The 220,431-nt window shown below is 35.9% G+C and overlaps 7 protein-coding genes, 1 long non-coding RNA gene and 2 other non-coding genes across 16 annotated transcripts; 7 read left to right on the top strand and 3 right to left on the bottom strand.

Annotated features, from left to right (window-relative positions):
* Nucleotides 1-49,287: 49,287 nt before the first annotated feature.
* bhlhe23 (basic helix-loop-helix family, member e23) lies at nucleotides 49,288-51,142 on the bottom strand. The gene has a single exon (XM_051096825.1). It carries the CDS (start codon nucleotides 50,827-50,829, stop codon nucleotides 50,146-50,148), a length of 684 nt encoding a protein of 227 aa, XP_050952782.1. The 5' UTR covers nucleotides 50,830-51,142; the 3' UTR covers nucleotides 49,288-50,145.
* A 12,692-nt stretch (nucleotides 51,143-63,834) lies between these two features.
* Nucleotides 63,835-164,171, bottom strand: LOC127154942 (uncharacterized). 2 transcript variants are annotated; one of them, XR_007825517.1, is made up of 5 exons: nucleotides 164,009-164,171; nucleotides 163,857-163,925; nucleotides 161,974-162,098; nucleotides 113,845-113,920; nucleotides 63,835-64,043 (listed from the first exon to the last, which is right to left on the bottom strand). It is a non-coding gene; the product is annotated as an uncharacterized LOC127154942 (long non-coding RNA). The 2 variants fall into 2 exon arrangements; XR_007825516.1 differs by having other exon boundaries at nucleotides 163,857-164,171.
* On the top strand, nucleotides 132,084-146,873 carry rnd1a (Rho family GTPase 1a). Its single transcript, XM_051096824.1, has 5 exons — nucleotides 132,084-132,320; nucleotides 132,684-132,771; nucleotides 141,150-141,259; nucleotides 143,230-143,364; nucleotides 143,452-146,873. Exons 1-5 carry the CDS (start codon nucleotides 132,201-132,203, stop codon nucleotides 143,695-143,697), a joined length of 699 nt encoding a protein of 232 aa, XP_050952781.1. The 5' UTR covers nucleotides 132,084-132,200; the 3' UTR covers nucleotides 143,698-146,873.
* Nucleotides 164,172-164,202: 31 nt separating the features above from the next.
* Nucleotides 164,203-170,103, top strand: prim1 (DNA primase subunit 1). The gene is made up of 13 exons (XM_051096823.1): nucleotides 164,203-164,402; nucleotides 164,660-164,817; nucleotides 166,083-166,189; nucleotides 166,278-166,351; nucleotides 166,445-166,581; nucleotides 166,686-166,744; nucleotides 166,827-166,941; nucleotides 167,087-167,173; nucleotides 167,309-167,444; nucleotides 167,889-167,958; nucleotides 168,076-168,182; nucleotides 168,299-168,397; nucleotides 168,821-170,103. Exons 1-13 carry the CDS (start codon nucleotides 164,294-164,296, stop codon nucleotides 168,838-168,840), a joined length of 1,278 nt encoding a protein of 425 aa, XP_050952780.1. The 5' UTR covers nucleotides 164,203-164,293; the 3' UTR covers nucleotides 168,841-170,103.
* A 118-nt stretch (nucleotides 170,104-170,221) lies between these two features.
* On the bottom strand, nucleotides 170,222-178,809 carry tfip11 (tuftelin interacting protein 11). 2 transcript variants are annotated; one of them, XM_051096821.1, is made up of 14 exons: nucleotides 178,676-178,809; nucleotides 176,958-177,170; nucleotides 176,694-176,853; nucleotides 176,101-176,254; nucleotides 175,875-176,002; nucleotides 174,803-174,958; nucleotides 174,522-174,713; nucleotides 173,769-174,083; nucleotides 173,309-173,415; nucleotides 173,068-173,236; nucleotides 172,725-172,968; nucleotides 172,500-172,642; nucleotides 170,835-171,000; nucleotides 170,222-170,729 (listed from the first exon to the last, which is right to left on the bottom strand). In XM_051096821.1, exons 2-14 carry the CDS (start codon nucleotides 177,161-177,163, stop codon nucleotides 170,368-170,370), a joined length of 2,502 nt encoding a protein of 833 aa, XP_050952778.1. In that variant the 5' UTR covers nucleotides 177,164-177,170; nucleotides 178,676-178,809; the 3' UTR covers nucleotides 170,222-170,367. The 2 variants fall into 2 exon arrangements, with proteins under 2 accessions (XP_050952778.1, XP_050952779.1); XM_051096822.1 differs by having other exon boundaries at nucleotides 176,958-177,167; nucleotides 178,676-178,778.
* On the top strand, nucleotides 178,713-186,115 carry naca (nascent polypeptide associated complex subunit alpha). 5 transcript variants are annotated; one of them, XM_051096818.1, is made up of 10 exons: nucleotides 178,713-178,819; nucleotides 179,726-179,801; nucleotides 182,261-183,345; nucleotides 183,526-184,201; nucleotides 184,636-184,721; nucleotides 184,842-184,919; nucleotides 185,012-185,158; nucleotides 185,415-185,543; nucleotides 185,661-185,783; nucleotides 185,993-186,115. In XM_051096818.1, exons 2-10 carry the CDS (start codon nucleotides 179,732-179,734, stop codon nucleotides 186,005-186,007), a joined length of 2,409 nt encoding a protein of 802 aa, XP_050952775.1. In that variant the 5' UTR covers nucleotides 178,713-178,819; nucleotides 179,726-179,731; the 3' UTR covers nucleotides 186,008-186,115. The 5 variants fall into 5 exon arrangements, with proteins under 5 accessions (XP_050952775.1, XP_050952776.1, XP_050952773.1 ...); XM_051096819.1 differs by having other exon boundaries at nucleotides 182,261-183,387; nucleotides 183,568-184,201; XM_051096816.1 differs by having other exon boundaries at nucleotides 182,261-183,789; nucleotides 183,838-184,201.
* LOC127155336 (small nucleolar RNA SNORD59) lies at nucleotides 185,256-185,331 on the top strand. The gene has a single exon (XR_007825583.1). It is a non-coding gene; the product is annotated as a small nucleolar RNA SNORD59 (small nucleolar RNA).
* On the top strand, nucleotides 185,845-185,920 carry LOC127155337 (small nucleolar RNA SNORD59). The gene has a single exon (XR_007825584.1). It is a non-coding gene; the product is annotated as a small nucleolar RNA SNORD59 (small nucleolar RNA).
* A 2,283-nt stretch (nucleotides 186,116-188,398) lies between the features above and the next one.
* On the top strand, nucleotides 188,399-198,975 carry LOC127154935 (calcium-independent phospholipase A2-gamma-like). The gene is made up of 10 exons (XM_051096814.1): nucleotides 188,399-189,380; nucleotides 192,943-194,327; nucleotides 194,494-194,643; nucleotides 194,747-194,904; nucleotides 195,103-195,197; nucleotides 196,673-196,844; nucleotides 196,936-196,993; nucleotides 197,078-197,272; nucleotides 197,361-197,556; nucleotides 198,428-198,975. The coding sequence occupies exons 2-10, from the start codon at nucleotides 192,999-193,001 to the stop codon at nucleotides 198,688-198,690; spliced, it is 2,616 nt and encodes an 871-aa protein (XP_050952771.1). The 5' UTR covers nucleotides 188,399-189,380; nucleotides 192,943-192,998; the 3' UTR covers nucleotides 198,691-198,975.
* Nucleotides 198,976-201,294: 2,319 nt separating this feature from the next.
* On the top strand, nucleotides 201,295-215,573 carry nfascb (neurofascin homolog (chicken) b). Its single transcript, XM_051096813.1, has 28 exons — nucleotides 201,295-201,491; nucleotides 201,579-201,646; nucleotides 202,216-202,321; nucleotides 202,458-202,563; nucleotides 203,900-204,090; nucleotides 204,742-204,864; nucleotides 204,995-205,165; nucleotides 205,666-205,777; nucleotides 205,886-206,070; nucleotides 207,633-207,764; nucleotides 207,842-207,985; nucleotides 208,072-208,183; nucleotides 208,347-208,510; nucleotides 208,737-208,884; nucleotides 208,971-209,095; nucleotides 209,180-209,281; nucleotides 209,368-209,580; nucleotides 211,425-211,501; nucleotides 211,622-211,847; nucleotides 211,939-212,054; nucleotides 212,131-212,341; nucleotides 212,422-212,544; nucleotides 212,621-212,794; nucleotides 212,877-213,008; nucleotides 213,106-213,172; nucleotides 213,901-213,912; nucleotides 214,572-214,607; nucleotides 214,705-215,573. Exons 3-28 carry the CDS (start codon nucleotides 202,216-202,218, stop codon nucleotides 214,934-214,936), a joined length of 3,540 nt encoding a protein of 1,179 aa, XP_050952770.1. The 5' UTR covers nucleotides 201,295-201,491; nucleotides 201,579-201,646; the 3' UTR covers nucleotides 214,937-215,573.
* The last annotated feature ends 4,858 nt before the right edge of the window (nucleotides 215,574-220,431 follow it).

Below are 220,431 nucleotides of genomic sequence, written 5' to 3'. Positions count from 1 at the left end.
TGTAGCTTCTGAAGGGCAGTACTAAATGAAAAAAAAAAAAAAGAAATATGAAGAAAAATGTAACCATCTTCATTCCGTCAAAAGTTTTCACCCCTGGCTCTTAATGCATCGTTTTTCCTTCTGGAGCATCAGTGAGTGTTTGAACCTTCTGTAATAGTTGCATATGAGTCCCTCAGTTGTCCTCAGGGTCAAAAGATGGATCTCAAAATCATACAGTCATTGTTGGAAAGGGTTCAAATACACAAAAACACTGAAAACCAAAGAATTTGTGGGACCTGAAGGATTTTTCTGAAGAACAGCAGGCAGTTTAACTGTTCAGGGCAAACAAGGGAAAAAAAATTAAAACAAAACAAAACAAAACAAAAAAAAAACAGAGCACACAGCTGTGGATCATTTAGGTAACAACACAGTATTAAGAATCAAGTGTATGTAAACTTTCGAACAGGGTAATTTTTAGAAAATCAACTATTATTTTTTCTTGTGGACTATATGTCTTTTCTGTGAAATACATTATTCAGATCAGTACTAAATAAAAAATAACATGCATTTTGTATGATCCCTCTTATTTTGGCACAATAATTAACATTTTGCAGATTCCGCAAGGTGTATGGAAGAGAACAAAATTAAAATCAGCGTTCATTGATTATTTCTCCATCATAAAGAAATGGTTGACCCAAAAATAAAAATGTACTCACCCTGTAGCCATTCAAGATGTAAATGTTTGTTTCTACATTAAATTTAGCAATATTTCACTTGCTTACCAGTGGACCTCCTGTTGTCCTCTCACTTCAAAATCCACCAACTTATTTGTTTAGAACAGTTTTTACTTGTAAACTGTGCTTGATCTGTGCATATTTCACCCCTGATTCAGATTAGATGACTTTTTCACATAGAAATCAATATAATGGATAAAGGATTTTAGATGGAAGCAACAGTTTAAAGTGAAGAATGTCTTCATGATAAATTGGTTTATTACAAACATGCAGGTTTTCATTTAACAAGACACTAAAGGAGAAGTTTACTTCCAGAACAAAAATTTACAGATGTACTCACCCCCTTATCATCCAAGATGTTCATGTCTTTCTTTCTTCAGTCGTAAAGAAATTATGTTTTTTGAGGAAAACATTTCAGGAATTATCGTCATATAGTTGACTTCAATGGTGCCTGTGAGTTTGAACATCCAAAATGCAGTTTAAATGCAGCTTCAAAGGGCTCTAAACGATCCCAGCTGAGGAATAAGGGTTTTATCTAGTGAAACGATGTGTCATTTTCTGATTTAAAAAAAAAAAAAAAAATATATATATATATATATATACTGTATATACTGTATATACTGTATATATGTATATATATACTTTTTAAACGTGCATGTGTACTCTGTGTAATCCGGGTCAATACAGTTAGGGTATGTCGAAAAACTCCAATCTCATCCTACATCACTGCAGAAGTACCGATCTAGTGTTCACAAATTGAACATGCAAAGAATGCCAAACGCCCTTTATAAAAAAAGGAAATTTAGGATGTGATGGAGGAGAAAATGAGTTGATCGTTTTTTGACCTACCTTAGCTGTATTGACCTGGATTACACAAAGTATGCATGCGCATTGCAGAGCTAGACAAAATGAGCATTTGAGGTTAAAAAGTATATACATTTTTTTATTTTTTCTTTAGAAAATGACTGTTTTGCTAGACAAGACCCTTACTCCTGGGCTGCGATAGTTTAGAGCCCTTTGAAGCTCGAAACTGCATTTTGGATGTTTAAACTCGGGGGCACCATAGAAGTCCACTATATGGGGATAATTCCTGAAATGTTTCCTCAAAAAACATAATTTTTTTACGACTGAAGAAAAAAAGGCATGAATATCTTGTATGACAACGGGGTGAGTACATTATTTGTACATTTTTGTTCTAGAAGACTGGAATCGACCCTTTGCAGGAGTTCAATTGACAAGTGATCTGCAGTTAAAACAAGATACCTTCTGATGTTCATTCGTTTATTTTGTACTAGTAAAGAGGAAGATATGATCAGATCATGTGCCGTTTGAACTGAGGCGCTACAGCAATCTGTCACGACACATTGAAGAGCCACAAAATGGTATTTATTGTTTGAATTTCCAAAATTTGAAACATGCTCTGTCTTGTCTGTCAGCACTTTGTCAGTTTTCTCTTTGCTCTACAATGTATTTTTCACTGCGTGAGAACATGATGTGTGGCATGAGAGCGCCATGGTTTGTTGAACAAAGCAACAGTAACAAAGGGAGGCGGGTCTTTGCGAAGGGTCAGTTGTGGATTATTATGAATGAATCATTCAGACTGTCAATGTGATTCAAATGATTCACTGAAAAGATTCAACCCATTTGTTTACAAATTTGACATAGCAACTTCTCTCATGAACTGGTTATCAAAGTGAGCTAGGCCACTTGTCAAGTTGTTTTTTAGTGAATTAAATTAGACTTTCGTTTGAAGCTTAAACAATCTACTCCTCATAAAAAAGAGTTACCAACAAAATCTTCAAAACATTATCTTTTGTCTTTTCCAGAAGAAAATAAGTCATTCAGCTTTGGAACAAAATAAGGGTGAGTAAAAAAAAAGACAGAATTTCATTTTTAGTTAAACTGTGGTTTTAAAGTTATTTTTTTCAGGTTGATGTTGTTGAGGACAGCTGCTGTTGTTTGGGGCTGTCTGTATTTCTTACCTTTGATTGGTCTGATATCATTGAAAGAAACAGACAGAAAGAACACAGAAATATGCTCCTGACAGTTCTCTCGTCTACTTTTTTAAACCAACACACACACAAACTGCAACAAATGCCAAATGTATGTTTACAGAACAATATGATGCATTGCTCTGGCAGGGAGTCATTGTATGCTGGCCTCTTCAGAAAATAACTCCCTCCATCTTTCCTTCCAGACAGGAGGTCTCAAATGATCACACACAACAATGTGTTTAATACTCCCTTAATTCTCGCTGTGCTCATTGACGAGCCTGTTTTATAACTGCCGGAGTGATAGTGCTGTATGTTCTTAAGACCTGGGCAAGAAGACTTCTTCCTAACAAAAGACCTTTATTAGCTCAGAGCTTTGGTGGACCACTTCAATTGTCTGACAGCCTCTCCTTTGTTGATTATCAGCTCATCACGCAAGGAAATTTCATTCTCTTGTTTCAAACAGAGCACTCTCTGTAAGTCATTAGCTCAAAATGTGTCATCGCTTATCAGCTCAGCTTTGCAGCACTAAAACAGCTCAGCTTCTTTTAGTCTGGTGAAGTTAACAGGACGGGCTCAGACAAAAATTAAACTTGTCATCATTTATTCACTCTCATGTTGTTCCAAGCTCATTTTCTTTCTTCAGAAGAATTTCCAAGTGTCTGTTTTCCATACAATAAAAGCATATAGTAACCAGGTGCTGTCAATCTGACCAAAATGCTGAGTAAAAATGACTTCCTGTTATAAAAAAAAACCCTTTTGTGCAGTGGAAAGGTTCTATGGATTTTAAAGGTTCTTCATGGAATCATCAATGTTCTATTTTGAGCTGTGAGGTCACTTAATATGAAATTAACATTGTGTTTCTGAATTAAAATGCTGATATATGTTCATTCAGATGACTTTTTGTTTTGTTTAACAGAAGAAATATGGGACAACATGAGGGTGAATAAATAATGTCATTTCGCAGTGAACTGTTCATTTATTGTTAAACAGTGTTGCGGTAACATGTTGTTCAGGTACTAGTTTGTTTTGCATTCAAAACAGCATTTTTACACCTCACATCTTGTGCCCCAAAAACACAAGTGCACAGTTCTCTTTCTCTCTCTGTGCTTCTGTCCATGCCCTGTGTCTGTTCCCCCCTCCACCAGCTCTCTGTCTTTCACTAAAGTTTGGCTGTCAATCAGATCTAGCCTCCGGCTATGTGCACTGATTAAAAACCCCCAGAGATAAGGAGACCTAAATTAGATTTCAATAAGGCCATTGAATATTCATAACAGGAAAACATCTAAAGGTAAATGCTTTTTGATCTCGGCTTACAAATACCACTTGTGTGCATTCCCAGGTCCTTTCACTCCGGCTCCAAGTGTCGCCGTGCCGAGGCGAGCCGGTCCGGCCGCGGCAGCGGTTCAGTGCGCGCTCCTCCGGGGGATGCGGATGAATACTGATGACAGCCTCCATAAAAGAGGCCGGGCATTAATTATGTTTATACTAAAGGGACTCAATAGAAAGGGCACCCACACTAAGCATTCATTAATTAGTACAGCGGGAGAAGTTGACTGGGTGAAAAAGACGGAAAAGAAACTGACTCGCACACATACAGAGGACTCCATTAAAGCAGCGAGATACTATTATTGAAGAAGTTTAGAGGGGAGCGCGAGCGGGAACTCCAGCCGGACCATAAACCAATCTCCAGACAGCTTATTTATGTCGTTTTCTACAACTTCTGGTTTTACGTCTTTAATGAAAATGCCAGCAGAGTGTGTGGTGCGAGTAGTTAATATCCATGTTTCTAATGATGTTGTAGCCATAAACCCAAAGGCTAATTAGAGTTCTTTATAATATACGCTCCTGTATCTCACTGTTTTTAATTAATTTACATTTAATCAATGTACTTCTGTAGGTGAAACTAGGGTAAAGGTCTTCAGATTTGTGTTTTGTCATTTATTTGACAGTTTATGTGACTCACATACAAATATTACGGGTGGGCGATATACGGGTAGACACGATTAAGCGATAGAAATTTGTCAGTTGGTAGAGATTTTGGACTGTCGACTCTATCATGTGACGTTACTGTGCTACGTAGTCACAAAAACGTATTCCTTGCACACACGTTTTCTAAAGTAGAAGTTTACAAATAATTTTGTCATCCAAGATGATCGCGTCTTTCTGTCTTCAGTCGATAAAAAAATGTTTTCTAAGGAAAACATTTCAGAAATTATCTCCATACAGTGGACTTCAATGGTGCCCCCAAGTTTGAACTTCCTAAATGCAGTTTAAAGAAGGGTCTTATGTAGCAAAACGATCAATTATTTTCTAAACAAACTGACAGTTAATATACTTTTTAACCTCAAACGCTCATCTTGTCTATTCCCTGCGATGTGCATGCAGACTCTCTGTAATCTGGTTCAATACAGTTAGGGTATATCAAAAAATTCCCATCTCGTTTTCTTCTCCAGCTTCAAAATCGCCCTACATCGCTTCAGAAGTACCAATCCTGTGTTTACAAAGTGAACATGCAAAGAAGATTTAACGCGTTTCACAAAAAAAAAAAAAAGTTAAAACAGCGTGATAGATCGTTGTAGCTGCTGTGTACTCGCCTGTGCGTAATCAAACGCATAGGAAAACATTCGTGACAGTTTTATTTTTGTTCTGTACCCCGTAGCGCACTCGCCACCAACTGGACGGGGTGGGAATTACAGCAACAATTTACAATAGATCACCCTTAGTGTAATCTGTCAAAGGGAGGTATGGCCTTCAGATTTTACGTCATTGATAAAAAAAAAAAGAATTTTTGGTTAAGGCGACCTCTGATTGTGATATACATTGTTACCATCAAATAAAATGTCTCCTGATCTCATGACGAAAACATACCTGTGGGAAATTTTTCGTACCAATAAGTACATATCACTGCAGTTTCCAACAGTAATGAACAGTAGTAAAACAGCAAGCACTTGTAATCGTTTTCGTTTAAAGTTATGATTACAGCTCCATATGCTTCATTTTCCGGACGTAACAAGCTTGCTCAGTAACTCAGCCAGCACAAAACTGGATTTAGGATGTGTAATCCTTGGGTATGAATCCCGTGAAAAACATAACATGACATGACGAGATGAGATGAGAGATCGAAAAACAAGCTAAAACGGCATGCTTGTGATTGTGTTTTTACCTCACATACTATCAGGTAGGTTTAAGTGTAGTGCAGATGGTACATTATTTTAAAACATCACAGAGCTTTAGAGTTATAGCGCCACTTAGCAGACATTTCAAGTCAGAACTGCGTTGACAAGTACAAAAGCAACGTCACATAAAATGTACCATTTGTACATTCATCTGTTCCGGGGGAAAAACGAACACTCTTTTAGTGCCACCCAGTGCACATTTCACATCAAAAATGTCACAAAACGTACATAGAGGTATGTATTTCGCACCTTGCAAAAAAGTTTCCACAGATATGTTTTCGTCATGATTATGTCATAAGATTTATCGCCCACCCCTAACAAATACTACGCAATATTCTTCTGTACTATGAATACAAAAATATTCCTATTTAAAATTTAAAGTGTTTTTCTTTAAAATCAAACCCAAAATAAGTGACCCCTGGATTTAGGTGTTTTTTCTATTATGTTCCTTGAGCCAGTTTAGAGATATACTGTAATATGTGTGCATGGATGGCTATGATTTTTAGTAAGGAATTTCTTACTATTGCATCAAATGTAGCTTATAATGGCATAAAAATGCAAAATCAAATTTTTTGGGGTGTCAAAATAGGCAAGTAAAAAACAAAGGTACAGTATTGCTCTGACAGCATGAATACCTGAATAGCAACATGGTTATGTTCAGAATGCAACACTAGTGTATTGCACGCTCTAGTGTACATTGTGTATTGCCTACTATTTTTTAACAAATTAAGCATTGTTTCAAACAGAGGTGCATTTTTTAATCTAATTTTTGTGTAAATAGTCTTAACTTTTGGCAGGCCATGCAATTATGACTAAAGAACTGCTAAAAATCTCGGTTTACTTCCAGTTCACAGAAAATGGAAGTTCAAATTGAGTGCATTGCACTGTGGGATAGAGTGTGCTTCATTTTATACTAAAATATTAAGTATAACACATAGATTAAGAATAAAGAACATAATTTGGCACAACATAGGCTGATCTCCCCCTCCTCCCGCATGTTTAAAGCGAGTGTGTGCTGTGTGTGAAGAGAGGGGACTGGTGTAGTTTGTGCCTGAGGCTGTGCTGTGACAGTCAGCCCAGAACGTTTGGCTAAAAGTCTCAACCAGACATCAGGAAACCAAAATGTCATTCACTGATGGGGCCAGTGGGAATCTCCTTAATAATACCGCATCGTTAAATGAAGATTTGACCCTTGACACTGCTTGCAAAGTGTCATACTCACACAGAGGAGTTCAAGTTTTCTGTTTCAGCATCGCTGTTGTTTAAAATATTTCTGATGTATGCACTTGGCATTAACACAACAGACTTTGAGGTTGTGTAAATATAAAATGCACATCTAAAGATAATTAATTCAGTCAAATGATTTGGTTTTGGCATAGTGGTCACTAAAACTGCCACCATATTTTCTCCTTTTTTATGTTCAATCCCTCTTTCTTTTTCTCTCTCACTCTTTCTCTTGCACCAGATGATGGTCATTCTGTTGCCAGGCAATCTGGTCTGTCAGATTCACACTTGCTTTTACCCCCAGATTTCTCTTTCTTTACTCGCTCTTTCTCCAACTATCTCTCTCTCATTTTCTTCCTTAAGTCAGGACTGTAATCTCTTATATGCCACATATCGAGAAAAAAAAATTACAAACACTTTTTGGTTGTGTTATCTATATTGGACCGTGTATTTGTGTGTTTTGCAAACTTCAAATGCATTATAAATTCAGAAATCACCTACGTTTTAAGTAAAATAGCTTAATAAACACACTAAATAATGTCTTATTTAAGATGTTAAAATGCAAGGTTTGTTTAAAGCTGTAGAGGATAGAAAATATTCTCCTCATCATAAAAAACAACAATAGAATCCGTGATAGAAAAGCAAATATGCGTGTGCGTTTCTATTTATTTGTGTTGCACCTGAAGGAATGAGTGAACTGAGTGAGGGTCACTGGGACCGTACAGGGTCATAGCCTGGCCCGCAGCGTGCAGCGAGGGCCGTAGGCAGCGATCATGTATATAATCATACAGTAATCATACAAATATGTATATTTGCGTATGTATGTAGACTCACATGCGCATAGGAAGCTAATGCGGGTTTGTCAGTTGAAGTTTTATGAAAAGGAAAACACAGGAAGAGAGACAATTTTGTGTGTTTGTGCGCAGACAAGTGCATGGAGGCAGGTGGTGGTCTGGAGGGCTGGAGCAGCGGTGTGTGTGTTCATGCATATGTGTGTGTGTATGTTTATCTTTTCAGTCCTCAGGCCCTGTTCAGAGATGTGAGGTGTCATGCTAGCTGGGCTCCTGCAGTCTGAGAGGCAGCTGTGAAGGAGACAGGTACGTCTGCTACACACACACAAACACACACACACATAGGGGATGTTTCTTGCTTACCTTCCGTCTCACATGTTCAAAGAGCCAGAGGTGAATTTTTCCTACATTTCTTAGGAAAAGAGAAGAGAAGAAAAGTGGTAGATAGATGGTGTCTGTATATCAGAATTACAATGACCTGAACACATCTTCCATGATATGCTTTTAGTTTCTAAATTAGTTAATTTTGATGTATTTTTGAATACATTACATTGTTTAATTAAATTTTTGTATATTATTTATATTTAATATACCATGTAATATAATATTTTAGCTACAAATAAATTTAATTTAATATTTTAATTAAATAGTTGTACTACTTTACTGAATATTGTCAGGTTATGTGGTGCAACTGAATTGAACTAAATTAAATCAACACTGACGTCACTTGAGCTGAATAATGATGATACTGCCTTCTGTAGAGCTGCTTGTAGCCAAAATGAACTCAGTTCATAATTAATATCAAATACTGACACAGTTATTGAACTGTTATTAAACACTGAGCTAAACTGTGCTGAATAATGACAATATTATCTCCCGTAGAGATCTTCCTGTTTATTAATGTTAAGTTGCTTTAAAACATTTTGCATAAAATCAACAAAAACTCAGAAAAAAAAAAAAACAGGCTTAAAAAATGGCGATTTTATAAGGCAAAGGGGTAACACACAACTCTTCATGACATTCATGAATTAATAATTCATCATAGTTTAAATAAATAAATAGGAATTAAAGAAAAAGCAAAAAAATCACCTCTGATTTTTTATAATGATAATTTAGAAATGTACACTGAAATGTATGAATTAATAAATCATACTTGCAAAAACAAAAAGAATAAATAAATAAATAAGAAGGAAAGAAAAGTAAATAAAATGACTTCAAATTTTTTATAATGACAATTAAGAAGTGTACACTAAAATATATGAATTATAAATGATCATATTTTTAAAAAATAAGAAAGAAAGCATGAATGAATGAAAAAATAAATAAATAAATAAGAAGGAATGCAAAATAAATAAAATGACTTCCAATTTTTTTATAATGACAATCAAGTGTACACTGAACTTTATTAATTAATAATTAATAATATTTGCAAAAAAAGTAATTAATTAATTAATTAATACAAGAAGGTAAGAAAAGTGTATAAAATGACTTCCAATTTCTTATAATGACAATTAAGAGGTGAACACTTAAATTTATGAATTAATAAATCATCATATTTGCCAAAAAATATAAAGAAAGAAAGAAAGAAAGAAAAAATAAAATGACTTCCAATTATATATATATATATATATATATATATATCCAATTAATAATGATAATTGACAATTAAAAATGATAATTAAGAAGTGTACACTGTTTTTCAAACCATATGAATTGAATGTGAATACAAAGAGTACATATCTTTGAACCTTTTCCTTATTTTTATCTTGTTTTATGTTATTGGCCTAGACTAGATTAGACTCTATTGAATACTCGCATATCCAGTTAAACAAAGCATCTATCAAGCACACCCTTTTTCCTCGCAGACATCAGTCAGTTCCAGTTAACCGGCCGGTTTATCAGTTCCTCATGAAGCGGGTGTTGTAACACGGAAATGTGAAGTTTTCACGCACCATCGGTTCAATGTTTTAATTGTGCCAGTAATTGAATAAGGAGTGTCCGTGCGCGCCGTGCGCACGCCTGCGTGATGGTGCGCTCGCTCGGCACCGAGATGCCAGGTGTCTCCAGGTGTCTGGCTGCTCCCTGCTTCATTTGTCACATCAGAAAGCAATCAGTCAAACGCGACAGCCCCCAGCATCACTCATTTCGCCTTTGAAAACGCGCAAGAAAGCGGCAGGGAAAGAAAGAGCGGGAGAGAAAACGACGGAGAAACGAAAAACAGAGAGTGCGCCTCAGCAACATGTTCGCCTCCCAGGCAAACGTAAGCCTCCCGGGCCCGAATCTCCACCGAGGCGGCAGAGTGAAGTAAGAGGGTTAGAGAGCTTTTATTCAGAAGCTCCAATACAATCCCACACAGTCCTTTACTCATCTCTCCGAGTCTTTCCATATCCCAAACCCATCTCCAAATGTTTCAGGCCAGCCAGATCCTCTCTCCCACACTCGCTCGCCTGTCTCGCTCTCCCTCTGGTTTCGTGGTGGGGCCAGATGTCCAGGTTGACACAGCGCTTACGGCGTTTGACTTGATAAAAAAACCGGGCTGGCTGTGGGTAAAGGGGGATTAAAACAGGGCCTGAGGCGCTGGTGTTAGATTGAAAACATCCTGGGCTGCTTTGTATGGAGATTTGCATACATCCAACCCGTGCGGGGCCTGTCCATCTGCTAGAGTGCATTGTCCCCGCACAACAAAGTGTGTTTAAATATTTCACATCTCCATTTACCACGAGGGAGAGAGAGAGAGAGCGGGTGAGGGTGAGAGGCACAAAGAGACGGAGGGGGAACCAAGAAGAAAGAGAGAATGATTTGGCATGTCTTTGAATTTTAACAGATCCCAAATGTGCTCCCATCACTGAGTAAACAGCTCTGGCCAGGTTTTGGCAGAGCGTGGGCCATTCAAATATCTCATTTTGAATTCCGCTGTGACACCAGGTGAGAGCAAAGCTGGAAACAGGTAGCAAAAAAAACAGTCCTTCATAAAAACGCTGGAAAACAAACCTGATTGGGGAGAGAAAGCAAACTTAATTGAACCCCCTGTGCCTAAACTCATGGTTTTTGGTTAGTCACGTCACATTTACTTTGTTAGCACGTTTAAAAACAACAAATGGTGACCAAAACACTGCACAATAATTAAATTAAGACAAAAAAAAGGAGATTTAAAGAAGCTGATCTCAAAAAAATGAAAATTCTGTCATTTAGTCATTTTCATTTCCCTGGTTCTAAACGACTATAAATTTGTTTCATCATATAACACAAATAGATATTTATTTAAGAATGTAATGCTATTCCACAGTGACTTTAAAAGATGACTACTTTGATGATGCTGTCATTTCACAGCTTGACAGTCTGAATCATATTAAAGGAATGTCAAAAGATATATATGTTTATGGTGCACAGACTATGGAGAAAAGTGGAAAAGCAAACTATGCCAAAGTCATGTGGCCACAAATAAGAAGGACCACCCTAAAATACTGACATGGGAACAGACAGAAGTTGGCTATTTAATGACCTTTGGGTCCTACTGTCTTAAAAATTAAGTGTTCAAAAAATGACTTAGAAATGGTGTTTTTGGTTCCCCAAAGAATCTAATCAGTAAACATAAAGGATTAATTCAATTCCAGAATTGAAATGTCCTGATAATTTACTTGCTTTCAAGTCATCCAAGATGTTCATGTCTATCTTTTTTCAGTCAAAAAGAAATTAAGGTTTTTAAGGAAAACATTCCAGTGAACTTCATTGGGGATCAATGGGTTGAAAGTCCAAATTGCAGTTTCAATGCAGCTTCAAAGGTCTCTACACGATCCCAGCTGAGGAATTAGGGTCTCATCTAGCGAAACAATTGGTCATTTTCTAAAAAATAAAGAATACAAATTTGTATACTTTTTAACCACAAATGCTCATCTTGCACTAGCTTGACCTCATGTGTTATGTAATCGTGCACGTGCAGCATCACTAGAAGTACCGACTCACATGCAAAGAAAGTCAAAAGGCTTTAATTTAAAAAAAAAAAAAAAATGATGTCGGACGATATTGAAGGAGGAGGAGAAAATAAGATGATGTTTTTTGCTCTACCTTTTTGAACTGAAGTACACAGACAAAGAACTAACCGTGACCTTTCCAACACGATTACGCAATACATGAAGTCATAGATGCGCATCGCAGAGCTAGAAAATGACCAATAATTTCGCTAGATAAGACCCTTATTCCTCGGCTGGAAGAGCCCTTTAAAGCTGCAGTAAAACTGCAAATTGGACCCTCAAGCCGTTGATCCTCTTTGAAGTCACTATATGGAGAAAAATCCTAGAATGTTTTCCTTAAAAACATTCATTTAAAAAAAAAAAACAAAACACAAAAAGACATCTTGGATGACATAGCGGTGAGTAAATTATCAGAAAAATGTTATTCTGGAAGTGAACTAACAGTTTTAAAAGAGCCATTTTTTTCCTTATTGTGAAGAACATTTTAAAAATATGAAGAACCTTTTTCCACTACAGAGAACATTTTGTGCAGTGGAAAGGTTCCATGAATGTTAATTAGTTAATAATTTATTTTTAAGAGGAGTCTGATACTAAGAAACGTAATATGAATCAGAAATGTAATATGAATTCAAGGCATGTAGGCTTTTAAAAACAATTAACATGGCCTGAAACTAAATCCTAAAGTAAACTGGAAGCTATGAGACTTCTAAGTTCACTTCCAGAACAAAAACTTACAGATAATTTATTCACCCCCTTGTCATCCAAGATGTTCATGTCTTTCTTTCTTTAGTTGTAAAGAAATTATGTTTTTTGAGGAAATTTTTCTCCATATAATGGACTTCAAAGGTGCCAGCGAGTTTGAACTTCCAAAATGCAGATTAAATGCAGCTTCAAAGGGCTCTAAACGATCCCAGCAAGAAGGGTCTAGCGAAAAGATTTGTTATTTTCTAAAAAAACACTCGAATGCTCATCTTGTCTAGCTCTGCATGAACTCTGTGTATTTCAGTTCAAGTTAGGGTACATTTAACTTCTCCAACTTAAAAATCATTGGAAGTTGGAGGAGAAAATGAGATGGGAGTTTTTCGACATACCCTAACTCTAACTGGAATACACAGAGTTCATGCAGAGCTAGACAAGACGAGTGTTTGAGGTTAAAAAGTATTAAAAATAACTGATCATTTTGATAAGACCCTTTTTCCTTGGCTGGGATCGTTTGGAGCCCTTTGAAGCCGCATTTAAACTGCATTTTGAAAGTTCAAACTCACAAACTCCTGAAATGTTTTCCTCAATTTCTTACGAATGAAGAAAGACATGAACATCTTGGATGACAAGTGGGTGAGTAAATTATCCGTACATTTTTGTTCTGGAAGTGAACTAGAGAAGTTCTTTTCTTGGTTACACAACAGGAACCAGATCCTGAGGACCTCATTACGTGTTAGCACCGCATAAATGAGTGTTTGATGCTAATAGCATGTATATAGATATTTCAGAAGTGGACATTTAAAATTGCCCAAACACATTAGTCATAAGGAAATAAATAACTGAACTGCAGGCTGCTGACATTTCTGGGTTTTGTGATTCATCCTCACAGCTCTACTGACACTTGTCAATTACTTGTATGTGGATTTTTAAAACACTGCTTTAACATATCTATTTTAAATATCTATTTTCACTGATATAAAATATTTATTTACAAATGCATACATTTGGCACCTTTCCAAAACATTAATAAAGTATAGATTTTTAAGTTCATACATATATATATATGAACACACACAGTTTAAATATATAGAAACATTAAAGACATGCACAAAATAAATGGAATCACTGGCTTCACTGAAATTATAATTTTATTAAGTCATCCTTGTGCCTCAACCCTCTTTGTAATATTAGGTCCATAACTCTGACTACATGTGACATTTAAAGGCGCTATAAAATTAGGTAATTATGGCAATATATCTGTAATAATCTGCAATCTGAGAGCTGGAAAGAGTGTGTGTGAGGAAGAGAGAGAGTGAGAGAGAGAACAGGGGACATGTAAACATTCAGAAAGTGCAGTTTGAAAGACCCTGGATGCATGCATGCAATCCATCTTTGTCTAAGGTAACAAACAGTGACAGTGTACCTACAGTATGTACAAAATGGTAGGTCCACATTGCTCACTGCACTACACTGCATTTATTCTGTATCTCTCACTAGACATTTACACTTTCTGAAGAACATGTGATTGCTCGACCACACAACACTGCCATGATATGTGGTGGCTATGGTTATTTAAAGGGATAGTTCATCCAAAAATGAAAAATCAATGTCATTACTCACCCTCATGTCCTTCCAAATCTGTAAGATCTTTGTTCATCTTTGGAACACAAATTAAGATACTATTGATGAAATCCGAAAGCTTTCTGACCCTGCATAGACAGCAATGCAACTACCATGTTCAAGATCAAGAAAGGTAGTAGCTCACCTGGTACCCATGAAACATGAAACACAAGTCAATAACAGAGCTCAAAGACTTGAATAAGCAAGCTAAAATGGCATGGTTGCTTCAACAAAAATTCATTCAAACGTAATAGAGCATTTACCTTTTAGCGCCACTCACTGGACTTTTCATTTTCAAATTTTTCATTACGTACAACAATGTAATAAAACATAACTGAACATGCTTTTAGTGCCATTCACTATAGATTTCACTTTGAAAGTGCCACAAAACATGCAAGATGTTCATAATATCATCTGCAGTAATTTATTTTTTTAAGGCAATCATCACTACTGCACGTACTATGATTTCACCTGGTGGAATATGAAATGTGACAGCATGTCCTAGTCATATATTGAAAAGATCAAAAGATTAGACTGACACGGAAGAGAAGAAATGTTGAATAAAGTGGTTATTTTAGTTTTCTTTGCGCACAAAAAGTATTCCCCTAGCTTCATAACATTACAGTCACATGGACTATTTTAACGGTTTCCTTATGAGCAAGTTTACATTTGATAAAAGCCATACATATGAAGCAGGTTATATGATACAAACTACCTGATCTCATGATGAAAACATATCTGTGGGGACTTTTTCTCAAGACGCGAAATATGTACCAATAAGCACATCACTGCCTTTTCCAACAGAAATGAACACCAGAGATGGTAAAACAGCGAGCACTTGTAATCATTTTCGCATGTTATGATTACAGCTCCATATATTTCGCTTTCCAGTGTTGACCCCTGCCAGATTACTACCCCCTAGTACTGGTAGGGTTAGGTGTGCGGGAGTAGGATTTGGCAATCATGTAGCGATTTCAACAAATGGCAGGGGGTCGAAAATAGACACAACACCGAACATAGTCTCAGCCTCAGATGTCACGCCCACGGAATGTAGGCTAAACGTCTGATGCATACGTATCTGGAAAAACTTCAGGTTTCTGGGAGACGTGTGTTGCATTCTTTAATGTTCTGCCTGGAAACAAAAATGCTTTGACGCCAAACTCCCTCATCGAAGAAGCCTGTGACAATGAGCGCTTATCAGTATCAACCAAACTCTGGATTTTCAAAAGTATGTGAAATATTTCAATTTCGCGGCATAGAATCTTTAAAATCTGTCAAGAGTTTTACACACCGGTCTGCTACTGTGGCGACATTTCCACGCCCCTAAACATGACGCGCCACAAAAAGAAATGTGAGTGGTTGCTTTACCTGTCAATCAAATGGCCATTTGGGTGGGTTTTGTCCATTCAAAGCAGACAAAGTTTCCAGACCTTCAGCCGTCAGTCTGAAGGTGCCAAATACTGCTGGAAAATGAAATCAGCATCTTTAAATAGCTGGTCAGCAGAGGGAAGCATGAAGTGCTCTAAAATTTCTTGGTAAATGGGTGCAGTGACTTTGGTTTTCAAAAAGCACAGTGGACCAACACCAGCAGATGACATTGCACCCCAATCATCACAGACTGTGGAAACTTAACACTGGACTTCAAGCAACTTGGGCTATGAGCTTCTCCACCCTTCCTCCTGACTCTAGGACCTTGGTTTCCAAATGAAATACAAAACTTGCTCTCATCTGAAAAGAGGACTTTGGACCACTGGGCAACAGTCCATTTCTTCTTCTCCTTAGCCCAGATAAGACGCCTCTGACGTTGTCTGTGGTTCAGGAGTGGCTTAACAAGAGGAATATGACAACTGTAGCCAAATTCCTTGACATGTCTGTGTGTGGTGGCTCTTGTTGCCTTGACCCCAGCCTCAGTCCATTCCTTGTGAAGTTCACCCAAATTCTTGAATCAATTTTGCTTGACAAACCTCTCAAGGCTGCGGTTCTCTGGGTTTGTTGTGCATCTTTTTCTTCCACATATTTTCCTTCCACTCAACTTTCTGTTAACATGCTTGGATACAGCACTCTGTGAACAGCCAGCTTCTTTGGCAATGAATGTTTGTAGCTTACCCTCTTTGTGAAGGGTGTCAATGATTGTCTTCTGGACAACTGTCAGATCAGCAGTCTTCCCCATGATTGTGTAGCCTAGTGCACCAAACTGAGAGACCATTTTGAAAGCTCAGGAAACCTTTACATGTGTTTTGAGTTGATTACCTGACTGGCATGTCACCATATTCTAATTTGTTGAGATGAGAATTGGTGGGTTTTTGTTAAATGTGAGCCAAAATCATCACAATTAAAAGAACCAAAGACTTAAACTACTTCAGTCTGTGTGCACTGAATTTAATGCACAAGTTTCACAATTTGAATTATTGAAATAAATGCACTTTTCCACGACATTCTAATTTATTGAAATGCACACGTATTTCATGTCTCACAAAAAAAGTTCCCGCCGGTATGTTTTCGTCATGGGATTAGGTTGTACAAACATTAAATGGTTAGTTTTAAATCACAAATCATCCACTATAGTAAAAGTGTTTTGAGGTTTTACAGCATTTTGCAAAAATAAGTATTAATCAATAATCTGCTTCTGTAAGCATAATTTTTGTGAAAGGGAATAAAAGTTGGTGTTTTACTGCAAACTGCAGTGAATTCTATTCATTTTGGAGCTTTCAAATGAGCCTATGTTGGACAAAATGCAGTTTAAAAATGAAATATGTACACAAAAGGTGATATTTTGAAAAACTATCTCAGTGTTTTTCTGTTTATACAAGTCAGTGGGGTCCAGTGTTGTTTGGACCCCACTGACCATCATTGTATAGACAACAGTTCTTTAAAATATGTCTTCTTTTATTCAGCAAAGAAAGAAAGTCCTGCAGGTTTGGAACAATGTGAGAATGAGTCAAGTTTCATTTTTGGGTGAACTATCCCTCTAAGTTTTAAATAACAGGCTGCAGGAGACGATCAGGGAGAAGGCAGTTAAGGTAAAAGTCAACGGCGAACAAGTGGGCCGAGCCACCTGGCAGCACATCCACGCCGATCTCACACCTCTAACACCACCACGCCAAACACACACACGCATCAGAGATGGACGTGAGGGAAGTGTGGACTGAACGGGGGAGGATTTTGGAACACGGTGCCTGGTCAAGCTGTCTTCTCACTCACATGTCCAAGAACACTGTAAAATACATCCACAGACATTTCATCAAAAATAAAACAAGACATCCAGGCCTGCAATTAGGTGTACGTCCTGTCACTGCCGTCCCAACGGCATGCAAAACAGTTTAATAAATGAATATCGGTGCAGGTCGGGAGAACAGCTGTATCGCTGTCACTACGGGATTTGGATCATTAATGAAATTTGTGCCAAAAAGTCAGTAGACAGATTCCGTTTTAGCCAAATAACGGAGACACAGCATATCCTCTGATAATCTGGATTAACTGCAACAATGAACCATTATTTAAAAGCCATTACACCCTTCTCTCCTGAGAGAGAGAGCGAAAGGTACACGGCTCGTATGACAGTACAAGACAACATAATCAGACTAATGGTTCGCATTAGTTATGTGCCAAGCGCTTGGCTTTTTACTTTAGATCCTACTAAATAAATACGGCGCACAGATCACAGTAATTAAACCAATCCCTTTAAATCACCGCTGATTCTCTTCTAGGCACCGTCCTCAGCGGTAAACGTCGCTTAACAGATTAAGTCATCTGGGACAGTGGGCAGACTCAACGTGTGGGTGAAAAGCGCTCGTAATTTCCTTGGGACAAGGGCGCCTCTTGAAAGTTTTCTGACCCTGACCTGCAGGCATCAATGGGTTATGTACGAACGCAAATAGATGCAGTATTGTGCAGCAGCGAATACACACACAAACACACGGAGCGAGCGGACCACTGCGGCGCTGTCAGCAGGAGGCCGGAGCTGATGGACATTCTGGTTACGCAACTCAGCAGATCACAGCCATTAGAGACAGGTGGCCTACCACGCTGTGTGTAGGTGTGTGTGTGTGTGTGTGTGAGAGAGAGAGAGAGTGGGGGGTGATAGAGACATGGATGGATGGATGGATGGATGCAGTGCATATGACCGTATGAATATCTATGACAACCTAAAGGCCCTGATACACTCACAATAAAGTTCTTCTTCATTCCTTGCTTGGGGTAAAAAGAAGTTTTGAAATACTTTTGCAGTGGTTTACTGTTAGTGAGCAACCAGATGCTGGCCGTGCTGCTTAGAGCGGTGTTTGGATGAATGTATAAATTTGTGCTGCGCACCTCGTTCACAATAACAAAAATAAACACTCAAGAAAATGACAATGGTGAGAAAGCAGCAGTTAAGAAAGTGTCTGATCATAGCGAGGTGGACAATGTAGGTTATAGGTTATGAAAAGGTTGTGGGAGTATTGTTTTAAAAGTTTCTATAATGTTGAAATGTCCATTTTTTTTGTTGTTATTATAACATTATTTCAAGTTTACAAAACGTTTCTTACAATGTTTAACTTTATTTTTACCCTAGACATAATGTTATTTAAAGGAGAAGTTCACTTCCAGAACAAAAATTTACAGATAATGTACTCACCCCCTTGTCATCCAAGATGTTCATGTCTTTCTTTCTTTAGTCGTAAAGAAATTATGTTTTTTGAGGAAAACATTTCAGGATTTTTCTCCATATAATGGACTGATATGGTGCCCCGAGTTTGAACTTCTAAAATGCAGTTTAAATGCGGCTTCAAATGATCCCAAAAGCGGTTGTAAACAATCCCAGGCGAGGAAGAAGGGTCTTATCTAGCAAAACGATCAGTTATTTTCATTATAAAAAATACAAATTGAAAACTTTTTAATCTCAAACGCTCATCTTGTCTTGCTCTGCCTCAACTCTGTGTATTCTGGTTCAAGACAGTTAGGGTATGTCGAAAAACTCCAATCGTATTTTCTCCCTCAACTTCAAAAATCATTTTAAAATCATCCTACATCACTGTAGAAGTACCGACCCAGTCTTTGCAAAGTGAACATGCAAAGAAGATCAAACACCCTCAACAAAAAAAGGTAAAACAGTGATATAGGACGATTTTGAAGTTGAGGGAGAACATGAGATGGGAGTTTTTTGACATACCCTAACTGTCATGAACCGGAAAAAAACAGTGTTCAGGCTTATTATATTGCAAAACACTTGCTGCTATTGAGGTGGGAAGGTTAGGCACAGATTTGTTGGTATGGGTAGGTTTAAGGAAGGGTTAAGGTGTAAGGGATGGGTCAATAGTGTAATTTTAAATATAATTACATAAATGAATTACTTTTTAACCTCAAATGCTCGTCTAGCTCTGTGACGTGCATGCATACTCTGTGCACTCCCGTTTAAGACAGTTGAAAAACTCCCATCTCATTTTCTTCTCCAACTTCAAAATCATTTTACATCGCTGTTTTACCTTTTTTGTAAAGGGCGTTTGACTTTCTTTGCACGTTCACTTTGTAAACACTGGGTCAGAACTTCTGCAGCGATGCAGGACAACTTTGAATTTAAGGGAGAAAATGAGATGGGAGTTTTTTGACATACCCTAACTGTCTTGAACAGGAGTGCACACAGTACGCATGCGCAACACAGAGCTAGACAAGAAGAGCATTTGTGGTTAAAATGTGTACAAATATTTTATTTTTTCTGAAAATGACTGATCGTTTCACTAGATAAGACCCTTCTTCCTCGGCTGGGATTGTTTAGTCCTTTGAGGCTGCACTGAAACGGTATTTTGGAAGTTCAAACTCGCGGGGACCATTGAAGTCCACTATATGGAGAAAAATCCTCAAAAAACATAATTTCTTAGTAAATATTCAGTAAATTAACAAAATTTTGTTCTGAAAGTGAACTAATCCTTTAAGGAATGTTTTGTCCTAACATTTAGATTACTTTTAAATTTTAAAAATGTTTTTAAAAAATGAAATTAGTGAGAATTTTCTGTGTTAGTTTGGGATGTATTTGAGCTCTGCAATTTGGCACTCCAGGCAAGTCACATCAGGTCACATTTATTTATATAACACTTTAAAAAATATCCTTCTTTAAAGCAAGTACAGTAATAAACACATTAAACAGAGTCAGTATCACTTTCAATTAGATTTTTCTAAAAAGTGCATTTTGGCAAGCTGTTTCAAACTCTCCAAATAATCTCCAAACAAACTTCATTTTGGCCTGATTTTGTCCAAAATGTTGTCACACAAGTTTGAGTTTCGATTTAGCTGAAAGCATACCAGGCCTTAATATTTTAAAACTAAGCAAATATTTTCTTTCTACTTAAAATTCAAAGGTAACTTCTAGGTCACAGGTAATTCTGGAGGACATTAATTTAAAAATAGCAAACAAATAGATCTGATATGTTATTTGGAGTGAATTTGTTCTGTGTAGGCATTGATCTGCCAATAGCCAAAATTTGATCTGTTAAATGTGTCTTTGTGTGCTGCAACTTGCATGTGATCTGAAACATCTGGAAGAGTTACCACAAACTCTTCATAAGCATGAAAAATCACAAATAAGGTCTACATAATAACTCTGCTTTCTGTAATGAAATAAGTTTTCAACAGGGGGTTTTCAACCTCTAAGGGGTCCTTCAGTTATTACTGGATCATTAATTGACTGTTGTGAGAAAATGAAAGTAAAATTATATTCCAAATTCAGCCAAAGCTACATTTAAGAAGCTGAAGTTCAGCTAAATGTTTAAAATTAAGGCTTAAACATGCAAAACCCTGTTTTACACAATATGTAAAGGGTGTTCCCACTTCACCTCTCTCGAAATGTCATTTATTTATTTCTTTTATTTCTCCTAAAGAATTTAAGTGTCTTACTTAAGCAATGAAAGAAATATATTTGTAAGCATTAAAAATATCTTTTTTAATACTCAACAATATATTTAATATGTATTTTAAAGGTGATATTGGGCTCAACACACTCTGCTTAATGCATGAGCAAAAGCGTGGTCAGCCAACACACTCTCAGTCTTCTTAATCGGGCTTTTGCCAGATGGTGTCCTATTGCACAGATGATTCATACAAAAATCAGACCCAGCACTGATCTGGTCTAGCGCCTTGGAGACCTAGACGTGAAATAAAGACCATTTAATGTCTATATGCACCATGTACAGTCGGTATCTAAATATACACTGTATAAATAGACAATTTCTTTTACAACTGAATTACAGTGCAAATGCAGTTAGCATTGTAACAGAATACCAGTACTGTATGTGCACTGCAAGGCTGCAGCACAAGTTCTTGCATAAGATTTCTTCCATAAGTGTCTTGTTTTGCTTCTTTCAGCCTTCATTATCAGTGATCATCAACACCTACATGAAGCCGTGCCAGTGCCTTTAAGCTTTGACCTTGCTGAGTAATCTTGAAGGAAATGCATGAGCAAAATCATTCATCGCTGCATATTTATGTCTCGGATTGACCATGAGCCTACTCAATTTTTCCAAAAAAGTACTGTGCATTGCAAATACGTTATACAACATGCACGTACATCTGTAGTTTCTTTCTCACATCTTCTTCTCTCTCACATATGTATACATGGCATGTGAAGGACAGTATGAAATATAAGTGGTAAACATTTTGTACGGACAGATGTGGATTAGTGTTCATCTTTGCCTCATGCAGGAGATTAAAGCTTATTCACCGCTAACAGGGTTTATCTTTCTCTGTAATTCTGATTACAGCGAAAGAGAAGAGCGAGAGAGAAAGAGAAAGTGAGAGAGGCAAAAAAGATGAGAAGATATTAAAAGACGTGCATTATACACTCTTAAAAATAAAGGTTCTACATTGGCATCAACGGTTCCATGAAGAGCCTTGAACATCCATAGAACTTTTTATATGAAGAAAAGGTTCTTCATAGTCAAAAAAGGTTCTTTGGATTTTTAAAATGTTCTTCACATTGGTTCTTTTAAGAACTGTTCACTGAAAGGTTCTTTTATGGCATCATTGCAAAAACACCCTTTTGGAACCTTTATTTTTAAGAGTGTACTGTATGTAAGAGGAGGAAGTGACACTTAAAAATAAAGGTGCCAGTTAAAACAGTGGTGTTAGACAGTGGTGATGTTCATTTGACAAAGTATGGAAGTTTAAAAAAAGCCTTTAAATGTGAAGTTTATATAAGTCTATAGACAGAAGGTCTGTGCCACGTTTGGTAGCTTGAAAGCTCTTTTCAGCAGTAGCCTTAAGGATTTTTGGGATCTTTGATCATCCCCTATGAGAAAACTGTAAGTTAGATTGTTTAAAAAATACATAGCACACTAAGACAGAACAGGAGGACTGGAGGACTGTGCCAAGCTTGGTGGATATAGCTTGTAAGCTCTATAGGACAAGTTATAGTCAGAAATGTCTCAGGGTAGAGATTTTGCAAATTAATAAATTACATGCATACATACAGTACATGCTTGAGATAAATTAGTACATTTGAAAAGGTTTTATAAAGTTTATATATAAATAAAAAACTAAAATACCTCTACAGTAATGTCAAAGGATGTTCAACACTGTAGACGTGAGGAATTTTACATTTATTCCAAAATAATAACTCAAGGCGGTAACAATTTAAACAATATATTTCATGTTCAGCTATTTTTTTTATAGTTAACTTTTAACTATTTTTGAATTTTTTGGATCATCAATCATCAAAGCTCTGTAAATATTAGTCACATGAACCAACTACAGCCGATCATAACTAGTCATATCCAATCATATCGCGACTTTCCCCCATTCATTCTCAACTACCCCCTCACCAAACTCACGGCACACTTTAGGAGGTCTGTTTGGGTGTTTTTAAAGGGGTCATCGGATGCCCATTTTCCACAAGTTCATATGATTCTTTAGGGTCTTAATGAAAAGTCTATAATATACTTTGGTTAAAAATTCTCAATAGTTGTGTAAAACAACACCCTTTTTACCTTGCCAAAATCAGCTCTGCAAAAATCATCTGATTCTGGTCGAGGCTGCTTTAAATGCAAATGAGCTGTGCTCGCCCCGCCCCTCTCTTCTCTCTGTGGAGTGACGAGCCTGTTTACTTTAGCTGCATTTAGCCGTGTTTAGCTGCTAAACTTGCTAACTAGCACTTTATTAGGAAAGGCGATCGCAAAGATTCATAAAAAACCCTTATACTCACTTCTGCCTCAGGTGAAGCTGGATCATGAATGATTTGCGCGAACATAGACGGATATATGTAGATCGGGAGGTGCATTCCCTTCACAAACAAACGTAATCCACTGCATCTTCAGCGGCTCAGATGCCGGGAGTAAATGACAACCACTACGTTCATTATTACATCCAGCAACACAACACATCAGTCGCTCAATCTGAGATATTCTTGTCTAACTTACATCCCTGCTCCGGCATCGAAACAAAGAGGGTGGACTGTTACACCTGATCTGAGGTAAAACACTCATGTCAATCAACTATCGTGGGAGCGGCCTCTGTCGGTGTGACGCCACAACGACAGGCATCTGAGAATGGCTCGATTATTTTTACAGATTAATTAAAAACCACTGCATGGATTTTTATCATTATAGGGTAGATTTATACATACACTGCCAACACACATTAATGTTAAACAACATGTAAAAGTGAACTTAGCATCCGATGACCCCTTTAAAACTCAGTGGGCTCAGAGGAGGCGAGAGAGACGCAGACTCCCACTTTACCTGTACCTGCTGTTGTCAATGTATAAAAACAAGTGATTTATACATTTTTATACTATATTTTGTAATACTGGCATTGTTTAATTTCTGTACTACAATTTTTTTTCTTATCCAATTTTTTGAGGCCTCCCTTGCTTTCTCAGAGAAAACCCCTGACAGAGATTTACCTTTCTCCAACAACCCAGAAACCAGTGTCCTTTAATATTTTATACCTTAAACTCCATAGTGGAAAAAAGTTCTTGTTTTTTTTTTGTTTTTAAACATGTACAGGAAGTAACAGTGCAGAGAGTTTGTATTATTTAGCATGCAACATGGAGAATAAGACTGTGTCCTAAGCAGTAGCATCATGGGATGTTTCCAGTCAGAAATCAGAACATAACATGATGTTTAATACAGTTATGTGGAGCAGGTTTTTAAAAATTAATAATAATAAATGTTTCTTGAGAAGCAAATCAGCATATTAGAATGATTTCTGAAGGACTGTGACACTGAAGATGTTGATGCTGAAAATTCAGCTTTGATCATAGAAATAAATTACATTTTTAAAAAATTCTTAAAATAGAATAGAGTTCTCACAAAATAGAAAGAGTATTTCACAATATTACTGTATTTTGTTATCAAATAAGCGCAGCCTTGCTGTATTATAATATCTAGTATAGAAACTAGTGCCAAGATTGGCTGTTAACAACTAAAGAAAATAGTGTATCTAGCTTGTTTTATGACATGACGAAGCGAGATGTGTGTGTGGAGGGGGTAAGTTTATGTTGGTTGAGGGGGGTGCTGGTGGTAGAAGAAGAGCTTGGCTGCATTTGTGGTCGATAACGAACGTTTAATGCAAGTCTGGAAAACTGAATACGGTCACCATCTGCTCTATACCCGACTGTGTTCTAAGAACGAATCAACAGCCAAGCGCACTTACTGAAGACAGACAGAGATGGAAAGACAGTGTATGTGTGTGTGTGCATGTGTGAGGGAAAGAGAAAGAGATCGAGAAAAAGAGAGAGAGAGAGCAAGCCAGGAGCACACAGAGAGAGATTTGCTCAGAGGCGAGCGATCCATCACGTGTGTTTAGAGAAAGAACAGACACAGATGAAGGTGAGCACAAGTAGGACGGTCAGACATGAGTCTCACACTCAGAGGTGTCACAACAAAACACACACACACACACACAGCCCTGGGGTAGAAAACACAACACATGTGACTCACAGATGTAAGGTAAGGTAACCGCGCAGATCCAGATAAAGTGCGTGAACTCTTGCAAGGAAATCGAGAAAAATCGGGATTAAAAACTATTAAAGGTATTGAAACTTTGTCATCTTTTCTTATATTAGTTCTATTATTATTATAAGAAACTCCTAAAGGATTCATGTTTTATTCAATGTGTTGCTTATCTTTTTTTTATTATTAATTTTTTGAATTTGTGAAAACAGTTTCCCACACCAGTTTACAATAAAAGCAAATGATAAAGTCATGATTGCTTTGTGTAGCCATTATTCACTGAAAGCTTTAACTTCAGATCTAATGTCATTCATGTGATTTGAATATGTGATTATTAAAGGAGTAGTTTCTTTTGTGATTATGTGATTATTAAAGGAGTAGTTTATTTCTGTCATTAATTACTCACCCTCATGTCATTCCAAACTTCATTTTTACCATAGCATTTTTACAGTTATTTACTGTTAAAATGAAAGCATACATCAACAGTAAATAAACACATTAATCCTGGTTCACAATGCATATTGCTTACACACACACTTCACCGCCAGCAGGTTGTGATTAAATTCACCATTGCTCATGATCCCTGGCTAAATCTTTGCAATTTTCATTTTAGAGAGATTTAATATGGATCACGGTTTGGTTGAGCGCAAACCCCCCCGTCCACTGCTACACACCCCCTCCTAATCTAGAACAATCTCTAGCGCAGGAGAGTGAGTGCTTTAGACCCGAGACAGAGAGAGACTCCGGTAAGAGACTAAACAGCTGGTCACCATTACAGTTATTGGTGTTAATCTGAGCCTGTGTGACCTGATATCAGTCATAATCACTCACAAACACACATTAAATATGAACACACAAATCAGCAGCTATGATACTTCACAGGGGAGGGAAGAGGCCCACCCATGACCCAGAGAGGAGCTATCTTTCTTGGGGAGGGGAGAGAGGCAGATGGGGGTCTGTGTCTCCTGTCTGGAAGAGATTGTCTGATCCAAATGGCACATGATGATAACAGATGTACTTTGAGAGTTGATGCACCTTAATGTGTGTAGTTATGATATTAACATCATGTTACTGGTATTAACATCAATGACTGTAAAACCTGTAATGTGCATTGGAAATGATTTATGCTCTAGTATTCATGTTTGTAATAAGTGGATAATGTTCACTGACAAAAACTATCAAAATACACCATGGTATTACCATGGTGTTCTTTAAAGCATGTTTAAGTACCATTCAAGTACCAGGGTACTTATGGTAATCATTTAGTGTCCTGCAGTGTTACACATTCCATCCAAAATGTTTTAAAACAGCTTTTATAAATATTATCCATGCCATGTTTATTAATTATTTTCTTATAAACTGAAAGACTACAATGATTATTTATTTGTCAAATGGCTATTTTAGTAAACTGCAAAAATGTTAAAAGATTATTAAAACGGTAAAAAGAATATGTTGTTTTATAGATGTACACTACCAGTCAAAATTTTTTGAACACTACGATTGTTAATGTTTTTTTAAAGAAGTCTCCTCTGCTCACCAAGCCTGCATTTATTTGATCCAATGTATAGCAAAAACAGTAAAATTATTTTTAAAAGTATTTAAAATTGTTTTCTATTTTAACATGTTTTAAAATGTAATTTATTCCTGTGATTTCAAAGCTAAATTTTTAGCATCATTACTCCAGTCACATGATCCTCCAGGAAACATTCTAATATTCTGATTTGCTGCTCAAAAAAAAAAAAAAAAAAACATTTATTATTCTTTGATGAACGGAAATTTTGGAAGAACGGCATTTATCTGAAATAGAAATCTTTTGTAATATTATAAATGTCTTTATCATCACTTTTGATCAATTTAAAGCATTCTTGCTAAATAAAAGTATTCATTTTTATGATCTTTTTTTTTTTTTAAAAAAAAGGTTTTTATTTCAGATAAATGCTGATCTTTGGATCTTTCTATTCATCACAGAATTCTGAAAAAAATTACTCAAATATATACTCAATACTTAAATATTAATACTAATGAAAAATAATTTAAAAAAATGCAAATCGGCATATTAGAATGATTTTTGAAGGATCATGTGACACTGAAGACTGGAGTAATGATGCTGAAAATTTAGCTTTGATCACAGGAATAAATTACATTTTAAAATATTTTCAAATATGAAGCAGTTATTTTAAATAGTAAAAACATTTCAAAATATTACTGCTTTTGCTGTGTTTTGGACCAAATAAACGCAGCCTTCTTTAAAAAAACATAAAAAGTCTTACTGTTCAAATACTTTTGACCAGCAGTGTACATTTTCTAATAAATGTATATTTATGATAAATTATTTAGTTTACTATGATTATTTACTATGATAATTATAATAATGTACACTGTAAAACACTTACTAAAAACAGTTTACTGAGTACATTTTTACAAGAAAATACTATTTAAGTCTTCAAAACTTGTTAAAAACGTGCTTCTTTGTAATTGTTTGTGATACTTGCTATTAATTTCTGATCGAAAACCAAATTGAAATTTGTCAGTGTATATAATCTTGGTGTTCTTGGATTTGTCAGTTACTTCTATTTCAGAATACCATGGTATTGTAATTACATACCATCATTACATGGTATTACCATTGCATTGTCACATTTGCCTAAGAGTGACGCAAAATGTATTTGCTGAAGTAATGCTAATATACTAAATCATATTTCAAATATAAATTTCATATTTTTGACAAAATAGAAAAGTGGTCAGGAACAGTGAGGTCCAAAGATAGTGACGTCCAAATGTCTGAGTTTTGTTTTTTGTTCATTTTCTTAAATCATTAGATTTTGTATCTACTTTATAGAGATCTAGAGATACTGCAAAATCTGATTATTTCTTATTAATGTTATGAGCTTGTGTTGCTTTATATAAAAATTCTGAGAAAAGTTATTTATTTTAAATTTAAATTTGATTTTTAGTCCCAGAGTTTGAATGTGGCCTCAGACATTTGGACCCCACTGTAAATGCAAAGGTTGTGGAAAGCCGAACGAGATGAATGAATGTTTCTGTGTTGGGGTGTGTGTGTGTGTGTGTGTGTGTAAGTGTGAGAGGGTTGGGAGGGAAATTGGCCCTGCTCAGTCTGAGACAGGCTCGAGCTCTCAGCTGGATAACAGCAGAGCATTAGAGCAGAGACCACAGAAAACCCTTCAGCTCTAATGTAAATAATGACTGTTAGCACAGGCCCGTACACAAATACACACACGTGCTAATGCACACCAACACATACCAACAAACACCCAGTCGTATACATACATCTATATGATTATACAAGTAATCAGTGGATCTGGCACTGTCAGATGGTCATTTCTGAATTAAGATGGTAACTGAATAAGTAATGCACATGCACACACAGACACAAACAGAAATGCTGTCATTGTAAACCAGAGTCAAACAGTCTGCTGGTCTATAAAAATAACACAGCGCCATTCAGACATGCTAAAATGTCATGCATTCTGTGTGTGTGTGTGTGTAAGAGAGCAGACTCTTTCTCCTTCTACTGAGGGGATTAATAGAGGGGGTGAGTATATCTCCCCCTAATCCCCACACACTCCATGCTGCCTTGTATGTGTGTGTGTGTGTGTGTGTGTGTGTGTGTGTGTCTTCTGTCTCACACTGCCTTTCACTCTCTCAGCCAGACTGCCACTTTCACTGATGGAGGTAGCAATGAGAAATATAACAAAATTGCAATATATACTTTTCATGTACTTTTTATGTTTTCAGTTATTAATATTGTTGTGTGTGTATATATATATATAGGTATATCAGTGGTGTGCGGTGGCGTTCTGAAATGAGGAGGCAAAGTCACATTTTCTTGGATAAAGGAGAAGTCCACTTCCAGAATAAAAATTGACAGATAATGTACTCACCCCCTTGTCATCCAAGATGTTTATGTCTTTCTTTCTTCAGTCGTAAAGAAATTGTTTTTTGAGGAAAACATTTCAGCATTTTTCCCCATATAGTGGACTGTTATGGTTCCCCGAGTTTGTTACCTTTTTTGTTAATGGTGTTTGATCTTCTTCGCATGTTCACTTTGCAAAGACTGTGTCGGTACTTCTGCAGCAATGTAGGATGATTTTAGAAATGATTTTTTAAGTTGAGGAAGAAAATACGATTGGAGTTTTTCGACATACCCTAACTGTCTTGAGTCAGAATACACAGTTCAGGGAGAGCAAGACAAGAAGAGCGTTTGAGTAAAGTAAAGTATTTAAACTGTATTATTTTAATGAAAATAACTGATCGTTTTGCTAGATAAGACCCTTCTTCCTCGGCTGGGATCGTTTACAACCGCATTTGAGTTCGTTTGTAGCCGCATTTAAACTGCATTTTGGAAGTTCAAACTCGGGACACCACTGCAGTCCATTACATGGAGAAAAATGCTGAAATGTTTTCCTCAAAAAGCATAATTTCTTTACGACTGAAGAAAGAAAGACATAAACATCTTGGACATCTTGAGTACATTATATGTAAATTTTTGTTCTGGAAGTGGACTTCTCCTTTAAATAAACATTACTTACACTATCAGAAAAAGAAATAAACTATGTTATATTTTTACAATAACAGTGTAATCAATATTCTTATTTATTAAAGCAATTACGAATCTCATCAAGTTAGTTTTTTAAGCATTTTACATTTATTCCAAAATAATAACTCAATAACAATTTAAACAATATATTTTATTTGTGAACTAATGTTCAGCTATTTTTTTAATAGGTAACTTTGAACTATTTTTATATTTTTCGGATCATCAGTCATCAAAGCTCGGTAAATATTGGTTACAGACACAGAGATTTACTTTTTACTATCACCAAGTTGATTACTCACTAAAAACTCCAACAGATCATGTTTTCAGGCCATTTTAAGTTTTATTTTGATGTAACAAAGTAGTTATATCTAAGTGCTTGAGTTGTTTACTTACTTTTCTAAATTAGTCCTCCCATTAACACTATTACATTGTTCATTCAGACTGATTAGCGAACACGGAACGTGCACAAACACAAGAAGCGGGATTTATCGCACAAACCAATCACAGCTGATCATAACCAGTCATATCCAATCATATATCGTGATGGAGGCACTGCCTTAAGGGGCTGTTAAAACTCAATAGGCCCAGGGGAGGCGAGAGAGATGTGGACTCCCGCTGTAACTTTACATGCTGGTGTGCTTTCTGTCATTTTCTTTAGAAAAACAAGTTATTTATACACTTTTTAATGTTATATTTTGTAATATTGGCTTTGTTCTACTTTTGTACTACTCATTTTTTCTCATCAAATATTTTGAGAAGACATTGCCTCCCTTGCCTCCTCGGAGGAATGGGCATTTGCTAATACTCATAAAGGGACAGATAATTTAAGTATCATATCAGGTGGAAATAGGTCCTTAAGGTGATAACCACACATATTTGCATTTTATAGCTCAAAATAACTGCTGATCAGACCATTGAGTATTAAACCAACCCCTTCACTGCCTCAAACTACTGTCATGTTCTGTTTTAACCCCCTCCAAGCATGTAAGTGCTGCTTTACCTCTGCAAACATGATTAAATCAGACAATCTACTGTGTTAAATCCTCTTACAGCTCCATATTACATATCTGCCCAACAAAAGAGACTCAATCAGAACAATCAAAACCCGCTCTCTGGCCCGGATTATCTGATCCCATTGTCATGATTAAAATGAAATGATGGAAAATCTCATGTTCTGAATATAAGAGATATCAGGAGGGGCGGAGGAACGCAAATGTATCTGCTGTAAGTCTTTGATACAGATCAGCCATTGTTTGCTGTTATGTGATAATAATACATGGGCCAGAGATGATTGGTTGACATGGACAGAATGTCAGCTATTGGCTGGAAAGCTTGTGCATGTGGAAAACTGTAAATGTAAATGTTATTGGCTGTTCATTTTTAACGGACAGTGATCCAGAAACACCTTAATGTTCAACGTCCAGAAAGGTAGTAAGAACATCATTAAAATAGTCCATGTGACATCAGTGGTTCAACCGTAATTTTATGAAGCTATGAGAATACTTTTTGTGCGCAAAGAAAACAAAAATAACTTTCTTCAACGATTTCTTCTCTCCTGGGACAGTCTGCCGCCATTATTGAGAGTATCACGGCACATGCTTGTGGTGCTGCCGCTTTGTTTACAAGCATAATGGCGGCGGACTGTCCCGGATGAGAAGAAATCGTTGATTAAAGTTGTTTTTTTTGTTTTCTTTACGCACAGAAAGTATTATTGTAGCTTTATAACATTATGGTTGAACCACTGATGTTACATGGACTATTTTAACAATGTCCTTACTACCTTTCTGGGCCTTGAACGTGGTAGTTGCGTTGCTGTCTATGCAGGGTCAGAAAGCTCTCGGATTTCATCAAAAATATCTTAATTTGTGTTCCAAAGACGAACGAAGGTCTTACAGGTTTGGAACAACATGAGGGTGAGTAATTAATGACAGAATTTTCCTTTTTGCGTGAACTATCCCGTTAAGACCCTTTTGTTTTTGTCCATAATGGTGTGCAAAACTGTTTTCTTAACATGAAATTTGGCCTCATTCTCCAGTAATAAAATCTTAGCAAGATAAATTTAAATGGATGAAAACTCAAGAGAATGTATCTTAAATTAAAGGATAAGCTCACCCAAAAATGAAAATTCATGAAAACATTTACTGAGCCTTAGGCCATTCAAGATATAGGTGAGTTTCTTCATCGGAGCAGATTTGGAGAAATTTAGCATTACATCATTTGATCACCAATGGATCCTCTGTAGTGAATGGGTGCCGTCAGAATGAAAGTGCAAACAGCTGATAAAAACATCACAATTATCCACAACATGACTTCAGCCAATCAATTAATGTCTTGTAAAGTGAAAAGCTGTTTGTTTGTTAGAAACAAATCCATCATTAGGCAAGCTAACTGTAAAATTATGCTAAATTCTCAAATATTCTCTGTATGAAAAAAGTTCTGCAATAAAAAAAAAACTCATCTATATTTTGAATGTCTTTAGGGTGAGAAAATTTTCTAAAAAATATAGCTATTCTCTAGCAATTATTTGGAACTTACTGTATTTTATTATATATTAGATTTAGTATGCTGTAATATATATATTTATAAAAATGAAAACACTGTGTTACTGTTTCTTTGTACAATTTTTGAGTGAAAACAGTTTAAAAGTAAATCCTGCAGAAAATTATATTCAGTGTAAATGACTTCTTGTAAGAGAGCAAAATGCTAATGTTTTTAAATAATGGCTCTACATCATCCTATAGAGTTGAGATATGGATCGTGAGTGTTTGTGTGTGTGTTTCTGCCAGTTCTCCTGTAGTCTCTGCAGGGTGTGGGGATTATCTGAGGAAGTGCAGGGGAGTGGCAGTAATGAAGAGACCTCCTCGAAAGCGTATGAACACACACACACACACACACACTAGGCTCAGAAAGCAGAGTTCATTCATGCTATACATGAAAACCAAACTACACATCCATATGAATTAATTATACATAAATGCTGAGTTGAGAAAAGTCACTTACAAAAACCTCTGCCGTTTTGACTACATTATTAATTTAGATTAGACAGACACTTAATATCAAGTTTTTGATGGCTGTATACTGAACCTGAGAGTGATTCTACCCTGTATCAGTTTATCTGTTGTGTTCTGTCCTGCTCCTCCTCAAAGTCATTTGGACCATTATCCTTCCAGAGTAATTAAGAGGGAGAATATTACCTCAGATACACCCCCTCACCCCTCTTATGGATCGGCCCCTCTCAGCATGATGGATGGAGGGCTGTCACATCAACCTGAGCAGCAGAGGGGTGCAGGACCGGCCATAACACACCTCTAATCACAAAAAACCAAACACTTGTCATCACACACTCTAATTGTCAAAATGCAGATGGCAGGGCTGAGTAATAACAGCATTTTGAATGACAGGGTCAGCACTCTGATAGAAAACACAGTGAGCATTGAGATTTGCTTTAAAACCCTTTTTTTTTTTTTAGATTTTTTTAAAACCCTGTTTCTTCAGATAACAGTGTCTAAATGAATAAATGACAATGTAATTTACCTTGTCTCTCGTAATAGTGGGTTTTATAGGTGATAAAGAGCTGCTCTGCAGTAAACATGATTAAGCCACAAGCCTGCAGATTCAAAACAAGTGAGCTGTTGTGTTATACGGGAACAAAACAAACACAAAAAACACCATACATTAATGTCTTTCAGTCTTATTGCGTGTGCAAATAAGTTATTGGTGAAAGAGCTTATCTTGAATATTAGTATTAGCTGAGGAGGCTTTAGGGCACATCTCTTCTCTCGCTATTCAACTCTAAAGCTTCTACCTCAGGGGCAGAAGAACTGAAAAACAATTGGATCCCTTTAATGTCAAAGCATGTTAAGAAGGCCTTCTGCCACCCCCTATATCCTGGAGAAACCTAAGTCAGAAAGAAATTACATAAATCAAATCCATTTTCATTATTACAATATTTCAGAGGCATTATCCCTCAGACAAAACGCAGTAAAACCCCATTTATTCTTTTTAATCCTTCAAAGAGTGGCTGATATTACCTGATACTGATTGGGTTTGCATGGGGTAAGAGTGTGAATGACATCAACAAGTCTGAAAGGCTGGAATCATGTCTGTGGATCCCATTGAGATGATTAAAACGAGCCTGTGTGTGTGGCTGTCTGTCTCTTTCTGCCTGTCTCTCAGCCTCTCACTGTCCTCCTCTACTCAGACATGCCTCAGCCATTATACTGTTACAGCACATTCAAAACAAGTATAATGCTTCAGAAGAAATTAAAATTGGAGAGAAAGAAAACAACAGAATCAAAATAAGACAAGCAAGGGGAATGTCTGATTCTTACTGAAAAGCCCACTTTTGACCCTGTGGTAAAACAGTTCATCAGTTGTTGTTTCAGCCCATAGCAATGTATTAAAAGTTGTTTGGTAGAAGTAAAAATAAAAGAAAACATTAACACTTTACAATAAGGTGATTTGTAATTTGGTAAATTGGTAATTTTTTTAACATGAACAAACAATGAAAATGACATTACACAATGTATTAATCTTTGTTAATGGTATTTAATAAATAATACAGTTGTTCATTGTTTGTTAATGTTAGTTCACAGTCCATTAATTATTAACAAACAACTTGTGATTTTAATAATGCATTAGTAATCTATCTGTTTTTTGTATATATCTGCCATATTTTTATCTATCTATCTATCTATCTATCTAATTTTTGTATATATATGTCATATTTTTATTATCTATTTCTCTATCTAATTTTTGTATATATATGTCATATTTTTATCTATCTATCTATCTATCTATCTATCTATCTAATCTTTGTATATATGTCATAATTCTGTCAGGGTTGGGGTGTAGGGAAGAGGCGAGGACTCAAGTTGCAGGAGAATGGGCTTATTATTTATATAAAAATAAAACAAAAACCACAACAAAAACTACCCCGTGGGGGAAAAACACTGCTGGCAGCTCGGCAGGACAGGATCAGGACACAGACAGGGAAACATACGATGACGAACTTGCACAGGACTGAAAACACAAGGACAATAAATAGAGAGCAAACGAGGCAGGAAATGAGGAAAACACAGGTGGGGCAAATTAACCAATTATCAGGAAACAAGATGGGTGGGGTCAAGACAAATTGACATGAGAGCTCATGGCACATAAAAACAGAACAAAAGCCATGTGCTCACACAAAAACAAAAACACAAGCACATGGCCAGCAAAACAATTTACCGGCCATGCGCAAAACAAGACAAACACGCAGCTAATGAGAAAACTCATAAGCTGCGTGTTCACACAACACACGACATGAAAGCACGCAGCCAGCGAAAAACCAGCTGCGTGCTACACATTACAAGACATAACATAACATAACAGCACGCAGCCAAAAACTTGAGCTGCGTGCAACACCAGCACAAGACAACACAAAACAAATCACGTGGACAGAAGAGCATACAGACCGAGCAAGCTCGAGACCGCATGCTCCCATAATAAGACGGAACATGGAGCATGAGTGTCCGAACCCCGACACGAAACCGAAACTCAAGACATGAGTGGCGGGATCCGAACACCATGCTCAAACAAGAAACAAGGCACGCAGACAACATGAAAACAAGACATGATGGGAGTGCCAGGGCTCTGTTACAAAATCACAAGAAACCTAGACAGAAGTGACAGAACCCTGACAAATTTATCTATCTAATTTTTTGTATATATCTGTCATATTTTATCTATCTATCTGTCTGTCTGTCTGTCTGTCTGTCTAATTGAATGAATGAAAATCTATATTTTGTATCTATCTAATTTTTGTATTTATCTGTCATATTTTGTGTCTGTCTATCTATCTATCTATCTATCTATCTATCTATCTATCTATCTATCTATCTATCTGTCTATCATCTAATTTTTGTATATATCTGTCATATTTTGTCTATCTATCTATCTATCTATCTATCTATCTATCTATCTATCTATATCTATCTATCTATCATCTATCTAATTTTTGTATATATCTGTCATATTTTTATCTATCTCTCTATTTCTCTATCTATCTATCTATCTAATTTTTGTATATATCTGTCATATTTTTATCTATCTATCTATCTGTCTATCTATCTATCTGTCTATCTATCTATCTATCTATCTATCTAATTTTTGTATATATCTGTCATATTTTTATCTATCTATTTTTTGTATATATCTGTCATATTTTTATCTATCTATCTATCTAATCTTTGCATATATGTCATATTTTTATCTATCTAATTTGTTTGGATAATTGTTGGTGGATAATTTTTTTTGTATATATCTGTCATATTTTTATCTATCTCTCTATTTCTCTATTTCTCTATCTATCTATCTATCTATCTATCTATCTATCTATCTATCCAATCTTTGTATATCTGTCATATTTTATCTATCTATCTATCTGTCTGTCTAACTGAATGAATGAAAATCTATATTTTGTATCTATCTAATTTTTGTATTTATCTGTCATATTTTGTATCTATCTATCTATCTATCTATCTATCTATCTATCTATCATCTAATTTTTGTATGTCATATTTTTTATCTATCATCTATCTATCTATCTAATTTTTGTATATATTTATCTGTCATGTTTTTATCTATCTATCGTCTATCTATTTATCTATCTACCTATCTATCTACCTATCTATCTACCTATCTATCTATCTATCTATCATATTATCGCCTTTTTGTATACATATTTTTGTACATATGTATGTATCTATCTTTTGTATTTTTGTATGTATGTATCTATCAATAGAGATCAGAAATCAGAGTTCAGAATTCTTCAAAGTGAGGTGTAATTAGCAGAACATAAAAGCGGTTTAAAAAGAGGAATGTGGCACAGGCTCATGAGTGTTAGTGATTGACTGGGCTTTAAGTGGGAATCCCCGGAGTGAAGCACTTTCCCGTGATAAAGATCCTGAACTGTAGAATCAGCCATAAGCAGATTAGTACAATGGGATGAGGAGGCTTTGAGAGTCTTTAGCCCAATTCACTGCAGCAGAGATCGACCGCGACTAGTCTAAATCCCAACACCCCCTCCTTCCCTGCCTGCCTGCACTTAGCCCTTAAGGCCAAACATCCCTCTCAAACACCACATCCCTCATATGGACCTGATGCAGTGTGGGCCATGTCCAGAAACCAATGACATGCTGAGAACGAGTACATGACTTACCAGCGCTCAAGCTGAGTTTGACTAACAATGCTAATCGTAAATAAATGGCTGTGCTACAAATGCTTTGTCCTGTTGTCCCATCACCCGGTGATGTAGATAACAGGGGTGTGTGGTGAATTGTAAACTCTGAACGGGACATTACGGGGGGCGGGGGTCATTAGGTCCTGTTAGCATGTCTGACTCTACATGCTCTGCTCTCATGTCAGGACTTGTCGCGTAACAGTACATCACCTCCCAGTCTGCACTGTACAGCACAGGGGCCAGGAATTCAAATGACACAAAGAGTTATTCGGTTCGTAATGAAGCCGCTTAATGAAACCATTGCCCTTGAAAGTTCTTCATCAATTTTAGCCCTCCCTCCCTCGCTTTCTCTCTCTCTTTCTCTACCGCTCTCGCTCCGTCTTGTCAGCATGGCCACGTGGCAGCTCTATATTAATTAAAGTCACCGTTTCCTGAAGTACTTAAGTGAGGTGCCCTCATTGATAATGAGCAGGTTCAAAAGAGTGCCATCCCTCCAAAATGACTTTTTAAACCAGCCTTATTAAGCAGAAAATTATGCCCAAATCAGCCTACAAGCTCCTCATTAAAAGCCACTGATCCTTGGCCGCGCACTTGTTCGTCCGATTTTAATTAGGAACGCACGAGTCTCACTGCCGTGCTAAACGCCATTAATCTTCCCTTTCATTCCATCTCAGACGCCCAGGAATGCGAAGAGCCAGCCCTGCTCGCGCTCGCAGCCTCCGCCTCCTGTCTGCCTGCCAGCCTGAGGGAAAGTGAGCACCGGCTTGAGCTGGGGGCGGCGTATGAGAATGTCCAAGTTAGGAGGAGTTTCTTTTATCCGTGTGAAAACCAAAACACATTTCACAACAACTAATGAATTCAATATTCAAGTGCATGAAGTAAAAGTATGTCATAAACTGTTTAAAAAAGAAATGCTCAATACATATGAGGCTGCTCAAGTATCAATGAAAAACATTCGCTATTGATGAGTTAGAGGTGTAATTAAAGAATATTCAAATTAATAGTTTTGTTGGCAGCAATTGTGATTTTGATTATGGTGAAACATTTGCAACTGACCAAATTTTTTGAGATATAATGCAAAACTTTAAAAAAAATTGTAAAATTTGGTAAAATTATTGTAGTAAAATTTAAACTTAATTTTACAAAAGCACTCACACTAATTCTTCATATAAAACCTTTGCATTATTTGAGATGTAAAGTTGTGCTTTTATGGTTTTAAAATGTAAAATTTGGTACAATTTTTGTAAAATTATAGTAAAATTTAAAATTAATTTTACAAATGGTTTCACATTAATTCTTCACATAAAACCTTTGCATTATTTGAGATGTATAGTTGTGCATGTCACTTTTATGGTTTTAAACTAAAATTTGGTAAAATTATTGTAAAATTATAGTAAAATTGAAACTTGATTTTACAAAAACACTCACATTAATACTCACATATAAAACCTTTGCATTAATTGAGATGTAAAGTTGTGCTTTTATGGTTTTAAATTGTAAAATTTGGTAAAGTTTTGTAAAATTATAGTAAAAATTGAAACTTAATTTTACAAAAACACTCACATTAATTCTTCATATAAAACCTTTGCATTATTTGAGATGTATAGTTGTGCATGTCACTTTTATGGTTTTAATTTGTAATTTGGTAAAATTATTGTATAATTATAGTAAAATTGAAACATTTTACAAGCACAAGCACTCACATTAATTGAAAAAAATGTGTATTTTATTTGAGATGTAAAGTTGTGCTTGTCACATTTACAGTTTTAAATTCTTATAAAATTCTTATAAAATTGTAACATTTTTGTAAAATGATCGTAAAATTCTATTGCAATTATTGCACAGTTGATTATAACTTTACACAGTAAATGCTAGTGATTAAAACTGTGATTAAAGGAGATTTTTCACACTAAAATCACATTTTGTTTCCCATTTAACAAAATATTAACATTTTGTGGCTAAACCTTTTTAATGTATTTTAACATTTGACCTCAATGAGTGACCTCATTCACTTTCACTGTAAATGCTTCATCCAGTTTTTTGATTTTGTTAAGAAGTTGAAAGATGTTATTTTTGCAATAATTCTACTATATAGTACTATAATCTTTGTAGTATTATTATATTATTAAACTTATTACATTTACTTTGAACTAAAGCCAACATATTCTTTTAAAAGGTAAAAACTATGATTTTTCCCCTCAAAAAAACAAACAAACAAAAAAAAGGACAAATGTGCATAATGCGTTATGATTTAATCTGCTGTGTTTATTAGCCATTGCAGTGCAGCACACCTTTGCCTGCCTGCCTGCCTGTCAGAATTCTGCGTGCATGGAAGATTATGGATGGCCAATTACATAGTTTCTGGCATTAATTAATGATGTTAACCGTCTCCCCCTGCTCCTTACAAAACAGAGTCTCTCCAAAGCTGCCTCCAGGAGGGCAGAGCGGGTGGATGAGCGTGTGTAGGCGTATTGTCTGTAGGGTTGCATCTAAATAAATTAATGTACAACATAATGTCCATATGTTAGTTAATGTCTTGCAATTCTATTACTAGATCTTTAAAAATCAATTCATGTTTTTTCAAAGAGACCTTGTTAGCGTGCACGTGTCGGCAGCGCGCAAGCATGCCACGAACGCTCTGATTGTGTGTTCATGAATGTAATGGCCCTGACAGTGGAGGGGAAATGTGGTTGAACTGGTGCACGTCTCTTTTTCCAGCGTTTCTATTCTCTTGTCGTCTCCCCAAATTTCCCCCCACCAGTTTGGCGTCTGAGGGCCATTACAGAGATTAAGTTGAGGAAGTGGACTGGCTGCCCTGTGTGTCAGCTCACATACACTGACAAACTGGGAGACAACCACTTATTCTCTCCTCCTTTCTCTCTCGTTCTGTTACGCAGCTTTTAAAGACACTGTGAGACTACATGCCTGAAGGCTTATAGCAAAACTTTCCCTGTATTTTTATTTCAGTGATTCAGAAGTAATATTCTGGCTTCAGTATTCATTAAACTCAATCCCCAACAACTGTGTTGATGGTTAACAATATAGTTAACAACAGTATTCATACGAACTAACAATAAAAAGCATTTATTAATCGTAGTAAATTGAGCAATTAATGACGAAGTTATATCTAAATAGTTATATTATATATGTAAGGGTTATCAGTTAATATAAATGTAAAAATACTCCAACAAATGTATTGTTTATTGTTAGTTAATGTAAGTCAATACATTAATATCACCTAATAATGTACCTAACTGTAAAGTGTACCATGTTAATTGACACACTACAAAAAATGCTGGGTGAAATATGGACAAACCCAGAGACTGGGTTGTTTTGACACAGCAGTTGGGTTAAATGTTTAAAAATAGGCTGTAAAAATCAGACACATAATTACTAGAGGCATTAGCAATAATCAAAAGGCGAACATTTATTAATAACCAATTTTAAAAATTATTTTATTCTTTTTAAGTTTATAAATTATATTAATTAATTAATAAAATAAATTAGTTATATAAATTAAGTTTATTATTTAATTATTATTTATTTAACTTATTAATAAATGTTAATTTACTGAACATATTAATACATTTTCAACCCATTTGGGGTTTAAATATAGTCATTTTTAAGCAATAGTTTAGTTGTTTTTAACCCAGGGTGCAAAAAAATTAATTAGCACCTGTTCATCTTTTTCTAAAAAAAAGCAAAAATATGTTTTACAGAGAGGGATTTACAATATAAGTGAATTGGGCAAAATTGTGAATGATTTAAAAGCAGAAATGTTAAGCTAATAATTATATATGAATACACTCTAAAAATGCACTCTAAAAACTGCTGGGCTAAAAACAATCTACCGCTGGGTAAAATATGGACAAACCCAGCGATTGGGTTGTTTTGATCCATGTTTAACCCAACATTCTGGGTAGTAACCCAACCGCTGGGTCAAAACAACCCAATCGCTGGGTTTGTCCATATTTTACCCAGCGCTAGGTTGTATTTAACCCAGCAGTTTTTAGAGTGTGCTAGGTTGTTTTTTAACCCAAATGCTGGGTTCAGCCTGCTGGTTCATTTTGTTGGGTTGTTTTAAACATTTTTTACCCAAATGCTGGGTAGTTTTTCTGCAGTCTAAAAAATGCTGGGTTATTTTGTTTTTAACCCAAATGCTGGGTTCAGCTTGTTGGGTCATTTTATTGGCTTATTTTTACCCAGGTGCTGAGTAGGTTTTCTGTAACTAAGCTGCTAAGTCATTTTTAATGGGTTATTGAATATTGGGTTAATTTTTTCAACCCAAATGCTGGGTTGAGCCTGTCTCCGACGAAACAACCCAGCTGCTGAGTTACAGTCAGAGCGTGGGCTTTTTGCGTGTTTGCGTCCTCTACAAGAGAGAGCGCTTCACAGTGCCACTACTTTGGTGCACTTCCTCAGTGAAATAAAGGTTTGTATACATTTTATTTCTTTTATAAAGACTTCACTGTTCTGTAAATTATATTATTTCATGCAATGCGACATACAAGGACAACATGTCAGTCAGCTAATGTCAATGGAAAAGGCTAACGTTAAATGCTTCAGCAGCGGTCATTTTGCATGATGGAAACACCTTTGCCTAACAAATTGTTTTTTTTCGTTATAATACTGAACTTAATTTAATTTGATGTCAAAATATGTTATCCAATCTCAGTACTGTTTGTTTTTGGGTAGGTTATGGGGTCAGTCACAGCATCTTTCAACTACGAGTGAAACATGAGGCAATGGTCTGAGATTCGTAGTTTTCCCAGCGAACAGCAACCCATCACTGGCTCAGATTTTGCAGACACGGCAGCACGAGAATTAGCACTATTTTGGCGAAAAGGGAATGCACTTAAATTAAACTGCTACTTTAAAATGTTACACTTTTTATTTCTAAAACGATTGTTAAATGAATTTAAATGTATGATATAATGTAAACTAAGCTGTATTCACCCAAATAAACTCAGTTTGTCTTATATTTTTGTCCATGCTGTTCTTGCACTCTAAAAAATGCTGGGTTAAAAACAACCCAACTTGGGTTATTGGCAATCCAGCGCTGGCTGAATATTGGACAGTTATTTTGACCCAGCTAGTTGGGTTAAATGTTTTTACCAAACATGCTGAGTTGTTTTATTTAAGTCAACTACTGTTTAAAAAATATTATATTGCTAGCTTAAAATTAACTGGGACTTACAAAAAATTACAGAGGCAACAACAATAATAAAAAGATTTGACATTTATTATTAAGCCCAAACACCCATGGACAAAAATATAAGACAAATTGAATTTATTTGGGTGAATACAGCATAGTTTAGAATATTACATACATTTAAACTCATTTAACAAACATTTTAGACATAAAAAATGGAACATTTTAATTTTAGTGCATTCAGTCGTTTTCTGTAATCACTTCTTACCTAAATAGTGCTATTCTCGTGCCGGTGTGTCACCAATATCTGAGCCGGTGAAGGGCTGCTGTTTGCTGGGGTAACTACAAACTTCAGACTGTGCCTTTGCATTTCGCTCGTAGTTGAAAGATGACTCCAAAACCTGCCCATAAACAAACAGTACTGACATTAGAGAACATATTTTAACATCAAATAAATTACACTTAGTGCTATAATGAATAAAATCCATTTATTTTATGCAAGGCAAAAGGCATTTCCATCATGCGAAGTGACCGCTGCTGAGGAAAGTGACTGACAACTTGTTCTTGTATGTTGTGTTGTGTAAATTAATATGATCTATAACAGACTTTACTTTATATATTTTTATAACAGACAAGGCTTTATAAATTAAATAAAAAGTATACAAACCTTTATTTCGCTAAAGTGCACCAAATCGACAGCGCTGGGAACCACTCTCTCCTGTAGAGGACTTAAAAAGCCCATGCTCTGACAACTGTAACTCAGCAGCTGGGTTGTTTCTTCGGAGACAGGCTCAACTCAGCGGCTGGGTAGAAAAAAATAGTCCAGCGTTAAAAATGACCCAACAACTTGGTTACAGAAAAACTACCCAGCACCTGTGTAAAGAAAATATTAAAAACAACCCAATAAAATGACTCAGCGGGCCAATAAAATGACTAGCATTTGAGTTAAAAAAAAAAAAAAAAAAAACAACCCAGCATTTTTTAGAATGTGCTTAATAATAAATATTCATCTTTTGATTAATTCTATTGCCTCTGTAATTATGTGCATGATTTTTAATTCCCAGCCCATTTTAACCCAGCAATATAATAATATTTAAACGATAGCTGACTTAAACAAAACCCAGCATGTTTGGTGAAAACATTTAACCCAACCAGCTGGGTCAAAATAACGCAAGTTTGCATTTTTTAGTGTAATTACAGTAAATTAAGTGTTCTGTTAAATTTTATGTATTATTAGAGCTAAAAAGCTGCATAAATCACAATATTTACAGTTTTTTTACTATTAAACTTGTCCTATACCATTGAAATGGTGAGTATTTTATTGTTTACATATTGCCCCCAAAAACTGCCTTAACTCTAACCCAGATTGTTGCTTTTTGACGAGTGGTAATTAATTTTTCTGATTAAAAATTAAGCGTAACTTGTACTGAAGCCGAAATATTTTATTTATGTGTTTTATTATTAAAAAATATATTTTATGAATTTATTTATTTATCAGTTTATTTTTATATTTATTTTTTCACGTCCCGAATGTTGGTCATTGAATTGAACCCGGAACAGTCCAAACAAAAATGCTGATTCTTGATATTGTAGCTGATTCTCCTAGACTACACCAACATATCTGTATGAACCTATAACATTTCCTCTTCGGGACCAATAACCTTCTTTTCTTCTCCTCTGCGCTCCTCGTTCTCATCCGGCAGTAATTCTACAGTTTAAATGCATGGTGTCAGGTGCCTTGTGGCAATGGGTGAGGGTTCTGGCCTGCATGCCATGTTAAGAGCGTTAGCGGGCATACAGACGGGCAGCGCCGCCCTCCCTCATCCACGTCTGATTAGAGTAACGAACGGAGGGCTGGTCCGTCATGCCGCATTGTCCCTCACGTCGGCCTGAATCACATGGCTCCTCGGAACCAAATGACTTAGTCGGTCATCGCATACGACAAACTGGGCCGCAAGCAGGGGGGCTGCGATGATGTCATAGACCCACCGAAGGGGATCCCCTCTTAAAAATGCACATCTCCACCTGAATACATGAGAGACAGTACAAGATATGGAAGACAACAAGCAAAAAACAGCACCAAAGGGACATAAAAACAAGCTAATTATCTCATACGGACCATCTGTACCCTCTAAATCAGCATCTCAGCCCGCGCTCACGCACACGCAGGTCTATTGAGGGTCACCGCATACAGACGTACTGCTTTATACACTTTTGTATTTCCTTCCAAACTACCTCTTCTGATTCCAAAGGCCTCTGACATTCTGCCTGAGTGCCTTCCAGTGTCTGCGTGTCTGCTACGCATAAACAAACACCAACCTGAACGCTGTTTCCAGCAGTCCGCCCCCATCTCCCCTTTGTTGCTCTCGGCCTGTTTGCATCGCCGAAGCTTGCGGTCCCAAACATGTGTGTGCAGCTCTATACGTATGTACATGAGCGAGGGCAGAGCTGTGATGTGCTTCCTCAAGAGCTTAATGACTCTCAGCAGTGCTGTCAGAAACACTCGGCAGAGTCCGGCACTTAAGGGCATATGTTTTTCCCTCTCCTCAGCCGCCTGCAAAGAGCGACAAACGCACACAAACAGAAGCTCCCAGCAACGGTAATGAAATCATTCTGCAGTGAACCCACAGAAAATAAGGGCAAATACTGTGAGACGTGAGAAATAACTGTATCCCTGGAATAAAGTACTTTTGTTCGGAGCCAGATACAAAAGGTACACTCATCATATGACATAAAACAGGTATTCTGATATTAATAGGTTTGCAAGGTTTATCTGATTACTTACCTGAATCAAATGTTTGAGCAAAACGCAAATTCCAACTTTTCCTCTGAATTAAGTTCTGTATTACACAAAATTAAAAACAATAACAGTTTCTCATATACCTCTAAGAAAAGCTCACAAACAAATAAACCTTAAAATTTGGTGGCTGAAAAAGTTACTGAATAAAACCTTTAGAAGCTGCATAAATTACAGATTCAATTGATAAATATAGTTGTTCAAAATGCTTCAGCTTATTAAACGCATATGCTTACGTTGGCCTATACATTACTGTCCTTGTTTTATTTTGATTCGGACACCACCGAGTCAAATGATTGGCGTTTTAGTGAGGGAGTCAGTTGACTCAGTACCGACTCTGAACGATTCACTGAGTGAGTGAGTGAGTGAGTGAGTGAGTGAGTGAGTCTATCAAATCGCTACTCACAAGTAAATTTGAGTCTGTTTCATGAATCTTTTCATGTTCGAATAATTTGTTAAATGTAGTTCTATGTAAAAAATGTTACATTATTTCCACCCCAAATCCATTCACTGGTCAGTTCTTTTTTTTTTAAATATATGTATTTGTATGTAATATATTTATTGTTATATTTATTTAATCCAATTTTAGATATCATTTATAAATTTTAAATTAATGCTCTGAATTATTTATTTTAAAGAGGCTATACTATAAATTCTGCATATATCTGATTATCATTCCAGTAAAGTTTGACTTTGTGAATCTCTAAATGTAATTTTAAGCCAGTAGGTGGCGGTAAACAAACTTCTATATCAGTCAACTGAGTCAAATGATTTGCTAAAAACACCAAATCATTTACAGCTTAAACAATGGACCTGAACGAAAGGATTCCTTCACTTAAAGGAGAAGTCCACTTCCAAAACAAAGATTCACATATAATGTACTCACCCCCTTGTCATCCAAGATGTTCATGTCTTTCTTTCTTTAGTTGTAAAGAAATTATGTTTTTTGAGAAAAACATTTCTGCATTTTTCTCCATATAATGGACTGATATGGTGCCCCAATTTTTAACTTCCAAAAGGCAATTTAAATGATCCCAAATGCGGTTGTAAACGATCCCCGTCACGAAAGAAGGGTCTTATCTACCGAAACGATCGGTTATTTTCATTAAAAATATACAATTTAAATACTTTTTAATCTCAACCGCTCGTCTTGCCTTTCTCTCCCTGAATTCTGTGTATTCTGGCTCAAGACAGTTTAAGGAGAGTCCACTTCCCGAACAACAATTCACAAATAATTTACTCACCCCCTTGTCATCCAAGATGTTCATGTCTTTCTGTTATCAGTCATGAAGAAATGATGGTTTTTGGGGAAAGCATTTCTGGATTTTTCTCCATATAATGGACTACATAGGTGTCTGATTTTAAACTTCCAAAATGTAGTTTAAATGCAGCTTCAAAGGGCTCTAAACGATCCCAGCCGTGGAAGAAGGGTCTTATCTAGCGAAACGATTGGTCATTTTTTTCGGAAAATAAACATTTGTATACTTTTTAAGCACAAAAACTTGTGTAACACAGGCTCTGGGATGCGCGTTCACAACGCTACATATTGAATCACGTCGAAAGGTCACGCGGAACATAGGCGGAACTACAGACCCAGTGGTTACAAAGCGAACGCGCAAAGACTAAGAAAGTGCAAGTAAGTCAAACGCTGTTTACAAACAAAAAGGTACAATGATGTTGGACGATTCTGAAATTGTAGGAGAAAATAAGATGGAGTTTTTCGACATACTCTACCTTTTTTGGCTGGAGTACACAGATAATGAACTTAGACGTGATTCGTAGTAGCGATGGGAAGTTCAGATCATTTTACCGACTCTGACCTTTGAGTCTCGTACAGCAAAGTGAAGAAATCTTTTTTCGAGTCATTTCGTTCATTTTAGCAAAATCAGCATCACATGACAGCCCCATAAGATGAATGAACAACTCGAAAAACCCGAAGACTCGAAACAGGTCAACTAATGCGCGACTGAACAAATCACTCCATTCTTCCTGAGTCACATTAAAGATTTGTTCAAAATGAACGAATCATTCAAGAACGACCCATCAAGAACTAATTTGTAGCATCATGGATGCGCATCCCAGAGCCTGTGCTACACGAGCTTTTGTGCAAAGTATACAATTTTTTATTTTTAAAAAAAAACGTCCGATTGTTTCGCTAGATAAGACCCTTCTTCCTCAGCTAGGATCATTTAGAGCCCTTTGAAGCTGCATTTAAACTACATTTTGAAAGTTCAAAATCAGGGCACCAATGAAGTCCATTATATGGAGAAAAATCCTGAAATGCTTTCCTCAAAATCATAATTTCTTTACGACTGAAAACATGAACATGAGCAAAACATGAACATCTTGGATGACAAGGGGGTGAGTAAATTATTTGTAAATTGTTGTTCTGGAAGTGGACTTCTCCTTTAAAGAAATAGTGGATGGCCTGAGTTTGCTGTCTATCAATGTATGTCGAAAAACTCCAATTGTATTTTCTTTAGTCTTACTCCAAATATTTTTCCTGGTCCGACCGATTAGTACAGCCCAAAATTACAATAAATGACCAGTTTTAGCAGGATTACTCCGCAAAATATAGAGTTTCGTTCAATTCAGTGGCATTGTTTACATTCATTCCCGCCAATATTTCCACGCAAAATAAAACCTTTTTCCAACTCATGTGAGTGAGAAATATTTGAATGATATTTAATGATATCTCAAAGTTGCTGGAGGACTATAGCCTTCCTCTTTGTGCAAAACCTTTGAATTAGCAAATCATAAGATTCCTCTTTAAAACCAGCAGTCCAGCAAGAATTCACAATCAGAAACTCACCTTAAAACAAGTTTAAAAAAGGAACAAGCAAACAAAAAAGCCATTACAGCGGTCACATTTCTATTGACCTTATCCGCACCAATTAGATTAAATCAAGAGTGATTATTAAAACTGAAACAGCAGCGCGCTTGTCATTCTAAATCGCCGCTTTCCTCCTTGTCAGAAGTGTTCAGCGGTAAGTCATATGTCAGGATAGCGCCGGTTCGACGTGCCAGCGGTGTAATGCTGTTACGACACGACACTGTAGTGACGCACCCACTGGGAGTGATGACTGTTCATTTAACGCAGCGTGAGTTCAAGATCACTTTCTCTCCAGTGCACACTTAGTGGACAGGTACAGAGACTGAAGCTCATTAGAAGTGATGGCATAATGCGAGGGGAATCTCATCTTTGAGGAACACCTCTCTCTGTAATGCCTATACAACGCATTCAAACTACGTTTTAAGAAATGTAGAAAATAAATACACGTTAAAATAATAGGAACTCAAAATATCATTGTGAATAAGGTTATGCTTCACTGATGTGTAAAGAGTAGCATTAAGCAGCTGGATATGGGAGAGTTTTCTATTCTGAAAAGCTGATTATTAAAGTTTTTTTTCTATAGACAAATATGTTCATTAAATTTCATTATGTAATTTAACAAGTGTTAAAGAATTGCACTGTGCCATTTTAAGATAAACGTAAATATTTGAATGTGTTGGAATATGGCAATTCCTTTAAAAAGTAACGGAACTGAATCATTACTAGCCTTGTGCTTTGCTGTATTAATGATGTGTCATAAAAATACCTATAATAACACAAAGTCAGATTTTCTTTGTTAACGGCATTGTTTATGTTTCCTGGGAAAATAAAAGCACACTTTTCCTGCATCGACTCTTTCTTTCTTTCTTTTTTTTCAAAACAGATGTCTAAATTTCACAATGACAGTACAGGCCTATCTAATTAAAACTTAAAATATAGTATCTTAAATGTATTAAGAATTAAATTGAATTTTTTAAAATGATTTTAAACGCGTGATGGTGTATATTTGCCTCTTCTGTGGCATGACACGTGCGTAAACGCTTGAAAAACTAAATTCTCCGAGGCTAAATAAACAAAGAAGAACAGTCTGAAACAAAGTGATGTATCGATTTCGTGTTAGATCACTGACAAAGGTCTGGTTTAGTTAAAGAGCGGTGTGTATTAAACTGCCTTTGCTGCGCTCATGCATTAGCAGGCCGTGGACGACAGGCGCTGAAATCGTGTTAATAAGTGGAACGGGTAGGTTACAGAACACTGCCGATTCACGATCACACAAATACTCAAGGACAGGTCCTTTCGGCCCCGGGGCGCTTCCGGGCTCATGCACAACAGCAGCAGGCCGCAACTTACCAGTGAAGACCAGAGACCAGACTCATTTAAGAGATTATAACTCAAACATACGTTAGAATCGTGACACAACCTTTCAATCCATAAAAGTGTGGCAAAGACACTCATGTTGGCTTGTACACGTGCTAGGCCCTGTTTACTAACAACAATAACAACCACTGAAGCTTTTGTTTTGGACCATCAAAACAGCACAGTGATTTTAAATCCTTTAATGGTATTAAATGATTTGCAAAGGACACTGCATGTGATATATGAAACAAAAGCAGTAAAAAATGCCTATGTAGTGCACATTAGGTCTATGAATACACCAGGACCCAAAGTGTGTCCATGTCAAAGACCTTTAAAAATTTTCTCCGCATTACTTGTAAAATTACAAATTGCAAACTTTCAAACACGTTTTCCTCCAGCAAAGATTATTCATTTCTTTAAAACAGTTCGAGAAGAAATTGAATGAGTAATGTGAGCATATGTGTGGTAGAAATAAAACAGAGATGGTCATAGATATACGTTTTAATTATAAAGACATATAAACAATATACAGTATGAAACTCATGTCGCAACAAGATCAAATGCTTTGTAGACTTGATCAAGTATTTTTCACAGTTGTACAATACAATCAAGTGAATTGTGCAAAAACAAAAACAAAATATTTTTAGGCCAAACATTTGAAAATGTTACACCGTTTTCCTAACACACTGATGGAGGTGAGACAGTTCAGCTTCCGTTTATTAATTTCTGACAGGTTTTTAAGAAATTATCGTCTGTGGGCAATTGCAGTAAATTGCATAGTTCACCAACAACGCAGAAACCGAAAGAGAAAAGATTTGAATTGAGAAATTAATCCTCCAAGCTGTGAACCTGTAGCATAGAATTTCTTTTGTTTGTTTGTTTTCTTCATTTGGGATACAAGGAAAAAGGCTTTAAAAATTGAGGAGTTTAAAAGCTTATTCCAGTAATAATGTGTCCTTCAGTTATTTTACATTACTTGTTGTGTTATCTAATAAATCATCATAGTTATTTAGACACGTAGCAGGGGTTTTGAATCAGACCTAAGCCCACTCCCAACAAAACAATGCGAATTCAGACCAACGTAAGGATGAAGCAGGAAGAGTTCAGCGCGTAGAAGTCAAGGCTTGTCGTTGCAGTGTTTGAACAGGTTGGACGGGGTCCCGGAGAACGAGCTGCATTTCTCCGCGCAGGTGGCCAGTGCCGTGCTCGAAAACGGATACACGGCCGCCTGTCCGAAAGGTGCGAGCGCGGTGGGAATCGGCGAAGTTATAGTCTGTCCTTGGTTTAGATAAGCCACCAACCGGCGCATTTCCTCCAGCGCCTGCGCCTGCATTAGGATGTAGTTTTTTGCAAGAAGCAAAGTTGCGATTTTAGAGAGTTTTCTCACTGACGGACTGTGCGCGTAGGGAATCACAGACCTCAGGCCGTCCAGCGCGTCATTCAGGTCGTGCATGCGTCTCCGCTCCCGCGCGTTGATGCTCAACCGGAGAGATCTCTGCTCCTTCGGTTTCTTGGCGAGCGCGCCCGGATGCTTCTCTTCGTCGAAGCCCGCGCTTCTCTTACGAGACTCGAGGTGGTCGAAGCCATCGTCTTCATCGCTGGTCTGCTCTCCGCCACTTTCGTTCGACTTTCCCGTTTGACCGGAGAGGAAATCCGCGGCAGGTGTGAGAGAGTAGCGGCCAGGACTTCCAGCACCATGGCCAGCGCCGAAGCCGAAGGCGGACTGTCCGTAGCGCTGCGTCAGATCCAGCAGGGTATCGTTGCTGATCGATTTCAGCAAGTTCTCGTCGCCGACATTCATTTTGGAGAAACGAAATAAACTAAAACAAAAAAGCGGACCGGATGGAAAACTTTCGGGCGCGCTCTTGAAAGCTTCCTCCTGCTGTCTTCTTTCTTTTCTTCCGTTGGCGTTCTCCAAAGGGCTGCTGAAAACGAAGTCACTTTTTGATAGAGATCTTTCTTCCCCTATCACGTCGAGCACTCGCGTAACGCTCTTCCGCGCAGACAGTGATGTTGCGTGCACTTTAGACGCCTCGTCTGAACTTGCGCGCGTTCTTGCAGTGCGTCTTGCCCTCGCCCTGGGCAGATTGAGACTCGCGCGCAGTCCTACTTGCGAGTGAGTAAGAGCGCGAGGCCCCGCGGGATTATCACTCTGTCCAATCAGGAGGGCGTTTTAATTAAGAAGATTAGAAACTGGCATGCTCCTAAATTCAACTATACCAATGATAACTGCTGAACAAATGCAATTTATGGCCGGCATATTACAGTGAACAGCCATTGCACCTAATATTCTGTAATATTCCAATCAGTTACACCAAATTAAGGCAATATTGCACTGACGGAATGCTTCTTTTTAGTTACGATCAAAACAACTTGCTGTACAGCCTATATTTATTTATGCAACAAATGTAGGATAACTGGGCAACAAATGTCCGTGACAAGTCCAAGTCCGCTAAAAGTTGTACTCGAGACCGGACTTGAGTCCGAGTACCCCAACTATGCTGAACCGTGCATTAAAAAACTACGCAAAGGTTCAGTTTGTAGTGCTGAACCGGAGCAAAATTAGCATTTTCCAGCAATGTGTTCACTCAGATATTTCTATGAAAAGGTGATTTTGCTCTTAAGAGTAAAAAAAAAAATAAATGTGTATACATCACCTGAAGGCTGAATAAATAAGTTTTCTATTGATATATGGTTTGTTGGGATAGGACGATATTTGGCCGATATAAAACTATTTGAAAATCTCGAATCTGAGGGTGCAAAAAAATCAAAATATTGAGAAAATCGCCTTTAAAGTTGTCCAAATTAAGTTTTTAGCAATGCATATTACTTATCAAAAATTACGTTTTGATATATTAGGAACGAAATTTACAAGATATCTTCATGGAACATGATTTTTACCTAATATCCTAATGATTTTTGACATTAAAGAAAAATCGGTCATTTTGACCCATACAATGTATTTTTGGCTATTGCTACAAATATACCTGTGCTACTTAAGACTGGTTTTGTGGTCCAGCGTCACAAGCTATGATCTGTGGTTAACATTAGAAGTGTCACGCAGGAGTAACAAAGTGAAACCATGTGTGAATTTAAAGAAAATAAGTTGCAGCATAAGGACTACAACTACCATAAGGTGCTTGGGAATTCACTTTTCTTTATTGTTAGTATTGTAGGCTATAGAACAGACCTTTACGTCTATTTTTATATCATTTTTAATCACAGACCTCATTTTACCCATAAGCTGTGTTGGAAACCAACACACCATATTCACCTTATCTTATTCTTCAACGCAGAGATAAGTCTGTGGGTGAGACTTCCGGTCCATTAGCCGCTAAAGGGAAATAATGAGAAGAATAACAACGTGCAGTAAATGGTAAAACTGTTTGCACTAGAAACCAGTGTGCTCATAATTAAGATAATACATTAAATGGTAAGACACACCAATTTGCAATATCAAGCAGCAAAACGAGCTGCTAAAAATAGTTCAACGCCAATGAGACTGAAGCCAGACCCATAAAATTTACAAATGGCAGCGCCCGCCCTTATGGGAAAAATAAGGTGGATAGGAAATTATGGAAGTTCTGGTAGGGCACAAATTGAAGCCATTACTAAATTTGGCAACAAATGCCAACATTTTCTCAAAATTTACACATCATCAGTATTTTTCTTACCATGCTGGCTCAATTCTATTTCTTGTATGTGACCTGACGCGTGTCTCTTGTTGGACACGGAGGAAGTGAATGGGGGAGAGCACTTGCTGTGAGGGATTAATCGCATCGTCTGGATGAAGCCCAAAAGTGAGCTTCAACACCTACAGCCAAAGTCCAAGGGCGCTTTACCTACAACAAATATGAAGATAGGGACATTTTCCTGGAAATTTGCAGGTTGGTAAAAACGCAACGTTGATTCTTTAAGGACAAAGTGGCCTTTCTTGTAGTTTATAACACAGGACAACAATTCAGTCTTCTTGGAAAACAGTTCTTATTGTTACAGAAATAAAAAAAAAACATTAATTTAGAGCTATTAAACAAGTTTGCAATCATTACTCAGGACTTGTGTTGAACTCTCTGAACAGTACACAAACGAAAAACGGACCGCTCAATAACACAGACCGAATGGAAAGATGATGCACCGCCATCTAGTGTTCATTTAAGTAAATTACAATGCCAAAACCATATAAAATATTGCATAGCCAAACTAACGGATGATGTAGAGTAATAAATAAAATAAGTAGTGCCGGGCAACGATTAATCGCATCCCAAATAAGTGTCTTTGTGTACATAATATATTTGTGTGTACTGTGTATATTTATTATGTGTAAATACACACAAATGCATGTATATATTTAAGAAAAAAAGTTGTTTATATCAAATATATATTTATATATAACATAAATTATATGAATATAAATATATACATGTACATACATGTAAACATTTCCAAAATATATACTGCATGTGTGTCTTTATAATAAATATACACTGTACACAAACAAAAACGTTTATTTTGGATGCGATTAATCGCTTGAACAGCACTAAAATAAGTTAATAAAGAGGCTCATAATAATCTTAAATGTTATTGTTAAAGCTTAAAATCTTAAGTAATTTCTATTTACAGAATTACATATTTGATAAAACGTGGGAATTGAGCTTATACTAATGCTAAAGATTATATAAAGAATTTAAAGAGATTAAAAAACTATATGTCCGTCTGTGAAAATAATATGGTATATAAAAGTATAAAATAATAAGGTTTTTGTCCCCAAATGAACTTAAGTCAAATTTCTCTGCATTACTCAGACTAAACCACGAGGTACAACTGATGGTGGCGGTAGCATTTTTTTTTCTGCTGATATATTTCAGGTTTGCAGTTTCTGTGAAAGCACGGTACTAAGCCTGTGCTTTCTCATATAATACACAAGGGGGCGCTGCCGTAAAACAATTCTACATTCTGTTCTGAAAACACTAAAGCTATGCAAAATGCAAACACTGCATCCTCACACTACAAAGAGCAGTGTCATTAAAATATAAATAATATTAATTGCAACAAAATCCCTACATGCACAGACCATGTGCACACTGCATTTAAGATATGGAATATAGTAAAATGCAAAAGTGTGCCTACCTGAGGGGGGGAAATGTGTGTAAATAAACATGATTTTATATAAAAATAAGATTGTTTGATGTTTCCGTATAGCACACACAGCAGTTGCGCTTAGTGCTTTGAAAAGACAGATAAACAGACGGACGGATGGCTGGACAAACAAAGAGTCTGACCTCTTTTATCTCTCTTGTTCCAGGCTATTCCCTTTGCTGGGGCGGCAGCAGTGTGTGATCAGCGGGAGATTTTTTTTTTTTTTTTTTTTTTTTTTTGGAGCAGAGGCAAGCGGTTCTCTGAGAGTTATCATTCGGCGTGTGATATCAGGCTCCGAGGCCCTCCAGCCAAACACCCATCAGAGACGTCTCCTGCCTCTGTCCTAACACGCCATGAAATTATAGGGCTCCTTGGCTATTGTGAGAGAGGTGGCACATTTCAGAGCATTCCCATTTTTGTCTGTGTCTTCAAACCATTTTCCACATCAGAAAGTAGTCATCATGTGTAGTCATTTTGGGTATGATGTTTTATCTAAGTGTGATTCCAAAGGGCCGGAAGAGATAACAAAAGCTGCACAAACCCACTCGCTTTGAACATCACGACCACCGAGCGTGATAAAGATTGTGTAGTAATGGCCTGAGAGTAAAAATCAAATGGAATATAATCTCTCGGCCATATAATAGCCACTGACCTTCCGTATACATTTCTATAATGACTGCAAACACAGGCTTGTGTGCGCGAGAGGATGTTTCAGTTCAGTAATGCGAAAAAGCACGCACGGCACAGACAACAGAATGCTCACGCTTTTATTTGGTTGTTGCTAGGTGACTACTGGTGCACAGACGAACAAGTCTGACAAAAGGATCTTATAATTTAGATCAGTTTTTAACAGCTTTAATTCCATCATTCATACATGACGAGTGCTGGCAAAAAGAACAAAGGCCAACAACTTTTGGTTATGGTGGAGTATTAGAATAAAGGTTCCAAAAAGGGGGTAGCCATATTGAAGAACCATTTTGGGTTTTTTTTATAAAACCTTTTAAGTGCTATAATCGGTCCCGGTGCATCTACCAACCCAGAAAACGTGAAAAAGAACAACCCAAAATTTTTTTGGTGTGCATTTCTCTGCAAGTTTGTGAAAAATGGAACTGCTCAGATTTCGCTCCACCCGTGGCGTGTTAAGGCGGTCTTATTATAATATTACCGCCTCTTAATCTGCACGTTTTCACCCACCTCCATTCTGTTTTCGCAAGCGACAAGGGTGTACCAGCACAGAACACTATTTAGAGTCCCAGCCTCAGAGGAAACAAGAGAGCGGTGGATTTATTGATTTATTTCCTATTTATTACCCTGCTGCTACATAGATTTAATATAAACATGGATTTCTTCCCCAGCTGTTTACCCTCACAGACCAGTTTTTTTCAAGCTTCAAGACTCCTGTGTGTTTTTAACATAAACGTCTGTATTTGACAGTTTAAGTGCAATAGGACATGAAAGAGAATTTAGTTTAGTACTCACATGCTGTGTGACAGCCGCTTTCTGTGCGCGTGCTTTGGATGTGTGCGCTCAGAAAATCGTGTATCAGAAGTTTACACTAATATGCTTTAAAACGCATAGTTTTAGCGCAATAGACATAATAATCAAAACCAAACCAATGTTTTTTGGCAGAGCATGTGAGTTATGAACTGTAAAGGCACAGCCCTATTCAGGAAAAGGGGGTGGGGAGCAGCAACTCATTTGCATTTAAAGAGACATGCACGAAAACGGCATGTTTCTGCTTTCACTCAAAATAGGCATTTTCAAAATGATATCATAAATGATCTGTGGGGTATGTCAAGCTACAACTTTACAGACACATTCTGGGGACACCTGAGACTTATATTACATCGTTTAGACGGGCATAATAGGTCTCCTTTAAAAAAAAATCTTAGCATGAATAACATTTGAATGGTTTAAAGAACCGTTTTACACTATAACTTACACTTTGTGCAATCGATGTTAAAAGTAGTTTACCAAAATGAAAATTTGATGAAAATGTACTCACCCTCATGCCATTCAAGCTGTAGATGCAGAAATTTAGCATTACATCACTTGCTCACCAATAGATCTTCTGCAGTTACAATAATTATTACAATATTATTATTACAATAATACACAAATAATCTACACGACTCCAGTCCATCAATTGGTGTCTTATGAAGTGAAAAGCTGCATGTTTGTAATAAACAAGTCCATAATTCAAGGGATAGTTCACCCAAAAATGAAAATTCTGTCATTAATTACTCACCCTTATGTCGATCCAAACCCGTAATGGTGCATTTACACAGGCCGTCAGCGTCAACGCCTCTCGCTTACTTTGAATGGAGTGACATCAAGCTCATCCAATCAGATTGCCTTATATAGATTGCATACATACTAGTGCAAATGCTAGCCTATCGCGTTCATGCACATTGCTGTTGTCACTATAACGGTCATCTTAGCATCAAGCTTCTGCCACGCCCTCAGTCAAGCACTGATGTCAACGCCCTGTGTAAATGTACTGTAAGACCTTTATTCATCTTCAGAACACAAATGAAGATATTTTTGATGAAATCTGAGCGCTTTCTGCCCCTGCATAGACAGCAACGCAACTAGCACATTCAAGGCCCAGAAAGGTAGTAAGGACATTGTTAAAATAGTCCATGTGACATCAATACTTCAACCTTAATTTTACAAAGCTACGAAAATACTTTTTGTGCGCAAAGAAAACAAAAAAATTATTTTACTCAACAACAACTCTTCCGTGTCAGTCTTCAAAGTGTGTGGTGCTGCTGACCCAGAAGCTGATGTTCTGATGTAGAACGTCCATCTCTCTTAGTTCATTGTCTGTATATTCTGTTTGAAACAAGTAATGATGGGCAAAAAAATTGCAAGTCATCCTCTCTATTGAAATCTTCAGACATTCTCTGCTTGTAAACAAGGCACAGCGTATCCAGGTTCTGCTTCAGAATGACAGTTCTGACAGCACCCATTCACTGCAGAAAATGCAGAAGATAATTAGTAGGGATGCACGATATTATCAGACCAATATTGGAATGGCCATAGGTCTAAAAAATTATGCCAATGTCTTGCCGATAAGAGGAATAACTCACATGTGCTTAGGGTTTACTAGCGATTAGATCATGTCAGCAGTGTGGCTCATTCCTGAAGCAAAGTTTTGCCTGAATGATGATTAGATTCAATGTTTTGGATCGCTGCATTCAATCTGAGAATGCACGTACAGAATGACGCGTTTGGGTGTGTGATAGAGTAAACAGTAATAGCACCTGTAGTGGCAGCAGCGCCTGTTTTGCCCTGGTCCTAATGCCCGTTCGGTAAGGAGTTTTAATTCCGTAGGAGGCGCTGTTGGCCTACTTCTCATAAAATTAAAGTAAAATACATTTTACTAAATATGTTTTGTTTTAAAGGTCAGAAACTATAGCTTGCATAAATTAAAAATTAGGGTACGTCTAAAAACTCCCATCTTATTATCTCCTCCAACTTCAAATGCTGCAGAAGTCCCAACCCAGAGTTTACAAAGTAAACATGCATCAAACACCCTTCACAAAAAAAGGTAAAACAGCAATGTAGGACAATTTTGAAGTTGGAGAAGAAAATGATTTGTTTTTAGTTTTTAGATGTACCCTAACTGTCATGAAAAAAAAAACAGTTCACACAGAGCTAGACGAGCGTTTGAGGTTAAAAGTATATAAATTGTATTTTTTTTTTTTTTCAGAAAATAACAGATCGTTTCGCTAGAAAAAACCTTTCTTCCTACACTGTAAAAAACAATTTGTTGAGTCAATTAAAATAATTTGTAACCTGGCTGCCTTAAAATTTTAAGTTCAGTCAACTCAAAAAAAAGTTTATTCAACTTGAAATGTTAAATTATACTAAGTGACAACTTAGATATGAGTTGAATTAACTTAAAATTTTAAGGCAGCTGGGTTACTTACCCATCTGTTAAGTTTAGCAAACACAAATATCTAAGTTGTTACTTAGTACAACTCAACATTTCAAGTTGACTAAACTTATGTTAGTTGACTGAACTTAAAATTTTAAGGCAGCAGGGTAACAAATTATTTTAAGTTGACTCAACAAATTGTGTTTTTTTTTTTTTTTTACAGTGTAGGCTGGGATCATTTAGAGCCCATTGAAGCTGCATTTAAACTGCATTTTGGAAGTTCAAATTTGGGTGCACCATAGAAGTCCATTACATGGAGAGAAATCCTGAAATGTTTTCCTTAAAAAACATAATTTCTTTACGACTGAAAAACGAAAGACATAATGACAACATCAATGGGATGGAATGGGATAGTTTCTGGATGCAAACTAATCCTTTAAATCTTATATATTTTTAAAAAATATATAAATCTTATGTAATAAAATAAAATGTTAAGGCTACCATGTAATTTTTCTGAAAAAAAAAAAAACAGTGATTGATATATTTTATTTGTAGTTATTTTCAAAGCTTCAATGTACTGTTTTGATTAAAAAAAAAAAAAAAAAACCTTTATTATTATTTAATTCTAACGAATAAGTTGTTGTCAAAAACTAACTAAAATGAAAAAAAAAAAAAAAAAAAAAAAACAGTTTTTAATTTTCACACAGGAGAGACTTGATGTTGTTTCGAAAAAACAAAAGGATTCGAAAGTATCGGCACCGGCTGTCGGCCAAAAAAATGAGTTCATATATCAACATATCGGCATTTTGGAGATCGGCAAAAATCCAACACCGTGCATCCCCTAATAATAAGTCAAAAAGGCCAGAGATCCAATTACTTCTAAAAATGCCTTTACAAGACATCAATTTAAGACTGGAATCATTGTGGATTAGTTGTTAATTATTGCAATGTTTTTCAATCAGCTGTTTTGGGCACCCATTTACTGCAGAGGATCCACTGGTAAGAAAGTGATCTAATGCTAAATTTCTCCAAATACGTTCTGATGAAGAAACTCATTTACATCTTGGATGGCTTGTAGTAGTAGATAAGAAAAATATAAGCAAATTTTCATTTTTGGATGAACTATTACTTTAAAGGTTCTTCATGGAACCATCAATGCAAATAAAGAACCTTTGTTTGCAAGCGTGTATGATGATTTATAGACAGCAAAATTCATCAAAAATATAGGTCACATGATCCACGTACAAGTCCCAGTTATAGCTGTGCTAGTGAACGCTGACAAACAATCATTTTTTGGTCTTCCACTGCGAACATAAAGAGATAAAGAGGCCGTTCGTCTTGAAAACGAGTGGCCTGAGCAAAAGTAAAAGCGCTTTTTTACAGAGGTTTTAAAGACGACGTTAACACTACGACTTCCGTAGAGGAAAATATATTTAGCGCTACAAAACAAAGCATGACTCGGTTGTGTATTGGCACGCTTGCAGTGCAATTGATCCGCTGCTCCCTGTTGCCACAGCAACCGCAGGCTAGACTACTCCAAGGTGACATGCCACTTGAGGACTGTGAATCCCACTGAGATCCCACAGTGCCGTCCAGAGACCTCAAGGGGGCAGCAGCTGCCAAGAACTGCATTATCAAGCCGTACTCTCAGGAAATGAGATAGTGGAAGGATTGTTAGATCTTAAATTATCTTTGTGCCGCTATACGGAGACTGTTTAATTGGTTTCAGTAGTCAAGTTTTTAAATATATGTGTATTTAAGGACCCAAGCTGCACTGCTGGATTGAGGCGTAGGTGACCAGAGGAGCGTGAGGGTAACAGAAGTTTGGATTAAATGAGTGACTAAATTACCACACTGAGATAATCGCCATCTGTTAAACAGATCGACGAGCCAGGTGTAGGCTGAAGGAGGCGAGAGATGCTTAAGAAAGCGCGGGAATGCTTCAAGGATGTTAAACATCGAATTCAATAAAATTGAATGGCTTGATGGTGTGAGCTTGTTACTCATGTCTCTTTGAACCTCTCGGATCATTATAGGGCTTCCATTAGCCGTACAATCTCCCTCATGTGAATTCTCGTCGGAATTATAATTTCGGTCATTAGAGCGAAGCTTCTCACTGCAGTTTGCAATTTCACATAAACACGAAAATACAATAAGCTGCATAATGTCATTATGTCTCTGATGTGAAACTGCAACAGCGAGCCGGGGTCAGAAAATGAACCAGGGCTCTGGGCAAAAATAGCAACAAAAGAGACAAAAACACCCCAGATGGTAAAAAATGAAGAGGCGAATATGATCCCATATGGATTCCTTGTTGTTTTTATATTAACATTTTACGTTATTTACTCTGTATTTCTTGATTCTAGGCCTTTCTTTTTATGGGTTTAAGGGCGCTTTTAGACACTTAGTGACCTGTAGATGTCAAATAACTGTTTCAGAGGTCGAGCAGAATGTTGATGAATGTGTAGCGCATGTGAAGTTTTGTTTGTTGCCAGTGTGGAAAAAATCCTGACAACCTCAGAATCAGACATGGTGATTATAGCAAAATTGTAGACCGTACACAAGCATTACCTAACATAGGAATCAACCATTTTTTTCAAAAATATTCTAACAAAACATCTATTTTTTACGTTATTTACAGCTTTTCTTTTTCATATTGATTGCTTACAATCTTCATTCTTCACCGCAGTCTTCATTTTCAGATTTCTTTTTTTTTAATTAACTGAAAATTTAGAATTTATTTTGCTTTGTTTTAGTATGCAGTGCATTTCTGATAATTTCTTAAAATTCAATTTAAAATAAATGAAACCCAAAAAAAATTAAATGCATTTGCTGTTGATAGAAATAAGTGCCAAGTTTTATTTTTAAATTATATTTTAACAAAACATCTGTCTTGTATATTATTTACAGCTTTTCTGTTTCATATTGATTTGATTTTATCATTAAAATCTTCATAACTAAAGTCTTCAATTTCAGATTTCAGTTTCTTTAATTAACTGAATATTTAGAAATTTATTTTGCTGTATTTTAGTATGCAGTGTATTTCTGACAATTTTTTTAAATTCAATTTAAAATAAATGAAATAAACAAACAAAAAAATTAAATCTGTTTTCTGTTGTTAGAAAAAACACCATTTTTTATTTAGCCATTTTTAAAAATATATATTTCATCAAAACATCTATCTTGTATACTATTTACAACTTTTCTTCTTCATAATGATTTAATTTTATAATTAAAATCTTCATAACTAAAGTCTTCATTTTCATATTTCAGTCTGTTTTAATTAATTGAACATTTAAAATTTATTTTGCTAGTATGCAGTGCATTCCGGAAAATGTTATAAAAATTCAATTTAAAATAAATGAAACCAAATATTATACATATATATATATGCCAATTTTTATTTAGTCATTTTCTAACATATATTTAAACTAAACATCTATCTTGTATATTATTTACAGCTTTTCTTTTTCATATTGATTTTTATTTTAAATCTTCATCACTGAACTCTTCATTTACAGATTTCATTTTTTTTATTAATTTAATATTCAGAATTTAGCTAGTTTTATTGTAGTATGCAGTGCATTTCTGACATGTTTTTAAAAACTCAGTCTAAAATAAATAATTATTCAAAATAAAATAAATAAATGAAACAAACCCCCCCAAAATATTAAATCAATTTTCTGCCTTTTTATTTAGCCATTTTATTAAAATATATTTTAACAAAACATATTTCTTGTATATTATTTACAGCTTTTCTTATTCATATTGATTTGATTTTAAAATTAAAATCTTCATAACTAAAGTCTTCATTTTCATATTTCAGCATTTTTTAAATTCAATTTAAAATAAATGAAACCAAAAAAAAAATCTAAATATTAAATCTGTTTACTGTTTAAAAAATGCCCATTTTTATGTAGAAAAAAAAGATTTCTACCGCAGTGGTTCTCAACCAGTGGGCCGGCCTGACTTAAAATGACAATAAATAATAAAATAATAAAATATAATATATTATTAATGATATAATTAACATTAATATAATGAATATAATAATAAAACAATCTAACTTGATTTAAATGCTAAAAAAAGATGTAAACTAAAATTTATTTTTACTTAATACCTATTGTTTTTATTGAAAAACATAGTTCTGTAATCACTAAATTAATGCAGTTAATTATTTACCTATATCAACTCTACCAGTTTAAATTATAGTACTGTCCAACATAATATTCAAAGGCCCCCTATATGATAATAGAATAGAATAGAATAGAATAGAATAGAATAGAATAGAATAGAATATTTTCCAGTATTTTATTCATTGTTCTTTAAAAGCATGCCTATAATAATATATTAACATTTATACTATTATCTGAATTAATTTACAAATGACAATAATATAAGTATCATACTGTATGTAGGGCAGATGTAGTGGGCAGTTTCTGATTACAGCATGAGCTACTTTAATATTATTTAAAAAGTATTTAATGTCTGAAATCATAACAAAACGAAGCAAGTAATTAATGAATTCCAAGGAATAAAATCAGTGCAAGTGAATGACAAGAATGAACATGAACACACACACACACACACACACACACGTGATCAAAAAGAAACTCTCTCACCTCTCAGAAACACACTCATGAGATTTCACTCATTTCCATACCAGCACACCATCCCATCTCATCCCTTCTCTCTCGCTCTCTTTCCCTCTCACGTACACACACACACACACACACACACTTGTTCGCTCACAGGAGAGGGAGGAGGAAGTTCAAAGCCTTCCTCTCGATGAGGATGGCGAGGGCTGCTTTGATCTCTCTCTGACTAATTTGAAGATGTTCAGTTTAAACCTACAGGGAGCAGAGAGACAGACTCCCATATGCTGCAGTGCTGTACCATTCACTCCTGCACTAATCACATGGTTAGCCGCTCTCCAAACGCACAGCCCCGCTCGCACTGAGCATGCTCCACGCCGTCCACCTGAAACAAGGTACGCAATTGGCCGAGGGGCACGTCAATCGCGCCATCTCCAGTGTGGACAGAACACACTATTACCGTCTCAGCATCAAAACAGTCAATAATAAAAACAACAACTGCTAGCACAGAAGGCGGGACGTGGGCAAGATGGTAATCGCAGGCTGACTGCAGACGTTTACTGCAAAAGAAACAGTTTGTTACACCAACATTTCATCAGATCCGCCTGTGACAAAACAAAAGAGTCATCTCTCCTGCTTCTCAACTCCAGCACTGCAGCACCATGCAGATTTTAGAGAGGAGCAGAGGAGCTATAGAACGAGAGGGAGGGCTGCATGAATAATTGTTGAAGATATTTTTACTGTGACCCACTTTAAAGTCAAATTCAAACCTCTTAAAGGAGCAGCGCTCCGTTCCTCTCCCATCCCGAGACTGCGGAAAACCGCAGCGGGTCGAGATCAACCCTGATGAAATTTACAATTTGCTCGAAAACAAAAGGAATTAGCCACTTTTCTCAAGTCGTTGCTCTTTTTAGATATTTAAACAGTCTCAAAATAAACAAATCTGAAGTAAGTACGTGAGTGATGTCAGAGCTGTGATTTAAACGTTTGTAAAATGTGAGGGTTTCATTCAAAGCGGGCGGCTGTGCAATTTCGGCCCATATAAATTGTAGGTGTGCAGTAAACCATAATAGTGAACTTCCGTGGTGTCTGTGATTGAAATGCACAAATAATCTGAATGTGAAAAACAAAAAGCCTCATCATTTTGCTCGCGTTATGTCCTTGAACGCCGTTGTGACCGTGTCGGCTCCTATTCCTTACCGTGCAGAGCGGCTCCATTGATCGGAGGAGCCGTTTTTTTCTGTCGCGCAAACATCTGGCTGGAGGCCCTGGTGTGTGCGGTGCAGGGGACAGATGAGCTGTCGCTGTGTCTGATTGATGAGGCTGGTCGCTAGAGGACGGTCACCATGGCGATAATAGGTCAGGGAGGCCAGAGAGGTCACACTGAATTCATTCCAAAATCTACTGGAGCAAAAACAAACATATTCAGAGAGTGAACAACCACCTCGGGTAATGATGGGGAAAGGGTAAACTGACATGTCCTACCGTATTCTTTAAGTTTTGCATAACATATCTGAGGAAATATATATTTATATTACACATATTTAAATAAATATTATATCAATTAAAGTCATTTCGAACTCTGAAATAAATCAGATTATCACTAAAATGTGTTTTCATTTTCATTCATTTTTTAACCACAAAACCGCTATGAAACTGTTCTCGGATCATAACATTTAACACATTTTCTGGCATAAAATGTAAATATAGAAAAAAAACAGAAAATATTTTTAAAGAAGCATTACTGTACTGACAGACATTTTTTGTTTATTTAAAGTGTCATGATATTTTGCTAATGTTTATAAAAATGTTTAAAAATGCTTATTTCACTTAAAGTTGTAAATATGCAAAATATGGTTATAGTGTCAAGATTTATTAGAAATTGTGGTGGGAATTCATCTATTGAAAAATGATTTAAAGCTGAAAATAATTTGAAACCATCTGCTAATCTCAACTAGTCAAAGTGAGACTATAGTCAATATATATGTTAATAGTACTCAGTCACTGTAACTATAAATATATATACTATACTATATGAAAATTCAAATAAAGATTCAATTTTGACAATACTCATTCATAGCTTCAAAATATTCAGACAAAAGTATGTAAACATACTTTATTAACATACTAATTTAATTATATAAAGTGTTAATGGTAACACTTTACTATAAGGTTCGTTAGTTGCCATTAGTTAAAATGAACTAAGAATGAACAATACTCCTACAGCATTTATTAATCTTAATTAATCTTTCAGCATTTACTAATGCATTATTCAAATCACAAGTTGTGTTTTATAATATTAGTTAATGCACTGTGAACTAAAATGAACAATGAACGACTGCATTTTTATGAACTAACATTAACAAAGATTAATAAATAGTGTAATAAATGTATTGTTCATGGTGTTAGTTAATACATTAACTAATGTTAACAAATGACACGTTATTGTAAAGTGTTTTTGAAAAATAACTACTGTCCTGACAGAAAGGAGAGGCCATTCATTTTTTGTTTATTTAAAGTGTCATGATATTTTGCTAACATTTTCTTATGTTTTTAAAAATGTATAAAAAATGTAAAAGTCAGTGTTCATCACTCCTGCTTTCCAAATTTCAATTATTTCACCTAAAGTTGTTAATATCCAAAATGTGGTTATAGTGGTAAGATTTAGCATGAATTGTGGTGGCAATTCAATAGATGAAGCTGAAAATGATTTGAAACTATCTTATAATCTCAATTCAATCATTCGCTAGTCAGTTAGATTAGTCAGTATAAATGTTAATGTTACTCAGTCACTGTAACTGTAAAAATATATATTATACTATATACAGATTGAAATAATGACTACATTTTGACAATACTCATTCAAAGCTTCAAAATATTCAAACCGTGACGGTTCTGTACGAATACATGTATCGTTACACCTCTAGTTAACATTAGTTAACTACATCAGTTAACATTAACTAAGAATAAACAATACTTCTACAGCATTTATTAATCTTAGTTAATAATAATTTCTGAATTTAATGCATGATTAAAATCTCAAGTTGTTCATTAACATTAATTAATGCACTGTGAACTACCATTAACAAACAATGAACAACTATTTTTATTAACTAACATTAACAAAGATTCATAAATAGTGTAATAAATGTATTGTTCATTGTTCATTCGTGTTCGTTAACAAATGACACCTTATTATAAAGTGTTACTGAAAAATTGTGACTGTCCTGACAGAAAGAAGAGGCCATTTTTTATTAAGTGTCAAGATATTTTGCTAACATTTTCTCATATTTATAAAAATGTATAAAAAAATGTAAAAGTCAGTCTTCATCACCTCCTCTTTCCAAATTTTACTGATTTTAAAGTTTTTAATATCCAAATTATAATGGCAAGATTCATCATGAATTGTGGTGGTCATTCAAAAGATGAAAGTGAAAATGATTGAAACCATCTTAATTTATATAAATAAATGTATTAATTCACTAGTCAAAGTAAGACTATATATGTTAATGGTAGTCATTCACTTAAACTGTAAAATATATACTATGCTATATAAAGACTAAAATAAAGATTATGACAGTACTCATGACAATACATTTGACAATACAAAATATTCAGACAAGTATATAAACACAGGTTACATTATGCTTAATTATATAAAATATTAATTAAATTACAATTCTTTAAAAAAGCAGTTATGTGCAATTTACATGTCTGCATTGTTTTGATTATTAAACAACTTAATTAATTAATAGATTAAATAAATCAAATGTATTACTAATAAACTAATAAACTAATTAAATAAAGTTTTTTGTATATGAAAACGAACTGTTTTTGGTCTTTCAGTAAAACATTAATTTCAGTGCACCACAACAGCATTATTATTATTATTATTTTAAAAGAACAAGAATTGTGAATGAAGTGATTTTTATATGTTCATTGTAGAGAAAATGCACTAAAATGTCTTATGTATTAATGAAATTACACAGATTTCTTTAAAAACATAGTTATTCTGCATAATAATAATAATAATAATAATAACGACATTAATATTATTAAACACTAGTCTTAATATTGTATTATTATTATTATTATTATTAACCTGCATTTCCATATGTGGCTCTACCATGAAACCATTTTATAATTTTTCATTCACTAGTCAAAGTGAGATTAGTCAGTATATGTTAATGGTACTCAGTCACTACAACTGTAAAAATATATACTATACTACTGTATATAAAGATTAAAATAAAGATTAGAGTATTTTGACAATACTCATGACAACACATTTGACAATACAAAATATTTAGACAAGTATATAAACACAGGTTACATTATGCTTAATTATATGAAGTATTAATGAAATTACATTTCTTTAAAAATGCATTTTATGTGAAATTTATGTTCGTATACAACTAGTCAAATTAATTCAGTGTATGTCTTCTATGTATTAATGAAATTATAGATTTAAAAAAAAAAAAGTTATTCTGCATAAGAAGAAGAATGACATTAAAAGTCCTAATACTGTATTATTATTATTATTATCGTGGCAGTATTAATAACCTGCATTCCCCAATGTTGCGCTACCATACACACATACACTCACCAAATGACTGCATAGTATGCAAATGTGTGTGTTTGTCTGTCTCTTTATATGATGACTGAGTCATTTTCATCCTGGCTACATCACTCTGTTTTTAACTTAAGCTTCTGTTCTCTCTTTCTCTTTACTTCCTATCCCTCTCCTCATCACTCTCTGTCCTCTAGTCATAGTAAGGCGTCGCAGTGTTCCTGCAGAGAGTTTTTAGACAGGAGGTCAATATTTAATGAAGTGACCCTCTTGTTAAAATGCTTTAAGTGCTCCTGTTCAGCACTAGAGGGTGGTTATGGCTTTTATTTATTCATTTAGGACCCTCGCTCTCCTTCACTCACTCCATTCCTTCTTTCTAGCTCCTTCTCTCAGCTTCGGAAAAGAAGGGCCGTGACTGTTTTTCCTAAAAAAAATTCCATCAAACACGCTTTCTCTCTCTCTTCTTAGGAAACACACACATCAAAAGAAACCTAAAGTGTATATGCCATCACACATAAGCCATAAAACAGTGAGATGACTTTGCAGATGTTCTCTGGCTGATGAGAGACGAGGGATATTTCTGTGTTTGAAGTTGCACTAAGCCTTGAGTATTATTCTTCAACAGACGAGTTGTGTATGTGCGTGTTTGTCTGAGATCGGACGGCATATTTAAAGAATTCCCACTCATCAGCAAAGTCTCCGTAGCACCCAGCACATCAATATTATCAGAAAACTAAAAAGCTAAGGGCCAGCTCTAGGAGATGTTCAAAAATCTCTGTTTTGCCAATAACTATTAATTAAACATCACTTACTTCTAAAGGGTTTTCATCAAATATTTATGCTGGGAATGTTGAAGCATGCAGAAAAGAATGTGTTAAATGTGCCATAAACCCATGAGAAAGCAGCGCAGACTATGCATGTATGTGAGTTAACATAAGAGCGTAATTTGAAAGGACAGTTTCTCTCCTGTGTGCGCATGTGTATCTGTGCCTGTGTGTGTATCTGATCTGAATATGTAGGTCAAACAACCATATATGGAAAGCCTGAAAATTGCCAACTAGCGTACGCTTGAGTAGACACACTCATACACAGCGGCGCTAAAGCCATTCAACTAACAGATCGGATCTTTAAGTGTGGAAGTGTACGGTTTTTGTCCTGCATTAAAACTTTGGCTGTTAGACTCCACAATGTTTTGCACTTGAAGAAAGCTTTGAAACAATCTTTAAATCTTCAAGACAGTAAGAAGCAGAGCTGATGTTGTCAACTGCTTCTTCGTTAAAAAAAAAAAAAAAAAAATCTTCCCCTGTACTTCTCTCTCTCTCTTGGTTATCACTGAAATATTTAAATGAAATTCCTTTTTTTCCCGCTGGTTTTTGGAACATCAAATGAAGTTTTAATTGGATTTTTTCCGCCATGGTTCGTGTTTAGAGATTTTATTCATCAGTTTTTTCATTTGTTAAATCTCAACCTCTGCTGATGAACCGCAAACATTTGTCCTCACAAGTCAGCGTTATCAGACAGAGGACGGGAGGGAGGGATTCGGAGACTGAGGGGAAAAAAGAACAGATTGAGCCAAATACAGTCAAATAGAACATCTTGGAGTAGTGTATCGAAGACTAAATGTGTTTGAGCTGTTCGACACACACATAAACACTTGAGACGAGCCCTGCATGCTCCAATCTAACTGTAAAATTACGGAAAAATGCTCATTAGCATAGAGACAGGTTTAATCAAATCAGCTGTGGGTACAAATTAGTCAGTGAGAGCATAATGAGTTAGGAATTAATTAGAAACATAATGAGAATACGAAAATATGGGAATCCTGGCATCTGCACATTATCTTCTGGTCACTAGACTCCCAAAAGACCCTCTGCCTCAGTTTTTCTATCTTTCTTTATTTCAGTCCTCTGCCAGTGAGAGCAGGAGATGGGTCAAGGAGTACTGGAACAGAATGAAGTTAAATATTGTTGGAATGTGATTATGTCTAACTACAATATCTCAGTAAAAGTAAAAGTTCCCATTAAACCCTTACTGTTATAACTACATCTCAATGAAAAAGTCATTAACATGACATAATACCCATTTTATAGTGTAAGGTCATGACACAGCTGTTTGCGTTTTACACTGTGACAGAACATTCTTGCCAGAAGCTCCACTACATCTCTTGTGCATCAGCAGAAACTCCTGCATGTGTCAAGACACCTCTTTCTCTCACCCATCACAACACGCCTCATTTGTGGTGTAACCAGGCTCTTAGTTCTACTGAACTACCCTTAGTTCTGGCCAGGCTGTACAAAAAAAAAGAGAAAACAGGTATTGAAAATAATGCAGGTATAGTCTTTACATCTCATCACATTACTCTTTAGATTTTATCACAGTACTTATCACATCACATTGCTCCTTGCATTTTATTACTGTACCCATCACACCATCTCACTACTTCTCACACTTTATCAAAGTACTCATAACATCATCATGTTAATACTGACAATCTATCACAGTACTCATCACACCATATTAATCTTCACATTTTATCACATTACTCATCACATTTTATCACAGTACCCATTACATCATCACACTACTTCTCTCATTTTTATCACAGTACTCATGTAAGCATATTAATCCTCACACTTCATCACAGTACTCATTACAGTACACATCATATCATCACACTACCTCTCACATTTTATCACAGTACTCATGTATTCATATTAATCCTCACACTTTATCATAGTACTCATCACATTAATCCTTACATTTTATCACAGTACACATCACATCATCACACTACTCACATTTTATCACAGTACTCATGCGATCATATAAATTCTCACATTGTATCACAGTATCCATCATCACACTACTTTTCACATTTTATCACAGTACTCATGTCATCATATTAATCCTCACGCTTTATCATAGTACTCATCAATTACTCCTTACATTTTATCACAGTACCCATCATCACACTACTTCACACATTTTATCACAGTACTCCTGTCATCATATTAATCCTCATGCTTTATTATAGTACTCATCACATTACTCCTTACATTTGATCACAGTGCCTATCACAACACATTAATCCTCACAATTTTTCACAGTACTTATGCTTGCTCTTTAAATTTTATCGCAGTACCACAACGTCACATTATGTCTCACATTATCACAGTACACATATCATCATATTAATCCTCACACTTTATCACAGTGCTCATCACATTACTCCTTACATTTTATCACAGTAACCATCACATCATTACACTACTTTTCACATTTTTTCACAGTACTCATGTCATCATATTAATCCTTACACTTTGTCATAGTACTCATCACATTACTCCTTACAGTTTATCACAGTACACGTTACATCATTACACTACTACTCATATTTTATCACAGTACTCATATCATCAAATTGATCTTTACTTTTGATCACAGTACCCATCACACTATTCCTCACGTTTTATCACAGTACTCATCACATTACCCCTACATTTTATTAAAGTATTTTATTACAGTATCAGATCACTTTTTCTCACATTTTATCAAAGTACTCATCACATTACTCCTTACATTTTATTACAATATCCATCCTATCATCACACTACTACTCACATTTTATCACAGTACCCATCATGTCAAATTAATCCTCATTACATTTTATCACAGTACTCATCACATTACACCTTATATCTTAACACAGTACCTATAACATCATCACATTGCCCCTCACATTTTATCACAATACTGTGGAACAGTTTACCATCACAGACTGTGTTTAGTATATAATCATTCACTGGCTCTCATTTTATTCCATGTTCTGTTAATTTATTAGGTTTGTATATAAGACATATTTAAAGAAGCCGTCATTAGATGGAGTTATGCTTTAGCACAGTAATATGTTGATCTCTGATGTTTTGGAAGAAGAAAGATATCACTATTTGTAGTACATGTAGTTTTAGGCTTTTTTATGCTTTTAAAACATTTTTTTGTTCATCCATTTTTGTTTGCTTGTTTGTCTTTTCCCTAGCGACCACCTGGCTAATCACAATACTCATCACACCACTCCTTGCATTTTATCACAATACTCATCACATTACCCCTCACATTTTTTCATAGTACTCATCACATCATTACATTACTCCTAACAACACATACTATTTAAACATAATCTTGATTTTCTTCACAATTCATAATACCCAATCACTATATTCTTTGCTTTTACTTAGATTATCACATTATACCACAAATCCTATCACAGTCCTCATCACATTCCTCACATATCATTTCAGTACTCATGTACTGACAGTATTGACTCATCATATCACACTACTCCTCACATCTGATGACAACACTTTTTCCATATCATCACAATGTTCTTTACATTATCACAGTGCTCTTCCACTGGCTATTCAATTCTATCATCTTGCTCCTCACATCACATTCCTTCTTATATCTCGTATAGTAGGGATAAAACCCAGCCACCAAACAAGACTAATTAATTAAACCTCAATTGTAAATGCAAATGAGCTGTGCTGAAGAATAGGCCGTGATTGTCACCGAGCTTTGGTCTCTCAAACAGGAGCGGGTGATCAGGCAGGTGGCTCAGCTGTGGCACTAACGAGCCACTAACGCTTTAACAAGGCTGCTGCCCTCATTTGTTTATGCTAATGATATAAAATAATATTTGTTCTTTTCTCAGTATCAGTGAACAAATGTGCCAGTTCCCCTCCTTCCCCCTTGTCTTTGGAATCATGGCACAACAAAGGACCAGGGGTTCAGAGGGGAGGCTTTTGTTTTCTAATTGAGCTAATTAGTTTAATAAGGTCAACTGGTTTGATATCAAGTTGTAGAGGAATCTGTAGCCTTTTGATATTTTTAGATTAGCAGCGATTGTTCTTGGATCGGTGCAGTGTGCTGAAAGAAAACCTCTGGCTGTGTGAGCTGGCCAACTAGACGATACAAAGAGTGTTTTAAAATTCCTTAAAATTGGAATTCCAGCCTGTTATAAGAAATAATCGCCTTCTGTATTTAAAGCAGCATGTGTGTGTGAAAGAGAGAGAGGGAGAAACTTCACTCTCGTACAGGAGGTTATTTCTTTATTCAGACAGAGTGGTCCTGGCTATGCTGTATGTTCACCACTGAGTGAGCATTCAGCGATGTGAAACCAGCTTGTGCCTGCTCCGCGCTGATAACTTCACAGCAAAGAGATGGCAGCCGACTCAGACTTCTTCTTTTCACCACTGCTATTATTAATAAAGGAGGGGGGGTGCTCTTTAATTGGACGCACTGTCCCTCAAAGAAAAATCCGTAACAATAATTTCCTGCAATATTCCACTGCAGGCAGAATTAATAATAATACAATTATGCATAGAGACACAAGCACACACAAACACAGAACTCAGTGATGTGCTACACTGGACTCTAAACACTGAGAGAGGCAGTTTAATATGCCTCCTTTTTTGAAACAGAGAGAACGTGACTGACTATCCAGAGGTTTTGGAGAGAGCTGGGTCCTTTGGGAGAGGGGGAGTTCAAGTCTCTGAGGTGTGTAAGGACTATTAAACTAAAAGGAACAAAATGAAGCTACCCATTTTTAGCTTGACCAGTGAAGACCAGCATGTGGTGCACTGTAAAAGAAAAAATGAAAAGCTTAATAAAACTAAAAATGTCAAAGCGGTGCCAAAGTAGCAACCTGCAAAGAAAAAAGTTCACTGCATTTTTTCGAACACTTGAAGTTAATAAATTTGAGTTTTCATAACATGTAGCAGAAATTAAAACAAATATTGATGTGTGAATTGGATGAAAATTATAAAAAAAATTACTTTGTAGTAATGCAAAATTACCTCAACATTCTTGTGCTGTTTTTAGCCATATTTTGTTTTCTGTAACTAGTGAGGTCGTGCCAACATGTCCTTGTCTCAAACATAAACTGTACATAAAAATACAAAAATAAAAATGTTAACTTCTTTATAATAAAATGTTATTTAAATTATTTTAAAATAACTAAAATCCCACACTACTCACGATTTATTACAGTACTCATCACATCATCATATTAATCTTGAGATTTTATCACAGTTCTCCACATCATCACACGTCTCCTTACATTTTATCACAGTACTCATGACATCAGTCTTCACATTTTATCACAGCACTCATTACTTCCTAATATTAATCTTCTCATTTTACCACAGTACTCATGTCATCACATTAATCCGCAAACTTTATGACAGTACTCATCACATTATTACATTAATCTTCACATTTTACCATAGTACTCATGACATCCTAATATTAATCTTCAAACTGGCTCACAGTACTTATGTCATCATATTATTGCTCATATTTTATCACGTTACTCATCACATTACTCCTTACACTTTATCACAGTGCCCATTACATCATCACACTCCTTCTCACATTTTACCACAGTACTCGTCATTACATTAATGCTCACACTTTATGACAGTACTCATCACATCATGATATTATTTATCACATTTTATCACGTTACTCATCACATTACTCCTTACATTTTTATCACAGTTCCCATCACATCATCACACTATTCCTCAAATGTATTATCACAGTACTTATCATATCATCAAATTGAGCTTCACATTTTATCACAATACTCATCACATTGCTCCTTACATTTTACTACAGCACTCATCACACTACTACTCACTTTTTTTTACAGTACTCATCATATCATCAAACTGATCTTCATATTTGTGACCATGGACCACAAAACCAGTCATAAGGGTCAATTTATGGCACATGAAAGTTGAATAAACAAGCTTTTCATTGATGTATGATAGGACAATATTTGGCCGAGATACAACTATTTGAAAATCTGCAATCTGATATATATGCAATCTGATATATACATATACGCATTTTTCAATGCAATGTTCTAGTTCTGTACTTCACAGTCATCATTGCTGACGAGCTGTATTTGACGGCAGTCCCACCTCTCGCTTCTGGGCCGTGTAGATGTAATGTGTGCGTGAGCTAGTTTGTGATATTTGGGTGAGAATGTTAATATATGGATGTGTGTGCGTGCTTGGTAATCTGCAGGGTGGGGTGGCGGGGGGGTTGTTGTCACACTTGTCCTGCGTGAAGAGCCGCTGTAGCGTGCAGCACTGCAGCGATAGGCCGAGCTCATTAAAATACAGACAGTCAGAAACAAAAGCATGCATACACTCACTGTGGCGTGTTCCTGTGTGATAACCGGCACGGTTCCTCATCTGAATTAGCCAGCCTTTGTAGTCTCACACACACACAAATGTATACATATGCACACACTTGAGCAAAAGTACACACACTCACACATGCACTTTAAGACACATTATAGACTGTAATACACTTTAACAAGGAAGGGATATAAAATGCAAAAATCAGTTTCAAAATTTGTTACAGAAAAAAACAGACTGAACATTAATTGTGTTCATTAACAGTACTTGCTAAGTTTAAAAAATAAATTATATATATAAATCTATATTTTTGCTTAGTCTTCCAATAAAAATCTTTTACATTTTTTTTTTCTTTTTGAGAAGCAAAATGTCAAGGTAAAAAAAATTAGAGGGTATATCTTATAATTAAATTTTTTACTCTAAAGGCAAAGTTTTTTACCCTTATTTACAGCCTAAAGCTCATAATATTTCCTAGTTTTAACTTAACATTTTTGGAATTAAATGGCTGGCTGATTTTATAGTATTTTAGTATCTTAAATTCACACAATTAAATACTATTGGCACACTGTATCATTTGACAAAATTACAGCGTGAATGAAAGATGCACAAAAATTGTTCTAGGAACACTGACCTTTATTTACTATAATTTTTATGCTTCACATTTATCATTTTATCTATAAGCTCCAAATTTATTCAGTATTATCAAGTATTATTTATTCTTTGGGCTGGAAATGATGGCTTAACTAATAAAAACATAGAAATTATTTTAACACAATACTTTTTAATGCAATACATTTGTTTAGATCAGTGATTCTTAAATTTTGGCATAAAACTTTGACATAAAATACTTACTTGATTTAATACATTTGCATGTTCGTGGTTGTCTGATATTGGTTAATTGTCACATGATGGTAAACAAATAAAATATTTATTTTTATAGTCTAAAAAAACTAGTCTAGTTTTTTTATAGTCCAAAAAAATGTTGGTTTTTTTAGTTTATTATTGTTTTTAACTTATTATTTGTATTTACAAACTATTCTAGTTTTACAGTCTAGTGAAACTTGGCTATAGAAAGATTATTAATAATAAATACTACAAATAGTTAATATGAATGTTAAGTATAACATAAACGTAATTGTATAATTTTTTATTTGTTAGTTAAAAAAATCAGAATAATTTTTTTATTTTGATTTTTAAATTTTTTATTTTACAACCCTAGTTTATTATTTTTAAACACACTTTTTAACACAATAAATTCGTTTAGATCAATGATTCACAAATATTTACATGATTCAGTACATTTGCATGTTCATGGTTGTCTGATATTGGTTAATGGAAACATGACAGTAAACAAATAAAATATTTGTTTGTTTGTTTTTTTGTTAAAAAAAAACTACAATATTGTTGTTGTTTTTTTATTTTAAAATTATTTTAATTTTACTACCCTACACTGTAAAAAAAAGAAAAAAAAGAAAGTTGTTTCAACTTAAAATAATTTGCTACCCCGCTGACTTAATTTTTTTAGTTTAGTCAACTAAAATAGTTGTCATTTAATTTAACATTACATAACTTACAATTTCAAGTTGACTAAACTAAAAAAATTAAATCAGCGGGTAACAAAATATATTTAGTTAAATTAGTTATATTAAATGAAACAATATTTTATGTAGTTTATTATTGTTTCAAATGTAATTATTTGTATTTAAAAACTATTTCTAGTTGTACATTCCAGTGAAATTTGGCTTCTTAAGTTAATTTATATATTAAGATTATTAATAATAAATAATACAAATAGTTAAAATGAATAAGTGTAAGCTAAAAGTAATTGTTAATAATAAAAGCAATAAAAATATTTCTACTAAAAATAACATATTAAAAAATAAAAGCAAACAAGAATCTGAAATATAATTTTATATTATTTCAAATTTTTTTAATGAACAAATTAACAATTTGGAGCTACTTTTCTACATATTTTAATATAACAATATATCTAGAGTTTCCAACTGACCTAAGAACTCAATAAGCTTCGCTTATTGTACATAAATGTACGTTGTATTATTTAACAGGATATAGCGAGCACCTTTAGCTCTGCTCATAAATGTGCCATCAAAATGCGGTCAGGGTACATTTCTTCTGGTATTTTACTAGCAGGTTAATAGAGAAACCAATACAATCCTTAATTAACCTGCAAACTAACTGCTTTACAACATCACAACAAAAAACCTGTCCTCTGTTCATACTACTGTGTGACCAATATATCTTATATGACCACTGAGAGAGCGAGAGCGCAAGAGAGAGAGAGAGAGAGAGAAGGCTCGTCTCCGGCACAATAAATATAAGAGGGTGAGGGGGTTGGGGGGAACATGACCCCCCTCATCCGTCCCCCTACCCAAGGCTGGCCCCCAAGGACACCGCTGTGTGATTGGCCACCATTGGGACAGGAAATCGAAGAAGAGCGGAGAGAAAGAAAAGGTGTGATTTCACTAGCTAAATTACCCACGGGACTGATGAGAGAAACAAATCAGCGAGTGAGAGTCCTGCATCAAGAAGCCAATATCACAGCACATCTCTTAGACTGAAATATGAGCCTATCACGGAAGAAAATACAGCGTTTCTGTACATTGTCATAACTTACAGCACCAAAAAAAACAAAGCATCATCGAACAGGCATGAAATAGCTACGAAAGGCTTTTTTTCACACCGTCGCCGAGAGCGAATCGCTCGTGCTCGTGCTATCGGAGATAACCACTGCTGCGCCCTGCAACATGGCCCAATGTCAAACGTCCAACCGGGATTCGAAGCAAGGTCACTCCAGCTCTCCTTTCACCTCCCTCGCTCTCTTTCACACTCTCCTTCACTCTGTCACTCACATGTTTTGCAGTAATTTCACTATATCAGAGCATCTGTCTGTAAACAGATAAATGATAGCCTATCTGGCTCTGTTCACAGAGATAAGACTTTCATCTCTCTCCTGCTCTGTCTCTTTAACTCTCACCCACCTTGCCTTTTTTTTTTGACAGATTCAGATGTTAAAGAAATGGTTTCCTCAACAATGGAAATTCTGTCATCTCACCGTCACGTTGTTTCAAACTCTCAAAAACCGAAAGCCATCGTCCAACAATGTTCACCATGCATCACTGGAGAATTAAGAGGTTTTTTTTTTTTTTTTTCCCTGAAAGTCATAAAATTCCCAGCAGAGTGTTATTTTCAGTACATCTGAAATTATTACATTCTGTGGTTGAAATGACATTTTTAACATTTCTGGAATGAAACGGCTGACTACTTTGTCTTGCTAAGACTAATTTCATGGCATTTTTGTATTTTAAATACACACAATGAAACACTATTGGCAGATTTTTTTTTTTGCATAATTTGACAAAATTGCAGATGGAATGAAAAAGACGTTTTACTATTATTTTCATATTTAACATTTTATTTTATCTCAAGCTCAAGCTTCATTTTATAATGTGTTAAAAGTATTATCAAGTATTATTTATTCTGTATTGTGAAAATGATGGCATAACTGACAGCCATAATTGAAAAAAAATATAGAAATTGTTGTAACAAAATACTTTTTTTTAAACATAATACATTTGTTTAGATCAACAATTCCCTTTTTTGGCACTGCTGCTTTGACATATAATATTTACTTGATTTAATACGTTTGCATGTTCACGCTTTCTGATATAATGGTCACATGGTGGTAAACAAATAGAATATTTATTATTTTTTTATTTTAGCATTATTTTAATTTTTGGTGGTTATACAAAAATATTTACCTTGTTTTTACTATTATTTTTATACTTTACATTTATCATTTTATCTATAAGCTTAAGCTTTATTCAATATTATCAAATATTATTATTTATTCTGTAGGTTGGAAATGATGGCTTATTAATGATGCTTTTTAACACAGTACATTTGCTTAAATCAATGATTCCTTTTTCCCATATATTTATTTGATTTAACACATTTGATATTTGATTTTAAATGTGTAAACAAATCAAATATTTTTTTAAGTTAAAAAAAATTACAATATTGTTGTTTTTTATTTTATAATTATTAATTTAATTTTACAACCCTAGTTTATTATTTTTCTTTCAAAGTAATTATTTGTATTTATAAACTATTTCTAGTTTTACAGTCTTGGCTTCTTAAGTTAATTTATATAATAAGACTATTAAAAACAAAAATTACGAATAGTTAACATGAACATTAAGTATAAGATAAATGTAATTGTATATTTATTTATTTTTGTTAAAAAAATAAAATATTGTTTTTAGTACATATTTTTACTTTTATTTTTACATTTTAATTTTACAACTCTAGTTTAATATTGTTTTTAAACATGTAATAGTTTATTTTTAAAAACTATTTCTAGTTTTACAAGCTAGAGAAACTTAGTCTCTTAGGTTAATTTATATATCACGATTATTAACAATAAATATTACAAATAGTTAACATGAATATTAAGTATAAGATAAATATAATTGTATATTTTTTGTTAAAAAAAACTAATATTGTTTTTAGTAAGTGTTTTATTTTGATTTTTAAATTATTTTAAATTTTACAACCCTAGTTTATTATTGTTTTAAAAGATGTAATAATTCGTATTTATAAACTATTTCTAGTTTTGCAGTCTAATAAAACTTAGCTTCTTAAGTCAATTCGTATATTTTAATTATTATTATTATTATATATTAAAAATAGTTAACATGAATATTAAGCAGAAGATAAATGTAATTATTATTGTTTTTAAACATGTAATAATTCATATTTGTAAACTATTTCTAGTTTTACAGCCTAGTGAAACTTAGCTTTTTATGTTAATTTATATACTTAGATTATTAATAATATTACAAATAGTTAACATGAATATTAAGTATAAGATAAATATAATTGTATATTTTTTGTTTTAAAAAAACTATTGTTTTTAGTAAGTGTTTTAAATTATTTTAATTTTACAACCCTAGTTTATTATTGTTTTAAAAGATGTAATAATTCATATTTATAAACTATTTCTTGTTTTGCAGTCTAGTGAAACTTAGCTTCTTAAGTCAATTTATATATTAATATTATTAATAATATATATTAAAAATAGTTAACATGAACATTAAGCACAAGATACATGTAATCATTATTGTTTTTACACATGTAATAATTCATATTTATAAACTATTTCTAGTTTTACAGTCTAGTGAAACTTAGCTTTTTATGTTAATTTATATACTTAGATTATTAATAATATTACAAATAGTTAACATGAATATGAAGTATAAGATAAATACAACTGTATATTTTTTGTTAAAAACTAAAATATTATTTTTAGTAATTGTTTTATTTATAATTTTGTAGCTTAATTACATTTTACAACTGTTCTCCGTTTACAACCAGTTTATTATTGTTTGTAAAAACCGAATAATTCATTTATATGCATTTTAGAATTTTGAATAAAACAAGAATAAAACAATGAGCAAATGTAAATAATAAAGGCATAATAGAAAACTCAAAAAAAAAAAAAAATGAACCTCTGGGACATAAAAGTCCCCAAAGATGAAGAACCCCCTTTAGAAGGGTCTTAGACGACATGAGGCTGAGAAAATGATGACAGAATTACTATTTTTGGGTGAACTATCCCTTTAAGGATGCCGTATCAAAAAATATTAAGGCAATTGCTCTCTCCGCAAAGCTTCTTTTCTTAGAAAAGCAGCTTTGCAGGGTTGTCGATTGAAGCAGTGCGCATCTACAGCGCAACCCGACGCTTCAAGCCAGCAAAGGTCTCTCTATAGTTTGCACCGATGAAACACTACAGCTTGAATTTCACTCAACCTCCCTCTGTTCTTCCCTATTGTTCTTAACAAATGCTCTCCAACTTGATCTCTGTTTCTCTATGTTCACCCCACTCTCTCTTCCCCTCTCCCTATCACAGACACACACACAAACACACTCGCACACATGCTTTTCATATGTAAATCTCTCGTGAAGCATCCAGTCTGGTGCTAGCGTGCTAAATCATTAGCTCCACAGTGACAGAGAGTGCCTCGTATCATTACATCTAATTAGAGCCTTTCTGTTTCCTATCAATTAACAGAGCAATTAAAACCACTGTGGCATGATTACCAACTAACTGCTGACTCAGGGGCAGATATAGAAAACAATGGAATCTGAGGATACATGTGCAAAACAAACAAACACACACACACAGTGTTGATGTTAGTGTGATTAACGGCTGAGCGTACCTACTCAAATGCAGCAGCACATTAAGAAAGCCATTTGTATTATTAATAAACTCTGATTCCACAGTCTGTGTGGATGATGTGCTGGGTGACCGTGTGTGCATGAGAGCTCAGTCTGACTGTGGAGGGGGAAATAAGGATGGAAAAGTGGAGTTAACACATTTGAAGAGAATCCTTTTTGCTCATTCACACCAATAACAAGCACGAGAAAAATTTGTGTGTGTGTGTGTGTGTGTGTGTGAGAGAGAGCGAGACAGAGAGAGAGAGAGAGAGAGAGAGAGAGAGAGAGAGAGAGAGAGAGAGAGAGAGAGAGAGAGAGAGAGAGAGAGTGTGTGGGAAGAAACTTGTGGGTTTTAGCAAAAAAAAAAAATCTATGCAGATGAAGATTCAATCTCCATTTCTGAGAGCTGGATTATGAGGACTAATTAAAAAGATTATCAACTCAAATTATTGCAATAAACAGCTACAAAGCAGATATTTAAAAATATTAGGTATAATGTGTAATTGTAAATATGTAAAAAAAAAAAAAAAAAACAAACAAAAAAAAACAATGTGTGTGTATATATTCAGACTGTATATGTATAAGTATATGTATATGTATATGAGAATGAGTATGAGTATGTGTGTGTGTATATATATATATATATATATATATATATTTATATATCTGTGTGTGTGTGTGTGTAGTGTATGTATGCATATTCAGACTGTATATGTATATTTATATGTGTATGAGTATGCATATATATATATATATATATATATATATATATATATATATATATATATATATGCATACTCATACACGTGTGTGTGTGTGTATACACAGTGTGATATTGATGTTTTATGTTGATGCGTAACTATAGAATTTTGTTATTATGAATATTTTAATACTAGATAAATAGATACAATGCAATATTTTATAAATTTATATATATATATTAATACTATATAGATACAATGCAATATTTTTTATATATATAGATATATATCGTAGCACGAGATCTCGTCACATCCCTAATATATATATATATATATATATATATATATATATATATATATATATATATATATATTTATTACACACACACACACACACACACAGTATGTGTGGTATTGATGTATTTTATTGATGTGTAACTACATAATTTTTATATTATGCTCATTTTAATACTAATAACAACTTCTATTTATCTATATGTATTTATTACATAAACAGAGACAAAAATATTAAATATAAATACAATGTGATTATATATATACATATATGTACACACACAAACAGTATGTGTGGTACTGGTATATTATTCTGATGCGTAACAATATAGTTTTGTTATTACGCATATTTTAATACTAGATATATAGATATTGTACATTTTTTCAGAATTAAAAAAGACATTTTCCATGAGGAGCCAAACCTACATATATCTTGTTTCCATGGCTACTGGCTATACTGCTCGTGGACCATGATGCTGTGCAACACTACAGTATATCGACAGGAAAGTGTTCATTTTTTTTATTATTTATTTATTTTGTAAGGATGTTTCCGTATGTCAACAAATCCAGGCCACATTAATAAAGTTCAACCCAATGTAAACCACACTGAACTGTCTATACTGGACACTACGACATACTGCATCTGAAGATGACAGAATTGTTAAAACACTTTCACTCTCAGCTGTGAATGTGTGAGTGTCTCAGTGTTAATAACTGGCTATGCTGTGAAACTATACTGTGTGTGTGTTCATAAGAGTGTGTTGTGTGTAAATTCAATGTGGCCTCGAGGTTTGGGGGGAAAGGGGGGGTATGATTCAGCACCAGACACTTGGCACGTGCCTTTCTCCCTCACACACACGCTAGCGCGTGCACAATAAATCCTCTTCCCCCTGAGGAGGAGTCCGAGGGAGTGATGTGGAGGAGGGTTGAGTCAGGTGGGGACCAACATCCCTCCCCCACCTCTCCCCTCCATCACCACATTACCCACAAAATGAGACAAATAGAGCTCGCTCGCTGTCTCTAATTATGTCGGGGAGGTCAGAGTTCACGTGTGGGGGGTCGAATCTGAATTTTGGGGTTGTATTACATTTGGTATGCAGATCAACATAAGCGTGGCAGTTCTCGGTGCATCTGCGTGTGTTTTCCATGGGGGTCACTGGCTGTAACGTCTACGTGCGCCAGCCGGCCTGGGGAGGGACTAAAGGTTAAAAAGGTCAAGCTCCTCATGGGACTCAGACGGCACCTCATCATGCAAACATGAATATATACAAACTGATACGGACCGATGCGTCGCTGCTATTGACCTTCCCCCCTCAACCGACCTTGACCCCAACAGAAGGAAGACAATCATTCTAAAATTAGAAGGAGTCTTCGGGGTGGACGGTTTGGACTCCATATGGTCCGTTCAGATTTGGGAATGAACATTAGGAGGTGGTTTCGATCCCACGGGTTCTTCCAGTCACGGATGCGGTGCTCTACACTGGAGTGCACTGTCACCGGCAATAACACTCTCAGTGGTGCTGCGGTAGAGCTTCACAGGTTCGGCTGCTCGTGACACACTTCCACAGAGGCACCGCAGAGAGGAGGCGCTGCCGAGCCTCATTCAGGACAGAACCAGAATCAGATCTTCTCAAATCTGCACAATATAGATGTTATGAGATTCTACTAATAATCACATGAACCCGATCAGGATGTGAAGCCCTGATTTTGTGTAGATCCACAAAGAATGTTTTGATCTGACTGAGCTTATGGTTGTGGCACATGGGCTGATGATCGATTTTCATCATAAGCATAAAAAGCTGGTTGGAAATTTGAGTGCTGCAACAAGGTGGTTGCCAAAGTGTGGTTATATTGTTATTCTAAGTGGTTGCTTACTACAAAGGTAACAGAGTCCATCCCCATGTCTTAGACAAAACTTAAAAAAATTGATTAATTAGACAACTGATTTTGCACCTAGTGCTAAGCGATATACCGGTTCAAACCGGTTTGTATTACACACACAGTATGACTTTTTCAAAAACTAGGATACTTGTACAAGTGGCAATAAGCAATGTAGACAGCATCTTGAATTAAGAGTGAATCCCTTTCAGCTGAATACACTTCTGACTAAGGTTACGTTTACACTAGTGCATTTTCGTTTTAAAATGCATAACTGTCGTTTACAACACTCCAGCGTTTTGACACTCCAAAACGGAGACTTTCAAAGTAATTCTGTGGCTACGCTACATTTTCATTTAAAAAATGGCATTTTAGAGCAAAAAACAATCCGGTAAACGGTGTAACCGTAGCAAAAGTTATACGTTTTATAACAACAACGCACTAATGTTAACATAGCCTCAGTGTAAATGAATCAAAACGGAGACTTTTGAAAACAACTGTATGACTGCTTACATTAGCTCTGCGTATCCTTGATGACCATGTACATAATGACATCATACACATTTGTTGCGTCTCATTTCGGAGGCTCATTTAAGAAAGTATTTGTTAAATTGCAAAGTAAAAAAAGAAATGACATTATTTTTACACCCCAAGCAATAAGAGTCAATTTTATTACTGTTTCTTCTCTTAAAGGAGAAGTCCACTTCCAGAACAACAATTTACAAATAATTTACTCACCCCCTTGTCATCCAAGATGTTTATGTCTTTCTTTCTTCAGTCGTGAAGAAATGATGTTTTTTGAGGAAAACATTTCAGGATTTTTCTCCATATAATGGACTGATATGGTGCCCCAATTTTGAACTTCCAAAATGTAGTTTAAATGCAGCTTCAAATGATCCCAAATGCGGTTGTAAACGATCCCAGATGAGAAAGAAGAGTCTTATCTAGCGTAACGATCTGATATTTTAATAAAAATAATACAATTTATATACATTAATGCCAAACGCTCGTCTTGTCTTACTCTGCCTAGACTGTTTTTGCTCCAGTTCATGACAGTTAGGGTATGTCGAAAAACTCCCATCTCATGTTCTCCCTCAACTTCAAATCATCCTATATCGCTGTTTTACCTTTTTTGTTAAGGGTATTTTGATCTTCTTTGCATGTTCACTTTGCAAAGACTGGGTCGGTGATTTTGAAATGATTTTTGAAATTAAGGGAGAAAATACGATTGGAGTTTTTCAACATACCCTAACTGTTTTGAGTCAGAATACACAGAGTTCAGGGAGAGAAAGGCAAGACGAGCATTTGAAGTTAAAGTATTTAAATTGTTTTATTTTAATGAAAAAAAACAGTCATTTCACTAGATAAGACCCAGCTTCCTCGGCTGGGATCCTTTACAACCGCATTTAAAGTGCCTTTTGGAAGTTCAAAATCGGGGCACCATACCAGTCCATTATATGGAGAAAAATGCAGGAATGTTTTCCTCAAAAAAAAAAAAAAAACAATTTCTTTATGACTGAAGAAAGAAAGACAATAACATCTTGGATGACAAGGGGGTGAGTACATTACATGTGAATCTTTGTTTTGGAAGTGGACTTTAAGTGGACTCCTTTAAAGTCACAATATGTTAGTTTTCACAACTAGAGGGCACATATTCAAAACAAACCAAAAAACAAAGGCATAGTTTGATGACGCTGTGATTGAGTGTGGAATCATGAGAGTTGCTGTCTTCATCCCCACAGCCTCTCTTTTAGAACTATTAATAACACAAAACTAATTAATTAACTGCAAACTGCTGTTAACAGAAGCCAGAGACGCTGAAGAAGAACACAAAGAGGAAAAAATATTGTAGCAGGTGGAGCAAACTCACCATTCACAATGCGTGAAATACTGGAAGAAAATCCTAAATTCTGAATTGGTAATGGGGGGGTTATATGAATGCATCTCTGATGGGAACTGTCTTCAGAAAAATGTAGATGGTATTTTTTTTTTCATCTTACCTCTGTATAATGCACATTAATGTAGTATTTAAAAGTGCTGCACTTCCTTGTTTACAGCTGTAATCAAGAAAATGCTGTCTCGCTACTGTTCCATAAGCGCCACCTGCTGTCAGAAAGTAAATTTCCCTTTTTCCCCTTTTCATTCAGCCCGTCTACTGTTTTTGTTTAGTGCAGAACTAGAAATAGTGCGAAAACCATATCTGAAAACCATGCCCACTGGGGCGGGGGAGTAGGGCATCCTTGTCATTTCTGACTAACAAAAAACAGAACTATGTCTAAAAGCTGCTAGTGTACAGTAAACAAGTTAAAAACCCAAAACTATGTTGTCAACCAAAAAAAAAAAAAAGAGCATTTAAAAATACAAGAGAGTGCAACGTGTCATATTCATCTAAGAACTTCGCCCACTGGATGGAAACGTAATTGGCGACAAGAAACATTATTTTTAACCATGCCAAAGGATTATTTCACCACTCAGTGTGAACCTGGGAGGAGGAGATATATTGAGAAACTAAATTTTAATCGGTCTGTGTCAGTGCCCCTTTTCCTTACCTTCCTTTTGTTGGAGAAATGATCAAACTCGGATCAAAATGGCCCAACGTGAAATTCCCTGACATCTACAACTATTTGTGCCCTTAAACGCTCGTTTCTTGGGTCGAAAGCTTATTAAAACATAGTTCTGGGTTTTTTAGGTTGTTTACTGTACATCTTGTCACTCAGCAGCTTTTAGGCATTATTCTGTTTTTTTTTTTCATAAATCATAAATGACAGGGAGGCAGCTTCCACAATACAAAGTCAATAGAGAGGGCTGAATTGTTTTACTATGCAGTGAATGCACTACTATGTATATATATTGCAAGATGAGGAACTTCAGTAACAAATTGGCAACAGATTTGGCAACCCTTCTGACAGACATCACAACTTTGGCTCACAATGACTGGCTGCCGCTTGGCATTTTTCACCTTTTATTTCCATAAAGTTCAGCATTTCCCAACTTTTTAAAGCTTTCACTTCTTACTCCACACAGTTGTCAATCCCACAATTCATTGCACAAGCTGTCACCCAGATCCCATAGATAATGAACAGAAAATGTCCAACTCCACTCACCCCACACCAGGGGACACATACGGTTAGAGTTGGGTTTTGATCAAATCCTTAACTCTGAATATGAGCAATAGAAATCGTGATGCTTAACTCATCAAGGAATACTAATTAAAGTACAACCAATCAGTGGAGAACTAAATTAAACTCAGGTCATCGAGTTGGCATGCCTGTGCTAATTTAACGTAATCAAGAGATTTGTGCTGCTCGAGCTGGAAGGAGTCCAGGGAGTCAGCAAGAATATAACTGATGACATACATCACGTCTCTCTCTGTCTCTCTCTCTCTCTACAGCAAGCTTGATTTGGTGTTTAAGGGAGTGTAGTATACACATAGTGAGAGAAGATGAGTGTGTGACAGATGGCCACAGATTTTGGTGAATGTGAGAGCGTGTATCAGCACAGCGGCCACCAAAAGTCTCCGTTTTGATGAAATTGCCTCTATCTGCTTATAATCATATTATGTTCATCACTGCTTGCTGCTCTTTTATTTACTGTAAAATTGAGTTACACAGTTAGCTCCAGTTCTTTAATTTAACTGGTGAAGTATAACGCAGTATAATAGCACTGGAACTTTGAACTCTTATAAGAACGGTGTGTAAAGTTAAAAGAGCTTCAACATTATAAATACAAACTTCCATATACCACTGTTGCTAATCAGTCTGGCCATAACAGACCCACCCTCACTGAAGGGAAGTTGGAAACTAAACAGCACACATATCTTAACTATAACCTTTTTCTAAATGTGCACTAGATTATGAAGAGAAAGAGACATGACAAACACACTAACTATTTGGAATTTATGAGCTGTCTTTTGAGAACCACACAGATAATTTGCGCCATGAAAAGAAACATAGGAAAGCATCTCAGTCCTCTAAAGAAGGCTTGACATACTGGAGAATTCTCTTTGCAATACACTGCTACAATTACAGCAGGACCAAAACCCCAAGAAACCCTCATTAGACTGGTGCATACCACAGCTGCTAGTGAACAGCTGAAAAATTTCAATACAACATCAATGAACGAGCACACTTCTGTGCATTTCCATCTCTGCAGTGATAATGCCTCGCAAACATTTTTGGGATATTTCTCAAAACCCGCATGACGTCTATTTCAATTGTGTTGAACCTGTTATAGCATATATTTTGGAGGGTCGACTCATAATGGTTTCCTTGAGATTCCATTTAGTAACATTAGTGAATGATAGAGTCAGAATTGCCACACCGGTCAAAGCAATAACTTACTAAACAACCTTGAACTTCGGCAACAGAAAAGAGGATGGAAGACTTTCATTGCACTTGTGAGTTAAATTAATTATACTGACAGAAATCAAGGTTGATCTCTTATCATGACCTGCTACTTCGTTTACCACCTTTTTTTTTTTTCCTAAACTCCTTGTCTTAATGAGTGTGTTATGTGTGCATGTAAAATAGTCTACCTGACAGGCTAGTTGTCATCCAGGTTCCATTTAAAGGAAACCGGGGAATTGAAACATTTTCTTTATTAGACTAATCCAAATCTACCTGCCATATTTCTATTTTCACTGGGGCAGTACCCTGACCCAGATAGCACCCATACGTCTGCAAGATGTCTGTTAAAGATCACTTGATCTGGAAAGCATCTGCTGTGTACAAACATCTGACAGACGTCTGTAAGATGTCAGTTTTACATACATTCTAAACTATAAACATCTTAAAGACATCTAATAGACGTATATGTGACATCTGATAGGAAATGTCCTATAGATGTATTGCAGATGGACAAACAATCTAAAAAATATGTCTTGCAGATGTAAAAGCAGACATCAAACAGACATCTCCGAGATGTACGTGTGCTATCAGAGAGGTACAAAAGTAGGTAAAAATATTGATTTCTCGATTTCAATCAACTTTTATGAAACAATATCAGTTTTTAATTCCCAAGAAATGATTAGTTTCGCAATCGAATCGTGAAAGTTCTATTAATACCAGCCCTACACAAAAGGCACAATATTAGTATCTTACAAGTACATATGTGACCCTGGACCACAAAACCAGTTATAAGTGTCAGATTTTCAAAACTGAGCTTTATACATAATCTGAAAGCTGAATAAATAAGCTTCCATTGATGTATGGTTTGTTAGAATAGGACAATATTTGGCCAACTTTTTGAACATATGGAATCTGAGGGTGCAAAAAAATCTAAATAGTGAGAAAATCGCCTTTAAAGTTGTCCAAATGAAGTTCTTAATAATGCACATTACTAATTAAAAATTAAGTTTTGATATATTTACAGTAGGAATTTTACAAAATATCTTAGTTTCCTAATGATTTTTGGCATAAAAGAAAGATCTATATTTTTTGCCCATACAATGTATTTTTGGCTATAGCTACAAATATACCCCAGTGACTTAAGACTGGTTTTGTGGTCCAGTGTAACATATTAGTACTTTAAAAGTACATTTAGTACCTACATTGTACAAACTAGTACCTTTTGAAAGGGTACCACACCAGTGACAGTTTAACAACACTAATATTAACCTAAAAAGAGTACAACATAAAATAATATTGTCATGGCTTTAATACTTACATCACTTAAGTATTCACCACTACTAATTCTTTTCACTGTCAGGAATATGTTTAAAGTCTGATATGTTTAGTCCACTACTGTTCATAAGTTTAGAGACAGTAACATTTTTTTAAATAATTATACTTTATTCAAATAAATGCATTAAGTTGATCAAAACTGAAGTAAAGACACAGGTAAAAGGTTTCTATTTCAAATCACATACTTATGCACTATTCTATAATGGTGTTTAGTATAAATAGTGCGAGCAGTGTGTTCACACTGAAAATTCCAAAAATAAAATGTGCACTTTAAACAAAGACTATAGAATACCCAAGACCTGTCACTCGTATAGTTTTGAATAGGGAAAAATGCAACGCTCATTATGGCTGTGAAGCCCCGCCTTCTGAATAAATGAGCCAATCGCTAATCTGTAAAGTCAGCGCATCACTGCAGCTGCCGTTAGAAGTCCCGGTTGCTATAGAAACTGTCAGCTTTCTGAGATGTGCGCTCAGTAATGCGCATGCGCACTGGCTGATCCCGACTTGAAAAAACAAGCTTTTTTTTAATGCTACTAGGCAGTTCTTGTCAGATTTCACTGGAAATTTGAGATTTCAAATATGAAATTTAATTGTAAGCTTGGTGAACAGTTTTGAAGAATTTGATGTTTCCCCATTTAAAGATTTAGGAGCTGCACTTGCATACCCGAGAGGCGTTTCAAAGATGGCCACCAAGTGAAATGACTTGCCGTAAAGGGACTTTGATTTAAAATACCCGGAAGATGCACTTAAATCGCAGCTTTAAATATGTAGCGAAGGGGGAGGGGCTATTAGACTCTGTTTATAAATGACAAAATAAACTTTCATACACTAAAATTCATACACTACATGGCTAAGTGCATAGTGCGTATGTATAAATGCATAGTGTATAGTGCATCATTTGGGATACAGCTAAAGGTTCTTAATAACATTCTATTTATCAAACATTAAGCAGCACAACTGTTTTCAACACTGATAATAACAATAAATATTTTTGAGCAGCAAATTAGCATATTAGAATGATTTATGAAGGTTCATGTGGCACTTTAGAATGGAGTAATGACTGCTAATAAACTCAAAATAATAAATCGCATTTTAAAATATATTAAAAGACAAATTATTTTAAAACTGTAATAATATATTATAATATTAATGTTTTACTGTATTTTTGACCAATAAAAGCAGACTTGGTGAGCATAGATGGACAAACAAAAAAAAAATACAGACAGAAATTTGTATTTCAACATAAGTTTTGTTAAAAAATTCAGAAAGTAAAACAGGCACGTGCTATATAAGTGTCTTTAAGTACTTTAGACTTTAGTATGTTACATTTCTAAGCTCTCTCTAAAAGAGACCAGTCAACATTGAATTTGTATTCAATAAACATTAATACATGCACACATTACAGTCCTCTGTTTCCGTGAACAAATCAGCGGTAACTGAGAAAACGCCCTTCTGCACAAGATCTATTAGGAGTTACAGATCTCCACGCGAACGTTCAAGCAAATTGGAAGCGTTTCAGGTCGCGCTGGCAGTCGTATATTAAGGAGGGGAACAGGGGGCGGGGTGTGCGGCCCTGGGTTCTCCCTAACAACATTACAATGAAAAGAACAGGCGGCGAGGAACGACATTGTCATTAACCTCTGCCGCGAATGTAAATCAATGCCCGTTCACGCAAATTACCCCAATTCCACACAACCCTTCTCCAAAGACTCGGCCAGAAATGACGAGGGGCCGCGTGGGGAGTGAACACACAGGCCTGTAATGCCTCCATCACTAATACGTGTTTATTATTCTCTTGCTCCATTTTAGATTTCTCCTCCAGTCCTGTTTTTTAACGCTTTTAATATAACCGGTTTGGTCACGATCGATATGCATCACTAATGCAGGACGCCTTATCAAAAATTAGGCTGAAACAATCGCATAAGGCAATTTTATATCATTATCCTCCTCATCATCATCCAGAACACAAACATTATATCATCAGATTCATTACGCTTGGAGTGTCTCAAGCCACATTAGCGAGCAGAGAGACACGTTTATTCCGCATTGACACTCGTGATGGATGGACAGCTGCTGTCTCTGCGCGCGCTCGGTCGGGACGTCGACATATTGCACGTCATACGGAAAGGTAACAAATTCGCCAGGACGGCTCGAACCATCTGTCTGTGTGTCCTCGCTTGAACAAAGGGGGTCACCACGAGTCAGGACGCTCTGAACCCTCCTATTGTCCTGTCCTCACAGTGTAACAGGCAGCCTTAAAAAACAATAATAATAAAGCGAATGCATGGCTGTTCTTCAGTTATGACATTAAAGTTTGCAGCTGATGTATGAAAACAGTCATTTGGCAATGTAGACAGAACACAAGCATACTTTGAAACACTGTGAGCTATATAATTGGACAACACATGCAGAAAATGGAGGCAGTTGTGTGGGCCCGCGCTCACAAAGCAAATCAAAATTTTCCAGCGAGCACGATAATCCCTGCGCTGTCCTGAGGGAAAATGTCTCTCTCTCTCTCCTTCTCTGTCTTCTGAATTCATGTGAGACTCATAACCATCTGGCTGCCGAACAGATTAATTTTAGTTTGAATTAAATATGATCGTTTTTGAATCATTTTGTAGCACGAAAAAGGCTACCTCCTGAGAACGAAAGAGCAGAGTGTTCAAACGATGACCGGATTTCGTTTTTTATTCTCTTTTAGAGGGTAAAAGTGTCACTGAATTGGACCTCTGGACAAGTCCATCTATGAAATGGTTTGTTTAAAAACAGGACCAAAAAATATCCATTACAGTCAAATATTTTGAACACGACACTTGATACTCAGACGCCCACGCGAATGTAGGCCTAGCGTAAAACAAATGAAAAAAGACGCTCAAACGGTTTGTTATTGACAATATTTTGGAAGCACGCCTCCGAATCTAAAATACTGGAGCCATGGGTCGATTTTCAATTATGGTTTTCGATAATAAAGATAAACCAGCAGTCAAAGCTCGGCTTAAAGCAGCCAAACTCGCCCTCCCACCACCCCACTGTTCCCAAAGCTTTAAAACAGCTCTCCTGCAGTTAAGCTTTCCATCTCTCTATTCATTTCTTTTGCTGTGAAAACCAAAGAAAAGAAGAGGAAGGTCAAATACCTGTCAGAGAGGAACAGAAAAAGAGAGACGATCAATAGTGAATTTGGTGATGCTTTTTCCTGTAATAGCAGCTAACGGTTTGCTGCGAGAAAGTCAGAATTCTGAACAGTAGGTTGTGAGTGGGTTAATTTGTGTACGATAAAGCACAAGCGTGTGTACACATATACATGCTGGTCGTATTTTCGTAGATATACGCAGGGTTGTACGTGTTTGAAACGGATTCGTTTCTTTTCTCTCTCTGTCTCAGTTCTTCCACCATTTTAGAGCTGAGCACTGCTCTCTGCATACAGTATCACTGCTTCCTTATTCAGGACCAATCAGAGTGTGTGTCAGATTAGGATGTTTAATCCTGGTGTAATCCCTCGTCTGGTCCACCGGGTGCAGATAGCAGTGACTGTACAGACACAAAGATGATCAAAAAAAAAAAGAAAATACTGACTCATTCAGTCCACTCAAACAAATGTTTTAATACAACCCTTAATAAAACATTTATTTAGTGTTGCAATGCAATTGCAACCAAGTTGTTCTGTACTGAGATTCAATTAGCATTTTATTGAATTAAATTAAATCATAAGTTAAATTAAATTGGTTAAACTAGTCAACTAGCAGAATATGTGTAGGTAAAGTACAGTATAGCTGCAGTGTTGCACTGTGATGGAGTGGCAGAGGTTCAAAGTCTAAATTCTAAATGGTTTCTTTAAAATGGCACTAACCAGATAAAAATGATAGCTAGTGGTTTTGAAAAGCTTTTTTAAAACACAAAGCAGGACCAAAACTAGATCAATAGTTAAACAGTCAAGCTGTTTGTTATCACTAAACTAGTACTCCACAATATAATGTTATTATATTAAGCGTAAGTATCTACACTCTTAAAAATAAAGGTGCTTAAATAAAAAACAATTTGTTGATTCAGCTTAAAATAATTTGTTACCCTGCTGGCTTAAAATGTTAAGTTCAGTTAACTAAAATAAGTTCAGTCAACTTGAAATGTTAAGTTGTACTAAGTAACAACTTAGATATTTGTGTTTGCTAAACTTAACAGATGGGTAAGTAACCCAGCTGCCTTAAAATTTTAAGTTGATTCAACTCAAATATCTATGTTGTCACTTTGTATAATTTAACATTTCAAGTTGAATAAACTTTTTTTTGAGTTGACTGAACTTAACATTTTAAGGCAGCCAGGTTACAAATTATTTTAAGTTGACTCAACAAATTTTTTTTACAGTGTAGAAGAACCTTTTTTGTCTAAATGGTTCCATAAAGAATCTTTAAAGGGGTCATGCAAAACTCACTTTTACATGTTGTTTGAACATAAATGTGTGTTAGCAGTGTGTGTCCACTCTATAATGATAAAAATCCACCCAGTGGTATTTTTTTAAATCCTTATAAGTAATATCCCCTTTTTCAAATCAAGCCATTACCAGCATCCTGTCTGTGTGACATCACACCGACCAAGGACACTCCCAAGATAGTTGATTGACAGCCCTGAGTGAACAGTAGCAGTCTAACCACCATTGTTTCGACTTCGGCACAGGGGAAGACAAGAATGTCTCCGATTGTGCGATTGAGGTGTTCTGTTGTTGGATGTAATACTAAACATAGCAGTCATCATTTACTCCCGACATCTGAGCTGCTGAAGACACAGAGGATTAACGTTACTTTTGTTTTTGAAGGAAATGCACCAATCCTGATCTGCCTAAATGCGTCTATGTTCACGCAAATCATTCATGATTCAGCTTCACCTACAGCAGAAGTGAGTAAAAGGGTTTTTAATGCATCTTTGCAAATCACCTTTCCTAATAATGTGCTAGTTAGCAAGTTTTGCAGCTAACGTACACTACTGCTCCTCACTCCATAGAGGAGAGGGGCAGGGCAAGCAGAGCTTATTAGCATTTAAAGGCAAATGCAAAAAAATGGCTTGCGATGAAAAGGGCTGACTAGGTAAAAAGGAGCTTTTTTTTTTACACTACCACTGAGAAATTTTAACCAAAGTATGTTATAGACTTCTCATTAAGACCCTCACAAATCATATCAACTTGTGAAAAATGGGCATCCAATGACTCCTTTAACAATTTAAAGAAGGTTCTTCAGATTATAAAAAAGGTAAGAAAGAGATGGTTCTTTAAAGAACATTTGACTGAATGATTCTTTGTGGAACCAAAAACGGTTCTTCTATGCCACCGCTGTGACAAACCTTTTAAAGCACCTTTATTTTTACTAAGGGTAGCGATTGAGAAATACAAGTATATATATATGGAAAAAAGGAGGGGCGGGGAATAAGGATATGCACTATAGTTCACAAGGTCGGGGTGAGTAAGATTTTCTTTCATTTTTTAATTTATATTTTTCTTCAGCTATGATGTAGAAAAGAATTTATATGTTATAAATGCTCTTTTTAACTTCCTTTTTATCAAAAACTTCTAGAAAACAATTGTGACTGAAGTCTGAAGGCATTAAAAACATTTTAAAATGTTTTTTTTAACTGCCAATAAATGTATATTAACAGGAAATATACAGTACATAAATAAATGCAGCAAACAAATTTGTATTTTTTATAAAATAGAATATATATTTTATATTATTTATAAAGCCAGCCATGGCAGAACTGTTGTTCATCCACAACACAGCGGTGTTTAGTTTCTAAATGAATCCACGTTTTGAACGAATTGGGTGAATCAATGAATCAAAGGCCCATTCATACAGTTAACTGAATATCTGAATGAATCAGCTGTTTAGTTTCCTTTTTACAACATTATTTCATTTAAAAAATATGTGAAAAAAAACTTTAAAGTTCACCCAAAAAATGTAAATTATGTCATCATTTGATTTACTTTTTTTTTTTTTGGAACAAAAAAAGAAGGTACTGTTGGTAACAAAGCTGTTTTGGTTACCAATGACTTCCATTGCATGAATGAACAAAAAATGTTTCTCAAATTATCTTCTTTTATGTTCCATAGTTTATGTTGGCTGTTTAGCCTAGACATTTATGTGTAACAAATTTTATGTTGAATCAAATAAAATATTTCTTTCTAAAGTTACTATTTGTAATGTCTACTTAATACTTTCTCATTTAATAAAAATATAGCTTTAAATAATCTTTCAGTATTTATAGCTGGGTAGTAACTGATTACATGTAATTTGAAATCTGGATTACGTAATCAAATTCCAAAAATTAAATACTAGTAATTAGCTTAAATGACATTTTAAAATACTAAGAATCAGACTATAGTTAAAGCAATAAACTAGTAGTAAACAAATTTCATGTTTTAGTAACAACTGTTTTATTTTAATTAATGTTATTTTAAAATGCCTTATTTTAATGTTACATTTTTATGATTTAATTATTTATTACCTTTTCAAACTGCTTGCAGTTCCTTCACAAACCCCAGTTTGGGAAACCCTACCATAATGTAATGTTTAATACACTTTGTGTTTATATCAGTATGGTGCAAGATTATCCTATTTAAATCAACGTGATAAACCAGTTAGGTCAAAAGCAATCTAAAAGTCAATTATATTACCTAAAAGTATAATGTAATGGATTACGTTACTAACTACAATTTTTTTCATGTAATTTGGAATCAGTAATGGATTACAGTTTGCAAGAAATTAAAGCAACATTTTCTCAGAAAAAAAATCTAATAAATAAATATATTTTAAATAAATCTATAAATATATATACACACATATATTATTATTATTTATTTATTTTTAGAAAACATTGCTTTAATTTTGCTGCTCTTTTAAAGATTCAGGAACACAAATATATGGATTTTTACTAATTTATCATCGCAAACAAAGAGACTTAATGACTGCCTATAGCGAAGAAAAGGCCCTCTGCAGGAGGGGCAGGTGTCTCTTCGCTGGGGTGAAATGTGACATTTGGAAACTTAAGGGGGGAGGTGAGAACAGGGAAACGCAGATGGTAGTTGTACCCTGACCTTTGACCTCTTTCTCCAGCCGAGGCTTCGACAAGCACATGTGTGTGTTTGCGTGTGTGTGAGCAGATAATTAAGTCTGAGTTTTCCGATCAGCGAGATTACGTCTCTGCACTGAGGAGGTAGAGAGAGACTCATAAGGAGTCGTCACCTCAGCGCCTTCGGCATTTATCTACATTACTATAGCATTTATCCTAGTTTAAGAAATATGCTACTGCTATATATGAAACAGGAAGAGTCTTTTGTTCATCAAGGAATTTTCTTTGTGTTTGAGCATATACGTGTTTCAGGGTCGCATCAGTGTGTTTTTCAGCCTCACAGTGACGCAGTGGTGCCATATTCACAGCTCATATGCTAGTGTATAAATACACATGAAGCGATCAATGACTAACTGCTCTGTGACCTGCTCACTCACAGAGACATCAGGAGAGGAATTTGGAGAAGAAAAGAACTAATGTGAAGGGAGAGACACAGACAGACCAGTGTTATTTCAAATGACATGTGCATGAAGCCATAATAAAGAGATGGAGGACAACATAAGCAGGATAGTGTGGGAGAGTGTGAATAAAGAACCAAAGATAAGGAAAATGAACAGGCAAACAGAATCACTGCTCACAGCAACAGAATATTCTGCATTTATAATTCAATTATTTTTACATTTAACTGATAAATGAGCACTAAATTTGAACCTGTCAAGGAAAAAATGTTACAGGAATGGCTGGAAATCTACTTAGTGTTTTTTACAAAGCAAGCAATACATTTGTTATTGCTTATAATTAGGATTGAACAAATAAGTAATGACGTAGCAACACCCTAGTAACTGACCAAGTAATATTTCAGCATCCACCCAGAACACCCTAGTATCCACAAAACAAAAAACGCTAACAACGACTCAGAACACTGTATCAGCCACACAGCACTGAACCAACCACTCAGAACACCTTAGCAACACCCTAGCAACCACCCAGAACAACCAATCAACCCATTAACAATATGCTATTCAAAACATTTTAGCTACCTAACAGCAATGTGTTAACAGTTCAGAAAGCCTTAGAAGCCACATAGCAACATCCTAGTGACCACTCAGAACACCTTAGCAACCGTACTGCAACACCTTAGCAACCACCCAGAACACACTAGCAATTACACAGCAACAGGCAAACAAACACCCAAAATACCTCGGCTGAATTCAGAATAACACACTACTATGTATATCTTAACATTTCTGTTTAGCAACTGCCTAGCAATACCCTAGCAACCATCCAGAGCATCTAAAGATCTGCATAGAAACACTCTAGCAACCATCTAAAATGCCTTAGCAACCACACAGCAATAAATTGACAAGTACTTGGAAAACCTTAGCAATTTACTTACCTTTCCAGAACACATTGGTGATCACTCAGAACAATGTGGCAACCACACACCAACACCCTAGCGAACACTAAGTACACCTTAGCAACCACACTGCAATGCCTTAGCAGCCACCTAGAACACAGTAGCAATCTCAGACTAACAAACACCCAGAACACCTTGGCTGAATTCAGAATAACACACTACTATATAACACTTAATATTTCTGTTCAGCAGCTGCCTAGCAATGCCCTAGCAACCACACAGAACACCCAAAGATCTGCCTAGAAACACACTAGCAACCATCTAAAATGCCCTAGCAACCTCTCAAAACATCTAACAACCACAAAATATCACACTAACCACATAGCAGCATGGTAACTACTCAGAACACTTTAGCAGCCATATAGCAACACCCAAGCAACCACATAGAACACATTATCACATAGCAACAGCCTAACAGACACCCAGAAAACGCTGACTGAATCCTAAATAGCATACTAGTATACAACCACCAAAAACCCTTTAGCAACCATTCATGACACCTTAGTAACCACATAGCAACACCCTACAACCACCCAGAATACCATAGCAACCACACAGCAATAGGCTTACATATACAACCACACAGAACTTACCCTCCTTACCCTCCCAGAACACATTGGTTATCACTCAGAACACCACAGCAACTACATAGCAACACCCTAGCAACCACTCAGAATATCTTAGCAACCACCCAAAACACACTAACAATCACACAGCAACAGGCAAACAAACAACCAGAACACCTTGATTGAATTCAGAATAACACGCTATTTTGTGACTCTAAACATGTCTGTTTAGCAGCTGCCTAGCAATGCCCATGCAACCACCCAGAACACTTTAGCAATGATTCATAACACCTTAGTAACCACATAGCAACACCCTATAACCACCCAGAATGCCCTAGCAACCACACAGCAATAAACTGACAAATACAACCACACACAAATTTACTTACCCTCCCAAAACACATTGGTAATCACTCAAAACGACCATGTCAACCACATAGCAACAGCCTAGCGACTACTCAGAACACCTTAGCAACCACCCAGAACACACTAGCAGTCACATAGCAACAGGCGAACAAACACCCAGAAAACCTTGACTGAATCCAGAATAACATACTAGTATACAACCAATCAGAACACTTTAGAAATCATTCAAAACACCTTAGTAACCACATAGCAACACCCTACAACCACACAAAATGTCATAGCAATCACACAGCTATTAACTGACAAACACATGTACACTTTAGCAACCACAGGGGAATTTACTTACCCTCCCAGAACACATTGGTAATCACCCAGAACACCACAGCATCCACATAGCTACACCCTAGCAACCACTCAGAACACCTTAACAACTGCACTACAAAACCTTAGCAACCACCCAGTACACACTAACAACCACACAGCAACAATAAACTGACAATTACTTGGAACACCTTGGCAACCACACAGGAATTTACCTACCCTCCCAGAATACACTGGTAATCACTCAGAACACTGTGGCAACCACATAGCAACAACCTAGCAACCACTCAGAACCACACTAAATGTCCTACCGACCACATGGCAATAAACTGACAAACACTTGTACACTTTAGCAACCACACAAGAATTTACTTACCCTCACAGAACACATTGGTAATCTCCCAGAATTACCACATAGCATCCACATAGCAACACCCTAGCAACCACTCAGAACACCTTAGCAACCACCCAGTACACGCTAACACCCAGAACACCTTGGTTGAATTCAGAATAACACACTACTATATAACTCTTAACATTTCTGTTTAGCAACTGCCTAGCAATACCCTAGCAACCATCCAGAGCATCTAAAGATCTGCATAGAAACACTCTAGCAACCATCTGAAATGCCTTAGCAATCTCTCAGAACATCTAACAACCACAAAATATTACACTAACCTCATAGTAACATGCTAACTACTCATAACACCTTAGTAACCACACAGCAACACCCTACAACCACACTAAATGCCCTAGCAACCACACAACAATAAACTGACAATTACTTGGAACACCTTAGCAACAACACAGGAATTTACTTACCCTCCCAGAATACACTGGTAATCACTCAGAACACTGTGGCAACCACATAGCAACACCCTAGCAACCACTCAGAACACCCAAAACACACAACCATCACTATAACAAGTTTTACAGGGGCCAGCAACACTTCAGCAAATGTGAAAAGTTGACTCTATTTTTGCCAGCCATGTTGTGGACTCTGAAGGGACATGTGACTCACTCACTCCCCCACAGGTGGATGTATTTATACCACAACCGTGCAGAGAGCATAAAAAACGTCAGAAAGCAAGCAGACAGAGCGGACGCCCCGCTTTGAACTGTAGAGGCCAACCCTGCACCGTCATCCTGCCATCACAGCCTGAATCCAGCCAGGAGTGTGTGTTCTACCTGACTAAAAAAAGACAAGAAAGGGAATGAGACGGAGCCAGAGGAAGAAATAGACACACCTCTCCTCACTGCTCCCCTATTACAGAAGGCCAGGAGGATTTCCCTCCTTCTGCTGAGAGAAGTGAGGATGAGCTCTGAAGATTAGCCTAACACTGACCTAAACACACACACATGCAAACACGCTCACACACACACACACGTTTACACCGGGGCAGCATGTTTCAACTTTTTTGTATGTCGCCGGCCACTGTGATTTCGGCTAAACGGTTTCATCATAACCTTTTCACACAGTTGTGTGAGAGAGGAGGATTCTATTATGGCAGACTGGCAATAAAATAAGCATAGAGTTTTCCAGTGAGACTGACCTCTACGCTTAAAGAGACACACATACTGAACAGGTAAGTAGGCAGTCATTTCCATATGAATGTGTCTCTAAAGTAAAGAAGAGTTAGAGAGAGAGGGAAAAATAAAAAAAATAAAAAACAGGAAAACTGGCCCGTTCAGCTAAATCAAACAGGAGTGCTCTTAAAGACATGAATAAACATGAGCTCTCCAGCCCAACACAGAGCCGAAAGCACATCACACCTTTAAGTGAAAAGCTGCCTGGTATTAGGACTTAATGTGGCAAAGTGAGTGGCCATTTCAGACACACAAACACACACACCCTGCCACACCATACACACACATACCAATACAGACATATTTACACAAAGGCAAATTTAAATCTATATAGTAGCTATAATAAAATGGCTATAATAATAATAATAATAATAATACTAAGAATAATAATAATAATACATTACAAATGAAGTGAAAATTATTACAAAATATTTCCTAATAGTAATAATTGATATTATTGTTATTAACATTATTAATCTCTAACAACATTTTTATAATATATCATTTTCATAAGCGTTTATAATATTGTTTGTATTTTTAATAAACAATGTATTATTTGAATAATTATTACTATATGCTAACAATAATAATAATAATAATAATAATAATAATAATAATAATAATAATAATAATAATAATAATAATACATGAACAATTAAATGAAAATGTTTTTAATAATAATCACCATCATCATCATCGTCATCATGGATATTATTTTTAATGCTATTAATCTAACAATATTTTTTATAATGTATAGATTTTTTATAATAGTTTATAATATTGTTGTATTATTTTTAGTAAATAATTTGCTCTAGCAAATAGTAATACTAATGCTAATAATAATAATAATAATAATAATAATGCTAACAATAATAATAATAATAATTGTTTTTTTATTATTATTGCCAAGCAACAGTAGAAAGAATGCAATATTGGATTTATTTTTTCCAGTGTGGTGATTTTATGGCATCATTACTGAATAATAATAATAATAATAATAATATAATAATAATAATAATAATTGATATAACAATATTTTTATAATAGTTTATAATATTGTTCATATTATTTTAATCATTTTAATATTTTATTACTTGAATTTATTATTACTACTATATGATAATAATAATAATAATAATAATTATTATTATTATTATTATTATTGTTGTTGTTGTTGTTTACTGCCAAGCAACAGTAGAAAGAATGCAATATTGGATTTGTTTTTTTCAGTGTGCTGATTTTATTGTATCATTACTTAAAAAAATAATAATATTAATCATAATAATAATAATAATAATAATAATGGATATACCAATGTTTCTAAAATAGTTTAGAATATTGCTTGTATTATTTTTTATTTAAAAAAATGTTATTTAAATATATTATTACTACTATATGATAATATAATAATAATAATAATAATAATAATAATAATAATAAGTAAAATGAAAAATATAGAAATAAAATATTTAATAATAATAATAATAATAATAATAATAATAATAATTAATAATATCATTGTTATTAATATTAATCAATTCTAACAATTATAAAATATATAGCCTATATAGTGTTTATAATAGTGTATAATGTACAATATATAAATTATTTATAGAATTTATCATTATTGTCACTACATGCTGATAATAATGATAATAATAATAATAATAATAATAATATCAGCAATTTTGGGTTTGTTTCTTTCAGTCTTGTGACTTCATATTATTATTGATAACAATGATATAGTAATAATAATTATTTTATTATAATAATTTTATTATATTGTTGTTATTATTATTATTATTATTATTATTATTATTATAACAACAACATTTCATGATTTTTCTGACATTCTGACACATTTACCTGCATGCAAACCATGTCAAAAGTTACTGGCTGAAACCCACATACATTCTAGGTGGAATGAATCAAAATACCTTTTGAGTGGCACTTGGAAGCTCCTAGAGAGAGAATCCTCAGCTCATACACACACAACATCAAAACAAATGTGATGAAAATGTGGGAATTAACTTTCAGCACCTAGGAGCGGCTTGTTATGCACCTGTCAGATGCAGTGTGCTGGGATCAGGTGATTGAGGTGAGACTAAGGTGAGATCTGAACGCCGCTGGGCAGCAGGAAAGACCATTAGCACTAAGCAGCGTGTAAGCTGCTCCACTTTAACATGTTAGATAATGCACAGCTCAAGAGGATCCTCAGCTCAGAATAGCACCAAGAGAACGGGACGACACAAACTCTGCTCTACAGCACAGCGTGCCACTGGAAAGTCATGCCATCACTATGCCATAGCTTGTATGGTACATTTGCTTTGCACTTGATAGGCTGATCTAATGTGATTACTTTCAGTCTGGTCATTTTAAAATGTTTTATAATTTTTTTAAATGTATTGCTTCTTTCTCTTTTTTCCTTGACAAGAAGTGCACATGAAACGGGGGACTTTCACACAAGCACTCCAACTTCACTTCAGCGCCAGGCGCTAGTCCAACTCTGCGGGAAAAGTACAGGTGATGAGGCAGCTTCAGTAGAACAACAGTGAACTGCGGTCAGATGAGATGTTTTGTGGCCATGTGTCAATAAAAACAAATTTACCTGTCCTGTCAGCCTTCAAGTGCAAGCACACATGCGGTACTGCAGTCTGTATCATTTCACATTAAAGCGCGAATGATACAAGCATACGTGTCAGATCCACATCACATTCACCAGCGGCAGCTCTTAAAGTAACAGCAGCCAAATAAGTTAATAACCCAACTGCTGTGATGTCTGTTTATCAAAGAACAAAAGAGGAAATCAACTTTTGTAGCTTTAAGGATTCATCCATTTTTATTTTAGTATTTAGTTTGATAACTTTATTTAATTTCTATTTCCTACTTGCTGAGGAGCACAGGTAAATAATGGGTTTATGTGAAGATTATTTTAAGTTCACTTCAATTAGATTATTTTTTAAAGTTTAATAACTGTTAAAATTGATAGCTCTCAATTATACTGTAATGTTAAATGGCTATAGTCAGTGGTTAAATATTAAGGGGAAAAAGAACAATTTCCTAGAGGTATCATGTAACGTGGGGTTTGGGTTTTGTTTCACGTTCATGTTTTCATGTCTTTTATATTGATGTTTTGCCATGGTCCTTGTCTAGTCATGTGATTCCCTTGCCCTCATGTTTATTACTGCTAGTGGTTGCTCTGTTCAATGTGTCATGTGCTGATTGGTTGTCCAAGTCATGTGTCTTGTTTCTCATTGGTTGGTTTGTGTCATGTGACCTTTGTTTGATATATATATATAGCCCTCATGTAGCCATTGTTCCTTGTCGTGTATTGATGTTGTAACCTGCTGTTCGGTGAGTTGTTTTTGTCAAGCTATTGTCAAGTCAAGTCTGTTTTATGCCAAGTCAAGCTATTGTCAAGTCAAGTCAAGTCTTCGTTTGTTTGTATTTTGGATTTTACACACTGTTCAATAAAACTGCATTTGGGATCATCAACTTCAGTGGACCTCCTTGTTACAGAATACACGACCGTAAAATATAAACCCAAACCCCACGTTACACATCAGTACTATTGGTCTCAGTGATACTCACCTTCAGTCAAAAAAATATTAAAAACATACTGTCTTTATGTTGTTTCTACATTCATTTGAAGATTGAACTCTTTGCAATATAAAAGAATATTTAAAAAACTTAATGTTAGATGGGATTTATTTGGGATTAGTCACAATTAATATCAGAAGAAAATGTGTGATTATTTAGTTATTTTTTTTAATTGACAGCACTAATTTATGTATACTGAAAAAAAAAAATGTAAAATTTACGGTAAAAAAACAGCAGCTGTGGTTGCTGGAATTTTACAGTAAAAAATATGGTAGCAACATTTTACGTTTTACAGTTTTTACTTAAATTTACAAGTAAATATCGTAATTTATTAACTGATATAATGTTAATGTACCAACCTATTGAAGTACTAAAATCTGATGATTTAGGTGATAATGAGAAAGTCACATGATGAACCAAAGCTTTTAAATATTAACATATAGAAGGTGCACAACACATTAAACACCATCATGGTAATACACATGAAACTGAAATAATGCAATAAACATTTATTTAACAACAATAGATGTAATATACAACCCTAATGTACAAAACTAATAAGAAAAGACTGAGAAGAAAGAGTTATTTAACCCTTTAACTGTCACCGTCCCCTCTGTGGGACGCCTAAGTTTACTTCACCATTTTACAAATAAATCCTAATCTAATCATGACAGACTACATATCATTGGAAAGGTCTAAGACCCCTAAATTATGTAGGAAAACTAATAGATTCATTTATGACAAGAGTGCACCTCAAAAATCGACATCATAACAGGAGTTCTGTCCTTCGTCACAAAAAGACTTTCTTCGTTGCCTTTTTCCCCCTATCACACAATAGAAACTTTAAGAAATTATACATCAACTAATCTCAAAATTCATTCTTTGAAAACCATTTTAAAATCAGACAATGCATTACCATGGAAAAGTACACTTTGAACTTCGAACAGTGCATTTTTATGTCTATGTTTAAGATAGGGGGGTGATAGTTAAAAGGTTAAACAAAAAAAAAACAACACCAAATTTAAAAAATGTAGTTTTACGGTTATTAACTGTAAAATACCGTTAACCATTTAACATGTTTTTACTGTAGCATTTTTACAGTTTTTACAGTTAAATTCACAGTCATTTTTTACAGTGTATGTGACCAGGTTTTTTATTAATATTGACATGATTATAATAATGGAGTATAGCTCTAAAATAATCTGTGCGAATTTATTGATTTTGAATTGAATTTTTGAATTTATTTATATATATATATTTATATACATAACATATTTTTCTTAAATTTATACATGCATGTGTGTGCATTTATATATACTTAATAAATATACACCGTATACACACATACATTATGTAAACAAAAACTTTTATTTTGGATGCAATTAATAGCAACTGATTGTTTGACAGCACATATATATAATTTTGTATTAATATTGACATGATTATACCAGTGGAGCATTGCCAAAGCATTCTATGTTGTAAGCTGTTTCTCTATGTTTAAATAAGATATAATAATTTAAAGAATTTTTTAAAAAGTTATCTTTTTTGACAAATTAAATATTCCTTTGATCATATAAATCTACCAGCCTATACAGGAATGCTGTTATACACAATCCTACATAAATAATAAATACACTGCTGCTGGACCATTTGAATTTGACCCAAAAAAATAAAAAACACACTATCATAAAATAAATCCAAAGGAATTTTCACATCACCCCCCCAACCCCCCCACCCCCTCTCTCTCTCTCTCTCTCTCTCTCACCCTCTCTCTCTGCCTGTGGAGAGCTCGGAGAGATGGGCATGGTTGCTAGGTGACCGGTTGTGGTTGCCATGGCAACTTTAAGTGGAACAGCTGGTCCAATCAGCATAAATTGCGGGCAAGCAAAGGCAGAGCCAGAGAGAGAGAGAGAGAGGGGGGGAGAGAGGGAGAGAGAGAGAGAGGGGCTGCTGAAGCATGCAGGATAGAGCGAAAGAGAGAAGAGAAATAAGGATGAGTGAGAGGAATGAGAGAGGAGAAGAGTAGAAAAGGAGAGGCGGGAAGAGGATGTGAGATAGAGAAAAGAAGCAGAAGACGAATAAAGAGCCAGCTTGGAGAAACGGATAAGCGAGTGGAGAGCCAGAACAGGAAAGGATATGAGGAGACCAGCATGAAATTCAGGAAAAGATAGAGAAGGAAGTCCAACTCCGAACCGCCATGTTCGTACCGAAAAATATCAATCGAATAAAATTATCCAACACATCAGAGTTTTAATAACTTCATGCCAGAGAGCATTTTACTTTAAAGATGCATGTCTTAAAGGGACAGTTCACCTCAAAATAAACATTTACTTGCCATTTACTCACTGTCATTTTCAAACATGTATGGACAATGGGTACAAAACAACACTGGACTCCAGTGACTTTTACTGTATGGGTAAATAAAATATATTTTCTATACATACAAAGAAAGCCACACAGGTTTGGAATGAAATGATTGTGAGCAAATGATCACAGATTTGTCATTTAAAGGTGTACTGTCCCTTTAAAGTCATGAAGAGATCTTAAATATTAATTTTATCAAACAAGCACTATTTACGCACCTATTTTTGCAAGTGTGTGTTCACACACCACTCTACTGTGTCCTTTCCCTCTCTTTGGCTACTTGTGATTCTGAGGATCGACATATGATTCATATTTCACAAAGAAAAAACATGAACACACCTTCATGACAAGAGTATAAATTTAGGTTTAGAACGTAATCGAGAACCCACATAGTTGTGTAATCGTCATCAACGTATACGAAAAACACTCTTTTACAACCAATTACAAGCGTTTTTTTCTAGTCATCAGATAAAAAATAAATCAATGCGCACGTCAGACCGAAAGATATTACTCCTGAGCTGACCATATCAGCACATCTTGGGCAATCAAGGTTTCCACGGAGACAAACGAGCAGCTCTCCATGACAACAGAGTTGGGTAATGGCTTGAGCCATTAGAATGACAGAGAATTGGAGGCTATATGAACTGTTTTAAGTTTACATGACTCTTCAGCCAGGACTTTAATAGGCCTGAAGTGGAAGAATGGACCGTTTAAACACTACAACTAGGATCTGCTCCAAAACTAACAAAGCTGACTGATTCATAGAGACCCCTGTGCCAGAGGGCCACAGCCAAAACCAGCCCCTAACATCTTCCTCTAATTCTTTTCCTCTTCGCACCCCCCCATCAACCCTCTGACCGGGATCCTGCCAGTAAGACGGCGTGTATTGGAGCTCATTGTGTTTGGCTACTGAAGCACATGCGGTAGCAGTTTATAGCACAATAAAACAGCACAACAGCACTCACAGGCTTTAATTGGATATAATAGCCGTAAATAATTCTGATCATTTCACACCTTATCCCAGAAACACAGTGGAAATTATTTATCAGCCTGTTTCGCCAACTATCACGATTCAAGTTATTTCTATACGCATTTGTCTTATTTGCGAGAGAAAAAGAACAAGGGTGAGGACGGAGGTGTCTATCACTGCAGACGCTCGGCACAATGAGAGCGGTGTTTTACGGAAGCGCGCGTGGCCCGCTGTCACCGCTACAACATTTCATGCACCGAGTCCTGCATTGCGGACCAAAGAGCGCCATCAAACACCGAATTCTCCTCTGAAAAGCCTGTTTAATGCCAGGTCAGCTGACACAACACTGATTTATTTTCTGAGAGGCATGTAAGGCAACGCGAGAGACTAGGAACGCTCACCTCTTCATATTTTATTCATTGCGAATCAAAAAACAAGGACATACTCTACGAGATGGGAGATACTGTTTTAAAAGTTTGCGGTTGGTAAGATTTTTCTCATGTTTTGGAAGATATCTCACCAAGGCTGCATTTATTTGATCAAAAATATAGTGAAAACATTAATGTTGTGAAATACTGTTGCAATTTAAAATAACTGTTTTCTGTCTGGATATGTTTTAAAATGCAATTATTCCTGTGATGACAAAGCTGAATATTTAGCAGCTATTATTCCAGTCTTCAGTGTCACATGATCTTTCAGAACTCATTTTATGGAAGTAACATTTTTTCAGGATTCTATAAAGGATTGTTTTTTTTTTTTTACTTCTAAAGAACGGAAGTGCAGAGATGAGAGAAAAAGAAAACACCTGTCACAAATTAGGATGAGGATTTGTAAAGACAAAATGTCAGGGATTTCGATACCAGCCAAGAGGAGACTAGTTTTCCTTTCGCTGCAAACAAAACTTGGTTCTCGTGAGACTAGCATATTCTCACTGAAGCTTACGTTACGTCCTACGTCTTCCACTGGAACGCCACTCTCTCATGAATGTGCGTATGACAGTTAGCAAAGCTAGAACATTTTTAAAGTTTTAAATATGGATATTTTTCTTTAACAAATGCATCGATTTGTTTCAGAAGGCCTTTATTAACGCCCCAGAGCTGTGTGGAGTGCATTTTATGATGGATGGATGCACTTTTTTGGGCTTCAAAATCTCAACAGCCATTCACTGCCATTATGAAGCTCAGAAGAGCCAAGACATTTTTTTAATATAACTCAAATTATATTCGTCTGAAAGAAAAAAAGTCTTGTACACCTAGAATGGCTTGAGGGTAAGTAAATCATGAGGTGAGTTCCATTTTTTGGTGAACTATCCCTTTAACATAAAATGCCTAACTTTGCCATTTAACAGGAAATGGCAATTTTTTGTAAATATTTTTAAGAGTAAAATAATTTTATTTGAATCTCACTGGGTGTATAAGGTGACTTTTTTGTGTGGCCAATAAGACCACGTCAGAGTCAGGTTAACCACAGAGTCCTTTCTGATAAATTGAAATTAAAGGGATAGTTCACCCAAAAATGAAAATGGAGTCCATTTGCTCATATTGTCCTATTTTCTTCTGTGAAACATAAAAGATGTTGTTTTGAGAAATGTCTCTGTTTTTTTATCATTTATGAAATGGAGGCAACCAAAACTGTTCAGGCCCATTAAAAACCATGCCTATGTATACATTTCTGCAACATTGTAATTGACCCATTGCAAACAGCTTGATTGACAGGCGATCTGACCAATCAAAACGTTGAATCTGACATTTTGTCTGACAAACAAATCAGACACGAGATAGATTAACTTCGGTGGACTTAACTTGAAAAATTGTATGTTTTGACGTATTTCCGCGGTTGAATTAAAATGCGTTCTGATGTTCATTCATGTTTTTTTGTGCTTTGAGTAAAGAAGATAAGATGATCAGTTTATGTGTCAACTGATATAATAAGGTTCTCTGTCACAAGACATTCAAAGAGAAGTTCACTTCCAGAACAAAAATGTACAGATAATTTACTCACCCCCTTGTCATCCAAGATGTTCATGTCTTTCTTTCTTCAGTCGTAAAGAAATTATGTTTTTTTGAGGCAAAAATTTCAGGATTTTTTTCCATATAGTCGACTTCTAGGGTGTCCGCAAGTTTGAACTTCCAAAATGCAGTTTAAATGCCGCTTAAAAGGGCTCTAAATGATCCCAGCCGAGGAAGAAGGGTCTTATCTAGCAAAACGGTTGGTTATTTTCTAAAAAACAAAAAGACAATTTATATACTTTTTAACCTCAAATGTTTGTCTTGTCTAGCTCTGCTTGAACTCTGTGTATTCTGGTTAATGACAGTTAAGGTATGTCGAAAATCTCCTATCTCATTTTCTCCTCCAACTTCAAAATCGTCCTACATCGCGGCTTTTTTGGTAAAGGGTGTTTGACCCTCTTATTGCATTCACTTTGTAAGTAGGACAATTCTGAAGTTGGAGGAGAAAATGAGATGAGAGTTTTTCAACATACCCTAACTGTCATGAACCGGAATGCACGCAGAGCTAGACAAGACAAGCATTTGAGGTTAAAAAAAAAAGTATATAAATTGTCAATTTTTTTTTTAAAGAAAAGAATCCGATCGTTTCGCTAAAGAAGACGCTTCTTCCTCGGCTGGGATCATTTAGAGCCCTTAGAAGCTGCATTAAAACTGCATTTTGGAAGTTCAAACTCGAGGGCACCATTGAAGTCCACTATATGGAGAAAAATCCTAAAACGTTTGCCTCAAAAATACAATTTCTTTACGACTGAAGAAAAAAAAAAGACATGAACATCATGGATGACAGGGGGTGAGTAAATTTCCTGTAAATTTTTGTTCTGGAAGTGAACGACTCCTTTGAAGGATGACGTCATTTTTAACACATTTTTTGTGTTGAGTATTTTAACACGTTTTGTGTAATTTTGTGTACATAACTGGCACAAACTGTGTAACTATAACACTAGTGTGTAGAAATGAGCAGGAATAACACATTGGTTGAGTTAAAAGTAACTTGACAATTATTTGATATTTCGCGGCAGTTTCGAAGTGAAATGTCCAGAGAGTGGCGCCAAAACACACATTCAATTCATGACCATGGCCCGTAGGCATGTATTGCTGCTCTTTTATCAGGCTGCTTGAGGTACATATTCAGTGTTGCCAAGTCCAGTGTTGCCTAGTTGTTTTTGATGTCCGCAGGTTGAATCGACCTCAATAACATCATATTTAGCCCCTGAAATGCAAATTTACCAGGGGAACCCTGACAAAAAAATGTGTATTTTATCCCCCAGAACAGGATTTGGAAGGGGGAACCCCCCTCAAAACGCAACTGGGCTAGTTTTGAGTAGCAATTGGGCGGGTTTTGTTGTGAAAACCTGGCAACCCTATACGTATTGCAGATGTTCAGAATTCAAATATCCGGGCAGCGTCGCTAAAGGTTAATGCTCTGTCGTGTTAGAAATATCCCCTAAAACCCAACCGCAAACCTACCTGATAGTGTTAACAAATGCAAAAGTGATTTAAAAAACGCATTTGTTGATGCAGCCGTGCTAACTTTTAACTTTTAACTTTCTTTGTTTAACTTCCTTGTACTTTGCCAAACCGTAGTTTCATGGGGTTCGTACCGGAGCTCTTCATCACTCAAGTGCAACGCCATATTGCGTGAGTTACAGAGAAAACCTACTGAATTAGAAAACGCATGCATATGAAGCTGTACATGTGACGACGAAGTTCAGAAAGTAACAGTTTTCAAATCGCACAAGATGTTAAAATTGTTTTGAAGTCATAACATAATATTCTGTAAGTAATTGTGTGAAAATTAGGCTTTATTAATCAAAACTCTTTACCAGTAAATCATACTTACATGTGAATTAACGTTGTTGGAGTTTTACTGCCTCTAATGGTAATTTCAGAAACTGCAGTGATTCATACATATAGGTAAGTTTTTTCAGCTCTGCAGACATGTATATAGAGGCACATATTTCCAATGAGCCTACGTTAAAACTTCTTCAAAATGTCTTCTTTTCAGTTCTGTAGAATGGCATTGCATTTTTGGGTGAACTGTTTCCTTTAGTGAATGAATGACATCCATTTGCAAATGTAAAACGGTAGATTAAAAGAGTAAAAAGACAAGTCCTAAATCTTAATTCCTCTGTAAATAACAGCAGCAGGGGAACGTCAAAGCAGTTTATACGTGGTGTTGTCAGGTGACCTCCTAAAGAGGCATTCAGAAGTCATTCATATACATCACAAAGAGAATGCTGTATTTACATATATACGTTCATTGTGTGTTGGGAGCACCATGTTTAACAATGACGGCGCTCTGAATGGGAAGAAGAAAATCATTCTCTTTATCTCATCCTTTCCTTCTTCCTCTCCCAGGTGAAAGGAAGCAGATATTCTACTCCCTGTACATAATTGCCCTTTTATTGTCACATCAGATTCATATCGGCCCTCCGTTACATCGTCTAGGGCGCGTGGAGAGGTCCGATAAATACTGGAGAGACAGTCAATGAAACCAATAAAATCACTAAAACCAATCACATCCAATAAAGACAGCCACTCTTAATGTGCTCAGAGTGTCCAACTGTGCCCTCAGACCCCCCTCCCCAGGCCTGCGCTATAATAGTGGCCAACAGGCCAGTAATGTGGGGTGACATCCAAGGCACTGCAGAGCTACTGTAGGCTTTGAGATTTTAAACAGAAAACAAATCATAGGAGCTTTTACTTCACAAATCAAAGTATGATTTGTGACCCTGGACCACAAAACCAGTCATAAGGGTCAGTTTTTTGAAATTGAGATTTAGACATTATCTGGAAGTTGAATAAATAAGCTTTCCATTGATGTATGTTTGTTAGGACTGAATTATTATTTGGCCAGGATACAGATCTAAAATCTGGAATCTGAGGGTGCAAAAAAATCAAAATACTCAGAAACGCCTTTAAAGTTGTCAAAATAAACTTCTTAGCTATGCATATTACTAATTAAAAATTACATTTTGATACATTTACAGTAAGAAACTTTAGAAAATATCTTCATGGAACATGATCTTTACGTAATATCCTAATGATTTTTGGCATATAAGAAAAATTGATAAACTTGACTCGTACAATGTATTTTTGGCTATTGCTACAAACATACCAGTGTTATTTAAGACTGGTTTTGTGGTCCAGGGTCACATTTTACAATCAAATCAACGTATGATTACGTACATACTTTGTAACCAAGTAAAGAATTTTTGTTGTCAGACTTTTTTTTTTTATTTAATTGGTAACACTTTACAATAAGGTTTATTGGTTGACATTAGTTAACATCAGCTAAGAATGAGCAATACTTCTACAGCATTTATTAATCTTAGTAAATGTTAATTTCAGCACTTACTAATTCATTAAATGTACTAAAATCACAAGTTGTGTTTGTTAACATTAGTTAATGCACTATGGACTAACATGAACTAACAATTAACTATATTTATGAACTAACATTAACAAAGAATAAATAGTGTAATAAACGTATTGTTCATTATTTATGTTAATACATTAATGTTGGTTGCTCATGTCAAGTTAATACATTTATTATAAAGTATTTATTTATTTTTTTAATTGAGATAAATGGTGATTCAGGTTCTCACTTCTCAGGCTTATTTAATTCATAGATTTATTTGAGCATGGAGCTTTAACAGAAAGAAATTAATTAAATCACAATTTTAAAAAAATTAATTCCACAGATTCACTAAATACCTGGATGTCTCCTGTAATTGAAAAAATAATAATAATAATAATATATATACATAATTGTAATATTTTGTAGATCTTAATCTTGAATAAGACGTTTAGAAAAATAGCATTTGAAATTTTTGTATTATAAATGTCACTTTTTTGTCCTTTCTGAATAAAATCATTAATTCCTTTCCAAAATTCTATATATATACACACACACACACACACACATATATATATATATAAATTTCCTACCGTAAATATATCAAAACTTAATTTTTGATTAGAAATTTGCATTGCTGAGAACTTAAATGCGAAATAAACAAATTTAAATGCGAATTTCTCAATATTTTGATTTTTTTTTTTTTTTTAACCCTCAGATTCAAGATTTTCAAATTGTTGTTCTCAGCCAAATTCAAATAGTTTCAATAGTTTCAATTTCAAATAGCTGAAATTGAAAGAATTGAATTGTGTTGCTGTAACAGCAGAGACACAGAAACATGAAATGACATGCGTTTTAATGCTTTATGATGTACATCAGCAATTTTTCTGTAAATGTAAAACGGCTGATGACAGATATTTTTTTCCCTCAATCAGTCATCTCGGTGACGGGTGTGTTTGAATATGTCTGTCACACAGTGCAGGCCTAAAGGAGCTGACCTGGAAAAAAAGAACACGGCAAAACCTGACCTTTCAGAAGATGTCTGTTTTCATCTCCTCATTCCTCCCTTCCCCCCTTTAGGTCTTCATCCTTTTTCTCAGAGACCTTGGGAATAAAACAGACAGAGAGAGAGATGACAACACCGCTATCCGAAAGCCTGCAACATTTTAGCTTCGGATGGATGGGGAGCTTACGCTGGGATTTCTACCTGTCAGATAATGAGTGTGAGAAGAAAGGTTAGGAAGCGAGATAATAAATCCTTTACGTGGGACTACCACGAATGATTAAGACAGTGAGCGTGATATGAAATAACATAAACGATCGCACTTGGGTGAGTGAACTAGATGTATGTATTTGTAAGAAACATGGTACGTGAACACCCCCTCTATCCCAGAGTCTTCATAATTCATAGCTCCTCAAACAAAATGGTGACCTTTCCTAACCAATTCACAGATATGTAACACTCTTCAGTGTTTGAAAGCACACACACACACGATAAAATATAACAAGGGCTACATGTCTAAAATGCAGGTGACCGGCCGGCAAGCAGTGTGTCCTTAATGAGCCCGTAGGGTGGATGTGGGATGGATGCCGTGCAGCGTGATTCAAGACGACAGACCTTAAAGCAGTGAGGAGAGGCGAGGCTCAAACAGCTGTATGCTAAACCTTCCTAAACAGCTTCTCTCATACACACACACAGCAAAGACAAGCAGTGGTGGGGGTAGCGGAAAATGTATCTGTTTTGTGAGCATCTGCTTCGCAAGAGTTGGGAAGAAAATTGCTAATAAAAACTAGAATATTTTAGGAATGAGCACAGCATTGCCACATTTAATAAAAAGGACTGTGACAAATACAAATTTCCTAAAATATGTTATAATTAGCGGAAAACCTATTAAATCCCTTTCAGTATTTAAAGAGTGAACAATTTAATAAAATAAAATAAAATAAAATAAAGTAAAATAAAAAATAAAAATATAAAAATATATATAAATAAAATAAAATAAAATAAAATATTTTAAGCAAAATTTTTGAAAGTAAAAATAATGAAATAATAAAATAAAAATAAATGAATTTTAACATTATAAATATTCTAAGATTGTACATAATACATATACATTTATTTTGCTTTTTTCTATATATATGTGCGTGAGTGTGTGTGACCCTGGACCACAAAACCAGTTACAGGTAGCACAGTTATATTTGTAGCAATAGCCAAAAATACATTGTATGGGTCAAAATGATCGATTTTTCTTTTATGCCAAAAATCATTAGGATATTAAGTAAAGATCATGTTACATGATACATCTGTACACATATCAAAACTTAATGTTTCAAAAACTTGACCCTTATGACTGATTTTGTGGTCCAGGGTCACATATGCACAATAATAATGCTTACCGCACATTTACATATGTGACACAAAACCAGTCAGGCTCAGTTTTTCAAAATCGAGATTTAAACATTGTCTGAAAGCTGAATATATAAGCTTACCATTGATTTATGGTTTGTTAGGATAGGGCAATATTTGGCCAAAATACACCTATTTGAAAATCCAGAATCTGAGAGTGCAAAAAAATCAAAATATTGAGAAAAGCACCTTTAAAGTTGTCCAAATGAAGTTTTTAGCAATGCTCATTAATAATCAAAAATTAAGTTTTGATATATTTATGGTATAAAATAAATAAAAAGAAATAAAATATTTTTAAGTAACATTATAAATATTTTAAGATTGTACATAATACATATACATTTATTTTGCTTTTTGCTGAAATACATATATGTAGCATATGCTCATAAGTAGCACGGGTATATTTGTAAGCAAAAATAGCCAAAAATACATTGTATGGGTCAAAATTGTCAGTTTTTCTAATTAAGTAAAGATCATGCTCCATTAAGATATTTTGTAAATACCCTACAGTAAATATATCAAAATTTAATTTTTTGATTAGTAATATGCATTGCTAAGAACTTCCAGACTGGATTCCAGATTTTCAAATAGTTGTATTTTGGCCAAATATTATCAGTGGAAATGTATCATTTTGACCCATACAATGTATTTTTGGCTATTGCTACAAATTTATCCACACTTATCACTGGTTTTGTGGTCCAGGGTCACATATGCACTATTCCTATAAGAGGTAAGTCAACATAGGATTGAACTGTTTGATTGTTGCATTTTTCAGGCACAAATACAGGTTTGCAAAAATATTCTAGGTCATTTCAGTCTGTATGTCTACAGTGTGGTTTCTTACAAGGTTTCCAAATCCAGCCGTCCGCTGGGGTTCATTTTTCCTCTGTACTGCAGGCTTTGTGAGTGGATTCAATGGGAACATGAAAGAAGAGTCAAGAGCGCCAGAGAATTATTTCAGTCATCTCCAGACACTGCTGTACAGGAGCGAATGGATGTGGTGGGGAATGTGTCGGTAAATCCAAAATTATTGTGCATCTTCATCTTGTTGAAGATGCACGAAGACTTGAATAAGGCAGCTGACATTACTCAGACTGATTTGCCCAATAAATCACACAGCTTCCTTATTGGGCAGGAGGGCTTTTTAAATGTGTGTAGTTGGTATCAATTCATTGTGACATGGCAGGCTTACATGATATAGGCAATGAAAAATAAACAGCGGGCACTGGCAACATTATTACAACAGAAATTTGAGAATGAGAATGAGAATGATCAGATGCAATTACATAGCACAGCATCCTAAGCCTGCTATGGTGCGTTTCAGGTGCCGCAAATACCAAATCAGACTGCAAAGACTGCCATACCGTCCCAACCGTGGTGCAAACGGATCAATGGCTGCTGATGTTGACATTTATTAGGCTGTACTGAAGTTCCTGCATTGATATCGACACTCAGATGCGTCACCCAAGTACCTCAAGAGGCAAGGTGTCAATAATTCTGAAGAGCATCATGACTGAATGCATGCAGCACACTGCATCACACAACGGTTTATTTTCTTCGCACACTTCCTAACTCACTGGAATTCTGTTTTATCACGAAACGCATGCAGAGTTCAAAACATCCAGCTTTTGGCTCCAGCCAGTGCTGTTTTCGCTTTCCTTTGAGACATGCTTATGGTCCCTTTCTCGTGTCATATTCTATGTCATGGAGTCTGATCCGGTCAGAGGCATGTTGCAACAAAAGAGCCAGAGGGGAAGGAGAGAAGTGCCTGGAATATGTTTTGTGTTTTATGGAAATGATAAAATAGCTGTGGAACAGTATGTGGGCTCTAAGATCACAAATGTCACCCTGGACCACAAAACCAGGCTTAATGTATGGGTCAAAATTATTGATTTTTCTTTTATGCCAAAAATCATTGGGATATTAAGTAAAGATCATGCTCCATGAAGACATTTTGTAAATTTCCTACTGAAAAAATACCAAAATGTAATTTTTTTTATTAGTAATATGCAATGCTAAGAACTTCACTTGGTCAACTTTAAAGGCAATTTTCTCAATATTTATATTTTTGCACCCTTAGATTTGAGATATTCAAATAGTTGTATCTCAGCCAAGTATTGTCCTATCCCAACAAACCATACATCAATAGAAAGCTTATTTTCAAATAATTATGTATTTTTAAAAAATTGACCCTTATGACTGGTTTTGTGCTGGTAGGTCACAAATATTTGTATTGTACTAAACTGCTTCATATTTTTTGGATTTTCCAGTTTAGCATGTGTTTTATGCTCAGTAATAGTTGATTATACAGATGTTTGTGTCTGTGTGTGCATTCTCTCCTATTTGAGACCATTTGCAACTATGCTGTTAAAGAAAAAAGATTACCATAAGATAAAATCTTACATAAAATCTAATAAAGAATATTCAGAACATGAACGTCCCCAGTGGGGTTTCTAAGCGCTTGAAATACTAATACGGACTCAAAGTGGAAATCTAAATGAAGTCTAAATTGTTTATTTGTTGACGGTTTAGAATTTTAAATAATACTTCAAATATTTAAAACTGTCGTGATTTTTCCTGTCAGTATTCGAATTTGGAATATTATTGTGGGGGTTGTTGATGTTTTTTTATTTACTTGCTGCTCTGACGTTACCTGACCTAATTCTCGTCAACAATTGGCACTAAATTAATTTTTTCTTAAGGGAAAATTTTGTGCAAACGAATATTGTTATATTTATCGCCCAAAAACAGTATACGTTTACGTCCGTGAGTCGCTGCTAGATCTGACATATTCTCCTTACCTGTGAATAAACGAACTTTCCTCATTGCCGCTCAGGACATATCTCTGAGTTTATTCTTTGCTCCGAGAGCAATACATTTCCCTTTTGGCTTTTTGAAAGCGACTTTTTCGCACGATGAAACTTCAAGCATCTTCTGAATTTGACAAGAACGCACCGGACACGTGTGTGTGCGGGGTTTGACTCAGTGATTACCATTCGGTAGACACGAAAGTGCAAGGCCCCTCTCGCATTCAAATCATTGCCCACCATCTTGATTGTGGAGGACAGCTTATGAGGCCCCGCAGATTGTTCGGGCTTGACAATGGATTCTTTTGTGAGGGTGTTTCTCTTTATTTCCTCAGACAATACTTGAGGGTCCTTCTGGTTCTGCTCTCAGGAAATGTTTGCAAAGTTACACCTTACTATACCTCTCTAAACAAGTAGGCAGTATTAAACTTCTTTTCCACTCGCAAGTGGCCACTAAATGGGAGAATTTTTATATGACGCTCCAGAAGCGCACTGGACATTTAATTGTATCTTATGTCCACCCATCACTGATAAAACGCGCTCAAAATGGCATCAGATACCCATAGCGGTCTTTCTCTTTAAATCACTCTTAAACGTGGGCATCACACACACACTCCTAAAGCACAGGGCAGCGTATATGAGCGAGTGTGTGTGTGTTTACGTTAGAATTGACCGGCCATACAGGCGCCATGTTTAGCTAGTTTCCCAGGCGCACCGGGCCGTAGAGATGACCTTTCCGTCCTCTGCTTGAATAGCCGCATAAGTAAAGCGCCCAGCTGGGCCTGTCTAAGCCTTCAACGTCAATTCGAAAATCGGTATGATTTCCCTGGGAAAAATCTCTTAAAATCTGGAAATGTTCAAGAGCGTTGCTGTGTTATACAAAAGAATGACACTTAAAATGCAGCACAGTAGGCTATAATGATAGACTATAATAATAATTATTTGATTTTTAATAATCATTGTAGTTGTTGAAAATAGTATTAGTAAAATAACAGGCTAATAATTATGTTATTTACATATAACACGAGCTTGTCATGCAGATAACGTTTTGTTGCTCTTCTGCGATTATTTTTCAGATAAAACATATTCAGTCAGCTCAGCGTCTCTAATTTTGTCACTTAACGCTGCATCAAAAGCAAGACAACAAAAAATCAATTTCGAAGATAAATAATGCAGTATAACAATATGCATTTTTCTTACACTTACAAAAATGTTTTTAAAATTAAAATTAATAGCCATTTAATTTTAGCAGCCAGAGTTTCCAATCAGATGCCTTGGTTAGCCGTGCTAACGTGGTTAAGAACTCTCACGAAAAGCCAAAAAGATTTTTTACACTACTTGAAGAGACTTCATATTCAGTTTTTATGATTTTAGGCTACTGAGTACGGTACTTTTTGGCGGAAACGAAATCATTTCTGTCATGATTTATTTAAAGGCATCTTTATGATTTAGCATCAAATAGATTTAGCTGGGCTGTACTTTATGGTTTCAGGGAAAGGGAAATGTGTTTTCAACTCATACATAGTTGTCACCTGGCCTTGACCCCTCAAGAGTCTCTGAGTTTGTGGTGACACTTCTTTTTTAATGCGTATTTTGTGCTCCAAGGTACAAGCGCCATCACCACAACGCAATCACTAACAACCAGTCTAAATCAGTCATACCGGCGGTGCCTCCACTGTACACGCGTTGATGGATGCTTTAATCCGTCCATATAGCACGTCGTCACATGCAAGCGTTCTTGAACATGTGTAGAAACACAACGCGCAACTATAGCCAAGGGCTGGCCGTGCAGCCATAGCTGTGTTCACCTTTAATGCCCTTTATAAAATTAACGCGTGTGACGTCTCTTTTTTTCTCCAATCGTTTGAGAACGGGCCCTTCTAAATAACAAAACACTTTAACACGTTGTTCGTAACACCAACAGTGAAGAGCATTTTTCTCACTGGAGCCCAGAGTTCAGCGCCCGGGCCGCGCAGCGCTGAGGCCCACTCCCCTCGCTCTTTGTTGGGTCTATTGTAGTGAGTGTGTGTTGGGATTGGGGGCGTAATGAGAGGGCTGCGACCCCCCGATGGGGTGGATTTGCTATCCAAAGACCGTTAGACAGCGCCTGAATGAATTGGGACTGAATGTCATTGTAATGCAACTGAACAGCTCCTCCTTCACGCAGTTTAAGACGAGGAGGCCGCTCAACTGAGCCGGGAGAAATAGCCAACTGACAGCGCGCTCAGCGCACTATTTCTGTCCTTTTCTCTGCCGTCCTGTTCTCATCTTCTCCAGCTATGGACAAGTGGCCGTCGTTATCCTTCGGATTCAGGAAGGTGTTTTCCCCCCTGATAAAATCCTCTAAGGGCCTTGGGATTTGTGTGGCAAGAGATCTAAAACCACTGAACAAGAAACGAGGCGAATATGCGTTCCAAATCATCCCAAATACCTCGATTGAAGAAAAGGCGTCTTGCTTTTGAAGCAGGTATCATCCTGACCGGAGCGCATTTCTGTGCTGGAATCTCAGTTTTCGTTTCGATTATAATATAGGCCTATGTACAGACGCATTTGTTGTCAAAACGAAGTGTAATATCGTAGCTTTACTAAATAAACATGGACGACAACAACAGAAAACGAGGTAGGCTAATACAAAAAAACAACCTATTAGACTAAAACGCATCTTTTCGAATATACCTTGAAAATCTGGGACTGTTCTTCTCGATACCCTTTGTTCCATCCGCAGGGGAGGTGTGGAGAAAAGCCTCTTGAAAATCCAGTCATGCCAACAATGGTCAAGACACATCTTTGAATTTTACCACAACCGTGCTATATATAAATATTTAAGAAGAATCTCTTTGTGCATTCTGAATAATGACTACAAATAATAATCTAGCGTCAATGTCACCGAGGTCAAAAGAAGACATGGAGCTTCAATTAAAGGTGTCATTAATCGCGTGTTGTTTAGGAAACAATATTAGAATTACTGTGGGCAAAATACACATTTTTTATCTCATGCATCTCGATATAAAAACGATACCTTGAAAACAAAACTGCTCATTTTTACCTCGCCACACAACATGAACGAAGCATGTTAAGAATCATCGGTTAACGCAGTGTTCAATGCCTTGATGAGATAAGAGAAGAAAATGAATAGAACCGTGATCAAAAGCCACACACACGTCACATTAATAAAAACGAGTGGTGTGTCTATCAAAAGCAATAGGTAGAATAAGTTTCTAACAAGGTGTAATTTAATATCACGCCCTTCATTTTAGAACTAGGGCAACCCTTTTATTACATTAAGCTTAAAACTAAAAATACAACAAGCATTTAAAACTGAAATCAACTAATAATAAAGAGGTTTATAAGAGATTAATGAAAGCCAACAGAAAGAAAGAAAATAATACAAATTAAATGTTAATTATTGGTACATTTTTAAATGTATCTTAAAAATAAAGAAAACGAAGACATCAAAAATATCTGCATTAGTGAATCACGTTTGCTTCAATGGCGGAGCAGTACTGTCCATGGTGCAACCTAAAACATGATTTCTCAGTACATTTGCTCAGATAAACCATCCAATCCCCAATTCTGCAGGTCAAAACTAAACATTTTCGAATGCAAAGCGAATAGGTCTGCACACCTGGTCAACAAATTGAAAAACAATCGAATTTAGTCAGTAAACGAAAATATTTGCATCACCTGGTATTCTCAGAATAGTGTATACGTAATAAAAAGAATAAAAATAAAAAATAAAAACAACTGTCCCCTGGGAGATTATGGATTGGGCAGTTTTCCATTGCATAACAGGTAGACTTATTTGCATTATGCTCCAATCTGTACGATCTGATTCTTTAATGATAATGACGATTTGTCTTTCGCTTTTTTACGAACACGTTCCTGGTGCATTTTAAATATCGATAGGGTTGAGATTCTCCGGTTTTAACCAAAAATAAATAAACACATTTCTATGTAACCACTTATGCATGTGCTTCACTTGATTACTTCACACAGTTTATGACAGTCCATCATGGGGTCCACATGCATAGAAAACACTAAGTCCAGTATAAACATGGACGCAAGCACGTTTGAACGCGTCAAAGCGATAAAACTATTTCCGTCCATAATGCACGTCTGGATGGCCGCTTCCCTTTGCAGAATGTCAGGCGCGCGCTATTTCAAGGACATCTCGCTGATGAGGCTTTGGCTAATGGGGGAGAACTTGGGCCCGGGCCATGACGTCATTATGTCCCAATGTAATCCGCTTGCGTTGAGCCCAATCAGCAGAAGGCTGCGCGTGTCTGGGACGGGAAGAGAGGACCTCTAATCCGCGAGACTGGATCAGAGAGGCTGAAAAAACACTCAGGGCAGGACCAAAAAACCGCTGCCTGAGGACGACCGAGATTAAAAGGGATAGATCGGGAAGAACTGGCCGCAGTGCCTGCTCGTCCGAGGATGAATTTACTGTCGGATGCTGCGGAGATTGTTTCAAATGGAGGGAAAAAGCAAGTCATCCTCAAGAACAGACTTCGAGCGCCATAGCTTCCGCAAAGTCATTGGACAGAAACGAAAACTGAACCGAGCGCTCGAAAATAGGGATACCGTTGCAATGTACGCGTCGTTCTGATGCCTTTCTTCGCTGTGTTAACGTGTCTTCGAGATACAGAAGAGGAAAGCTATTGTGCACCGGTGTTAAGCCGCGAAGGAGGGCGTATTTGCATAGACAAGAGGAGTCGCAGCATCTGAGCTGTGGAAACATTCCCGTTCTTACACCAGGATAGTCCGTTTTTAACTCCTCTTTTTTCGATATGTGACCCAGTAGCATTTCTCACGTGATGCTTCTTCCATTGCTCATTTCTTCAAATACATCAAGGACAAAGGAGCCAGAGCGCCGATTTAAAGATTGAATGAAGAAACCCGTGGACGCGGACTCTGATTTCTATTTTACCCCGAAGGAAAACGGTATTGAGCGCAAGAGTAATTGCGCTATATCGATTGACTTATTTTTCCATTGTGTAAGCTTAGACATGGTGCACGTCATTAATCTGTCTTTAAACTGCATTAACAACCGTATCAGATATGGACAACACCGCTGAAGACTAAAGTGGTGGATAAGTAGGTCGTCTCGTATGTTTTAGCTCGGATGTAATTCATTTGCTAAAGCAGTGTTGTAGTTAAAGTGTTCAGATGTTATCCATCTCTCCCTCGGAAGCTCGTAGTTAGGTTACATGTGCAAGTCAAGGCGCGAAATTTGAGTGTCAAATGATCCTCAAGGGGTTTTGCTCATGACCACTAGGCTGCTGCCGCCGTTCGTTCGTCCGTTCGTTCTCAGAGTTCTCGCTCTGCGTGTTCACAGCGGACCTTGATTTAATGTCCATACAATTAAGGCACGCGGTGAATGCCAAGAGAAGAATCTCTCCAGCAACCATTTTTCCCCAAGTACAGTTAGTCAACTGCTCATCTCAGAAATCAAGGCGCTAAAGAGGGTAAAGCGTTCGGAATATCGTTCCAAGAAATCAAATTCATTATTATAACCAACTAATAATAGATTTGGAATGAGCACCTAAAGCAGTGTGTAGAAAAGTGGGTGGTTAGCCGGCATTTTTGTTTTCCGAAATGTCAGCGGAATTTCAAAGTAAATTAAGTAACAGACGTTTGAGGCCTGATTGTGACTGCGTAGATTAATTGGAAAATGGATCCTAGTGCATAGAGATTTAAAAAAGGGGGGAGGAGGGAGTTATAATAAGCAGAAAATAATGTTGGACTGTTTTGCTCTTTACGTTTAGAGCATTTTATTTGTAACCCTGTGTGGATAGTTTAACCCAGCAGACGACAATGTTGGTCACTGTATAAAAATAAATAAATAAATAAAAAACGCACATGGTTTCACATCCGTAGATAGCCTGAAATGCCTTTATATGCTCACATCCAAACGGATTTGCTTCAGCTGCAAAGTGACGTGAATTTAGGTTGATGTTACTGTACGAGAGCGCCATCTGTTGGGCACATTATCAATGTTGTATTGCCAGTCAACACAATTGAGGAATAATCTACTGTACTGATAATCACATCAAGTCATTTTTCAAACACTGTATTCTTTCTGTCTTCAATTACTTAAAATGATAACGTCCTTATTCTTGATAAAAAAGAAGACACCGGTGAAACAAAACCGTAAAACCGTACGTTACGTTTATAGGCTATACAGTATATATAAATATCTCGAACAGGCCATCTAATGGCCATCTAAATTTTTTTCCACGTTATTGGATGTTTAAGATGCTGTGGAGATGGTCCCTTTGCCTTAACATAATTTAACCCTAATTCTGAATTCATACTCCACCGCTCAAAAACGAATATGTAACATAATAATGTGCGAATGGTAAAATGTAAGAACAAAAAATGGCGCTGCATTTCCTTTCAACAAAACCTGTCAATGGAAAAAAACGCACACCTGTCTATGCAACATCTGGAATGATCCACTAAAAAGCTCTGCTAAATTCAAATCTGAAGCTACATACCTTTATCAGAGTGATTAAAATGTCAGAAATGGATTAAGTTTTTGTCTTTTTTCGTAGTTTACACCAATCAACGATCAAATGTCATCACCCAATTCTGTTATATTTAACAAGGTTAGTTTACTAGATATAAACGATGAAAGGCTGAAAAAACTATATTATTCTTATCATGGATCATTATCGAATGTTAACATAATTACATCACAAAATATTCAGTCAAATTACATTTATTTTAAATAAGGCGATGTTATACTCTTTTAACAACTGCTGGACTAATAATGTATAAAAAGCAACACTCATGGCAGTTCCTAACTATTTTACGTTTTGGCGAAATGCTATCTATCCATTAAGAATTGGGTTTAGGGCTGTACCTTCATGTTTAGTTTTTTCTAAAAATCGTGCGAATTAATACGAAATTGCCAACTCGTAAAACAGTTACGTTTTCTCATGAGATCGGGGTAAAAATGTGATCCGAGGATTAATTAACCCAATTTCCACTTATTTTACACAGCCGCAGTGCTAGGCCTAACAATTATTTGAGGATGAGGAACATTACATAATTGTGTCTTGTAAAGTCCAAGACGCTGTAGGAAACTCACTAAATATATAATAGATATTTTACATAAATCTCTACATTAGAAATATTGCACATATACAGATTCTAGAGCTCTACACAGGTAAGTAACCGCTTTCAGCTAAACATCCAGTGTTGACATTCATAGTTCATTGTGGTGTAACATCTATAAATAAACATGTATAATCACGTTTGTTCGTTTGTCTGTGTTTTTTTTTATCTTCTCAAACTGTCATCTAAATGACCGCATTGTTGTGGTTGCGGCGGGACATAAAGGCCTACACAATTTAATGAACATCTACTTTAATAAAAAGTTACTAGTTTAAATTACTAAAAAAACACATTTTAACCAAAATGGCTCAATAAAGCAGATGCATCAAAATTGAGGAAAAACGTGCCAACAAAAATAAAAAAAAGTGCCGCGCAACTGTACTTGGCATTAGGCAAAAATGTAAATGGTCTTTTGTTGTGTCCATTTTAGTCTAATCTGACTGATATTACCCATGAAAGTTGAAGTGCGTAAAAGTGCGCCACTAACTTCACTAAAAGGAATTGCAAAAATAATGACCGTTTCAGCGCTCCCATCTGCCATCGGTAGTCCCGCCCCAAACTCACACCATTATTTCAGCCTTGTCAGACTGGGCCGTGTTTCAATTTATAAACTATGGAGCGAGGCATCTTACGGGCTGATTATACAATTCAACTTTAAAATGGAGTATAAAGTGTGGTTTTAATTTTGGTATTAGCGTACTGTATTTATATCTTACCTATTTTTTTGTAATCAACAATTTACTATTTTTAAATAAAGGCAGAAAATACAAATGAACGAATAAACATTTCTTCTTGTCATTGGCCAAATCATTCAAAACATTCAGTGACTTAATTAACTACATAATCAAGTTGAATTACTAATTAGAAAATGCATTATACATTTTCTCCAGCCACGGAAATTGAAACCATTTAAAACGTTACGCAAAAAGACTGTCAAACATTAAGAGAGAATGCTAAACTGATCCGTCTGGACACTGGTAAAATAAATAAATAAACTACGTTTTTACACTTTTACGAGGAATCAGCCTACTTTTGGTTTATACACATTAATCTAGTGTATAAGAAAATATTTTAAGATTAAAAAACACATCGGAAATAAGACAAGCTGCCAGCGCGATATTTGGGGCATGAAATCAGGACCATGGAGAGCTCCCGTTCCGAGTCTGCGCTCGACACTCGCTCTGCTCTCTTTCATTCGAACAGTCCAATTAAAATGACAGGCAATGACAACTTGCATGTATTAATGCTGGAAAATGATGCCGTTTATTATAGTTACATACCAACCCGAATTCATTCAGTGGTAAAAGAAACAAAGGCACATTAGAGAGACAATATATAACATTGCCGCCTAGCGGGGTAAACCTCTACTTTAACTGTACGACGGGCCTCTATACCGAGGCGAAATACGATCCCGCTGATCAAAGCAGACACACAGCAGATTCCTTTCAAATACTCGTTACGAGTTCACAGTCTGTGAGCTTTACAGCTGACACATAAACAGTATACCTATCAGTTTAAGCAGTCTTTGGATAAAACGCAACTGTTTTCAATTTGAGGATGTTGTCTTTCTGAAACTACACTGGGCATTCGGCTGCAAACACGCACACTTTTTCATGTCTCGTTTTCTGTGGGATTTTCAGTTTGCATATCCACAAATCAATCTTGAAATTTCCTTTGGAAAACAGCACATACAGGAAAACTATTTTAACCGCTTTTGTTTGTTTGTTTGTTTGTTTTTTTTAAGAAATCACTTTAAATCCATAAGGTTTTGGCCGAAAAAAAACCCTGCAACACAAAGCATAAACAAATTTGTTTAGAATTTCATTGTATTATATACCTTTGTATTTGAAATCAAACAAGGCTGAATCTGAAAATACACACATATCTGAAATGTGTATTTATAATGTTTTGTTAAACATTCCATATATTTTTTAAGCATTTGTCTGTATATGCTTGTATGCTGTATTTTACTTTGTATTTACTGACTCACTGACTAACTGATTGATTAATTGATTGATTGATTGATGTCTCATAGTAGGCACTAAATAGAAAAAAAAGTTTTACTGCTTCAAAATTTCACTTTAATTCAACGTGTTTGCCATTTGCAATTTAAGCATAAAAAATGATTTCAACCCCCTTTTTTCAGATTAAAAAAAACAATTACCAGCATCAACCACCTGAGGTCAGCATTAACCTTAAAATGCACGCTTTGTTACTCATGACTGGAAGAGTCTTCAGAGCGACAAATGACACACACTTCATAAATTGTTTCTTATGTTTTATTACAGGATCACTTTAAATATTAGCTTACTTTTTCCCCAGTTCTACTGTGTCTCTGTCTCGTTATATATCTGTGGTTCTATTTATCCTTTTTAAAACAAGATCTACTATATAGACAAAAAAAACATAAATGAAAATATATTTTAAAAAATGCAAAACTACATCACTGGAAAAAAATGAAAACAATGGCAAGACTAGAAAAATCTGAACAAATTGTCCAACTATACCAGGAAAAGAAAAAGTCCTTATTCCTGAGATCTAAAATGCATAACTAAAAAGAGAAGTATATTAAAGGTAATAATTAGGATTTCTCTTTCACAAAATTACATAATTGTAGATATCTATAATAGACACGTTAAGATGACTTTAGATGTACTGAAATAATAAATAAGTCGTCTTGCTTGTATGCACATTATTGTGTGATATTTGGAGTACTACAGAGTAGGAGTAAAGTCATATCGATTACAAATGTACCACATCAGAAGCAGTGCATTGGGTCAGTGAAGCAAACTAGTTGTGTGTGGATGTGAGGGGTGATGATATCACAGGCTTTTTACAGCTATTATCCAACCAGAACATAGCAGGCTGCCTCACTAAGCACACACAACATTGCATACATTCCATGCATTATAATGCATCATTTTATTATGTTGATACAGCTACAAAATATCAATAATTAATCTCTTGTATCACATGCTTGTCAAACAACTTGTTCTATATTCTCACCGCTCCCTTTTTTTCCTTAGCCCTGCTGGTTCAGTGAGCCAGAAATACAATTTTCGGTATGAAATGACAGCATTTTCTTCTGTGGCAATGTGAACCTCTCCCAGGGTGAGAGAATGTGCACACATGTAGTCAGGGGATCTGGGAATATTATGCAACACATTACAATTCAACCCGACTGCCAGAGAAAAGGTATGAGAGAGGGACAGAAGCTAAGAGAGAAACAGACAGGGCATTATGTGAGATGAATGCCAATGATGAAAGTGAAATGGGTGACCAGATCTTTTTGCACAAATTGATTTAATACCATACAAATACCAAAGTCAAAGAAAAAATTCACTCTCATATTGAAGAAATTCTAAAACGAATGGTTTACCTAAAAATATTTAGACCCTCAGGCCATCCAAGCTCGTTGTAACAGATTTGGAGAACTTTAGCATTACATTTAGCATTACATCAATAACCAATGGATCCACTGCAGTGAATGGGAAACGAGAGTCCAAACAGCTGACAAAAACATCACAATAATCCACAAGTAATCCACACAACTAGCATCTTGTTAAGTGAAAAGATGCGTGTTTGTAATAAATCATGATTAAAGGAGAAGTCCACTTCCAGAACAAAAACAGGTTCAGGGAGAGCAAGACAAGATGAGCGTTTGAGATTAAAAAAGTTTTTAAATTGTAATTTTTTTAATGAAAATAACCAATTGTTTCACTAGATTCTTCCTCAGTTGAGATCGTTTGAAGCCACACTTAAACTGCATTTTGGAAGTTTAAAAATGGGACACCATAGCAGTCCATTATATGGAGAAAAATCCTGAAATGTTTCCCTCAACAAACGATGTTATGTAAATAAATATGTTGGTGAATTTAATAGGTGCCTGGAGTTTTTGACTAGAATAAGTATTATTATAGATCTACATCTTGGATGACCTGAAGGTGAGTACATTGTCATTTTGGGGGTAAACTTCAAGCATTACTACTAAATAGACATGTCTGTGGTTATGAGACTGTCTAAGAACAGTCATTTTCCCTCCAGCCTGCAGGATATGCTTGATGCTTCTCCCCAGCTGAGATGTCATTGCTGTGTTTCCTGTCTCAGTTTGGGGAAGACCAGACCATCTGTCTATGTCTGGCCTGGGCCACCACACTAGAACTCTCTTGTAAACATACACACGCTGCCATACTGTGCTTTTGCAGAGTGGAATACATTCAGAAATCACATTTACAGAAAAAGCCTGATGGGAAGGTAAATCGTAAAGCTGCGCTATTAAACTAGAAACAACTATAGCTGGTCTAAAATGGGTGCATTCATGATCAACGCATAATAACTCCCCTTGGTTCTTTTCCTGTTTTAGTTTTTATGACTGTTTGTACCCTTATCTGTTAGTCTAAATATATGATTTGTTTTATAAGCAGAGAGAGGCAGACCGAGAGAGGGAGGGCTGAGCTAACAAAGAATCCAGAGATAGTTACATAATCATTTCACTCCTGGGGGCTTTAGCACAAAGGGTCTCAAAATAAATGGAACAGTCTGTGTGAACACATTCTCTGAAACGCTGCCCTGAGTGAACCAAATATAGCATTATAGTCTTCGTATCATGTAATTAGCGTCTATGTGCAGGGGATGGGCTTTAATTACAGTCAGATGCATCCACAACACACAAACAATGTGATCAGTTTATAGATTTACTGGATGTGCAGCTTTGCACTCGTTCGATTACGCTCTCATTTGGCAAACCAAACAAACGAGGAAATACCAGGAAAAAGTGTCAAACTGTTACTCAACACGCAGTCAATAATGTGTCAGAGGTTATCAGTCTTTTACACAACTCACGCTCAATAAAGCTCAACTGAAGGGTGGCCGTTTATCCACCTGTTTCGGTCATCGAGTCGGAAGAGAAGGTGAACACCAGAGCTCTTGATGTGACTCACTTTGAAGTCTTTTTCTATGAGACAGCTGTGAATTTGACTGAATAGTTTAAATTTAGGGAGAAATCCTTTTTTTAAGTTGCTGCTTAATAATCTTTTATTAAAGAGGTCATGACATGGATTTTTTTTTATATGTTCCTTGAGGTTTACTTGTTCATAGAGTTTTTTGCACAAAACAAATAAATATGTGGAAAAATTATTATTTTAGACCCTCATTCTGACCCTCTGCTTTTTTTTTTTTTTTTTTAATGAGGACATTTTAAGTTGAGTGAAGTAGTGAAACTTGCAGGATGTATTACGTATACAAAGGCCCGTTCTATGACAAAAGATCAGCCATTTGTCAGATGTCTGTGTGCAATACTATAAATCAAGCATTTAAAATGTAGAATATTTAAAAATTAAAGTGTTCTATTGGTAAAACCAATATAGTTCTTTAAAGGGTTAGTTCACCCAAAAATTAAAATTAGCCCTATATTTACTACCCTCAAGGCATCCTAGGTCAGAGTTCCAGAGATCCAATCAGAGTTACATTAAAAATTATCCTGGCGCTTCCAAGCTCTATAATGGCAACAGGTGGGCGTTTCTTTTCAACAGTCTAAAACAAGTCCAATAAAGCACATCCATCCATAATAAAAAAGTGCCTCACATGGCTCAGAGGGGTGAATAAAAGTCTCCTGTAGAAAATTGATGCATTTTTGTAAGAAAAATATCCATTAAAACATAATAATCACTTTCCTATAGCTTCCGTTATCTATTGTGCCACTCCCGGTGGACGACGTAGGATGTCGGGTGTTGCGCATGTGCCTGTGAGTCTCATAAAAACCAAAGTTTGTTTACAGGAGCAAAGGAAGCAAAGTTTCCTTACTTTAGCAAAGGAAAACCAGTCTCCTCTTGGCTTTTTTCGAAATCCTCAGACATTCTTTGTTTTGTTTTTTTCACAAATCCACGTTTTGTATTTCTAATTTGCTGCTCTCCACTGGCATCCGCATCCGGTATACGCGCAACGCAGATGTACTACGTCATCTGCCTGGAACAGCTTCCATGTATGACAGTTAGTGCAAGCCAAATTGAAGTGATTATTACGTTTTAAATATGGATTTTTTTCTTACAAAAATACATTGATTTGCTACAGGAGACCTTTATTTACCCCCCGGAGCCACGTAGGGCACTTTTTATTATGGATGGATGCACTTTATTGGAATTGTTTTGGACTGTTGACAAGAAACACCAGCCCATTGCCATTATAGACCTTGGAAGTGCCAGGATAAATTTTTAATATTACTCCGATTGGATTTGTCTGAAAGAAGGAAGTCATATACACCTAGGATGCCTGGAGGGGGAGTAAATAATGGGGTAATTTTCATTTTTGGGTAAACTAACCCTTTAATGTCACATTTATGGTCAGTTGTAACATTTCCTTTTTTTAAAAAAAAATGGCATTATAAACAATTAACAGACAAATGTGCCTTTTTATTACAGAAAATGGTGGTTTAGCATAATTAGTTTATGACACTTACAACAAAACTAATCCACCTAACAACTAACCATTAAATACAACATTTCAAAAGATCAGAATCTGCTTATTTTTCAATTTTCCACTAACACAAATAGTTTAAAGACATTTTGGTCACACTTTAAATTACAGTTCATGTCACACTGTTGAAGGTAAGACTGATTAGGAGTGATTAGGTTTGCACAACATCAATATTAATTCATCATTATTTCATTATTACCGTTAACACGTAAAGAGTTTGAGACGTTCTCTTTTATAGCGATGCATTAGCGATATCCCACGTCTATGTCATTTTCTCCCTTTCCGTGAAAACTTTCTTTTCAAAACCCCCATAAAGCTTTGTTTACCATCGCTGGATGTAAGAGGCGCATTTATATCGGCTAAATCAATGTGCAGACTCCAGCTGGGTGGGCGCATTTCGGGGGCAGTGGAACTCAGGAGAGCGCGCCGCTGATTGGACAGCAGAGCTGTATAAATTGCCGCAGTGCCGTATTTCTCTCTTTCGTGGAGATTTAGTCCAAACCCCAATGCGGTCTGAACAAACTACCCAGGGCCGTCATACGAGAGAGCCATCGCGCACAGGACCCTCTTATTTACAATGAAGGAGAGAAGAATCAGCCAGCCTTTGGTAATGCGTTGTAAGCTGGTTTTAGTAGGAGAAGTGCAGTGCGGGAAAACCGCAATGTTGCAAGTCTTAGCCAAGGACTGTTATCCAGAGGTATGTCCTCCTCTCTCTTACGTATTCACGGAGCGGCTGTTTACGTGTATGTTCGCTAGTATTGCACTTGGATGCTTGCTTATGTTATTACGCAACCACATAGTGTGGCTATTACGCACGGTGTTTGATTAACCTGTATATTCATACAACAAAACATTAAGATGACACTTCATCTATCTTTCTCATGTGAGTTGTGCACGTGTTGACGCTGGGGGGGAAATCGACGCTTTTGCAACAAACAACCATAACCTGTGATATATACTGAAACTAAATAACGTTTTAAATGAAATTAAGTGTTTCTACAGAAAAGTTAAGTAAGTAAGTCAATAATTAACGGCTTTTATTTCGTTTCCCCCGACACAGACATACGTCCCAACAGTGTTTGAGAACTACACAGCTGGACTGGAATTAGAGGAGCAGCGTGTCGAGCTCAGTTTATGGGACACGTCAGGTGAGAGAGGAACTGACCGACTAACAGCTGTACAGCGGTGATATTGGTTTACGTAATAGAGCATCTAAACTGATGAACACATTTGCACTCAGTGTTTTTTGCTAATACAGTTTAATACCCAAAAATTAAAATTCTGTTATCATTTACTCGTTCTTAACTTGTATGACTTTCTTCTATGAAACACACAAAAATTGTTTTACATACAGTGAAAGTAAATGCTCTGACGAACGTGGCTCTTATTCATTACAATATTACTACAGTTTTAGTCAGTGGGGTCCAGTGTTATTTTGGACCCTGTTTACTTTTATTATATGGATGAAAACGAATAAAACAAACATAAACAAACAGCTTCAATGCGAAGTGTAATGTAAATGTTCATCAGAGCAGTTGTAGCTTTAATTTTTTACAAGGTCAAAATAATATTATAACTCATATATATCAAATATGCACTCATTGTAGTAACGTGTTGCTGATCGACTATTTATTGTCTTGTTTTGTTCTGTGATATCTAAAATGCTGGGTTAAAAACAACCCAGTGCTGGGTGAAATATGAACAAACTCAGCAAGTGGGCTGTTTTGACCCAGCAGTTGGGTTAAATGTTTAACCAGCCTTCTGGGTAGTTTTAATAGATGAAATGACCATTTATTAATATGTCCAATAAATGAACATTTATTATAAGTTGAAAAAAGAATAATTAAATAATAAACATTTTTAAATGGCTTACTAATAATAATGTTCACCATTTGATTATTACTGATGTAATTGTATGTCTGATTTTTAATTTACAACCTGGGTTCATTTTTAAGCCAGCAATATAGCAATTTTAAACAATAGCTGAGTCACTACCCAGAAGGTTGGGTTAGACATTTAACCCAACGGCTGGGTCAAAACAACCCAATTGCTGGGTTTGCCCATATTTAACCGAGCATTGTTTAGAGTGAACTGTCTTCAATGCATCACATGTTGCATTACAATTTTTAAATTCAATTTAGAATAGATTTGGATTCATTTTAACTATGTTTTGTTTGAATTAATTACAATAGCAAGCCTTCACCTCACAAAATCACTTTCTGCAAATCATCCACATGCTTTAGGTTGCGTGCATTCCCGACTTTCGTGTTGACTGTTATTGGGCTAGTAGGTCAGTTAGACGTTACAGGAAAGACACACTATCAGCACCTGAGCCCTGAGTCAGGGAACACAAGCTGACATGTGTGAGGATGCAGTAAGTGGGTGAGAGGGTCTGGCAGCTGCAACACCTGAGACCGACCCTCAAGCGTCAGACGCTGGCGGCGTGCCACCTTTACCTTCTGTCTGCCTCTGGATCAGACGAGATGGACAACTGGTTAATAAAATAATCTGGGCAGTGTAGGACAGCACAAGGTTTTGGCATGTTTCGGAATGTCTCATTGCGACACACAAAGCCTTTTCAATGACATAGGTAGCTTTTTAGAGATGCTGTTTTTTTTTTTTCTCTCTTTTTTGAAGTAGATTATACAGATGAGCTCCTGTTCGAGTGCCTGTGGTTTTGTCTATCAGAATGTTTAGACTGCGTGTTTGCACATTTATCTGATTAGAAATCTTATTAAGATTATAAGCGAGTAGTAGAAAGCTGTAGTTCAATGCCTTATCTACATTCTTGTCTAGTTAAAAAAACATGGAATGTTCTTCTGATAGTCTAATTTCTTTAGTCTGGATTCATGGAGCTTTAAGGGTAAAAAGACATCTCTTAAAGGGATAGTCCACCCAAAATTTAAAATTCTATCATTTATTTACCCTCATGTGGTTTCAGACTTTCTTCTGCAAGAAAAATATATGCTTGAAGAATGTCCAGACAAAAAACAGTTCAAACAATCAACAGTTCAAAACAACACATTATCTTTGTAAACTCTGTTGGCTTGTTTTATTTTTTTTTAAAGAACATCATGCCCTTTCCAAATGCCCTGATTTATAGCTGCTATTTTAAAGTAGATTAATCTTTCCAATAGTGTAGGTTTAACATTTTTAAATCCCATAGCTGCTGCCATACTGCATGTCGAGTGAAACCTAGGTTCTTCAGGGTCATGTTGCGTAGCACGTTGTGTAACATATCAGTCAAGTGATGCCTGATGAATCTGAATCTGTGTTAATTGTCATGCCTGACTGCTTGACTGAGTGCCTACTTACTAGAATGAGCGGATGTGATATTGCTTTTCTCTAATAGGTGCTTAATATGGGAGGGTATTTAGTTATTCAAAACCTCACAATGTGAGGTAATTAAGATTTTTCACCTGGAAACTAGGACAATTTGCTAGCAAAATACAGTATTTCAGCTTTGTTTCAAAATGCAACTTTTTAATTTGTTCATATTAATGACAAAATTACTTTTTTGCAGCTGATACAACACATTTTTACATAGTCTAGATTAACAGTTGTTCTGTTTCTGCTTTTGAGCTACTACTACTACTACACTGTAAAAAACAATTTGAGTCAACTTAAAATAATTTGTAATCTGGCTGCCTTAAAATGTTAAGTTCAGTCAACTCAAAACAAGTTTATTCAATCTGAAATGTTAAATTATACTAAGTGACAACTTAGATATTTGAGTTGAATCAACTTAAAATTTTAAGGCAGCTGGGTTACTTAACCATCTGTTAAGTTTAGCAAACACGAATATCTAAGTTGTTACTTAGTACAACTTAACATTTCAAGTTGACTAAACTTATTTTAGTTGACTGAACTTAAAATTTTAAGGCAGCAGGGTAACAAATTATTTTAAGCTGACTCAACAAATTGTGTTTTTTTATTTTTTTACAGTGTACTACTACTAATAATAATAAAATAATAATAATTTGTATTATTAAAATGCATAATTGAATTATGTAATTATTTAAGAAACAACAGCAATTAATTCACCCAAAAATGAAGATTACCCCATGATTTGCTCACCCTCAAGCCATCCTAGGTGTATACGTCTTTCTTCTTTCAGACAAATACAATTGTAGTTACATTAAAAATGTCCTGGCTCTTCTAAGCTTTATAATGGAAGTGAATGGGTGTTAATATTCAATAGTCCAAAGAAGCCCAATGAAGTGCACCCATCCATCATAAAAAAGTGTTCCACATGGCTCAGGGGGTTAATAAAGGCCTTCTCAAGTGAAACAATGCATTTTGGTAAGAAAAATATCTATATTTGAAACGTTGCAAACCGTAATCTCTAGCTTCGTATATGCATTCATAAGCATAGCGTAAGCTCCGGTGAGAAGTGAAAAATGCAGAAGCGCAAAGGAGAGAGCAAAACAAAACGCCGGTCACGAATTAGAAGTACAAAATGAGGATTTGTAAAGAAAAAATGTCAGAAGATTTCGAAATAAGCCAGGAGGAGACTGGTTTTCCTTTGCTGTAAACAAAACTTGGTTCTCACAAGACTAGCATATTCTCACCTACGTCATCCAGTGGAACACCACTCTCTCGTAACTGTGCATATGACAGTTAGCGAAAGCTAGAGATTATTGTTGATAAAGTGTTCAATTTTAATATTTTTCTTACAAAAACACGGTGATTCACTCCAGGAAGTTTTTATTAACTCCCGGGAGCTGTATGGAGCACTTTTTATGATATATGGATGAACTTTATTGGACTTCTATTGGACTATTGAATATTAACACCCATTCACTGCCATTATAAAGCTTGGAAGAGCCAGGAAGAGACTTTCTTTCGTCTGAAAGAAGAAAGTCATAGACACCTAGGATGGCTTGAGGGTGAGCAAATCATAGGGTAATTTTTTTATTTTTGGGTGAGCTATCCCTTTAAGAAGAAGAAGAACAACAACCAACCAACCATAACTTCCGAGCAAAAGGCCAAAACATCTACTGAACGTGATAACAGGCTGTAAATGAACTCTTAAGCAAGGACGACTTCCTGTCTATGCTTATTTAAGTTGAAGGTATTTCCTGCTCTGCATTTTATCTAAACGCACTGCCTTATTGTGGAATGTTAAAAACACTCAAATGGAATTTCCCAGTCATACTGACCTAGAAGAGCGAAACAACACTGGAAAAACCTAATCTAAACTGAATTCAGATCGGAAGTAAAAAGGGTAACCATGAAGGAAAATATATTTCATCGTGCACAACAACTTATTCAGAATCTCAGAAAGATCAGAGCTTGAGAAGCCAATCAAACAGCTCCCATCTATTCCCTCATTAAGACAGTTAGGCTTTGTTAATTGTGCACAGCCTCGTTAGGCGACAACGCGCAGGAGGAACACTGGCAGAGCGGTAGATGCTCGCGCACCCACATGCAAACACTCATCAGCATACGTGAACAAACACACTCTAATCACGACTAATTACAGAAGCTTTAATTGAATTTGCTCATCTGGCTCTCGCTGCTCCAGGCATCTCTTCACACACTCTCCAGATCAAAGAGGAGACGGGCATGAGAGGCTGCAACTGAGCCTTTGACAGGGCCTGGTGCGGACCACTCCTGTAGCTCTTATCATTAGAAATTTGATTCAAGAGGAATATACAGTATTTATAATTTGTTTTTCAAACAGTAGCTACGGTCAGGTGTCAAGAGCAATTGCTACCTAGTATAACAGATACAGGGAGATGTTTTACCATTGAGCTTCACATCTGAAAAGATCCATGACCCCTCACACAGTAGATTTACAACAAATATTTTTGTCACAAATAAATGTAATTAAAAACTATAAAATAATCTTTACAAAAGATATAAAAAAAATACAGTTGGTTTTGAAATAAACATTAAAAATGTAACCATTTAAAGGGATAGTTCACCCAAAAATGAAACTTCTGTTAATTACTAAAATGCCATTAATGGCATTTTAGTGTCACCTTAAAAAAAAAAAAAAATCTAAGATTAAGAGATTAAAGTTCAAATATTTTGAGAAAAAAAAGTCAAAATTACAAGAATTAAGTTGTGGCAATTACAAGTTTAAAGTTATAATATTTTGAGAGTATAGCCTGTATTGCACATGCAAATGATTGGGATCACTAGGAGAAATCACTGGTGGCCTGTCAAATTATTTGAATATATGTGGAATTATTAGCAGAAATCATACCGCGTGTCATGTACTCGCAGGGAGATTATGCTTGGAAGTAATATTTCACGTCTTCAAATGCATTCATTATTTGTAGTGTGACAGCCACTGAATAATAGCGATAAGCTTTGTGCTTTTGGTACTTTTAATATAAAACAAAGTCTCAGCTTTCAAAATCTGTCAGTTTTATAGCAAAATACATACTTTCTTCAATACATACAATATGTCTTATAATAAAGTGTTTTTCACACTCTTTCGCCTAAGTTTAAGTGGCATAATAATCATCTTTTCGAATACAATGATACATTTGTTTCATTAAATTCTATTGTTTTCTTTGTGAAAATTCCACCACCCTACTCCGCAAGAACGTCTGTGGCCTCCAACCTTTCATTCCTCACATGTAATTAATTAAAAACAGCAATAAAATGTTCTAAAGGTTGAAGTGGGCTCCAACTCGTTAACTTATGTTGTCTTTTCTGAGATAAATAATGTTAAGTGACTATCACTGATCTATATATAATGACTGGATCACTCATTGCGTTCTAAACTGTCGTAAGGCAGTGAAGCCACCGGAAGTGTTCGATCCGCCATCTTACTATTCCCTACCGGCAGAGAGAGCACCATTGACTCACAGCTAACTCGCTGACCCAAAATCACTCGATTTTAAGCGTAACAGTCACACAGGAATAGTTTTCATGATATGTGTATGTAAATTAATTTTTACTTAAAATCTTATCTGCAGTATTTATCGTCTTTTCGAGCAGGATAAGCGATGTTTTGAAATCGTTCAGGTGGGTGTGTCAGCTGCGCACTTAATTAGTCAGCGTTATTTCTCCAAGTTATGATGTGCATGTTTTAATGTCCCTAAGCGAGCAACATCTATTTAAAACTCTTAAAGATCACGCAAATTCTATTAAGTGCCTTAAATTACATTTATCTGACTATAACACTACCTGATTTTGCTCAATTTCGTCAACGAAAATAGTCTGAAACAAAGTCACTACTAAGCTGCATCTCTATTCAAACACAGATGTGTTCCATTTATGAATGAACGGGCTTCACTTCTATGACGTCATGAGTTATCCAGTTCTCTATTATAGATCAGTGGTGACTATTCACAAGGTGTTTTATTCACAGTATAATAAATGAGTGGAAATAATATTTCGCATCTTTGAATGCATATATTATTTGTATTGTGCCAGCCACCCACTAAATCGCAATAAGCTTTGTGCTTTGTTGCTTTTAATATAACAAATTCTGTCAGTTTTTATCACGAAATACAAATTATAAATGTGTTTTTCCTCTTTATTACAAGTTATAGCAGGACATAAATGTGAAGGAACATCAGAAGGCATATAAAAAAAAATAAAAAAAAAACAGTAGAGCATATTTTAATGAAACGAATGCAGCTTAAACTCACTCCACATTAAGGAGGATGAAAAACACATTAAGACATATTGTATTTCGCTATAAAACTGACAGAATTTGAAAGTTGAGACTTTGGAATTTCTCCCAGTGCTCCCAATCCGGGCCAATTGCATGCGCAATATAGGCTATACTCTCAAAATATTATAACTTTAATCTCGCAATTGCTACGACTTAATATTCATATTTTTGACTCTATTGTCAAAATATTTTGACTCTATTCTCGAAATATTTAAAACTCTACTCTCATAATATTTCGACTATATTCTCAAAATATTTCTAATTTCTTCTCGAAATATTGTGACTCTATTCTCAAAACATTTTGACATTATTCTCAAAATATTTTGACTTTATTCTCGTAATTTCTTAACTTTCTTAAGATATTACTACTTAGATTTTTTTTTACAATTTTTACCGTAGCACTGAAACACCATCATACAAACCATAAGGCCCATAAGACCTTTGTTTATCTTTGGAACATAAAGAAGAATTTAATTTCTGATCAAAACCGAGAGCTTTCTGATCCTGCATTGTTACGAGAATACTTTTTTGTATTCTCGTAACAAAAAAAAAAAAAAAAAAAAATTATATATATATATATATATATTTTATTTTTATTTATTTTTTTTTTAACAATTTCTTTTCTTTGACGTACACTGTAAAAAACAATTTGTTGAGTCAACTTAAAATAATGTGCTTTTTATTTTTTACAGTGTATGTTCACGACAGTACCACAACACGTCAGAACGTCAGCAGCATCACACACATGTATTGTGGTACTGTCATAAAAATGCATCAAAGAAATTGAAGAAATTGTTGAATAAAGTCATTATTTTTGTTTTCTTTGTGCACAAAAAATCTCATAGCATCATAAAATTGCGGTTGAACCATTTATGTAAACTATTTTACACATGAACTATTTTAACAATGTCCTTGCTACCTTTCTGGGATTGAACGTGTCAGTTGCGTTGCTGTCTACGCAGGGTCAGAAAGCTCACAGATTTCATCAAAAATCTTAATTTGTGTTCTGAAGATGATCGAATGTCTTACAGGTTTGGAACGACAAGGCGGCAAACGATTAATAACAGAACTTTCATTTTTGGGTAAACTATCCCTTTAAGATATATATTGTATTATAAAAACGCAAGATAAGATTGTATACGATTTTTAACCAAGTTTTACTGATGCTTCAGTTGAACTAAACCTCATTTCTGTTTGCAAGCTAATTAATTTGACAATAGCAACACATTTAAAGCAGTTAAATTAGAATTAATTTGTTACACTGGCCTTACTGTTAAGAACTGTACTGTCTACTGTGCATAAACAGTGATATCAGGGTTGCCTGAAGATTCTTTGTTTTGTCTCATCACATCTCTCTTCCCTTTCTGCTTGTAAACCATATATTCTGTCTAAACGTAGTGAGCTGAGTCATTGTCTATATACAGCAGTAGTACGTGACCCAGAGAGGATTATACAAAACCCAGCATCCGAGCTGAAAGTCGATAATCTAATAAGCACAAATACATGGATATTGGGCGAAATGCGACTTTAATGGACTTGCTTTATTTTCTATCGCCATAGAGCCATAGTATGAGAGTGTTTATGTGTGCATCCTTCAATGCCGTTGCCGTAGTTACGGAATGTGATGAGGTTCGGTGTGCGCGGGGGACAAGACCTCCTCAGCAACCCATTCTGTCAATAAAGGAATCTCCGAGATTCGCCCACACACATGCACACACCTATTACAAGAACTGCCATACGATCGCTATTTACGTTACTCAACCATCGCCAAATCCCCCTCACAGCATTTGATCTTCCATATTCAGTCGCATTTACTTCTTTATTACAAGCATCTTATTTGACGCCAAGTTTCCATTATTAATGTTCATTGTGTGGTTGCTTCTGCAGGTTCACCATATTATGATAATGTCAGGCCTCTCTGCTACAGTGATGCAGACGCTGTTCTGCTCTGCTTTGATATAAGTCGCCCAGAGACCGTCGAAAGCTCTCTGAAAAAGGTGAAAGTTCTCATTTAACATGTTTTCCTGTTAAAATATCCTTAAAATAGACAATTTTACTTAAGAAGCAACACTGCATAAAATATTAAGACTTTACAGAAAATATATTAGTTAGTAATTAATTTTTTAATTAGTTTATTTTGTCTCATTGCACAGACAGATTTTTTGTCACTTGTTTTAAGTATAAACAAAAGAAATGAAAGAAAAAAATGAAAGTGCAGTAAGATAAAATACACACATAATAAAGATACAAACTATCAAAACAAGTCTTAAAGGGATAATGTAACCAAAAATGAAAAATTGTGACCCTGGACCACAAAACCAGTCATAAAGGTCATTTTTTTTATTTGAAAGCTGAATAAATAAGATTTGCATTGATGTATGGTCTGTTAGGATAGGACAATATTTGGCTGAAAATCTAGAATCTGAGGGTGCAAAAAAACAAAAAAAATCGAAATACTGAGAAAATCGCCTTTAAAGTTGTCCAAAGGATTACTAATCAAAAATTAAGTTTTGATATATTTACGGTAGAAAATTTACAAATTATCTTCATGGAACATGATCTTTACTTAATTTCCTAATAATTTTTGCTATAAAAGAAAAATCGATAATTTTGACCCATACAATGTATTGTTGGCTATTGCTACAAATATAAATATCGTGCTACTTATGACTGCTTTTGTTGTCCAGCCTCACAACTGTGTAATCATTTACTCACCATCATGTCATTTCAAACCTGTATGACTTACTTTCTTCTATTAAAAATAATATATCTTTTTTGTCCACATAATGAAAATCAATGTTGCCTTGGACCCAATTGACTTTTACTGTAAGGGCAAAAACAATCACAAAAAACGGTTTGGGTAAACTATACCATAGTGTTGCTTCTTAAGTAAAAATACTTTTTAAAGGGAACCCTAGATGTTAGGTGTTTTATGGCTTAATATAATGTAAATTATGTCCTTTACTATAATATGTAGTAGGAAACCAAAGAAAGGTTTATGCTATTTAAAAATACTGCTGCTACCTGTTGCAATTTTTTACCACAACACACCTCAAAAAAATATATAAAATACTAATACAATGCCACATTGTGCAGCTTTTGTTTGTAATTTTTAGTCGAAGGACAACAAGAGAAGCGATCTAAGTCTTCACTGCTTTTCCTAGTGATAAAAAGAGGAGAAAGTAATGGGAAGATGCCTGTGGATAAATAAAACTTCCTAAAGACCTACGTCTTTGTTCTCTCCACTTTAGCCCTGATGCCTTTGAGGCTTTTAGTCGACCACAGCTACTGAAAAAGAAAAAGAAAAACGCTAGATGCCATCCTGGTAGAATGTAAACATGCCGACGCTTGTCATGACGGCGCAGCCACTGAAGGAGTTTCTCAGCATGGATTTCACTCGATATCCAGGGGTGTTTAGCCTCCTATTGAGAAAAAAAATGATGGTACGGCATTTGGTTTAAGCCTACGCTTATATCCATCACCACCTGTAAGCTCTTTCAGTAGCTGTTGTCTACTAAAATCCTCAAAAGTATCAGGGCTAAAGTGGAGAGAACAAAGACGTGGGTCTTTATTCATCCACAGACATCTTCCCATTCTTTTCTCCTCTTATCGCTATGAAAGCAGTGGAGACTTACATTGGTTCTCTTGTTGCCCATCAACTGAAAATTACAACCAAAAACCACGCAATGTGGCATCGTATCAGTATTTTATTTTCCAATTGTGTTGCGGTAAAAATAGCAACAGGTAGCACCAGTAACTCACCAAGTACAACCATTTGACATCATCAAAATAATGGCACCCCCTATAGTCCAAAATATGTATAAAACAATGTGGAATTTTTTTTGCAACATACTGTACTTCAGTAAGAGACATCATTTACATTGTATTAAGCCATGCGAGCCTTAATACCCGGGGTACCCTTTAAGAAAATGATTTCTGCAGTATGTTAACAGCTCTTTCCCTGCAGTGGAAAGCTGAAATCATGGATTTCTGCCCCAGTACTCGAATAATCCTAGTCGGCTGCAAGACGGACCTGCGAACTGATGTTTGCACACTGATGGAGCTGTCCAATCAGAGACTGACACCCATTTCCCATGAGCAGGTCAGTCGATCGCACCCACCCCATGTAAACTACCTCGCCTCTCTTTTTCCATCTCTGACTGCATTCTGTCTATCTTTCTATATGCAGGGCACCTTGTTGGCGAAGCAGGTAGGAGCAGAGGTGTATCTGGAGTGCTCTGCATTCACATCGGAGAAGAGCATCCACAGCGTGTTCCGCTCAGCGGCACAAACATGCCTCAACAAACTGCAGCCCCCCATAAAGCAAAGTCCAACTCGTCGGCTGTCCAAACGCCTCCTTCACCTGCCTAGCAAAGCAGAGCTCCTGACCTCCTCCTTCAGCAAGGAGAGAACCAAGAGCTGTTCCATCATGTGAGCTGCATGTGCACCGCACAAGCTCCTGAAAAAAAACATATTTTTGCTCTTCGAAAGGGTTGTTTGGGGGGGTTTGAGAGGAGGGGAGGTCATGACCTTTCATGACCCCTCCCTCTCTCAACACTTATGTTGTTCTTCTTCCATTCTGACACCCCACCTGCAAACACACTCATCCCTACGACAAAGAGCTGCTGCCATTGTTCAAGGTTTTCGGCTGTTACACATCCTAGTATCGATTGAGTTCCCTTTACCAGCATATGGCTTTACATGAACTGCATTTTGTATCAATGATCAATCAGTCAGACGAAGAAGGAAATGCAGTGAACGTTGGACGCTGTCGGATATTTTTGTGGGTAGTCTTATTTGTTAGCGTGCATACATGTATAAGAATGTGGGTTGAGCTGTGAACGTAATTTAATATTTAAAGAAAGAGGATGTGTTTGTGTTACACAGTACGCACTTTAGTGAACGTGGATGTGATTTTTGAACGGAAAGTGAGAGGATGATTGAATACAGGTTGGCGTTAGTTCTGTTTCAATACAGAATTATGCTTTGCTTGAAGTCTGTGGCACTGAACTACGATGTGAGATCATAAGGGGAGGAGCCAAACAAGATTTTATATCCAGCTGAAAAGGCGGACAGTCTTATAAATCTGCTAGATGAAGCATCCAATCACATTTGTACAATCCAGATGTATTGGACATGCTGACACACTCTTTCACTCTCTCTCTTATCTTTACTGTAGTCCTTCATGCGCTTTCTGCCCCTAGAGAATGGGTCGTAAATCTCAGCCAATGAGAAGCCTAGCACTGCCTGGGCCATTTCTGAGTATAGCGCAGGAGTTATTGCCACAAAAACCCTTCCAGATGTTCCAGCCGTTCTTTTTTAGAAAACAAGTTCTTTCACTGAAGTAATTTTAGAGATGGACTGGAAAGGTCATGGGGAATTACAAAGGGACATTGCAGTCCACCAAAACTGATCAATGTTGCATAAGCGAGAAGATAATTTGAATGTTTACAGTAGTCTTAAAATCTGCCGCAATTCTCAATAACAGGCCTGTAAAGAGCCGATTCTCTTGTTATGTGGTGAACTTACTAGTTATTCTCGGGATTGGACATTAGATTGCATTATAATTTCAGTGATTCTCATGCTTTCGGTCGGATCACTGTCACAGAGGACTCTACTCTCATCCTAAGCCTCATTCTGGTAATCTCTGGTAAACCCCTGGTTGTGTAATGCTTAATCATAAAACAACCAAATCCTCACTTTGGGCTTATAAACGGCCAAGTAGAAATGAACTTGGAAGTCAGACGAGACAGCATTACGAAGAATCTGACCTCAGAATAACTTCCAACCCAATAGTTCAACAGATTTAATATGATCAAAGAAGTGATTTGGGGAATAATTTACACTACCGTTCAAAAGTTTGGGGAAGGAGTGGGCAATATGACCACTCTATCCAGCTACCTGGATCCAGTACACTGTTACATATGTGTTTTCTTTCTCAGCTGTTTGCTTTCACTTAAGACATAAATTACTGTGTTCACGAGAACACTAACAAAGACCGGCATTTTGACACATACAAGTGTGTGTATTTAGTCGTTCAAGGCCTATAAAGTAGCAAAAACAACTGTGTTGGATACTCCTGCGCTCTATGTGCACCACCTTCACGTGTGTGCGCCTCTCAGACAGTGCTCAGAAACAGTCTATCAGACAGCATGCACATAGTGAAATGAGTTCTCTTTCACTGCTGATTGCGCTTTAAAGGCTTAAAAACCACTTGTTTTTAAATCGCAATGCTTAGAAACGTGTCTAAACGATCATTTTTGCATGACCATGTAGTACAGCAACTACATATATAGCAACTGCGATAGATGATAGTCCAAAATCTCTACCGGCTGCCAAATTTCTACCGGTATATCATCCACCCCTAGTTTGGGGTCAGTAAAAGCTACAGCTGAAAATTCAGTGTTGCCATGACAGGAATAAATTACATTTTTAAATGTATTAAAATAGTAAACAGTTATTTTAAATTGTAATTTCACAATATTACCATTTTTATTGTCTTTTTGATCAAATGGATGCAGCCTTAGTAAACATAAGAGACTTCTTTCAAAAACATCCAAAAATAAATAACCAACTCCAAATTTCTGAACGGTTGTGTATGCATGAGTTTTTCCCATTCCCATTTTTTCAACTTTTCTAGGGGGGTTGCCATTAGGGGGCTGGCCTTGAAAATCAAAAAACTGATATCAAAATTACATGTCACATTAGAAAGCTTTGTGTTTTGCAGGTCTAACAGGTTATTAAGCATGAAATCTGATCTGAAATGACTTTTTATTTTTAAAAATGATGGGTAATATTCACTAATTGAATCCAAAATGTTGTAGCACTGGATATTGTAAAAACTGCACATTCAGTCAAATCTAAATTTGATTTGTCACCATCTAGAGAACGAGAATGAAAATACTGTACATATAAGCTGGTCTTGCCTTAACCACACATTTATACTACTTTGTTATTATTATACCATTGACTTTGTAAATTCTCTCTAGTTCATCTGAAAGAAACTTTCGGAGGTTGTTCATCACTTTATGCTACATGCACTGATCGCCAATTCTACATTGTTGCTTAGCAACAGACAAGTCAGTTAAGCTGGACTACATGTCCGAAAACCACTCGAGAGAAGTTGAGAGAGAGAAACGGTGTAAACAAAGTGAATATAAGGACAAGTTTTCTCATTGTAGCATAACAAATGGCTTTTCATGGCTATAGTTTATAGTTCAAAACATGAATCATCTTACAGACCATCATCTTGATATGAATTTGTTACTGTTGTCTGGTTTAGTAGCACTCTTATATGTTACATGTTTGATGTGGTGGACCTCCACAATCTTCCTTTTGTTACTAAAGTCTGGACGTACATACGTTGTGCATAATCAGTTTTGTACAGCCCTTTAAATGAAGTCTGTGAAGCAAACCAGTTCAAAACAGACAGTATGATTGTGTGTGCAATGTAACTGTAACTTATTAATAGTTGATTATTGCTGGTTCTGTTTTATTCTTTAGTTTCAGACAATCTATTTTATATTGAATATTGTTTATTGTTTATTTTCCCTCGTCTCTGATGTCACGTGTCACTCTTAAATGAATTAAAACCTGGATTTGGTCAGTAAATTATGTGAATGTTTTCTTCTTTTTAGTCCCAGCACTTGTTAGGAGAAAATCTAAAAATATTTAGCATTTTATAACCACTTTTTACATGTTAAGACTTGCAAATTCAGTGGCAGTCCAAAATATAATAAGAAAACTGATATGTTTAAAGAATCTGTATATGCATTTAACATAAAAATGAATAAAATGAAAATGTTTTCCAGCAATCTCTATAAAAAGAACTGTACATCCATAAAAAAAAGGAAAAGCATTAGTTAAAAATAGTGGGAACACTGTATCTTAAATATCAGGAGAGATTTCATAGACTCTCGTATTACCTGTTTATTCACATAGCACTCAAAACTAGGCCAACAAGTCTAAGAAAAACCAGGAGTAAATCATGTTGTTCTGCAAAAATAGTTTGCAGTGAAGCATAAAACTGAATAATAAAGAGGCAGAAACAATAAAAAGACTAGCTTTAGTGTTGAACACACAGCCAACAACAAGCAGACAAGGCTATGGATTATACAATAGGGTGATACTGTAAGGTAAAAAGAGCTTTAACTAAATAAATAAATATATCTGATTAATTTTGGTCCACTGATGTTCTTTATGAATCCATCTAGCCCATATCCAGTTTCTGAAGCTTGCACATCAACCAGGCTTTCTCAATTGCATCACATACCACTACTACAAACTTATATCCCTACACTATCCATCTGTTCAAAAAATTCCATAATAATCTACACCAGTGGTTCTCAATTCTGGTAGACCTTATAGGTCTATTCTGAAAAAAACAGAAAAAAAAAAAAAATCAACTGCAAGTAACCACTAAAATATATATAGTTTAGACAGCTTTAACAGGCACTCAACTTCAAAAACCCATTAAAGGGATAGTTCACCCAAAAATGAAAATTACCCTACGGTTTACTCACTCTCAAGCCATCCTAGGTGTATATGACTTCCTTCTTTCAGACAAATACAATCAGAGGTATATTAAAAAATGTCCTGGCTCTTCCAAGGTTTATAATAGCAGTGAATGGGTGCTGAGATTTTGAAGCACATAAAAATGCATCCATCCATCATAAAAGTGCTCAACACTTTTTTAATAAGGGCAGCCAAAGAAGAAAGGTCTTATCTAGCGAAACGACCGTTTATATACTTTTTAACCTCAAATGCTCGTCTTCCCTTACCAAAAAGAAGTATACTTCTAATTTATTTCATTAAGTATACTTAAGTAAATTTTAAGTATATAATTAAGTATACTTAATGTAGTAAGCCAGTGTACTAGTAGTATATTTGTAAGTGTACTATTTCAATACTCCTTGGGACTAAATTGGCCCACTTTCTAGTATATAAATATTTACATTTACTCACCCCCTTGTCATCCAAGATTTTCATGTCTTTCTGTCTTCAGTTGTGAAGAAATGACAGTCCATATAATGGACTGCATTCGTGCACGATTTTGAACTTCCAAAATGTAGTTTAAATGCAGAAGAAGGGTCTTATCTAGCGAAACGATCAGTGATTATTTTTCGGAAAATAAAAATTTGTTTACTTTTTAAGCACAAAAGCTTGTGCAGCACAGGCTCTGGGATGCGCGTTCATGTACTATTGAATCACGTCGGAAGGTCAAGTGGACCTAGGCGGAACTACAGACCCAGTGTTTACAAAGCGAACGTGCAAAGATTAAGAAAGTGCAAGTAAGTCAAACGCTGTTTACAAACAAAAAGGTACAACGATGTCGGACGATTCTGAAGTTGTAGGAGAAAATAACATGGAGTTTTTCAACATACTCTACTATACTCCAATACACAGACGATGAACTTGTGGTGATTCGAAGACGTGATTCGTAGAAGTGATGGGAAGTTAAGATCATTTTACCAACTCGGACCTTTGAGTCTCGTTCAGCAAAATGAACAAATCTTTTTTCCCCGAGTCATTTTGTTCATTTTAGAAAAATCAGCATCACGTGCCCTATAAGATGAACGAACGACTCGAAAAACCCGAAGACTCAAAACAGGTGAACTAATTCCAGTACAGTACCTAATAGGATGTTGCGCATGCGCGACTGAACGAATCACTCCCTGAGACGACTTGTCCCTCCCGAGTCACATTAAAGATTCGTTCAAAATAAACAAATCGTTCAAGAACGTACATCCCAGAGCCTGTGCTACGTGAGCTTTTGTGCTTAAAAGGATACCAATTTTTTTTTTTTCGAAAACAATGACCGATCGTTTCGCTAGATAAGACTCTTCTTCCTTGGCTGGGATCATTTAGAGCCCTTTAAAAAAGCATTTTTGGAAGTTCAAATTCGGGGCACCAATGAAGTCCACTATACGCAGAAAAATCCTGAAATGCTTTCCTCAAAAAACATAATTTCTTTATGACTGAAGACAGAAAGACATGAACATCTTGGATGACAAGAGGGTGAGTAAATAATTTGTAAATTGTTGTTCTGGAAGTGGACTTCTCCTTTACTGAGATTAAGTATAATCTCAGTAAACTACTAGTTTAGTAGTTTTATACTGCAAGTATACTCATAAGTTTTCTTTAAGTGAACATTACATCATACTTTAAGTATACTACTATGTTCCTATTAGGTATTAATTTGTATATTTTGTTATATGAATATCTGAACATACAAAACATCAAAAGAAAGAACAAAAAATTCAACAAAACATTTTATTCTAGCTTCATGCATTCTTTTTTATAAATACTTGAATGTGGGTAAGTTTCATAAATAATAATAAAAAAGAAATAAATAAACATTTTGAACAAAAAGCTGAAAAAGAATTATGAATTGGATTCAGAGTGATAATCAAAACGTAGATGGAGTCAATCAACACCCTAAAGCTTGACAGTCATTATTACTTATTCATGGGTCACATTTTATTCCATAATGTTACAGTTTTGATATAGACTAAAAGTATACTTTCCTATTTTAGTTTAAAAGAAGTATACTAATAGCACACTTGAATAAACTTCTTTTTCCTAAGGGTTGTCTCATCTCTACGATGCGCATGTGTAGTCTGTGTAATCCGGGTCAATACAATTAGGGTATGTCGGAAAACTCCCGCCTCGTTTTTATCTTCAACATCAAAATCGCCCTACATCGCTGTTTTACCTTTTTTTGTAAAGGGTGTTTGATCTTCTTTACATGTTCTCTTTGTAAACACTGTGTCGGTACTTCTGCAGCGATGTAGGACGATTTTGAAGTTAGGGAAGAAAACGAGATCAGAGTTTTTCAACATACCCTAACCGTATTGACCATATTAAACCGAAAAAAAAAAGTTCACGCAGACTTAGACAAGACGAGCGTTTGAAGTTAAAAAGTATAGAAATTGTCAATTTGTTTAGAAAATGACAGATCGTTTCGTTACATAAGACCCTTCTTCCTCAGCTGGGATCGTTTAGAGCCATTTGAAGCTGCATTTAAACTGCATTTTGGAAGTTCAAACTTGGGGGCACCATTGAAGTCCACTATATGGAGATAATTCCTTAAATGTTTTCCTCAAGAAATTATTATTATTGTCAACTGAAGAAAAAGAACATCTTGGATGACAAGGGGGTAAGTAAATTATCTGTACGTTTTTGTTCTGAAAGTGAACTTCTCCTTTAAATATGATTTTAGGAGGAATGTTATGAAGGAAAAAACCATCATCGCCAAGGGAACCTTAGGGAAAAAGCTCCAGCTTCCAGCTGCTTGAAGTCCTCTCCATCCAAAACAGCCCCAGTCTCTTTCTCCTCTCTAAGGCTCTGGGGTGTAAAGTAAGAGAATGACAGAATGCCGGCTCATTACCAATGCCTCACATCCAACCGACAGAAACCTAGTGAGTAAAGGAGTAAAGGAGGAATGAAATGATGGGGGAGACTTATTCTCTCCAATTACTGACAAGCTGCAGTCTGCCATAGAGACATGCACACAAACACACACAGCCATCAAACAAGCCACTGTGACTCCAGCGCCAACAATGCCACAGATCATCTAGAACCGCTGAAACAATTTGGGATCATAATGACAGGAGAAAACACGTATGTGTTCGGTATGCGAGTTCAGACCTTCAAATGTGGTGTCTACTCTTTCATATGCACCTTTTCTGCTTTTGTTATTCACCGTCTCATACTTACATTATCAGAGGAATGTTGTTTCAAGGTTCAAAAGGGACTTTCAGTGCTGTTTCAAAGCAACAAGCTCAGTCAACCCTTGTTGAATCAGTCAGGGTGACTGTCTGTTCACTGAAGCAAAGCATGTCACACACACTCATGAGAACAACTGCCGGCCTTGTGGCCTCAGGAGAAATGAATGTACATAATCAGCATATTAAATTTATTCAGATATTAGCATAAACAATGTGAAACCTCTCAAATCACATTACCATACTTTTCTGATTTACATTACACGTCCTTTTTAGAGATGCATGATACATCAGTATGGCCTTATGATCGATTTACGCAATGCGGAATCGTGGAATAGACTCAAAAAATGTAATTTACTGTATAACGTGGAATGTCACGGAATTTGTCAAAGTTTGGATGAATTAATCAAAAGTAGGTTGGTACACTTAAGATGCAATATGGACTAGTATCTGTAAATATTAAGCTGCAAAAAGTCTATATATATGCATTCTGCACATTCTGCGTCTCTGTGTAAATGAATGGCGTAGACACACGGTCTCATTTACTAAACACATACTATAGCGCACTTACTAAATGAGGACATAAATACATGAATAACATCCCCAGAACTGCTCTGAGAGTACTTAACATTTTGCCATTTAATTTGAGTAAAATTAACATCTTATCACATCCAGCTTATTTCTTCTGTAAAAGTGGGCCCAGCCATTTGTAAATTTTATGGGTCTAGACATTTTGGCTGTACAAAACAGCTGGTTTTTCTGCTTGATATTGCAAATTAGACTGTCTTACCATATTATTGTAATGTACTATCTTAATTATGAACACACTGCTTTATAGTGCAAATAGCTGCATGTTTTTATTCTTCTCGTTATTTTCCTCTAGCGGATAATGAACCGTAAGTCTTGCCCATAGGCGTACTTTTGCATTGAATATCACTGTGGTGCAATAGCATATATAGTTGAGGTCAAAAGTGTATCCAACAAAATGCATGTTATTGTTTATTTAGTACTGACCTGAATAAGATATTTCACATAAAAGAGGTTTACATATAGTCCACAAGAGAAAATAATAGTTACATTTTTAAAAATAATGCTTTTCAAAAGTTTACATACACTTGATTCTTAACACTGTGTTGAATGATTCACAGCTGGTTTTTTTTGTTTTTTTGTTTGTTTGTTTAGTGATAGTTGTTCATGAGTCCCTTGTTTGTCCTGAACAGTTAAACTGATCACTGTTCTTCAGAAAAATCCTTCAGGTCCCAAAAATTCTTTGGTTTTCCAACATTTTCCAACAATGACTATGATTTTGAGATCCATCTTTTCACACTAAGAAATCAAAAGGAAACAATGCATTAAGAGCCAGGGGGTGAAAACTTTCTGAATTTGAAGATCAGGGTAAATTTTACTTATTTTGTCTTCTGGGAAACATGCACGTGTCTTCTGTAGTCTCTGAAGGGCAGTACTAAATGAAAAAATACGATATTTAGGCAAAATAAGAAAAATGTACACATCTTCATTTTGTTAAAAAGTTTACACCCCTGGCTCTTAATGCATAATTTTTCCTTTTGGAGCATCAGTGAGTGTTTGAACCTTCTGTAATAGTTGCATTTGAGTCCCTCAGGTGTCCTCAGTGTGAAAAGATGGATCTTAAAATCATACAGTCATTGTTGGAAAGGTTAAAATACACATAAATGCTGGAAAACCAAAGAAATTGTGGGACCTGAAGGATTTTTCTGAAGAACAGCGGGCACTTTAAGTGTTCAGGACAAACAAGGGACTCATGAACAACTATCACTAAACAAAAAAACACAGCTGTGCATCATTCAGGTAACAACACAGTATTAAGAATTAAATGTATGTAAACTTTTGAACTTTTGAGAGCTTGTTATAAAAAAAAAAAAAAAAAAATATATATATATATATATATTTCATTAGCCGCCAAAAAATACATTTTTGTTAAACTTTTAATAAATTGATGTTAAAATGTATATTGTTTCATAATTTAATTGATTAGGCATGCTTTTTGATTAATAAAATTTTATTTAAAAATGAAAAATTAAAACAGGAAAAAAATGAATCCAGAAAAGTTCAAATGGAAAAAAAAACCTAATTTCAGAAAAAAAAAAAAAAATTAAAATGGAAAAAAGGAAATAAAATGGATTTCACAGGGTGGACAATATCAGACAATATTAAATATATCAGATGATTTTGAATATTTTATTTCTAACTTTCACATTTCAATTACCTTTGTCATCGTCATTAAAGAAGAGATTCAAACTTTTTGTTAGTCATACCCATTTGATGTAAAATAAGTTAACATTTCAGTAAGTTAACATATCAATCATATTAAATAATAACAACAACAGTAATAATAATAATAATAATAATAATAATAATAAATTCCAAACACAGGTGTTTTTTGTTGTTGTTGCTGGGGGGAAATCTGTTATCATTTCAAGAATGTACAGACAAAAACAGTTGACACAATGAAAGTAAATGGGGTCCAAGACAACACACGACCAGGGTCGAAAATTAACGAGGGCTTGTGGCAAAAATGCCTCATAAATGAACTAAAATTCTTCATAAATTCAAGACAAAGGGGCAAAAAATTCTCCTGCACAATTAAATTATAATGGCTGTCACGATTAAACTAAAATGTGAAAATGCAGCGTTTTGTGCAGTGTCGAGGCTCACAACCAATCAAACGCATTTCTGCTGAACTTCTGCTGAACAGCCAATCAGAGGCGCTTAGATTAGTCAGCGTTGAAAACGCAGAAGCTCTTGTTGAATGCGCATGCTCGCAAATACCCTCATTATAAACAACACAACGCAGACACAATGTGTAACAGGAGTTTTTGCGTGACTTGTGGTAGACTAGTCTAATATCATGGACCGACATGTTTGTCTGTGAAGCCAGAATGACGTGCCCAAAACAAAACAATTTTTTTTTTTCTAAATTGATAATAATAATCATTATTATCTTTACAATATAAAGAGCAATAACCTACAAATATGATTTCTGTCATAATATTGCAGCCCTATGAGCTCCTGTTTTTACATGTATAATTTAGATACCATTTTAAACAGTCTATTGATATTGACAAAAGTTTAAAAACATTGATTAAAATAAATGGGTAAATTTAAATATTCATGATTAAAGACAACATAGTATGATGATTATAATAGTAAGGTGATTATAAATATAGTCAACTATTGCCCCATAATGGAAAAGTTAATTTCTGACCCTGCACTCAACCATATTCTTTTGTGTTTTACCAAAGAAACAAAGTCATATTTGCAACAACATCTGATGATTTTAATACTGTAGTGTTTTGAGACTCTTGCACAGCTGATTTGTGCTGCGTTGGCAACAGAACAAAACAACCACACATGTGCCCTCATATGGGCATACCTCTCACACAGCCATGGGCTTTTTCTTGCCAACGGGGTCCCCAAGGCTGCCCTAAAACCCATGAGGTACACCCAACCCCCACTATCACTCACTCTCACACATATGTACAGTGTGTCACGGTGAACCCCTGAGGTATGCTGATAATGGATGAGCATATTTGACTGTTTAATTAGCCAACCGTGGTTTTGTGGCATCTGGGTCTCTGGGCCATAGAAAAGAAAGAAGATGTGTGTTGTGTTTGGACAGGTCAGGATGGCCAGCCATGTTTGGAAGTTTAAAGTAGCACAGGGGGTTTAGCTGAAAATGTGGGTTGAAGAACAATGTTTTAGTTTAAAAATAATCTGAAAAAACAACTGACCTATTTTAAGAGCTACAAACTGTCCAGATGTCCCTTGTTTGGCTCAGGTGCTTGACTTCGAATTGACCTGTGCCTCCGTAAACACAATGTTAAGTGTACAAATTAACAATTCTATATAATATATGGTCATGCAAAAGCTGTTTTATGAAGATAAAGCTGCATGTACTGTATATGTACTAAAAAGAGAGATTTATGTCTCTTAAGGACACATTTTAACATATGGTGTGCGGTTAGGTGTGAAACTGTAAATAGCTAATTAGGTCAGGGTGCATTACACATGCAGTTGTGCCCACAATCACAGCAGGGTGGGGCAACCAAAATGCTTGTATATGCTGAATTTTCATGTAGATATTGGTATACTGATATTTTCTTACATGCAAACAAAAGAAAAAGTGTGTCTTTATTTGTACTTTGATACAATCTTTTCCTGTTAAACCAGAAAATAAACAATGATATACAACAATGAAGCCTGATTGCAATCCCATGCGTATAATATGTTATCAATCAAGTATCACAGCAACCAACAATATGCCAGACAATGAACCCATGATTAAAGATATATTTTAAGAAAACTGCTTCCACAGCTTATCATTATCAGCACGAGTACTAAAGACTTCAAAGTTAGAGATATGAGAGAATTTGGAACAGCTCCTGATTGATTCAGACCAAAGCAGGGGTCTACAACAGGGGGTCCAAGGTGGGGTTACAGGGGGTCTGCCAATTACTGCTTGCAAAAATGGAATTAATGTATTATATATATATATATATATATATATATATATATATATATATATATATATATATTACACACATATATATATTTATATAAAAAAGGAAAAAACAACAATATACTAAATGCATATTGAAAAATATATTACATTACAAAAAAAAAAAAAAAAAAAAAAAATCGGATGCGATTATCATGCATATCTCGTCAGTAATGCCGGTTCCGTAATTAGTTGTAAATCTCCATTGCGTGCTGTCAGATGAAGCAGCATTTACTACATAGAGCCGTATTTCACTGACAAGCTACGCAATATTGCATTCATTATTGGAGGCGATATATGATGATGAATGCAATTTTGCGTAGCTTGTCAGTGAACTTCGGCTCTGTGTAGTAAATGCTGCTCCATCTGACAGCACGTGATGGAGATTTATGACTAATTACAGAACCGGCATTACTGATGAGACTGATGAGATGTGCATGATAATCGCATCCGATTTTTTGCACAGCCCTATATTAAATGTACTCCAAATATAAATTAATTTATAATAATTATTAAATATCTAAAAAAAAAAAAATATTAGCATTAAAAATATTGAAAATGGAATTAAATGAATACATTTAATACTGATATTATATATATATATATATATATATATATATATATATTTTTTTTTTTTTTTTTTTTTTTTTTTTTCAATATTTGAAATATTTCATAACATTTTTGATTAGCATTAAAAACAATGATTTAATGAGGTTTTGATCCCTTGTCAAATGCTGACTACTGTATATCTCAAGTATTTTAAATATTTTAATTTAAAAATATTAGCATTAAAAATATTAAAGATTTAAGTAATGAATACATTTTATACTTAATATTTAATTACACAAATAAACAAACAAACATATATATATATATATATATATATATATATACATACATATATATATGTATATATATATATATATATATATATATAATTTTTTATATTCTCAAGTATTTTAAATATTTTATGAAATTTTTAATTAGCATTAAAAATATTAAAGATTTAATTTAATGAACACATTTTATACTTAATATTTAATTATATATAATATTTTAAATACTTCATTCATATATTATATATATATATATATATATATATATATATATATATACACACACACACACACACACTAATATATAATATTATATATTATATTTTAAATTCTTATATATAATCATTTATTTAATGATTATAATAATTTAGTAAAATTAAGTTATTTTACAATTACACTGACCAAAATTATAAACGCAACACTTGTTTTTGCCCACATTTTTCATGAGCTGAACTCAAAGATCTAAAACTCTAAATCTGTCTAAATCTGTGTTAGTGAGCACTTCTCCTTTGCCGAGATAATCCATCCACCTCACAGGTGTGGCATATCAAGATGCTGATTAGACAGCATGATTACTGCACAGGTGTGCCTTAGGCTGGCCACAATAAAAGACCACTCTAAAATGTGCAGTTTTAGCACACAGCACAATGCCACAGATGTCGCAAGTTTTGAGGGAGCGTGCAGTTGGCATGCTGACTGCAGGAATGTCCACCAGAGCTGAACCTCCACATCCAGCATCTTCACCTCCAAGATCGTCTGAGACCATCCACCCGGACAGCTGCTGCAACAATCGGTTTGCATAACCAAAGAATTTCTGCACAAACTGTCAGAAACCGTCTCAGGGAAGCTCATCTGCATGCTCATCGTCCTCATCGGGGTCTCGATCTGACTGCAGTTTGTCATCATAACCAACTTGAGTGGGCAAATGCTCACATTCGATGGCGTCTGGCACTTTGGAGAGGTGTTCTCTTCACAGATGAATCCCGGTTTTCACTGTACAGGGCAGATGGCAGACACCATGTATAGCGTCGTGTGGGTGAGCGGTTTGCTGATGTCAACGTTGTGGATCGAGTGGCCCATGGTGGCGGTGGGGTTATGGTATGGGCAAGCATATGTTATGGACTTTACATTTTATTGATGGCATTTTGAAGGCACAGAGATACCGTGACGAGATCCTGAGACCCATTGTTGTGCCATTCATTCACGACCATCACCTCATGTTGCAGCATGATAATGCATGGCCCCATGTTGCAAGGATCTGTACACAATTCCTGGAAGCTGAAAACATCCCAGTTCTTGCATGGCCAGCATATGGAGCATGTTTGGGATGCTTTGGATCGGTGTATACGACAGCGTGTTCCAGTTCCTGCCAATATCCAGCAACTTCACACAGCCATTGAAGAAAAGTGAACCAACATTCCACAGGCCACAATCAACAACCTCATCAACTCCATGCGAAGGAGATGTGTTGCACTGCGTGAGGCAAATGGTGGTCACACCAGATACTGACTAGTTTTCGGACCCCCCCGGACCCCCTCAATTTGAGAGTAAGTAATAAACACAAAAATGTTTGATTTCTGATTGTTTTTGAATTTTCCATAATATTTTATTAGTAGTTTAATGGAACCATGGCCAGAAAATTTCTTACAATTTCCTAACTTAAACCATAGCATCATAACAAAGTGTGTAAATACATTAATATTAACATTATTTTCTACCAAGGGATCCAAAGGTGGAAAACTCAGGGCATATATTAAAGTAAAATTCTGGACATTCACAGCATTACCGCTAGTTATCTGTAGACAGTTCACAACAGACACATCCAGAAAGATCTGTATTGTAAGCCGCTCTTCAAGAGTCTCAAGGTCACACAAAGTCGTAATCAAAATTGCCCACAACCTTGAGTATGCCTGAGAGGAGCAAGGACGTGAGCGAGAAAGAAAAGACAGGAGTAGATATGAAAACATGAGTATTCTCTTTGACTTTACAGTGTCAGACAACACATTTACCGCAGAAAGCATGTAGTCATAGCAACAGCAGCGAAGTCTTAGTGCAAGAGTGTCTGTGTGTAGGTGCGTGTGTGCACACAGATTTACTTTTCATCGGCCTGAAAGAGAAAAATCGTACGAAATGAAATATTTAACGGATTCAGCTCTCTTCTGAACACACGTACATTTCAGTTCAAAGATGAAAGCGGCAAACAGGCGCTTATCGGCCCAACTAAAATGGTACATTTTAATTAACACCTGTGCCCTGCGTTTATCAGTAATCGAAACCATATCCACGCAACCCTTTCTGTGCAATGACCCCATTTGAAATTCATTTGATTCCAATGAACACAAACGATGATCAAGACTGCGTATTAATGTTCGTAATACTTGCTGGGTGAGGTACCATTAGTAATTGATGTTACCTGTAACTCAAACAGCAGGTATCCGCTTTAGATCATAAGTGTGTCAGAGCCTGCCTTTCCAGCACAAACCCCCCATCAACAGTCTGCACCTGTTTTGAAGGAAGTTCTCTTTCTTCCTCAGAAGGAAGGGCTGATGAAGGGAAGCCCGGCTTTGAGATTTTCCACTGAGGGAAAAGTCACTTCCACCCACACACGGAGAACACCACTGCAGGAGGAGGAGGAGGAGGAGGATGTGAACTGAACAATAGAGACTCGCGTGTCGGTGGAGTTCCGTAGTCGAAGCCCTGACATGCTTCACCCTGTCGCCCAGATAAGCCTCTCTCTCCTCTCATGCTTCTCTACCAGTCCCTCATCCTGCCCCGCAACAACAGCCATTGTTATAAGACAAACATTACAGTCTATTTCTGTCACGGCTGATCAAGTAAACAAGGTGGTGCTGAACTTGCACCGCCAACCTCTTTTTATTTATCTCATCACAGAGACTCTGTGCCAAACAAACACTAAAAAGAGGTTCGCAAGCTGCCGTTTTAGTAATGTAGGAGCTAGTTGTCACACGAGAAGCACTACATCTCAGTAAGTATGGGGTTTTGAGTCAAAAATCTGTTTTTTTAGTAGTAGTAGATCAATCACTGTGCTCCAAACATTCTTCAAATAAAATCATTTTTGTGAATTCTGTTCTCCAAACTTACAAAATCAATATATTTTTGCTATAGATAAACCAGTAAATGTTATTAAACCACATTAGCATGTACTTCAAAGTCAAACCATAAAATAAAGGTAGATTTGAACTAAAACTTGAACCTCAGGATAAGCATGTGTTTTTCTTTCTTTCTTTTTTTTAATACATTTCAGGTCAGGGCTAGTTGTTATATTTTATAAAGTGATATAAATGTGAAAATATTAATAAATTATTTTATTTTTAATAATTATTTAATTATTCTATTACTTCATAACACTACAGTTCAAAAGAAAATTAATTTAATAATAATTATTAAATAATTTAGAAATTAGATTACCATTAACAATATTAAAGATTTAATTTATCGAAATAAAAATTGTATACTTAATACTGAAATATATCTGTAGTATTTATTATATTCTCAAATATTTAAAATATTGTTATATTATATTATATTATATTATATTATACTGTAAAGTTAGTTGTCTCTCCCATATTAGATGTATTTAGTATAATTAAAATATAATGTACATAATCACAAACAACTATGTACAATAAGTAACAATTATTTTAATATGTGTGCAACCTGCTGGAGATTCAATAACCCAGGAGAGGTCCCGACATTCAGAGATTAATTAGTTTTGGAAAAATTCCAAAAACAAACAAACAAAAAACATGAACAAAAACATGTTGAATTTGTTGATATTATGAGGTCTGTAATCATTTTTAAAATCTTTTAAGTCCCTTGTGCTCACCAAGCATTAATCCAAATTAAGTTAAAGAAATATATAGTAATATTGTGGAATATTACTGAAACTTAAAATAACTTTTAATATTTAACAAATATAATATATATATATATCACATTTATATATATATATATATATGTATGTGACGCTAAAGCTCAATTTTCAGCATCATTTCTCCAGTCTTCAGTGTCACAGAAATGATTCTAAACAGGGCCGAAAAATTAACGAGGACTTATGGCAAAAATGGCATGAAAATGAACTAAAATGCCCCATAAATTCAAGACAAGGGGCAGAAAAATGCCCCTGTATATATTAAATCCTGTATTACATTTAGACTGACTTACACTGCATCAGATTGCTTTTACACGCTGTTTTGTGCAGCGTTGAGCCTTAAAACCAATCAAACGCATTTCTGTTGATCTTAGGAATGCATTGGCCAATCAGAGGCGCTTCGATTAGTCAGTGCTGAAAAAGGCAAGGCTAATTTCCTCATCATAAACAACACAGTGCAGATATGATGTAAATAAAAGATTAATTTAATAGCTTCAGTGATCACAAAGAGAGTTTTTGCATAACTTGCGCTAGACTAGACTAACGTCATGGAATGACATGTTTGTCTTATAAAAATTGCCCTCACAAATGTGAAATATATTAATTCCAGGGGACAAATATTCCCCATTAATAAAACTTTTTTTTCTGCCCCTGATTCTAATATGCTGAATTGCTGTTCAAGAAACATTGCTTATAATTATCCATTCTAAAAACTACTGTGCTTGTTAATATTAAAGTAGAAACTGTCTAGTATTAACTGTAGAAACATTTGATACATCAGGATTTTCTGAAGGTAAATAGAAAGTTTAAAATAACAGCATTTAAGTGACACAAGAATCTTTCGCAACATTGTAAAACTGTCACTTATGATCAATTCAATGTGTCCTTGCCTAATAAAAGTATTAATTTCTTTCAAATAATAATCGTACTGACCCAAACCTATGAACAGTACTGTACATATCATCATTTGTGTTTCATAAATGCTTGCTATTTTAATTTTGCTGAAAAACTTGTCTATTTAATGATAGGTTGCATTGTGACAGCTTGCCCCATATAATTTGACAACATGCTCTGCTATTAAGGGACTGTATCTTCAAGAACAGGAAGAAAGTTATTCAAAGTGCTGAAAAAGGATCCACGAAGGACAACGGGGAAGGATATTATGCCTAAAATAGCTTTGACCAGTTGCTACATGAGAACGTCTCCGCTGAGCCACTCAGGAAGCTGCTAGTAATTAATATAGAGACTCGCTGACAGAAGTAAAACCCTCTGACATGTACAAGGAACACATAGACAGGCCTTGCTTAACATGAATGTACTGGACTCAACACTAAATAAAAAGATGGTGAGAGGTGCAAATGAGACTAGTACACTCAGACACAAGTGCACTCAGTCAGACACTCTCACTCTCTGTGAGAGCTCTTACTTGTACATGAGTTCCTGTGAGCCGCACTCCATTAGGATTTACCTTCAGTTACTCACATAAAATATGACATTTCTTTAGAGAGTTTGTGAGAGGCTTGCAGCAACAAGACCCTATCACAACACATTCCAATATCTATTTCAGTGCATGAGGCCTGGGACAGTGTTTTTCCTTCCATCACAGGATACTTTGGAGGAACCCTTCATTCACTGGCACCGGACAAAGACCTAGGACAATATGACGGCCCAGTGCAACATCATACCCACACATCATATTCATACATTTATATACCTTCACCTGTTTACCGCAGTGACTGTAGACTCCGCAGATCGGATCCAGCATTCGCTGCAGAATTATCAATATGCATGCAGTCGATATGACTGTGGCACGGTCTGTCCAGTACTCAAGGAATTCCTGCCCTCCTGTGGTAAGACAGAGAATATGAAAGGGAAAAGAAGAAAGAAAAAAAAAGCATTTCAGTGTTTGGTTTTACACTGAATGCAGATATAAAAAGGCTGACTGATTTTCTGTGTGAGCCGCTGTATTTTAGTACATAAGTAATATTTTAATGGCTGTTTCTTCTGACATTTGATTGGTTAATCTTTGAAACACAAATTAAGATATTTTAATGAAACGTGACAGGTTTCTGTCCCTCCACTGAAAGTTCAGGTAACCGAAACTTAGAGCAGGGATCACCAAACTTGTTCCTGGAGGGCCGGTGTACTGCAGAGATTATCTCCAACTTTCCTCAACACACCTGCCTGAAAGTTGCAAGTATACCTAGTAAGACCCTGATTAGCTGGTTCAGGTGTATTTGATTAGGGTTGGAGCTAAACTCTGCTGGGACACCGGCCCTCCAGGACCGGGTCTGGTGACCCCCTGACTTAGAGGATCTAAAAAGGTTATAAACCTATCATAAAATGAATCAAACATTTTATTTCATATCTTGTGAAGAGATGAGATTGCATTATATGATGAATATTTACTTCAAAAGATGAGTGAATTTTCATTTTTGAGTGAATTATCCCTTTAAACATACTATTCACTATACCAGTCAAAAGCTTTTGAACAGTAAGATTTTTAATGTTTTTTAAAGAAATCTCTTCTGCTCACCAAGCCTGCATTTATTTGATCCAAAGTACAGCAAAACAGTAAAATTTTAAAATATTTTACTATTTTTTTTTACTATATTTATTTTACTTAAATATATTTTACTATATTTATTAAAATAACTGTTTTCTATTTCAATATATTTTAAAATGTAATTTATTCCTGTGTTCAAAGCTAAATTTTCAGCATCATTACTCCAGTCTTCAGTGTCACATTATCCTGTAGAAATCATTCTAATATGCTGATTTGCTGTTCAAGAAACATTTATTATTATTATTATTATTACCAATATTTAAAAAAGTTGAGTACTTTTTTCAGGATTCTTTGTTAAACAGAAAGACCCAAAGATCAGCATTTTTTGGGGTGGGGGGGGGATTATAGAAATTAATACTTTTATTTAGCAAGGATGCTTTAAACTGATTAAAAGTGATGATAAAGACATTTATAATGTTCCAAAAGGTTTCTATTTCAGATAAATGCTGTTTTTCTGAACTTTCTATTCATCAAAGAAACCTAAAAAAATGTGACTGTATTAAACATATTAATAATAAAAAATTTGAGCAAGAAATCAGAATATTACAATGATTTCTGAAGGATCAAGTGATGCTGAAGTAATGATGCTAAAAATTCAAATTTGAAATCACAGGAATAAATTACAAATTATATATTCAAATAGAAAACAGTTATTTTAAATAGTAAAAATATTTTATGATTTTACTGCTTTTGCTGTATTTTGGATCAAATAAATGCAGAAGAGACTTTAAAAACATTAAAAATCTTACTGTTCAAAAACTATATATATATATAAAAACTATATATATAACTATATATATTGAAAATTACATTATAGATATATATATATATATATATATTTTTTTTTTTTTTTTTTTTTTTTTTTTTGTCCATCTCCTTTGTTTTGCTAGGGTTAATTACACAGTTAGCATTTAATTACCCTTAATATACAAAACTAATACATTAACCTGTCTTCCATAATCTGACAATAATGAGAACTTTACTGAAAATGAGACACAATAAAAATAATACACATTCTGTTCACACCTGATATTTACCTGATTTTTCGCTGTTTTCTTCACAAATTACGTGTCTCATATTTCTCAAGCTCTTCACTGACGCTGTCTCTTTGGAAAATAAGCACATTTCACAAACTTTATTGAGGCTAAACCTTTAACCTGCACGAGTTCGCCTGATTTTAATCACATACACATCCATCTTCTACGTGTTGTAGTGTCCGGGATTGCAGGAACCCATTCCAGCGCCTCGGGCCTAACGGCGAAACACTCTGAACAGGTGTGTGGACAGTCCATTATGATTCAACATAGTCATAACCCACTCTTTTCCGAACCTTGAGGTGGCAGCAGAGTAAACAGCAGCCGTCCGCAAAACAGACGAACAAGGACCAACTGCGTCATTTCCTATTTACGATAATTTTCCCGCGCTGGTTGTAGTGGTCAGCTGTCATTGAGAATAAACACTGAACAACTTCAATATGTCAAATTCAGATTATGATCCAGCTTGTTTGCCTGACTTGTTGCCGCTGTATTACCGCAGACTGTTCCCGTTTTCACAGTACTATCGCTGGTTAAGTTATGGCGGTGGTAAGTAAATCTCTTAGCCTCTAATGTTAACTAACTTAACGTTACCAGTCTGTGATCACACAACGAGCGATTGACTGATATTTAAAATGCTTTTCCCAGTAGTTTATGTATTTACAATGCAGACTCGTTCAATATGGTTTTATTTTAATATGTCTTTTGCAAGCGTACTTTAACATTCATCAGTATTTGTGTCTACTTCACCACTGCGAGAACCACAATATCTGATTTGCTTCATCTCTCAATTTTGCCTCTCGCAGTGTCTAAAAACTACTTCCAGAACCGTGAGTTTTCCTTCACCCTAAAAGATGACATTTATGTGAGATATCAGTCCTTCACCACTCAGAATGAGCTGGAGAAAGAGATGCAGAAAATGGTTCCCTACAAGATTGACATTGGAGCAGTCTACAGCCACAGGGTAATATAACTCATCTCTACTGTGTTATATTAAATTATATTATGTTATATTTAAAGGTGGCACGTCCTGTGGTGCTATATGCTAAAACAGTATATTTTAAGCAGCATTCTTTTGTATTGTAGCTATTATGTCTATGACTTTTTATGAAGATATGCATATTAATTGAAAGACTCGATGGAATATTCATACTTCTAAAAATGTTTATCAAATGCAGGATTTGCAATAAAATACAGTGGGCCAAAATGTATTTATGTCTCACAAATTTGAGTTTTTCTGTTTATTTTAGTAGTACTGTAGCTATGTAGAAAATACTATGGTTAGTGTATAGTACAGTAAGTACACTACCAGTCAAAAGTATTTGAACAGTAAGATTTTTAATGTTGTTTTAAGGAAGAATTTTAAAGGTATCTTTAAATTGATTAAAAGTAATGAACAAGACATTTATAATATTGCAGAAGATTTCTGTTTCAGATAAATGCTGTTCTTCTGGGCTTTCTATTCATCAAAGAAACCTGAAAAAAATATACTCAGCTGTTTTCAACGTAATAATAATGATAAATGTTTTTTGAGCAGCAAATCAGAATATTATAATTAATTTGTGAAGGATCGTGTGACTGAAGTGACGGTATGCTAAAATTCAGCTTTGAAATCACAGGAAAAATGTACACATTAAAATAGAAAACAGTTTAACAGTTTTTAAATAGTACAAATATTTCAACATTTTTACTGTTTTTGCTGTGCTTTGGATCACATAAATGCAGGCTTGGTGAGCAGAAGAGACTTCTTTAACAAAATCTTACTGTTCAAAAACTTTTGATTGGTAGTGTGTATATATAAGTTTTTATGGCTAAGAAATATTTGTGTTACTAAAAACTTTTATTTTTAATGAATTAATTTTATTTTTTGTAAATTATAATCTCTAATCTGCTTCATTCTGGTTTAAAAGCAAGTAGAAAACTTTTTTTATGGAGTATGCACACTCAGGAACTTTAGTAAGATTTTTACCAAAATAAATTTTTTAGATTTTTTATAATATGTTAATTTAAAAATCTTATGCATTTATTTTTTGTTTGTTTGTTTGTTTGTTTGTTTGCTTAGTTTTCATTTTGTGTTTCTCTAACTCTTGTATTATTGCGACTCACTTTTTGCCCTGAAAATAGCTTTAGATCCTGACATGGGATGAAAACTGCTGCTACTTTTCATGTGGAAAATGAACTCTCTTATCAATGAAAAGATCCTAATTTCTCTGGTTCTGTGATTGACAGCCCAGTCAACACAACGCGGTGAAGTCTGGAACCTTCCAGGCCCTGGAGAAGGAGCTGGTGTTTGACATTGACATGACAGACTATGATGATGTCAGACGTTGCTGCAGGTATACAGATGCCTTCTCCGCTTCTTCCATCTTAAGGAATAGTTTTTTAAAAACAGTTTTTTAAATACATTTTCTTTTTGTTGTTCAGTGCTGCTGATATCTGCTCAAAGTGCTGGACTCTAATGACCATCGCTATCCGTATTCTGGACCGGGCACTTCGAGGTAAGCATAACTTCTCGTCAACACAACACTGAGTAACGTCATAACAAATATATGAAACAAATTTAACATACTTGTGCTGTTTGTGTGTTTCAGAGGACTTTGGATTCCATCATCTCCTGTGGGTGTACTCGGGCAGGAGAGGCGTGCATTGCTGGGTTTGTGATGAGGCTGCTAGGAAGCTCTCGGTGGCGGCACGGTCTGCCGTGGCAGAGTATCTCAGTTTAGTCAAGGTATTCAAATATCAGATAAATCATCATACTAGAAATTGTATAATGGTGTACAATTTGCAAAAGCTTTGTTTTTTAAATTGTGTGTCCTGTGCATGCTTATTTAGGGTGGTGAGGAGACTGTTAGAAAAGTTGTGCTATCAGATCCAATCCATCCTTTCATCAGGTAAGGGGAAATAATGACTTACTTTCTTACGTACATAATGTGTAAATGCAAATGATGTAACTACAATCTCTTTTTCTTTTAGTCATTCTTTGTCTGTGGTCGAGCGTTATTTCCGACAATACGCCATCGTGGACCAAGACATATTGGGCAGTAAGGACAGTGTAGACAAAGTGCTCGCTTTGCTGCCTGAAGATATCCTTTCATTTCTTGTAGTGCTGTCACAATACCAATATTTCAGTAGTTTGTAGCTTTTCCAGTCAAATTTCACAATTCTGTGTACCAGTTTTGATTATAAGTGGAGCCTAGTTGGCTGTTATTTCTTTAAGTCTGACTGCACATATCAAAAAGGAGCTGACGGACAATTATCAAGATGAAAAGAACCCAGTGAAGCGATGGGACAGACTCTGCACTGTAGTTGAACAGAAAAGGGTAAATACAAACTATTCGCACAACTTGCCGCGCAACAACTTTGAGATCTCCTCTTTTTAGACAAATGAAACCTTTCACCAGGGGTGGTTAGTTCAGTTTCCTATTGTTTATATTTGTTTGTGTGTGTCTGTGAAGTCGAATAGTAAGAAGGGTGGTCAGTACTTCGATAAGGAGATCATGCTGCAGTACTGTTACCCGCGCCTGGATGTCAACGTCAGTAAAGGAGTCAATCACTTACTGAAGAGCCCATTCAGCGTACACCCTAAGACAGGTGAGAACAAATATTACCAGAGTAACTTTATACATCTCAACATACATACACTGACCAAAATTATAAACGCAACACTTTTGTTTTTGCCCACATTTTTATGAGCTGAACTTAAAGATCTAAGACTTTTTCTGTGTACACAAAAGGCCTATTTCTCTCAAATACTGTTCACAAATCTGTCTAAATCTGTGTTAGTGATCACTTCTCCTTTGCCGATATAATCCATCCACCTCACGGGTGTGGCATATCAAGATGCTGATTAGACAGCATGATTATCGCACAGGTGTGCCTTAGGCTGGCCACAATAAAAGGCCTTTAGAATGATATTTTTAATCAAATGCAGCCAAAAAAAAGTGCAAGTATCACCTGTGTATGCGTTTTACGTTGCTTGCTGATGTCATTTAAGTTTGATTTTTAACATCTTTTTGTATTCAACATTTTCTATAGGTCGAATCTCAGTGCCAATAGATCTGAAAGAACTCAACACGTTTGATCCTTTCGAGGTGCCTACGATCAGGTAAATGCTGAATATATCAGTGTCCATCTTCGTGCTTTCGTATCTGCTGTTGTTTCTAAAAATACTTGGAGATTTTGTCTGAAGTTAGATGTGCTAGACTCACTGGTCTCTTTGTAGTCTGATTTGTGAGGAGCTGGAGAGACCCAGACCAGACGAGGCGGAGGAGGATGACATGAAGGACAAGGAGAATGAACAAGAAGCTGGAGAGCGACGCAGAATCAGAGGTGAGCAAACATCATGTTTAACGATACGTTTATTCATGTGTTGGTATCGTTCAGGAGTCAGCCTCAGTGCTGCCAGCAGGTACTGTGTGCTAAACATGTTTTTTGGTTATTTGTAGACTATAAGCGGACCAGCCTGGCCAAGTATGTAAAGGTCTTTGATCGGTTTTTGGAAGCAATGGCTCGATCTCGTAAAGGAGAGATGCTGAAGAAGAGCGGTGAGTTGGAAACAAGTTTCTCCGTTTTTCTTTGACTTTAATGTCCTTCACATTTAATCGATTTCAGCATTTTACATTACATATATATATATATATATATATATATACACACAAATATTACATTACGATATTGAATATTTAATTCTGCATGCTTATATCTTTTGTTTTAAAAATAAAAAGTAATAATTTAATTATAATAAATACTAATAACTTAATATTATTAAATGTAATCTTTAAAATGAATAACCAGTTATTTTAATTCTCTGTTTTACTTTTATTTTTATTCAGTTAGACAAAATAATTCATTATTTCAATATTGGCTATGAAATGAAAATTGACTTGTCGGTGATGGTGGTTCTAGTTGATGTGACCGTGCAGATTATGATTTTTTTCTTTTTTTTTTTTTTTTTTGTATTTTTACAGATCTTCAGAAGGACTTTTAAGACAAAGGAGCTGGAACTATAAAACAGCAGTTTATCAGAACACATTTACATGTTTATCTGCTGGCTGTCTACTTCTGAAGAACCTATGGAAGCCATTTCTGCCACTGAATAAAAAATAAAAGTAGGTTAATTGTGTCTTTTTACATACAGAAACAAACTCACTGTTCTGAGAAATGAAGCCAGAATTGTGAAATATAAACTTGCAATTGTGAGTTGTGAAGTCAGAATTCCAAGATAAACTCACAATTCTGACTTTTTTTTTCTTGCAGTGCAAGTTTGTATCTTGCAATTCTGACTTCATTGCCTCAGAATTGTGAGATAAACTTGCAATTGCGAGTTATAAAGTCAAACTTTGAAGGGAAAAAAAGAGGCTGGTATGTTATGTATTTATATATAAACTCACAATTCTGGGAAATAGTCAGAATTGTGAGTTTGTATTTCGCAATTCTGACTGTATAAACTTGCATTGTTTAGTTTATCACTCAATCCTGGAAAAAAAAAAAGGCAGATTTGTGATTTTTTTTTTTTTTTTTTTTTTTTTTCTGACAGTTCTGATTTTTTTTTTTCAGAAACTTTCATTTGCGAGTTATAAAGTCCAATTTTGAGGGGGAAAAAGACTAGTGTGTTTTTTAATATATAAATACTCTCAGTTCTACACAATAAGTCATGCAATTCTGACTATGGTTTATATCATGCAATTCTGAAAAAAAGTCAGAATTGTGAGTTTATATTACACAGTTCTGAGAAAAAAGTCAGAATTTTGAGTTTGTACCTCGCAATTCTGACGGAAAAAAATTATTTGCGAGTTTATATCTTGCCATTCTGACTTTAACTCGCAACTGTTTGTTACGCAAACGAGTTTGTTACGCAATTCTGACTTTTTTTTTTCTCAGAATTGCAAGATATAAACTCACAAATCTGACTTTATTAGTTTGTACCATGCAATTCTGAGAAAAAAGTCAGAATTGTGAGATAAAAAGTTGCAGTGACCTTTTTTTTTCCTCATTCAGTGGTGGAAATGGGCTTCCATAAGAAACAGACACTTTGATATACAAAGAACCACAACAGTTTTTCTCTGAAACATTCCATCAGAGGATCAGTCAAATGATGTATAAAATGTCATTTATTTCCATGTGATACTGTTTTCCTTTAATTTTCTAATGGAAATAGGTTTTCTCTCATTTTCTATGTTTTGTAAATCAGACTTTTTTGGGAATTTGTTTCGTTTTTCTACCAGCTAAATAAAATAACTTGTACAAATCTGTTATTTTGTTGTCTGGTTAAAAGGGAAAAGAACATTTACAAAAATGGTTGGTGTAACATTTGAATTTAGTCAGAATGACAAAGTGGTGGGAAGCTAAATAAAACAATCAAGCTTGTTGTTAATTTTAAAGACAAATTTATTCAAACCAGTTGTTCAGCAATATAAAACAACATTGATAGACAAGTCTGACACAGTGTTACAAACTGCATGGAAGCAGACTAGACGGCAACATTTAAACAGCTTCTCTTTGCCGAGCTTCAGTCTCATTTGGCCATATCAATTAGACTCTGTAGTGACGTTGGAACCCATGTTTTTTCACCTTGGACGAAGACCACCCCACGCTCAATGTAGATGACTATTCTGCCAAACGTGAACAACTGTTTGCCCATATGCCGTTTAGCCACCAGTGGCATGAAGACGATACCATTCTCCTCAGCTTTGGCCTGGACTAGATCTTTAAAGTTGGTAGGTACAGATGTTGGTACCGCTGCGGTGCCCGGTGGCCGCGTAGCAGAATTCTCCACGTCACGGCGCTCAGGCTGAGGCTCGCACTGGAAATCTTTCCTTCTCTCCGTCTGAATCAGATATGCAATATTCTCTCTTGCTCCAGGTTGCATATACCCACCTGCAAAAAGACAGACCGTAAAGTTAAAGGCAGAATGAGAGACCTGTACAAAGCTAGAAATACATTTAGTGGACTAAACATGTTATTTTCTAGTGTGTGACTGACCTAGTCCAGAGGCAACAGCACGATTCATTATGTCAAGGGCCTCGTTCAGTTTTTCTTTGACCAAAGGGTGACTGAGAAGGTTCTCTGACAGCAAGCTCTTCCAGCCCAGATACCATTTAGTGATCTCCTCATAGTTTGGGTTGTTGCTGAGCCAAGAACACAACACCTGCACCAGGAAACAAAAGAAACACCTAGTATTCAATTCAAATGTACGAGTGACACTAAACTAAAAGTATTCTTGTAGCTTCATAAAATTACAGTTGAACCACTGATGTCACATGGACCATTTTAACAATGTCCTCACTACAGGGTTCATACAGATATTGTAAAATGAAATTACAAGACTTTCAAGGACTTTTCAAGCACTACTACTTATGATTTTCAAGGACTTCAATCAGAGATCACACTTATCAAACAATGTTTTCCGTTTCAAATAAAAGAAAGAAGAAATAGATAAAAGTATACTACTAAAAAATGGCAAAAATAAGGAGAAGCACATGCAAAGTATTACTAAAGTATTACAAACTATACAACACTTTTACTATATTAAACCACTGTTCATGTTCTTAAAGGATTTGTATTTGTGTATACTTTTTTAAAACTGTACTACATTAATGGTTTGATGTTTTTTACTGTTTAAGAAAATAAAACAGAAAAAAAAAAGATTCACAAAATTGCTCCAAAATCCTGATCTGAAATAAATGATTTGTGAACCCACACCGAAGTCCTGATCTGAATCAAATGATTCGCAATCCGCGCTCTGAATCATTTGATTTGAATCATTTAATTCGCTAAATGATTCACAAACTCGTTCCAATCTAAATCAAATGACTCGCTATACGCGATTTGAAGTCCGATTGGGGCGCTTTGAAATAGTGAATCATTTTGTGACGTAATGGTTTAACTGATTCAGAGTTTCTAAAACCTCAGTTTTGCCCACGACTACATGCTTTTTAAAATCATTACAAGCGATGTTGAAATTCAAAAATGAAAAATCCCAACCTAAATGACTCTACTGATTTGGTTCTGTTCCTCTTTTCGCATCTTCAGCCATGTTTTCACGACACTGGTAGTACTACTACTGGCTTAGCTCGATTTGTTTTCTGACATTAACTGAAATAAGCGAAAAGGGTATGTTTTTGAATTGCGTGAATTTTGCATGAAAAGATAAATGAAACACTTATTTCATAGATACATTGTCTTTCAATAATTCAAGTACCTTTTAAACAATATTTCTATTATCAAGGGTTTTCCAGGCCTTAAAAAAGAAGTCAAGTTAGCACCTTGTACGAACCCTGTTACTACCTTTCTGGGTGTTGGATATGGTAGTTGAATTCCTGTCTATGCAGAGTCAGAAAACTCTTATATTTCATCAGAAATATCTTAATTTGTGTTCCAAAGGTGAATGAAGGTCTTACAGGTTTGGGATGAGATGAGGGTAATTAATGACAGAACTTTCATTTTGGGGTAAACTAACAAATAGGTTTAAAAAAATTCCTTTAAATAATTCCTTCTTTTTCTTCTTAAGTGGCAATCTTAATCTATCATACATTTAGTCCCAAAAATGCATGCCATACTGATGTTTTACACCAATCAGATTTGGTTCTTATTGGTTAAAATTGTTTTGTATTCTTCTGACTAGTTGTAAAAGACTGTTAGGCTGACCTGTAGCCACTTGGGAAAGAAATTCTTATCCAGCAGGCCAACCATAGTGGAAACAGAAAGCATCCCTTCCCAGTCCATCACCCAGCTGAACGGCTCCAGCAGTTGCTGATGAGGATTCACCACCAGCTCTCCTAAACACAGAGCTGCAACACAGTAGAAAAACCTTCAGAAACTCCCTCAGACTCCCAAAGTCTGACACTGACAATCTAAAAGACAAGCACATACCTAGTTTGGGAACAATATTTTTCACCATGAAGGCCTCCCAGGCACCAGGTGTGAAGACATCTTTCCAGGGTTGCAGAATGAGTCTGGCGGAGGAGTCGCTGGGATGCCAGCGCTGCAGGGCGTGGGCTAGTTTACTGCGGATGGGTGCGTACAGTGGCTCAAGACGGGTTTGCATCAGAGGCAGCCAGGGATGGATCCATGAATGGATTGGTACTGTGTCAGTCAGAGGGTTCCAACTGTCCACCTATCCAAAAAAAAAAAACAATCAGAAAAGTAACATCTTTCTCACACTTGTGTTTGACAAGAAAATGTACACTGAATTGCTCATATGTTCCGCACAAACCTCTCTCTGTAGTCGTGGAAAAATAAGCTGCTCCAAAACATGATCCAGAATCCACAATGGTAATACAGGGGCCCAGCATTCGACACAGTCCACCATGGGGCCCACGTTTCTCGGCTGCCATTGAGACACACAGATCCTCATGACTGGAACCCACACTTCCCATATTAACCTGCACATAAAACTCACTAAAGTAATTTGCTTCCACAGACACTCCACATAAACACTCTCAGATATGGTTTACCTGTGATAGGGGTCCATGTTAGAAGTGTCTGGACCACCATGAAGAGATTGTGAGGTTTCAAGAATGGCCCTCCACTGACCGACTTCCTCCAAACCATCTGAACAGTCCTATAGATAAACAGAGAGAGTGCAGATTTCAGAACTCAGAGATACTAAAATATCAAAATAAATAATGATTACTAAACAAAGATTAAAGTATCCTGAAAAAAATCTGTTTCCACAGAAATATTAAGCAACAAATCAGCATTAGATTGATTTCTGAAAGGTCAAGTGACACTGAAGACTGGAGTAATGCCTTTTGAAAATTCAGCTTTTTAAAAAAATATATTTAATTAGAAAATAGTTTCTTTACTGTATTTTAACAACTAAATGCAGCCTTAGTGAGCATGAAATACTTTCAAGAAAAAAAAAACTTCCGACCCCAGTGGTGTAAAAACATGCTTAATAAAATGTCTTTTTACCTTTAGTGGATCCCAGCTGCGAAGTCTTTCTTTTAATAAAGGATGCACAACAGAAACAGCCAGATCTCCCAAACCCAAGGTTTTGTACTCCTGATAGAACTCTGTCTGCAGCTGCTGGAAGATTTTAGCACACTCCTGAAGGCTGAGCGCAGGGCTGCCCTCTCTATCGCCTGCTTCGAAACGATCCACCAGGTTCATCACCTGCTCCAGCCGACCAAGAGACTGCTCCTCCTCTGCCAGCCTGACCTGCAGCGCGTCACTCTCATGGGTCAGGGTCACCACAGTGTCTTTCTCATGCTGCAGACGTCGTGCACTCTATACACACACAAACAGAAAATCATAAAATTAAGAACGAGCTGTTTGCTTCCATCACTGAAGTGAATTATGCATTTAAATATGATAAGATGTGAAGGGTTTTTGGTTTCTTTGCCTACAAGAAGTATTTTCATAGCTTTGTAAAATTACGGTTGAACCACTGATGCCACATGGACTATTTTAACAATGTCCTTACTACCTTTCTGGACCTTGAAGATGGTAGCTGCGTTGCTGTCTATGTAGGGTCAGAAACCTCTTGGACTTCATCAAAAATATCTTTTGAGTTTATTAATAAGAGTATAATAAATTTGAGTTCCGAAGATGAATAAATGTCTTACAGGTTTAGAATGACATGAGAGTGAGTAACTACAGAATTTTCATTTTTGGGTAAACTATCCCTTTAACTGCTAATTTAGTGCAAGTTTATATGTACTGTACCTGTAGAATGTCTTGCTCTGTGAGCTCAATGAGCAGTTTGAGGTTGTGTTCCAGCTCTGGTAAAGAGAAGCCAGAGGTTTTCTGTTCTCGCGTGGTCACACTCAAAGGAGCCTCCTCAGGAACGCTGTGCTTCTGACTCATATGACTGTAACTGTGATACACCTTCTGCTCTCTGCCTGTCATATCAATTACCTGAAACACATAAGAGATGGTTAACTGTTTCTTGTGACATATAGCTATAAACGGTTATTGCGCATTACTCTAAGGGTTTGCACTCTTACCTTAACCTGAGCCAGTTCTCCAGCAGGTCTGCTCATGCTCCTGTTGTCCAGTTTGCCATGAGCTTTCAGTTCTTCCACAGTCTTGTAAGAATATTTGGGCTTTTTCTTTGCCGTTCCTGGTTCTTTACGCCATTGCCCCAACTCCCTCTGAAACTCCTTCAAAGATGGAAAAAAATATTAAAAATAAAAATAAAGCAAACAATGTAAAAACAGGGATTTTACCAGCTGGTGTTTTGTTTAGTCAGATGATTTTTGTTTCATTACCAAAAAAGAAAACTATGGATTTCTATCCATTCAGCATTTAAAAGGATCCTTTGTGTCATTTAAAGGGATAGCTCAAACATTATTTATTCACCCTAATGTCGTTCCAAACATACAAGACCTTCGTTCATCTTCGGAACACGAATTAAGAGATTTTTGATGAAATCTGAGAGCTTTCTGACCCTGCATAGACAGCAATGCAACTACCACATTCAAGGCCCAGAAAGGTAGTAAGGGAATCGTTAAAATCCATGTGACGTCAGTGGTAATTTTAAGTAGCTTTGAGAATTTTCTTTTTGTGCAAAGAAAACAAAAATAATGACTTCATTCAACAATTTCTTCTCTTCCGTGTCAGTCTCCACCACGCATTCATTATAAATAACACAACATATGCGTGTGGTGCTGTTGACACAGGAGCCGGCGGTCATGACGTACAATGTCCATCTCTCTTAGTTCATCGTCCGTATATTCTTGTTCAAATAAGTAAGACTTTCCATTTGTGACCTGAGTTGAATGCATGCTTGTGTAAATTCTTTCCAAGATTTCCTATTGCACCACTGATGTCACATGGACAATTTTAATAATGTCCTTACTACATTCCTGGGCCTTGAACATGTCAGTTGAATTTGTGTTCTGAAGTTGAAAAAAGGTCTTATGGGTATGGAACGTCTTAAGGGCAAGTAATTAATGACAAAATTTTCATTTTTGGGTGACTATCCCTTTAGATATGTGCATTTTTAAACAACTCTGACTGAGCGTTTGAATTTGATTTGTCACTGTAACTACTAAGAATTTGTTAGTGTTGACTTACTTTCTCTTCCTCCTCCTCAGAGTCTACAACAGGGAAATCCTGCAGGGACTGCTGGGTCCTCTCATTACCATATGCACCAACCGCTCCCTTCCCCTTCCGCACCTTAGCCTCAATTGGGTTCACAATACCTGCACACAATTTATAAAAGCATATTCACATCATGACACCATGCAAAACAGTTAAACCAGTGTACTGAGGTATGAAATGAAGAACTGAATTGTTTTACCTTGAGCATTTTTGCCCAATCCTTTTCCTGGAACGTAGCCCATCTTTTGCAGAAGTTTTTGACCAATGCCTCGTGTGTGTTTCTCCCAGGATCCCAAGTCCTGCCCTGTTCTAATACCACCTGCAAACCTCTGGGATGTCTTAAAGCTCCCACCCTAAAATAAAGATTTCAAATATATTACACAACTTTTCAAATGTTTGTGATTAGTAAGACTATTATTTTTTGAAAGAAATATAATTTTATCTACAAGCCAAAGACTTGCTTAATTGATCAAAAGATCAGATTAATCAGATTTTAATAAAACTATTAAGCAGCACAACTGTTTCCAACGTTAATAATAAGAAGAAATGTTTCTTGAGCGCCAAATCAGCATATTAGAATGATTTCTGAAGGATCATGTGACACTGACAACTGGAGTAAACTTCAGCTTTGGAATTAATTACATTTTGAATATTTTAAAAATTAATTAAATAATAATGCAATATAGCAATATGTTTTTTCTGTATTTTTTATCTAATAAATTCAGGCTTGGTGAGCTTAAAAGGCTTATTGAAAACAAGACTTTGCTGTTGTGTGTTGGCATCTCACGTTACCGTTTGGAGTTTTTTGGGAGCAGCAGCGCGGGGTGGAGGAGGAGGTGCATCTCCATCATCATTGGAGTCATCTGAACCCTCCTGCTCTGCTTTCTCTTCAGCTGCAGTCTTTCGTAGACCAGCACTCACAAAGTTCACAGGAGCTGAATAGTCTTTTGATCTGTGTGGATACAAATATCAATGTTGAATATTGTCATTTACCGCTTTGTCACTAAGGTCTCTAGCAGTTTGACAGCCAAAATATTATCAACAACAACCACATACCTTTTACCCCCAAAGCTGGGCCGCTCATCATCAGAGTCATGCTCTGCCCAAATCCCATAAGTCGCTTCTTCTTTGGTCTGTCTGTGTCTGCGTCTGTCTGGGTTGAACTCATTGGCCAAGTCCCATTCGGTCACCTCAAACTTTTCAATTTCCACACCATCCTCCTCCTCATCACCTCTACGCCCATACAAATGGGACATAGACATCTCTCTGCTGGAATTAGACAGAAGACTGTTTTAGACCAGGGTTTTCAAACTGGGGTCCTGGGACCCCCAGGGGGCTGCAAGGGGGTCCCCTTGAAAATTTTGCAGAAAAAAAAATTGTAACTAGTGTAAGATCAAATAAATTATAAAAAAAGAGAGAGAGAGATACACACTACCAGTCAAAAGTTATTGAACAGTAAGATTTTTAATGTTTTTTAAAGAAGTCTCTTCTGCTCACCAAGCCTGCATTTATTTGAGCCAAAATACAGCAAAAGCAATAATATTGTGAAATATTTAAAATAACTGCTTTCTATTTGAATATATTTTAAAATGTAATTTATTCATGTGATCAAAGCTACACTTTCAGCATCATTACTCCAGTCATCAGTGTCACATGATCCTTCAAAAATCTTTCTGTTCAAGAAACATTTATTATTATTACTATTATTATTATTATTATTATTATTATAAACGGCTGAGTACATTTTTTTCAGGATTCTTTGACGAATAGAAAGATCCAAAGATCGGCAATTATCTGAAATATAAATCTTTTGTAACGTTATACACTATACTATTCAAAAGCTTGGAGTCAGTATATTTTTTTGGGAAAAAAATTATATAAAATAATACTTTTAATTAGCAAGGATGCTTTAAATTGAATTCTCTACTCGTCAAAGAATCCTGAAAAAAATTCTACTCAGCTATTTTTAACATAATAAAAATACACTTTTGAGCAGCAAATCAGAATATTAAAATTATTTCTGAAAGATCACATGACTGGAGTAATGATGCTAGAAATTCAGCTTTGAAACTACGAATAACCTACATTTTAAAATATATTCAAATGGATAACAGTTATTTTAAATAGCAAAAGTATTTCAAAACGTTACTGGTTCTGCTGTACTCTGGATCAAATAAATGCAAGCTTGGTGAGCAGAAGAGACTTAATTACAAAACATTAAAAATGTTACTGTTCAAAAACTCTTGACTGGTAGTGTAGACAGACAGACAGACAGACAGATAGATAGATAAAACAAAAATACATAGTGCTACAGTGACTTAAAAATGACTAAATATATACTCACATGTTTATAATATTATTTTTAATATTATATTTAATATTATTTTATTTATTACAGCATAAATTAGATCTTTTAGCATGAAAATATATATCGATGCCTTTTAAAATTTTAAGATGGGGATGATGATATTTGAGTGTCCGTTGCCTAAAAGACTGAAAACATCCGTTTTAGGCAAAACAGTATTTACATAAAGGTGTTTAGCCTGCTTATAGTTATCACATTACACTCATATGATAAACCAACTGTAATATTAGTACGTCAGGCAAACGTTCTCAAAAGTATGCAGGTTAGCATAGCATTGCTATTTTTTGTAAACAAAAACACACGCTTTCATTTAAAACGGTTATTATGAGTTCCTCATCACGGCCATCTAATACACAAACGTTCTGTGCCGAAATAACAAAGCACTAGCACATAAACAACATTTTTTTACCTGAAAATGTGGGTTCTCACTGTCAGCAAGAGGGAATCCAAAAGCTTCTTCCTGCTGGGGCCGGAAGCAGAGCTGTGACATCAGCGCGACGCGGAGGTCAGAAACCCTCTCTTACAGCCATCTTGGATCCTGTGCCCTGAACTAGTGAGTACTTCTGTGTTACATCTATTGTCATCCAATGCTGTTTTGACGCTTTTCACCTCTGATTTGCTACTTGTATTGCTGGTTTAGTGTTTCTCTGTGCGGAACGGTAAAAATTTATTTATTTGGCTTGATTTTTGAGGAAATATCTTATTGAATACAACCGGCTGCCAGTTCAAAATGGGCGAAGCGAGACGCACCGCCACTCGCTGTGTGCGAGGACTTAAGCCGTGGGCTTTTTGTCTAACGAAACGTTAAAATCATACGAAATATAACGTTAGTTTTATAAACAACTAGAGCCGTATGTGTGAAAGTATTTAATGTAGTAGCAAAAATAACCTGCTTTGTGTGTCGGTCGGTAATCACTCATTGGAAAGTTGATTTCGTCTATTAAACAAATAAATTATAAACATACAGAGGTACACGTGTTGTGATTACATAAAACGTAAATAACGTTGTTCGCGTTGTTTTGTTTTTATTTGGGTAATGTTTTCTCTCAAACAGCAGCAGCGTGACAGTGCTGCTCTGTTACACACGTGAAATGTGCATCATACTACACGCGCAACTAAGAGCAGGGTATAGAACAATGCTTTTGGGTTGTGATGTTGAATAGGCCATATTATGTGTTTGGGTTTTTATAAAGCTCAGTTTTCGTACAGTGGACTTGTGAAATGTTAGTATGCAAGCTCTATACTTGATCAGATGTGAACACAGCAGTGGGTTTACTGTACTTCAGCCGGCCATTGAACAGCTGACAGCAGAGGCCTACAGGAAGAGGCCTAGTGTGCTGCTCACTTTGAATAGTAAAAGCCACATGAATACAAAGCACAGACTAAAACATGTCTAAAACAACTTATTAACTTCATTTTTGCAAACCTTGTAATGTTTGTATGTCAATTTCTGTTGCAGTCCAGAATGCCAGGCGAAGCCACAGAAACTGTCCCTGTCACAGAGCAGGAGTTGCAGCAGCCCCAGGCTGAGACGGGTTAGTACTGCCTTTAAATGTGCATGTCTGACACTAAATGTGTGTTGTGCAAGGGGTCCTGGAGCTGTAGTTTTTAACATTTTGGCAGTTTTTACTTATTTTTTAAATAAAGCAGTTATAGCAAGGATCAGTCTGTTTATGGTGTTTTTGCACCTGTTTTAGAGTTTCCTAAGGTTTTTCTTTTAGGGTCCTCCACCAGCTGTTGTAGAGACTTCACAAAGCAAGTTTCTCTAGTTGGAGTGGTGACTTGTTGCTTTGTAGGGTGGGGATGCAGTTTGAGTCAGGCTTCTCCACCTAGACATTTTAAGTTAATGTTCTTGAGCCCCTCCCTGGATTAAAAAAAATGCACTAGTTTGGGAAAAGGGATAGTTTGGCCAACCTGTATGAATTTCTTCCATGGGAACACAAAAGATTTTAAAGTATGTTATTGACTTTAATTGTATAGACAATATCTTTCTGACAAAAAAAATGATTTAAGCTTTAAGTCATACATACAGTGTAGTTTTGCGACTTCATAATTTACTTACGGATATATTGATTGGTTATAAGGTAATGGTAACATTTGGTTCTAAAAAAATCCAGGACTGCCTTGCCCGACAGTGTTTGCTTGTTCTGATTAACATTACACTGAAGTTGTGTTGTGGTATTGAAAGCACATGCATCCTTAATTTTCTTTGTGTGTGTGGAATATGGGCAGTGCCACTCTGCATGAACATTTCCTAACATTTCACTGAATTTGAGTGATTACAGCCTGAATAGTTGTAAGACATTTATAACAAGTGTTTTTTGTTTAGGTTTATTTTCTTAGATTATGAAGTGTATTGGTCTTGGAAGGATTTATTGTGTTCAGAAATGTATTTGAAAGGCTTTGAGATCTTCATGAGGAGAATCATGCAATGTAACGTGTACAATTTAAATCTAATGATTCTGGTTTTGAGGAAACAAATTTTTCTGTATACATCTTTATGTACACTACAAGCTTTTTGGTTGTTTTTTTAACAATGTAATTATGTAAATGTAAATATAGGGCATGTTTAGTCACAGATTTGGAACTCTATATCTCATGTTTAGTACTTTGGTAAACTGCAGTTATGACAAAATGAGGAATGAATATAGTTCTTGATATCCTGACTACTGTTTTTGAAGTTTAGCTGAAGTTGGGACTTGAGTACTGCATGGTACAAATTAGCAGTGGGCACTCTGTTGTCTTAATAGTCTGTTTATTGGTTACATACACATTTGTAATAATTTTGTAATGGAAAAAAAACCTTACAAATTCAGTGACGACAGTTTTATGTTTGTTCTCGTTTGATGGTATGACATTGTCAGCCCATTCCTACTCTTTCCTTTTTTCCTTTTTTTTTTTTTTTAAACACTAAAGTTGCACAAGTGCATCTTGTGGCTTATTATTGATACTTAACAGATACTGCTTGTGGAATTATAGTTCATACTTTTAACCAGTAAAATTGAAAATTTTATTGTGCCTTTTTGAACAGAAATGCATATAAGACCAAACCATTCTCATGCACAAGTTGATCACACATTGACCCAGAAAGATAGTGTTTTTAGTTGAGTTTATATTGTTCTGTGATCATTATTTCACAGTATGTTTTGTTTTTACATTTTTTTTTTTTTTTTTTTTTTTTTTTAACTGGGGTCATGTACTGTAAAATCAATACACCACTTTTTTAAAATGCCATTTGTTACTTGCACCTCTGAGGGTGTTTGCTTACAAATATTCACTGTTTCAGTTTTGTAACTATTTAGCTGTCTGAATAGGCAATTACACAATTATACTTGCGGTGTAATTGTCCTTTCAGGTTTTAGTCATTTGTCCTTAGATCTAATTTATCATAATATATTGTATATAAAGTCTGCATCACAATTCTAAAGTAAAATGGGTAGCGAGTTCCAGTTCCCATGGACTTTAAGGCCCAGTTTCACAGACAGGGCTTAGGTTAAGCCAGGTTTAGGCCACAGTTCAATTAGGACGTTTAAGTAGCTTTTATAAATATGCCTTAGATAAAAACAGTACTGGTGTGTATCTTGATACGTAACAATGAAACCGACATATTTTTAGATCAGTCAGTGCAAGTATCTTTTAGTTAAAACAGCCCAGACATGAATTTTAGTCTGGGCCTAGGTTTAAGCCTCATCTATGAAACCGGGGGCATGTGTGCCATTAGTTTAGTACAAGTGTTTTTGTATACTGTAGTTCATTGCCAATATGTGTCTGGTTCATGCATGTGCAGAGTGATGTTTTTACAAAGCCTTACAATTCCTAACCTGATAATCAAGGTGTGTTTGGTTTGATTTAGTATCCAGTTGTCCTTTGTGGAAAGGTTTAACACATTTGTGCAATTGACAGCATCCCTCGTAACCAGCATGGATGTGATGGTTTACACCATGCAACTTTTTAATTACCAAAAAAGTCACTCTAGCCCTTTTATTTCCATTAGCTACACCTGCTGCTGCGGCCCCTGCTCCCTCTCAGGCAAAGCCCAAAGAGGGCAAAACTAACCCCAAGCTGTCCTCTTCTCCTCACACCACTGCTCCTAAGCCAGTTCCTGCTGGACGCAGGAAACGCTCCTCTCTGTCTGCCTCTTCAAGCTCCCCTACCTCTCCTAAATCTGCTTCTGGCCCTCGTGCCACCCCTCCATGCTCCCCTTTGGCCTCTCCTCTGGCTGACTCTTCTGTAGCTGGGAAAGCTGAGCAGGCTGCTCCCAAGGTGGTAAAGGCTGGTAAACAAGGGAAGCAACAGAAAGCAAAGAATTTTAAACCTGCTGAATCTGAGCAAGCACCTCCCTCTGCCTCAAAGCCTGCTCAGGAGCCTGCACCAGTTGCAGCTCCACCGTCTCTGGCTATACCAGTACCAGAGGTAGCAAAACCAGCAGGAGATGGAAATGCTTCCCCTGTCTCTCCCAAAGCTGCTGTGGCTCCCGTTGCCTTTAAAGTAACTTCTAAGTCTGCTGCCCCAGCACCAAAGTCGTTTACAGAAGCTGTGACTGGCAGTCCACCCAAAGTGGCTGAAGCCCCCAAGGTCGCCTCTGAAGCTCCAAAAGTAGCAGCCCCTGCTGTTTCAGAAGCCAAGACCCCCTCGCCTTCAAAAGCAGCTGCTAAGCCTAGCCCTGCCCAAGTGCCAAATGTGAAGACAGCCACTGCTGCACCCCCAAAACCTGCTCCTGCAGCCTCTGAGGATGATGACCTCCCACCTCTCTTACCACCTGAGAATCCTTTTGCAATGCCTGCTTTCCCCCCCATGCCACCTAGCACAGTGCCTGTAGTTACCCCAGCAGCTCCTAAAGCTCCTGGTAAAGTTGAATCTGGCCCTAAAGCAAAGGCCGCTCCTAAAACTAAACCAGCTCCTAAGGCTGCCCCGAAAGTTGAGGCTGCACCTAAAGTTGACCCTATCCCCACCCCTAAAGATGAGCCTACTCCTCCCCCTAAAGTTGCAGTTGCTTCTACCCCTAAGGTTGAGGCTGCTCCTGCACCTAAAGTTAAGGCTTCCCCTAGCCCTAAAGCTGAGCCTGCTCCTGTCCCTAAGGTTGAGGCTGCCCCTAAAGCTGAGTCTGCTCCTACCTCTAAGGTTGAAGCTGCTCCTGCTGCTAAAGTTAAGCCCGCTGCTGCTCCCAAAGCTGAGGCTGCCCCTAAGGTAGAGGCTGCTCCTGCACCTAAAGTTAAGGCTGCCCCTAGCCCTAAAGCTGAGCCTGTTCCTGCTCCTAAGGTTGAGGCTGCCCCTAAAGCTGACTCTGCTCCTACCTCTAAGGTTGAGGCTGCTCCTGCCGCCAAAGTTAAGCCTGTTGCTGCTCTTAAAGCTGAGGCGGCATTGGCTGCTAAAGTCGAGCCTGAGCCTGCCCCTAAAGCAGAGTCTGCCCCTGCTTCTAAAGTTGAGGCTGCTGCTCCTGCTCCTAAAGTTGAGGCTGCTCCTGCCCCTAAAGCTGAGCCTGCACCTGCTTCTAAAGTTGAGGCTGCTCCTCTTAAAATTGAGGCTGCTCCTGCCCCTAAAGCTGAGCCTACCTCTGCTTCTAAAGTTGAGGCTGCTCCTGCCCCTAAAGGTAAGCCTGCCCCTAAAGGTAAGCCTACCCCCAAAGCTGAGGCTGCCGCTCCCAAAGCTGAGACTGCTGCTCCCAAAGCTGAGGCTGCTGCTCCTAAAGCTGAGACTGTCCCTAAAGTTAAGCCTGTTCCTGCCTCTAAAGTTGAGGCTGCGCCTCCTAAAGTTAAGTCTGCTCCTGCCCCTAAAGTTAAGGCTACACCTGCTCCCAAAGTTGAGGCTGCTGCCCCAAAAGTTGAGCCTGCCCCTACTCCCAAAGCTGAACCTGTCCCTAAAGTTGAGCCAGCCCCTGTTCCCAAACCAGTTAAAGCCCCATCCATACTGGACCCAGTCATCAAGAACGACAAGGGTATCTCTTTCTCTCTCTTCCTGTCTGTTTTTCCTTTCTATGCTTATGCTGGTATATATTGCAAAATGATGTTATCCCTCCCCAAAAATGCTTTAGGGTCACTTCATCAGTGAAATTTAGCCTGGTAACTTAATGGTCTGGAAATCTCTTTACTTTAGTCTCTGAGTGAAATTAAAGCTTTAGTTGGATGCTTTTCAGGAAGTTGTTCAGTTTATTAATGTGGATATTGTCCAGAGTTATAAGTGTAATGGCAATTTACTTTTGCTTCCATTTTGAGGCATATTTAAAGTATACAAAAGTGTAATTTAAACACTGTTAAACTGATTCACCCATTTCCCCATTGCATTTGAAGATTGTGTTTATTCCAACAGGGGTTCTGGTGAAAATCTATGTGTCTAATAGCAAATTAACTTAATGTGTTTGGGTGTTTTAAGGGTCTGGCACTGAATCTGACAGTGACGAATCTGTTCCTGAACTGGAGGAGCAGGACTCTGCACAGACACAAACACAGCAGGCACAGGTAAGATTGTTTTAATCAGCATATACAAAAAGCATTATTTTCTCTCCACTTCATTTTCTCCCACCGTTTCTTTTTCAGTTTTTTATTGATATGAACTTAAATCGCATTCCCTTTCCATAGCTTGCAGCCGCAGCTGAAATCGATGAGGAACCTGTCAGCAAAGCAAAACAAAGCAGGAGTGAGAAGAAAGCCAGGAAGGTAGGTCATCCTCAGGAGCTAAATGAACACCAATTAGACCAATTAGAATGAATGCAGTGTTGTTTAACTGTACCCTTTCTTCCATTTTTAAGGCCATGTCCAAATTGGGGTTGAGACAAGTTGCTGGTGTTACCAGAGTAACCATTCGCAAGTCCAAGAACATTCTCTTTGTCATCACCAAACCAGATGTCTACAAAAGTCCAGCTTCAGATACTTACATTGTCTTCGGTGAGGCCAAGGTAAAGATTTTTTTTCATTTAAGGTTGATGTGCACTTCTCCTGTCTCAGCCCTGATTATACATGGCAACCTTGCCTAGTAATGTAGACCTAAGTGACCTCTTGATGATGATTTAAACAGTTTGACTTTCGTTCTTCTGAGTCTGATGAAGCCAAACTTTCTGTCCTGAGAGAGAAAGCTTTCACAGTGGTGTAAATGAAGAACACATTGAAGCTCAGAAAACAAACTAACATCCTGATGGTTTCTGCTCCTCTCAGATTGAAGATCTGTCTCAGCAAGCTCAGTTAGCAGCCGCAGAGAAGTTCAAGGTTCAAGGAGAAGCCGTTTCAAACATCCAGGAAAACACACAGACGCCCACAGTACAGGAGGAGAGCGAAGAGGAAGAGGTGAGCGTTAATGCTGTTGTGCTTGTAGCACAGAATAATACTGAACATGCTTTCATGAAAGGTCTTGCGAAAAGTCAAATGCCCACATTCATGAGTGATTTGCTTTGCCATTTACAGGTTGATGAGACCGGAGTGGAGGTCAAGGACATTGAGCTGGTCATGTCACAGGCCAATGTATCCAGGGCGAAGGCTGTGCGTGCACTGAAGAATAACAATAACGACATTGTTAATGCTATTATGGTGAGTTAAAATGATATCTTTATTTTAAAACAATTTATGCAGGTAATTGAGTTAACAGAACTCTTCTGTGACGATTTAACATTTGACTTTCGTTCTTCTGAATTTGTTCTGAAGCCAATTCATTTGTTCTGAGAAGAGCTCAGGCTTTAAATTTAGTGTCATGGTATCAAGCAGTGCTACTCAATTTATCTTTTTGTCTGTCTTTACAGGAATTGACGATGTAGATGGAGATCAGGGACTGGGTCACATTGAGATGTTGCTGATTTGATCTACACTATTGTTTGTACAATTTATACCCAAGAGAAATAAAGGCGTGGCTTGATGAAATTATATATTTTGTTGTATTTTGTGAATTTTTTTTTTTACTGTTCATGGAATGTTGTTTCATTGTATGGTCAATTTGTCCAAAGAAGCTCAAAACATGAATTGCATAGACCAAGAGAAAGTAAAGGTATGAACTAGCTCCAATCACTGTCAGAGGATTTTTTTTTATTTTTTTTTTTTTTTTTGTATAAAAACATTAAAATAAAGATTGTGATGTCCAGTCAAGGCTGTGTCGGATTAAATATTTACTTATTATATTAAGGTCGCAGTTGTCTTAGTCATTTCATGTATTTAAAATATACAGTAAATGGGACTTTTATTTTGGAAACGTAACAAGGAAGAGTTGCAGTCGGAGATCTCACGTGTGCACTGGCATTTGTTTTGAATAATACATTGATGACCAAGTACAATAATTAATTTGACGCCACTGTATTGCAATATTGAAATGTCTTTAGCACACATGCTTGCATGTACTCGGTAAACAAAAACAAGTTTTACTTCGTCTTTTAATGCGTTATCTAACGTTAAACGTGTTGTGTAAGTTCTTAACGAGTTAGCTAACAGACATCGGAACCGGAAAGTCATGAAGTACATCAGGAGATTTTAAATGTTCCCTTTTACTCAGTCAAATTAGTTTATAGGGCTAAATGGCTATCAGATTACCTTTGGTTGGAGCTTTACGTTATATCGGCTCCAGGACGAGTGTCGTTAGTACACAGCGACAGTTTTCCTCTCAAAAGAAAGGAGGATCTACTGACACTATAAGGGTGAGAACTCACTTCTCTCTTAGATACATAAACGAATTACAGTGGCGTCGTTGTTACGTCCAGGATAGTCTAATAATTTTTTACATGCATAAATGGACTTGGGAGTGTAATTTCTTGAACTTGTAAGCGTCACAAAATAAGTCTCTTAAAGCCTAGTGAGATTTCCACACATGCATCCTTTTAAACAAGAGTATTATTTTGTGTCATAGGTGTTGTATGATGGAGAATGCCCAATATGTGTTAAAGAAATTAGCTTTCTTAAGTTTCTTCAGAGAAATAGAACGGGAAAAGTAGATTTTGTGGACATTTCACTGCCAGAGTATGACGGGAGCAAATATGAAGGAGTCGATTATGAGATGGCAATGGGGGAAATGACAGTGATTGATGAAAAGAACAAGGTGAGTAATCAATTATTTTTTTATTTAATGATCTGTAAAGTCCCAAAAGCATTTAAAAATGAAAAGGCTGTCATAATTTCCTCATCTCATTCCAAGTCTATGTGACTGACTTTTTTCTGTTGAACATAAAGGAAGATATTATGGAGAATGCTGGGAACTGAAACTAGTTACCAACTTTCTTAAAGGTTTAGTTCACCCTAAAATGAAAATTCTGTTATTAATTACTCACCCTCATGTTGTTCCAAACACGTAAGACCTTTATTCGTCTTTGAAACACAAATTAAGATATTTTTGATGAAATCTGAGAGCTTTCTGACCCTGCATAGGCAGCAAGTTTCCTTCCACGTTTAAGACCCAGAAAGGTACCAAGAACATCGACAAATTAGTCCATTAGTGGTTCAACCGTAATTTTATAAAACTACAAGAATACTTTTGTATGCAAAAAACAAAACAAAAATAACTTGGGTTGTTAACATCACCCTAGCGCCATAATGAAGAGTACCATGACTCATCTGTGCGCTTTCATCTGCACGTAAACAAAGAGGACAATTTTGTCAATGTTCTTAGTACCTTGAACATGGAAGAACCCTTGCTGTCTATGGAGGGTCAGAAAGCTCTCAGGTATCATCAAAAATAACTAATTGGTGTTCTGAAGGTGAACAAAGGTCTTACAGGTTTGGAATGACATGAGGGTGAGTAATCAATAACAGAATTTTCATTTTGGTGAACTATCCTTTTAAAAATATCTATGAAAGCGTTTAAGAATTTGGGGGGTTTTCTTTAATTCTTTAGAAATTTTTCATGAGTTCTCACTGGTTTTCCTCAGTCTGAAACATTCTTGTATGGTATTTAAATTTAAGAAACGCAGCCCTGATCAAATATTTAGTTCAGTAGTCCTCAATGTGACCATTTGTTCTTCTGAGTGCAGATTCATCGTGGAGTTCCAGCTTTCACAGTGATGTACAGTGCGGTGGGTTTGGGCTGGCTTGGCACATTCATCTCTCTCCCACTGATCAGGCCTGTAATGAACCGAGCCTATGGGGTGTTTGCAAGAAACCGACTGAAGTGGACTGGAAGAGAGGGATGCACCAATGGACGCTGTGCTAAAAAATAAACATAAGGGACAAAACGCTTTAAAACAGACTTTCCAGGTCAATGCAGAGGCGGACAGTAGTGAAGTATTTTTACTTTACTCAAGTAAATTTAAAAAGTATATGTAGTTTATCAGAGTGTTTTTTTTTTGGAAAACTTTACATAATGTCATACTTTTTACTGCACTACATTTCATAAAAGTTGTTGTTTGTTTTACCTTTAATACTCAAGAACATAAAAAATTGAGTACTTTCTTGCACTCAAGTAAATCTTTGAATTACTTTTACTTGAGTAGAATAGATTTTAAGTAATAGATTTCTAATGTAATTTGGTATTAAATTATATTTAATATAAAATTTAGTGCAGTAAAAAGTATGCTTTGGAATGTTGTGAAGAAACATTTTCTAAAGAAAAACACTGATAATGTACAAACACTTGAAAAGTACTTTTACAGCAGAGTAAAAATACTTTACTGCCTCTGGGTCAATGGATGTATTGGTAGTAACAGCTGTTATTGTTTTTTAACCTTTTTGCATCCAATATTTAAAAGAGTCTAAATATAACTATAATGTCAGTATGTGCTCAGAATAAATGATCTTTTATTAAAATCTACAACTTCACTTTAAAAAACACTGTAATATATGTATATACAATAAATTGTTCTTACTGGGAGGGAACTAACGTCAGAGTGTTGACACTTTGACAGCTCTAAAAGAACTTTTTCTAAATTTAGATGCCTCCTGACTGGTGATCAACTGTTAGGATGTGGTAGGACAGACTGTGCTTTAATGAGGAATGGTCAGGGGCTCGGTCAGACTCAGCAGTCCCTTTAAACCAACCAATAGGTTTTGAACTTCAGAGTAGGGCGGGATTAAAAAACCACAACAGAAACAAGTGTAAATACCACAGGAAGTAATCCAAGAGAAAACAAACAATATAAGTGTTTTGGAAGAAGATTGAGCATTAATTTATCACCTTGAAGTCGGGAGAAGAAGAGAAAGCCAGGTAGAGGACAGGTAAGACAAAACTTTAGTTTATTTGAAAAGATCTACAAGTAACCCTCAAGGTTAAGTGTGCTTCGTTGAATTGGACAACTTGACCTTCTGTCTTAGTAAAGAATAAAATATTGTATTTCATTAATTGAGCTGCACACTGTAAACATTCAAGCCCTTTAACTTACAGAATTACAGCTGATAGATAGAGTGTGTATGTATATATCCACTCTGATTAGTTTGTTTTATTAAGGCCAGTGAGATTTATGACTAATGATTATTCATTCAAATGCTTCTTAATATTATGTATTTATATAGATAGATATAATATCCTCATTTTATTACTAGCGCTTAAATTTTTTGCTAAATATGAGTCTGATAATAGATACTTAGCACCTGAATTCTCAGCTGTTTATGATATACATTAAGGTCAGCCTTGTCACAGTACATTAACGAACTTAATATTTTACACACTGGAACAGATTACAAAAGAGGAAGCAGTCATTGGGTTTGCTGGTGACTTTTTTACTACGTCTGGCATTTTAAATAGAGCACTTGTTGTTTCACTACACATAAGCACATGGATATGGGCACGTTGTGGAACTGTCTGTACACAATGTGACGTAAAGGCCGCTGCCAGTCCTCATAGATCACAACAAAGACAAAAGAGGCAAAATAGCTGTGCTTCTCCGCTGTCTGCCATGTGACCAACAGGCAACTATAAATATGTACTGGAGGTTCATGGAAGTACTAAACATGGTATTTTTCTGACCTACTGTCGACACCTTGGTGTCCTATTTCACAGTTCTGAGCACAGTCACTCTGTTCTTATTCACAGAATGGCTTATAAAACTACTCTGCAAAATCCCTAAAGAGATTGATGAATTAAAGGCTTAATTAAAATTAGATAATTAAAACATCACAGTTAATATGATTGCATTTTTATGAATTGAATTGGCTCAGACTTTTTCTGTCAGTATTTTGTGTGTAATCTGCATGGCTGCATGTTATTTATTAGAAGATTTGCTTATGAATCACTATTGATATATAAAAAAAAAAATAGTACAAACTTCAAAGCAATTCACTATAAAATTGCGGTGCCATTTTAATAAATGCTAAAAGTGTCAATAAATTATGAAACGCTCAATCATGAAAGTTACATCTATTCATTAGACATGGGTGTATTTTTGACATTTATTTACAAATAAAATATTTATTTACTAATACACATCATTAGTTAATTTTGTATACAGTCAAACCAAAAATTTCAGACACCAGATATTATTTTTGATATTTTTTTACTAGTGAAGATAAATAAAAAAAATAAATTGAGACATTTTATACCCAACATTCATCATACAGTGGACTACCAGTAAGATTGATTAAAAAAAAAAATGGGACCAAAAATTATTCAGACACTTTGACCTGACTACGTTTTGCTTAAGCGTTTTTCTTTAACTGCTAATGCGACCTTTCTACACCACAGACTGAACAATATTACGCATTGCTTGGTAATTGGTCAACAAAGTACTGATAGTTGTGTAAATATTGTCATACTAACAGTTGTCTACATTTTTGATCAATTGTAACCCTGGTGAAAAAAACAGCATATGCTGGTTAGGTATGTTTTGATGCTGGTTTAAGCTGGTCCTTAGCTGGTTTATGCTGGTCATGTTGCTGGTCAAGGACCAGCATAAACCAGCAAAGGACCAGCATAAACCAGCAAAGGACCAGCATAAACCAGCTAAGGACCAGCTTAAACCAGCATCAAAACAGACCTACCAGCATATGCTGGTTTTTTCACCAGGGAATACAAACCTTTCTATCAAAGTTATTTGACATTATCAAGATGAACTTGTTCTAAAACTATTTAACTCTGAATTCTTGTCATATTTTATCAATATTTTCCAAACTATAGCGAATAAACTGTGATAATGTGAGAAATGTTGAAGGTGTCTGATACATTTTTGGTTTGACTGTATAAAACAAACGTATACAAATGCTCCATAATTGACCAGGAGGGGGCGTAAAAACATAAATTAACATGGTTTACATCAGTGGTTCTCAATGCGTAATATCGACCGAAGTGCCCTGCGAAGTGGACATATGATATTACGACATGATTCCAGTTCGAAGGGAGTGTATATGTTCCATTTAAAGGGCTTTAAAGTGTGCGAGACGTGAATTTAACTTATATTACAGTTTTTCTCAGTCGCTTTGGTGCATTTCTCACAACACTATTTACATTTGCACAACATTTACTTCAACCTCCACAACATTTAGTCATTTGTGCACATCATAGTAGCAGTTTCTCATTCCTTCCAACAAATTGCAAATGCTTTTGGACATGCATCAATTGCTTTCATACAACTCTCTGCTGTTTTATAACATTATCATTTGCTTATGTCATGTCAGTCAAAATTAACTAAACTTGTGAATGCTGAATAGTCATTCCATATAAAACTAATAGTCCTCATTTCATTGCTTGAGTCATTACATACAAAAATGTTGAACTAGTTGTCAAAATCTGTGAAGCAAATTTTATAAAAAATTTTAAATCTTTTTTTTCCTGAAAATGTCTTCTAAATTGAACAATTTCTGCAAATGTGCATGAATGATTTACAGACCTATGTATGTTGTAGGTTCAGTTCCAATATGTACTGCAATATTGTTTACAATTGTGCACAGCTCTACCCAAAGGTAGTTTATGTTTGTTGTAAATAAGGGTGTATTTATTCGTTTGCACAATGCTTTGAATAAATTAGAATTGCAAAGAGCATATGCAGTAAAAATGTGAAACATACATATTCAGTGTCTTGTACTCAGATACCTCACTAAATACAGTAATGTCTAGCTTTACTGTAGTTTTCAAATGGCTGTGCAAATAGTATATAGTGCTGTCTTGAGCATTTTCAGGAAGTTTCACCAAAATCTGACTTTTTTGCATAGGAAAAAATTTACAGAGTAAACTGTCATAATGAAAACATGACAAAGCCATTTGACTATCTTGTTCATAAACAATGGTGTCAGGACTTTTCATCTTGATGACACTGACACTTTCATTGACATGAATACTTGCTTTTGAGGAATGAGCTATCCATTTTGAGCAAGTGACACGCTTTTGCAGGTTATCAACTAGGTTTTGCAGTTTGTACTAATTGTTTTGAGAAATGCATTAACTGTTGTGCAAATGTAAATAGTGTTGTGAGAAATGCACCAAAGCGACTGAGAAAAACTGTATTTACAGATATATATTGCGTCACACTTCTCTAGTACGTTTTGTCTCTGTGTGAAGACGCTGCAAGCCGTGGCGAAGCTCAAATCCGTGAATAAATGTGTCCAAGTACGGGAAATCCGTAAACACTGTGTAGGGAGCATATCAATGGGAACACAGTTCATGCATGGCGCTCTCTTCTAACGAGCTGGTTATCTCAATCAGGTGTGTGAAATAAAAGAGACGTGCAAAACACGCCAGGACTGGAATTGAGAACCACTTGTTTACATTAAAGATATACACCATAAGGAAACAACTAATATGAGTAAATGTTCTGCTGTGCTGAATTTTGTTTGCTTCTTTGTATTTTAGACATTCCTTTATCCTAATTCTGCTGCCAATGCCCATTCAGTCCTCAGTCAGTTTATATGCTTGGTACTTCATTGATGGCTTGGTACCTTGACAAACCCCGGGTCACTCACCTGGGGTCAAAGCAGCTCCGTTTGCTGTACAAGATGAAGTATCTGCTCACAAACTTCAGAAATGTGTCTCACCTTATTAGGAGGCCTCATAGGTCATGTGAGAGTATCTGCTCCTCTCAGTCTACAAGGAGCAGTCCTCTCAAATCGCATAGATCAAAGAAGACTATCAGACTTTTTGGAGCAATTAGCAGTAATGATCGATTATACTCAACCTCCAACAGAGAGACTTTCAAAGCAGAAGCTCCCATTGGAGTTTACCAACACAGCAGGACTGCTTTTCGCCTGAACTTATTTGGACTGAGATTAGGAGAGTCTTTTAATCATCTCTCCAGACACGTAAACTCATACTTTAAGGAGAAACAGGTATCTGTGGTGGATTATGGGCAAGTTGGGTTGATGTCTGCAGTGCAAGAACCACTAACCAGAGCATCCAGACGAGTTCAGAGAGAGAGACGCAGAGCTTTTATAGGGACACCTGCCATTGACCAGGTCCATGAAGATTCCTCTGATCAACCTTTGACCTCAGCCTATCCTGGACTACAGTTGTTCCACATCAGTTCCTTGGCAAACAGATTTGGGGAGAGTTACAGCTATGTGGCCAGTCACATTAACACTATGTTCTCTAGAAATCCAACAAAGCAAATACACATGGAGGTATCACCAGATGATGGACTCAGAAGGTCTACAAGAAAGCGAAGTGTTATGAGTAATAAAAGTGCTCTTGAAACTGCGCAAACTCAGCAAAACAGTATGGGTGCAAGACCGGAGATTGATAACAGTGTATCTAGTTCCTGGGATGAAGGATACCTCCACTTTGCCCATCACATCAATCGATACTTTGGAGCGAAAGTAGCAGATACAGTTGAGAAATCAACACATGCTGAGACGAACATCCTGAAGACTTCAGTCTCACCAGAGGTTCTAAATAAAACTAAGGATCCACTTCTTCAACCCAAATCCCCAGGATTGTTCCACATGAGCAACCTCACCACACGCTTTGGGGAAAATTACTCTTATATGGCCAACCACATCAACCAGTATTTTAAAGGATCTGCAGCTTTAGAGAATGAGGAGGTGGATGGACAGCTAGAGTATTATAGAGGTTCAGCTGAGGCTACGGTGATCCAAGAAAAACCAGTGTCCTTTTATGAGTGTCTGTTGAAACCCTCAACCATACCTGGTTTTGTGGGAAGCTACTTGGGAATGGGCTCTTCCAGGCGTAGTGAACAGACCACAACCGTTACAAGGACCCCAGAGGAAATTCTGGATGAAACGGTGAGTCTTGCTAACTCTGGCATGACCAGAAATCATAATTTAGTCAGACACCTCAATCATACTCAAGCATGTTGGCAAATTAATTATTTTAAATAATATTTTTTTGCACTTAATGCACACTTTTAATTTAATGAATAGATTGATTAGCAGGAAATCTGTTTTCTAGATTTTAAGGAGGAGGAATGCAGATGAGATAACTAGAGTTTTACTGAAAAGACTGGAAAAGGCTGCGGTACCGTCATCCATCACTTCCTGTGTGAAGGAGCTGAATGCTCACCTCATTCAGCACCCAGCATGCAAGGCTGTGGTGTGGCAGGTATACAAGAAAAAACTCAATCTTATCACCAAATATAGACCTCGCTATGTAACTGTAGAAATTGTGAATTTTCTCTTCTGTTCATTTCTTTGATTAAATGTAGGAAAAAGCAGCACTGCAGCTACTTAGACGACGCCGGATCTTTTGGATGAATGAAAAACTTCAAGAAGCCATTAGGGAAACTTTGGCTCTGATTGGTTATGCCGATCCGGTCAAAGGTTGTGGGGTCAGAGTGCTTTCCATTGATGGAGGCGGAACCAAGTAGGAAATATCACATTTGATCAACATGCTCTACAGTTTATCCCTGTAAAACTAGACAAATATGATCCAATATATATTCTAAAACAGCTTTTTAGTGATATATATGTAATAAATATGATTATTTTTTGTCACTCATATAGAGAAACATGTTTATGCCAAGATTTACTGTTACTTAAAGCTGTTTTTCCTGTATTACAGAGGGTTAGTTCCACTACAAGTGCTAAAACAGCTGGAAGCTCAAACAGGAAAACGAGTGCATCAGTTGTTTGACTATATATGTGGAGTCAGCACAGGTAATAATACATTACAAAACTTCTAAATGTAAAATGAGACATATATATTGATGTCAAAAGTGTACATACACTTTGCAGAATCTGCAAAATGTTAATTATTTTAACAAAATAAAAGGGGATCGTACAAAATGCATGTTATTTTTTATTTAGTACTGACATAAATAAGATATTTCCCATAAAAGACATTTACATATAGTCCACAAGAGAAAATAGTTGAATTTAAAAAAATAACCCCGTTCAAAAGTTTACATACGCTTCATTCTTAATACTGTGGTTGTTACCTGAATGATTCACAACTTTGTTTTTTTTTTGTGTGTGTGTGACTGTTGCTTATGAGTCCCTTTTTTGTTTGTCCTGAACAGTTAAACTGCCTGCTGTTCCTCAGAAAAATCCTTCAAGTTCCACAAATTCTTTGGTTTTTCAGCATTTTTGTGTTTTTGATCCCTTTCCAATAATGACTGTGTGATTTTGAGATCCATCTTGTCACACTGAGGACAACTGAGGGACTCATATGCAACTATCACAGAAGCTTCAAACGCTCACTGATGCTTCAGAAGCAAAAACGATGCATTAAGAGCCAGGGGTATAAACTTTTGAACATAATGAAGATGTGTACATTATTCTTATTTGGCCTAAATATCATATTTCTTTTATTTAGTACTGCCCTTCAGAAGCTACAGAAGATATTTGCATGTGTCCCAGAAGACAAAATAAGTTAAATTTACCCTAAAAATTTTTAACCCCCCGGCTCCTAATGCGTTGTGTTTCCTTCTGGCGCATCAGTGACCGTTTAAACCTCAAACAAGGGAATCATGAACTAATTACTAAGCCAAAAAAAAAAAAAACTGTGGATCATTCAAGTAACAAAACAGTATAAAGAATCAGCTGCATGTAAACTTTAAAATAGGGTCAATTTTATAAATTCAGCAATTATTTTCTCTTGTGGACTATATCTAAACATCTTTTTGATGTTAAATATCTTACTGAGGTCAGTACTAAATAAAAATAACATGCATTTTGTATGATCCCTCTCAATCTTTGGTAAAATAATTAAACGTTTTGCAGAATTTGCAAGGTGTATGGAAACTTTTGACCTCAACTGACCTCAAAAGTTTGGGGTCAGCAAGATTTTTTATTATTATTATTATTTTTTTAATTAATGTTTTGTTTTGTTTTTTTAAAAAAAAGAAAAGCTCACAAATTTTAATATAGATGTTATCTTTATAAACAAACCATATATTTGAAGTCTAAACAAGTGCATTCTTGCCTAAAAAACTTGCCTATAATTTATAAAATTATAGTGGATATATGCATCCGCCATGACATTCGCTGTGAGAAATACTGCAAGCAAAGTGATACAATAAAACTAGAATATTGCACTCCTCTCAGCCAATCAGATTTGAGAACCAGAAAGAACTGTTGTATACAACTACATATTATATAATGTACTTTTTATCTCTGTGTTTGGTGTACAGGAGCAGTTCTGGCTTTCATGTTGGGTCTAGCTCGTATCTCTTTGGATGAATGTGAAGATATGTATCATCGTTTTGGGTCAGATGTTTTTCAACAAAACCCTCTAGTTGGTACTGTGAAGATGGGCTGGACACACTCCTACTACAACACAGAAACATGGGAGATGATCTTAAGGTTGGATTTACACACTCAGTGGAAGTATAAAACTGTAACCACTGTGTTAATGCCAGTGTAGCTTTCTTAACTATTCTTTCATGTTCATCAGGGAGAAGATGGGGGAGGAGATTTTAATTAAAACAGCCAGAGATGTGCTGAGCCCAAAGGTGAATCAAAAATAACATCTGGCATTTTTTTAAACTTACTTTTAAAGAGGTTTGTGATCTATCTGCTGTTGTCTTCTCACACAGGTGTCTGCTGTAAGTGCCGTAGTGAACTGGGGGAAAAGTCCGAAAGCATTTATTTTCCGCAACTATAATCATGCTCCAGGACGACTGAGCCGCTACGCCGGAGGATCAGGATACCAGCTGTGGCAGGCTGTCCGGGCCTCATCTGCTGCTCCAGGATACTTCCAGGAGTTCCCTCTTCATGGCGATATACACCAGGTCAGAACAGTCTGTTTTAGACAACTAGTAAATATGAGGATTCAAAATATACTTGTATCCAGACATTGTTCCTTTCTTTTTTCTCCAGGATGGTGGTCTTATCCTCAATAACCCCTGTGCTCTAGCTGTCCATGAAAGCCGGCTGCTGTGGCCCAACCAGCCCTTCCAGTGTGTGCTGTCACTGGGAACTGGCCGGTATGACAACGCTAGAAGAGGACCTGCAACCTCCACAAGTTTAAGAGCCAAAATCAGCAACCTGATCTGGAGCGCCACCGATACTGAAGGTTAGTCTGATATCACCATGAGGATAATTTTACATTTCTGACCATGGATAACAAAACCAGTCATAAGGGTAATTTTGTTTAATTGATATATGTTAGGATAGGACAATATTTGGCTGATATACAACTATTTGAAAATCTGGAATCTGAGGGTGCAAAAAAATCTAAGTATTGAGAAAATTAACTTGAAAGTAGAAATGAAGTTGAAAATCCAAATGATGTTTTCAGCAATACATATTACTAATCAAAAATTAAGTTTTGATATATTTACGGTACGAAATTGACATACAATGTATTTTTGGCTATTGCTACAAATATACCCATGCTACTTAAGACGGTTTCTGGAAGGTTCTGTGGTCCAGGGTCACGTTTAATAATATTACAAATAATAATTTTACTGTTATTAATTATGTACAGTACACAGTTTACTGTATAATTATTGAATAATTGTTAATTGAATACATTTATATTTAAATTCTAAATATAATTATTATTTAAAATAATTTTTTAATTTATTTTTGATGTGCATATGTATATATTTGATGCTATGTACAATTGTGCTTTTTGGCACACACTTGCAAAGAATACTTCTGCAATTATTAATTGTGTACAATACGCCATTTACAATTTTTTTAATAATAATAAAAAATATATATATTTTTTGAGGTTCTTAAAATATTTACTTAAGATAAATGCACCTGATAATTTGGACAAATGTATGTTGAATGCATTTGTTAAAAAAAAAATCTACATATGACATTGTGTATTTAGCCAGTTTTTGCACATGCTTATGCACTTCTAAATAAATAAATAAATAAATAAACATTTAGATATATTGAGGTGCTGAGTATGATATTCATACTCCCATTTTCAGGTGTTCACACTCTATTGGATGACCTCTTATCACCGAACGTGTATTTCCGCTTTAACCCAATGCTGAGTTCAAACGTGACACTGGATGAAAGCAGGCCTGAAGTGCTTCAGCAGCTGCAGAACGACACACAGCTCTACCTGGACCGGAACCGACCCAAACTGGAACGCTTGTGTGAAGTGCTGATGGCAGAGCGCACAGCAATCTGGAAAACACGTGACTGGATCGGTGGGAAAGCGTGGGAGCTGCAGCAGCGCTGGGCTTGACTTTACACTTTACATAGTGCTGATGAGAATTCAGCTGAATGTATGAAATTATCTGGATCAGAACTATGAAGATATTTTGAAGAATATGTTCTTACTGGTGGCACAAGATTGTGAATAACAAATCATTGTTAAATAAGTTACAAATCAAACACACAGGCATTTTAGACAATGTATTAAGCACGCCAATGTAAATGTCAATATTTATAGACTGATGTATTTATTTATCTGTTTTCATTTTTTAGGTTTATGAAATGAAATAAAACTAAGAACACTACTTTTATTTAATCACTAGTTTATGTTGTTTTTTTAATAAGATGAAAGCACATAACAGATGATGTAAAGTATAATTAAAAATTCAGATATGAAGTTAAGACTATAAAAATAATCTGAGAACAGTGGAAATGCAGCGGTTTTGACATTTTAAATGTCATGGGATTGATTGTAAAATGAAAAACCTTTGAAACACTCTTGACCATTCCTTAAAATATACAATATGGTATATTGGAGTCAATAATCATGGTGATTTTAGTGATGTTTTCAATGCTTAAATGAAGCGAAGAAGCCACATAGTCATCGCTCATGTGACTAGCAGCGACTGGGACATCAGTCAAGAGCTCTGTTTGTTATTTTAGACCGATGTGCAAATTTGTCGCTATAAGAAGTTATTTTACCTCAAACCTCTGCTTTGAAAAAACTGGTGGACTTTTTTTCTCCTAAGATTTTGGACAGACTGTCATGGCTTAGGACACAAAACATGAACAAAGAGCGCAATAATGATGCTTTTGTAAATTGAAAACAGAGCACAGGATCCTCCATCTACACTGAACACTCAAGCCATTGAAATATAAACTCGGGTAAGAAAATATTTAAATATATATATATATATATATATACATGATTTTATGATTGAATTTTTTCTTTGTTTATATTTTTTGTTTACATTTTTAATATTACTTTTTTATATTAAAAAATTCAGTATCTATAAATCTGGTATTGCTATTTGGGAGAAAGTTCCACCATTACTGGCTGCAAAACAGTGTGATGTCAGTGTCGGTTAAACAATGTATGTTTCATTATAATGTCATCCTCCTCTCTGACTTGAGCTGAGAGTTGTGAGTCAGCTGCTTCATCTGAATTACACTTGTCATTGAAGACAGTGTCAACAACACAGACAGATATAAACAGAGTTATGAGCCTGTTGAAGAGACTGTTAATTAAGAAGATAAGCATAAGGAATTGTGCAAGGAAAACATTTACATTACATTCATAAAATATAGACTTCTGAACATTATTAGTCAAAACTGATATTCTTTAATATTTGAAATTATTTTGCAGTGTAGTTCATTATCTTCCTTATGGTTATATACAATTTAGATTCAGTATGACAGGTTAACCAGTTCTTCCAAACAAGCTGTGGTGCCACTTTAAGGCTGAACTGATAAAACCCTCAGAGTTATTCTGTCTGAACAGAGCCAGCTTACTGTGTCCATGTGGACAGAGGTTTCATTGTCCCGTCTCTGGAGGAAGCGGTTCATTCAGGCTCGTGTCCTGCGCTGTACAGTTTGGTGCATGGCACTGCAGCTCTGCTGATGTCATACGCACCGCTGAGGATCCTGAAGCGCTGAGGAACATGACCAGAATTAGATCACACTTATGTCTCTGTTCACTAAGTGAGCTGACTCAAGAACTTTTTTGTTCTTTCATCGTATTAGCTAATCTGTGGAGTGTACAGTAAGACCGTGCTGCCATATTGTACTTTATGCGTCCCTGGATGCCTGAGCCGATGTGGGTTGGGAATGTGTTTCAGTGCTTGAGATCCTGTTTCCACCCACAATCTTCTCTCCTGAGTCAAGCTCTGCCCTCTGGGACGCTGTTGTGACATGGTCATTCACCTGTTTCGCTTTTTAACCAAGATAACTTATGTTAACCAAGTGTTATTCAGTTCAAGTGAATATTTAAATTGTACAAACCCTGGTGAAAAAAACAGCATATGCTGGTAGGTATGTTTTGATGCTGAAATGCTGGTTAGGTATGTTTTGATGCTGGTTTAAGATGGTCCTTTGCTGGTTTTTGCTGGTCATGTTGCTGGTCAAGGACCAGCATGAACCAGCAAAGGACCAGCTTAAACCAGCATCAAAACCTACCTAACCAGCATATGCTGGTTTTTCACCAGGGAAAGAGTATAAGTTTTTAAGAAGCTGATTTAGATGCAGTCACGAGTCGCATGACCGCATTTTAATTTTCACTGCGAAACAAACATTTCATTCATTATGAGTTAGCTTAGTTTTTCATGAGCAAACAATGAGACCCACACATTGATGTCATAATCAAAAAGAATGCAACATATCTTTCAAATGAGTTTGCCTATTTATGGCCAATGTAAATATGACGAGATAATAATAAAAGGTCAGATAATGAAATAAAAGCTTGTATTATTGAATCAATATTTTGCTATAAAAATGTTGCCACTGTAACTAACATATATTTAGCATTTGTTTGCATTTTTGGACATCTTCCATAAGTATACTGAGAGCAAGAGAGAGAGAGAGAGAGACAGAGAGAGAGAGAGGGTGGGACGTCATTCATGGTTCATGTGGGCAAATGGATGAAGACAGTGAAGAGGGATGTTAGTTGGAGAGGTATACATTACAGAAGACATCTGCTTGGATTGACATTGTTTTGGACCTATTTGAATGCAATAGAAACATTTGGGATTGGAATGACATTTTTGGAATATGGGGCAATGATGACAGATTAATATTAGCATAATGAGGAAACAAACTGCAGGCCTGATATAGAAGGTAACACTCTCCAGATGTGGTATTTGACAAATGTGATATTTGCATAATATATAATGTCATTTTAATATCTGTTTGTTTTTATTTTAGCTCTGTGAAATGACCTGCTGACACAGATAAAGACGATTTTGTGAATCCTGGATACACCAGTTCAACTGGTAGGCTAGTTTGTGTAATTATACACATATGCTATTGTTTATTTAACAAATTATGCGTAATATATTTTAATATGTATATCGTTCGTTTCTTTAAATATATATTAATATAATCGTATATTAAACATACACATATGTAGAATTATAAATAATGAAAATAATCGGCGGGTTATACATTTTAAAAATAGAAATAATAAGTTTCTTGTTGTTTTAAATGTAACACATTCATTGACGCAGTAGGATTACGCACGGGCTACGGAGGTGCGTAAATGCAAAATAGCTCTGATGTGGGCAGCGAATCACAATAGCGGAAAGCGGAAGAGGGCGGGGACTTAAAATAATACCATTGGTTCATTTGCATATGGAATAGTTCTGGTTTGTCTGCTTCATTACAAACGCTATAGCAACAAGCCTTTTCAGGATTTACCATTAACTTCTACGCAACTCGTACAAAACTAAACAAAAGTTAGGAATTAACAAACAAGAAGATTCAAGACAAGCATATGTAGGGAAATACTTGAGTATTTTGTAGTTATCTTAGTACTGGTTCCAGTATTTTTCTCTGTTGACAGATGCTGTACAAAGCAGAGATGAGAGCTCTGAAGTGTTGGAGGATTCCTGCCATACTTACTATCCTACAGCAAACATGGATTTTAGCCATGGAAATTCCTCCTGATGGTGAGGAACTGCTATTTGGAACTTGTCCACAGCTGTCCTTGTGACCAAAGTTCACTGTTTATTCTCATACACTGTCCCTTTGTTAATTCTTTAAACATTATATATTTACGTTTTTCTGTACTGTATATCCCCACAGTCAGGCAGCCTCCAATGATCTATAAAGAGAGTCCTCAAGACTACATAGTAGATCCAGTTGACCCTATTATAATGGAGTGTGAAGCAACAGGGAATCCACCTCCAGTGTAAGTATCCAACAAGGCATTTTAATATATTATAATATAATTATACATGTCAGTTCTTGCACTGGACTGACCTGGGGCCAGTTGCATAAACATAGTCATCATGTTACTGTGTCTTAAGAACTAGTTTCACCAACTAGCAATAGACAAGGGGTAATCAGTCTTATTTTTCATATCATATATTAGACCAATTTATCTTTTTGTAACTGAATTTAAAAGTTATGACCAGCCTTGAAGGAAAAAAAAAAAAAAGGGATGACTAACTTTTTAAGACTAGTCTAAGCAGTTAATGCAACCGGCATTTGATTGCTTAATAGTACCTTTATTTTACTTAATGTATACTACCAGTTAAAAGTTTTTCAGTGTTTTTTAAAGAAGTTTCTTCTGCTCACCAAGCCTGCATTTTTTTGATCCAAAGTACAGCAACAACAGTAAAATTTTGAAATATTTTTACTCTTTAAAATAACTGTTTTCTATCTGAATATATTTGAAAATGTCATTTATTCCTGTGATTTCAAAGCTGAATTTTTAGCATCATTATTCCAGTCTCATGATCCTTCAGAAATCATTCTAATATGCTGATATGCTCAAATGATTATTATGTTGAATTTTATTCAAGTTTCTTCGATGAATAGAAAGTTCAGGGGAAAAAAAGCATTTATCTGAAATAGAGATCTTTTGTAACATTATAAATGTCTTTATCATCACTTTTGATCAATTTAAAGCATTCTTGATAAATAAAAGTATTAATTTCTATCATTTCTATCCCAAATAAAAAGTGTATTGACTCTAAGCCTTTGATCGGTATCTTTCTATTTATAAAGGAATCCTGAAAAAATGCACTCAGCTGTTTTAAATACTGATGATAATAATAATAAAAATGTTTTTGAACAGCAAATCAGCATATTAAAATGATTTCTGAAGGATCATGTGACACTGAAGACTGGAGTAATGATGCTGAAATTTTAGATTTGATCACAGGAATAAATTTGATTTTCATGCATTCAAATGGAAAACAGTTATTTTAAATAGTAAAAATATAAAAAAAAATTTTGTTACTGTTTTTGCTGTACTTTGGATCAAATAAATGCAGGCTTGGTGAGCAGAGGAGAATTATTTAAAAAACATTAAAAATCTTACTGTTCAAAAACTTTTGACTGGTAGTGTACCATATAGATTGTCTAGTCTGTCTTGATATTTCCTATGATTTGCCTTTGATTGTTCATGTAAAAAGTACTAAAATTTTGACTGTTTGCAATGTAAAATGTATGTATTTTAAATGACTATGTACAGTTGGGTTAGAAAAAGTGTAATTGACAGTTAACACTTATGCACATAGGTTCACATGGACACGTAATGGAGTGTACCTGAATGTAGCTCGGGATCCTCAGGTCAGCATGAGGTGGCGTTCTGGCACATTAGAGATTTTCTTCTGGGGTCGTCCTGATGACTACGAGGGTGTCTATCAGTGCACAGCGACTAATGAGTTTGGCTCTGCTCTGTCCAGTTTCATCAATCTGCGTGTCTCCAGTAAGGCCTTACACAGCATGCAAATGTTAATACACTGCAATAGCATTTGGTTTATAGAGGGTTTGCACTTCTGTCATGATTTGGTCAGTGACCCGGATGGGCAGCCATACTGACGATACTTGCATGTAAACAGCAGCATGGATTGCACAGTTAATGTACTACTGAATACATTGTTCTGCTAATTTATGCTGTCTGAACCATGGAAAAAATGTGTGGAAGCTGCTAAATCATATAGAGAGGGACGATATTTTGACGAACTAAAGTTAATAGGTGCTAAAGATACATATGAGCAGTATTAATTAAGATATTAGCCTACCTGAGCAGAAATGATAAGAACAAACATGAATGTTGTCAATTTTTGTCCTGGAAAACCTGGTTTAGTTTGGCAGTTTTTTGCACTCTTCTCCTTGATTTGTTAGAACTTTTGGCAGTCTGTAGTACTCCAAATGTTTTTCCCAGTCTGACCGATTAGTACAGACCAAAACATGACAATAATTGATCATTTTCAGCAGCAATAATCAGCTAAATATGTGGGTTTCTTTCGTTTCAGTGGCATTGTTTATGTTCAGTGCTGCCAATATGGCTGATTGATGACGTGTTGTGAAAACACCTAACAATCTGTTGGTTTTTAAACGTGATTTCTGTGATCAGAGGCCCGTACGTGGTTGAAGGAGTATCTGGAGCCAGTCTCAGTGGTGGTTGGACTTCCTCTCATCCTTCCCTGCAATCCTCCTGTAGGTCCTCCAAAACCTGACACTTACTGGCTAAACAGCAGTAAGTCTCAAAAACAACATTAAGTCAAAAACAGAACCATAGTGTGTCTGTTTCACCAGTTTATGTGTTTAAATAAGCTTTTAAATATACCAGCAGTCATTTTTTATCCAAGTTCATCCTTATTCCATAGCTATGGCACCAATCCGTCAGGATCGTCGAGTATCGAAGTCAGAAAATGGAGATCTGTACTTCTCCAGTATCGTAGCAGAAGACGCTCTTACGAACTATGTCTGTGTCGCCCGGTTTCCCTTCACGAACACCATCCAGCAGAAACCGCCACTCATTCTGCAGGTGCTCACAGGTCTGTGTTTGAGATTTTTATTCTGCTTCAGGATTATTTTTAAGCAAATCTGTTTTAATGTTTCCTCCCGTGCTTATGTCTGTGTGTTTAGTTGAGGAAGAACCATGATTAAAACCATCTAACAGTCTAACACCATGGTGAGTTAGGACTCTTTCTTATGCTTCTTTATTGTAAACACTCAACAGACCTTAACAGATCCACTAACTAGTCATCTCTGCTTCACTGTAAAAAATAAAAAACACAATTTGTTGAGTCATCTTAAAATAATTTGTTACCCTGCTACCTTAAAATTTTAAGTTGATTCAACTCAAATATCTAAGTTGTCACTTACTATAATTTAACATTTCAAGTTTTTTTGAGTTGACTGATCTTAAAATTTTAAGGCAGCCAGGTTACAGATTATTTTAAATTGACTCAACAAATTGTTTTTTACAGTGTTTGGCCAGGTTTGTGAAGTGTGAAGTTCTCTATCAAATTTGTGTTATTTTATGTCTATGTAGCTCGCATGGCAGCCCATACGCCACCCAAGTTTCTGAAACCCAAAGGAACCGCCAGCACAACAATTGCGATGCTGGGGGAAGAGCTTATTTTGGAGTGTTTCGCTGCTGGAGTGTGAGTTTTACAATTGTTTTGATCACATATCTTTTTTCTGGGAGCAGATGATTCAATTAGTAACCATGATAACCATTAGTAACTCTAATTCTTTCCTTTTTCTTGCAGTCCGACGCCCTCCATCAAATGGACTAAGGATTGGGAGGAGATGTCTATGACAGGAAAGAAGTTGGAGAACTTTAATAAGACACTTAGAATAAAGAACGTCTCTATGGATGATGGAGGAGACTACATCTGCACTGCTTCAAACAGGATGGGCAGCCTGGACCACGTCATCACTGTCAGGGTCAAATGTAGAATACTTCATTACTTTATTACTATTGTTTATGACTATCACTGTGTGCAGATTCTGTCATTATTTGTTCATTCTTGTGATGTTCCGAACCCGTATGCTGGCATTTTTTTCTGTGGAACCCAAATAGAGAATATGAAGAATGTTTACGCTGCTCTTTTCCATACAATAACAAACAGTTCATGCTTCGTAGTGACCAGACCACATCTGTCATTGAACAAAACACATTATAAAAACAATATAATAATAGTCCAAACTAAATAATTTAAGTTTTTAAAGATTTTTTTACATTAGCTTGTACATTTAAAACATCATCTAACATAAGTATCATTACACCTGGTTCCATAATCACAATACTGTTCAAAAGTTTGGGGTCCTTTAAATTTGTATTAATGTTTTAAAGGGTATTTCTAATACTCAGTGAGGCTGCATTTGTTTGATCAGAGATAATAAATATTATTACAGTTTAAAATAACTTTATATTTGAATACACTACCAGTCAAAAATTTTTGAACAGTAAGATTTTTAATGTTTGTGGAAGAATTCTCTTCTGCTCATCAAGCCTGCATTTATTTGATCCAAAATACAGCAAAAACAGTAAAATTGTGATTTTTTTTTTTTTTTTTTTTTTTTACTATTTAAAATAACTGCTTTCTAATTAAATTGATTTTAAAATGCATTTTATTCCTGTCATCAAAACTGAATTTTCAGCATTATTAATCCAGTCTCCTGTTTTTTTTTTGGAAAGAAATTATAGAAATTAATAATTTTATTTAGTAGGGATGCTTTCAATTGATAAAAAGTGTTGATACAGACATTTATAATGTTACAAAATGTTTTTATTTCTATTTCTATTCATCAAAGAAACCTGAAAAAAATCTACTTCTCTTTTTAACATAATAATAATAATACATGTTTTTTTAAGCAAATCAAAATATTAAAATGATTTCTAAAAGATCATGTGGCTGGAGTAATGATGCTATGAATTGCAATGCTTTGAAATCACAAGAATAAATTACATTTTAAAATATATTAAAATAGAAAACAGTTATTTTACATTGTAAAAATATTTCAAAGTTTTGCTGTTTTTGCTGTACTTCAGATCAATCATATAAATGCAGGCTTGGTGAGCAGAAAAGACTCCTGCAAGGCTGCGTTTTTTTGATCAAACATATTATTACAATTTAAAATAACTTTCTATTTGAATATCTTATGTTCTTACATTTATTCTTGTAATGCAAATCTAAATTTTCAGCAGTTATTACACCAGTCTTCAGTGTCACATAATCCTTCAGATATCATTCTAATATGGTGATTTGGTGCACACCAGTCTACAGTAGTCAACATTTAAAATGGATCAAAACTTTTCATCAAAGTTGTCCTAAAACCAAAGCAGTACCCGTTCTTATATTAGGACAACTTTGATTAACTTTTCAGACATTTTTGATCAAATGTTGATCAAAAGATGAATAAATAATGATGCAGTTTTATTTTAAGTATTACTTACGCATGACATTCACAGGTCACATTCTTAGTTGTCTTTCTAACTCTTTCCATCTCTAGCGGTTCCGTTCTGGGTGGAGAAGCCTGAGAGTCTGGTTTTGTCTCGTGATGACGGTGGCAGTATAGTGTGTAGAGCTGATGGAATTCCTCGACCCCAGATACAGTGGCTGGTTAATGGAGAGCCAATCAGTGGTGAGGAAAAAAAACGCTTCATTTACCAGGTGCACTGCCAAGCTTTTTAATGGTCACTCTTTCTTTGTTCACCTTAGATGCTCCTAAGAGTCCAGGCAGACAGGTTTCAGGAGACACTTTGACGTTCAGGGGTGTGGTTCCAGACAGCGCTGCTGTGTTCCAGTGCAACGCTTCAAACCAGTACGGCTATATCATGGCAAATGCTTTCTTGGCTGTAATGGGTAAGAGCTAGAAGAAGCTAGATATTCAAATTTAAATGCACCATCAACTTTAACAAGTAATTCCAACTTTACTATGTTGTCTGCAGATATGAAACCTCGCCTGTTAGGTCCAAGAGAAGAACTCATTAAAACAACAGAAGGCAATAATACTCTTTTAAACTGCCCATATTTTGGCTCTCCTAAACCTGACCTGCGGTGGTAAATATATTGTCTTACTATCATTTATATTCAGCATTGTACAATACAAGTCAGTATTGCAAGTTAACAGTAAGTTAACTGTAACTTTTAGGGAGTTTTGACCTTTAATTGTCACTTTTAATTAAAGTGCACATAAAGTTTCAACATATCAACATGTGCATAGGTCAAAAGGAGGACTAGGTACATTAGAAGGGGGTCGTCATAGGATTCTTCCAAATGGTACACTGGAAATCAGAAACACAAAGCTACAAGATCAAGGAAGCTACGTGTGTGTTGCAAGCAACGTCATTGGACGAGATGAGAAAGAGGTCCAACTAGAGGTCAAAGGTCAGTATTTAGAAAGCTCCTGCTTTGAAATTTCTAATTAAATGTATATAATTCATATGCACCAGTGTCCATTTAAAACATTAAAAAGTTATTATGGTTTGTGAAACATCCAAGAGGAAAAACATTACATTTTTGCTTTGTACATTCTTGATTCTACATTGTTCTTGTATATGTTTTATATATCATAATGCAGGTTTGTTAAAAGATTAAACTTTCTATTTTATAGAGCCCATTAAAATTGTCCGTGCCCCACACAATACTGTAGTTATAAGAGGAAGTCTGGCTCGCTTTGATTGTAAGATTGAATTCGACTCGACTCTGGATGTCACAGTCACTTGGCTTAAGGACAAGAAGTTCTTGATCTTAGGAAGGAGGTAAGCACAACAAATTGCATGATGGAAGTGTCATTAATTATTCTAATGGTTTACTGCATTGAAAATTACGGCACTTGACTATATAGGATGACGAAGGATGAAGATTCTCTCAGCATTGCTGATGTGTACAGAAGAGATGAAGGCGTCTACACCTGCAGGGTTAAAAGTGAACTGGAGGATGTCACTTCCTCAGCCAAACTTACTGTGATGGGTATCAGCACATAAAGTATAATCTCTTTATGCTTGCATACAGTATAAACATGAGCATATTATTTATGCATGCTGTTGCTTTTAGATCGTCCAGACCCACCCACTGACCTAGAGATTTCAGACCCATCAGAGAGGAGTGTTAGACTCACCTGGGTACCAGGACTGAGCAACCACAGTCCTATTAAAGGTACACAGATACAAAGATCCACACAAACATAGATGCAAACAATGACAGCCTTAAAATGACATCATTTTGAATTAATTCTCTTTTAGAGTACCTGGTTCAATATACCGAAGATCTTCTTGCAGACTATTGGCTGCTGCCGAGCGGCTGGAAGAACCTGTCCAGCTACCCGGGGAACCTAAACTCTGTCATTTTACAGCTGACACCATTTGTAGAGTACAAATTCCGGGTCATCGCTGTAAACGGGATAGGTCCCAGTAAACCCAGCTGGGCATCCGAATACTACCAGACTGGAGGAGCTGGTAGGTCTCTATTCTATTCTATTCTCATTCAAAAGTTTGCGGTTGGAAAGATTTTTTGGTTAATCGCAACTACAAGGTTCATTCACAGCAAGGACATTAACTATAATGATAACAATAAAGATTTAGTTTTAAAAATTTATCTAAGTTTAAAAAGAATAGCAAAGTCAACACCACAACTGTTACAATAACAGCACAGAGGAACAATATTGTTGGAATCAGTTTCAGAATGATAAGTGATCAAAATATTGGCAGTCAATCAGAGCTTGAACATTTAAAGAGGCAGACACCAAAACTGCAGCATGTGCTTATAATAAGCAGAATGTTATCATACATTGATGTGGACACTTATGTAGTTATCATTCAATATAATTATTGGTGGTTCTTGATGTGAACAGGCCATTATTGTAAAATATTGTTATGTTTTAGATAAGCTGCTTCTTATTTTTTATATATATTTTAAAGTTTAATTTATTCCTTTGATAGCAAACCTCAATTTTCAGCATCATTACTCCAGTCTTCAGTGTCACATGATCCTTTAAAAATTATTCTAATATGTTGATTTGCTGCTCAAGAAACATTTGTTATTATTATCAATGCTGAAAAGAGTTTGTGATGAAAAGATGTTGTGCTGATTAATATGTTTGTGGAAACCATGATATATATCTTTCAGAATACTTTTTTCAGAAGCTTTGTAACATTCTAAATGTTTTTACTGTAACTTTTGATAAATGTAATGCCTCCTTGCTGAATAACTGTACTAATTTATTAAAAAAAAAACTGAATCGTATATAGTTGAAATCAAAAGTTTAATTACACTTAGCAGAATTACCAAAATAAGAGGGATCATACAAAATGCATGTTATTTTTTTTATTTAGTACTAACCTGAATAAGGTATTTCACATTTAAGACTCTTGCATATAGTCCACAAAAAAAATTAATAGTTGAATTTATAAAAATGACCCTGTTCAAAAGTTTACATATGATTCTTAATACTGTGTTGTTGTTACCTGAATGACTGTATGGTTTTGAGATCCATCTTTTCACACTGAGGACAACTGAGGGACTCATATGCAACTATTACAGAAGGTTTAAATGCCCACTAATGCTTTAGAAGGAAAAACGATGCATTAAGAGCCAAGGGTGTAAACATTTTGAATTTGAAGATCAGGGTATATTTAACTCATTTTGTCTTCTGGGAAATATGTAAGTATCTTCTGTAGTTTCTGAAGGGCAGTACTAAATGGAGAAAATATTATATGTAGGCAAAATAAGAAAAATGTACACATATTCATTCTGTTCAAAAGTTTACACTCCTGGCTCTTAATGCATCATTTTTCCTTCTGGAGCATCAGTGAGCGTTTGAATCTTCTGTGATAGTTGCATATGAGTCCCTCATTTGTCCTCAGTGTGAAAATAGGAATCTCAAAATCAAAAAGTCATCGTTGGAAAGGGTTCAAATATACAAAAATGGTGAAAAACCAAAGAATTTTCTGAAGAACAGCAGGCAGTTTAACTGTTCAGGACAAGCAAAAGACTCATGAACAACTGTCACTTAAAAAAAAAAACACAGCTGTGGATCATTCAGGTAACAGGGTCATTTTTATAAATTCAACTGTTGTTTTCTCTTGTGGAATATATATAAACATCACATTCACATTTTATGTGAAATATCTTTTTTCAAGTCAGTACTAAATAAAAAATAACATGCATTTTGTATGATCCCTCTTATTTTGGTAAAATAATTATTCAATAATTTTGCAGATTCGGCAAGGTATATGTAAACTTTTGACTTCAACTGTATATTATATTATATTATCTGTTGAATAATGTTTTGTGTCTTTAGTGCCTGATGCCATCCCAAGAAACATCCGAGGAATGGGAAGTGGAGTTTTCAGAAATAACATGGAAATCAGCTGGGAGGTGATGTATTGATGATTGATGGATGTTATTTTAGTTATTTCAGTCATTTGATTTGTTGACTGTGATGTAATCACACACATATGATTTATATTAACTGTGCTGTTTTTGTTATGTCTGAAGCCACTGGAGTACAGAGAATGGAATGGGCCAAAACTGGGTTACATGGTTTGGTGGAGACGAAGGGATTCAAGGGAGGAGTGGAAGAACTACACAACGTACTGGTGGTGTAGCCACATCATCTATGACACTGACACCTTCACACCCTATGAGATTAAAGTTCAGGCCATCAACTTCTTTGGCTATGGCCCAGAATCCCCTATTGTGATTGGCTACTCTGGAGAGGACCGTAAGTTGACATCTACTTCATTGATTCTGAACTTCAGTTAAACATACATTAGGAAAAAGAGATTAAAGTCAGTGTTTCACTTATATAACAGGTCCTGTCGCCGCTCCAACTGACCTGAGCGTGTCAGACATTGAGAGCACAAAGCTGACAGTCCATTGGGAACCAGTGGCACGAGTCGACATCATGGGGGAAATAAAGGAGTACAAAGTATGATTTCGTAGCTGCACAGGCCAGTTCATTTCCATGCAGTGAGCGGCTGATGAAGCTGTGTTTGGTTTCTCAGGTTTATTACTGGAGAGAGAGCAGTCGCCTACCCTGGCACACTGTGAGCAGGAGGATTAAGACCAAGAGTTTTAAAGCTAATGGACCTCGTCTGTCTGGGACCCTGACGGGTCTTGTACCGTATAGTAACTACAGAATCTATATTGTAGTGGCCAATAACCGCTACGAGGGTCCGCCCAGCAACACCATTGAGTTTCAGACACCTGAAGGAGGTATTAAACTGATTAAATAACATTTAAAACACATCAAACACACACATGATTTCTTACATGCGTCTTCATTTCCACTCTAGTGCCCTCGATTCCCAGATCATTCAGAATCATGCACCGACACTATGACACCATTTATCTAGACTGGGAGGAACCTGCAGAACCCAATGGCGTTTTGACCGGATATATTCTCAAATATCAGACATGTAAGTGCAGTTGCATCACTTCTCATGCCTTTTTTATTAAGCATTAGAAATACTAATTCTTATATTTTCTTTATAGTGAACGTCACTCTAGGTGACAGAATCCAGGTTGAATACATTCCTCCGAACATCACCTACTTCTCCCTTCGGCGATTTGACCGCTACACCCGATACAAGTTCTCACTAGCAGCACAAACCGAGGTTGGAGTCGGGGAGGCTTTTACTGAGGAATCACCCCATTTTACAACTGAGGGTAACTTGTTTTTGTTTAAATTCATAAGATCACTATTCTGTAAACATGGAATGATTCCTAATATGATTGTGCGCATGAACAGAACATACCCGGGATCAAGTGGACATTGTGACGCAGGGTTGGTTCATTGGCTTAATGTGTGCAGTGGCTCTCCTTGTTCTTATCATGCTCATAGTCTTTTTCATCAAGAGGAGCCGAGGAGGAAAGTACCCAGGTATGATATAAATGACTTAAGACAAGTTGCATATATATATTTTGCATTATTTATAATATATGTGGCAAATCATTGTTTTGTTTGTGTTTTTTGTAAGTGCGAGACAAAAAGGACTTTGCACTGGAGCCAATGGATGATAGAGAGAATGGAACGTTCGATTACAGGTGATTTTCTGTTTGATTTTGAAAATGTTAAAAAGTTTTTTTTAAAAATGTTGTCATTAATTACACACCCTCATGGCATTCCAAACCTGTAAGACCTTCCTTTATCTTTGGAACACAAATTAGAGTATTTTTGATGAAATCTGAGTGCTCTCTGACCCTGCATAGACAGCAACGCAACAGAAACATTCCCAGGCCAAGAAAGATAGTAAGGACATTGATAAAATAGTCCATGTGATATCAGTGGTTCAACCGTAATGTTATGAGACATTACATTACTACGATAATACTTTCTGTGTGCAAAGAAAACAAAAATAAGAACTGAGCATTGAATGTGTCAGTTGCATTGCTGTCTATGCAGGGTTGGAATGCTCGGATTTTATAAAAAATATTTGTGTTCTGAAGATGAACAGATTCTTACGGGTTTGGAACGACATGAGGGTGCGTAATTAATAACAGAATTTTCATTTTTGGGTGAACTATCCCTTTAAGTTTATACAGACACATTTATTTTCAGTGATACACTTGCATGTGAGATACACTAAAAGATGAAAAATTAATCAATCCTATAATTTAAGTCATAACATAATCGCATTAGCACAGGTTTTGTACTATGTACTGTATACCACAATAATTGTTTTATATTCATCACTCCATCCATCAAACATTTCTCACCTTGTTTATTCCTCCTTTATTTTTGTTTTATGTATTTTACGATTGGACCACTGAAGGTCTCTTGAGAGGTATGATACATGTCATTCATAACAATTGACTTTTTTTATTTAATGACCTTATTTGTTTTACTACAGTATTTTAATAAACTACAAGTATTTCAGTCTAACGATTAAGATATTTTTAAAACTGTTTCTACACTACTGTTCAAAGGCTTGGGAAATTAATATTAATATTTATTCAGCAGGATTAATTAATTTGTTCCAAAGTGACAGTAAGGATATTTATTATAATAATTTAAAAAAGAGTTTTATTTGAAATCACAACTGTTTTCAGCATTAATAAAAATAAATGTTTCTTTAGTAGCAAATCAGCATAATAGATGATTTCGGAAGGATCGTGTGACACTCAAGACTGGAGTAATGATGCTGAAAATTCAGCTTTGCCAGCATAGGAATAAATTACAGTTTAAAATATATTCAAATAGAAAACAATTCTTTTAAAATGAAATATTATTTCACAATATTGATCTTTTTACTGTGTTTTTAAGCAAATAAATGCAGCCTTGGTTAGCACTTCTTTTAAAAACATAAAAAGATCTTACCGACCACAAACCTTTAAACAGTAGTGCATTATTTTATTGACTACAGTTGTCACATGTTTTATGTTTTGTCATGTTAATGTTTGCTCCTTCACATTATGTTAACTGACTTTTTGGCTTCTATATCAGGATAACACGCGTGTCCACAATGCCCTATAGCAGACGGTAAGTACTCTTTAAGTTTTATTATGAGTATTGTTTGGAATAATGATGATCTTCCCTCCCTGTAAAATTAGTCTCAAATGAATAATTTCCTCCTCAGGGAGGAAGAAAGTCGACAGGGACGCAGTCAAGGTGCGATCGAGCACATTAGCAGGAGAACAAACAGTGACGACAGCCTCATGGAGTACGGTGAGGGCGAAGAGATCGAGTTTAACGAGGATGGCTCCTTCATCGGCGAGTACACGGGCGTCAGTAAGAGGAACATCGACAGGAGCCCGTACCAGGACAGCTCTGAGCCCACGTCTCCTGTGGCCATCTACTCTTTTGCTTAGAGTTAATGATGGGATGCCCACAGGGTCCCGTGGAACCTACTTTACACAGACCTCAAAACACACAACACAAGATTATGATCCGTTTAACCTGTCGGACAGGCTGAAATGATGTGTAGAGGTAAAACTGTTTCTGGTGATTTACCGTAAAAGTACCAATCAGATTTTTTTTTTTCAAATCCACAAATCATGTGAGAGGAAGCCAAGAAAAGATGCCTTGATGTGTTTATCATGTTGATAAGAAGACTGAAAAGAAATGGCTGATGGAAGCTTGAACAAGCTCATGTTAATTTTATGAAATAACATACAGGATCATTTCACACAGATTTACTTAGACATATTAAGAGATGGTTGAGCATCAAGATCTCCCACTGCTTTGTTGTTTAACCAGTGTTTGATCTCACTGATAGTTGCCACTAATTCTTGTATATATTTTTCGATAGCACCATTTCTACTTGTATTTATGTGTTTGCTGTACTGTAGGTCACATTAATGAACTACAAACCATTTATTCTCACACGGAATACAATCTAACCCTTCGCTGCTTATGATGTACATGGTGTTTTTTTGTATATTTTTTGAGAACTATCATAAGTGTTGTAGTGCTTCAGTTATTAAAATGCATCAAGAGAATTAATGTCTTTGTCATAGCTAAAGTAAATGTCATCACAGTTCAGGCGCTCTAAAAAGAGCAAAAAAAAAAAAACAATATAAAAGCACCATAAAAGTGTTAAGTATCTTCCAAGTCTCCTGAAGTCATATTACAGATTTGTGTGAGGAACAGACCAAAATATATCTTGCCTTCCTTCAGAAGTTCACATCTATCCCATATACAGGTTTTAAACTACATTAGAGTAAGTAAACAATCATTTTTGTGTGAACTGACTGACTTTTTAAAGAAGTTTATTTCCAGAACAAAAATTTACAGATAAAATACTCACCCCCCTTGTCATCCAAGGTGTTCATGTTTTTCTTTCTTCAGTCGTAAACAAATTATGTTTTCAGGAGTGATATACTTCTGTGGTGCCTGCCACAGAAATGCAGTTTAAATGCAGCTTCAAAGGGCTCTAAACAATCCCAGCCGAGGAAGAGGGGTCTTATCTAGTAAAACGATTGGTTATTTTCTAAATAAATTGACAATTTATATACTTTTTTAACCTTAAATGCTCGTCTTGCTTAGCTGTGTGTGAACTCTGTGTATGTACATGACAGTACATGTCGAAAAAACTCCCATCTCATTTTCTCCTCCAACTTCAATATCATCCTACATTGCTGTTTTACCTTTTTTGGTAAAGGGTGTTTAACCCTAATTGTGTGTTCACTGTGTAAACACTAGGTCGGTACTTCTGCAGCGATGTAGGACAATTTTGAAGTTGGAGGAGAAAGTGAGATGGGAGTTTTTCGACATAACCTCCTAACTGTATTGACTCGGAATGCACAGAGATCACACAGAGCTAGACAAGACGAGCATTTGATGTTAAAACGTATTGTCAATTTATTTAGAAAATAACTTTTGCTACATGAATGTATAGGTCAGTCCATATGGTCAAGCCCTGTAATAGGTGGTAAATGTACGTACGATTTGCCTCCTTTGTCCTGGACTAATAACCCAAAAAATAGTAACATTGTAAAATTACTTTCGTTCCTTATTTTTTTTCGCCAAGCCCATGCACGAGTTCCATTTGGTTTAATGTCATTGTTTACGTCCAGTGTTGGCGCAATCACTGACTTCCGGATTGATGACGTAACATGAAAACACTCTATGGATAAAAATCCTGAAATGTTTGCCTAAAAAACAAAAAGACATGAACATCTTAGATGACAAGAGGGTGAGTAAATTATCTGTAATTTTTTGTTCTGGAAGTGAACTTCTCCTTTAAGTTTCCGTTATGACAAACATACGGATATTCTCCACTGGAGGGCAGAATGAACTTATCAGGGGCCAGTTGCATAAACTTAGCCTCGATGTTAAGACAGTGTCTTAACTATTTGTCTGACTAACTAGCAGTTAACCAAAGGGTAATCATTATTATTTTTTGGATTCAGCTTAGACTAATTTACATTTTTCAGTAACTGTTTTTAAATAAATTATTACCAGTCTTAAAGAAAAATTAGCTGACTAAATTTTTAAGACTAGTCTAAACCTTTTATGCAACCGGCCCCAGATCCTCAACATGACCTCTACCGCAAACATGGACACGCTTACACAACCATATTCAAACATTGAAAAACTAGTCTCTGTTAGTTGTATATTATGTTTCTTTTTTTTTTTATCACGAAACAGAAATAAACATGTCTAACAGCACCAGTGCTGACAATCATTTAAAATTACAGCACGGATAACACAACTTCAGAGGCCATCCTGTGCTAAACAAAGCGTTGTATGATTTCCTTGTGATATTTAGTTATGTAACATTCATATTACAGCATTCTGTGCAGTCATAGAAGGACGCTTACAAACCATGAAAGTAATATGTTTACTTCTCAATTGTTTTGTAATTGCTTCATTTGACCCTGGGAGACCAACAAGTCTAATTGAGGAAGCACACAGGATAAGGGTTATCTGGGTTAAGCACTTAATACATTTAAATTAAAGGTCGCAATTTAAACACTTAACATTGGAGTCTTTTGGAGATTTCAACTCGAGTGCAAATGAAAGTGGCAGGTGTGGTCATCCTGTTTTTGGGCCATAAAGATAAAATAATCATACAGAACAAGTGCTAAAGACTAAACTGATATTATCTTTGACATTGTTTACTGTGGTTCTCTTTTCTCTTTTGACTCTGTTCGACAAAACAACAATATGGACATGGGTAGGTTACCTTGTACATTTGTTTTGGTAGTGCCTGCAGCATAAGTTACTAATGAATACTTACTGTAAGGACCTACTAGTTGTGTGCCAACAGGATGACATACAAGACTAATTACTTATTTTCTATGTTTTGCCTTTCTCAGTGCATGGTATAAGGAAAAAAAATCGCAGAAAATGGAAAAGGGAACGTTTGGCCAGGACATTATATGTTAAATTTACATTTCCTTTAACCCTTAAACCCAGTACAGTTCAATATGTAATTCATAATACAGATGTGAAAAAAAAACACCTGTAAATGAAACAATATTCATATTAATATTCATATGATTAATCATACTTCATATTAACAGAACATTGGAGTCTAGTTTAACAGTTAATTCACCCAAAAAAGAAAATTATGTCACTAATTACTCACGCTCATGTCGTTCCAAACCCGCAAGACCTTTGTTCATCTTCAGAACACAAATTAAGGTATTTCATAGACAGCAAGACACTTTCAAGGCCCAGAAAGGCAGTAAGAACATTGTTAAAATAGTCCATGTTACATTAGTGGCTCAACCGTAATGTTATGAAGCTACGACAATACTTTTTGTGCGCAAAGAAAACAAAAATAACAACTTTACTGAACAGTTTCTTCACTTCTGTATCAGTCCTCTACGCACGTTAATAAGAGTACCAAGATGTTGAATAAAGTTGTTCTTTTGTTTTCTTTGCGCACAGAAAGTATTCTCTTTGCTTTATAAAATTACACTTGAACCACTGATGGCACATGGACTATATTAACAATGTCCTTACTACCTTTCTGGACCTTAAACATAGAAAGATGACACACTTTTCAAGTCAAGTCAAGTCAAGTCAAGTCAAGCTTTATTGTCATTCCACTACATGTGTGGACATACAGTGGAACGAAATGTCGTGTCTCGCAGGACCACGGTGCTACATAAATAAACATAAATATGAACATAAATACACTAGACGTAGAAACAATTTTTAAACCTATACTTGTAACTATACATATACTATAAATAATTGACTATACATACACATAACCTAAGACAGACTATACAAGGAGTTTACATAATAACTGTGCATGATAATGTGCAGTAAAGGTTAAGAAGCAAATAGTGCAAAATGATTTGTGGTGCGTTGACAAGTAAACATTTTTTAAGTCTTTATTATGTCCTTGTAACATGTTAATAAGTGTTAATAAGAAAGTGTCTGGTGCATATAGAGATGAAAGAATGCACTACTACAGGTGGTTTGTCCAGCCCACTCACTTGTGTGTAGCACACTCAGAATTGCAAAAACTGTGTTTTGAGTTTTTCAACAGTTTACGTTGTGGATAAGGATTTCAGAGCGGGGTGAGGTGGTTGGAATTGAGGGTTCTCACAGCCTGGGGGAAAAAGCTGTTGAGCAGTCTTGCAGAGCGGGCTCTGATGCTCCTGTAGCGTCTTCCTGATTGCAGGAGCTGGAAGAGATGATGGGAGGGGTGGGTGGAGTCCTTCACGATACTGGTGGCTTTACCTGAGCATCGTGCAAGGAAAATGTCCAGAAGGGAGGGGAGAGGGGCACCGATGATCTTTGCAGCTGTGTTCACTGTCCGTTGTAGGGTCTTGCGGTCAGCAGCACTGCAGTTCCCGTACCAGACAGTGATGCAGCTGGTCAGCACAGTCTCAATGGTTCCCCTGTAGAATGTGGTGAGAATGGGTGGAGGGAGACTTGCCCTTTTCAGCCGGCGGAGAAAGTGTAGGCGCTGTTGTGCCTTCTTGGAGAGTGACATGGTGTTGGTGGTCCAGGTGAGATCCTCCGTGATGTGCACCCCCAGGAATTTAGTGCTGCTGACTCTTTCAGATCCTTGAAGCCTGAAGACCAGGTGGTCATACCGGATGTGCACTGAATATGTTAATGGAGTTAATGGTGCATTATATTGCTGCCTGAAAGTTGTGATTTAGAAAAAGATCTTCCTCTTTTATTTTCCCCCTCTGCTCTTTATTGCTTCCTAGTCTAGATTTCTAAAAAACCTGCCATTTTATACTATGCATATTGTTGTCTGTATGACAACATGTTTATGTTCCTAAATGTAAGGGTCTTTACAGCCTTTTTTGATTAACACACATTCTTTGCAGTGGATCTAATTGTGGATCAATGTAACTTTAATTCCATAAGTGAGACTTAATGTGACGCGGTTACGGATGAATCGGGAGACGTTGGATCCATTTGCAACAGTTTTATTAAATCCAGCAGAGTAAACAGGCGTAAATTATCAACGGCAGACAGTTGTGGTGAAGGCAAGAGCAGAGGGATAGTCAAAGTCCGTGCAAGAGGTCGGGGCCGGCAGCGAGCAAACACAATAATCCGGGGGAATAGCGAGGGTCGACAAAAGGCAGGCAGCAGAGGTTCACACACAACGTTAACAGTCCAGTTGATAACAGAAAGGCAGTCCGATAAGAAAACGCTCAGGATTGCAGGCATAACCGAACAAAACTTCGCAACGGACGTGCCGGCGCGGCACGCTAAAATGGCCGCCGGAGGGGAAGTGAACTGAGAGACCCGGAACCGGAAGTGGCGAGCCCCAGGCACGGGATTATGGGTAATGGAGTTAAAACTCCGGTGAAGGTTCCCGCTGGTGCGGGACAGGGGGAGCCACAGAGACCGCGCTCGTGACAGAGCCCCCCCCCTGCGAGCG

Source organism: Labeo rohita, chromosome 23 (assembly GCF_022985175.1).
Source record: "Labeo rohita strain BAU-BD-2019 chromosome 23, IGBB_LRoh.1.0, whole genome shotgun sequence".
Classification (NCBI taxonomy): domain Eukaryota; kingdom Metazoa; phylum Chordata; class Actinopteri; order Cypriniformes; family Cyprinidae; genus Labeo; species Labeo rohita.
The sequence above is the reverse complement of the archived record's forward strand: the minus strand, read 5'-3'. Positions and strand labels throughout refer to the sequence as shown.

What these genes read in the sequence shown, in the direction of transcription:
- bhlhe23 (XM_051096825.1), bottom strand. Translation starts at nt 50,829, where the DNA reads ATGAATGTCGGCGACGAGAACTTGCTGAAATCGATCAGCAACGATACC.
- rnd1a (XM_051096824.1), top strand. Translation starts at nt 132,201, where the DNA reads ATGAAGGAGAGAAGAATCAGCCAGCCTTTGGTAATGCGTTGTAAGCTG. An exon ending in CAGTTTATGGGACACGTCAG is followed by an intron (nt 132,772 to 141,149) that starts GTGAGAGAGGAA and finishes TTGCTTCTGCAG; the next exon opens with GTTCACCATATTATGATAAT. An exon ending in CACCCATTTCCCATGAGCAG is followed by an intron (nt 143,365 to 143,451) that starts GTCAGTCGATCG and finishes TTCTATATGCAG; the next exon opens with GGCACCTTGTTGGCGAAGCA.
- prim1 (XM_051096823.1), top strand. Translation starts at nt 164,294, where the DNA reads ATGTCAAATTCAGATTATGATCCAGCTTGTTTGCCTGACTTGTTGCCG. An exon ending in CAGCGTACACCCTAAGACAG is followed by an intron (nt 167,445 to 167,888) that starts GTGAGAACAAAT and finishes CATTTTCTATAG; the next exon opens with GTCGAATCTCAGTGCCAATA. An exon ending in TTCGAGGTGCCTACGATCAG is followed by an intron (nt 167,959 to 168,075) that starts GTAAATGCTGAA and finishes GTCTCTTTGTAG; the next exon opens with TCTGATTTGTGAGGAGCTGG.
- tfip11 (XM_051096821.1), bottom strand. Translation starts at nt 177,163, where the DNA reads ATGTCTATGTCCCATTTGTATGGGCGTAGAGGTGATGAGGAGGAGGAT. An exon ending in AAATATTGTTCCCAAACTAG is followed by an intron (nt 172,643 to 172,724) that starts GTATGTGCTTGT and finishes ACTGTGTTGCAG; the next exon opens with CTCTGTGTTTAGGAGAGCTG. An exon ending in TCTTTCCCAAGTGGCTACAG is followed by an intron (nt 171,001 to 172,499) that starts GTCAGCCTAACA and finishes TTCCTGGTGCAG; the next exon opens with GTGTTGTGTTCTTGGCTCAG.
- naca (XM_051096815.1), top strand. Translation starts at nt 179,732, where the DNA reads ATGCCAGGCGAAGCCACAGAAACTGTCCCTGTCACAGAGCAGGAGTTG. An exon ending in AGTCATCAAGAACGACAAGG is followed by an intron (nt 184,202 to 184,635) that starts GTATCTCTTTCT and finishes GGGTGTTTTAAG; the next exon opens with GGTCTGGCACTGAATCTGAC. An exon ending in TTGTCTTCGGTGAGGCCAAG is followed by an intron (nt 185,159 to 185,414) that starts GTAAAGATTTTT and finishes TGCTCCTCTCAG; the next exon opens with ATTGAAGATCTGTCTCAGCA.
- LOC127154935 (XM_051096814.1), top strand. Translation starts at nt 192,999, where the DNA reads ATGCTTGGTACTTCATTGATGGCTTGGTACCTTGACAAACCCCGGGTC. An exon ending in ACATGGGAGATGATCTTAAG is followed by an intron (nt 196,845 to 196,935) that starts GTTGGATTTACA and finishes CATGTTCATCAG; the next exon opens with GGAGAAGATGGGGGAGGAGA. An exon ending in TTCATGGCGATATACACCAG is followed by an intron (nt 197,273 to 197,360) that starts GTCAGAACAGTC and finishes TTTTTTCTCCAG; the next exon opens with GATGGTGGTCTTATCCTCAA.
- nfascb (XM_051096813.1), top strand. Translation starts at nt 202,216, where the DNA reads ATGCTGTACAAAGCAGAGATGAGAGCTCTGAAGTGTTGGAGGATTCCT. An exon ending in CCTAAACCTGACCTGCGGTG is followed by an intron (nt 208,184 to 208,346) that starts GTAAATATATTG and finishes ACATGTGCATAG; the next exon opens with GTCAAAAGGAGGACTAGGTA. An exon ending in CTACCAGACTGGAGGAGCTG is followed by an intron (nt 209,581 to 211,424) that starts GTAGGTCTCTAT and finishes TTGTGTCTTTAG; the next exon opens with TGCCTGATGCCATCCCAAGA.